Source organism: Plecotus auritus, assembly GCF_963455305.1.
Source record: "Plecotus auritus genome assembly, chromosome: 6".
NCBI classification, from domain to species: domain Eukaryota; kingdom Metazoa; phylum Chordata; class Mammalia; order Chiroptera; family Vespertilionidae; genus Plecotus; species Plecotus auritus.
In genome coordinates, this window is record NC_137773.1 from 159,228,158 (window position 1) to 159,471,950 (window position 243,793).

Consider the following 243,793-nt stretch of genomic DNA (forward strand, 5'->3'; position numbering starts at 1 on the left):
GACTAGGAATTGAACCATGACACCCTGGTTCATAGGTCAATGCTCAATCACTGAGCCACGCCAGCTGGGCATGCTCCAGAGTTTCCATAAAGACTGTGAGCAACAGGCTACGCTGAGGAACTGGGGGACGTGGACGCTCAGTGAAGGGGGCGAGGCAATGCCCTGTTCTGTGCGGTCGTCTCTGCCTCTGAGCCCTGCAGCCCCCTCTCCATCATGGCAGGTGCTAAGACCGCTCATCCCATTCGGTGAGCTGTCTGCTGTCTGCTACAAAGGCCCAGCTGAGCGTCTGCAGTTTAATCTGCTTCTGAAATCAGTGTTCCTTCCTTCTCAAGGAAGGCGTCAGTTTACAGAGTCTGAAGCCTTCTTTTCTAAGGGTTCCGGCTCTGGGTTCAACTCTAGACTTTCCTACTTACCCAGATGTGTCTTGGAAAAGGTATTTAATGCTTCTGTCAAATAAACATAGTAATAGAACCTAGCTTCTAGCATGGTTGTTTGAAGATTAAATGAGTTAATACTTGTACCGTTTAGAATAGGGCCTGTCACGTTGTATGAACTCCATAAATGTTGCAGGGCGGGGAGAGGTTGTGCAGTTTTTCTTGTAATTTTCGTTATCATTATTACATCCTGTCTTGTTTCATAGTTGTGATATCCTAGCTTTTCGCTCTGAAGACTTAGTTCATTTTTTTTTGTTTGTTTCTTCCTGCTTCCTGCCTATTCTGTTTCCTCTGAATTCCTTTTTTAGAGAATTGTTATTTATTGATTTGAGGGAAAGAGAGAGAGAGAGAGAGAGAGAGAGAGAGAGAGAGAGAGAGAGAGAGAGAGGAAGGGAGAGAGATTTGCTGTTCCACATATTTATGCATTCATTACTTGATTCTTGTATGTGCCCTGACCAGATTTCGAACCCGCAGCCATGTCATATCGATAGGACGATAAGCAACTGAGCTACCTGGCCAGGGCCTGTTTCTCTCTGTTTTGGTCTCTTTTTCACATTAGAGCTATCCTGGAGATCTGTATCTCTGTGTTCATATTGAAGAGTGGGACACCAGAGAGATGAGGGGAGTTTAGTGGCCAGCCTTCAAGGTGGCGCTAGTCATTCTCACCTCCTGGTATTTGACCTCCTGTGTGGTTCCCTCCTGCATTGTCAAGAGCAGCCCGTGTCACCAAAATAACATTGCAGAAATAATGGAGTGTGACCTCCTGGGCTGGATCACAAAAGACATTGCAGCTTCCACCTTGCTGTCTAGGACCACCTGCTCTGGGTGAAGCCAGCTGCCATGTTGTGAGGACACTCGAGCAGCCCTATGGACAAGTCCACGTGGTGAAGAGCTGAGGCCTCTTGCCAACAAGCACTACCGTGCTTGGTTGTGGGAGTGAGACATTTTGGAGGTGGATCCTCCAGCCTCAGTCCAGCCCACATCTTGACTGCAACCCTAAGCCAGAACCACCCAGCTAATCCATTCGGAAATGCTTGACCTATAAAAACTGTGAGGTAATAAATGTTTATTTTTGTTTTAGGTCACTATGTCACGAGTTAATTTGCAATGCAGCACTAGACTACTAATACAGGAAGGGTAGCTGGCTGGCAGGGCTGGAAGTAGAATCTGGATGTCTAACTACTCATCAATTGAACTTTCAGTCAATCCTGGGTTTAGCCCCATCCTATACCCCAATGTTTAGAGGTACTCGTTCCTCCAAATCCTGAGAGTTCTGACAAGCAAATATCACTGAATTTGTAGGAGTTAGGTTTCAATTTCTCTGTTCCGCGAAGTCAGTTATCATTTTTTTCCATCTGCTTTCACTTTTCCAGAGTTTTATTGACATTACTCATATGCTGCCAATGCCTCTCTTGTTTTCTTCATCTTTGTGGGTTTATATCATTGGTTTATATTACTGTTATTTAGCAGGATGTGAGGAGAGGGAAGAGTTAATGTGGGTGTGCTCAATCTGCCACATTTACTCAGAAGTCAGAGTGATCTTTGACCATTTGGGTGCTGGAGAAACCTCCCTGGGTGCTGGAGACCACAGGAATGGCCACTCCATTTTTAGAAGGTTGGTGGCCTGTGGGCAAACAGAGCTGAACAAGTGTTTGCAGGACCCGGCAGACCCCAGGAACCTCTGCAAGCCCTTGGTGCTGCGGTGCAGGTGGTGGCCGGGGGGTGGGGGGGGAGGGAGAGGAGGAGGAGTTCTATCCCAGCCTTTGAGGAGAAGCCATGTGCGAAGGCTGAAAGGAGAGGCCTGGGCAGATACTAAGATCAAAGACCATATAATCAGAAATGGATCGAACCTTGAAGTGTAGGAAGGACATGTGGAATGAGGATGTGCATGTGATAAAATTCAGATCAATTCCATCCCTAGGTTATCTATTGTTAGAGACAGACCCATGACTTCAAACAGCAACATTCTTTACTTCTACAAAAGATGAGGTAGAAGCCCTAGCTGGTTTGGCTCAGTAAATAGAACATTGGCCTGCAGTCTGAAGGGTCCTGGGTTCGATTCCAGTCAAGAGCACATGTCCAGGTTGCAGGCTTGATTCCCAGTAGGAGGTGTGCAAAAGGCAGCCAATCAATGATTCTTTGATGTTTCATTGATGTTTCTCTCTCTCTCTTCCTCTCTGAAATCAATATCAATGTATTTTTTTTAAAAAAAGACATGAGAAGGAAAAATCAACTATATATAAGATATTTTCAGAGTATGATGTTCAAAAGGAGTAATGAGAGGAAACATTCTTGCCTTGTTTCTGTTCTTAGCAGGAAAGTGTCTAGTTTCTCACCATTAAGTATGATGTTGGCTGTATGTTTTTTGTAGATATTCTTTATCAAGTTGAGGAAGTTTCCTCTATTCCTAGTTTGTGAGTTTTTATCATGAATGAGTACTGGATTGTATCAAATGCTTTTCTGCATCTATTTATATGATCATGGAGTTTTCTTCTTTAGCCTGTTGATATGAAAGATTATATTAATTGATTTTCTAGAGTTGAACCAGCCTTGCTGACCTGGGACAAATCCCATTTGGTCATGGTATGTCATTATTTGTATACATTGATGGATATTATTTGCTCTTATTTTTGTTGAGGATTTTTACATCTATGTTCATGAATGACAGTTAGTCTATAATTTTCTTATAATGTTTTTGTCTGTTTTTGGTTTTGTGGTAATAGTAGCCTTCTAGAATTAGTTTGGAAGTATTGGCTCTGCTTCTATCTTCTAGAAGAGACTGTAGAGAATTATAATTTCTTCTTTAAATATTTATTAGAATTCACCATGAACCCATCTGGGCCTGATGCTTTCTGTTTTGGGGAGTTATTAATTGTTGATTTAATTTCTTTAACAAATATAGGCCTGTTTAGATGGTCTATTTCTTCTTTTTTGAGTTTTGGTAGATTGTGTCTCTCAATGAATTTATCCATTTTATCTAAGTTATCAAATTTGTGGGCATAGAATTATTCAGACTATTCTTTGATTCTCCTTTTAATGTTCATCAGATCTGTAGGAATGTTCCCTCTTTCATTTCTGATATTAGTAATTTTTGTCCTCTCTCTTTTTTTCTCATTAGTCTGCCTAGAAGCTTATTGATTTAAATTATCTTTTCAAAGAACCAGCTTTTGGCTTCATTGATTTTCTTTATTGATTCCCTGTTTTTAAGTTAATTTATTTCTACTCTGATTTTTATTATTTCTTTTCCTTTGCTTACTTCTGATTTAATGTGTGGGGGTTTTTTCCAGTTTCCCAAGATGGAAGCTTAGATAATTGATTTTAGATCTTCCTTTTTTTCTAATATATGTATTCAATGCTATAGATTTTCCTCCAAGCACTGCTTTTGCTGGATCCCACAAATTTTGATCATTTAAATTTTCACTTTGATTTAGTTCAAAATGCTTTTAAAATTCTTCTCTATGTATTTTAGGATTTTCCAGCTATCTTTCTGTTATTGATTTCGAATTTAATTCTACTGTGGTCTGAAATCACATGTTGTATGATTTCCATGTTTTAAATTTGTGAAGGTGTGTTTTATAGCCCAGAGTGTGGTCTGTGTTGGTGAATGTTGCCTCTGAGCTTGAGAAGTATGTGCATCCTGCTGTTGTTGGATGAGTAATCTACACATGTCAATTATATGCAGTTAATTTATGGTACTATTGAGTTCAGATGTTTTGGATTTTTTCAAAGAGAATATATTCATACATTGCATGTATTATTTCTGTAAAATAACAATGTAACAAAACAAAAAAATGAATGAATTTTTTTAAAGCTATAATGGGCCAGGACAGAGGTGCTCCTGGGGGCAACCTTGCAGTCATCGCCAAGGGCTTATCCACTCACTCTGCCAGCCCTGCCAATCCAGATAAGGGCATGGCAGCCATGGCAACCCAAGGTCTTGGACCCACTGCACTGGACACAGTCAGTGGAGGGGAAGTACCAACGGATGGGCTGAGGCTTGAAAGAGGATGGTGTGTCTGTGAATCCTTCCCAAATGCGAGCACAAATTGCAGGTGATAGATGACTGAAATCCAGCCAAGCCTGTTTAACTATAATTATAATAAAAGGCATGAAGTTTATGTCCAGGCTCTAGGCATATTTATTGATTAAGCAACTGAAGTCTTACATCATATTTGCCTTGTGTTTTTAGCTGGGCACTAAGCATCCCAGCCCCCAGAACCAATGGGGAAAAAAAAGACATCACAGATGTAATTACATGTTCAGTCTTCCATGTCTCTGGGCCGTTTAACATGTTATGCCACTCCCTTCCTAACGGAGATTGACTATAAGGAATCTCAAATTCAAGAGAACACCATATCGACCAAAAAATGTCTAGTAAATGAATTTGGAGAGTAGAATGGAAATAACCTAATGTTGCTGCCAGTGATTCTACCCAGCATTCTGTCCAAACTTCCTTCCTTTGTCCCATTCTTTCTTTCTTTCTCTCTTTCTTTCTTTCATTAAAATATATTTTTATTGATTTCAGAGAAGGAGAGAGAGATAGAAACATCAATGATGAGATAATCACTGATCGGCTGCCTCCTGCAGGCCCACCTGGGGATCAAACCTGAAACCCAGGCATGTGCTCTAACCAGGAATCGAACTGTGACCTCCTGGCTCATAGGTTGATGCTCAACCACTGAGCCACACTGGCTGGACTTGTCCATTTTAATAACTCATTCTTCTAATAAAAGAAGTCCACTTGGAAGGAAGGGCTTAGTGACGTATTAAATTAGAGAGGAAGGTGCTGGAGAATTCTGTGGCACTATTTTCCAATTATTAATGTGTTCACCTGCTTTTATCAAGGTATTCAAAATTAGTTTCTGCCTATCAACCACAGAGAAACTTGATTTTATAAACTTGATTTCATAAATATAGCAAGTGTGGGAGGTTAATTTTAAACAAATAAGTGGGACAGAGGCAAGGGCATGGGCATATCTGTTTGCATACACCTCTAAAGAATCATAAGTTTCCATTGCCTTACTCAGAGGTGGTTAAAATGCAGTGAATTACACAGTATGTCTTGTTAATTAATTTTTTTAATTAGAATAATCTAGAATATCTAAAGCCTTTTTAGCCCAACATTAGACTAAGTCCATGAGAGAAAGTGTGAGTGATTTCATGTGTATGTCTATGTGTCTTTTTGGGAAATATGTTAGTTTACTATGGAGACAATGCTATCATCGGTAAGGACAAATTCAGTTTACATACTTATTTGTAATAAACTCATGGTTCGTGGAGAACAAAGAAAGTTTCATAAATCAGTCACTATGCTTGCTCACTGTGTTACATTACAAATGATGATATTTGGAGGAATGATGACTTTTATTGTAGTTGCCTGATACTTCTCCATGAATGAATTTTCCTAACCATTGGTCAGTCTTAGAAATTTCAACTTTATATTCAAAAGCAATTTTTTACTACTTCCATAAAATATTTGTTTTAAAGAGAACACTTATCTGGAGAAGACCCACTTTTTTTTTTAAGTTTGACATGAGAAACTGCAGTTGCTTTGTGAACCTGCATAGAAGGTGGAGAATTTACTTTCCCTTTGCACATGCTTTCCAAAGCCCATGGAAAATTCACTTGCATAACGTCTCCTTCCACCCAGCCATGTATTTATAGCCCTTCCAAACACATGTTTGCAGGGATCTGAAAAGTCACTCGTTAGCTTTTATGTCTCCTCTCACAACTGTGGCCAAATGCCTACATGTGGCTGCCAAAGGCCAGAGGATCACTTCAGACATCCCACAGCGCCCCTGCCTGTATCTAGATCCCAACTGTCTTTTCATCTTGGTGCCCTCATGCTTCTTTTGGGTGAAGCGTTGTTATTTCTGGTGGCTTCCTGTCAGTGCAGATATGCCTGAGAGGATGAAGAATCAGATTGCTGTTCCATCAGCTCGCTTTCCTCATTGACTTCCAGGATGAACAGCGCATACACTGCTTCCGGGGATAATCATTAGTGAAAGGAGTAAATTGTTAACTTTGGCTTATGTTATCAATGAGGATGAGATTGAGGTGCATGAAACAGAAACGTCAAAGATAAGAATGGCTCAAACATGATGGAAACCGATTTCTTTCTTCTGTAAAGGAAGTCCAGTGGCAGACATCCCAGGGGGTGGGCCCTAGACTCCACCTTAGTATATCCCTGGGGCCCCATCCTAGTGTAGGGCTTCTGTCTTCAGGTTGCCTCTTGCTCTGAGACAGGCTGCTGGGACTGCAAGCCAGAAGAGAAGTAAAGACCAAAGGAGGCTCCACCTTCTGAGTCCACTCCCTTCACACACACACACACACGCACACACACGCACACACGCACACACGCACGCACACCCTTCCTGGAAGTCCTGCAGAATTTATCTTATTGGCCAGAAGCAAGTCACATCTAGCAGCAAAGGAGGCTGGGAAATCATAGTTTTATTCTTGGTCACAATGTGTCCAGTTAATAATAGGGGCAAGTTCAGAGGGGTGAGGTGTTGGGAGGCTGGGTAAAAAAGGTGAAGAAGTACAAATTGGTAGTTACAGAATAGTCATCACAGGGATGTGAAGGACAGCATAGGGAATATAGTCAATAATACTGTAATAACTATGTATGGTGCCAGCTGGGTACTGAAAATAGCAGGGGGAACACATTGTAAAATGTATGATTGTCTAACCACTACGCTATACACCCAATACAAGATAATAATTGACATAATTGACAAATAAATACTGCGTATATTTGAATTGTACAACGTAAAAAAATATATGGAATGTAAACTGTAATTGAGAAAGAAAGTTAAAAAGTATTTTGTTCCCTGGGCATAGTAGGAATCATGAAGAGGTTAGGAGCCCTGTTTCCCTGTAAAGGTGGAGTCGGACTACATGATCCTCTGACAATTATTTGTATGTACATATGAGATATTGTCTAATTTGTACAGTGGGATAAAAATATATCATAAATCTACAAGTGAAGCCTATGGACTAACATGACTAATGTTTATTCAGGCTTGTTCAGTTTTCAAAAGATTAAAAAACAGGGGCAAGTAAAGAGGAAGTGAGGAGTAAGCAGAGAAGAAATATCGCAGGTGGCAACTAGCCATCTCTGCATTTGGCAAGCCGTGAAGGTCATGACTAGCCTGGGAACAATGTCTGGGCTGAAGTTGTTCTAGGCTCTCAAGAGATTACCTGCTTCATCTAGACTTCCCTGCTTTGTTTAGACTTTTCCTGGGTGGCGGACCATCCTCAGGGCTGGAGTAGCCTAGTCTTGGCAAGTGTATTTATTTGTCCAGAGGCCTCAGGCCTAAAATCAATACAAATGCACAAGGAATCACTGAGCATCTCTGTGTGGCCACCTCGATGCAGTCATAACCCAGGTGGCAGAAAGTCCTTCCCTGAGTGGCTTGTCACCTGGGAAGGCGGCTTAGAACAGTGCTTGTGAAACTGCTTTTCCCCCAATGCATAGCAGGCCAATATGTGCTCCTACCATGATGATTACAGCTGAACAACACCCAACCCACGCGAGCTCCTGCTCAAGGAGCCGAGTCCTCTCATCACACACTTGGCTGTCACAACAATGTCACCTTGCTAGGAAAGTGTTCCCCATCTTGTTCTCAGTTTCAGGGGTCGGGGGAGAGACCATCCTGCTAATACAGCCAAACCCAGGAAGACAAGCTCCTTAAATTTTTCTAATTTTTCACTTGTATTTCAAATGATGTTTGAAACTTGTGGGTATTAGATGGAGTGTGAAATAACTTGTTATGCAGATATGTTTTTATTATAACACTATCAGGTGGCAAAGATAATTGACTGAGAAGGCACCGGGCATCAATTAGAGATAAGAAACATATCACTATTTTACAACATTTGAACTGAGTTATAATTTACACTAGAGGCCCGGTGCACGATATTCGTGCACTGGAGGGGGGGGGGGCAGGTCTCTCAGCCCAGCCTGTGCCCTATTGCAGTCTGGGACCCCTTGGGGGATGTTCTGGGACCCCTTGGAGGATGTTCACTGATGGCAGGCAGACATCCCCCAAGGGGTCCTTAGTGCTGCAGTGGAGGCGAGAGCCTGGCTTCTGGCTGAGCGTGCTAACCACCAGGGGCAGCTCCTACATTGAGCATCTGCCCCCTGGTGGTCAGTGCGCATCACACAGTGACCTGTCGTTCTGCCGTTTGGTCGATTTGCATATTAACCTTTTATTATATAGGATATGCTAAAATGTACAGCCTTCAAATGTGTATTTTGGTGAGTTTTAACAAAGGTCTACAGTTGAGTAACTACCTCCTTCATCAAGACACAGAACACTCACTTCCCTCACCCCAAAAGGTTCTCCTGTGTCACTTTCCTGGCAATCCTGAGCCCTGTGTCCCTGCTCCAGAGGCAATCCCTGTTCCTGATTCGATAGCTCCGATTGTCTCTAGAACTTTTAGGGCTTTTCTAGAACCTCTAGAATCCACATAAGTAGAACCAGACAGTGCATACAAACTGTTTTGGTTCGGGTTGCTTTTGTTCAGTCTATTTCTGGAGAATCATCCCGGTTGTCCTATGAGTGGTTGATTCCTTTTGATTGCTGAATAAAATTCTATTGTATGAATCCACCCCAATTTATCAGTCCATTCATAGCAACTTCTATTTATTGAGCTGACTCACTCTTGCCAAACACTAGGCCACACATGCCCCAAACCATGTCTCATAACAACTAGAGGAGAGTACTGCTGGCCACTTGTGGGGGATTTTTATTTGTGATTCTGTCTTTTGCTGTCCAGCACCAGCCCTCCTCTTATTAGCACCTGTCTGTCATCCTTTGTGGTCTTGGTGGGAGGTGAGATGCGGGAAATCAGAGCCTCCTTCTTAATGAAACTGCAGCCAGTGGAGGAGGGGGCCTTGGTTTGGACCCAGCGATGGGAACTGCAACATGCGAAGGAGCTCCTTCCCCCTGTGTGGCTTCTGCTCGTGGCTCCAACCTGGTCTTCTGAGCATCCTAGCTTCCTACCCATTTCCCCCAATTGATGACACCTTGATTTTGGCCTTCAGGGCCCCTGGAACTAGGAGTCTAGATTTCTATGAAGCCATATTGTTTGTGGTCCAGGATTTTGTCAATTCCAGTCACTTCCCTTCTTGTTTAATTAGGAAGACTTGGTTTCTGTACTTGGGAACAAGGCCATTGCTGATACACTGAGCATTGTCCCCATTGTACAGATAAGGAAACCAAGGCCCAGGGTTGTGGTTCCCCTGGGGTCACACAGGCTACTATATGGCAGGATGAGGATCAGAACCCAGTCTCAAACCATGCAAAGAAGGAGGCAACTTAAACCCTGACCTTGGCCCTGTGACTTGGTCTCCGTCCTTGCCCCCAGGGGACAGCGTGGGCCTGCTGTCCGGAGAAGAAATGCACACAACCCTTCACAGCCCTCGGCTTCTCTCGACAGAGCCAGCCAGGCAGCCTGAAATTGCTCGAGCTCAAACCCCCGCCATCCCCAACCTGCTGAAATCCCGCATTTCAGCCACTCACTGAACCATTTCTCTCGCCTTCAGATCAGAAAGGAAAACCCACCCAGAACATGGTACAATCTTCCATGCCTTTCTGTGGCTTAGTTAAGCATTACTTTTAAACCCTTATTCTGATCTTTGTTTCATGTTTACAGAAGTGGATTCCTTTTATTCCTTTCCCCTGACAGGAATAATCCCTTTGGAATTTAAGCTTTTAAAGAGCAGCTCCTTGGGTCTTTGAAAGGCAGCCGTCCTCCTCCGCAGAGAGGAGGGGTCTGAGCTGCGTGGGGATGCACGCCTGGCTGGATGGTGAGCGAGCAAGTTCAGGCAGCTCCGGCTTTGGGCTCAGTTCTGGCCTCTCCCTCCCCCCAGCCTCCTCTCCCCTCCCCACACCCCACCCCCATGTTATACCAGTCAGCACCAAGCACAACCTTGAAAAAGAAGAGGGAGGGGCCAGGGAGGCTGTCAGCAGGAGAGACGGGGTGGGTGAAAGAAGACAGTATTGAAATGTCAGTCGCAGCCAGGGAGGGAGAGGATGACACCACAGCCAGCCCACCCTGGGGCAGGGCCTCGCATTTTCCGAGATTCTCTGGACATAGAAACAAGCAGACACCCTGGAGGAGGGGTACGGAGTGTGGTGGACACAGGGATTCACCCCTCAGATCCCTTGTAGTCACCCCGTTGCTCCAGGAGGACCTCAGCTGTCAGCCCCTCTAGAGATACTCTCAGCTGCAGAGTGGCCTCGCCCAGGGCGGTGCCCACACCCAGTGAGGGAGGGGGCGGGGGTATAAAGGCCTGCTGTACGGCTCTCCTGGGGCAGTGCTGAAAGGCTGCCGAGGGGCCGCACCCCAGGGCCACCTCTTGCTACCCTTTGCTCCTGCCATAGTTTTTAGTCCCAAGGATGCTCCTGGGTAAGCACTCTGCTGCAAAGCTTGGTCTCAGAGTCCATTTCCCAGGGATCCCAATCTCAGATCATTGACACAGAAGTTAGCACTCAAACACATAAAAACACAATGCACTATAGTTGTACTCACAGGATAATTATAAAGTAAACGTTTAAATGTTAATTCACTGCATTTGCATCACTGAATTCCTTCAACTCGCAGCTTTATATACATCATATGGAGAGAAAAAGTCCTATGACCCCAGCCGGTGTGGTTCAGTGGTTGAGTGTTGACTATGAGCCAGGAGGTCGCAGTTCCATTCCTGGTCAGGGCACATGTCCAGGTTGCGGGCTAGGCCCTCAGTAAGAGGTGTGCAGGAGGCAGCCGATCAATGATTCTCTCATTATTGATGCTTCTCTCTCTCCCTCTCTCCTTTCCTCTCGGAAGTCAATAAAAAAAATATGTTTTTTTAAAGTCCTATGGGGTAGTTACTATTACTATCCTATTTTACAGATGAGGCAACTGAAGATCAGAGAGGACAAATCATTTGCCCAAAGTGCCACATGTTACGGCCGAGCCAGGATCTGAACCAGGAGGCTGGTTCGAGTCTGTGCTCTCAGACACCACATTCAGCTTTCCCCCAGTGCTTCACACATGTCGGTAATATTTCTTCCTACAAGACTGGGGTGTGAGGTCAAGGACTGTGTTGGAGCCTCAAACACCATCAGGGACAGGAAGGTTAAAAAAAGAAGTGTAAACATATGAAAGGGAAGAATGGCATGAATATAGATGGTAAATCTCAAAGCAAAAAATGTTTAGGTTAAAAACATGACTGCCGTAGAAACGCAAAATGAGTGTATGCCAAACATTGGACTGATTGTACTCGTTTCCTGGGGCTACTATGAGAGACAACCATGAACCACATGGCTTACACCAATAGCAATTTAGTCTCACAGTTCAGGGGGCCAGAAGTCCCATATCAAGGCATCAGCAGGGCCACACGCCCTCCCAAGGCTCTGAGGGAGAATCCTCTTGCCTCTCAGCTTCTAGTGACTCAGCATCTTGTAGTCTCCTTGGCTTGTGGGCACATCTCTCTGCTCTGCCACATCTTCATGTCACCTCCTCCTCTGTGTCTTCCCCTCCCCACCATCTCCTATAAGAACACTCATCACTGGATTTTGTTTCCACGGACTAATCCAGGATGATCTCATCTCAAGATCCTTAATTTAATTACATCTGGAAAAATGCTTTTTCCCAATAAGGTGACATTCAGAGTTCCAAGGATTTGGACATGGCCTGTCTTTTGGGGAGCCACTGTTCAACACACTATACTCACTAATGGGGGATCCAACAAGATGGTAAAGCTAATTCAAAGGAAAACTGGAGAAACAGATTTATCTAGTCAGTCAGCAGAGGTAGGCTGAAACAACTGCTAAGTTAGAGACAAATGGAATGGTTAATGCCTCAGAGGGGAATAAAACTGTGGCCTTCACCCAGCGGTGTGGCTCAGTGGTTGAGCATCAACTTATGAACCAGGAGGTCACGGTTTGACTCCCAGTCAGGGCACATGCCCGGGTTGTGGGCTCCATCCCCAGTGTGGTGTGTGCAGGAGGCAGCCGATCAATGATTCTCTGTCATCATCGATGTTTCTATCTCTTTCTCCCTTACCCTTCTTCTCTGAAATCAATAAAAACATATATTTTTAAAAAACAAAAATACTGTGACCTTCGAGGTGATCTTTTCCTGAAGACAGAAAACTGTTTGGACAAAAATCTTTAAGTTAGCACATGACTTCATAGATTCTCTTTAGTCAATAGTAAATGGAAAATTAAACAAAACATGTCTCAGAGTAGTGCTCTCCAATAGAACCTCCTGCCATGATAGAGTATTCTATATCTGTGCTGTCCAATCCAGTAGCCGCTAGCCACCTGTGGCTAATGCGCTCCTAAAATCCAGCTACTGTGGCTGAGAAACTGAAAGTTTTCATTTTATTTAATTACTAGAGGTCCGGTACACAGATTCATGCACTGGTGGGGTCCCTCAGCCTGGCCTGTGCCAGGCCTGCAGGGATCGGGCTGAAACCAGCAGTCGTACATCCCTCAAGGGATGCAGTAGTAAGTGAAGCAGCAGGCATCCGGGGAGGAGCCCGAGCCCAGGCCAGGCACCACTCCGCTCCCACTCATTTCGGCCCCACTGCACCTACTGCTGCCACCGCCACTCGGTAGCCACCACCACTCGGTAACACTGCCGCGGAGGCGGGAAAGGCTCATACCACCACAGCTGCACTTGCCAGCCATGAGCCCAGCATCTGGTGCCCGTCAGTCAGCTGAGCGGCGCTCCCATTGTGGGAGCGCACTGACTACCAGGGGGCAGCTCCTGCATTGAGCGTCTGTCCCCTGGTGGTTAGTGCGCATCATAGCGACTGGTCGACCAGTCGTTCGGTGATTCAGTCATTCGATCGCTTAGGCTTTTATATATATAGACTACGGGCCTAGTGCACAAAATCAGGGCACTGGGGGGTTGTCCCTCAGCCCAGCCTGTGCCCTCTCACAATCCAGGACCCCTTGGGGGATGTTGGACTGCCAGTTTAGGCCCCCCAAGGGGTCCCAGATTGCAAGAAGGATGTAGCAGTGTGCCAAGAGGCAGGTGGCCAGGGAGGAGTCAAAACTGGGACCGGACGCCGCGTTGCTTGTGCTCACCCTGGCCTGGCCTGCTACACCTGCTGCTGCCACTCGGTAGTGCTGCCGCAGAGGCGGGAGAGGCTCCCGCTGGCACAGCTGCACTCGTCAGCCGTGAGCCTGGCTTCTGGCTGAGCAGTGCTCCCTCTGTGGGAGCACACTGACCACCAGGGGGCAGCTCCTGCATTGAGCGTCTGCTCCCTGGTGGTCAGTGCACATCATAATGACTGGTCGACCAGTTGTCCCGGTCGTTACATCGTAACAGTTGCTTAGGCTTTTATATATATAGATAATTAAAGTTTAAGTATAAAAAGCCACAGGTGTCTAGCGGCTACAGTATTGGCTTCCCCTAGAGCAGTGGTCGGCAAACCATGGCTCGCGAGCCACATGCGGCTCTTTGGCCCCTTGAGTGTGGCTCTTCCACAAAATACCACGTGCAGGCGCGCACGTACAGTGTGATTGAAACTTCGTGGCCCATGCACAGAAGTTGGTTTTCGGCCTGGGTGAGTCTATTTTGAAGAAGTGGTTCTAACGCCAAGCCACACTCAAGGGGCCAAAGAGCCGCATGTGGCTCGCAAGCCGCTGTTTGCCAACCACTGCCCTAGAGAATGAAATAATTCCCACAGGGCCTGATGGACAGTGTTCTAATGGGATTGAAAGAATATACTGTTGCCTTATTTCCAGATTTTCATAGTTTTTCTTAAGATGTTAACAGTGGACTTCAGAATGGGCTGTCTATAGGGATTGATGGGGACTACCCATTGTATGTCCACATCCCCAGAAAAGCACTTCTGTTTAGTTCCCATCAATCGTTGCCTTGTTGCCAGAGCTATTCATGTTTCCAGAGAAGCCAGGCATGTGGATTTTTATGCAAAATTGCTTAATATTTAGAGATTAGCCAATTGTTGATCTCTGCTGTGGGGGAAATTGACACTAATTATCCTCTCATAATCTGTTTATTTCTAGTTACTCTTATCAATATGCCACACCATCCAGCACTATGTCTAGCACATATTAGGAATCCCTCACCCCTGGTAGTGCGATTATTTTTAGTCTAATATTTTAAGGTACCTACTGTGTACTAGGGACTGGCTAGGAAGCAGGTCATTGTAAGGATGAAGAAGACACTGTCCTTACTCTCAGGATCCCCCAGCCTGACAGGGCCACAACACAAAGTGCTTTCTCAAGTTTGGTGATGGAGATGAGCACCACGTGCCCTGGGAGTCAGGGTGCCCTTGGCTCCAGCTGGACAGGTTGGAGAAGAGATGATAACTGAACCTTGAATAAGAGCTGGGCAGGTGAAGTGGAGTGGAAGGGGCATTTGGGGCAGAGGCACCAGCATGGTGCGAGGGGAGAGGATGTAGCTATGGGCACAGCAGGAGGTAGGAGGGAAAATTGGAGCAGTCAGCATCACTAGAGCTTAAAATCTGAGGCCAGAAGTGCCAGGAAGTGAAGGGAGAGAGGAAGCAAGGGTCAGGTCATTCAAGGTATTCTAGCCCATGATGGGAAGGGTGTCTTATCACTGCTTGATCAAGACAGTGGGATGAATGGGTGGATAAGACATTCATTCAACAAATAGTCTCCAATATTCGGCACTAAAGACACTGGCAATACAGGCAACTAAGGTTTACAATCTACTGGTAAACAAATTGTAAAAAAAAAAAAAAAAAAAAAAGTGAACAAATGCATAAATAAGACAAGATTCTAGATAGAATTCTTTAGCCTTGAAGAAGGGGAAACCAGAATGTGGGGGGAATGACTGGGAATTGAGCAGGGCATAATCAGGTAGCTGATCTGGGAAAGTGGGATTTGATCTGGGACCTGAATGTCAAGTAGCCAGTCATATGATGACCTACAACCAAGAGGACAGCATTCTAGGTTCTTAACTCTATGAATCATTTGGTAACATTTTTTATAGCCAGACTTTTTAAAAATCTACATATGGAGGAGAAACCAAGGTGGCGGCATAGGTGAACACCTAAACTGCTGCCTCGCACAACAATTTCAAAACTACAGCTAAAAGACAGAATGGACACCATCCAGAACCACAGGAAAGCTGGCTGAGTGGAAATTCTACAACCAGAAGGAAAGAGAGGGGCACACGGAGACTCAGAGGAGCTGCAAAAGGCTGAGGTACGGAAACACGCACGCGGAGAGGATGGGCAGCTGAGTGCCTGGCTAGCTTTCTCTAGCGGGAGAGAGACGGAAGCTCCCAATTGCACTGAACCCCAGTTCTGACTGCACTGAACCCTAGTTCTGGGCGAGACCCTGGGGTCCCAGACTCATACGGGGGGAGTCTGGACTGTCGGGAAAAGAGAGGAGTGCACAGAAACTCAGGGAGCCGCAAAAGGCAGAGGTCTGGAGGCACGCGTGCGAGTGTGCACAGAGAGAACTGACTGCTGAGTGTGCCACTGGCTTTCTCTAGCGGGAGGAAGAAGGAAGCTCCTGACTGCGCTGAACTCCAGTTCTGGATGAGTTTCTGGGAACCCAGACTCATTTGGGGAGAAACTGGACTGTCTGGCAGCACGCAAAACTCGAGGGTGGCTTTCTCTCAGAGGTGTTTGCCGTGATTACCGAGGGACACTGAGACCCAGGGGCCCATAGGGCAGGGCTGACAGGAAGCCAAGGCTGTCTGCTCAGTCCTGAGACTCCGCCCCATCCAAGCTGAGCACAGAGGCTTTTGCAATTTTGCAAGTCTTGTCTCATAAGGGTGTCTCCAGCACAGAAGTTCTCCCGGCGTAGACACAGCTGATCCTCAGCCAATTGGCCTGGAGGTCAATTCTTCCCAGTGATACCAACAACAATCAAGACTTAACTACAACAAGGCTGTACACACAGTCCACAAAGGGGTGCACCAAGTGTGTCCACCTCAGGTAACTGGGAGGCTGAGCCACTGGGCCATATAGGACACCTAGCACACAAAGCTACTCTACCAACTCAGGGAAGCAACGAAAATGCGGAGACAAAGAAACAGATCACAAACGGAAGAAATGGAGGAAAGCAAATGACTGGATATAGAGTTCAAAACCACGGTTATAAGGTTTTTCAAGAATTTCCTAGAAAAGGCCGATAAATTTAGTGAGACCCTCGAGGATATGAAAAAGAACCAACTAGAAATTAAACATTCACTGTAGGGAGTGGTTATAGGGTTAAGCCTCAGACTGACCTGCTGGCAAAGTCGCAAACAAGTCCCAGCTTGGAGGACACAGCCCTCTAAGCATAATTAAGCTTGATCTTGTGACTGCTCCCTAGATCTTTCCTGGGTAGCTAATGGGCTGTGGGAGGTGCAGCAAGTGCTGCCAAAACAAGTGAAACTTACAAGAACATTGTAAATTACCTTGTTTACCTCTGACTATAAAATAAACCATCAGCTTGCAGTCTGGATCTGTTCTGTGGCCTCAGCCAGGCACAGAAGATCCACCTAGACCAGCCGTGGGCAAACTACGGCCCGCAGGCCAGATCTGGCCCATTTGGCTGTTCTATCCGGCCCACGGAGCTGAAAGAGCGGAGGGTTCTCTTGCTCTCCCCTCCGCTCCTTTACTTTGAATTTATATTAGTTCACACAAACACTCCATCCATGCTTTTGTTCTGGCCCTCCAGTCCAGTTTAAGAACCCATTGTGGCCCTCGAGTCAAAAAGTTTGCCCACCCCTGACCTAGACCCAGCTTATTCTCTTTGTCTGTCTTTTCTTCATCCTTCACTGGCCCTCCCTCAGGCTCGCCGAACCCTTGGCTGTGCTGGCGCGGCACAATACACTGACTGAAATAAAAAATATTATACAGAGACCTAACAGCAGACTAGAGGAACACAAGAATCAAGTCAAAGATTTCAAATACAAAGAAGCAAAAAACACTCAACCGGAAAAACAAAAAGAAAAAAGAATCCAAAAATTTGACAATAGTGTAAGGAGCCTCTGGGACAACTTCAAGCATACCAACATCAGAATTATGGGGGTACCAGAAGAGAGAGAGCAAGATACTGAAAACCTATCTGAAGAAATAATGACTGAAAACTTCCCCGACTGGTGAAAGAAATAGACTTACAAGTCCAGGAAGTGCACAGAATCCCAAACAAAAGGAATCCAAAGAGGACCATACCAAGACACATCATAATTAAAATGCCAAGAGCAAAAGACAGAGAGAATATTAAAAGCAGCAAGAGAAAAACAGTTAATTACCTACAAGGGAGCACCCATACGATTGTCAGCTGATTTCTCAACAGAAATTATGCAAGCCAGACGGGAGTGGCAAGAAATATTTAAAGTGATGAATAGCAAGAACCTACAACCAAGATTACTCTACCCAGCAAAGCTATTATTCAGAATTGAAGGCCAGATAAAGAGCTTCACAGATTAAAAAAAAAGCTAAAGGAGTTCATCACGGCCAAACCAGTATTATATGAAATGCTGAAAGGTACTCTTTAAGAAGAGGAAGAAGAAGAAAAAGGTAAAGATAAAAATTATGAACAACAAATGCATATCTATCAACAAGTGAACCTAAAAATCAAGTGAATAAAAAAATCTGATGAACAGAATAAACTGGTTAATATAATAGAATCAGGGGCATAGAAAGGGAGTGGACTGACAATTCTCAGGGTAAAGGGATGTGGGGGGTGCGGGAAGAGACTGGACAAAGGTCATACACCTATGGATGAGGACAGTGGGGGGGAGGTAAGGGCAGAGGGTGGGGTGAGAACCGGGTGGAGCGGAGCTATGGAGAGAAAAAAGAGGAACAATTGTAATAATCTGAATAATAAAGATTTATTAAATTTTAAAAAAAAAAACAATTAAAAAAATCTACATATGGAAACAATTGAAGGGCATTTGAGAACAGAAGGGAGATAAATCACCTGTAATCTTACTACCTTAACATCAATTTTAATTTTAGTCACAGGGCATTCCCCTAGTCCAGACCCTCCAGCACGTGTATCTGATGTAATTGATCAATATCAACTGTAGCTTTAGTAGTCGCTCTTTTTACTTAACATGTATAAGCGCCTTTTGTAATAACCATATAATAACCATAGTCCTGACCATCATAATTTTCAATTTCTGCATTATTGCCCATCCAATATTTCACATTCTCCCTGTTACACATTTAGGTTGTTTTGTAAGTTTTCATGTTTATGAGCATAAACATTTTTACACATACATATTTTTCTTCTTCTTTTAGATAAAGTGTCCTAAAGCAGGATATTCCTGTGTCGAAGGGAATACATATGTTAGAGCTTTTGGTACAAGTTGCCAAATTGTTTTCCAAAGGAGTGAGAAAGGAGATAGTGGCAGGGAGTGTGTGCAAGTACGTGTGCCTGTGTATAAGAATATGAGCAGGCCACCCGGCCAGCGTGGCTCAGTGGTTGAGCGTGAACCTATGAACCGGGAGGTCACAGTTCAATTCCCGGTCAGGGCGCATGCCCGGGTAGCAAGCCATCCTTCCCTGTGAGCAGCTGTGAGTGGGGGTCTGCTTTGCCCTCTATTGTGTGCTCAGTGCCAGGCGCACAATAAGAGCTCCGCAGTGGAAGGAGTGACTGACTCCCACGCTCAGGTTTTGCAGCTCTAGATTTGCAGCTGAAGTGGTTGTTGTGCTCCAAAGGACAGAAAATTGCCTCATCAGGAATGAATGTTTTGTATTACTCTGCTTTGGTAGCTTTGGCTTTTGATTGGGGAAAAAAAAAAAAAACAAGAAACAAATGCTAAATAGATGTTTATGGAGCCCGGCCAGCATGGCTCAGTGGTTGAGTGTCGACTTATGAACCAGGAGGTCATGGTTCGATTCCTGGTCAGGGCACATGCCCGGGTTGCGGGCTCAATCCCCCGTAGGGGGCGTGCAGGAGGCAGCCGGTCAGTGATTCTCTCTCATCATTGATGTTTCTCTCTCTCCCTCTCCTTGGGAAAAAAAAATAATAAAAATAAATAAGTAAATAGATGTTTATGGAGATTGGACCAAGAAGGCAGGCTGAGCACTTTCAGCCTCCCCCTCCAAACCTCGAGAAACGACTGAAACGATCATATTAAATAAAATTTATTAAATCATCATGTTAAATGCAGTTTGTTAAGTCATCATGTTAAATGCAGTTAAATCATCATGTTAAATGCAATTTGTTTCACAAGCTGAGGAGTTCATTCTGTTGGTTCCAGGGATACAATTTTCATGAAATGCTTGCAACTAGCTGGTGATAGGGGAAATTGTACCTCTCTGCCGGTTGCTTGCTACTTTCAGCAAATCCAGGACTGGAAAAGCTGGATTGTGAATAAATTAATGCCTTATGTTACATATCCATTTATATGTGTATTTATACATCCCATTCAGGCCCTTCTCCACTCACTGGACCCAGGCTGTGATGGACAAATACAGGATTCATCAAGATCCCTGCAGGGCCTGGACTGAAAGACAAGCACAGTCTGGGTTCTTTTACTATTTTTCTACATTTTTATTTATTGATTTGAGAGAGAGAAGAGAGAGAGAGAGAGAGAGAGAGAGAGAGAGAGAGAGAGAGAGAGAGAGAGAGAGAGACATCGATTTGTTGTTCCACTTATGCATTCATTGGTTGCTTCTTGTATGTGCCCCAACCAGAAATCTAACCTGCAACCTTGGCTTATGGGGACGACACTCTAACCAACTGAGTTACCTGGCCCGGGGCCAGTCTGGGTTCTTATAAACAGCCTCTGAGACAAAGATTTGCGGGGAGCTGATTTATTAGAAAAAATTCCCAGGAAGGATGGGTAGGGAAGTGGGGAAGTGGGACCAGGAAGAGAGGAGACCACCAACCCAGGGTATGATAGCAAACAGGGGATCACTGTGGCTTAAATGTGGGGAGCTCTGGAGACAGTACAGGTCACACCTCAGAGGTGTCCCTATCAAGGGGTGAGGGACATGAAGGGCTTATATCCCCTGTACCCATCAGTACACAAACTGTCCCCAAGGACAGTAACTCAGCAACGCTTCTGTGTCTTCGTGTGCAAAGTGCAGTCCAGCAGGCTGGGGCCTGGCCTGCAGCAGAGACACAGACGCTGGCTGCTGGGAGCAAAAGCCTTGGAAGTGGTAAAGGGATTTGAGGGCTGGCGGATGGAGCTCTGCCAGCTCCTGCTTCAAGCTCACAGCAGTAATCACCATGAGAACAAACCCTGTGAAAGGAGACATCAACTTTAACATATGAAAGAACCAACATCTGAGAATGTGGATTTCATTGAAAAAGAGCCCTGACTGGTTTGGCTCAGTGGATAGAGCATTGGCCTGCAGACTCAAGGGTCCCAGGTTCGATTCCTGTCAAGGCATGTACCTTGGTTGTGGGCACATGCCCAGTAGGGAGTGTGCAGGAGGCAGCTAATCAATGTTTCTCTCTAATCAATGTTTCTAACTCTCTATCCCTTTCCCTTCCTTTCTGTAAAAAATCAATAAAATATATTTAAAAAAGAAAGAGAGAAGATGACTCTGGAGAAAGTTTAATCAGTCCCCTCCAGGACATAAAAGCAGGTATTTCATCTGCTGAATCAGACAGAGGTCTTGAAAATTGTTTTTGGTCACTGCCATTTTTTTTTTTATGAAGATGGATAACAGCAAAGTGGGAACAGCTGGGGAACAAACTCGTGAGCTGGAAGACCGAACTGAGGAAGTCCCTGAAAAAGAGAAAGTATGAAAGAAAAGTTAGGAACATGGAAAATAATGTCATAAGTTCCCACAGCCGCCTACTAACTAACATTTTCTGAATGAGTAGACAAAATGGATAAATGGGAGAAAAAATACTTTAAAAGATAGTAGAAGAAGAATTTCCAAAGTTAGTAAGTACAGGAGTCCTCAGAACAAAAGTGCCCCAAAAAGACTCAAGCAGGAGAAATGAAAAATGCTGCAGACATAGTGGTGACGTCATGGTGAGATTTTAGAATGCCCAGGACTAAAGGAAAGTCCTAAATCCTCCCAAGAGAAATGCAAATTATACACAGGAGGAAGGGGGCGTGTCACACTGACCTCATACTTTTCATCAGCAGTAGTTGATGGGAGAAGGGAGTGAAGCTAGATCTTTAACATTCTGATGGAAAAAGCTTGTGAACATACATTTGAGGTGAAAATAGTCACATGGGGAACCAATATAGACATTTCAGACAAGCAAGAACTCGGAAGAAAAAACTATTGGCAAACCCTGTTGGAAAGGATTACTAGAGAACACACTCTATGAAACAATAAAAACTGATTAGAGAAGAGCAGCAGCATAGAGAAGCAATAGGAAACTAAAGAGAAAATAAACTGGTAAAATGTTAAGAAAAACAAAGTAATAATCAGGATTCCCATTTATTAAGCAGTTAACTTGTGAAACAAATAGTAAGCTTGCTGAAGATCATCTTCAAAGAAAGTGTCAAACCAACGCACATTTCCAAATGGATGGCCTCTGTAACATCGTAATGAACTTCACTGGAAATGGGGCAATGCAGAGACAAGTCCCCCACGGTCATGACATGAGGACTTTGTTTCTATGGGGTCTGGTCTGTCAACTGGACCGGCAGTCTTTGTCCATGGAAGGGACATCCTGAAGAACACACTCCCACTGGTGTGTGCATTCTCTCTTCTCACACCACCGGTGCTCCAACTCTGTAAAACCGCGATTGACTGAGAATGGATTTGTCTAATTTGCCCTCTGGTCTTTCTCTTACAGCACAAATTATTCCACTGAAACCTGCCAAAAGCTTTCAAACCTTCAGCACTGACTGGGAAGTGAAATTGAATAACAAATGAGCTCAAGTCATGGGGGAAAGTCTTGTTTGAAAAGAGAGGCCCCAGCTGCATTTGAACCTTTTTTCTTTTTTTTTTTTTCTTTTTTTTTTTGGTGTTGTGGGTTTTTGTTTGTTTTGTTTTGTGTGGTTTTTTTTGTTTTGTGTGTTTTGTTTTGTTTTTTTGCTTCAGACCCCCTCCTTTATGACACCTCTTAGGACCTTTAAACGATTTGCTTTTCTGGGAATGATTCGATCCACTTGGAGTCAGCCGCCTCTTCCAGGGCAGGCAGCGGTGTGAGGGCGGCCGCCTTTGTTCCAGGAGCGTGTCCACTCATTAAGACAGCACGAGTTTGTTTCCATTTCGGGAGCTTCAGTGATATCCGTCTCTCCAGGGATTAGAGGTTGTTAATTACTTTCTGTGAAAGAGGGAGCCCGCAGTGGGACGGCTTGGCAGGTCCGCTAAAAATAGAGGCTATAGGTTATTTTTAAAAACCCTCATCCAGGGATCATGACTGTGAGTCACATTTATCTCTGGAGTGTGCCTGCTGAGGGAAAACCACACGGCTCTGTGGACTTTTCCAACCCTCCCTGAAGCACAGCCATCCCTGCAGAACAGTCACAGCTCCCCACCCAGGAGGGAATGGAGAAGGATCTGTGTACATGGAATTGTAAGACCCAATTTAGTTTACAATAGACATTCCGTATCCAAAGAATGTGCACTATTTTCTCAGCCATAGCTCTGAATATATATATTTCAGAAAGGAAGGGAGAGGGAGATAGAAACATTAATGATGAGAGAGAATCATTGATTCTTAAAGAGAATCATTGATCGGTTGCCGCCTGCACGCCCCACACTGGGGATTGAGCCTGCAACCCAGGCATATCCCCTGACCAGGAACCGAACTGTGACCTCCTGGTTCGTAGGTCGATGCTCAACCACTGAGCCAAGCTAGCTGGGCCTCTCAGTCATAGCTCTTAACTAATGTTTGCCATGCGGCCGTACGCTCTCCTTACTGTTAGCTTCATGGAGCTCCTTTCCCAGGAATGTTTGTAATCTGCTAACTACTCATGGAGAAGGAGGTCCTCGGCACGGGAGGTATCCGTCTTCTCCAGGACATCAGCATCACTTGCTTACAGAACATTAAAAAGAAATTTTGAGTGATAAATGCATGAATCTACAGCTACTTGTGATTAGGCTGTTCTGGCTAAAACAGAATACATTATCTGTAAGACATACTTCACACTCCCAAGGCACTTTAAAATAATGAAAACATATAAAATAATATCTAAGTAATTAAAGTAATGGCGAATAAAAACTCAGCTTTATACGGAATTGCCTATTGGAGTAATATATCTCTTTTTATAAGCCCTTGGTGATATTGCTATTAATTTTTAAGTAACAAAATATTGCTCTGGAACCAAAAATGGGGTATTTAACTAACACATACACTATTAATTGCTTTGCAAATGCAAAGTGCTCAATTCTAGTTTATGGAAATAATCCATGGAGTTACCTAATAAAATCCCTGCACAGTGCCTACTTCTGAGTCGCCTGGGCAGTGAGGAAACACCCCCTCCCTACTGAACCCATAACAATAGCCTCCTTAGACCCCCTGTCTCCTCTCTGAGCTGATTGGCCTGCGTCAGGAAGCCTGGTTTGTGCACGCTCTCTCACGCCCTCACACAGTCATTCTTTCCATTAGCCCAGCCCCTTCCCTGATGACTCAGGCACTATTTATTCCCCCCTTCCCTTTCAGCCCATGGGTTTTCTGAGCCACAAGTGGGACACTTCTTAAAACGATAGCACCCTCTTATAGACGATATTCTGTCCCCAGACCAGCCTGTTCTCCTGGCAGCCTCCTGCCGTCTTGATGTCTCTAGTCCCCTGGGTCCCAGGGTATTGGCCTCACGGGCCCAAGTGCTCTTTATTCACCAGCCAGACTGTGACTGACTCGGCACCTCCTGAGTTCCCCAGTCCCAGTGAACCCATTTCTCAGTGCCCCACTGTATACACCAAGGAGCAGGGGGGAAAGGGGGGACTGGGGTTTCGAGTCTCGGGTGCATAACTTCAGCAGGCACTCACTCCTGGAGTCAGGTAAGTGCAGGATCAGTGCCTCCTTAAATTGTGTGTCTAGTGCCTCACTCACCTGCCCTAGCCCTGATTCATTCACAATCCAGCTTTTCCAGTCCTGGATTCCCTGGAAACAGCAAGCAACAGGCAGGGAGGGGAACTGTGGTGGAAGAGTCCCTAAAAGTAGGCACAGGCCCCCTTTTCTTCAATTTCCCCATCCCACCAGCTATTTGCAAGTATTTCATGAAAAAAAATGTATCCCTTGGGCGGGTGGGAGTGGTTGGGGAGAGGTCAATGGGGAAAAAGGAGACATATGTAATACTTTAATCAATAAAGGATAAGTAAATAAATAAAAAAGAAAAGCTGTATCCCTGGCTTGTGAAACAAATGCTGCTTAACACAATGAACTGTGTCTTACCAGCTTTTCTATAAACTAGTTAGAGGGAAATTTTCTAACATTTTGAAGGATGTTGTTGTTCCTCTTAGTGAGTTTCAATGTATATTAATATATTAAAGGTTCTGAGAATCCTTATGGGGGGAGGGGGGGGAAGCCAGCCACCTGTTTAAATTTGTTTCAACCAGCCTTTGACCACAGAACTTTTGGTGTGTGTGGGGGGAGACACCTGTTAATGTCATGCAGAACAGGCGTTGGGAGGAACCTGGTTTGGGAAACCACGATGGAATAGACTGAGCTTTAGATTTAAGACGGGAGACATGGATTTGAAGCCTGGGCAGGGGTAACGGCCCCTGCACTCTAGTCACCCTGCCCCCAGATCTGTACATGGAGGGGTTTGGATCAGATGAAGACTAAGGGCCCTTCCAGCTATAGATACCAAAACCCTCTGGCTATCTCTTCCTTCCTGCACTGGTGACCTCCCTCCCTCCGTGGGTCCCAGGGGAAAGGAATCTTTATGTAAAAATGTGCCTGCCCCAAATTGGTACTCAGGGAGCAAACTTTTAAGTGGTATTTCAGGTGAATTCAGGGAGGCAGTCTCAAGTCAGGAAATTCGCTCTCCTTAACTATGTCAGAAACCCTCGTGGCTCAGTGGTTGAGCTATGACCTATGAACCAGGAGGTCACAGTTCGATTCCCCAGTTCAATCACCCGCCCACCCCGTCCCCCCACCCCCATTGCCCCGGTTGCAGGCTGCAGGCTCAATCCTGGGGGTGGGGGGGCCGAGTGCAGGAGGCAGCCAATCAATGATTCTCTCTCATCATTGATGTTTCTATCTCTCCCTTTCCCGTCCTCTCTGAAATCAATAAAAATATATTTTTTAAAATATGTCAGAAACCCAATAAGTAAAATCAAACATAACTAAGAAGTGTGACTCCTCAGCTGGCTCGGAGGCTGAGAACAAACCCTGTGCCAGGGAGACCGAACAGGGGTCCTCAAACTACGGCCTGCGGGCCACATGCGGCCCGCCGGGTGCCGCTGCCTGTCCTGCTTAGCAGCCGACTCGTCCCGGGCCCGCAGTGCGCATAGGAATTTGTTCATAGTTTTTTTTTTTAAACTATAGTCCGGCCCTCCAACGGTCTGAGGGACAGTGAACTGGCCCCCTGTTTAAAAAGTTTGAGGACCCCCAAGCATGTCAAACTCAAAGGCTAACACAGGCCAAATAAACGAGGCATGCGGCCCGCTGCAATTGTGGCTTCTTGCCCTAAACCGGCCAGAAGTGTGGCTAAGGCTCAGGTTTGACTCTGCGTCCGTGTAGCGACTTCAGGTCATTCCAGCTTTAAGACACCGTGGCTGTCAGCACTGACTGTCAGCCTAATTTTTATCCAAATATATCAATACTTTTAAGGCCAACATAAAAAGGCAAGTATTTGCTCCTTGCACCAAAGTAGCCAGCTTTTAAATAATAGACTTTTCCTGGATCACTAAGAACCACCCTTGATCATTTTTCTCTCACGTTTTGAGAGATCTATTCTAGTTTAAAAAAAAAAATAGTCATCCAAAATGCATATCACTTGGCTGTCTTCCCAGCCAAAAGCCAAGACACTTACGGGAGTTATATTTATTCCTTCCGTGTAAAAGTTTTTGTTTATTTTGTCTTGCTGTCATTTATGTTTGAGTCAATAGACAGAACTTCTGTGATGCTGTTTAACAAAACACCTAGTGAATACAAGCCCCGCAGCTGCTGCTGACAGTGGCTCCAGGAGATGGGACTTAAGCCCATGGAATTCACTCAGGGTTTTCAGTGGACAACTGTGGCACCTTACCCCGGGAGGGGGGACTCCCGTCCCAACTGAAATCCCCTATCCTCAGCGTAATAAACCTGTCACCACGGCCATAAAAAATTGGTAGGGGGCGCTTATTAAATGCAGGTCCACCGTGCTCCGTGGCCCCACCCCCACCACTGCCTGGTGGTGGTGCCCCAGGCTCGGGGCTCTGAGCACCTGCAGGCTCCATCCCCATCCCATCCCCCATCCGTACCTTTTATACCTTTCAACCTGTGCCTGGGAGAGGGCAGTGGGCCCTCCCGCTCCCCTTCCCTAGGCAGTGGGGTCAAGTTCTGAGCTCTTTGGAGTTCAGGGTTTCCTTTACAAGGAACCAGACCCTTGTAGAATTCTGGTTTATTCTGGAATCCACTCAGGATAGATACAGAGATAAGGACCCAGGTGCCCTGCCCTTGGAGAAAAGAGGAATCCACCAAATGAATGTCAGTTCTATCAGAAAGGGTTACTATTTCTGAGATAACAATCTTCCACCCACCCCACCCCAGTCCCTGCTTTTCTCCATCCCACCCCTCACCACTACGCCAGCCACCAGCTGCCAGCCCGTCAGCTCCCTGCCCCAGGGAAGGGATGGGCCTGGGCAGAGCTGACACAAAGGTGTAGGAGAGAATTGGTGTTTGAGGGAAGATCTCGAGAGAGGAGATCAGGAGAGAGTCTAGAAAGGGAAGCCATGTCCAGCCAGCGTGGCTCAATGGTTGAGTGTTGACCTATGAACTAAGAGGTCATGGTTCGATTCCCGATCAGGGCACAAGGCCAGTTGCAGCTGCATCCCCCACGGGGGTGTGCAGGAGGGAGCTGATCAATGATTCTCTCTCATCACTGATGTTTCTATCTCCCTCTCCCTTCCTCTCTGAAATCAATAAAAATATATTTTTTAAAAAGAAAAGAAAGAGGAGCCAGGCACCCTGCTTCCTAGCAGAATCCCAAGAACAGCAAAACCCGAAGAGGTTTGTAAACCCTGAGGACGGGGGTATCTGTGCCCTGCTTCCACCTGACACGCTCAAAGTTGGCCAGACCTCACAGAGGCCCTGGCTCTGGTGTGTCCAGGCTGAGCCATCTTCGTGTCTCTGAAATGTCCACCTCAAGCCCAGGCCCAGAGCCAGCAGCGCGAGGCCTCCACCCAGCACAGGGCCCAGGGGGGCCACGTGGAGTTCAGTGACCCGAGTCATGAGCCGGGACCCAAGAAACCCCTCCAGTGTCCTGACCATACCTGAGCTTCCCCTGGAAACTTGAATTAGATTGAGCTTCCACCACTCTAGGAAGGATCGGAGCTTAACATAGAAACGAGTGAGTTGTTTTCAAGAGTAATTTGTGTTTATTCTCTATCAGAGGGATGGGCTGATATTTCTGTCCACAACCCAGGCTGGAAATAGGGGGGATTGGCCCAGCCCTCACAGCAGCGCAGGTCCCACGGTCCAGAGTTCCCCTCCCGCCACCTCCTCCCCAATCTTCCCAAACTAGTGAAACCTTGGCCCTCTGAGAAGTTGATTGCTTCCTTCCCCAGAAGCCAGAAACCTACGTCTCAAGTGGTCAGTGTGAATCTAAACTGGGGCCTTAGGAGAAAGGCAGGGCGGTGTGATGCCAAGGACTGTTCCAAAGGCCACTGGTAACTGACCACAAGGAGGACCGGGAGGGGAGGACTGGTTTTCCCGAGCCTGGACCCAGCTGTTTGTATGTGAGTGTAACTGAAGGTAACGAGCGAAGGGGACACGTCTGCCTTTTTCCATTTACCCAGATTCCTGGGTTTCTTTTCCTTCAAGTTTTCTTTTTTTTTTTTTTTTTTTAATATACTTTATTAATTTTTTACAGAGAGCAATGGGGAGGAATAGAGAGTTAGAAACATCAATGAGAGAGAAACATCAATCAGCTGCCTCCTGCACACCTCCTACCGGGGATGTGCCCGAAATCAAGGTACATGCCCTTGACCGGAATCGAACCTGGGACCTTTCAGTCTGCAGGCCAACGCTCTATCCACTGAGCCAAACCGGCCAGGGCTCCTTCAAGTTTTCTGTGGCAACAGATTGAAGGTAAGCAGAAAGGTTTAATTTGTCCCGTCTATGAGCACATTGTCCCCCCACCACCGCCCTTACCTTACGAAGGTAGTAAAAATTATGCGCACATGCCCTAGCTGGTTTGGCTCAGTGGATAGAGCTTAGCCTGTGGACTGAAGGGTCCCAGGTTCAATTCTGGTCAGGGCACATGCCCAGGTTGCAGGCTCGCTCCCCAGTGTGGGGCGTGCAGGAGGCAGCCAATCGATGATTCTCTCTCATCACTGATGTTTCTATCTCTGTCTCCCTCTCCCTTCCTCTCTGAAATCAATAAAAATATATATTTTTTAAAAAGAACAAAGATTCTTAAAAAAAAAAAACACAAAACACAAGTATGCACACACACTTAAACCCTGACAAAATACCAGAGTTAAAAAGGCCAAGCTCACCTTTTTACAAACATGGGAAATTGGATCTCAGACTTCATAGTTTCACTGAACTCCAGGACAGGTGTCCCCCGCTCTTCTCAAGTTTGCGTTACCCCGGCTCTTTGACGAAAGCCTGCGTGAGTGCCTGTTTTCATAGCCCGAGAAATCTGAGGAGGAGTTCCGCTTTGATGGAAAAAGCTGAAAAGAAAACAGTGAGCAATTAGAGAGGCAGCAGTCTCCTAAGTGGGGAGAGTGGCTGCTCCAGGCTCCCCCCCCACCCCCCATCTTCCCCGCCCCGAACTACACTCAGCAGCTCGGCATCAGGCTGCCATGGCTTAGAACTGTGTCTGAGCATCTGTGCTCTAGCTCCACTCATCGTGTGATCCCCTCCCACGATGTATCCTAAGCTCTGGGAAAGGCCTAAGAGAGCTCACATGGGTGTGACGCTTAGTGTAACACTGGACGTAATTAAGCACGTTGGTATAATTTTGTGGGTTATTTTCTGGGTCCGTGAACACTCAAAAAAAAATGTTTTCATTCATTTAAAGGTAACTGCTTCTTTGCTTTGCACCATTGCAACTTACAAACGTTTCATAGGAACGCTCTGCTGTCACTTTGTGGGGGAAACTGTACTCCACCCATCTATGTTGGCGGACTGCTCTTTTCTTTGGAAAGAATGCTTTAAAAGGCAAAGGTCTTAAAGTCAGGGTTTTGCCTGGGTCCCTATCTGCGGTTGTAGAGTGCCTCACCTCCCGCCTCTGTCTGCGATGCGCACCAACTGTGAAAAGCCACGACCTAAAGAAAGATGGGGAACATTTGGGAGCTTTGGTGCAAACTCCCCAGGAATTGTCCAAGTAAGTGCCCGTCTCCTATGGTGGGAGTTGGTTGGAAGGTCCTAGCATCAGTCCTTGTTCTCTGTCATTGCCACTCCTGTGCCGCCTTCTCTTCTCTTAACCTGGCCCGCTTCTCCAGTCATTCAAAGCAGGAAAACTTCCTTCGGAAGATCCACCTAGCTCAGTGGTCAATCGGCAAACTGCGGCTCGCGAGCCACGGTGTGCCGCTCTGTTGACTAATGAGTTTGCCAACCACTGACCTAGCTCATCAAAACTCGTGTATGTGGAAACCTGAGAGCACCTAAATAACTGGTTCTAACTATCCGTTTAGCCTTGTCCCTCACTGAGAGATTCGAGAGCTGCTGAAACCCCAAAAGATAAATTCCTGAGTTGAGTCTCCCTTCCCAGGGCCTACCATCTGGTGAAGGTGCTAAGGAGCAGGGATGTGCCCATAGGAAGGAAGGAATCGGGGGACACAGGAGTGGAGCGTGAGTACCACGTGGGCCCGTGATTAAACCCTGGGCGACACCACGTTGTCTGGACTTTCAACCAAATCTGGTTTGGGTTTTACTTCTTCAGGTTTCATTAGTCACTACAAATGAAAACTAGTTAGGCTCTTCCAGGACATATCTTCCTCCCTCCCTCCCTCCCCCCCTCCCTCCCTCCCTCCCCCCTCCCTCCCTCCCTCCCCCCCTCCCTCCCTCCCTCCCCCCTCCCTCCCTTTTTCCCTTCCTCCCTCCCTCCCTTTTTCCCTTCCTCCCTCCCTCCCTTCCTTCCTCCCTCTCCAGGAGCATTATTAAGCATTTAGAGCAGGGGTGGGGAACCTTTTTTCTGCCAAGGGCCATTTGGATATTTATAACATCATTCACCAGCCATACAAAATTATCAACTTAACAATCAGCCTGCTGTATTTGGTCAAACATTTAGTTAACTCACCCCTAATGCCTTGGCAGGGCCAGACCAAATGATTTCCTGGGCCTTATAAGGCCTGAGGGCCGGACGTTCCCCACCCCTGATTTAGAGAGCGCCTGTCACACCATCAGTTTTGCACACCCTCAGCTTTACACTTCCAGGGACCCGAGAGCCAATGTGGAACTACCAATGTTTCCACCAAGTTGCCTCCAAGTAATGGGGCTCTGGGCTCCAGCTAAATTCCAGAAGGAGAAGGCAATTCAACGATGGCATCATTTGTCCCTGTTGGTAGCTATTATTAATATATCTTTTTAAACAACCACAGTGCCTATATTGTCTCCATCTGAAAGCTTGACTTTACCTCTTCCAATGTAGTCACGGAAGAAGGAGCAAAGTGGAACTTCCTTTTCAATAAGCTCAATGAGCAAGAGAGAGAACATGACATGCAGATTTCCCCCAGTGACAAAAGCTGAGTCAGTTAGAAAGGGCAGAACTATGCAATGCATATGATGTGCGAGGGATTTGGCATTTTCGTTCCAGAGTTAACACGTAGGGTAACGGGAGATTCTCTTTGCTGTAGAAAAACCCATAGCTTGCATTTCCACCCTATTTTGGTCTCTATTTTGATTTCCACCCTAGCATTTTATTATCAGCATTTGTAACTCTGAAAATATGATAGAGTGATTTTTATTTTTTACTGACATAGAATAAAAACATTGCTTCATCAGAGCATTGGAAAAGAAAAAATAATTCTGTCCAGTTTTATGATCTGACGTCGTATTAAAGTGATTGATTGGTACTCTGCATGTCTTTTTCTGGGCTTCTGGTAACCCTAGTAACATTTAAACCATCAACTATAAGACAATTGCCTTCTGAAAGAAAAGGAAAATGTGGGGGGTGTTTGCCTGCCTTCTTCAATTCAGTACCAAATAGCAGTATTTGAACTAGTTTCTGGGAAGTGCAACCCGACAAATTCAGGGCCAGCATGAGGCAGAACCAGCACATGTGTTCCTTCGTCTCTCACTTTCAGCTCGTTCCATTTGGTTCTCTCCTTTCCTCCCAGCCCTCGTTTATTATGAAGTACTAAACCTGAGAACTAAGGAAAGTGTTTGCAAGCTGGGTAAACATACGAAAGTCAGTTCAGGAAGAAAGGAAAGAGAAGAGAGGACACAAGGACATGGCACAGCAGAGCGGAAGAGGCTCAGTCTCGGCGTCCATGGTCCTGCCTGAGAGCCCAGCTCCGCCTGGCAGCAGCTGTGTGGTCCTGCCCCGGGTCCCTTCCTCTCTCTGAGTCCTAGTTTCTTTTCTTTTCTTTTTTTTTTTTTTTGTAAAAAATGGTTTATCAATTCCATTTTTGTATAAAATACATGGGAGAAAGCCAGCCAATCAACACACCACTGTTGCCACGAGAAAAGATACTTTTATCAAACTTCGTGTCTAAGAACGTACAAATGTTTCTCTTACCATGTCTACAGTAATTGTCTATGCTGTTCCATTTAACTTTTTAAAATTCCATATATCCCCAATATTTCTTCTGTCCTAGTTACAGTACAATGTCAGGGAGGAAGAGAGTTAAAACAGTTCTCTAAGCAGTTTTCTGCTGACCCTTCTTTCCAATCAGAGACTTATGGATGTGAGGGATCACCCCCCCACCCCCCCCACCCCCCCCCGCCAGCTATGGTGGCCTTGATGAGAGAGTCCAACTCTTCATCCCCACGGATCGCGAGCTGCAGGTGGCGGGGAGTGATGCGCTTCACTTTGAGGTCCTTGGAGGCGTTGCCCGCCAGCTCCAGCACCTCGGCAGTGAGGTACTCCAGGATTGCGGCCCTGTACACGGCCGCCGTGGCGCCGACCCTTCCGTGGCTTGTGGTGCGAGTCTTCAAATGTCTGTGGATGCGGCCCACGGGAAACTAGCCCAGCTCTCTGTGAGCGAGACACTGCCTTAGCCTTGGCCTTCCCACTGTCCTTACCAGCTTTGCCGCCGCCGTCGCCGCCGCTGGAGCCCGGACCTGAGTCCTAGTTTCTTCCAGTGAAAAATGGAATAGTAACATTTACCCCAGTGGGTCTGCTGGGAGAACTACATGAGACGATGTATCTAGAACACGGGGTTTGCCCAGCTGCTGTGGCTCAGTGGTTGAGCATTGACCCAGGAACCAAGAGGTCAAGGTTTGATCCCAGGAAGGGCACATGCCCAGTTGTGGGCTCAGTCCCCATTAGGGGGTGTGCAGGTGGCAGCCAATCAATGATTCCCTTTCATCATTAGGGGGTATGCAGGTGGCAGCCAATCTATGATGTTTCTCTCTCATCAATGTTTCTATCTCTCTATGCCTCTCTTTCTAAAAAACTCAATAAAAGCACATTTTAAAAATAAAAAACATGTAGTTAGTGCTCGGTCGATGGTTCTCCCTAATTAGCCCGTGTAAGTTAAGGTGTACGAACTTGGTAGATTGTCACTTTTCATGGGTATATTTTTGCTTTCAGGTTTTTATAAGACTTCTTGATGCATAAACTCAAAAGAGGAAGCCCTGGGGGATTTCCCACATTGTGGCCGATCAGTTGGGAAAGATTTGCTTAGGACATCAGGGCCTTCAGGGAGTTTTTCCAATTACACCACCAAGGTATTTTTTCTGGTATTTAAATAAGACCCACACTGTATCCAGGGCTATCTTTGTCACCAAAGAACTTCTGGCTTCTCTGTTTCTGTGGGTGATATCATTGTGCCATCATTAGGATAGGTGGTGGCCTGGGGCATGGCACTCAGAGAGACATCTGGGGCTGAGGTGACCTCTATGATGAAGGGCAGGCTCTTCTCCTAACCTCCTCCTAGGGCAGTGGTCGGCAAACGCGTTAGTCAACAGAGCCAAATATCAACAGTACAACAATTGAAGTTTCTTTTGAGAGCCAAAAACCGACCTCTGCGCATGGGCCACAAAGTTTCAATCGCACTGTACGTGCGCGCCCGCACGTGGTATTTTGTGGAAGAGCCGCACTCAAGGGGCCAAAGAGCTGCATGTGGCTCGCGAGCCGCAGTTTGCCAACCACTGTCCTAGGGTTCCAGGGTTATGAAACGTCCGTACACCTAGGACAGTGCCAGCTTACCCCTGCTGTCCCTGAGCAGTTATTCATCGCAGCTCCTCCCTGTTCATTCTCAAAATTATCCCAGTTTGGATGGTAAATTACATAGTTACCTTAATCAGAGTGAACTTTATGTGAGCAAGGACAGTAAGTCACAACAGGGGCATTGATGAAGGACCTCATTCATAGACTCTCAGGTGCTTAGATCATATCAGTGTTAAGATACACCGCCATGGCATGTACCACTAAGAAAGAATAAAGCCCACCATGTTCGTTTGCTAGGCCTGCCCTTGCAGGTATCTGCATTTCTAACCGGTAAAGGGTCAATCCGAATTATTAACTGGTATCCACCTTATAATGCGATTGAGCCGGTTAATAATTCGAATTTTGTAATCAAAGAAAACACGATAATTTCAAGAGAAACATCAAAAGTGCTTTATTCAAAGTAATGTCCATCGCTAGTTACACATTTCCCCATCTTTCAGGTAATTTGTGGATACCGTCCCAATAGAACTTTTCTTGTTTTGAGGCAAACCATTCAGAGACCCAATTTTCCACTTCTTCGTATGTTTTGAAATGCTGCTCAGAAAGTGCGTGTGCCATGGATCAGAACAAGTGGTAATCTGAAGGAGTAAGGTCTGGTGAATACAGCGGGTGGGTTAATACTTCCCAGGCAAGATCTTTTAACGTGTCTTTAACTGGTTTTGAAGTGTGTGATGGTACGTCATCATGAAGCAAAGTTACTTTGCTGTGTCTTCTGGCCCATTCTGCTGGTTTTACGATCAAAGCGTGGTTCAAATTGATTATTTGTTGTCAGTAGCGATCAGTATTAACGGTTCCACCTGGTTTTAGAAGCTCACACCTTCCTGATCCCACCAAACGCAGAGCATTGTCTTCTTTCCGAAGCAATTTGGCCTTGCAGTCGATGTTGATGGTTGACCTGGATCAACCCATGATTTTGTGTGTTTGGGATTCTCAAGGTAAATCCACTTTTCATCGCCAGTCACAATTCGATGCAAAAAAGACTTTCTTTTGTGCCGTTGAAGCAACATTTTACTGATGACTTTTTAGTTTTCTGTTTGTCTTTGGTTCAGTTGATGTGGCACCCATTTCCTTCCTTTAAAATCTTTCCCATTGCTTGTAAACAATTGGAAATTGTTTGCTTAGCAACGGTTAATCTTTCTGCAAGTGACGCGCATCTTCATCCAATAATGGTTGTAATTGTTGGTCTTCAAACTTTTTCAGTTGACCAGGATGTCCTTTGTCTTTCACATAGAAATCATCACTTTTAAAGCTTTTAAACCAGTGCTCACAAGTATCTTGAGATGGAGCATGTTCACCATAAGCTTCCCGAAGTATACGATAACTTTCAGCAGCACTTTTCTTCAAAATAAAGCAATGAATTCCCGCAAATGCTCTTTTTTTGGCACAAAATTTGACATTTTTAAGTGTAAAAATACCCATGATGTTAACACCTTCAGAAAATTAGACATATGAAGTTTTGAAGCTTGTTGTCAATATCAACAAAATAGTATACACATCAAATCGTATATACATCAACATATGTGTAACTCCATCTATTGAAAAAAATCCGCATTATTAACCGGTACACCTGGTAGATGGCTGTCTGCTCCCTGTGTCTTTTTTTTTTTTTTTAAATATATTTTATTGATTTTTTACAGAGAGGGATAGAGAGTTAGAAACATCGATGAGAGAGAAACATCGATCAGCTGCCTCCTGCACACCTCCCACTGGGGATGTGCCCGCAACCAAGGTACATGCCCTTGACCGGAATCGAACCCAGGACCCTTCAGTCCGCGCCGACGCTCTACCCACTGAGCCAAACCGGTTAGGGCATAGAGTTAGAAACATCAATGAGAGAGAAACATCGATCAGCTGCCTCCTGTATACTCCCTACTGGGTATGTGCCTGCAACCAAGGTACATGCCCTTGACTGGAATCGAACCTGGGACCCTTGAGTCCACAGGCTGACGCTCTAGCCACTGAGCCAAACAGGTTAGGGCCCCTGTGTCTTTATAAGCTCTTCCCTCCCTGTGTGTGTGTGTGTGTGTGTGTGTGTGTGTGTGTGTGTCCTAACCTCCTCTCCTTTTAAGGACACTAATCATATTGAATTAGGGCCCACCCTGAAGACCTCCTTTCATCGTATCACCTTTTCAAAGACTATATGTCCACATACAGACACGTTCTGAGGTCCTGGGTGTTAGGATTTCAACATTGTGGGAACATAACACCCACCATTTACACTCTGGTGCGCCATGAGTTGGTAGCTGTATCCTGATGTCAGAGAGATTACAATGTGAGCAACTGTATGGCTCAGAACTGCACAGCTCTAAAACACAGTCGGTGTGGAAGGGGGACAGCTAGTCGCATGCTCTGTGCTTGGGTGATGGTGAGCACAGAAATGTAGAAACCTCTTCATCTGGAACCGTCACATTCCCCCCTCCACCCTCCTGAGGGACCTGGGAGAGGAAGGGAGAGCAAAGCCGCCCAGATTGTGATCTTGATTGCTTCCCCTCCCTGGTGTCTCACTTCCTGCCAGTTCTTCTTTTGTAACAATGCCCATGACTGCCCCTTCCTCTCTCCCCACCTACACCCGCATCAGCCCTTAGCTCATACCTGGACGGTTTCCATGGCTCCTGAACCGGTCTTCCCACTTCCATCCCCTTCCTCTCCCTCCGCATCCACCCTGACTCAAGCCTTGGTCAGCAAGATGACTCTCCGAACTATAGCCTTGGTCACGCCACACCCCTTGTAGGAAGCCTTAGCCGGCCCTTCACTCCTAAAGAATGAAAAAGAGACGTGTCTCCACCTAACCCTGAGCCTCCACGCTCCGTCTGGCCCAGCCTCCCAGCCTGCTGCCTCCATGACCCTCCAGCCTGCCTTTCCACCTCGGGGTGTCTGTCTGCTCTGTGCCCCTAGACCGGCTGGCTCGTGCTCTGGGCCTGTTTGAATGCTACCATGTAATTATTGCACATCGTTATTTATGTCTGACTCTCCAACTAACAGCCATCCACATGATCGCGACTGTAACGCACTCTATTAACCACATTGGTGGAGAAAGGAGTTGTTTCTCCTTGGCTCCTCCAGAAAGAATGAAAAGTATTTCCCCCACTCCCTCCCGTCTCCCTGCCTGGGGAGAAGGTGGCCTTTGTGGCCTGGAAGTCTGACTTCCTTTCGCCCCAGAGAGAGTTAACAACCTTTCTGTGTGTTTTCTGTGGGGGGAAAGGGGAAGCCGCCTGGTGGGATGGCCGCCTCCCCCTTTGTTTTCTGACACACAGGCCACAATAACCTGGTGGCTCGGGATCCCTTTTATGGCCTGGAAGGATTTTATATGGATTTTAAATATGAGTTTCCATTTTTTAAATGAGGGAGATTTCCCATGGAAAATCTAAATCTCTGAGTTCTCTTGAAAAAACTCAACGATCTGCAGCGCCAGGCCCCTGTTTTCATGTGGCACCGATTGGCAGGATCCAAGTCTCGCTGGTCCCCTTTGGATGTGTCGAGCACTTTCCGGTTTACCACAGTGCCCACCACTCACCAAGGTCTCATACCACCTGCATCGCTCATTTATGCACCTGCCTGTTCTTGGAAGCACCTGAATCTTCAGCCCCTGCTTAGACCCACCAAAGCATTTGAGGGAAAGGAGATGGTGGCCATGAGCTTCAAGAGTGAAAGAGGGCCCTGGCCGAATTGTTCATTCTATAGAGCATCGTCCCGCTTTTACCAAGGTTGCAGGTTCAATGCCCGGTAAGGACACATACAAGGATCAACAAATGGATGCTTCTCTCTCTCTCTCTCTCTCTCTCTTTCTCCTTCCCTCTCTCTCCCTTTCTTACCCTTTCCTCTCTTTCTAAAATCAATTTTTAAATTTTATTTAAAAAAGAGTGAAAGAGCATCAGCACTCCAGTGGTCTTTAGAACCTGACGTGTTCTGCATACCTTCCTGGGGGAGCAGGGCCAGGGACAGAGGTGGCTGGGTGGAAGGATGCCCATGGGGACTGGGCTCTGTGTTTTCACCTTGAGAGGATCAGGGAACATCCCCATGGCTGAGTTGGGCCCAGAGAAACTTAAAGGAACCAAACAGGTGCCACACCTCCAATTTCCTGCCTGGCCTCCGCCCCACAGTTCTTGTACAACCTACGTGGGGTGGGTTGGAGGGCATTACACTGCATTGCAGCATCTCCAGGAGAAACCATTCATATCACAGTCTATGGTAACTCACCCTGCAGCTGTTCAGTGCACAACCATAGCACCATGTGTATGGTAGCTGGGGACAGTAAGGGAGAGAGAGAAAGAGAGAGAGAGAGAGAGAGAATGAGAGAGAGAGAGAGAGAAGCCTCTCAAATGGATTGACTTGGACTTCTCACCAACCTTGACAGTGGAGACCCAGAACTTCAGTTTAATTTTTTAAAAACAAATGTAATATATCTTATTCCCGAGTGTGGTTTAGTCATCGAATTCTGTTACAGAAAATAAGTAGTTCCCCAGAGCAGAGCGCGTGTCCAATCCTTCTGTATCCTCGCAGGCGTCCTCAAACTACGGCCCACGGGCCACATGCGGCCCGCCGAGGACATTTATCTAGCCCGCCGGGTGCCGCTGCCTGTCCTGCTTAGCAGCCGACTCGTCCCGGGCCCGCAGTGCGCATAGGAATTTGTTCATAGTTGTTTTTTTTAAACTATAGTCTGGCCCTCCAACGGTCTGAGGGACAGTGAACTGGCCCGCTGTTTAAAAAGTTTGAGGACCCCTGCTCCATAGTGTCCTGCAAAGTTAACACACAGGTCCCAGCACGCAATTTCTCTCCCCAGGAAGACTTAACCTTTTTCCTTTTCCTGGGTGATCAGTCCCAGGCAAAACTGGCGTATGCCCCTCAAACTCACTTGAGGCTAAAAGCCACTTTCACGTTTTGCAATGAAGAGTTTAATTAGCATATGAGTGTCTGCTTATGGTGACCAGTCGGTGTGTAATCTGCTCAGGAGGGAGTTCAAACCACTCTCTCTGCCATTGACACTCACTATTCACTGCCTTAAAATGTGAGTACCTTTGATTAGAAATTCCACTTCTAGAAATGTATCACAAGAAAATAATCAGGAAATGTCAGCCAAGACTTCTGAGTATAGATGTTTATTGTAATACTAGAGGCCTGGTGCACGGATTCGTGCACATGAAAAGGAAATTAATTAGAAGGTGGCCGGTGGGGCAGGACTGGGCCAGATGGGTTGGACACACCCTGGAGTCAACCTCCTGTGGTCCCTCCTCAGCCAGCCACACTGGGATGGCTCCGTGGCTCAAAGGGCATCTGTGGAGTGAGCGGGGTCCCTCAGGCAAGTGGGGTCCCTCAGCCTGGCCTGTGGGGATTGGGCCAAAACTGGCAGTCCGACATCCCCCAAGGGGTCCCGGGGTGCGAGAGGACACTCTGCAAAGTTGCTGCTGCTCAGCAGCTCCTGCATTGAGCATCTGCCCCCTGGTGGTCAGTGCACATCATAGCTACCGGTCAGACAGTCAAACAGTTGGACGGTTGCTTAGGCTTTTATATATATAGATATTGATTACAGCCACCATAGTAGGAAGCAACCTAAGTGTTACACCACTGGGGAGCGATAAAATGCATTCTGACACATTCGTATGATGCAGGACCACGCAGCCTTTGAAGAGAATGTGTGCAGGGTATTGAATAGAATCAGGAAATGGTTAACACATATGTGTAAGACATCTAATTACCTGTATGTGTGTTGTTAACATTTTTCAAAGGGTGTGACTATTGTTAAAAATATCCACTGTCTTCCCCAGTCCCTGACTGTGGGTTCAGCCATGAGGCTTTTTGTTGTGGTTTTGTTTGTTTTTTTAAATCACTGGGATATAAGAAGATGTGATGCTGGGGGAGGGTTGAAAAGCATTTGGTTGATTTGGCTTGATCTCTTGAGTCTTTGCCAGAGCCATGAGAACATACGTGGGCTAGCCCACTGGTCCTGGGATAGAGGACAGACATATGCAGCCAAACCAAACCACCCAGAGGAACACCATCTGGCTCCACCATCCCCCAGGGAACCCACAGGTCCATGAGAATAAAATACTGTAAGTCCACTGATGGGGGCTTGTCATGCAGCCCTTTTGTGGCAGTCATTGACTGACACAGGAAGCAGGTACACTCCACTTCCAGAAAGATCTTTTCTCCAATGATTGAGCATGCACAAACTGGTGCAATAGTCCTTTATTTTTTAAGTGCCCATTTGATCCATACTGAGTCCCTCCAGGTTCAGGGGAGGGGACATAAACTCCACTCCTTGATGAGAGGGATATCAAAGTTACATTACATGAACATGTAGGATGGAGGTATTTTATGGACTTCTTTGGAAAATATAATCTACCACATGAAATTCTCAGAACATTGCCTTATAAGCACTATATATGTGTTAGCTATTTTCTTTTCCCTTTTTAAAATAATTTTTATTTATTTCAGAGAGGAAGGGAGAGGGAGATACAAACATCAATGATGAGAATCACTGATCGGCTGCCTCCTGCATGCCCCCTACTGGGGATCGTGCCCTGACTGGGAATCAAACCATGACCTCCTGGTTCATAGGTCGACGCTCTACCACTGAACCACACTGGCCAGGCTGTATTAATTATTTTCATTCAAAAAGTATTTATTGAACACCTACTATGCACTAGTTACTGTGCTAGGACCTGGAGATAAGCAAGGAACATCACAGAAGCGGTCCGTCTGTACATGGGCTAACCAAAGAAAAACTACAGGCTAAACCCGTTATAAGAACCCCATAGTAACTGAGCAGGTGAGCGATGGGGCTGGAGATAATTTTCTAGTACGTAGGCCAGCCTCCGAGGACCAGAAAATAATTCTGACTCTAGAAGTATTTTTGCTGTGATTGTGCCTTGTGTGAGGGAGGCTTTCTTGGCAGCATCTCTGAGTGTAGAATGAGGAGGTCAGAGTTCTCAACAGGCTTAGAGTACAATCCATTTCCATTTCATTCAAATAGTTACTATAGCTTTAATGCAAAGCAGGTGCTGGGCTTGTTAAAAGGAACTAAAGGAACCTGGCTAAGCTTAGCAGTAGCTTGCCACTCAGAGTGGGATCCAAACTGCATCAGCCTCACCTGGGAGTTTTATAGACCTGCAGAATCTCAGGCCCCACCCCGGACCACTGAATCAGAAGCTGCATTTTTACTTTTAAAAATTTAATTGTGGTACAATTCACATATGAAATCTATCATCTTAGCCATTTTTTAAGAGTTACTACTAGTGATTTTGAGTACTTTTACATGGTTGTGCAACCATCACCACAGAACTCTTCATCTTACAAAACTGAAACTCTGTACCCACTAAACAATGACTCCCATCCCCTCTACACCCAGCCCCTGGCAACCAACATTCTATTTCTGTCTCTCTGGATTTGAATACCCTGGGCCCCTCTTATGAGCAGAAACATACATTTGTTTTTATGTGATGGGCTGATTTCACTAAGCACAATGTCCTCAGAATTCATCCATGTTGTAGCAGAATCTGCATTTTTAAAAAACATTTTTTTATTGATTTCAGAGAGGAAGGGAGAAGGAGAAGAGAGATAGAAACATCAATGATGAGAGAGAATCATTGATCAGCTGCCTCTTGAATGCTCCACATTGGGGACTGAGTCTGCAACCCTGGCATGTGCCCTGACCGGGAATCAAACCGTGATCTCCTGGTTCATAGGTCGACGTTCAACCACTGAGCCACGCCAGCTGGGCAGAATCTGCATTTTAACAAATCTTCAGGTCACGTGTTTGCACCTTTTAGTCTGAGAAGCACGGCTTCACTAGATTACTGGGAGCTGAGATGGGGGAGGGGGGACGTCCAAGAGGACAATCCTCGCAGGATGCAGGCTTTCCTCTCTCCTCCTACAACCCCTGCTTCGGGATCATCTCCTTGGCCATGCATGTGAGAGAAGTTTTGGATTCTTGACATCAAACACTTGGGCTCCAGTCCACCAACCAAGGAATGGCTGAACTGTACTGTGGGCATCAAAAGTTTCAGACCTGCCCTAGCTGGTTTGGCTCCATGGATAGAGCATCGTCCTGCAGACTGAATGGTCCCAGGTTTGATTCTGGTCAAGGACACATGCCCAGGTTGTGGACTAGATCTCCAGTAGGGGGTGTGCAATGATTCTCTGCCTTCCTCTCTGACATCAATAAAAATATATATATTTTTAAAAAAGAGTTGGAGGTTATGGCAAGGAAAGTGGTATTGCATTAAAAAAAAAAAAAAAAAGTTTCAGGCCTGCAGAAAATATGCTTGTGAAAGTCTAACTTATGAGAAAACCAAGATGGCGGCATAGGTAAACACCTGAACTTGCTGCCTCGCACAACAACTTCAAAACTACAACTAAAAGACAAAACAGACATCATCCAGAACCACAGGAAGGCTGGCTAAATGGAAATTCTACAACTAGAAGGGAAGAGAAAAGCTCAGAGACTCAGAGGAGCTGCGGAAGTAAAGTCCAGAGGTACGGAGGCGTGCGCACGGAGAGGGCTGGCAACTGAGTACGCGGCTGTCTTCTTCAATCAGGAGGAAGACAAAAGCTCCCAACTGCTCTGAACTCCAGTTCCAGGCAAGACTCTGGGGACCCAGACTCATATGGGGAGAAACTGGACTGTCTGGCAGCAGGCGGAACTCGAGGGCAGCTTTCTCTCAGAGGTGCTTGCAGCGATTACCAAGGAACACTGAGACCTGGGGGCCTCTTAGGGCAGGGCTGATGGGGAGCCATTGCTGTTTGCTCCGCCCTGAGACTCTGCCCCATGCAAGCTGTGCACAGAGGCTTTTGCATATAAGTGGCCTGGTCCTTTGAAATCTAAACTTACCTAACAAACTGCAGCTGAGTCGGTGAGACCCAGCACATCCGAAAGAAGGCCCAAGGCCCTGCACCAGCTTGCATTGCTTCACAGCTGGGCCTCATCTGGACACCTCCAAAACCCAAACAAAGAAAAGGAATCTGCAGATCTCTCCGTAGCTCCTGCTGGGTGACCTCAGGCAGAGGCTAAATTAGCACCTCCTTGGAGATCCAAGAGCCAGTGTACCCAGTGGTCAGAGTGGGACCATCCAGATTATAACTCCTCAGATCCATAAGGGACACACTCAGGGGGCAGACTCAGTGAGCACCAAAGCCCCACTGAAGCAAGTCTTGCCTCATAAGGGTGTCTCCAGCACAGAAGTTCCCCCAGCATACACACACCTGATCCTCACAGCCAATTGGCCTGGAGGTCAATTCCTCCCAGTGATACCAACAACAATCAAGGCTTAACTACAACAAGACTGTGCACACAGCCCACAAAGGGGTGCACCAAGAGTGTCCACCTCAGGTAACTGGGGAGGCTGAGCCACTGGGCCCTATAGGACACCTACCACACAAAGCCACTCTATCAACTCAGGGAAGCAGCCAAAATGCGGAGACAAAGAAACAGTCACAAATGAAAGAAATGGAGGAAAGCAAACTACTGGATATAGAGTTCAAAACCACGGTGACAAGGTTTTTCAAGAATTTTCTAGAAAAGGCCGATAAATTTAGTGAGACCCTCGAGGATATGAAAAAGGACCAACTAGAACTTAAGCATACACTGACTGAAATAAAAAATATTATACAGAGATCCAACTATAGACTAGAGGATCATAAGAATCAATTCAAAGATTTGAAATACAAAGAAGCAAAAAACACTCAACTGGAAAAGCAAAAAGAAAAAAGAATCCAAAAATATAAAGGTAGTGTAAGGAGCCTCTGGGACAACTTCAAGCGTATCAACATCAGAATTATGGGGGTGCCAAAAGAAGAGAGCAAGATTCTGAAAACCTATTTGAAGAAATAATGACCGAAAACTTCCCCCACCTGGTGAAAGAAATAGACTTACAAGTCCAGGATGCACAGAGAAACCCAAACAAAAGGAATCCAAAGAGAACCACACCAAGACACATCATAATTAAAATGCCAAGAGCAAAAGACAAAAAGAGAATATTAAAAGCAGCAAGAGGAAAACAGTTAGTTACCTACAAGGGAGCACCCATATGATTGTCAGCTGATTTCTCAACAGAAACTATGCAGGCCAGACGGGAGTGGCAAGAAATATTCAAAGTGATGAATAGCAAGAACCTACAACCAAGATTACTCTACCCGGCAAAGCTATCATTTAGAATTGAAGGTCAGATAAAGAGCTTCACAGATAAGAAAAAGCTAAAGGAGTTCATCACGGCCAAACCAGTATTATATGAAATGCTGAAAGGTATTCTTTAAGAAGAGAAAGAAGAAAAAAAAGGTAAAGATAAAAATTATGAACAACAAATACATATCTATCAACAAGTGAATCTAAAAATCAAGTGAATAAAAAACCTGATGAACAGAATAAACTGGTGAATATAATAGAATCAGGGTCATAGAAAGGGAGTGGACTGACAATTCTCGGGGGGGAAGGGGTGTGGGGGGTGCGGGAAGAGACTGGACAAAAATCGTACACCTATGGATGAGGACAGTGGGGTGGTGGTAAGGGCAGAGGGTGGGGTGGGAAACGGGTGGAGGGGAGCTATGGGGTGGGGGGGAAAGAGGAACAATTGTAATAATCTGAACAATAAAGATTTATTAGAAAAAAAAAGAAAGTCTAACTTATGTGTCACTCACTGAAATAGCAATGGCAATTTAAATGTCTGTGGATGGACCACACAAAGTTAGCAGCCCATTTAATGGTTCGCATTTATTTAATAATGCATACACTGTATAGTGCCAGCCATTATTCCAAGTAGTTATCAGACATTATCACCTTTAACTTTCATAACAATTCTAGGAATGGGAATTATTATTACCCCCATATCACAGATGGGGAAAGTGAGGCACAGACCAGTTAAGCAACTTTGACTGACAAATGGTGGAACTGGGATTTGAACCAGGAAGTGACACTCTCGGACCTGTAGGGCTACACTGGGCCTCCTCCTTGGTAATTGCTTGACCAAGTCTTCTGTCAAAACTGGGCACGAGGGAATTATGTAGATTGTGGGTATGTTGTGGTCTACTTTTAACTATAGGGGTTAGTTTATAAGAAAAAATAACAGCAGAAGCTAGACTGTCAGAAAGTAAGTAGGAAACCCGTGTAATCTGATGGATTTTTCTCAGTAGGACAGAAGAGAATTTGAGGTCCACATTCATGTTACTAAATCGTAGAAAGACTGGCTTCCCTCCTACCTCCCTAGCCACACTCTTCTTTGCCTCCTTCACAGGCTCCTTCTCCTCAACCTTTTTCAAAGCCTTCCCTCCCTGCCCCATGTTCTCCCTCACTAATCTCAGTTGTTCTCTTGGCTTCTAAGCAAATAACTCCCAAATCCATGCTGCTTGCTATGATCTTTCTTCCTGGTTCCATATTTCGTTTATTCCCAGTATCTCAGTGAAAATGTCACACCAAGATCTCAAATCCGCCTGGCCCATGTGGCTCAGTTGGCTGAGTATCCGCCAATGCCCACCCTACACACAGCTGACAGGCATCTTCCCAAAACACAGATCAGCGTGTTCCATCCCCTAGCACTGCTCTTACCTCCATCCCTGTGTCCTGGGTGAATTTGCCAGCTGCTCAGTGAAAATGACCTCCTTCCTTGCTCTTGTTCAAAAAGCAATCCCAAAGTGACAGAAAAGTTGCAAGTACAGTACAAACAGCATTTTTGTTCCTGGGCCACTTGAGAGTAAATGGCAGACCTGATGCCCTGAAAATTTTAGTATGCATTCCCCACCAACAAAGGGGACATCCTCCTAGTACACAGCACAACCCTTGTGGAAATTAACATTGATAAGTTGCCCCATTCAAGGTTTGCCAACTATCCCCATAACACCATTTTCGTAGCAAAAGGGTCCAGTCCAGAATCACATGTGCATCCGCTGTCATGTCTTTGTGGGCATCTTCAGTCTGGAGCAGCTCCTCATTCTTTCCTTGATTTTTATGTCCTTGACATTTTTGAAGATTACAGTCCCAACATGTACAGATGCCCCTTAATGTTGTTTTGGCCTGATGTTTCCTCACGATTAGATTTAGGCAGGAATAGTGCATCTTGGTTAGGAATATTGCAGAAGCGACACTGGATTCTTCTCGTTGCATCTAACTGTGTGGTACACGATTTCCATTTGCCCCAGTCCCGGCGATATTCACTTGGATCCCTTGAGTAGAGAGTGTCCACTAGGTTCCTCATCAACAGTGATTCTGTTCCCTTTCACAAGTAGTTTGTGGAAACCATTGAAACTACATACATATTTCAGTCCTCATCAGACTTTCAACTGAGTCATTTATTTATATCAGAATGGATTAATGCTTTCCTATTTTATTCAATGTGTTAAATAGAATCCGTTACTATCATATCTTGCCTTCTCTCCTGGTATGACATTGGCCTATATAAAGAGGATTTTAGCCACTTCTTGGCCACGGGGCCCTGTGTTTATCAAAACCATGTGCTTCATTCCTACTCAGAAGATGGTTGTTATCTGAGTTTTTGTTACCCAAGTGAATACAGTTATGACTTGCTTATGAAGCAAAAGTTGTCATAATGTGAAACTATGTGCTAATGGCCCATAACACAGGCCACACTCGCATAAAGTCTCTCCCTGCTTCACACTAGCAGCCATCTTCGCCCATTACAGGAACACTTTTGTGGTTTGTAGCAACATCCAAAATTACAATTCAAATTCAATGCAAATCGGGTCATAAGGTGAAATTGCAAATCTTGCAAAGTCACAGGGTTTCATGAAGTCCGTGAAAGTAATTTAGCAGGCCTGCTCGGAGCCTCGGTGAGGCCAGATAACAGCTCCCAAAGAGAAAACAGGAAGGGAGGAGAATGAGACGATGTGAATGATAAGGATTCTGAAAAGGCCTTAGAAAATCAGTAAGGCCATCACATAATTTTGTGGAATAAAAAATGACCCTCTTTATGAATGTGACATGAAAGTGAAAAATGAAGTAAGGAATAACATACAATTTTATCAGAAAAAAAAATTGATGTTTGTATTATTATTTATTTATTTATTTATTTATTTATTCAGAAGTAGCACATGGCTAAAACCACCATCTAAATTGTGGTAGGGGGTAACGTTGTTGTCATAATGTTGGCGTCTTTTTTCCAGATAAAATGCCAATCAAATCTTTTCTTCTCTAGTCACTGTAAAGCTGCAGTCCCTTCTGTAAGTGGGCTCCCTTTAAATAGCCTTGTCTGGCCCAATCAGTGTGGCTCAGTGGTTGAGCGATGACCTATGAACCAGGAGATCATGGTTTGTTTTCTGGTCAGGGCACATGCCCTGGTTGCCAGCTCGATCCCCAGTAGGGGACATGCAGGAGGCAGCCGATCAATGATTCTCTCTCATCATTGATGTTTCTATCTCTCTCTCCTTCTCCCTTCCTCTCTGAAATCAATAAAATATATTTTAAAAATAAATAAATAAATGGTCTTGTCTGGGCGCCAGTTATCTGTAGGTCATGATGCAACTCAGCAGGCAGCTCAAAGCTGCTGTGGCAGGAGCGAGCCTCTGTCCCCTCACATGCCCCTTGCACATGTCACCCTCTCCGAGTCCCAACATCTCCTCTTTCTTCCCCCCCACCCCGCCCGCCTCCATGTTTATTTTTTACTTTCTAATCTCACTTTCCTCATTTATCAAAAGAGGAAGAAAATACCCCAGCTCCACTGACATCACAAAGGGTGGTTCCTATAGTCAAATGAGTTCACAGCTAATAACAGTAGTCGCCACCATGTACTGAACCCTGCTCTATGTCTGGCCGTGTGCTGTAAGAGCTTAGCGTGGATTGTTGCAATGAACTCTCCCAAACTTGTAAAGGTAGAGCCATTATTTTCTTGCATTGTACAGATAAGCAAAATGAGGCTCCAGGAAGTTAAGTAAGTTACTCAAGTTTCCTCAGTCATTGCCAGAGTGAAAGATTTGAGGCCTAGTTGGTTTGGCTCAGTTGATAGAGTGTCATCCCATGGGCTGAAGGCTTGTAGGTTCTATTCCGGTCAAGGGCACATACCTCAGTTGCAGGCTCCATCCCCGGCCCCAGGGTACGTCCAGGAGGCAACCAATCCTGTGTCTCTCTCACATTGATGCTTCTCTCTCTCTCTCTGTCTCTCCTCCTTCCTTCCATTCTCTCTAAAAATCAATGGAAAAAAATATCCTTGGGTGAGGAGTGAAGATTGGAGTTCAGTAGTTCAAGCACTTAAACTGCTAGATCATCCTGTATAGAGAAGAGCTCTGAGAACTGAGAGATGCCCTATGATTATAGGCATCATCATTACATGTTTCCCCGTGTATGCGCTGAACTCCAGGAGCTGATGCAGGGGGACGGGAAACATTACTAGAACTCATTCCTTGTGTGTGTGACTGCTTGTTTGGACCCCAGGATACTTCACTACTGGCACCCAGTGGCACCCATAGGCATTGCCTAACCCCACTCAGACTAATGATCCTAATCTATAGGCCTTAGAAAACCCATTTGGCTGTGAGCAGTAAAACAGAAGCAGAACAACTCCCCCAAAGAACATTTCACTCAGCCCCCAAGCCCTCCCCCAGCAGCTCTGGCAAGAGCTCACCTCGGCCTCCGCTCCAGCTCTCCCAGGCCTGGATGGGTGGGACCAGGCACAAGGGCCTAAGAGGAAGTTTGGTTTCTGTTAGATAGCAGAGGAGTCAAGATGTGTGTGGCTCGGTGCTGGGCACTGGAATTTACTGTTGCAAAATGCAAGCAAGATTGTTAAATGCCCGCCTGTAAGATGAGTAAGAAGCCATCCACACTGTCACTCACACACACACACACACACACACACACACACACACACACACCCCATCTGGGGCTACCTGGGGCAGCAGGAAAAGTAGGGTTTCCGGTGCAGGGTCCCTTCCCCCCCTACAGATAGCCCTGTTCCATGGTACTCCCTCTGCTCCGGCTGTGAGTGTCTGACCCCATGGACAGGAGTCCCTCTGCTCTGCTTTGCATTTTCACTCCATGGGCACTGTGTTGGCCCCCAGCCCGCCTCTGCAGGAGCCCAGGTTGGTGAGTGGGCGCTAATTTGCCTAACAGACATGAAGTGGGGTTGTGTGTTACCAGTGCCGAGTAGGGGAGGGAAATTACCCTGGAGGTGTTGGATCTGACTAAGGCAGTAAAACCACTGGTTTCTCATAATCTCAGGAGAGCTGCAGGGCGGGGGGGGGGGGGGGGGGGGGAGGGGGGAGGGGAGAGGGCACGGGCAGAAAGAAGAATTGTATTTGTTGACACATGCAAAGACCCCCAAACCATTAGACTTCTCTTCCCAATCAGAACTTTTGGTTGGAGAGAAGGATACTTAAGAGGATCCTCTTGTCTTAGACATGAGGAAGTTGAGACCCAAAAAAGCATCAGGACTAGAGTGAGTATGCCCAGTGGTAAAGGACAGAGCTGGCAATCAAGCCAGGTCTGGACCTTCCACTCCAGCACTCCCTCCACAGGCTAACATCCCACACCCCAGCTTGAACAGACATTAAACTGTGAAATGGCTAATGCATATGCCCTTATGCAGAAACTGTAGCTTACGCATGTTAGACAGAAAAGTTGGGGCGAGGGATTTCTTTTAAGGTGGTTTGGGGGGCGGGGGGGTGTTGAGGGTATCTGCCAGCTTTGCCTGCCCATCAGGGCTACCACTTACAGTTGTTCAGGTTTCACACTGCACAAGAGGGGACAAGTGGGTTCATATCCAGCTTTAGCTTTGCTCACTCAACCATGTGTCCTGGGTGTGGGGCTGCTTCTGCCCAGAGGAAGGTGGGTGCCATCTACCTCCCCGCCAAATGGTGGGAGCACCAGGCTGTTTCCACCTGGAGGGGGTGCCTATGTCCAACTCACAAGGGTCCCATAGGAGCCAGCTATGGCATCCTGCATCCGTTCCCCCTTCTTCTGACACTGAAGCACAATTTTCTTTTGGTTCTCAATCCTATGGTTTCATGGAGCTGACCCCACTCCCATCTCCAGCAATGGACCAGTGACTCAAGCCTATAATCAGTGACTCAATGAACATTAACTCCAGTTATTGCTGGAACTATTGGTCCTGGGGCAACCTTTGCCCTGGAGTGGCTATTCTTGGGAGGAGAGGAAGAAAAAGAAGGAGGAGAAAAAGGAGGAGAAGGAGAAGCAGGAGAAGCAGGAGAAGGAGGAGGAGGAGGGGGAGGGGAAGAGGGGGGGAAGGAGAAGAGGAATGGGAAGGGAAGGGGGAGGGGAAGGGGAAGGGGAAGAAAAGAAGAAAAGAACCCAGCCGGTTTGGCTCAGTGGTTGAGTGTGGACCTATGAACCAGGAGGTCAGGGTTCGATTCCTGGTCAGGGCACATCCCCGGGTTGCGCGCTCTGTCCCCATTGTGGAGCGTGCAGGAGGCAACCAATCAATGATTCTCTCTCATCATTAATGTTTCTATCTCTCTCTTCCTCTCCTTTCCTCTCTGAAATCAATAGAAATATATTAAAAATAAAAAAGAAGGAGAAAAGAAGATGGCATTGTTGGACAACTTGGAATCAGTTGTGTCTAACCAGATTCCTCCCTTTAAATGAACCAGGTGTCTGAACCAAGTCTCTTCCTTGCTTAGGCTGAGTTGTGTTGAGTTCTGTCCCTTGCAACCTCAGGGGTCCTGACCACTGAAGTGAGAGAGTTCAAGTTTCACCTGCTATGAAAGCTCCTCTACCAGATTGCCGAGAGAGCTTTCCAAATCTGAACCAAGTCTAACCCATCCTCAACTCCCCCTCCCCCTTCCCCATGGCATGCTAGGAACCTTGGGGGGTGGCCTAGGAGCATACACCTGTGGTACCCACCTTCCTCTCTCTGTAAGCACTTATCCCTCGGGTCGCTAACAGTCCTGTCAAGCAAAGACCTGCATTTGAAATTCCATGTCAGCTCTCAGCAGAGCCGGGTAACCGATTGAGACAGCATGGAAAATATATGATCTGCATTATCATGACATGGGAAGCAGAGCTGTCTAATTGCTTTTGTCCACTGGTGTATAAAGATTGAGTCCAGATGTGTTTTTAAAACAAGGGAAAAGAAATTTTAAAAAGGCTTGTGTTGGACCTTGCTTTGAACAAAGCAGTCTGATTTCCTCTCTCTCTCTCCCTCTCCCTCTCTTCCTCTCCCCCGTCTCCCTCTCTTTCCCACCCTCCCTCCCTCCCTTCCCCTCTCCCTCTCTCAGGGGAGAACCATGTGAAAGTGTTTTAACTGCTTGTAAGTTTTCACAACCTTGTTGATTTAGCTTTTCACAGAAGATAAAATTGTGAAATTGGCCTTGAAAACTTTATTTTCGCTTTCCTCCATTCAAAGGGACAGTTGTGGAGCTAAAGCACGGGCTGCTGGTCGACCCTAGCTCCCGTCTCCCTGGCCAGCTGCCTCTCTGCAGAGAGTTGTGGGAGCAGTGAGTCCCTTGCAGGCTTGGGGAAGAAAAAGTCTTCCCATGGAAATCCACAGGACGGGATGAGATGATAATCATCTTTAAATAGAACCACCCAGGGCCCAGCTTCTGTGCTTCATTTTCCACAAGAGCCCCTAAATCCGATTCAACATTTTTTTTTTTTTACTGCTACCGTTATTTTTAGCGCACCCAGCCCACAGAGCTCAGCAGGCCTGAGGCCCTAAGGGCGTCCTGAACTGGAGGTGGAGTGCACAGCTCCTCAGGCAAAGGGGCACTTGAAGCTCGAAAAACAAAGCAAAACAAAACAAAAGGTGCAGCCCCCAACACTGTGCTGGGTTCGAGGCCAGGCTGCTTGGCCCCGATGCGTCTCTATGAGGCCAGGGCTGCCCACAGGAAATAGAATTCATTGAAAGATTACCTTGTTATTCTCAAAATTAATGTTTTTCCTGAAAATTCAGAGTGCATCTGGAGGATTGGAAAAAGAAGGGTGCAGGTAACCCTGCATCGGGGTGTGGAGCCACACCCGGAAAGTGGGAAGAAATGGAAGGCAAGCTCCTCCATCAAACCTCAAAGGGGCTCCTTCAGCCCCGGTTCCTGGGGGCCAGTGAAGCCCCTTTCTCATTTCCTGGGGCAGAGGAGGTTGCTAGTTAGCTCTCCCCGAATGCAGGAACCTCCTCCCCACCCCCTGCTCAGAAGCTGTGTAGGCTGTGGCCCGGCCGGTGTGGCTCAGTGGTTGAGTGTCCACCTATGAGCAGGAGGTCACGGTTTGATTCCCGGTCAGGGTGCATGCCAGGGTTGTGGGCTTGATCCCCAGTGTGGGCTATGCAGGAGGCAGCCAATCAATGATTCTCACTCATCATTGATATTTCTATCTCTTTCTCCCCCTCCCTTCCTCTCTGAAATCAAAAAAATATATATTTTAAAAAATAAGAGAAAGAACAAAAAATAACAAACCAACAAAATTAGAAGCATTTAAAAAAAATCTATGTAGATTGTGTAGTTGTATCTCCCAATAATTACAGAGATCTCATGGCTCCCGGGGTGGGGGGGTCCTTTCCACTCTCTAAGGAGCCCCCACAGTTAACCCCTGATTTGGGGGAGATAAATAACTTTAATTTCCCTTACCTATTTTTTAAAATATATTTTTATTGATTTTTAGAGAGATAGATAAAAAGCATCAATGAGAGAGAAACATCATTGATTGGCTGCCTCCTGCACACCCCCTACTGGGGATCAAGCCTGAAACCCAGGCATGTGCCCTGACCAGGAATCGAACCGGCGACCTATTAGTTCATGGGTCTGTGTTCAACCACTGAGCGACACTGGCCCGCATCCCTCACCTGTTTTGTAGGCAACAAGCCCTCAGAGGTAATACTAAAAGACAGAAAAGTGATGGCTGGAGTGGGCGACATTCCCCAGCACTTATTTCCACACCCATCTCTCCACCCGTAGGTATATTATGGCTTTAATTCCAACCTGAATTCCAGAGGGAGCGACTAATGTGTGGCGTTAGTGGGAACAGTCGTTACAGAGAAATTGCAGTGGAGAAAGCTGTGTCTCATTCTGGTGCTGTTCTTAGCAGCCAGGAGACCTCGGACCAGTCATTAGCTGCTATGAGCCTTAATCTCCTCCTCTATGGGCTGGGGCAGAGCTAAGGACTCCCTCGCAGCGTTATCACAAAGATTCATTGAGAAATGAACGTGGCACTCAACAAATGGATTTGATTAGATCAGTACCAACCAGAGCCTCCGTTATAGCATGACCCCAGGATTGATACTGCATGTCTCTGCAAAAGTGGGCCTGCCTGGTAAAAAGGAGTTTGGCACTTGGATAAATGGAGCACAGACAGTCTAAACGTCTATGTGGAACCCAGGATTCCAGCACATTTTCCTCCGAGGGCCTGTGCAAGAGATTGTCTGCTCAAATGCGCTCCTTCTGAGGGAGACTGTTGCCCCACTAGAAAGGCCTGAAGGAGCAGGCCTGGGGGACCGTGCACTGAATTGTGTGGCCTGAGCCCAAATCCCCTGCCACTTCCTCAAGACCCCAGGGGACTGGAGCCAGGACAGACACTTGACAGGATGGAGCTGTCCCCAGACTGGCCAGCGACCTTTCCATACTTGGGCATTTGAATTGGGAAACCTGGAAGGAGCTGAGCCATAGTGGAGGGGCCCAGAGCTGGGGCTCCTGATGTTGGGAGAAAGGGGAAGCCATGAGCAGAGAGGCCAGGGAAGACAGAGGAGCTGACTCATTCTCTAGTTCCATTTCTGTCTGCATGTCTCCTCACCACAAACCTCCTCGCTCCTGGGGCGAGAGAAGTGGGACGCACTCCATGCCTGGGGTAGTAGGCTGAATTGTAACTCCAAAGAACACATGTCCACATTTTTTTATTAGTGTTATTGATTTGAGAGAGAGAGAGAGAGCTAAACATCAGTTGGCTACCTCCTGTACACGCCCTGACCCGGATTGCATCTGGAATTGCACCCGAAACTGGGCACGTACCCTGACCGGGAATCAAACCCTCGACCTTTCAGCGCATGGCACCACGCTCCAACAAACTGAGCCACACTGGCTGGAACAAGGCATGTCCACGTCTTAACCCCTGGAACCTGTGAATGCAACCTTCCTTGGGGGAAGGTCTTTGCAGATGTTAAGGGTCTCAATTTGACATCATCTTGGATGATCTGGGTGAACCCTAAATCCAATGACAAAAGTCCTTATAAGAGACAGAAAAGAAGACATAGAGAAACACAGGGAAAAGGCATGTGAGTGTGGAGGCAGAGATTGGAATTATGCTGCTACAGACCAAGGAGTACCCGGAGCCATCAGAAGCCTGAAGAAGCCAGGGAGGATGCTCCCTGTGAACCTCTGGAGCAAGCATGTCAAACTCAAAGGCCAAATAAATGAGGCATGCGGCCTGCGGGCCACGAGTTTGACATGCTTGCAGTCTGGAGTTAAGTGCAGGCCTGCCAGCACTTTGAGTTTGGACTTCTGGCCCCTAAAACTACAAGAGAATGCATTTCTGTTGTTTTAAACCTCCAAGTTTGTGGCAATGTGTAGCAGAAGGCACAGGAAACTAATATGTCTTGCAAACCGGACATGGCGAAGTTACAGGCAACTTACTCTTGGCGGAATGATGCCTACTCTAAACTAGGTGGCACCCGCTGCAAGCTACCTCTCCTTCGTTTTCAGCCATAAATTGAGTTTCCTGCTGCAGCTCCCATAAAATAATAACAGAAATAGCTACCAGTCCTGGAGCGCATGTATTGTGCCAGGAAATTTAGGGTTTTATTCTCAAAGCTCAGAGTTTTTGCTTTAATGCACAGAAATTCCTTTCCTTTCATCCTGCCCGAATGGCATTCCCATTTTACAGCTAAGTAAGTTGAGGTTTAGAGAAGTGGGATAACCGGGGCTGGGAGCCAGCCCAAGCCCTCCAGCCCGGGAGAATGGGAACGTTCTCTGCTTCCACATCCCCAGTGGCAGAGGCAGGAGAGGAGGAAGGAGGTGGAAGGAAGCCAGAAGGAGAGGTCTCGCGGGCCGCTGCCACATCAGGTCAGGGATGCGTGACGGGTCCAGGCTGCGTGGCCTCACGGCAGCAGAGGGAACTTGTTCTGAACCCAGGTCCTGACACCACTCACTGGCTGAGGGACCCTCTCCCAGGAAAAGGGAATTGTAATGCTCCTCGTCTAGTATTGGGATTAAAGTAGAACATCCCGTTCAGCGTGGAGTTCAGCAAAGCTTAGTCTGAGATAGGCAAGAAACTAAGGCCCTGAGCCTGCTAATCCGCCCTGAAACCCCAGGCGTTTCAAAGGTCCTGGAGCTAAAGGTCACCGTCCTAAAAGGTGTTTACAATCTCTCTCTCCGCGAGGTCAATCTCCGCCTTTGTCTTTAAAACTGTGCATGTGAAGTATTGCTTACCAAACTCACCTGACCAGAAGACTCAAGGAACCTTGTTAAAAATTTACATTCCAGGGCCTCACCTTAGACTCACGGAGGGAGGGCACAGGCACCCGAATTCTTTAGTAGGCAGTCCCAGATGACTATTAAAATTAGAAAGGGTTAGAAATCTTAAACTGTAACGGTCATGCCAAATACCTAGGGATCTCGTTGAAATGCAGGTTCCGGTCCAGCCAGTTGGGTGAGCCTGAGCGCCTGCATTTTTCACAAGCTCCCAGGGCATCCCTGGGTGGCTTCTGGGAGCCACACTCTGGGCAGCAAGAGAAACTGGCAAGCATGATGTGAACGGAATTTAAAGGCCTTAGTTATAATCCTCAAGGTCTACCAGTGCTTTACAATATTAAAAGACTTTTCACATTCCTGTTCTTTTTTAAAAATATATTTTTATTGATTTTTTTTAGAAAAAGAGGAAGGGAGAGGGAGAGAGAAAGAAACACTGATGTGAGAGCAGAACATCCATCAGCCGCTTCCCTCATACCCCTTTCCCCCCCTCTTCCCCGGGATCGAGCCTGAAACCCAGGCAAGTACCCCGACCAGGAATTGAACCAACAGCCTTCGGTGCATGGGACTAGGCCCGACCAACTGAGCCACATCAACCAGGGCTCACCTTCATGTTCTTTAACCAGCAGAACAGTCCTATCAGGTGGACAGCATCCTCCTTGTACATACGTGGTCCCAGCAATACGGCAGTCAGGCTGGTCTCTGTGAGTGCCAGGGCAGTTTCCCACAGGAGCTCATTTATAAAAGGCACGTTCCTGGCACGTGCTCACTCATACAATTCAGTCAACAAAGAGATTGTGTAGCCCCAGAGCTGCTAAGGACACCCCTGGAGGAGAAAAGGAAGTCTGGCTGCACCACAGTTCTCTCCACCTGGCTGGGGTTTCTGGTCATGGAAGTGCTGGGGTAGCACTTTCACATTGTGTCATCCCTGGTAGAAATTTCCACCCCAGAATCTCCCCGTAAGCTGCGCCTGCCTGTCACTCTCGCCATCTCGATTCACAGGCTCGCTGCCCCGCGGAGGAGGCTGTCATCAGTTCCCCACTTTTGTGGACTTAGGTGTCCTTTCCCTTCTGCCTGGGTGCACACACTCATTTTTTTTTAAGCTTTTTACTTTGAAATAATTTCAAACTTTGAGAAGAGCTGTAATAATAGGAAAAATAGTAAAATGATGCAGCCCCTTTGAAAAACATTTTGGCAATTTCTTTAAAAGTTAAACCTAGCCCAGCCAGCATGGTTCAGTGATTGAGCATCGACCTATGAACCAGGAGATCAGGTTCGATTCCCCATCAGGACACGTGCCCCGGTTGCAGGCTTGGGCTTGATCCCCAGTGTGGGGTGTGCAGGAGGCAGCTGATCAATGATACGCTCTCATCATTGATGTTTCTATACCTCTCTCTCTCTCTCCCTTTCTGAAATCAATAATATATATATATATTAAAGGTAAACCTAGCAATGTCACTCCTGGGTACATACCCAAAAGAATTGAAAACACATATTTTGGAACACAACTCAAATACCCATCAATGAGTAAGTGGATAAACAAAATGTAGTATATACATACAATGCAATATTATTCAGCTGTAAGAAGAAATGAAGTCCTGATACATGCTACAATGCGGATGACCCTCAAAAACCAAGATGTTAAGTTTAAGAAGCCGGACATAAAAGGCCACATAGTATATGATTTCATTTACATGAAATATCCAGAATAGGTAAATCTGTAGGAAAATAAAGCAAGCTGTTGGTTGCCAGGGACCCGGGGGGGGGATGGGACTGGGAAGTGATTGCTTAGTGGGTATGAGGTTTTCTTTGGGGATGATGCGAATGTTTTGGAACTAGACAGAGGACGTGGATGCACAACATTGTGAAAGTGTTAAGTGCCACTAAATTGTACATTTTTAAGTGATTAATTTTGTTGTGTGAATCTCTTCTTAATTTTTAAAAGCTGCACTAAGACTTATAAGACTATACATATATATATATATATATATAGTCTGTATTCATTTTCTGAGCCATTTATGCCAACCATGTATCCCCTAAGAACAAATACATCTTACATAACTCCAGTATAATTATCAATCTCAGGAAATTTAATATTAATGCAATACTGTTATCTGAGCTGCAGTCCACATTCAAACTTTGCCATTTTCCCACTGATATCATTTACAGTGATTTTCCTCCCAATTCAGGATCCAGAATTATACAGTGCATTTAGTTGTCAAGTCTCTTTACTCTCCTATCATCTGGGACCGTCTCTCAGCCTTTAGAATTGTTTTCTCTGGCCCTAGCTGGTTTGGCTCAGTGGATAGAGCATCGGCCTGTGGACTGAAAGGTCCCGGGTTTGATTCGGGTCAAGGGCACATGCCCAGGTTGCAGGCGCGATCCCCAGTAGGGGTCATGCAGGAGGCAGCCAATCAATGATTCTCTCTCATTCTTGATGTTTCTAGCTCTCTCTCCCTTCCTTTTTGAAATCAACAAAAATATATAAAAGTAATAATAATAATAAAGTAAAATGGTTTGCCCTGACCAGTTTGGCTCAGTGGATAGAGCGTCGGCCTGCAGACTGAGGGGTCCCAGGTTCGATTCCAGTCAAGGGCATGTACCTTGGTTGCGGGCACATCCCCAGTGGGGGGTGTGCAGGAGGCAGCCGATCAATGTTTCTCTCATCAATGTTTCTAACTCTCTCCCCCTCTCCCTTCCTTTCTGTAAAAAAATCAATAAAATATATTTTTTTAAAAAAATAAATAAAAATAATAATGAAGTAAAATGGTTTTTCTTTTCTTCCTGGGCTTTCCTCACATTGCCATTTCAGAAGAGTCCAGGCCCCTTGTTTTGCGCACCGTCTCCCATTGTGGGTCTGTCTGACTCTGCCCTCATGACTCAATGCAGGTTGTGCCTCTTTGGCAGGAATATCCCAGGAGTGATCTGTCCTCGAGGCGTGGCATCCATGTGTCCCCTTATGATGATGTCCACTTTGGTCACTTGGTTCAGGCACCGTCTGCCGGGTTTCTCCTCTGTAATGCTACCGTTTTTCCCTTTGTATTTAATAATCGAGTATGGTGTTTTTAAGTTCTAACAAAACTAAGTCATAAAATTAGTTCTCAGCGCCACCTGCTATGTTTGTCACTCATTCAATCAATCTCTACTTAGTCCAGGGAGGATATTATATTCATAAAGTTTAAGATAGTCCCTGCCCTCCCAGAGCTCATTGCTTTGTTGGGCTGAGAGGTTCCAAAGTCCCCAGATTGGAGTACTGAGTCTGCCCAATATGTTAGCTACTTCTTTAGTCAATTTTGTAAGGAGAAGACAGCTGTCTGGGAATCATTTTGGCCATGAAACCCAAGCACTTGTTAAACTCTCTTGCAAACCATAGAATTAATGGGTCTGGAATATTCAGCTACATCAAGCAAAGAATCCTATCTAATAAAAGGGTAATATGCAAATTAACTATCACTCTGTCACAAAGGTGGCGGCACCCATAGCCACAAGGTGGCGGTGCCCAGTCCTCTCAGCCCCACCGGAGTCCCCCAGTCCCCGGGGGGAGTGGCCGCTGAGAGAGGGCAGTGTGAGCGGCCTGGCGGAATGCTTGCTTTGTCGCTGCAGCGACGAGGCAAGTGTTCCGGGCCCAGCCGTGGATGGGCCTCTGGCCAGGCCAGGGCACGGAAAGCTTCCTTTGTCATCCCGGCGATGAGGCAAGCGTTCCGCACCCAGCCATGGATGGACCTCTGGGCCACGAAGAGCCTCTGGGCAGCGGGCACAGAGTGGCCAGGCCCCGCAGAGAGCTACTGGTGCACGGTTTCGTGTGCAGGGTTACTAGTCTATAATAATAAAGGGATAATACATTGATTAGACCAGACGTCCTTCCAGATGAAGCTGGGGCCGGAGGGAAGCCCGGGTCCCAGGTGCCTGCTGGCAGCTGGAGTGAAGCCAGTCCAGGTTCCAGGTCCCTGTGGGCAGCTAGAGGGAAGCCAGCCCGGGTCCTGGGTTCCTGCCAGTGGCCGGAGGGAAGCATGGGTCCCCGGTGCCAGAGGGAAGCTGGTGCCGGCAGCCAGGGAAAGGAAGGCCTACTCTTGCACGAATTTTCATGCATCAGGCCTCTAGTTGAAATAATAATATACAGGCTAAGTAAGGCACAGATTTTTATTATAAAACCTATTTCAATACTTTGTGCTTTTAAAATAATAATTGCTTTTTCCTTGAGCTTAATATTTTTAATGGACTGGTTCTTTGAATTGTTGGAATAAAACTCAATTTAAGAGGAACTGAGAGAATAATGGCAGGTACCCAATCTGGAGACCTGCTTCAACTGCTTCCCTGTGACCGCAGAGTGCTGGTTCTGACTCAGTTTCCATGATGGGATTCATCTTTATTGCCCCCAACGTAACTTGTCAACAGGAGAGGGAAAGCATATACTGGCAAGAATCTATTTTTTGTGCAACTTCCAAGTATGCATCATTCTATGTCACTTGACTAATTTTGAGTGCTTAAAAATGACAAAAAATACAATGTAGAATTAAAGAACAGGTATTTGAAATGATAGTTCCCATTCTATTATTTGCTTGATTTGCATAATTTTAGATTGACTTTACTATTAAAATTACCGATTTCGCTGCAAAAAAAAAATTTTTTTTTCAACCTAACAGAATGCAGACTCCATTTCTAACAGTTTCACAGCCGCTTGGAACAAACGCACGGTCCAGCCATGTTTTCGGTGCCTTTCCCTAGAAAGGACTTGCATCGCAGCCACCATATTCCTGACAGAAACACAGGAGTGAGCAGCCCAAGAGCGATTGGTCAAGGGGTGTTTGAGGACATTGCTTGTTAAATTTTTTTTAAAATGCTTATTTGCTCTTAACCTGCCTTCTCTTAGGTCTGCTTACATTTCAAGATCTGTCAGCTGTAATGTAGTTTTAAAACAGCAGTTATTTTGTCCTTAAGTCATACATGCTCACCATAGAAAAGGCAGGTGCAGCACAGTAAAGACATCCAGAAATAATTATATGTACGTAACTGTATATATGAAATACTTAAGGTATTTTGTGTTCCTTTTCATACGGTAAAAATATATACATACATATATTTTTTTACATTTATCAACTGTCTGTGGGTTCAATCCCTGGTCGGGACACATACAAAAATCAACCAATGCATGCATAAATAAGTGGAACAATAAGTAGATATTTCTCTCTCTCTCTCTCTCTCTCTCTCTCTCTCTCTCTCTTCCTCTCTCTCTCTCTCTCAAATTAATAAATAATTTTTTTGCCCAGCCAGCATGGCTCAGTGGTTGAATGTCAACCTATGAACCAGAAGGTCAAGGTTCAATTCCCAGTCAGGGCATATGCTCAGGTTGCAGGCTCAATTCCCAGTAGAGGGCATGAAGAAGGCAGCTGATCAATGATTCTCTCTCATCATTGATGTTTCTATCTCTCTCTCCCTCTCCCTTCCTCTCTGAAATCAATAAAAACATATTAAATAAATAAATAAATTTGTTAAGTTAGTTAAAAAAAAAATTGTTACTATGTGTGGTGATGGATGTGAACTAAACTTACTGTGGTAATCATTTCACAATATATACATATATCAAATTGTTGTTGTAGTACACTACAACAATGTTATATGTCAATTATATCTCAATTAAAGAGAGAGAGAGAGAGAGAGAGAGAGAGAGAGAGAGAGAGAGCAGGAGCTCCCTTGCCCCTGCTGCTGTGTGAGGACACAGTGAGAAGACAGCCGACCCTGAGCCAGGAGCAGGCTCTCACCGGACACTGAGTCTACTGGCTACTTGGTGGTGGACTTCTCAGCCTCCAGAACTGTGAGAAAGAAGTGTCTGTTGTTTATGTCACCCAGCAAATGGTCCTGAGCTATAGCAGCCCAGCAGACTCTCACAGCTGGCCCATCTCCGCACCTCCCAGATGACTAACTCTCCTGATTCCTCCTCTGAGGGGAGGCTCCTGGGGGCCTCAGCTAAAAGAAAGGCCCAGCAACCTGCCAGACACTGTCCGGGGAATCAAGAACGGAGCCAAGATTGAAACAGAGCCCTAGCCAGTTTGGCTCAGCGGATAGAGCATCAGGTTGTGGACCTAAGGGTCCTGGGTTCGATTCCGGTCAAGGGCACGTGCCTGGGTTGCAGGCTTTTCTCGGGCCCGGGCCCTGTCGGGGCGTGTGCAGGAGGCAACCAATTGATGTGTTTCTCTCACATCAATGTTTCTCTCTGTCTTTCCCTCTCTCTTCCGTTCTCTCTCAAAATCTATGGAAAATATCCTCAGGTGAGGATTAAAAAAAAAAGATTGGAACAGAGCCAATTCTCATAATGTTTAAGACGCATTGCTTCCTCAACTAGGGGACCCTCTTGGGGGACCCTGAACTTTGGGCTAGCCAGGATCAGAGCTGGGGGGAACGAACTAGCTTCCTCAGATGCTGTTATAAAGGCCCCACAGCCCAGCCCACAAAACTCACCACCACCATCAAGGCCACCCCAACAAAGAAGACATTCCTCATCAGCCCCACGTCACACGCTTATCAGACCACACATTGTCCTTTTGTCTGTCCAGGAAAGCTGCCAGGATTGGCCTTTCTAACCTTGCTCCTCTGTACATAAGTGCCCAGAGTCGGGCAGACAGCAGGTGTGTGGTGACCTGAGGTTCATTCCTAGGCAGGGTGCCCGCTGCTGGGACAGGAGCAATGGCTGTCTTTGCCCCAGAGCAGAGTTCCTGCTGCCCTGGCCTGGCAGGAGCTGGGGCCTTGCCCTGCATGTGGCAGATGGGCAGAAAGGTCAGGCAGCCGGCCTGCCTGGCGCCCAGCCCCAGAGGACACACACATGTCTTTGTGGAGGATGCCAGGGCTGCCCCGGGCCACGGAGAGCCGTGTGATATCCTTTAGAAAGGGCGAGGGATCTTTCCTTTCAAAGGAAAGTCCATGTTTCAGAACCACCAGGGAGTAAGTCGCCAGACGACGTGAAAGCATGATCCTTCGTCCCTCTGAGGCTGAGTGTGAGGTGGCACATTTCCCAAGGAAAGCATGTGGCTCCTGTCCGCAAGGCAGGACTCGGTCCAGAAGAGTCCACTTTGTTCTCCTCGTGATGGGGAATCAGAAGCAGTGTCTTGAACATGTGACAGGAGGGACATCCTCTGTGATCACCTTCAAACGAATCTAATTCGGTAAGGCTCCACGAGGTAGGCATCCAGAGTTTTCTGCACATTGCTGACGGTGAGGAGACCCACAGTCTCTCTTCGACGTGGGCCGTTACCTGAAATCTGTTGTGAGCAGGAGGTAGCTTCCGCTACTTGCCACGGGGGCTCGCCTGGATTTGCAGGAAGGAGCCAGGTCTATGTGGGCAGCATGCCATCTGGGCAGTCTAAGGCAGCCGTGGGCAAACTACGGCCCACGGGCCGGATCCGGCCCGTTCGGCTGTTCTATCCGGCCCGTGGAGCCGAAAGAGCGGAGGGTTCTCTTGCTCTCCCCTCCGCTCCTTTACTTTGAATTTATATTAGTTCACACAAACACTCCATCCATGCTTTTGTTCCGGCCCTCTGGTCCAGTTTAAGAACCCATTGTGGCCCTCGAGTCAAAAAGTTTGCCCACCGCCGAAACCGGTTTGGCTCAATGGATAGAGCGTCGGCCTGCGGACTGAAGGGTCCCGGGTTCGATTCCGGTCAAGGGCATGTACCTTGGTTGCGGGCACATCCCCAGTAGGGGGTGTGCAGGAGGCAGCTGATCGATGTTTCTCTCTCATCGATGTTTCTAGCTCTCTATCCCTCTCCCTTCCTCTCTGTAAAAAATCAATAAAATATATTTAAAAAAAAAAAAAAAGTTTGCCCACCCCTGGTCTAAGGCCAACCCTCTTCAGGATAACCTTCTGCTGAAGGGTACCCAGGCCTTCCCCTTGGGAACAGGATAGCTCTCCTTTACCCTGTCCCCAGGGTTCAGCAACTAGACTCTTTCCTTTCTTCTATGGCTGCGTCTAGCACCGTCCTCTCCAGGGCTGGGCGTCCAGGGCTGTCTTCCCCGCTCCCCTTTCCCCGTTGCCCTTGGAGCATGCCTCACCGCATGCTCTTTTCATAGGGTGCTTTCACCACTCATTTCAGGGAGTCCAACTGGGAGAGAAAAAATATCAGCAAGGATAGGGAAAGAGTTTAAAAAAAAACCCATAAAATTGCAGAGCGGCTGTGGTGAGGATTAAATGAGGTCATATAGAAGAAGTATCTGACCCAAGAAATAAAAGAAATGGTAGGATTGCCAAGTCCTGACAGGGGACACGCCAAGCTGAGCTGTCTCAGTAATAATAATGACATCCTTTTCATGTTCACACAGGAAGGGTCTAACTAAGGGTCTAATTCATGGCTGTCCACAAGAAATGCAATGCAAACCACTGTGTAATAAAATTTCTAGCAGCCACATTAAAAAGTAAAAACAGCCCTAGCCGGTTTGGCTCAGTAGATAGAGCGTCAGCCTGCAGACTGAAGGGTCCCGGGTTTGATTCCAGTCAAGGGCACATGCCCAGGTTTTGGGCTTGATCCCCAGTGTGGGGCAGGCAGCAGGCAGCCATTCAATGATTCTCTCTTATCATTGATGTTTCCATCTCTCTCTTCCTCTCCCTTCCTCTCTGAAATCAATAAAAATATATTTTTAAATGCTATAAAAAAGTAAAAACAAACAGGGAAAACATTTTAATAGTGTTTTTTCTTTTTTAAAATAATATTTTTATTCATTTCAGAGAGGAAAGGATAGAGAGAAACATCAATGATGAGAAAGAATGATCAATTGGCCGCCTCCTAGACGCCCCCTACTGGGGATTGAGCCCACAACCCATGCATGTGCCCTGACCAGGAATTGAGCAGTGACCTCCTGATTCATAGGTCGATGCTCAACCACCGAGCCACACCAGCCGGGCAATCATGTGGTTTTTTTAACCAAATATTATCATCTAAACATCAAATCAATATCAAAAGTTGAGGAGATAGCCCTGCCTGGTATGGCTCAGTGGATAGAGTGTTGGCCTGAGGACTGAAGGGTCCTGGGTTCGATTCCAGTCAAGGGCACACGCCTAGGTTTCGGGCTCAATCCCAGTAGGGGAGGTGCAGGAGGCAGCCGATCAATGATTCTCTCTCATCATTGATATTTCTATCTCTCTCCCCCTCTCCCTTCCTCTCTGAAATCAATAAAAATAACTTTAAAAAAAAAAACTTGAGGAGACAGCTAACAATCTTTTTTTCACATGAAGCCTGCGGAACCTGGCATGCCTTTCACACAGAGCATGTCTCCGTTTGGACCAACCACCTTTCCAGTGGACATGCAGACCGTGGCTGTCACCGTGGACAGCACAGGTCTAACACATCTTTAGTTCATCCTCCCTGCAAGATGAGAATTATCACTATTCCTTTTTTATGAATGGGAAACTGAGGCTGAGCCGTTAGGTAACTTGTCAAAGTGAATAGCAATGAACGGTGGTTTTATTATGAAACAGTATCCTGTTTGAATCCTCATTTTGCCGCTTCTGACTTCCATGATTTCTGACTTCAAGTCTCCCAGCCTCAATGTCACCATCACTGGGTTAAAGGGATGAAATAATACCTCCTAGTAGCATGGTTGCAAGGTTTGGAGATCATGGAGGCGGAGGCCTGTCAAAGGGCTAGCATACTAAGACACATTGGCTGTTCTGATAGAAAGAACTGGGAAGGATGTCTCTGCTCGGGCTGAGTGAGGAGCTGCTTCCCAGGTCTGTGAGCCAAACTGAGTACCTCCTCCTCTTGGCCCTAATGGACGTTCTTAGGCGGGGGGGGGGGGGGGGGGGGGGCACGGGGGGAGGGTTTTCAGTCTCGATGTGACTTCTGTCAATCCTTGGTTATAAGACTTCTGTTCAGCTAGTCTTCAGTTGGTTATTCAGGTTGATTGTTCTATATTTTAGTTGTAATTCCAGTGTGGTCCCAGGAGGAGGTGAGTGTAACTTCCACCTACTCTGCTGCCATCTTGGATCCTGGCTTTTTTTTTTTTTTTTTTAATGCATAGAAAATGGTCTGGAATGATATATATACCAACCTGGAAAACCATAGCTGCTTTGGATGTGGGACTAGAATTGAGAAAAGATTGAAGAAGATTTTCTCCTTGACTGATATACTAGTACTTCTGTTTGGTCTGTTGTTTGTTTTAAACCGTGAGTATTGTTGATGTAAGAACATCCAAACCTGTAGAGAATTTTTATGAGAGTTTATTTGAGCCAAACTGATGACATGCCAGAAAGCAAGGTCTCAAATGCTCCTGAGAATGACAGTTCTGCAGTTTCTTTTCTACATTTGGAATTAAGGAAAGAATGTCAGGACGATTACAAGAAGGAGGGAGAAAGCAAGGCAGGGAAATCTCTGTGATTGGATTACAGGTTAGTTAACAAGGTCACGTGCTCCCTTGGGGGTGGTTATGCTTCCTAGGAATCTGAAAAAAATTACTCTGGCACAAGAACAAGAGACAGGGCCTGCTTAAGACAAAGAAAGATAAACCTTTTTACTAAAAAAGTTATAGGTCTGGGAATGACTACTCGTCCATGACCTGCCCAGTTAGGAATTTATGATCAGATTACCCTGTGAGGTTACTTTCAGTCACTTGTCAGAGTTGTTACAGAACCCCTTTTTCATTCACAGTGTATATCAGCCGTGGGCAAACTATGGTCCGCGGGCCGGATCCGGCCCGTTCGGCTGTTCTATCCAGCCCGCGGAGCCGAAAGAGCAGAGGGTTCTCTTGCTCTCCCCTCCGCTCCTTTACTTTGAATTTATATTCGTTCACACAAACACTCCATCCATGCTTTTGTTCTGGCCCTCCGGTCCAGTTTAAGAACCCATTGTGGCCCTCGAGTCAAAAAGTTTGCCCACCCCTGGTGTATATGGATGATTTATGGATTTTTGACAATGAAAATGGAGAATATGATGAATGGGGGGAAGGAGGCAACATAAACATGATACCACCCCATCACAACTATGAATAGATTTCTTTTCATAGGCAATAACAGGTCTTGGAATATATGAGTTAGTATTACGGGGTCCTCCTCTCCCCCCACCGCCCACCCCAATCTGGTAAAATTGGCCACTCATCTCCTCTGATGGAAGAGCTATGTTCATCTTCCCAGTGACTGTTCTAATACCAGAAATGAGCAGTATGAAACCACAAGGGGTCCAGAGGGGCCATTGTCATTGATTGGGTAGTCCCAGACAGTCTCAAACTTTAAAGGGAAGTGTCATTACTCATCTGTTATTCTACAACTTGTCTTGACAAGATTAAGAAGAATTATCTTTTGAAGCTGATCATCAAAAAAGGAGAACTTGTGAAATGCTCAGTGCTTTTGAGTCAGAGTGCAATATCATCGGGTGTCCGCTTCTGCTAATCTGTCCTCCTTTCTGGGGAGATCCCATAGTTAGTTCCCAGGCCAGCATTCCAGGGGAAAGAAGGAGCCATCTCCCTGAGCAGAGCTGCCCCCGGGCGTTGTTTGTGGTTCAGGGTGGGTGTGGCTCCTGAGCAGGCAGTGTTTCTCAGGTGGCTGGGTCACAGGCCCAGGGGACTGGCTTTCCAAGGCAGTTCTTGGAACCTCCCCAACTGTACTGAATCAGGATCCTTGTAGGTGGGACCACCAGTCTACACTTTTTTTTTTAATGTATTTTTATTGATTTCAGAGAGGAAGGGAGAGGGAGAGAGAGATAGAAACATCAATGATAAGAGAGAATCATTGATCGGCTGCCTCCTGCACACTCCCTACTGGGATTGAGCCCGAAACCTAGGCGTGTGCCCTTGACCGGAATCGAACCTGGGACCCTTCAGTTTGCAGGCCGATGCTCTAGCCACTGAGCCAAACCGGCTAACCAGTTTCCCCAGGTAATTCTTCTGACGGTCAAGTCTGAGAAATCCCGGGCTTGACTGAGATTGTGAAGGTCATGTCAGAGGTATAACCATCAGCATGTGTGCAGCTCATGAAATGCTCTCCTTCTTTCTTGGGCATGTAGCTTGACAGAGCCATTCATTAAGTGAAATTATATCATTACTAAGGGCATTGCTGCTTTGTTATTGAAATTGCACAGTTTTTTGTTTTGTTTTGTTTTTGGAAGTTACACAGTTTTTTTTTGGTTTTTTTAAGTAAGCTAAACTGAAAACTGTTAAGTCTTACATGAGATTACAGAGTTTCAAATATTTTTTAAAAGTCCTCTCTCAAGTCCCTGAATGTTGTAAACCCTGGTGTTTAACCTTCAGGTCCTTGTAACCTGTCCCAAAGTCCAGTGGCTAAACCTGAAAGAACAGTACCAAATGTTCTCTTACACACACACACTTATGATACTTGTCCCGCCTTCAAATAAAGCAGCAAACTCAGGGACATGAGGCAGAATCAGATCCCGGCTATTACATAGCCTTGTTTGTGGAGCAAATGAAAAACATCATTACATGTTTTATTGCATTTCAGAATCTATTTACAACTGCCTAGTCATTCCGAGTTTGGATTTTCCTTTGAAATGAAAGCCCTGTAAAAAAAATTAATAATAATAGAGAGGGATACTATATTGGAAGAATAGTAATAGAACTGTAAAAAAAAAAAATCAAAATAAATTATGCCATTGCTGTTCTTTATGATTCATTCAATATTCACTTTTTCAAAAATAAAGTAGAGACCAGCCGGAGTGGCTCAGTTGGTTGAGCATTGTCCTGTGTACCAAAAGGTCGCCGGTTCGATTCCTGTTCAGGGCCTGGGTGTGGGTTTGATCCCTGATTGGGACACATATGAAAAGGCAACCAAATGATGTTTCTCTCTCTCTCTCTCTCTCTCTCTCTCTCTCTCTCTCTCTCTCTCTCTCTCTCTCTCTCTCCAAGTATGTCCTCAGGTGAGGAGAAGGAAGGAAGGAAGGAAGGAAGGAAGGAAGGAAGGAAGGAAGGAAGGAAGGAAGGAAGAAAAGAAAGGGGAAAAGATCCAGTCAACATTTGAGGGACTTGACAATGAATGACCCTAAGCAAGCATTCTTATTCTCATGGAGCTGTTATTCTACTTGGGAAGGAAAGAAACAAATATATAGAATACCATGTGGTAAGAGATGCTGTGAAGAAAAATAGGCAGGGTTAGAAAGTAGAGTGGGGCAGGAGGGTTTTTTTGGAAAGTGGGGGATGGTGTTACTATTTTAGATGAGCCAGTCAGGGGAGGCCAAGGTGACATTTGAGCAGAAACCCCAAGGAAGTGAGTGAGGCAAGCAGCCACATTGGGGGCGGGGGCGGAGGGGGGGTGGGTAGCATGCATCTATTCTGGCAGAGGGATCAGCAGGGGCAAAGGCCCTGAGGCAGAAGTGTCCTTGGTGCATTTAAGAAACTGCTAGGACATCATTGTGGCTGGAGTGGAGTGAGCACAGGGATAAGTAACAGGAGATGAAATCAGCAAGGTGGCAGGGAATGCCAGTAGGACCTTACAGATCTGGATTTAGATTCTGCTCAGAGCTGGAAAGCCACTGGAGGGATCTGAGCGGAGAAGTGACCTGATACAGAACAGCAGGAGGCCCCAGGTGGAAGAAGGGAGACTACTTAGGAGGCCTTTGCAGGAATCCAGGTGAGAGGTAACGAGTTGGACTAAGGGGCAGCTGAAGGTCGTGAGGAATGTTGGACTCCTCTCTTCCTTCTTGGTTGTCAACTAAAAAGCTGAATAAGCCCTAGCCAGTTTGGCTCAGTGGATAGAGCGTTGGCTTGCGGACCAAAGGGTCCCGAGTTCAATTCAGGCCATGGGCACATATTTCCATTACAGGCTCCTCCCCAGCCCTGGTCAGGGCTCATGCAGGAGGCAACCAATCGATGTGTTTCTCTCAAATCAACGGAAAAATATCCTCAGGTGAGGAATAAAAAAAAAAAAAAAGAGCCCTGCCATCGTGGCTGAGTGATTGACCTATGAACCAGGAGGTCATGGTTCAATTCCTAGTCAGGGCACATGCCTGGGTTGTGGGTTCTATCCCCCATGGGGGGAGTGGAGGTGGCAGCCGATCAATGATTCTCTCTCATCCTTGATGTTTCTATCTCTCTCTCCCTCTCCCTTCCTCTCTGAAATTAAAAAACAAAAAAGAGCTGAGTAAGAAAAGATTTCTCTATAAAGACATGACCTGGAGCAAGCCCACATTGACTGAGCCACCTTTCTTTTCAGGGGTGCCCTCTGCCCTGCCTAATTCTGCTCTTCACTTGCCCTTCCAAGAGGAGTCCCCAAGTTGTGGGGAGTCACACTCTTTCTCATTCCCGATTATTCCAGCCTTGCCAGGTGAAACAATGTCACCCCCCGAAGACCTTCCATTGGGAAGATTCCATTGAACCTTCTGTCTAGTTCTTGAGCTTTTAAAGGCAATGTCTCCTTGCTCCTAGGTCGGAGACAACACCCTCAATGCAGACACAATTTGTAAACATTCAAAGGACAGAGAACTCAGCTCATGAAGCTGATTTCGCAGGCGTCCTCAAACTACGGCCCGCAGGCCACATGCAGCCCTCCGAGGACATTTATCCGGCCCGCTGGGTGCCGCTGCCTGTCCTGCTTAGCAGCCGACTCGTCCCGGGCCCGCAGTGCGCATAGGAATTTGTTCATAGTTTTTTTTTTAAACTACACTCCGGCCCTCCAACGGTCTGAGGGACAGTGAACTGGCCCTCTGTTTAAAAAGTTTGAGGACCCCTGACCTAGAGTATTATTGACTATGGCAAACTGGAGTAAAGCACTTTTCTAAAATCCCAGCCTTAGCCTATTTTCTTATTTAAATCTTTATTGTTGAAAGTATTACATATGTCCCCTTTTTCCCCATTGACTCCTTCTTGCCTGCCCCACGCGGCACCCTGCCCCAGCCAGCCTTAGCCTATTTGCAGAGGCTATTCAATGAAACAAGTAGACCTCTCAGGAAGGTTCATTCTTCAAAATCATTCTCTGAAGACTGCAGCACAGAAACCATCTCATGGTAGGATTTGAGCCACAGAGAGATGTTTGAGGCCTAGGTGGGAGTGGGGGAGATATCTAATATATATCACTAGCGGTGCACAAATTTGTGCACCAGTGGGGTCTCTCGGCCTGGCTAGCAATTGGGGCCTATCGGAGGCCCTCTCGCCCAGTCCTGATTGGGGCCAATGGGGGCCAGCTGGCCAGGGAGGGATTGCAGGAGGGCTCCAGGGCATGTCCGGCCCATCTCACCCAGTCCCAATAGGCTGGATCCCAGCAGCAAACTAACCTATCGGTCAGTTGGAGCGTCTACTCCCTGGTGGTCAGTGCATCATAGTGACTGGTCAAACAGTCGAACGAACTGTCGAATGAACGAACGGTCAGACACTTAGCATATTACGCTTTTATTATATAGGATTAGGCAGCTGCCCACCTTCTTCTCATTCATTCATTCATTCACTCATTTATTGATCCATTCATTCATCCATCAGATGCATTGGATACCGACTATGTGCCAGGCACAGTTCTGAGCGCAGGGGTACAGAGACTTAAAAACAAAGGCAAAAACAAAAACCAGACAAGTCCTACTTTGGAGAAGCTTGCACAGTTGGAATGCCACCTTTCATTCTCTGTCCCACAGGTGAAAGGGGCCGTGATGCCCAGAACAAACGTGGGCTTCTGCAGGGCCCTAACACCACGGAACCCGGAGGCTGTCCGGGGCCTGCCTTAGTCCCCCAGGATGCTCTCCCGCCAAACACAGTGGGTCCTCCCCTGAGATACTCAAGCGCAGGGCAGGTCCAATCTGAGTTCCTAAGTTGCAGTGGAAGTAATGAAAACTACATGAAAAGAACTTTCGGATCCCTGGGAGACAGCTTGTGTATTCACTGGTTTAAAGTGTTTAAAAAATGCTCATCATGTAAATGTGAAGAGAAAAAGAAAAAAAAATCCAGGATGCAAATGTGCATAAGACAGAATGATCCCTATCTGGTAAAAAATAATATATTTTTACACATGCACATATGTGTGGAGAAAATACTGGAAGGAAATGCAACTAAATGTTTCTGCTGTTATCTCAGGATAGTGGATTGATGGAAGGGTTTTCATGCTTTCTTTCGTTGTTGTTTTTTTTAATGTTTTTATTGATTTTAGAGAGAGAGGAATGGAGAGGGAGAGCTAGATAGAAACATTGGTGAGAGAGAACCATCCTTATTCGGCTGCCTCCTGCATGCTCCCTACTGAGGATTGAGCCCACAACCTGGACATGTGCCCTGACCAGGAATCAAACCAGTGATTTCCTTCTGCATGAATCGACGCTCAACCACTGAGCCACACCGGCGAGGCTTATCTTTTCTTCATTTCTTTCAAATTTCCTATGCTGACTGTGTATCATTACTTCTAATTGTCACTCAGTAGTAACTCTTTGAAAACCGATTTTTTTTTATCACTACCATTCATGCAGTAATTTCCATTGGATTCTTAGCGACAATCTTGCGCCATCCTCATTTTACAGATGAGCACTGGAGGTGCAGAAAGGTAAAAAACAGTGTCCCGTGAAGGTCAGAATTAGAACATGTGCTCTGAGCCGCAGTATCCTTAGAGATAAACAGCAGCGGTAAAATGTGTCCACCGGCTGCTGCCCGGGGGTCTTGTAAAATGCAGATTCTAAGCAGCAACCCCATGTGGCCAAGGCTGCTGGTCCACGGGTCACACAGGCGTAGCAGGGTCTGGCCCTAGCTGGTTTGGCTCAGTGAGGATAGAGCGTTGGCCCTCGGACTGAAGGGTCCCAGTTTGATTCCAGTCAAGGGCAAGTACCTTGGTTGCAGGCTCAGTCCTAGGCACAGATGAGGTCCAACCAATCGGTGTGTCTCTCTCACATCGATGTTTCTCTCTCTATGTCTCTCCCCCTCCCTTCCACTCTCTCTAAAAATCAATGGAAAAAATATCCTCGGGTGAGGATTAACAGGAAAAAAAAAAAAAAAAAGAGAGAGTAGCAGGGTCTGGAGTCAGGCTGGGACTTTAGATCCCCTGCTTGTCTGTGTCTCTGTAAGTCAGGAGCATTGATTTGTCCCTCGAGGGGTGGTCATGAGGCTAGAATGAGAAGGTATCCGTAGAGCATTCAGCACAGTGCCTGCCGCACAGGAGCGCTAGGTGACTGTTCGATGCTTTTCGCAAACCCAGCGTTCGCTCTCCGGGTTACACCATCCTTACTCTTCCATGTCGGCCAGCCTTACTGGAACCCATCAATGCCTCTCTTATTCCAGCTGCCCCGAGCACAGTCTCAGCTCACCCACACGTAGATGTAAATATTGTCTAAGGGGCCTCTGTGTGCAAGAAGGCCCAGGAAAATACTAGGTCTTTCTTTGCCGGAGAAACTTTACTTTGCACTTTTTAGAAAACGTAAGGGATCGTTGGGTGAAATGCTTGCCTGGGGGCTGAGAATGAAAACGTGAGTTCCCGAGCCCACCAAAACCATTTTCTGTGAAGATTTATTTCAGTTTGAAAAATGAGTGCACAGAACGTCGGTGGAAGGAAAGGAAGCAGTTTCTTGTTTGTTGCACAGACACTTCAAAGGGTTTCCTCTTACACAGAAGGCAGGAGAAGGCGGTGACTGGGAGCAAAGGGGAGGGGGAGGGAGAGTAAAGAAGACCCTGCAAGACCCCCCCTTTTACTGACAAACTTTCTCGATCACCGTGTCCATTCTTTAAGATCGGAACGCTGGAGCAGGCTTCCCGAGCAAATGGTTTCCCAAACCCAGGGAAATTCCCACAGGGAGGAGAAACAAGTTAGAATGCATCAAAGACAATGCACCTGAGTGTTCTTTTCCCCTTTTTTGCGCCAGTTGCGGGTGGTGGGGAAGGGAAGGTGGGTGCTGCCTCCCGGGGAGGACTGGGACATGTCCCCCTGGCAGGTGCTAGGGCTCAAGCCAGGCATTTGTCTCAGCGATGACTGTCTCCAGGGGGACTGCCTGGCTTCATTCTACAGTCTGGCTGTTGACCGTCAGTCTGGACAGCCTGTTGACAGAAGAGTGGTTATAAGTGAGACTGAGACAAGGAAGATCAAGAGTCCAAGGGTTTCTGGGGCCTTCAGGGGCCTTTTCTCGGCTTCCTTCCTTCTTTTTTCTTGTTTTATTTTTGTTTGTTTTTTTGTTATCCTCACCTGAGGATATTTTTTCCATTGCTTTTCAGAGAGAGTAGAAGGGAGGGAAGGAGAGAAAGAGAGAGAGAAACATCTATGTGAGAGAGACACATCAACAGGTTGCCTCCAGCATGCACACTGACCCAGGATAGGGAGCAAACCCGCAATCCAGGTATGTGCCCTTGACCAGGAATCGAACTCAAGACCCATCAGTGTATGGGCAACACTCTAACCACTGAGCAACACTGGCCAGGGCAACACCACCCTTCTTGAACAATGCACCTAGGTCCCCCCAATTAGATGCACAAAGGCTACAAATAGCAGGGGGCAATAAATGCATGGCGAGGACAGCATCCGAGGGCACTGCGGTTTAACCAGCACCACCGGGCATGACCTTATTTGATCCTTAGGACAACCTGGGAGGTATGACTGACTGGCATCATTTTGTAACTGTGGAAACAAGGATCGGAGATGAAGTGACTGGGCCCAGTCACACAGCAAGTGAGGTGTTGAATCCTAGTATGAAATGCGAAGTCAAAAACATGATATTCTAATACAGAAGAAATAAACGTTCCCCAACTTACCATGAAGTTTGATGACATTTATACACTGGTCAGGCCGAGGCTATTTTAGGCAAACTGCTTACTATTTATGCTCCTTTGTGTACTTTTCCATCTGTTGCTGGTTTGACAGCTGTTTGTTCATTCCAGCTTTCATTCATTTATTCATTCAACAACTATGTATTGATTGGCTGCTGGGTGAAACCCGAGAGGAGGGGAAAGAAGGCAGGGTGCCTGCCAGAGCTGTGAGGCGAAGGCGGGAGGGGAGGGACACCAGAGCAGCTGCAGCTACAGGGGCGGCTGGGAGAGTCCTCAGGAAGAACCCCACAGGCTGCCCCAGGTGGGGTGGGGGAGGCCCCCCCCCCCCCCGCCGCCTCCAAACCGTGCAGGAAATGGGAAAATGGGAGTCTGAGTCCCAGTTTCTAAAGCTGCATCTTGCAACTTGATTCCCTGCCTTGATTTGCTCTAGGTCAGTGGTCGGCAAACTGCGACTCGCGAGCCACAGCGAGCCGCAGTTTGCTGCTCTGTTGACTAATGAGTTTGCCGACCACTGGGATAGGGGCTTAATCACAAGGAACAACAACAGCCTGTAATTATTGGAATCGAGAGTCTAGGTCAGTGGTCATCAAACTCATTAGTCAACAGAGCGGCAAACCGCGGCTCACGAGCCGCAGTTTGCCGACCACTGCTGTAGGTGCACCACAAGGCATTGTACTAAATCATGAGTTTGCCTATTCTTGGGGATTGAAATTCAGTGGATGAAAGTCGTAATCATTGTTTATTGTCATCCATAGGCAGCTGGGAGGTTGGGCACCTCACAGCTGTGTGACTGACGTGACTTAACCTCTCTAGAGCTAAATCTTCTCATCTGTAAATTGGGGGCCACAAATGCAGCTTCCTGAAAGGGCTGTGGTAAAGATTATGTGAAATAAGACAGGTGAAGTGCTTGAACATAGAAAGTAACTAATACATTTCAGCTAGTAATAATTAATAAAACTGCACAACCCCTTCCCCCTCCCCGCCCCCATCATCTTTAGAAGCTTTAAAGAGGAAATAGGCTATGGAAATTTTTCAAGAAACCATTTTTTTAATAACCATCCAGTCGTGATAAAAGATAATTATAATTTTTCAATTTTGTGAATACCTTACATCCTGGGGAGATTTGGGTGCCCCCCCCCCCCGCTTCATGGGTTGATGTATATATTTTTAAATCTATTTCAAAGATCTTACTGGCTTTCATATGTTATAATAAATATTTCCAGGGTTAGGATTATTATAGTTAGCAAATTAAACATTTTGTATTTCGTGGTTTTTTTCGTAGTTGTTTTTTTTTTAAATTGATTTCAGAGAGGAAGGGAGAGGAAGAGAGAGATAGAAACATCAATGATGAGAGTCATTGATTGGCTGCCTCCTGCATGCCCCACACTGGGGATTGAGCCCACAACCCAGGCTTGTGCCCTGACTGGGAATCAAACCCTGACCTCCTGGTTCATAGGTCGACTCTCAACCACTGAGCCATGCCATCTGGGCAAACATTTACATTTCTGATACTTGAAGCAGAATGGGAAGATAGTGGGGCAAACCTCGTGACTCCAGTGGCAAAGATCTTGGTTGAATGCACGCAGCAGCCACAGCTATCTTGACTGTGTGTGGACATAATGTGCGATGGCCTGGCTGAGGATTCTGGGGGTTTAGATGCCAGACGCCAAGTATGATTTCACACCTTGGAGGGGGACAGATGCTCATCTGAAAGGTTTAACCCAGAGGACCCACTGACAATCTCACTTCTTTGCCTTAGCCATGACCTTTAAAAAGAAATCGCATGGTCATCATGTTTAGGGAGAATTAACTGACTTAATTCTCTTGATTCAGAAATCCAAGGGCAGAAAAAAACACACACATCCAAAACGTGTGTTTTTTTAATACAGAAACAGCAGAACAGATCCTTCCAGAAGCCACATGGTCTGTTCATATTGTTTTAGGACCAAGGGAAGCTATTTGGAAATCAATATTTAAACATTTTTATGAAGTGAGCCATATGTCAAATAAAAGAGGACAAAAGGAGTAGAAACGTGAAGAAGAAAATGCCAAATATCTGTTTATGGTGTCACTTCATATGTCTGTTTCCCTCTAGGCAAAGGTTTTTATTATTGTTGATGTGATTCCTTTTATTCTGTTGTCAGTACCGCTAGCACAGGTAAGTAATAAATGATTCTGATTGTTATTTTATATCCATATTGTATGTCTTCCCCTGTAAATGCCTATTCATTTCGTGGTTGTTAAAGTAATAGAATAACATCAGTCTGAAAACTAGAAAGGAAAAAAACAAACGCAGAAAAATCATCCTCTCAGTCCCCTAACGCAACAGCTGGTATTTCTGTGTCCACAGTTCACTTTTGCTCAGGACTCACCATGATTTCCTGCACGGCTCTGCCATCAGGCTGGTTGAGTTCATACGCTGCCTCTCCCTCTTACCAGCTGTTTGACCTTGGCCATGTTGCTTACACTCTGTCTCTCAGTTTCCTCATCTGTACATTGGAGTTGATAATACCAGTACCTGTCTCTCATGGTCAGTGTGAGGATTAACTGAAATAGTGAATGGAAAGCTCTTGCCTGGGGCTCCACCTGGTGATTGCCCAATCAATGGTAGTTATTGGTGGCGTTACTATTATTTCTCCTGTGGTCCTTACCACAACCCTGTAAGTGACAGAGGTTAGAATTGCTTTTGTCTCGCACGAGAAGACAGAGGATCAGAGAGGCTAAATGACATTCACAGTTCTGGCTTCAGGCCCAGTGGTGTTTTTAAGTCGAGTGAGAAATGGTACATGTTTCTGCTTCTCGAGAGAGGCCTTTTAAGGGACAAACCGTCTCTGCCTCTGATGTGATGCAATGGGAAGTTCAGAGTGTCACCTATGACTGACTGTCTTGCCAAAAATTTTTAAGTGGAATAAATCACACCTTTCTGTGAAACCTCAAACTTACAGGACATAAGAGAGATAGGAGGTCATGTGAAACGGTAGCAAGAGGAAAAACAACCAAGCAAATCCAGAATGTGGGTCATTCTGCCATACAAATTGGAGTGTCTTTTCAACAAGCCAGGGCATGATTGAAAAAAAAAAAAAAGTGGGCGAGGTGGGGTCGTTGGGGGCTGTTCTAGATTAAAAGAGGCCAAACAAACAAAAGCAATGTGCAGGGTCTTAACTAGAATACTGATCTGAACCTAAAAGAAAATTAGAGAATTGAATATGTACAGAACATTTAGACAATACTAGGGGACTATTGCTAGTTCTGCCGGGTGTGATAATGGTATGTGGTTGTTTTTTGAAAAAGCACGTTGAAGAATTGAGGGGTAAGTTGTCTCAATGTCTATAATTTGAAATGATTTAGTGAAAAAATTGTTGAAGCAAATAGGACAAATATCAATTCTTGAATGTCAGTGTTGGAGTGGGTATATGGGACTCCTTGTACTAGTCTTCCTACTTTTATGAGTTTGAAAATTTTCATAATAAAATATAAATAAACCAGCAAAAAGGGGTCTTTTTAGAAAGCAGAAGCTGTGCATTGAAGTTGATCCAGAGATAGCCCAGTGCCATGTCCAAATATCCACTCAATGATGGTGACACACAGCACAGCTTTGCCTTCCACATCTTCACAAGTGGGAGTTTCATGCATCTTTCATAAAAAGAGGACACAAAAATCCTGCACTAAAAACAAAACAAAACTACTCTGTACTATTAAGGAAAACCTCTCTAGCCATTCCTATAAAGGGCCACATTTATTTATTGATTGATTAATTGATTTCAGAGAGAAAGGGAGAGGGAGAGAGAGATAGAAACATCAATGATGAGAAAGAATCATTGATTGGCTGCCTCCTGCATACCCCCTACTGGGGATCCAGCCCACAACCCAGGCATGTGCCCAGAATCGAACCATGACCTCCTGGTTCATAGGTGGACGCTTAACCACTGAGCCACTCTGGGTGGGCAATAAAGGGCCACATTTAAACCATCTAGTTTGGGGACTGTATAGCATTTAGATGTGCAATAAATAAGTGATGGGATGGTATCAATAATAACATGTTTATAATGTAAACACATTAGAGCGCTAAGCAAGTTTTTTGTTTTTTTTTAAAGCAAGTTGGGGCTTTTTTGTCTTTTGGGTTTTGTTTTGCTCCTCAGTTGAGGATATTTTATATATATATATATATATTTTTTTTTTTTTTATTATTGATTTTTTACAGAGAGGAAGGGAGAAAGATAGAGAGTTAGAAACATTGATGAGAAAGAAACATCAATCAGCTGCCTCCTGCACACCTCCCACTGGGGATGTGCCCGCAACCAAGGTACATGCCCTTGACCGGAATCGAACCTGGGACCTTTCAGTCCGCAGGCCGACGCTCTATCCACTGAGCCAAACCGGTTTCAGCGAGGATATTTTTTTCATTGATTTTTAGAGAGAGTGGGAGGAAGGGGAGAGAGAAAAAAAAAAACATCAATGTGAGTGAGACACATCCATTGGTTGCCTCCTGCACGGCCCTAGGGCCAGGGATGGAACCTGCCACCCAGGTGCCTGCCCTTGGCCCTTAGGTTCGAAGACTGATGCTCTAACCATTGAGAAAAACACGTCAGGGTGGGTTTTTTGTTTTGTTCTGTTTTTTTTTAAAAGAATGATTGATAATTTTGGTAAAGATTTGTCCATAGTCCTAGCTGGTTTGGCTCAGTAGATAGAGCATCGGCCTGTGGACTGAAGGGTCCCGGGTTTGATTCTGGTCAAGGGCACATGCCTGGGTTGCGGGCTCGATCCCCAGTGGGAGGCAGGCAGGAGGCAGCCAATCAATGATTCTCTCTCATCGTTGATGTTTCTATCTCTTTCTCCCTCTTCCTTCCTCTCTGAAATCAATAAAAATATAAAAACAAACAAACAAAAGATAGGTCCATAGTCAGGGACAGAGCTAAGAAAAGTCTATAGAATTTGAATGCCCTATTCCAGGCTCTGTTCTAAACCACTCACTTCCAAGTGAGAAAGTTTGAGAAGAGCAAATATACTCACCTCCACGTTCATAAAAATCTTTATTTTACTTTCATGCCACGTTCAAGGAAAATAGCAAGTTTTCATTTCATTCTCTAGTAGTTTCCAAAAATAACATCTTAAATACATACCTCCTAGACCATCACCCCTCCCCCAACCCCGCCAAGATTTAAAGACACAACTGGAACTAAATAAACTCTAAATATTGGAATGTAAAACTCAGTGTTAGAAAGGATCCTTCTACTCTCTCTGCTTAAATCACTCAAGGACAGCAGTGCCAAGGAGTGACCCAGAGTTGTGGGTAAGTAGCTTTTTCACTATTTGAGCATTTCTGAATACAAATCTTTACTTTGTGTAATTATATGGAAAAACAAAACAAAACTGTTTTCAAAGAAAAGTTATGGCTCTCAACCCCTAAACCTAGCAAAAATGAAGAACTCTCAGAGGAGGACAAATATTGCCCCCAAATTACCAAGTTCTAAACCTCTCCCCTAGATTGTCATAAGAACCTGAGCAGATGTTGCAGAAAATGACTTTTTCAAACAGAAAGTGCCCGTTATAACAGGTTTATTGCTTCTGGGAATCCAAGGTGCAAATCATATAGGGGAAAGTAATCATGTTAAAGAACCTAAACATTGTCACCAACGTTTTCCACACTTGCCCATATTGTGATTGACAAATTTCCCAGAGAAGGTCCATATGTTTTCAATATCTCTGAAGATCCCCACTTGCGGTTTTGTTAAGGATCTCTTGATTGAACATTTTTAAGAGGCTGGACTAACTAATGTTCCATCTAGGGAGAAAGAATTGATTCCAGCCCTAACTGGTTTGGCTCAGTGGATAGAGCATCAGCCTGCAGACTGAAGGGTCCCAGGTTCGATTCCAGTCAAGGGCATGTACCTGGGTTGCGAGCACATCCCCAGTAGGGAGTGTGCAGGAGGCAGCTGATGGATGTCTCTCTCTCATCGATGTTTCTAACTCTCTGTCCCTCTCTCTTCCTCTCTGTAAAAAATCAATAAAATATTTAAAAAAAAAAAAAAGAATTGATTCCATGTAGGAGACACAAATCCTCTGAAACGATCTGTCACCTGACAGTTTTCCAAACAATTTAAGCGGAAGCATCACATACTTGGGTCCTTCTGACTCACTCATTGATAGAGGAACATTTCTGGGCAAAACCCACATGTCTTCTGACTTACCTGTTTGTTCACGCTCTCTCGGAGGCTCCTGCCACTGTAACAGCCAATCAGCAGGCGTTACTCAGTCCCGTGAGTTGGGCTTGGGCTGGAGCTGGAATAAGGCAGTGGTCCTCCTCCCATCTCTTTGCTTACAATTTCTCAACAGACAAGAAACAGTGCCAAGCGGCATCTAAGTGAGATTTGACTGCGTGTAGTCTTCTGATCTGTTAACTCTGGAACAGCCAAAGAAAGTTTGAGGTCACTGAATTAGGTCTTGAAAAATACATTAGGCCCAGATAACATGTTAGATTCAACTGAGGATAGCTACCGTTTATCAGGCACTTGGGCCATCCCAGGCACTGGACTAAGCATTTCTCACTTAACCTTCAAAAATCTCATAAAGTGAGTTTTATTATCCCAGTTTTGCATATGCAGCAACAAAAGCTCAGAGGCTGATGGATGCTGGAGAGGTGACTGATATGAGAGCAGTGTGGGTATAGACACCGCTCTGTTCAATCTCTAACTGCCCTGAACTCTGCTACCCTCTAAGGTGGAGGAGTGGCCGAAACCGGTTTGGCTCAGTGGATAGAGCGTCGGCCTGCGGACTGAAGGGTCCCAGGTTCGATTCCAGTCAAGGGCATGTACCTTGGTTGCGGGCACATCCCCAGTGGGAGGTGTGCAGGAGGCAGCTGATCGATGTTTCTCTCTCATCGATGTTTCTAGCTCTCTATCCCTCTCCCTTCCTCTCTGTAAAATATCAATAAAATATATTTAAAAAAAAAATAAGGTGGAGGAGTGGAGAAGAACGAGGCAGTGGGGCAAAGGGGCAAGGGCCTCCCCAGCTGTTAGCCTCCCACAGCCGCTGGAGGGCCCTGTGGTGATGTCTGATCTTAGCCACAAGCTAAAGTGGTGATGCCCCACCTGTTTTTTTACTTCATTTTTCTTCATTTTCTTTTTTTTTTATTTTGAGAGGACATTTATTAAAGCTGAGGACACTGAAACAAGGAAGGGCCTAGAATAGAAGCAGCTACAGGAGAGAGCCTCGGTGGGAATATGAGCCTAGGCTGGGTTGCTTTGGCTCACTGAGAAGTCAGATAAAAAGGGGCCTTGGGACCCTAGCTGGTTTGGCTCAGTGGATAGAGCATCAGCCTGTGGACTGAAGGGTCCCAGGTTCAATCCCGGTCAAGGGCACATGCTCGTGTTGCCGGCTCCATCCCCAGTAGGGGGCGTGCAGGAGGTAGCCAATCAATAATTCCCTCTCATCATTGATGTTTCTGCCTCTCTCTCCCTTCCTATCTGAAATCAATAAAAATATTTTTTTTAAAAAAAAAGGGGGGGTGGGGGCCCTAACCGGTTTGGCTCATGGATGGAGTGTCGGCCTGCGGACTGAAGGGTTCCGGTCAAGGGTATGTACCTTGGTTGCAGGCACATCCCCAGTAGGGGGTGTGCAGGAGGCAGCTGATCAATGTTTCTCATCCGTGTTTCTAACTCTCTATCCCTCTCCCTTCCTCTCTGTAAAAAAAAATCAATAAAATATATATATTTTTAAATTATTTTAAAAAGGGGGGGCCTTGGGGACAGGTTCAGGTGGTTAGCCCTGGAGGGGCTGCCACTGGCCATTGTTCTTCTGGTTGCAAGCCTCGTGGGGTCTCCCAGAGCTTAGGAGATGTGAACCTGTGGGGGAAGAAGAAGGGGAAAGGAAAGGCTCAGGCACGCTCCTGGGAGGAGAGCACGTAAGACTTCATTTTTCTACTTCACCAAGATCTAAAAAGACTTCTCGAGGTGACTAAAGTCAGGAATGAAACTGGGGAATATAGGAATCTTAGCATCTACCCTCATAGTTACATTGGGCAAGTATCTGTCCCCACCTCAATGTGAGATTTAGGGTTGCTTTCAAGTCAGTGAGTGTAACTCAGGAAACAGGGATAGAGGGAGAGAGGGAGGAAGGGAGGGAGGGAGAAAGGGAGGGAGGGAGGGAGGGGGAGAGAGAGAGAGAGGGAGAGAGAGAGAGAGAGAGAGAGAGAGAGAGAGAGAGAGAGAGAGAGACTGAGCAGGAATCTGTGCCCAGCCCAATGCCCCCTGCTGAGGTGCTAAAAGACCCTGACAGGGCCGAAACTGGTTTGGCTCAGTGGATAGAGCATCGGCCTGCGGACTGAAGGGTCCCGGGTTCGATTCCGGTTAAGGGCATGTACCTTGGTTGCGGGCACATCCCCAGTGGGAGGTGTGCAGGAGGCAGCTGATTGATGTTTCTAGCTCTTTATCCCTCTCCCTTCCTCTCTGTAAAAATATCAATAAAATATATTTTTAAAAAAATAAAATAAAAAATAAAAGACCCTGACAGGGCCCAGCTCCATGGAAGGCAGTGCTGGGTGGATAGAACAGAGCAGGTTTACCTCCACGGAGGTTGCCTGGCTTCCATAGTCCCTGGCTGCTGCTGCATGCTTGAGCTATAAAGACGTGGATTCCATCTTCAAATGAATTTTGCTTCTCCTTCTGTTTTTAAGGTGGAATCAACATAGATGGTGTTTTATTTTTGCTGTTTGGGTTATCAGCTCTTTGGGATTCTCAGAACTTACCTTCCCAGTTCAAACATTTCCATTAGAATGCAACCCCCCCCTCCCCCCTCCCCCCCCAAAAAAAGATGTGGATTCCACAAGTCCCCATCGTCTGCTTTGATTTCTCTTGGTTCTGCTGCAAACTAGGCCTACCCTCAGAAAACTCATCTCACTTCTCTGGACTTCAGCTTCCACGTCTGTCAATAGAACGGGGTACCTTGATGATCTCTAGAGCTCTTCTAATTGGGCATTCTGAACCTCTGAGGACGAGGCTGAATCCCCTTCCATGCTGGGGGTTGGGTGTCACTCCAGGCCTCATCCTGGGGACACTCATACGAGCCCACATGTCCCTTGTCAACTGCTTGATGATGGTGCACTCACACATGTGTGAATGCTGGGACACAGAGGAGGTGGGGACAGGAAGAAGGGACAAGTGCGGTTTTCATTCCCTACCTTCGTTAATTTTTAAAAAATATATAGTTATATTGATTTCAGAGAGAAAAGGAGAGGGAGAGAGGGGGGGGGGGAGAGAGAGAGAGAGAGAGAGAGAGAGAGAGAGAGAGAGAGAGAGAGAGAGAGAGAGAGAGAAAGGAACATCAATGATGAGAGAGAATCATTGATTGGCTGCCACCTACACCTGGGATAGGGATCAACCACTGAACCATGACAGCCAGGCTAATTTTATACTGTATACCTACTAAGTGCCAAGCACTGTTCTAGAATACTTCTAAGCAGGCGTGTATTCTGCCATCACGGGGCTTACATTCCCAGAGCTTCAACATTACACAGTGATTAATTAAATAAGCGCAGAGAATTAGGAATTAGGAGCTGCTTCCCTGAGCCTGCACTCCTCAATGGCTTCTTTGGAGTTTCCTGGACTTCTTTTGCTCCTTTCTGGCTTTTCTACCAAACTAATCTTTTAAAAATACCCCTTAGGCTCAAATGCCTCTGATGTCTCTCCCTTGTACCTTTTATCCTTTAATGAAATCCAGGCTTCTTAGCTCACCGGGGAGCCACCCTGTAAAGTCGAGGTACCTACTTTTCATCCTTCTCTCCACCCTTAATTTTCTGAGTCTTTCAATAAATTAATCTACCCACAGTCTCCCCAGTGACTTCCTGAGATTTTCTGCTTCCATATATATTTTGTTCTTTAAAGAGTTAGTGGTTAGATTTTTTAAATGTATTAATCTAGTGCACACTTATTTTAAGAAGTGAAACAATACAGAGACATGTAATGAGTTGGCAATCTCTTCTTGAGGTGACTACATTTACAGGAGAGTCACAAGAGTAATACAGAGGACATTGATGTACCCTTTCCCCAGATTTGCCAGTTTGTAACATTTCTCTCTCTCTCCTTTCTACACACACACACACACACACACACATTGTCAGTTATTTTCCCAAGCTATTTAAATCATTTTCAGACATCAAGGCTCTTTACCCTGAAATGTTTCAGTGTGTATTTCCCCAAAGCAAGAATATCCTCAGTATACTGTAGTTATCAACTTCAGGAAATTTAACATTGACTTAGAACGTCAATCTAATCTAACTTCCATACTCGATAATTTTTTTCAATTGACCTAATTATATTCTTTATAATATTTTTTTCCCATCCAGTAAAGGATCTGGTCCAAGATCTTTTTTTTTTTTTTATAATATATTTTTATTGATTTCAGGAAGGGAGAGGAAGAAAGAGATAGAAACATCATTGATGAGAGAGAATCATCCATCAGCCGCCTCCTGCACACCCCACACTGGGGATCCAGTCCACAATCCGGGCATGTGCTCCAACCACACCATGACCTCCTGGTTCATAGGTTGACGACACCCAACCGCTGAGCCACACAAGATGTTGATGTTTTTAAAAAAGTTTCACAATAGATAATTAAGAATGTGAAATAAAAGTAATTTTCCCTACTATTTTATTCCTCCAAATTTTAGTAACTAAAAAAGTGTTAAGTTTAAAAAGAAATGAGAAAAAAGAAAAGAAAAACAACACCCCTCCCCCCGAAATGTGTCAAATTCAAGAAAAGGTTTCAGAGATTAATGAACCAAATAGCTCAAACTGCAATCTAGTATATTCCAATATAGTCTGTCCTTATGTTATCAATATATAGGAGGTTGAAGAAGGAAGTTTGTTTAGAGAATAGGCCATACAGTTGAGATGCTAAATTATAAGTTGAAAAGAATGCTTTCATATTAAATGCTATCCATTTGTCGACATCAAACAAACCTTTTCGTCCACGCCTGAGAAAGCATTAGATTTTTATCAAGTCTTGGTAAATTTTGAAAATCACATGGTTGTTCAATGCCTCCGTGTGGCAGAAAAAATAATGTAGCTGCCCTAGCTTCCTGTGATAGCAACATTCAGGACCAATAAAGTCTGACAGTGCTTAGGGAAGGTTTTTTCAAAGGGACCAGTGTTTTTAAAGAAAGCCTATGGGAAAATGACCCGAATTGAAGATAAAAGCCCCAGATCTCATTAGGCTTCGTGGAATTGACCCTTCTTTGGGAACCTTCCTTATCTTTCTCTATAAGGAATGGATTTTTCGGGCAAACGAGCATCGTAAAATAAGACAAAGTGGACCAAACTCCGAAGTGAATCCATCTTTTCAGAAAGGCTTTATAAAAATTCTTTTAAAATTCCAAACATAAGATTTTTTTTCTTTTGACACAAAAGGAAATCCTTTCTGTTTAGCCATAAGGTAAGTCTAAAATCCATATTTAAAAATGTTAATTTGTTTAAAAAAGAGAGAGGAGAGAAAAAAGAAAGAAATGTTAATTTGTTTGACAATTTTTTTAAATCCTTGCCCAAGGATACATGTTTTTTTTTTGTTTTGTTTGTTTGTTTGTTTTTAATTGATTTTAGAGCGAGGAAGGGCGTGGGGGGGGGGGGGAGAGAGACAGAGAGAGACATCAGTTGCCTCCAATACTCACCCCAACCCGAGTATGTGCCCTGATCATGAATCAAACTCTCTGGCCACCTCTTCATGCACTGGAAGATGCTCCAACCAATTGAGCCACACCGGGCAGGGCTGCTTGACAATTTTTTGGGTGTGAAATTGGCCAGAGAGAATGGTGGCCTTTATGAAATATTGAAGTTCAGTGTAAGCAGCAAGACATAAATAGGAGTGCTCAAAAGTGAGACTGGGTCTCTTGCTTTTGAATCAACTGTATTATTTCACCTCCCAGGGATCAGGCAGCACCTTGACCTTCAAGTGCTTCTACTTAAAAGTGCTCGATACTCTAAAGATGGCTTGAAGAAGGGAGTTGGATCATTCTGAGAATCGGAAATAGGTGTTGGTAAAAACCGAAGCCACCTTCTCAAAGCCCATGGTTATCACAGCTTTGCACCACTTGGGCTTCTATGACTGGGTGCATCTTTTACGTGTAAATTCCTATCAAAGCATCAAATAAATGCACTTGCTCCCCCAGCATAGACTACTACAGAGTTGGGGGAGGGGCAGAGGGATAATTTTGTGGCATACCCTTTGCTTTCTTTTTTTTTTTTTTTTAATATATTTTATTGATTTTTTTACAGAGAGGAAGGGAGAGGGATAGAGAGTTAGAAACATCGATGAGAGAGAAACATCGATCAGCTGCCTCCTGCACACTCCCCACCAGGTATGTGCCCGCAACCAAGGTACATGCCCTTGACCGGAATCAAACCTGGGACCCTTGAGTCTGCAGGCCGACGCTCTATCCACTGAGCCAGACCGGTTAGGGCACCCTTTGCTTTCTTTAGGAGAATACAGCATGAGCATGTACTATGTATTAAAACTATATCCACAAATACGAAATAAATAATAAGGATCTTTTAAACTAAAATTGAGCCTTCTCCTCCCCGCTGCACCCATCTCCCAATATCGCCAGAACTGACAAAATTATTTGTGGGCCACAAGGGCGATAGCCCAAATTTGGTCATGGATTTACTGCATGACCTTGGACAAGACATACTGGCTTCTTTGCCTTAATTTCTTTATCTGTAACATGAGGACTTTGAACTCAGAGATATCTTAGGCACCTTCTAGTAAATAAAATCCTATGATTCCTTGACGCTGTCTTTCTCTTCCATTCTAGTTTCTCATCCATTCTAAGTCACCCTGTGTCTGAACAAAATTCCTAAGATGTAGGATCAGGGAGGGTTATTTACTTTGCATAACAATTCATAAACCACCTTCATTATAGATACACATTTGATCCTTTTAGCAACTCTGCCCAGGTATTTACAGATGAGGAAACTGAAGCTAAGACAGGTCAGTTTAGCTCCTTTGGCCTTGTAGTTAGTTAATAAGTAGAAAAGCTAGAAGGTGGTGAATGAGTTTTTATTTTTATTTTATGACTGAGACAGTGAGACAACTGTATATTTAAAATAATCTGACATAAAGATTAGTCTTTTGAGAGCAGTGGGTTCTTTTCTAAACATTTTGAGGTTTTTATTGCCCCTCAGTAGGTCATTCCCCAACCATAAAGAACTAACCAGGGTTAGGGATAAGAAAGGCCAGGACACACAAGAGGCTTGTGTCCTTCCAGACTGGTGGCTGGGAGCACTTCCCTATTGTGGAGGAGCCCTTGATTCCATGATTTATTTTCCCAGGGACCAGTCCAACCCCAAGCATCAACAATGCAACACAAAGTACCATATTCAGTTGTTTTACAAAAATATTATTGTGGTTAGTATCCAAGCATACAGTTTCTGTAAACCAACTGAAGAAAAAAATTCACCCACCATCCTCGTCACATCAGCAAATGGAACTTTTTTATTTTCTGTTTTCTGTCGGCTCTCATCTCTCTCTATATATATGAATTTTTTTTTCTTTTTACTGGTTGTAATCATGGTGGAGACTGGCATTTTAATGTATCAGAAATCCAAATTTTTGTAAGAAAGTCTCAATTTTAATAACTGTCTTTAGATTATTTTCTTCATCCCAACTGAGTTTATTTCATACTTACACTTGCTCATTGTTTTCTCTTGAACTTATATCTTTCTCATCAGAAGTACAAAACATCCACAATCTGGTTTTAAGGAGATTTTGTTTTGTTTTCAAATAGCGTACAGCAGGGAATGTCATTGTTTTTATATATTCTACCTGGTCTCCTGAAAGCAAACACTATGTCTGGGGATTTTTTCAAATTTCCTATGTATTTGAGTGACTGAGGGGTAGGTAGCTCTGTCTGCAGGCAGGAGGCTAGAGGCTAAAGTGATAATCAATAGATTTTTCCCAGCTACTGGACTTGATTCTGACAATTCCTAGTATACCGTTTCCTGGTAAGGATTGAGCAAGCAGCCTTCCCAATTACTTTATGAATCTTGATAACGTGGGAGTTTTCGTGTTGAGGTGGTAAGTATGCTTGTTTTCCTGGTTAGTGGGTATGCCATAGGTTTTATGTCGTGTGTTGTCCTGTGGGTAACTGAAGCCACTGTTGCCATGGAAAAGGATGGCCGCTTGAAGGAGATCATTTAGAGTGGCCCCTGGAAATGTGACTGGGCGGTCTCCTTAAGGTACAGACCTTGGATGTGTAGCATTGCACATGTCTCATCAGTTTCCTCCAACTGAAATAACAACATCGTAATTTGATGGCTTAATCTTCTTTTGATGCCTTCATCTTAAAAAAAATTAATCTTGGTAAAAACACTAAATTAGGAACAATTCAGAAGAATTACTGATTGTTTTTAAAATGATGATTTGAATAGCCTTTATATTGTAGCTGAAGAAGACACAGGAGTCACCAAAAGGCTTAAATCCAATTTCCAACCATCAAACTTTGTGTGTCAAGTCAACTGACACCAACAATTCTAAATTCAGTCCAATTCAGTAGTAAAAGGTTTATTCCCGGGGATTTCTCACATTTGTGAGCCTGTTACACGTTGTTTTTCGACCTGTCACGAAATCCTTCGTATCACTTCTACACAACACCACCACTCCCTAAATAAAGTGACGGGAAGAATCTAAAATTGTGAAATTGCACGTGCTTGAGCACAAGACCTGTTTGGGGTTTTCTCCCAGGCGTGCCCAAGCCCACCGACCGCCTCGCAGGTAAACTGCCAAAGGGAAAAGCTTAAAGCAAAGCCCGGCCCTGGGATTTCTTTTCCCCCCTTAACCCGATCACTTTTTAGGAGTTCCCGCTGCATTAGCTCAAGTCCTTGCCACTAGATTACCATCTTTTTTCGCCAATTTGCCACCACCCCCCCTTTCCAAAAGCCTTTATTGGAAAGAACTTCCTCTGGTGACCCCCGATTGCCTACAGTTCCAATCACTCCCACCGCCCCCCAACCCGCCCCTCGGAAGGGCTTCCCCTCTCCAGCCCGAGATCCAGGTCCCCAAACCACTTGAGAGAAAATTCACACCCTTCGCCCTCGTCCCAGGCGTCCCGAGGAGGCGTTGGGTGGGGGTGAGAGTGGGGAGGGGGCAGGGTTTCCTGGAGCCCCCGGGGTCCCTTCGCGCACCCCCCCTCCCCCCCGCCCGGAGATGTGCAGGGGCGGGGAGCGCGGGTGGGTGGGATCGGGCGGGTGGGGGAGGGGACGAGGGCGCGGAGCGGGAGGAGCGGGAGGAGGAGGAGGAGTGTGTGTGGAGCGTGTGTGGCTGGGGGAAGCCATTGCCTGTTTAATAGTTGCTGTTGCTGCACTTCCGCTTCTCTCCCAGCGAGAGAGACACGAGTGGCCAGGCCCAGCCGCAGCCGCAGCACAGCCGCCGCGGCGGCACGGAGCAGCCAGACACAAAGAGAGGTACGGGGATCCCCCCGATGCCCGCCGCCCCCCGGCCGCGGCGCGGGGCCTCGGGGACACCCCTCGCCACCTCCCCCGACCCGCGCCGCCCGGGCCGCCGGGCACGGGGCTGACGGGGGGGGGGAGGGGGGGCGGAGCGGGGCCGGGAAGCCCCAGGGGTCCGGGGCCAGCCCGCGGGGGATGGGCAGGGACCCCGGGCCGCGTGGGGTGCGGGGGCCGCCCGCGACGGGGGCGGGGGGGGGCATCGTGGCTGGAACTGTCAGCGCTGCCCCCGGAGCCCCCCACTGGCCGCCCAGGGGGCCGGGAACGGGGGAGGGGGAGTTGGGGGAGCCCCGTTCCCCCCCGGGGCGGGGGGCCACGGGAATGAACCCCTTTGGGGCGGACGGGCTCATTGTTATTCCTTCGCTGAGGAGGCTGATCCCCCACCCCCACCCCCACCCGGGGTGGCGACCGGGCGTGTGCTCGGAACCCCCGCCGCGGCCGCGCTGCCCGGGCGGGAGGCGAGGGCCAGGCCGGCGGGAGGGGCGTCGGGGCGCGGCCCGGGGACCTTGAGCCCGGTCGCCCCTGCCCCCCCGCCCCGCGGGCCTCTCCCTTCCCCCACGGGGCCCCGCTCCGCGCCTCCGTCCCCCTGTTTCGGCTTCCTCTCTTACTCCTCTCCGCCCCTCCTCTTCCCGACCTGGCCAAACTCTGCTCCCGGCCCCCCACCCCCCGCGACCCCCGGGAAGCCGCTCGAAGCCGGCGCCCGCCGGGACCTTCCCTCCGCGCCCCCCCTCCTCCCGGCACCCGCGCCCCCGCCCCGCTCCTCCGCCCGCTGGGCTGCTCCCCTCCCAGCCCCGAGGGGAGCCCAGCGAGGGGGTGGGTTGGGGACGAGGAGAGGCCGCACGCTTCGCTCGCGACCCTTTTCCTTCCGTGTCCCCCACTTGGGGCCCAAAATAAACAAACAAGGCGCGTGTAATCTGCAGAAGCCTTAATGGGCCCGAAGACTTCGAGAGGCGAGTGGAGGGCGGTGGGCGGCCGGGCGCACCCCTGGCCCAGCCCCCCGACGGCACCCGCGTCCGTGCTGACACTGGCTGCAGGGTGGTGTTTCTCTGTTTTGTCTCCCTCCCGCTGCAGGGGCTGTTTGCGGGGTGGGGTGGGGGGGGTTCGCTATGTCGGATGACGATTCGAGGGCCAGCACCAGCTCTTCCTCATCTTCGTCCTCCAACCAGCCAACCGAGAAAGAAACAAACACCCCCAAGAAGAAGGAGAGTAAAGTCAGCATGAGCAAAAACTCCAAACTCCTCTCCACCAGCGCCAAGAGGTACCGTACTTTTCACCCGCAGGCTTCCTATGTCCCGAACTGCCTCTCGCTGCGTTTATGTGGTCTCCCTCCCAAGGAGGGTAGACTTAAATGCTCCTCACGATTCATGTGTTCTTAAAAATGAAAAAAAAAGGGCCTTGTAAGCCCTCCCTATTTTTTCTCTATCGCTTCTTCTGTTTTTTTTTTTTTCTTCTTCTAATCATTGTCCACCTGCAGCTGTTGTGACTTGCCTCTCACATTTCTTCCTGAAGTTTGTAAGAATCCTCATTACTTCTACTACTGACCCTTCAACTTGATTTCAAATTACTTGTGCTATTAATCACTAATCTGTGACCTCTTTCCCTCCCCCAGGGCTGTCATCGCACTTAATTACTAATACCTGCCCAGACAACTCTATCAAAATGAATTCTAGTCCCATCTTACATCCTCCTCACCTGTTGCACATCAGATCTTTGTTGAATAGAGCTTTCTCCCAGAAATCGCATAAGGAATAAAGAACTCATGGTAGTGGGCTAAAAAAAAAAAATTTAATAGTTGGAGACACAAGTTTTCGTGTGGAATTTAAAGAGATTTTTCTGATTTGGAGAGTTGAGGCCACTGAATGAATCAATCGATACGTGATGTAAAATGGTAATTCTAGGTTATTTGAGGGAGTCTCTTCTGTTTAAGAGATTCAATTTACCAAATTTCGGGGAGACTTAAATTTTTCCATGCTCTTTTGTGCTATAAAACCTTGAGTTTGTGTGTGTTTTTTGAAGTTGAATTCAAGTGGTGGCTCTTTTTTCTTTATTCTTTTCCTCTTCTGTCTCTGGAAGACAGAAGCTACTTTTTTTTACATCCACCATCCTTCAGTAATATCCTCTGATCCCCGTGACCCTTAAAAGAATCTATAGCAGATTCCGGGGAACCCCCATACATTTCATAAATCCTTACTGCTCTCAGGTGGACAGTCATTAAACTTTAAAGGGGCAAACCAGGAAGATCGTAAAGAATCCAAAAGGTGGGTTAGATAGGGATATCTTTCTTGAGAGAATGTAAAATAAGATGGAACACGAGGCTTTAGATCTCTCCACTGAGGAGTGAACCTGGAACTTGAAAGTTTGTTCCGTCATCTTCCCTGACTTGAGATTTGAAATGTTGGTAAAGTGCTTTGGTAACCAAACCATGGGCAGATGAAGGCGTGACTTTAGCTCATGTTAAGTAGTGTGGACTGTAGAGGTCTAGAATTGAGTGGCACCATGCCTTGGCCAGAGTGTTTTCATTTTCAGGGGATTGGCTTGCTTGCATATCCACTTCCCAGGAGTCCTAACAGGCCCTCACTGATGAGCCCATATGCTGGTTCTCCCAGAACCTGGCACCTACCCTGCCCACTTTGGATGTGGCCTTCCTTAAACTGCCTCTCCTCCATCACCCTCCCAGGGTCTGGGCTCCTAGATCCACAGCTTTTGGCCTGACTTGACTAAGACAGGATATTTGCTTTCGGTCATTAGTGTTTTTATATTTTGCTAACTGTCCCTGCTGTACATTGTATATGTTTGGGGGCAAAGGAACAGGTTTCAGATATAAAACAGCCTGCTTTGTGTCAGCAAATTACAGATTGGTCACTAGACAATTTGTCTATTTATACTAAGGGAGTTAAAAACTTACTTGGAAATGCCTGAGAAAGATGGTAGGTGTAGAAAAAAGAAAGGCGGGAAGCTGCAGACAGTAATATTACCTATAAAGTTAATGTCGGTTTTAGCTCTGGATATCTTGCTGAAAGACTAGCTCATCGTGTTAAAGTAGAGCTAAGGTTAATAGTAAAGGTAAAAAATGGAGAGGGACAATGTGTCCAGGAAAGAATAAGGGAAATTGATCTTAGACCCTATAGAAGCGACTCTGTGAAATAGGTTGAATTGGAAGGAGCACATATACTAGGACAGTGGTCGGCAAACTCATTAGTCAACAGAGCCAAATGTCAACAGGACAACGATTGAAATTTCTTTTGAGAGCCAAATTTTTTAAACTTAAACTTCTTCTAACGCCACTTCTTCAAAATAGACTCGCCCAGGCCGTGGTATTTTGTGGAAGAGCCACACTCAAGGGGCCAAAGAGCCGCATGAGAGCCGCAGTTTGCCGACCACGGTAGAACCAGCACGGGGCTAATCAATGAATGGGCTGACAAAGGTTACTTACCTGCATTTTGGGAAGTGGTTTCTAGGCCACTGGGAAAGGAAAGCCCCCATTGAGAGTGGTCTGGACAAGAATTACTCTGTGGAACATGTGCAAGTGCTTGTTGTAGAGATGAAGTGGATAAAGCTGTCTGGTATGACACTTTTCAGGTATTAAGCAACTAGTTTTTCATGACTCTTTTGTACTAGAGGTTGGGTTGACAAGGAGAAATGAAGTCAGTATGTATTATTATAGCAGTTGTGCTAGGGGAGTGGATAGTTATTCCTATCTATGTAGGTCTTAATAGACAGTCATTCTAATATGCAGGCAGGTAAAGAATCGGGAAACCAGGATCCCAAACTTTTCGTCTAACATACAATAATGAGCCAAACAGCAGGGATCCAAATATCTCAACCAAAATGCTTATGGGAGGCAGTAGAATTTAGCAGGGCACAGATAAGAAGATTTCAGTAGAGATTGTAAGCAAACCCCTTTCCCAGGTTCACCAGATTTGTAGGGGGCAGGAAATGTTCTTCAACAGGAAGGTTTAAAGAACTTTCCCAATCACCACCTTTAAATTCTCTTCACTTACACCTGGGCAAAACAGTGCCTTCTAAAACCTGTTCCCCATCGCTTCCAGCCGGCCTGCCTTCCTGCCCTCAGAAAACCTTTGGGAAGAGAAAAGCGGCCATTATGATTCAGATTGCCTTTAGAGTGTGTATCTGTGTGTGTGTGTGTTAGGTTTTTTTGTGTATGTGTGTTTTTTTTTACGGTGTTGCCCTGTGAGATTTTTAAGTTAAACCATAGCCCTGTAGGGCTTTATATGAGAGGAGCAGGAAAAGTTATAAAAACAGAAGGCACCGTTTCGAAGGTGGAAGAGGCTTAGAGGCCTCAAACTTTGTCGTCCTAACTGATGCTCTAAGCGCCTAGGTGAGCAGAAGACAAAGGCCAGGGCTCCGGGTGAACGGCCCGGCGGCGTCGGCCTAGGAGTGGGGGATGGGCCTTTGTGAAGTCGTGGACGGGTGCCGAGATAGAAAAGGGGGAGTCCCGGGTGCTGCGTTCAGTGTGGGGCGGAGGAGGAAGGGGGGCAGACCCGAGGGAAGTTCGAGGATGTCCGGGAAGAAGGTCCGGAAAGGGGGGCCGAGCGGGCGAGCGTGCGGGCGGGCGGCCGGGCGGTGCACCTGTGCGGCCGCGGGTGCTCCGGGAGCCCGGCCTCCGTGCAGGGCCGGGCGGGGTTGCTCGCGGCGGGGTGCAGATTCCGGGGCGCAGCGGAGGCGAGCTGGGGAGTCACCGGCGTCCCGGCTGCTCTCCCCACCCCGGCCCGCAACTTCGCCCGCGCGGCCCCCGCCGTCGGGCGCGCGCGGGGTGGGGGCAGGGAACCCGGGCGGCTGGGGGCGGCCACCGAGGGGTCCCCCTAGAGGCCTGCGTCACCCAGGCACCCCAGATCCCTTAGGGCCTCGAGGGGCCTCGCGGGGAGCGGCCATGTTGGCTTCGTCACCGAGGACACAGGCCGGCCTGGAGGGGGGGTGCCAAGAGGACGTCCCAGGTGCCCGGGGTGACCCGGCGGGCCCCGAGGGGTGGGCGGGGGTGCGTCCTGCCCACCCAGGCGGTGGCTCCCCTTGCCGTCCAGGGACTGGAGGTGCCGGGGAAGGATGAGTGCGTCCTGACACTTTATCTGGCCCGGTTCAGAAAGCTGGTCCGCGGAGGAGCTGTTAGAGTGTTTCCTCAGTGGAGAACACAAGACCCAGGACGGCCCTGGCGTGCGAGGCAGGTTCGAACCCGGACATAGCAGATGATGAGAAGGGACTGGGCTGCCGACTCGCTGCCAGGGCAGAAGTGTTTTCCCCGAAACGAGGGCCCTGAAGCTTTCGGTGTGCGGTTTCCTCCTCCCTCGGCGCAGATCCGCTTATCCTGGCAGGAGTTGGGGTTACCGGCCGGACCCAGGCCTGCTGGTGGGAGGCTGCCCCCGCCTAAATGTGTCCCGTTTTCTCTCTCCCTGACCAGGATTCAGAAGGAACTGGCCGATATCACTTTAGACCCTCCACCTAACTGCAGGTGAGCTTGCTTTCAAATTTCTTTTAACTTGGGTTTTTTCCTTCCAACTTTTTCCTTGGGTTTTTATTATTTTTATAAACTTTTACTTTTATTCTTTGGTTAATGCTTGTTTCGTGCTAACAGCAAGTATCAGCTGAAATTTATTTACCTGAGTATAATGTGTTGATGAGCTTCTGACAGTCTCAGTGTTACGTTTAAGAGAAGTAATAGATTTATTTGAAGTGGACACTCTTACATACAACAAAACTGTAAAGTGAATATGAAGGTGTACGTACGTTTGTCTAATCCTGGGTCTTTCATATGTCATTAAGGGTGATGTTGGTTTAGAAAATTGCTTTGCTATCTTAATGTTATTTATGCTCTCTGCTACGAGAGCATAGAGTCAAATCAAACACTGGCTCCCTCAGACTATACACAGTATGTGTGTGTTCAGTTTCAAAACAGTTTGATACTAGTTTTCAAAGGGTTGTTGATCTCTATTCAGAAGACGCATTTTGTTATTTACTGTTGAGTCAAGGTGGAAAACTTGATGAATTCACTAAATCAGCAGAGAAGTGAGGAGACTTATAATAAGAGCCATTTATTTAAGGAAGCTTACTTGTTTGGTTCTGTAACTCCAGTTTTTTAAAATTAAGTATAACGTTTAACTTCATTCTCCGTTCTCATGATTGGCATTGGAATGGGATTTAAAGTTTTAGAAGTGTGCTAAACGTATAGGGTTAGAAGAAGTTACCGACGAAAAAATGCTGTGTCCTGGCCATACATAGAATTTGAATCAAGCATGTGGAAATAGGTTGAAAGCTAAATGAAATACTTTGCTTATTAACACTGAACTTTCTAAATGGAGTAAACGGAAACATCAATTGCCTTTTTGTTACGTATGCTGTTAATGTTGGTCAGGTGTGGGACGTCCTTTGGTAAAATTTTGTCCTGTTTTGTAAGGAAAATCATTTCGAATTTGAAATGCTCTTATAATATAGTTTGTAACTGAACCACGCAGTCATTCTTGAGGATTTCTTTCCTGGCTATTAAAGAGTCTTTTCAGGATGTTGAGAAAGTGGAGAAATGGGTAAAGCTTGGGGCTGTAATATCTCCCCTTTTTTGTTTTATTGGAGTCCTTCAGATGGAAGCCTGTAGCTTCCCTTGATTGGTTGTGTTGAATCCATGGGTATTCCCCATTCGAGGTCTGTGCTGTAGTTGTTTCTCCTGTTTGGTAGCGTGTTTTCCACGTGTCTCTGGTGAGTTCAGGCAGCTGTAGCTGATCAGATTATGAAGTTTTTGAAGCATGGTTTCAGAACTAACATTTATCAAAGTGTGTTATGGCTTTCTTGCAAGTAGGTGCAGTCAAATTTAAAAATTGTAAATAATTTAAAGGTTTTCATGGGATTGGTTACTCTTTAGAAATAGGATAAATACACTTTAATTTCACACCATTTTAACTGAGTTTACATGTGAGAGATTTGTGCTGCTGAACATGTAGAACTTTCCTTGGAAAGCTCCTAATTACCTTTTTCAAGGTGAAACCTTTAAACATTACCTGTGGTCAGGTGAGTCACCAAACTGGATGGTTGGTGGTGGGGAGACAAATTTTAACATATTTACACATTGAAAAAAATCTTCAATTTCAAAGAAAACATTAGGCATCTTTATTTTGCAAGAGAATGTGTATTATGTTGACTTTTAAAAATAAAGACTGCTGTATTTTCTGAAGACATTTTCCAGGAGGGCTGTTTAAGTAATATGAATCACAGTCTCTACTTTCAGTTGTTGTTTTTCTTTTTGTTTGTTTGTTTGTTTTTTTTACACAATCTCTACTTTTGGTTGCCTTAGTAATGTTTACTTAATGGTATCCAGTAGTGCCAATATTCAACATATTTAAATGAGTTTGGTTTTATGTTTTCTGTTGGCACGTTATGGGATTGAATTACTTAATATATTTTTTTTCTCTTTAAATATATTTTTATTTATTTCAGAGAGGAAGGGAGAGGGAGAGAAAGAGATAGAAATATCATTGATGAGAGAGAATCATTGATCGGCTGCCTCCTGTACGCCCCACACTAGGGATCAAGCCCAAAACCTGGGCGTGTGCCCTTGACTGGAATCTAACCTGGGACCTTTTAGTCCACAGGCAGGTGCTCTATCCACTTAGCCAGACCGGCTAGGGCTGAAATATTTAGTATTTTAATGTACATTATTGTTGGAGATGGAATGGATAATTTAGTGTGGGGATACTTTTTGATGTTAGCTTCCATTTAAAATGTATGAATTAAATGATACATTGAATGCATGCATGTTTATTTTTTTATAATTTTTAAAGTGTTACTCAGCATGAGAGCTTGGTTTGGATGAAATTGTAAATTCGTTAATTGTAAATTGTATTTTGAACTCGTTAAATAACTGGCTTTCAATGAATGTATTTTATGTATTAAACCTTTATAGAGCTGCCTTTTTTTCAATCAGTAATCAGTGTGCAGTTTTAAATTTAAACACATTTCTTTATTAAAATATTGTAGTTGCTACAAAGTAGCCTCAAACAGTTGAATCAGTGTGAGAAATGCTTCTCTTGAAAATGCACCGCTTGTGTTCACTAATTTTAGCACTTGGCAAAAATATGTGGCTTCGAATGTGCAAAATGCACTTGCTAAATATGTTATAATTTTGAGCACATAAAGTTAAATCTCAGTGTTGTATATCATGTTAAGTAGGTTTTAAGTGAATATTTTAAAATTGGTTTTTTATTGCCATATAAATCAAATTCTTTGGTATCTCTGAACTATTTGGTTACATGTGTGTATACAGCTAAGTCTCCCAATTCATGTACCCTGCATTTGGTTAGATTTTTCCTCCTGCATTCTGGCTCTGTTCCTTTAGGGAAAAAAAGTATTAACTACTGTAATGATTTCCTAAAGCGTGCCATATCTTGGATGGTAAAATTATGCCTTTTCGGTAGCTGGCGAACTCTGCCATTAGGGTCAGTTTTGCAGCTGTTATTTGTAGCTTAGGGCTCAAGCTTTGCTAAATTGACTAGTTATAGCTATCTCATCTGTAGACATAAATGTATGTAGACAGTATGTCTGCACATAATAAATGATGTATTTTACCCAGGTCGTTTAAACTTCAGATTTTACTTAAGTGGATGTCTTTTTATTATGAGTCAACTACTCATATAGTGACTTGAAACCTAAAAATTCAGATTTTAGGATAAAATGCCTTTCAGAAATCATGAACCATTTCAAGCATGGTAGAGAAGAATAAGTTTTTCTTATTATGACTTTTTTTTTTTTTTTTTTACTAACATTGCCTTTTGTTGCTTATATATATATTTTTTAATATTGATTTTTTTACAGAGAGGAAGGGAGAGGGATAGAGAGTTAGAAACATCGATGAGAGAGAAACATTAATCAGCTGCCTCCTGCACACCCCCTACTGGGGATGTACCCGCAACCAAGGTACATGCCCTTGACCGGAATCGAACCTGGGACCCTTCAGTCCGCAGACCGACGCTCTATCCATTGAGCCAAACCGGTCAGGGCTGTTGCTTATATTTTAAATAGAATTTTAAGCCATTGCACAATAATGTAAGAATGCACATTTTTAAAAAGTTGAAACAAATTGTGGAGTAAAAAGTGAAAGATTCCTTCATGACCTCATCTGTTCCTATCCCTTGCACAGAGATGCTCCTGGTTAGCAGTGGTGTGTATCTTTCTGGATAGTTTCTGTGCATTGACATTGTTGTACGATTCTGGTTTTGCAAATCCTCCTGGAATTAGTGGTAATAGTACAGGGTGGGGCAAATACAGGTTTACAGTTGTTTGTATGGAAAATAATACAGTAATAAATAAGTAATAATACAAGAATCAACTTTGTTTCCCTTACAACTGTAAACCTACGTTTGCTTCACTCTGTAAGTCCCAGGCTGCTCACCTTGGAATGAAAGGAGATTCCTTGCAGCAGTAAAGGCGTATGCCTCGTCCAAGTTTAGCATGTTTTAAGTGGTTGTTTACTGTAAAAAATGGGTTCTGCAGAAGTTACCCTTTACACATCCTAGGTCATTTCACTTGCTGAAAAATTGTCCTTTTATGTAACTTTAATTCATCTGATGCTACTAAATGCATTAAGGATATCGAGGTGACTTCATCGTCTGCATGCTTATTTTGTTCTAATTTTTATTTGGATAGCTACCACTGCTGTGTGATTGCCTTTATGTGCATAGAGACAGTGTTGAAAAATAGTGAGAACCAGGACACTAGAGTGTCAGCACAATCAAAATAGCACCCAAACTAGGGTCAAGTGGCTGGAAATTAGATCATTGCCTGGGGCCTGAGTGGGTAGGAAGGAAGGAAGGAAGGAAATCTATCCAGAAATGAATTGCTTACTAAATGAGTAGGCACTCTCGTGTTCACCAAATGACCATGTTTCTGAATTGTAAAGCTGTACTGCTCTTATTCCTCAAAAAGTTAAACTGAATTACCATATGACCCAGCAATTCTATTCTTAGGTGTATGCCCCAAAGAATTGAAAACAGGGACTCAAACAGATACTTGTCAGTGTTCATAGTGGCATTAGTCATAACAGCCCAAAAGAAGAAACAGCCCAAATATCTATCAACAGATGAGTGGAATGGATAAACAAAATGCAGAATATACATACAATGGAATATTCAGCCATATAAAGTAATGAAGTTCCTATACATGCTATAACATAGATGAACCTTGAAAATGTTCTACTAACTGAAATAAGCCAGACACAAAAGGACAAATATCGTATGATTCTATTTACATGAAATATCTAAAATAATCAAGATCCTAGAGACAGAAAGATTAGAGGTTTCCAGGAGCTGGGAAGGGGAGAATGAGGAGATATTTCTTAATAGGTACAGAGTTTCTGTTTGAAAATTTTGGAAACAAATGCTGGTGATGATTGCACAACGTTGTGAATGTAGTGAATGGCACTGAATTTTACACTTAAAAATGGTTAAAGTGGCAAACTATATGTTATATATTTTACCAGAATTTTTAAAAAGTTACAAAAAAAGATACTATTGTTAAAATGTCATCAGTATTTTGAGGGAAAATGCTTATGGCTTACGAGGCAACACTTCAGTTTTTAGGGGTTCTTATAAAGGATATTAATGTTAAACCATGAGTGCCTGTTCTACGTGAAAAATCACCCCCTTCAGGGAGTTCACAATCTAGTGAGGCGGGAAGAAATGCACTCACTGACTTTGAATAGTGTGTTAGAGTTGTCGATGGAAGGTTATTTGGAAAGTGCTGCACGTAACACGTTAAAGGTTCAGAGAAGTGTGAGATTGCTTTGACCTGGTGGGAATGGTCCTGGCTGAGCCCTTGGGGACCTGAGAAGCCTCATGGAGATGAGAAGTAGGTGGGGAAGACTGAGGGGCATCTGTAGTGGAGGGAAGTATAAGCGGAGATGAAGCAGAGGAAAGGCAGAGGGCACTCGTGGGCAGTAGTGAAGAAACCTGTGGCTGGGGAGCAAGGAAGAGTGGGAGGATAAGCAGTAAGAGACCAGACTTGTTCCTTGATGTCAGGCTGAGGCTTTGAGTGTCATTTTATAGACACTGGGGAATCACTAAGCGTAATGCAGTTAGAGCTGAATATCTGGCTCGAGACAAAGCAGGGGTTGAGTGCAGCTTGGTGGGAACCAGGAGACTTGGAGATTACCGCCATAGTCCAGTGGGAGGCCAAGAGGACCGTGGGGACAGGTGACGCCATCGGTGTGAAGAAGAGAGACACGAGGAGAGCAGTAGAATGTGGCCACTGATTTAGATATGGAGCACTTGGAAGGGGACAGAGGGTCTTTGGGTGTTGGGGAAGATGGATGGTATCATTAACCGAAGGAATAAGGTGGGAAGATGAACTGGCTTGAGGGAGGCAGGTAGGATCATCCTCCCCAGATTCAGTTATGTGCTTTGTTGAACATGTACAGGTATAGTGCTTAGCATATTGCTGCCACATATTTAAGTTTATTGGCAATCTGTCAGTGACCTCTCAGGCCTACTTTTAGATTTGATCAGACAAATTAAACTCCCCAAAAGGCACAGGGACCCTGCTTTCTGTCTTTGATTCTGATCCTACATGCCCCCTCCCCAACTTTTTCAGTTGGCAACATTCAAAGCTACAGAAGAGTTGAAAGATTAAAACAGGAAAACAGCCATCCTTCATCATCAGCTGTGAGAATTTCCTCATGTTGGCTTTTCTCTCCCATATTCCTGTATTTTGCAGAACCATTTGGAAGCGAGCTGCATCCTGATGCTTCCGTGTGTTAGGCTTACATGCATTGAGTCTGAGGGGAGCCGGCAGGGCGCTGAGGCTGCAGCTGGCTTTGGGCATCCACATTAGATTTGAAGGTTGGGGTGATAGTTGAACTTTCTGCTGGGGAAGAGGAGGATTGAGAACTGTGCTTGGAGGGGAGTCTACAAAGGAAGGATGGGAAAATAAAGAGGACTGGAGAAAAAGGGAGCAAAGTAAGGGAGAGCTACTAGGTTGCCTAAAAAATAATTCAAGAGGATTAAATGTCAAGTGAAGAGCATGCTTTGCAGGCTGAGAAGCAGCAGCAAGTAGAGGACAGGAGTGAAACGGGGAGATGTGATGTTTTAAAAACACAACTGTAGAGAAGCTGATAGAATGGAACTGAGGTCACACGAGTGGACTGTGTATTTAGGAAGGCTGGTAGCCTGAAGTTTACGATAGTGACGGTTTTCTAGAGGAAGCATTCTGGCCTGGGGAACGCTCCAACCACTTGTAAAGAACTGAAAGCTGCAGCGCCTGCCCCCAGTTGGATTCGGTTTGTTCTTTCTCAGTAGACTCTTAAGTTCCTTGAGAGCAAGGATTATGTCTTTGCATCCTTACAGTGTGTCCAAGAAAGAATAAACAATATATATTTGTTAAATTAAAACACGAACACAGGCACCTAATTCAAGTCTGATGGTTTAATGGAACATCTTCATTACCCTCTTCAGAAAATAATGGAAAGAGCCGGAGAAACTGCTGTCGCGTTTTACAGCTGTCCATCGCTGGCAGTCTTGCTAGGTTGGCACCCGGGCAGTTTGGACAATGTTCACCTTCCCGGAATCACAGAGCAGCTCTGGACTGCAGTGCGATCGCACTGCAGGCAAGATTGAGAAGATCCATAAAGAAAATATCAATACCTTTGATTCCCATGTTTTGACTTTATATAACATTACTGTTGGCCAACAAGCGAGTGTGGGTTTTGGGGCGCTGAGTAACTTGGCCTTCCTAGAGACGGTTCCTAAAATCCTAAAGCTCTTCCAGATAGTTGGTTACGTTAGAGATGCTGGCACCCGTTGGTTACGTTAGAGATGCTGGCACCCGCCTGAGACATCTCACACATTCCCCATCATCAGTGGAGTGAAACAGGTTTCATAATAAGCCCATTCTTATTCAGCCTCTCGGAGGCAGCCATGCTCTGAAGTGAAACAAAAGACCTAGTAACTGGTGTCAGAATATGCTTCTAATCCTCTGGGAAACCTGCTCTATAGGCAAAGCTCAAAGCTCTTGCTTGAGGACCGCAATCCAGGAACATACACGCGAGGGATTACGGATGGCTTTGTGGAGTCCATGCCACAGGACGTAGATGGGGAACCTGCAGTAGGCCGAGGTGATGTCTGTCAGGTCAGGAAAGTCCTGCAAAACCAATGTTTTCCTATGCAGCACATAATGGACATTGGGTTATGGAACCTGGGGCAGCATACAGTTCACGCATACTTTAATTAGCAGAGTAGTCACAACCTGAATTCTGTCTGCTCTTACAGGCCTGATGAGATAGAGTGCAGTGCCAGGACAAAATAAAGGGGCTGGTATGAGTATCATCCAGCTCTCACCTGGCCTCCAGCAGCGCATGTGCCACAGGTCACGTCTGACTTGTCTGTAGTGACTTGTGTTGGCACTAAATTTTGTTTTATTTTTTTAAAAGTTTGGCAGCTTGAACCTTTATTTTTAGTACTTTTTTAAAAAGTTTAAGTACAGAAATAATCTTAGCAAATAATTTATAAGTTTTGTCGTTGAAAAGATTTCACATCAGGTCCGCCAGGACATCATCGGTCCAGCCCTGTGAGCCCACCACATTCCCTGTTCACGTGTACTGACACTCAGCGGAGCGGGCACACTGTTGGCACCAAAATCACCCCACCACTGGGTCTGCACGTCCAGTTGCCAGAAGCTGTGATGGTTTCTAGCCTGGGCTGGACGGTTCAGAACCCCCTTCTCTATTGCTTGAATTAGTGAGCACTGCCACACGGGCGGCACCGTAATGCTCAGACGAGTGTGTGGCCCACCCCAGGAGCCCTGAGCTCTGTGCATCCACACAGGACCCTGGGCAGTCAGCGCAGTCTGAGGACAGAGACCACATTTTTGCTCATGGCCCCACATCCAGACCAGGCTGCCTGTCGGCTCTACAGCTCTGCCTTCCCAGGCCTCATCAAATAGTGATAATCAATGGAGAGATCCAGTGGGGTCTGCCAGCACTGAAATGATGACCATTATGTGGACTACCAGGACATTAGGTGTTTATATCCATTTAAATTGATAGATGGAAAATCGATGTGTGATGGATCCTATATGTTCAATAGAAAAAGATTTGAAGTACATTTTCTTTTTTTTCTTTTTTTAAATATATTTTATTGATATTTTACAGAGAGGAAGGGAGAGAGATAGAGAGCTAGAAACATCGATGAGAGAGAAACATCGATCAGCTGCCTCCTGCACACCCCCCACTGGGGATGTGCCCGCAACCACAGTACATGCCCTTGACCGGAATCGAACCTGGGACCCTTGAGTCCGCAGGCCGACGCTCTATCCACTGAGCCAAACCAGTTTCGGCTGAAGTACATTTTCAAATTGCAGAAGATAGAACTCAGCTTGGGATGTTCTTACTCGGAGAAAAGTTTTAGATAGGATACAGCTCAAAAAGTTAGAAAGCAGTGTTGTACATGAGTAAATCAGATCATATTTATTTAAAATATTGGAGTGCTGTGTGCTGCACATTGCTCCATGTGACTACAGCAGACCTGGCTCCTGGCTTGTGGAACTGGGATTTGGTAGGCAGTACAGACAGCAACCAAGTAAGCAGGATGAGTAACTACAAGTTGTGGTGGCCAATAGGAGCACAATTAGCATTGCAGTGATGGAGAATATTGGGGGGGGCGGGGGAGAGGAGTGCTACCTAGAGAAGGCTTAAAACATTCAGATCTGAAAGATGATGAGAAAAAAGGAGCTTTGTGAAGAGTAGGAAGAACATTCCCAACGGAGGGAAGCACAGACACAGGCCCCGAGGAGGGGAGAGCCACGTGATGAGGGCCATGTAAGCCATGGTAGCGTGTTTGGGTTGCATGCATCCCATTTCTTTCAGTGGGAAGCCATTCAAGGTTTTAAAGCAAGGAAGTGACATTATTTCAGTAATGATTTCAAAGGCTTTTCCCTCCTCCATCCTGTGTGGAAAATAGCTGGGAGGAAGGCAGAAGTAAAAGGAGAGAGACCAGGAAGGAGGGTATTTCTCTATTCCAAAAACCGGTGATGGTAGCTAGGATTAGGGTGGTGGCAGTGGAGATGAGGTTAGAACACCTGGACCTGTTAGGGATTGCATGTGGGAGATGAGAGAAAGACCCAGAATGGCTCTGAGTTTCCCTGGTTTTAGCAGTTAGGTAGATGATGGTGACATTTTGCTGATGGGAAGAAAATTGGAATACGGCCTCTTGTGTGTGTCTGTGTGTTGGGATGAGTCCTTTTTGGATATGTTAGATTTGAGACAGATGCTCTAATGAGGCATCTAAATGAAGGTGTCAAATAGAAATCAGAGATAGGTAGTTGGAGCTCGGAGGAATATTTTGAACTCGGGATAAATATGAGCTGGAGATGCACATACATTTGGGAGACATCAATTTATAGAGGCTTTTGAATGTCTGGGAATGCCTCTAGCTTACCTAGAGAGCAAACGTGTAGAGGGAAGAGGGCCCAGGATAGAGACCTGGATGTCTAGCATTTAGAGGTTGTGTAGTCTAAAGGAGACACCAGCAAAGGAGACAGAGAGAAGGAAAATCAGAGAGTTGGTGTAAGAAAACAGTGAGTGGAAAGTGTTTGGAGTTGAGGATCATGAACTCTGAAATAATGCAGTGAGCTGGAAAAAGATGAAGATGAGTGAGCAACCATTGGATTCTACACCTTCTAATTTGTTGACCATCACGAAACAGATCCATTGTAGAAAAGATAAAAGAGGGAGGATTTTCAAGAAAGAAAAGGTGTTTACCCTTCCCAATTAGAAGATTTCATTGTGTAGAAGATTTCATTGTGTTTATTCAAATAAGGGATTTAATGTCTGAATTTTACACTGTAGGACAATATTTCTTATAGGCCTGGTGCACAAAATTCATGCATGGGGGGGAGGGAAGGGGGTCCCCTCAGCCCAGCCTGCACCCTCTCCAATCCGGGACATCCCTCTTACAATCCAGGACTGCTAGCTCCTACCTGCTCACCTGCCTGGCTGCCTGATCGCCCCTAACTGCCCCCCTGCCAGCCTGATCACCCCTAACTGCCTCTGCCTGCCAGCCTGGTTGCCCTTAACTGTGCCCCCTGCCGGCCTGGTCGCCCCTTAGTGCCCCCTCTGCCGGCCTGGTCGCCCCTAACTGCCCCCCCCCACCAGCCTGGTCGCCCCCAACTGCCCCCCCTGCCGGCCTGGTTGCCCCTAACTGCCCCCCCAAGCCGGCCTGGTTGGCCTCAACTGCCCCCCCCCCACTGACCTGGTCACCCCAACTGCCCCCCCCTTTCTGCCGGCCTGGTTGCCCCCAACTGCTCCCCCCCCCGCCAGCCTTGTCACCCCCAACTGCTACCCCTGCCGGCCTGGTTGCCTCCAACTGCCACCCCTGCCGGCCTGGTTGCCTCCAACTACCCCCCCTACCGGCCTGGTCGCCACACGCAGCCTGCTCGTCAGTCGTTTGTTCGTCCCTTGCTAACCCCCCTGCCGGCCTTGTCGCCCCACACAGCCTGCTGTTTGGTTGTTACTGTGAGGGCGTCGTGACCAATTTGCATATTACACTTTTATTAGTATAGATATATATCTTGTGAGAGGCTCTATCATTTTCAGTGGATTCTCAATTTTTTAAATGGTTTCCTTTGTTTTCCTTCCACCAGAAAAAGTTAACTTCTGCTTTACTAGAAGTTGGTGATCTTATGGCTAACATTGTAGAGTGGGTACCCTAAATCAATGGTGCCAGGTTCATATATTACACCTTTTGCAGGGCTTAGTTTAAAAATACTAGAGTGTGGGTAAACTGAAAGATCCATAAATTGCTGGTGCCATCCTTAAAATTCATCACATGCTTTGATTTGGATTGACGTGTACTCTGGCAGTGGGTACATGTGTTTACTTTTAACACAGTTTAAGTTATTTATCATATTCAGTGTTTTTATCCTTTCAAGATTGGCAATTATGTTAATACTTCACATCAAATGTACCTGGAACTCCTAAAGCATTATACATATGAGCATATCTTTCCAATCTACCAATCATGTTTTATTAATTTGTTTCAGGTTATCCCAGGTACTCTTGGTCTTGCTAATTTGATAATTCAGCAGGTTGATCTTGTTAAGACACAAACTTGTAAATTATAGCAGTAAGTTGGGGATAATATGATACCTAGAATTATTATTGGATGTGGTTAACAGTTTCATATAAGAAAATGTCCTACATTGTAAATGTTTATTTTAGTACTTCCCATCAGAGCAGTATGTGTACACAGCAGCTTATGTATAAAAATTCAGACACCAGATTCCCATTCAAATTGGGGGTGTAGGGGACTTGGGGTGTAAGTGATGTGAGCTGGTATCTTTTTATTCACATCACAGAAGTTATCAGTCAAGGCACTACATTTTAGTCTCAAAAATGTATATTTTATTGACATTAACTTTCTTTGAAAGTAGGTTCTTTGGGTTATGATTGATATTTTTGACATTTTCAAACATCTCGAAGTTATCTTCTAGTATGCCTTTACAGTAAGTAAATATTTGGAGAAGAAATTATTTATGGCATCTCTTAGTCAAATAACTTTGACAGATTTCTAAATTAAAATGATGGCAAAAATAAGTCATTTTTGTATAACATGAAGTTTATTTATATAATGTATATATAATATATATATATATATATATATATATATATATATACACACACACACATATGTATATATATTTATTGATTTCAGAGAGGAAGAGAGAGAGAGAAACATCAATGATGACAGGGAATCATTGATTGGCTGCCTCCTGCACATCGGACCAAGCCCGCAACCCCAGGCATATGACCTTGACCAGAATCAAACCTGGGATCCTTCAGTCTGCAGGCCAATGCTCTATCCCAGTTTTCGGCAAACTGCAGCCCGCGAGCCACATGCGGCTCGCGAGCCGCGGTTTGCTGCTCTGTTGACTGAGTTTGCCGACCACTGGGATAGGGGCTTAATCACAAGGAACAACAACAGCCTGTAATTATTGGAATCGAGAGTCTAGGTCAGTGGTCAGCAAACTCATTAGTCAACAGAGCGGCAAACCACGGCTCATGAGCCGCATGTGGCTCGCGAGCCGCAGTTTGCCGACTACTGCTCTATCCACTGAGCCAAACCGGCTAGGGCTATAACATGAAGTTTCAAACTTGAATCCCGGTGCTGGAAGTCACTGGGGGAGAGAGAGGCAGCCAGTAGGTTGTGTCACTTGGGCAAGTAAGTGACTCAGTCTGGTAAAGGGACAGCAGAGTTCTGGAAGCATTGAGGTAGAATGAAGAACTTTTTAGGATTGGAGAGAGATTCTTCTCGTTTAGAGAGTATTAGTTGGAATCACAAAAGTGCCTCAGGGAATCGAATAATAACATGTGGAACCACAAGTGGTTTGTCTGCACAGGGACTTTGCTTCCCAAGTAACTTAAATGTCTCCTACCACCACTCATATACTCTTCCTCTGTGCCATGAGTCTATGGGAATACATCTCAGTTTTTAAAAGTAATTTATTGGAATTGGCTTTATAAAATGTTATTTCTTAGCAGACTTTGCTAGGACACATTTATCCTAAAGACAAAGAAATGGTTGAATTGGTGTAGATTCTAAAAGAAAACATTAGTTTTATAACAAGCACTCTGAGGGTTTTTTTATAAACATGATGGATAACTTTTCTCCAACTAAGTAAATATTTCAGAACAAATGTATGTTAGGTGATTGTAGTAATGTGGGAGCAGAGGCTGGTAGTAAGAGAGCAGTGTCATGTTACTTAATCCTATATAATAAAGAGGGGATATGCAAATTGACCATCACTCCATCACAAAGATGGCTGCACCCACAGCTGAAGCCAAGTTCCCTTAAGGAGCCTTAATGAGCAATCAGCAGGGACCTGAGGCTACACCGTCACCCACCCCTGTGGGGCTTGACAGGGGACCTCAGGTTGTGTCCCCGCCCTGGCATCAGGCTGGGGGACCTCAGGCTGCGCCTCCTGCCTTGGCACAAGGCCAGGGTACGCAAGGCCAGGGGACCTGGCAGGGCTTGATGGGGGACCTCAAGGTGCGCTTCCTGTCCTGGTGCTGGGCTAGGGGACCTCAGGCTGCTCCCCCTGCCCCAGTGCCAGGCCGGGGGACCTCAGGCCGCGCCCCCCACCAGGTGAGGCTTGATAGGAGACTTCAGGCTGCACCCCCTAACCCGGCACCAGGCCGGGGGACCTCAGGCCGCGCCCCCCTGCCTGGCAGGGCTTGACAGGGGACCTCAGGCTGTGCTCCCCACCCAGCAGGGCTTGACAGGGGACATCAAGGTGCACTCCCAGTGCTGGGTCAGGGGAACTCAGGCCATGCCCCTCGCCCAGCAGGGCTTGATGGGGGACCTGAGGTTGCGCCCCCTTGCCAGTGGGGCTTGACAGGGGACCTGAGGCTGCGCCCCCCACCCAGCAAGGCTTGACAGGGGATCTCAGGCCGTGTCCCCCACCTGGAGGGGCTTGACAGGGGACCTCAAGGCATGCCCCCCACCCCATCTGGGGGACCTCAGGCCACGCCCCCCATCCTGGCACCAGGCCAGGGGACCTGTGGCTATGCCCCCTGCCCAGTGGGGCTTGACAAGGGTGGGACTGGCTGGGTCTGGATCTAGCCCAATGGTTGGGGGGGTGGCCGGGTCTGGGTCTCACGCGATTTTGAGGCGCACATAGGTGAGCGGGGACTTGACTCTGTGTCCCCCCCCCCTTTTTTTAATATATTTTATTGGTTTCCCACAGAGAGGAGGGAAGAGGGACAGAGAGTCAGAAACATTGATGAGAGAGAAACATCTATCAGCTGCCTCCTGCACACTCCCTACTGGGGATGTGCCCGCAACCGAGGTACATGCCCTTGACCGGAATCGAACCTGGGACCCTTCAGTCTGCAGGCCGACGCTCCATCCACCAAGCCAAACCAGCTAGGGCTGGGTCCCCCTTTTAATGTGCACGAATTTCGTGCACCGGCCCACTAGTATAGTATATGGTACTGCTTTGGCCTTGGTCCTATTTTGAGTAACTCTATGCAAGTCCTCAGAAAGCATAGCTTCATTCTTCAGCTAGACTGGTAGCCTCCTTCCCCCCCCCCCCAAAAAAAAATATTTCTTCTTTGTAGCTTAGTATCCTGAGATGTTTTCACATCTGAAGTGTGCCTATTACATAGTAAACACATTGACAAAATAAATCCTATGGCGCTCATCTGTTTGACTCAGTGGATAAGAGTGTCGGCCCGCGGACTGAAGGGTCCCGGGTTCGATTCCAGTCGGGGGCATGTACCTTGGTTGCAGGCTCGATCCCCAGTGGGGGTTGTGCAGGAGACAGCTTATTGATGATTCTCTCTCATCAATGTTTCTGACTCTCTGTCCCTATCCCTTCCTCTCTATAAAAAAATCAATAAAATATATTTTAAAAAAATAATAACTATGTTGAGGACATAATTCTTATTAGAACCGAAATTTAAAATTGGTTTCCATTCTGTCTGGCCACACTACTGGATTCTATGTAGATGTAGAGATTTCTACTACATTTTACTGTAACTTTTGACAGTTATATATATTGGGAGGAATTTCTATATTGTAGTACCTGCAAGTTAAAATACGTGATTGAGAAAAAAAAGTAAAAAGCTATGAAGATCTTGGAGCCCAAATTAGTTTCTATAATGGGTACTTGTAGCTAGGGTGGACTGGATGCCCACTTCTCTGTCTCTGTGTCCTGTTTATTATGAAGTGTACTAGAGGCTCAATGCTTAAAATCCGTGCAAGAGGAGGCCTTCCTTCCCCTGGCTCCCAGGACCCGGGCTTCCCTCGGCCGCCGGGCTTCATCCGGAAGGTCATCCGGAAGGACGTTCAGTCTGATTAGCATATTACGCGTTTATTATTAGAGATAAGTGAATTTTTCTCAGTTGTCTCCATCTGTTGCCAGATGACTGGTGTTTTGCTTCTCTTCTTTTTCCACAGCCACCTTGAAACTTTTCTACATTTAGTCCACTTCTCATTTAAACTGATTTAAACTTCCCCACCTGGTAGTGAGCCAGAGCAGTCCTCTTCGGTTCTGAAGCTTCTCTGGTATCCGACAGGCCCCCAATGTAGTGCAAGGCTTGAGGAGGATAACACTCACTGATTGTCATTGGACCTGGAGGTGCATAAAAAGAAATGCTATCTTGTTGTTTGATGGGCTAATAAGTCAAATCTGCCCTAACTGGTTTGGCTCAGTGGATAGAGCGTCGGCTTGCAGACTGAAAGGTCCCGGGTTTGATTCCAGTCAAGGGCATGTACCTTGGTTGCGGGCACATTCCCTGTGGGAGGTGTGCAGGAGGCAGCTGATCGATGTTTCTAACTCTCTATCCCTCTCCCTTTCTCTCTGTAAAAAATCAATAAAATATATTAAAAAAAAATAAAAAAGTCAAATCTCAGGATACCTAATGACATTACTGTAGGCTTAATTTGCATTTTCCTTTCTGTTTGATTGCATTCCTGGCCTTCTCCCACCTTGGTGGCTCCCTTCCCTTCCTGTTTCTTCAGGGAAAAAATGATTAGCTGGGTGACATTTTGTCAGGAATTTCTTATGGACATGCTCACTAGAACCAGAAAGCAGTTTGTGACACTGGCATTTCTAGAAGAGATACAATTGCATGTACCTAGACCCTATATGTGAATTATTATGGGTTTAAACTTTGAAGGTATGATTCATTCCTCAACAGGTATTTAGCAAGCCCTGTAGATTAGTAATTATGTTCCTTGAATGGGTTTTTCAAATACATAGCATACTGAAGACACATTTGCATCATGACAACTGTCTGTATTAACAACAGATTTTTGTTCCAGTTAAATCTTATTACTAGTTTTACAAGTGCACCGAGGCCTGGCAGGGCTATCAGTGACGCAGCTGGGTGGGCGGGACAGTCTCCTACCTGCCCCACCTGTGTTTTCTGCCTGTTTCTCCATGACCAGGCTGAGCAATCCAAATCACTGACAACGCTGCCAGTACTTTGGTCTATGCCTGGCCTGGTTTATATCATTGTGTGGCCCTGACGCTTAAGGTTTAGCTATAAGCAGCTGTTCCTCACCATCCTATATAATAAAAGGCCAGCCACCATAAGTGGAACGACCAGAGACCAGAACCACCATAGCGCCTTGCCCGGCTGGCCCTGCCTCCAAGCAAGCAGTTAGGAGCGATCAGGCAGGCAGGCATAGTGGTTAGGGGTGATCAGGTAGGCAGGCCAGCAGTTAGGGGCGATCAGGTAGGCAGATGGCCCTCGCAGGGCTGGCCCCGCCCCCCAGCAAAGAAAGAGGGAGGCCCAGGCCACCAGCGGCAACTGTGGCAGGTGTGCGGCTGGCCAGCGATCGCCCTGCAGAGGTAGGCCCAGGCCTGCCAAGCGATCGCACCCCATGCCTGTTGTCTGCATAGGGAGGCCACCAGTGGCAGAGATGGGGGGTGGGCAGCACTGCACAGATGGCAAGCAGTGGCAGCAGCAGGGGTAGGGCCAGCTGCCTGCAGCCAGGGGAAGGAAAGCCCCGATAGGCCCTGATCTCAGGCCAGGCCTAGGGACCCTACCCAAGGGGTCCCGGATTGTGAGAGGGTGCATCGGGCCTCTAGTATTCTAATATTTATTGTGCATTTCCTATTGTGCCAGGTACTGAAAAAGACAATGATGACCCTGCTCTTGTAGAGCTCACATTCATTTGGAAGGAGGGACAATAAGAAAAGTGCAAAAGTAATTGCAGATAGCAATACAAAGAAATTAAAATGGGGAAATGGCAGAGCGAGCAAGTGACTTGGCAGGACGGGGCATTGGTAGGTGCTGTTCTGGGAGATGTCATGAATAATGACAAGGACCCTGCCATGAGAAGGGCATCTCAGGGGACTGGACATTGTGCGAGGGGATGAGGTAGGCAGAGGTAGCCAGAGGCTGTTTGTTAATTTCAGTAGACAGCCACTGGAGAGTTTTAAGCAGAAGAGTGATATACCAAACGGTTGGCCTATACTTGAAGTATATCTCCTATAAAATTTCCAGTTTATAGGCATAGAGGTTACAGAAATACTCTGTAAACATCTTTTTTTTTCTTTACATTCACTGACATTTCTTTATAGCATTTCTGTTATATATCTGGATAGCCTATCTAATAAAAGAGTAACATGCAAATGAACCACCACTCCACTACACCCACAAGCCACGCCCACTAACCACGCCCACTAGCCAATCAGTATGCAAATTAACCCCAACCAAGATGGCTGCAGCCGCAGAGAGAGCAGGAGAGAGGCTTGGGTTTCCCCCGCAATGGAGGAAGCCAAGCTTTCTGTGCACCCTGGCGGGCCCAGGCCTCCACTTAAGGTTACAAAGTTTCAATTATAGAAGTTAAATAAATTCCAACAGAAATGGCTGCTGCCAAGGAGGGAGCACAAGGCTTGGCTCCGTTCCAGACTACAAAGTTTCAATTGTAGAAGATAAATAAATTTCAGATACCAGGGCCTCTCCTTGGGTCGCCGGGGGGCATGGCCGGCCTGCAAACCACCACAGGCCCCTCACCCAGGCCACCCCATGCCCCAAGGGAACCCCCACCCCGATCCGGGACACCCTTCAGGGCAAACCAGCTGGCCCCCACCCGTGCACCAGGCCTCTATCCTATCTAATAAAAGAGTAATATGCAGATTGGTCATCACTCCAACACACAAGATGGCTGCCCCCATGTGGTCAAAGATCCTGCCCCCATGTGGACACAAGATGGCCACCACAAGATGGCTAGCATGGGAGGGTAGTTGGGAGGGACCAGGCCTGCAAGGGAGGGCAGTTGGGGGCGATCAAGCCTGCAGGGGAGGGCAGTTAGGGGTTACCAGGCCGGCAGAGGAGGGAAGTTGGGGACAAACAGGCTGGCAGTGGAGGGCAGTTAGGGGCAAACAGGCTGGCAGGGGAGTGGTTAGGGGGTGATCAGGCTGGCAGGCAGAAGTGGTTAGGGGCAATCAGGAAGGCAGGCAGGCGAGCAGTTGGGAGCCGGCAGTCGGACATCCCTTGAGGGGTCCCAGATTGGAGAGGGTGCAGGCTGGGCTGAGGGACCCGCCCCTCACCCCCCCCCCCCCCGTGCACGAATTTCGTGCACCAGGCCTCTAGTAATCTATATCTTCATACCTATTATGTCTAAACTAGAGGCCTGGTGCACGAATTTGTGCACCAGTGGGGTCCCTCTGCCTAGCCTGTGGGATTGGGCCGAAACTGGCTCTCTGACATCCCCAGAGGGGTCCCGGATTGCGAGAGGGTGCAGGCCAGGCTGAGGGACCCCACTGGTGCACGATCAGGGCCGGGGAGGGACACAGGAGGGCTCCAGGGCATGTCCGACCCGTCTCGCTCAGTTCTGGACCCCAGCAGCAAGCTAACCTACCAGTCAGAGCATCTGCCCCCTGGTGGTCAGTGCACATCATAGCAAGTGGTTGAGCGGCCTTAGCATATCATTAGCATGTTACGCTTTGATTGATTGAACAGATGACCGGACACATAGCATATTAGGCTTTTACTATATAGGACTAGTGGCCCGGTGCACAAAATTCAGGCACATTAAAGGGGAATTAATTAGAGGAAATATTTTAATATTGCTTTTTGCCCTTCCTCTATAATAGAAGTGTCAGAGATGAAAGAAAATTAGTAAAACGTATATGAAAATCTTCCTGTCAGAGTCTGGGGCGCGCCGTGGGACCCAGAGTCAAGTCCCCGCCCACCTGCATGCTCCTCGAAATCGTGCGAGACCCAGACCCAGCCGGCCCCACCCGCATTGGGGGAGATCCAGACCAGCCGGCCCCGTCAAGCCCTGCCAACCCCACCAGGCAGGGGTTGGGGGGGGTGTAGCCTCAGGTCCCCCAGTGCACGCTGGGTGGGGGGGGGGGTACATCCTCAGGTCCCCCGGCCCGGCACCAGGGATGGGGGCATGGACTAGATCCCCTGGCCTGGCGCCGAGGTGGGGGGTGTGGCCTGAGGTCCCCCCTCAAGCTCCGCCAGGCAGGGGGCACGGCCTGAGGTCCCCTGTCAAGCCCTGCCGGGCAGAGGGCACAGCCTGAGGTTCCCTGGCCTGGCGCTGGGGCGGGGGGGACACGGTCTGAGGTCCCCCGGCCTGGTGGGGGGGCATGGCCTGAGGTCCCCTGTCAAGCCCCACTGGGTGGTGGGCACAGCCTCAGGTCCCCTGCCCCGGCCAAGCACCACGCAGCCTCAGGTCCCTGCTGATTCCTCATTAAGGCTTGTTATGGGAACTCGGCCTCTGCTATGGATGTTACAGAAACCCCACCTCTGCTGTGGGCACAGCCATCTTGTGTTATGGAAACCCTGCCTCCGCTGTGGGCACCACCATCTTTGTGACGGCATTACAGTCAATTTGCATACTCCCTCTTCATTAGATAGGATGTCTATATCTGTTATATCTAGAAGTTTTGAAAAATTATAGACATGCTGCCCAGAATTTGTGTCTGAACCTGTGAAGGGAAGTGAATAGCCCTAGTTTGTCTAGACATGATGGGTGGGTTCAAGTATGAATGCTCTGTAATGCACATGGAGCGTTCAAAGTCCACAAAAACCCAACTTCTTAGTTGTCTTTGTAGTCGCTTCTTCTGGACTGTCCACCTGCAGTGAAGGTGGCCTGCATCTGCCAGGATGCTCTGCCTCTTCAGAGCAGGAGCAGCAAGTGAGAGCTCGGGGACAGTGAGGGACCCTCAGTTGTCTGGAGGCAGCTTCCCATTGGGGATTCCCATGATAGTTAAAAGATTGACCTATACAATGTAAAGGCCCAAGTCTGTGTGATACGAATGCCTAGAGATGGTGAATTCCAGTTTCTTTGATTTGGTGGGTGCTTTTGAGGAGTAATAATTTTGCCGTAATTCTTCATTTTGATAGCTGAAATGTTTGGACTAAAGGGGACATGTGGGCCATGGACAGGTGAAAAGGCTAATAAACACATTGGAGTAGTGATACTAATCATTCTTAGGTATGTGTTGGGAACTACAGTTACTAAAACTCTTTTGTTTCTTATGCTCTAGAAATGACATAAAATGAGATGCAGCATACCTTAAAGCAGTACATCAAGTTTGGGTTGCATTGATAAGAAATTACATTTCTTACAGAAGGGAAGTTTTTCTTATGAAGGGCCAGTTTGTCATGCTATTTTCCCCTTCAGAGCGGATAACAAACAGTTTAGAAAAGGACTCTATCCATTATAGAAAAATTACATGTTATTCAAATTTCTTGAGGGGAGAAAATTTCAGTGCAGACATAACATGGTGATTTGTTCAAAGGGAAACAATACCAATAATATAAAACAATCAAGTAATTTATATTTTACTTTGAAATGAATCTTAGTAATTATGGTAAAATCATATGTGTCCAATATTCTGTGTGTTCACTTTACTAAATAATGAAGCAACAAAGCCTGATTATTCTGGGCAACTCTAGTTTACCTTTTTTTAGACACTTGCCCGTGGTCTGGCTCTTAAATGGTGAAGCTGTCTCATGGCACTTAGTACACATCTCTTTACAACATTTATCACACTCAGTTATGGTGTTTGTCACTAACAGACTAAGTCCTTGAGACTCTGTTTTCATTTTATTCTTGTGCCGACAAGAATACATATACAGCCCTAGCCGGTTTGGCTCAGTGGATAGAGTGTCAGCCTGTGGACCAAAGGGTCCCGGATTCAATTCCGGTCAAGGGCACGTACCTCCACTGCAGGCTCCTCCCCAGCTCGGGCCCTGGTTGAGGCTCGTGCAGGAGGCAACCAATCAATGATGTCTCTAACATCGAATTTTCTCTGTCTTTCCATGTCTCTTTCACTCTCCCTAAAAATCAGAGGGAAAATATCCTCAGGTGAGAATGAACAAAAAAGAAAAAGAATACATGTACAAATCTTTAGGTTTAGAAAACCCACAGAACAGAAGGAAGAGCAGCGTGAATAAGTATGTGGTGGAGGCAGGTGGGGTTGTCTGGAGCTCCTCATGGGAGAGCAGTGATTACAGGAGCACCACTTTTCTCTTTCCCTTACCTCTTTCCTCTTCTCCATTCATGGAGATGCCTAAAAAGGTTGAATTATTACTGAATCAAGTTAGTGATTAATTAGAAGTATTTGTGTAGATTTTAATATAAATCACCGAGAAATTGTCAAGTTGAAGTGATTAAAACACAAATAAAGTCAGTTTTAATCTTTCATTGGTTAAAAAAAGGCAATTTGTTACTTTATGTAAATTTTTCTTAAAGTTTTCTTTTTTTTTTTAAATCCCCACCCAAGGATATGTTTTTATCGTTTTTTAGAGAGAGGAAGGGAAAGTGAGAGGAAAACGAAACAACATTGAGCCTGGCCTGTGTTGCTCAGTGGTTGAGCATTGACCTATGAACCAGGACATCACAGTTCGATTCTGGTCAGGGCATATGCCTAGGTTTCTGGCTTGATCCACAGTAGGGGGTGTGCAGGAGGAAGCTGATCAGTGATTCTCTGTCATCATTGATGTTTCTATTCTCTCTCCCTCCTCTCCCTTCCTTTCTGAAATCAATAAAAAATATATTAAAGAACAAACAAAGAAACCACATTGACCTGTTGCCTCCCATATACGTTCAAACCAGGGATTGAACCCCCACAACCTTTTGGTGTGTATTATGGGACAACGCTCCCACCGACTGAGCCACCTGGCCAGAACTAAGATTTTCAATATAGGCTTAATCTTAAGAAAATGTACAATATAACCCAGTCTAAAAATTTAGATCAGACCCACAATATGAGAAGGTGGGATCAGTATTTGGATGTTTGCAATACTAGTTGAAGCATTTGCTGGTAAAGGCTTAGAAGTTGCTGCATGATAGACAGATTAAGTTACTTTTGCAGTAAAATATTAGAGTATCAGCCACCATCAGAAAAAAAAGATTTATGTAACTGGGGGCTTACTTTCAGTGATGGGGTCAGGGGAAGGGAGATAAGCCAATTTGCTTGGGATGGGGATAAAAGCCCTCCAGCGATTGTGACTGGCTGTAAGTATATAGGGGTTGGTAGTAACCTGAGGAGCAGTCTCTCCCTCTTTTCTTGAGGTTAAATAAGGGAAAGAAGTGTTGAAATAGGAGTGTTTATATATTTAGGGAGTAGAAGGAAAAGGCAGAGAGGCCTTTGAAGGATCTGAATTGAGCTCATGAGACTAAAGGAAAAAACTGAGAAGGGAATGGAGTCTAGAAGAGATTATATATTTCTTTTTTTTTTTTTTAATTACATATTTCTTGAGGTTAGCAATGGAGTCTTGTTTTCCCCCACAGGTGTAATTTGCTACTTAGTACAAATAAGGAACATTTGAAAAAGAAGCAGAAAAAAGAAAAGGGGAAACCTCTTCTCCAGAGAGTTTGAGACCCATAGGAGCATAGATTGATTGGCTCTGCTGGGCTTAGGTTCCTAGGAAGAGGGCGCCCCCCCCCCCCCCCGAATTTGCTATTTTAGAATAGCTGTGGAGAAGCCCTGGCATTGTAAGAATACGGAAATACTTCGTACATGTTTCTCTTCCTCCTCCTCTCCAGCTAGCCATACACCTGGAATTTTGGCTCTAGAATAATTTAAAAGATCCTTGTCAAGAAAATATATATGGGAAGAAATCACTACTTCCTGGCCCTTTAGGACCCTTTACAGTCACACACTGCTGTAATGATGCTCTGGTCAACAATGGACCGCATATATATGGTAGTCCACAGGATTATAATGGAGCTGAAAAATTCCTATTGCCTAGTGACATTGGAGCCATCATGTCATATTGCGAAACATTGCTCACATGTTTGTGGTGATGCTGGTATAAACAAACCTATTGTACTGCCAGTCATATGAAAGTATAGCACATACACTTTTATACAGCTATATAGTGGATAATAAATATCTGCACTACTGGCTTATGTATTTACTATACCTTTTATTATTTTTGAATGTACTCCTTCTACTCATGAAAAAAGTTTGCTGTAAAACTGTGCTGTGCTCACCGTGTCTCTTGATCGATTGCATCATTTTCTCTTGTGCTTGACTTAATCTTGTGTTGCTTGTACAATAACATGCTGTACAGGCTTGTAGCCTAGGAGCAGTGGCTGTAGCATATCGCCCGTGTGCTTAACCCTCTGGGTTGTGTGAGTGCGGCCTGTGATGTTCGCACAATGCCAAAATCACGTAACGACACTTCTCAGAACTTACCCCTGGTTAAGGGGCACATGACTATTTCTTAAAAGCAGGTGCTTGGTCTCTGGGCCGTGCTTAGTTCAGTGAGCCTTTCAGGATGGTTTTCAAGTGTATCCTAGACCTTTCCAAGAAATCTTCTAGCATCCCTTTGACAGGACCATCAGTGGTATAGAGAGCCTCAATCATTACATATTAAGTGATTCCAGCTTCACAAATGTCAGTAGCCTCTTGTCCCGTCCCTTACACACAAAAATAAAAATCACCAATAATGATGAATTGTAAGGTTTATACCAGTCAGGAGTAGTTTTTTTTTTTGTTTGTTTTTTTTTTGTGTGTTGTTTTTTTTGGTAGGCGGAAATCATCTGTTGAATCTAAAAACGTACAAATTAAAAAATATATATATTTTTAGGGGGCGAGGGCAGGCTAGGAGGGGACAACAGGGTGGGGGGAAGGGGACATGTAATACTTTCAACAATAAAAAATTTAAAAACAAGCAAAAAATATTTTTTATTGATTTTGGAGAGGAAGGGAGAGAGAGAGAAATATCAGTGATGAGAGAGAATCAGATCGGCTGCCTCCTGCACACCGCCTCCTGGAAATTGAGCCCGCAACCCCGGCATGTGCCCTGACCGGGAATCAAACCGTGACCTCCTGGTTCAAATGTTGACACTCAACCACTAACCACACCGGCCGGGCATGTACAAGTCTTCAGGTTTAGAAAACCAACAGGACGGAAGGGAGAGCAGTGTGACTAAATACTGGAGTTGTCTGGAGCTCCTCGTGGGAGAGCAGTGGTTACGAGCACTGCTTTTCTCTTTCCTTTGCCTCACTCCTCTTCTCCATTCGCCTAGATGGAGAACCTGCCCCTGCCTGGGACTCCCTTGCTGGTCGCTCTCTCTCCCTGTGTCATGCAGTAGGGCATGTGTGGCACCGGTGACTGGCCACAGTTGGAGCATCAGCAGATCACAGCATTAGATCCCCCATGGAGGGGTTGGTGAATGGGACAAGGACAGCAGTCATAGCTAAGTCCTGTTAGGCATTTACTATGGGTCAGGCTTTGTTCTAAGGGCTTTAAGTGTAGAAACTCATTTAAAATGTAAACCATCACTATTGGTGGATCCGGTTGTCCTCATTTTACAGATGATGAAGTCAAGGCCTAGGTTACTGTAGTTAGTAAGTGGAGGAACCCAGGCTGTCTGGCTCCAGGGCCTGTGCTCTCTCAGCCCCTCACTGTGGAGTTCAGTCTGACATCACTTTTGTTACTAGTGAAGACTCTTCATGTTGCAGTTAACAAAATTCCAACTCACTGAAATGAAAACGATGAGATTGTTATAAGGATATGAGAGTACATGACTGATAACACAAGAACTGAAATGTTCTGGGTACCAGAAACAGAAGCCAGGGTTCCTTCATCTCTCTCTGCTCCTCTCTGCAAGTGTGCTGTGTTCCTCACGTCGCAGCGGACTTGCTGGCTCCCCACAGGCACCCAGAGAGAAACAGACCTTTCCCCCCAAACCTTGGGGTAAGGGGCCGGTTAGTGCAGCTTGATTGACCTCCATGCCAGCTAGTCTGACAGTTAAATAAAAGGCTCCAAGTGACTCTAATGGTGACAGTAATTTAACAAAATGGAAACTGGTTCCCAAAGGAAGAAACCTTATCATGATAGCTTTTGATGAACTGGCCACTTGAGTTTCTTCAGTCCTCTACGCTCCGTGAGAATAGGGGCCGTGTTAGTCACCTAGCACAGTGCTCGAAAAACGGGAACTGCTCAAATGTGTACTGGGGGAAGGAAGGAATGAAGAATAATTTTCCTGAGAGATAACACTTACAAAAATAAAATCCTGTTTTCTGAGCATTGTCCAGGCATAGATACAAATAGTGTGCTGGAGCTATAGGTTTTTAGCAAGGGAGAAGAAACTGGATTTTTCCTGGGGTATGGAGACCTATAAAGGCGAAAAACAAAATATTAAAGCTTATTTTAACTGTTGCACCACATGTCCATTTGTCTGTTTTTTACTGTTTCTTTTCTTTTTCTCCCCCTTTCCTCAATGTCTGTATGTCTCCCAGCACTTCCTCTTATTCTCTGTAACTCCTACCTCTCTCAGCAGAATATAAAATGGAGATACTTTTATTTTTTAAATACAATTTTTGTGCTGCTTTTTTTTAATCTAAAAAAATGAGTAGTGTGTGGTATGAAATATGCCTCCCTCCCTTGAAAGTGAAGTATTTGATAGTCATACATAAACAAGGTAAGAATTTAATAGACTATCCCACTGGGGAAGATTTGTTTCCTAGACTCCGTTGAAGCACCTACATTAATGAATTTAATTTGGTTTATTATTTTAGATAAATGGTTTCCCTGCATTTTTAGAATATTAACAGTGTTAGGTTGGAAGATACAAATAAGCAGTGATTCAGAAAGCCACATGAGGTCTGGAAAGCCAGTAGTTAAACAACATATTAAATCTAATGCCACAGAGAAGGATGTTGGGAAACAGTGGCAGTGTTAGCAAGGCTAGAGGGAGGGTGAACAACATTATAGGCACAACAGCGAAGGGGCTGATTTAAGATGCCAAAAGTTTTACATCAAAAAACTTGAACTTAAATTGTTTTACTTTCCCACTTGCTATCCTTCCTGTTGACTTCAGGCACCTCTGCAGCTTCACCCTGTAGCTTCTGTGCTAACCTCCTTCCTCTGAGTTACTGTTCCCTTTGAGGTTACACATGAATACTTTTTTTCATACAGTATTATTTTATAAATGCTTCATGGGTGGGGTCCGGCCTGCCTGCTGGTCAAACTCCTGGTTGAGGGGACAATTTGCATATTAGCCTTTTATTATATAGGATATACACTGAGTGGCCAGATTATTATGCGTTCAGAGATCATAATAATCTGGCCACTCAGTGTGTGTGTGTGTGTGTGTGTGTGTGTGTGTGTGTGTGTGTGTAGAATTTGCATCAGGGAAAATTTCTTTAAATCTGATGATACCTGGATGTTCACTAAATATAATGCCCATAGCTTTTTAGTTGCGCGCCAGTATGAATTTGCCTAATATGTGAGCAGAAAAGCAGGCCAGAGGCTGTAGCTGTTTCCTTTCTGACTTTGTAATGTATGGGGACAACATGTATACAAAACTCAGTTTGGGGGTGACTGTAGACAGGTGTACTTTAAAGTTGGCTCTGGGTTTTCTAAAGCCTTTGACTTCTGCCCAATCCTAGAAGCTTTAAAAAGGAGATGCACAACCCCCTTTCCCTTCAAGTTATGGAATTTCTTTTTCAAATTCAAGTGAATTTATGTTGAATTTTGCTTTAAGACTTGTATTTCCTACAATTCTCACAAATCAGTGTAAGCAGTCACTGCTCCAGTTGATATTATTTAAAATTTAGAAAAGATACTGGGCTAGTTACACAATGTTTTAACATTTTTAGGCTTTGCATATTGAGTTAATCACTTACTTGAAAGTGCTCACTTGAAGCAATCTGGCATTATGTGTTTTATGTTTAGTGCAGTAGTTCTCAACCCTGGTTGCTGACTCAGTTATTATAGGGAGTGTTTTAAAGAAATACAGACCCTAGGGCACCCCATTGACTCATCACCTCCAAGGGGAGGCTCGGGCACCTGCATTAAAATAGCGTCTAGAAGCCAGGGGTAAGAACCAACGAAGTCATGCATACTTTGCATATAGTATATCTCTGTTCTTGACTTATGACATAATCATAAATTATTAAACAAAACAAAAAGATAGTCATTCAATTTTAGAAACTTTATTTTTCAGACTTATAGAAGGAAAATAGGATAAAGATGAGTATAGCTTTATCAATTAATAAATTGTTTGAAGAACCCCGGTGAATTGAGACTGACTTTAATTTTAGTGTGTTCTGTGCATAATCTACAGAAATAATTCTCAAAATAAAACGTGCATTTCAGCATGTAGTAGCTTTATACTTCAATTCATTAGGAAAACAGGGGAAGGGTTCAGCGTCCATTTCCTTTGAGTTTTAAGCTATTTCTAATGACCTTTTCAGCTGCTGCTTTTATAATCTGGTTGTAGCACAGACAAGATATGTATTTCAGAAAAAGGTTTTGAGCTTTTACTACTGATGTTAAGATTACTTTTTATCTTATGTGGGCCTTTGGGAACATGGGCTGTTTAGGATATAGGTGAAATACACTGCAACAGCAAGAACTAAGCATTTTAAAGTCTTGTGTCTTTAAAGCACAGTTTTTGTAATTCACGTTAATAAGAGAATCTGGAATCCAGCTAGTAGAATTAGCCATCCATGCATGGGAGGTAAGAAACAACTGATTTAGAGTGCCACATAAAAAATGTTTTCTCGCCCTAGCCGGTTTGGCTCAGTGGATAGAGCGTTGGCCTGCAAACTGAAAGGTTCCAGGTTCGATTCCGGTCGGGGGCATGTACCTTGGTTGCGGGCACATCCCCAGTGGGAGGTGTGCAGGAGGCAGCTAATTGATGTTTCTCTCTCATCAATGTTTCTAACTCTCTATCCCTCTCCCTTCCTCTCTGTAAAAAATCAATATAATATACTTAAAATTTTTTTTTTCTCATTTCGCTTATTGGTCACGTCTTCACCTGTAATGCATTCACTCATTAAACATCAGGTATCTTCCACATGTCGGTGCTGTATTGGGGGTATATCCATGTAAACAAAGAAGATTAGGTCCGGGCCCTGTTGGCGCGCTCAGTCTGGGGAGGAAGAGATTTTAAACAAGAATAAAAAGGGCTCTAAATGTTACTCTGAAAATTGCAAGGTGCTTCGATTCTACTGGTCCGAAGAAACTTGTTTGTTCTTTCCCCCAAAGAGTGATATTGCCTTTTCTTGGAAATGTTAGAGCTGAAAGGGAACTTAAATCGAGTTCAGTTCCTCATTTTACAAATGACAGCACTCAGATCTAGCAAGGTGATGTGACTTTTCCTAAAATGGCTCAGCTGAGGATGTGCCATGAGGTATGGTTGGGGATGGGGCACCAGTCTTCTGATTCCTCCCCATGCACCAGTAAGTAACATATCACTAAGAGGAACATGCCCGGAATCTAGTCGGTCAGCACACTTTCATTGATCTGTTTTATGCTTTCGTACTGTGAGATACTGGGGTTACTCAAAATGAAGAAGATAAAGCTCATATTGTTAAGTAATTCAGTGTAGAGATGGACAATTTTTTAAAACCTTTGTTGTTGAAAGTATTACATATGTCCCCCATTGAGCTCTTCTAGCCCACCCCCACCCCAGGCCTTCACCACCCTATTGTCAATGACCATGGGTTATGCATATCTTTGGCTGATCTCTTCGCACTCCCCCCTCCCCCCACCTCCCCTGCTTTACCTCTGAGGTTCCACAGTCTGTTCATGCTTCTGTGTCTCTGGATTTATTTTGTTCATCAGTTTATTTTATTCATTAGATTTCACATATGAGTGAGATCATGTGACACTTCTCTTTCTCTGACTGGCTTACTTCACTTAGCATAATAACTCTCTTTATAAAGGAGTTACTTGGCCCTAGCCAGTTTGCTCAATGGATGGAGCGTCAGCCTGTGGACTGAAAGGTCCCAGGTTTGATTCTGGTCAAGGGCACATGCACGGGTTGTGGGCTTGATCCCCAGTAGGGGGTGTGCAGGAGGTAGCAAATCAATGATTCTCTCTCATCATTGATGTTTCTCTCTCTCTCTCTCTCTCCCTCTCCCTTCCTCACTAAAATCAATAAAAAATATTTTAAAATAAAGGAGTTGTTTAGCATATTGAAATCAGATTGAGTTAAAACCTAGCTTGCTACTTAATAGATATGTAAATTTGGGAGGAGCATAAATCACTGTGCCTCAGTTTCCTTATCAGTAAAATGGGGATAAGCGTGCTTATCTCATAGGTTTTTAGGATTTAAAAATATATTCTGTGTAAAGCACTTAGAACAGTGTCCAGCTTTTAATAAGCATTTAATACATATTAGCTATCCCAGTGGTCGGCAAACTCATTAGTCAACAGAGCCAAATATCAACAGTACAATGATTGAAATGTCTTTTGAGAGCCAAATTTTTTAAACTTAAACTTCTTCTAATGCCACTTCTTCAAAATAGATTCGCCCAGGCCGTGGTATTTTGTGGAAGAGCCACACTCAAGGGGCCAAAGAGCCGCATGTGGCTCGCGAGCCGCAGTTTGCCGACCGCGGAGCTATCCTAATATATAAAAAGCCAAAGGCCATCACGATTGAAACAACCGAATGGACGACTGAACAGCAGGCAGTGTGGGGTGACAAGGGGAGACTGCCAGGGGTCCTAGATTATGAGAGGAATCCTGGATTGGAGAGGGTGCAGGCTGGGCTGAGGGGATACCTCCCTTGTGCATGAATTTCGTGCACCGGGACTCTAGTTATTACTATAAAAAGAATTCTTTAAAAAGTTATACTACTTTCTTTTTATATCCTTTTTCCCTTCCATTTTTACAGATGAGGAAGTTGAAACATAAGATTAAGTTAAGCAACTTGCCCATGATCACACAGCTGGAAGGTTTGGGAGCCAGGACTTAAAAACAGGGAGTCTAACCAAGTGCTCTGTTTAGATTTAGGGAGCTTAGCCAAAGAGTGCCTTACCACCAAGACTAGAAAATCTCTCAAAATTCAAAGCATCCCACGTTATTAGTGATGTGTTAACTGTTAAGATATGTAGCGATACATTTGCTTTCTTCTGAAGAGCGAAGGGACTAAATTTTGGGAATTTATCCCACTTTATCCAAGTCCAACTTGCCATGTATTTTTATTTTTAGACATGGGCTGATCTGATCCCAACTTGAAATTCAAAGGATTTGTGATATGCTAAAAATCACAAGTGTCTTGTTTTTTATAAAGCATTGGACATAGTGTTTAGTTGATTGGTTTTGATTTTGCCTTTTGTTTTGCGTTTTAATTAAGGAAGTAGCCCGAACTGATTTGAGTAAGAATGGCTTGTTTGAAAAGTAGCATTTTTACCAACCTCAATCTTTTGAGGAACTTTTGACATACAGAGAATTAAATAATATATAGTATATGGTATATTACCAGACTCTGGTAATAAGAAGATTGAGAATTATAACTCTTTAGCACTCTTTTGAAAATTTGCCTTTCTACTTGTTCATTAATGTGTTGCTTTATACATCCAAGTTGGTAATTATACGTCTCTGCAGAAGAAGCTTTTAATATTGATTAGTAAGTGTCTAATAAGTTATAGTTGGTATGTGACTTTAAAGGCATACTTCTGAAATATTGCCGGTTCCACTCAAGACCACTGGGAATAATCTTTTTGCTGATGGGGGAAATCTTGCCTTCAGTTTGTAAAAAAATGCAACATCTGTGAAGTACAATATACTGAAGCCCAGTAAAATGAGGTATGTCTGTATTTAATAGGGTTTTTTTAAGGTAGCATATATTTGAGACCTTCTTTTTCAGTCTGACAATCTTTGCCTTTAAATTGGAACATTTAGACCATTTACATTTAATATTTTTGCTGATGAGACTAGCTTTAGCTCTCACTATTTGTGAGGTTTGTTCCCTGTTTCCTTTTTTCAAGCTTTCTTTTTTTTTTTTTTTAATGATCATACATGCTTTATTGGATTACTAGCTATAATTTTTTGTTTTAAGTGGTTGCTAATTTAGAGTTTATAAAATACATCTTTAGCATATCACAGTCTACCTTCAAGTGATATTATGCCCTTCTTTATGGTATAGGATACTTCAGCATTTCTTCCTGTAGCTGATGTGCTGTTGTTACCATAAATTTTATTCCTACATGTTAGAATCCCCACAATACTTCCTTACTATTTTGGCTGTAAACACTTAATATCTTTTTTAAATTTATTGATTTCAGAGAAAGAGTGAGAGAGAAACATCAATGATGAGAATCATTGATTGGATGCCTCATGCATGCCCCCCTACTGGTGATCAAGCCCACAATCTGGGCATGTGCCCTGGCTGGGAACCTGTGACCTCCTGGTTCATGGGTCGATGCTCAACCACTGAGCCACACCAGCCGTCAACACTTAATATCTTAAAGACATTTAAGAAATAAAATTTATATTGTCTGTAATTTTATTACTATTTTGGTGTTACTTCTTTGTGTAGTTCCAGATACAGGCCTGTGATCAATTCCTTCCACCTGAGAGACTGCCTTTAACATTTCTTACTATCAGGTCTGCTGGTGATGAATCTTTCAATTTTTGTATGTCTGAAAAAAATCTTTTATTTTGCCTTTGTTTTTGAAACACTTTTGTTGAGTATTGAGTTCTCGGGTGGCAGTTTTTCTCTTTCAGTACTTAAGGATGTTGCTCAACTGTGTTCTGGTTTGCAGTTTATGGGATGTCTTTGTTCTGTATGTCATTTTTCCTTTTAGTTGCCTTTAAGATTTAATCTATCATTGGGTTTTGAAGTTTGATTATGATCTGCCTTAGTGTAGTTTTCTTCATGTTTCTTATGCTTGGGGATTATTGAGTTTTTTGGATCTATGAGTTTATAGTTTTCATCAGATTTGGAAAAATTTTGGCCATTAATTTTTTTTCAAGTTTTTTTTTTTCTGTTTCCCTTGTATATTAAGCTGTTTGACATACACCTATTCTCTGTTCAAAGTTTTGTTTGTATGTTTCATTTTGAATAATTTCTATTGATGTGTTTTTAAGTTTATCCATACTTTCTTTGCAACGTCTGACATGCTATTAATTTCACCTAGTGTATTTTTTAAAAATCTCAGATGTTTCCCCAACAAGTTTGACTCAGTGGATAGAGCGTTGGCCTGCAGACTGAAGGGTCCTGTGTTTGATTTTCGGTCAAGGGCACATGACCAGGTTGTAGGCTCATTCCCCAGAAGGGGGCATGCAGGAGGCAGCCGATCGATGATTCTCTCTCATCATTGATGTTTCTATCTCTCACTCCCTCTCCTTTCTCTGAAATCAATAAAAACATTTTTTTTAAAAAGAGAGAAAAAAGACAAAGCCCAGATGTTGTATTTTTTTTTATTAAGGTATTATATGTGTACATATCTTACCATTGCCCCCCCCCCACCCCACTCCCATACATGCCCTCACCCCCCAATGTTTTGCATCCGTTGGTTACTCTTATATGCATGCATATAAGTCCTTCAGTTGATCTCTTATTTCCCCCACCTCTCCCTAACCTTACCGCTGTTGTATTTTTTTAATATCTAGAGATTTGATTTGGGTCTTTTTATAATTTCCATCACTCCATCTAGCATACTCAGGCATTTGTCTTATCATTTTGAATTTATAGAATAGTTATAACAATAGTTTACTGTCTTTGTCCACTAATTTTATTATCTCTGTCACATCTGAATCTTTTTCTCTTAAGTTGATTTTCTCCTCACACTTTCAGACTTTTCCCATATCTGGTGATTTTTAAATGAATACTAAACATTGTGAATTTTACTTCTTTGGGTGCTGGATATTTTTGTATTCTTAAATACTCTTGAATTTGATCAAACATGCAACCCAGGTATCGAACCTACAACCCTTTGATGATCAGAACAGTGTTCTAAGCACTGAGCACACTGGCCAGAGCTAGACTTGATTAAGTTTATTTTTATTGCAGTAGCATTGGTTTGTAACATACACGTTTCAGGCGTGCAGTATTATAAATTGACTTCTGCATGTACTACACCATGTTCACCACCAAAAGTTTCGTTGCCATCAAAACCATACAGTTGAGCCCCTTGATCTGCTTCACCCTCCCTACAGGGGATCAAGCCCACAACCCGGGCATGTGCTCTGACCAGGAATCTAACTGTGACCTCCTGGCTCATGGGTTGATGTTTAACACTCTGAGAGCCACACAGATGATATGCCCCAAAATAGTCTCCAAATGTCAAGATAAATTTTAAATAAAGTCTCTTACTCATTTATATCAGATAAAATGTGTGCATACATATTAATTCTAATATGATTACAGGTCAAGCCACATCAGAAGAATATATTACGTGGTGGTTGTAGTAGGACTTAATGGCTACATTGTTACAGATATGCATTTCTACTTTCCACACATTTCTGTTGGATTTGCAAATGAAATATTTTGACTCTAATAGGGAGAAAATGTAAATGTCATATATTCATCCCTCACACTTTTTCTCATTTTAAAACGTGCCTTTTCTAAACCAATGCCATTCAGTCCTGGGCTTCTGGAGCCACATTTGTAGTTACCATTAACCAAAAAAACCACATGACTACCTTTGAACACAGTATTGTACTGTACTATTCTGACACAAATTTGAAATGCTATGGGTTGGTGAGTGAAAGAGCCACATGCAGCTGAGAGTCCCAGTTTTATATCATTGTCCTAGATCTTTTTGTTTTGTGCAAGTGTGTTTGGGTGGTTGTGGTTTGGAGTTCCTGTAGGAGAGGAGTGAAGGCATTCTGGGTGGGTGGTGAGGGGTAACTACTGTTGGAGGACAGAAAATAAAGTCTCTTTCTAAAGACTTTATGCACACGACTTAGTACTTTGATTATTCTAGTGATTGTTACACTGGATCAAAAAATTCATTTACCTAAAACATTTATTGTAACTAGATAAGAGTAAATATGGTATAGCTTTTAGTTTGACTACAGTGGGTGGTAAATCTCAGATTTAATAAGCTTTATGTTAGAGTCAGGCAAAAAGGTACCAGATTCTGACTTTGCCTTCTTCGACTTCCATTAATACCCATTCAGGCCACCCTGGACCTCACATATATCCAAACCCTTCCCTGGGGAGCTCCTATTGGCTTTGTTCCTGTGCCTTGACAGATTAGCAGGGAAAGGGCTTTATAGAGGAGAGGGGAGTTCAGAGGTGAGAGAAGAATCAGAAAACGAATGCCATGATTGGCAAGAAGGCAAGGCTGATGAAAGTGGGAAATGCCCTTTCATGTTGAGACTGGGAGGTCGTTGGTAACCTTTAAGAGAATAGTTTCCTGCAGAATATTGAGGTAAAGCAGATTGAATCTCGGGAGGGCGTGTGTGTAGGTAGAAGCAGAAAGCTGGCACTGAAGGGGCAGGAGAAAGCTGGACTAGTAGCTTGGAGAGTGATGTTTAGGAGTATTTCAGGGTTTGTTTTGTTGTGTTTCCCTTTTTTGCATGGTGAAGTCTGAACTTTTGTAACCAAGTGTTAGATTCACTGATAAAGGAAAAAGGAGCAATTTGATCAAGACCACATGTTTGTCTTGGAAAGAAGCACAAATACTTCTGAAAAGAAAGGGGGAAAGAGGAGTGAAGATTTTGAGGGACCAAGATACCAAGATAAGGAAGAAGCCCTATAAATAACACATTCAGTACTTCAAGATGTTCTTGCCAAAACCTGTACCTTTCGGTTGCCTTTCAGACTAGAGCTATGTGCCAGCCAAGGCAAAATTACCCTGAATTTATTGAGGAAGTGGTTTGGCACACGGCTTCACTCCACCTGCCAGTGTGGTGGTGGTCTGGTGAGAGAGGCGTGACTTGCTTGTGGTTTGGTCGCTCTTTGTGGACCTACCATATCCATCCATGGAAACTGCTCCCCGTCTGTGTTCCTCTCAGGAATGAGTCGGAGGGATGGAGGTGCCAGTGGCTGTAAGGGGGGCAATGGCCTTACCTAGGCTCTCTGGAGAGGCTGGGAGCCTGGGGACAGTTGAGAGGTGCTGGGCCAGCCGAGTGCCAGGTTCGAGACCAGCCCTTTCCTTTATGGAAACTGCTATGGCTACAGAAGCTGTCACTAGTAAATTTGGAATTTCTTCAAATGAGGGCTCATACAAGGCTGTTAATTTTTTGTCTCACAAGGACACTGAAAACAAAATCGCCATCTATTATCACCAGCATTTCACAAAAGGGAGGATATTAAACTTTATGAAAAACAAATACTTTATCCTTTTCCCCTTATTTTTACCATTTGGTGAAACTTTGTCTTGGACTTGTATGAACCACTGACTTGCATCACTGACTTGGCTGTTCATTTTGGGGAACTTGTTCTAAATACGTGTGCTCCTTTTCACACTTCACCTCACAGGCAAAAGCGAGGGAGCTCTTCTTGTGGCTGGAAACTGGTGTGAGCTCGTGCGTGAACGGGAGAGAGGGTTACTACCCACATGAGATTTTTATATTGGGCCCATTTCTGAGCTACCCTCACTTGGGCTCACATCCATTCCTCTCCTTTTACCCATCTTCTAACAATTTACCATGCGTTTTAGTCATTCCTTGTTGGCCCTCTTCTTAGCTGGGAGTTTTATGAGAGTTAGGCCCTAGCCTCTACCATTTCTGTGACTCTTGCACCCAATACAACATTGAACACATATTAAGGTCTAAACAGGTATTTTTCATTGGTTTATTGTACTAACCCAATCAGGATTTATTTTCTACTCTCACTGTTCCTTGCTTAGTAGCCCCAGCTGCCAGAGCCACCGGAATTTCCCTTTGCTTCCTGTTGAGGCTCTTCTCCAGAACCCTGTCCTGTGTTCAGGCTTTGCACAGAGCAAATGTGTCAAAGTCTCTTAAAGCGAAGGATGGCTCTAAACTGTTTGTTACTGCGGAAGGAGAAAGGCATTTTGCTGGGAGACCGACACTCAGTGCCCGCAGCTGTCCGCTCCTGGCTGCTGGGTGCTGTCGCCTTGGCTGGGGCAGATGAACACCGTGTCCCTGCTCAGGTTTCAGTGGGGGCGGGAGGAGGCTGCAGCCGCTCCTCCAGAGCTGGTGGCTGCACCTCACGCACTCTTTTACTAAACAAATCTTGACTGCTCTGCTTTTGTCTTTTTTAGCAAAGTCTTACTTGGTATGCCTTCTCATGGCTTCGTGCGGGATTCATTGTTAATAATGTGAAATGTTTATTAACCAAGTGCTAAAATGGCTAAATATTGTGACAATGCCTTTGGCTAACAGAATTCTAGAGCTATAATTAGCGGTCAGAAATGCACTGGATTTTAGTGGCTATCCCAAGACTTACGTTGGCACTCATTTTATTCATGCTTATGTGGTTGGTGTTGAATGTTGGTGTTGAATGTGCCTGTTTGAGAGTCTTTGAACTTGTGAGCCCTGGTTCTTAAAAGAAGTACCACACACCAAGCAGCCAGATAAACTGATTAAAAGTATTCATTTATTTGCTGTAAGGCATGAGTCCAGTTAGTGTTTTTAGAAGACTATTAAGCCTGGTATTTTTAAACTTCTTAAAATAAACGTAGACATTACCTAATTACCATGTACACTGTATTTTTAAACTATATGCATATAACAACAAACATTAAGTACGCTTACTAATGATCAGTATCTTCCGAACTAAAATCAGGGTAGTATATGGTTTGACAGTTTTCTGAAATATTAATAAACATACAAGATTGTATACATAAATTCACGTTTTGTTTATTTAGCAAGTAATGGCTTAACCAAGCACTACAGGCAAGTGTCTGGAAAGGGGCTTGCGATGTCTGGTTAGCAGAACCACGGGAGTCTGGGCAGGCCAGGGAGAGGCCCTTGGCTCTCCTTCTGCTCAGTGAGGATGGGATGTAGATGTCGTAGTTGTGTGTGTGTTGATGTATTCAGAGGCTCTCTGGTTTACTGATAACACTTTAGGGTTGTTGGCATGAAGTATGTATGATTTCCCAGAGACAGTTTGTTCTCATTATCGTCACTGCTGATCCAGGTTGATAGGTCTCCATAGCCTCTTAATTAGGCTGCTTTATCCATTGAGGGTTGACTGTGTAGCTTCCTATTTCTGAATAGCTTGATGTTTTCAGTGTTCGGGTTTTTCCACGTTTTAAAACAGTGCTTTTTTCACTTCACTCCTGTAGGCAGTGCAGTTAAAATCTAAATGGCCTGGTAGGCACTTACGGTCCTCTATGATCTGTTCCCATTCGTCTTTCCAGTTCTGTTTCAGCTACATTCACATCTCTGTACCGAAAGCTCTCCACTTGGGCCCCGGTCCCCTGGAAAATGGCCTGTTTGGCTAAGCATCACTTAGGTATTATTACACTCTGAAACCTTCCCTGTTCCCTTAGAATAAATTTCATGCCACCTCTGTTCCTGGTTTGCATTATACTATATGTAGTACAGTGGGCATTAAACTCTATGTAGCAAACCCATAATATTAGGCCACTATTTTATGCTTGATTTCTGTGAACCAAGTGGATGATCATTTGAAAAAATAGCTCACACACATAACAGGGTACTTGGAGGAAGTCGAATTGGCAAAAAAAGGTGTATCTCCTGGTCTTAAAATGTTGGCTTTGTTTTTCCTTTCCATCTTCTCTCTCTTTAGTTTTTTGGTTTTATTAAAACTATACACCAACATAGTTTAAAGAATCTAAGATTTGTTACAAAGAAACAACTGTTCCCAGCAGCCTTCCTGGATCTTGCTCTCTGGAGGAAACTACTTGCATCTCTTTGGCTGGATTGTTTCACTATTTACCTCCCTGTTTTTAGGCAGGTATAGCCACACTAGGGCCCCTAGTGCATGAATTTGTGCATGGGTGGGGTCTGGCCGGCCCACCCCCTGATGGGGGCTCATGTGGGTGGGGGGGGAGGGGCCACAGGAGGGCTCCAAGGTGTGTCTGGCCCGTCTCGCTCAGTCCCGGTCTACCGGGGGATGTCCGACTGCCTGTTTAGGCCGGATCCCACAGGGATGGGGCCTATACAGGCAGTTGGACATCCCTCTCGCAATCCGGGACCACTGGCTCCTAACTGCTCGCCTGCCTGCCTGATCGCCCCTACCTTGCCCCTCTGCCAGCCTGATCAACCCTAACTTGCTCCCCTGCTGGCCTGATTGCCCCTAACTGCCTCTGTGGGAGGCGACCTGGTGGATCAGGGGAAGGCACCACCCCCATTACTCTGCTGCTGCTGCCACTGCTGGCCTGAGCCCTTCACAGCCACGCCGCCTCGGCCCCCACAGCCGCTGCGGCTTTGTCCGGAAGGTTGTCCGGAAGATGTCCGCCCTAATTAGCATATTACCCTTTTATTAGTATAGATTACTTGCTGTTTCCATTTTTGGCAACAACTCTGGATTCACAACAATGAATGGTGAAGGTTTAGTTATTCTTCTGCCACCCCCCTTCCCAAGTACCTTCCCCCATACTATTTATGATACTGTTACATCATTGTTCACATTATGTGAACATTATTCACAGCTGTACACAGTACCACGGTAGCCAACTGTGATCACTTCCTGCATAACTTTTTTTTCTCCTGAAGTATTTTTTTCTCTCCTTTCTCCCTGCTGTCCATCTCCCTCCCCACCCCATAGTTTTTCATACTTATCACTAATTCAACTTCAGATGCTTTCACAGTTGTCTAAACCTCCTCAAAAGACATCCAAATGCACTGGGCATTGTATATGAATTTCATATTTTTTTAAGAAATCTCTCCTGGAGCCTGACCTGCTGCAATGTGGACAGGCTCTCTCTACATGGTCTTTTGGAGATTTTCTATAATCTTCTCTAGAGACCTCAGATGTCTGAAAAGATCTCTGTTCTCCCCTCGTACTTGATTTTGTTTGTGTGGGTATGGAATTTGTGTCGAACATTATTTTGAAGACATTGCTCCGGTGCCAGCTCACTCCCAGTGTTGTTGAAATCCAAAGCCAAGCTCGTTGATTCCTTGTACATTATCTTTAAAATCCATGTTCGGGGAAGTTTTCTGAAATTACTTTTTGACCTCCTCTCTATTTACCCCTTCTGGATTATTGTTACTGTTCAAATCTTGGACCTTCTTATGGCCCTTTGATTTTTGTGTATTTTTCTCTCCTGCTTTTTACCTGTCTTTTTCTACTTGGATAGATTTCAATTTTTACCCTTCATTGAATTCTGGAAAAAGATTTATGTTTGCTTTCATTTTTAATTTCCAAAAGCTCCTTCCCCCATTTTATTGAGATACAATTGACATACAACATTCTGTTCGTTTAAGGTGTACAACATAATGACCACAATAAGTGTAGTTTACATTCATCACTTCGCATAGTTACAATTTTTTCCCTGTGATAAGAACTTTTAAGATCTACTAGCTTAGCACGGTCACATATACAATACAGTATTAACTGTAGTCAACATGCTATACATCACATTCCCAAAACTTACTTATAACTGGAAGTTTGTGCCTTTTTGAATGTTTTTAGTCATATTCTTGTTTCATCGATGCAATATATTGTCTCTGTGGGTATAAGTTTATTTTGAAATGTTCTTCAATGTTTGTTTTCTCTAACTGGCCATCTTCTAGTTTGTTTTGATCGTTGTTTGCCATTTTAGAGAGGAACCATGTTCCTGGTTATCTGTTACTTAGTTAGGGAGCCTTCAATGTCTTTCCTCTGGGCTGTTCATATTCCCCAAAGGAAACTGTGTGGAGGGTGAAGGCCAGGCTGTGCTCTGGGAGCTGAGGGAGAAAACGGGGTCTGATTGCCTGGCATGCATACGCTCATTTTTCAGTCAGCACCTCTGCCCTCATCCATATTAATGTCCCCTGGTTCAGAGACCCTCAGCTTTAACCTTTCCAGAATATAAACCTCCATCTGGCAGGGTTTCTATTGCTTTGTAACAAATTACCACAACTTGAGCAGCTCAAAAACAATACACATATTTAGTACCTACAGGAGTCAGGGCATAGCGTAGCTGGGTGCTCCGCTCAGGGTCTCTCGAGGCTGTGGGCAAGGAATCAGCTGGCCTGTGTGCTCATCTGTCACTCAGGGTTCTCGTCCAAGCTCACATAGTTGTGAGTTCAGTTCCCTGAAGCTGTAGGACTGGAGCCAGCAGCTCCTGGAGGCCACCTGCAGTTTACGTCATAGCAGATTACATCATAGAGGCTTGCTCCTTCCAGGCCAGCAGAGCAGTCTTTCTCTCCAGACAGCTAAGACTCATATGACATAACCTTTTGTAGAAACCATCGAGTGAGTGGTAGCCCATCAATGTTGTCTTAGTCTGTTGGTAAGAAGCAATTTACAGCTTCTGCCCACACTCATGTTGAGATGAGACAGAGTGTGAAGAGGAAGAGATCGTGCTGCTCATGTTAAAATTCTGCCTATCACAGGGGGTCTGACTGCTGCTGATATACCTTAACCAGTCCTTAGAACCTTTCCCTGCCTCCCTCTCAACTTCCCCACGTGCCACACATTCCAGAGTTGTCTAGATCAGTGGTCGGCAAACCCATTAGTCAACAGAGCCAAATATCAACGGTACAACGATTGAAGTTTCTTTTGAGAGCTGAAAACCAACTTCTGCGCATGGGCCACGAAGTTTCAATCACACTGTATGTGCGCGCCCACACGTGGTATTTTGTGGAAGAGCCACACTCAAGGGGCCAAAGAGCCGCATGTGGCTCGCGAGCCGCCGTTTGCCAACCACTGGTCTAGAGGGTTATGTAGTATACCTGGGATTGATGTTGGCTTTCCTCACAGCCAGTTTAGGATTCAGCTTCCTTGGTCATGTCAAGTCCTTTACCACTTGTCCATTTGCCTTCTAGCTTCCAAACTTCTGTTGATGCTGTCCCCATCCTTTTGTGTTTATGCCTTTCTAAAAAAATCCCTTTACTGTCATGTTTAGTGGTGGGAGAAAAAGAAAAGTTGGTACATTTATTCAACCTACTATCTTTATGCACATGTTCTGAGATTGCCCCCACACACCAGTCCAACACTTAAGTTATGGGAGTTTTTTGTTTGTCTTCTAAGAAAGAAAAAAATAAGAACTTAAAATTTCCCCACTTATTTTTATATCCTTGTATGCTTTATTCTTATTTTCCAGGCATGTGTGTGGGCTCTTAGCCACCTTTTGTACCTCTAAACCAGACTCCTCAATTTAAGCTTGGAGCGACTGCCTCCTCCTCTCTTAATCAGAACTTTTCCTTTTAAAAAAATTTATTTATTGTGTAAAGTATTACATATGTCTCCTTTTTTTCCCATTGACTTCTCCGGCCACTCCCACCGCCCAGCACATGCCCCCCCCCCCCCCCTACTGTCTGTGTCCATGGGTTATGCTTATATGCCTGCACACAAGTCCTTTGGTTGATCTCTTACTCCCCCCCTCCCCCAGAACTTTTCTTATCTCTTGGCCCTTTCTATAGAACCTATACTGAACTGGCATCACCTTAGCAGTTTTCTGAGAAGTATGTTTCATAGGGAATTGGAAATACTAGCTGACATATTTGTTATACAGGACCCTTTTCTGTTTGGGGAATGATGGTTTGTACTCCCTTTAGTATTTAATATTAAATGACATTTAGAGTCATTTTAGGAAGCAAATGATACTAACTTGAGGTAGCTTATGCACTGCATGTGTTAATTTGCAAGCTGGTGAAAGTCCTGTGTACCTGCTTACTGCTGTTGCCTGCTGCTCAGCTAGACAGCAGGACTGAGATTTACCGATGAGATTTAGCAGTGGGAAGGAAGGCAGAAGCTACCCTCCAAGCCCAGCCCTGTGTTTGCCATACCAGCCATAGCCTCACTGATTCAGTCTCTCTCGGCCCTTTGCAAACATAAACAGCCTTCCCTTTTCCCTCCTGGCCAGCTGGGGCCAAGCAAGAAGCCAGTGACTCTCTCCCAAGTGCAGTAAATAGCTCTCCTCACCTCCTGACCCTGTGATTTCCTGGTGGTTCTAAGTTGTAGATCCCAATGGAGAGGGAGGGAACAAAGAGATTGTAGAGGCCTGGGCTTTACAGAGCATTGAGCAGTGGATGATTGTATCCTCAGGCAGGGGTTGACCTCCATTTCAGCACAGGTCATTCCAGTGATTGCTGGACCTCCCAGTGCCACTGTGAACTAGAATGGAGTGGAGTGGATCTGAATTCCTGGCCTATGTCTGGGACCAAACTAATTTCTGAGCTGGGGAAGTAGGTGTCATCTTTTATACCTGCTTTTTTTGAGCTTTTCCCCTCTCAACAAAAGAACTGTTTATTTTTTGTTCTTTTTTGCAATTTAGGGGCATAATATTTGGATTATTATTCAATCAAACTGACGCTTGTTTCCACAAACCATCTTTGGTTTTCATTAAGCAGGGGGTTCTCATCATTTTGGTAGTTGTCACATTATTATTGAAATCCCCTCTGAGTACTCTGTGTGGTATGTTTTGTTTTCAGCTAGTGCATTTCTACAATTAAAGTGAATCAATTTTTGTTTTAGAAATTTTGATACCTATTAGCAGATCACAAGATTTTATTTTCCTGTTTAATTCCAGCTTCCATCCAAATGTGAAAGAGAAATGAAACAATAAGGAAAGGCATACTAGTTAATGTGATTAAACAAAATGGGTGTGAGTCCAGAGGCAGAGAATTTTATTGGCAGCTCCATGGATGTGGTGGAAAGAACAGCACTGTAGGAAAGCCTGATTGCATTGGCCAGAACTGTGTGACTTCCGAGCTTCGGCACTTTGTGCAAACACATCACTTAACCTGCTGCATCTGTTTCTCCATCTTTACAATGGGGATAATGCTATCTTTCCTGATATACAAAGGATTTGAGTAAACATTTTTTTAAGTCAAAGTTTATGAAAGAACTTTGGAAATTATGTTTCTCATGCTTAGCTCAGCTTATTAGATGTTCATCCTCAGCCAACCCTAGTTGAGAGTAAGGCCCCCTTATGTTCGTGGTTTTTTAGGTCTTCCTTTACCATCCCTAGTCTTTTTCAGATTATCTTGAAAATAGTTTTCTTTTTAAAACCGTGTCCTTGCTCTATATATGGGTCTCATTTTTTTTTTCAATATTAGTATGTAAATTTCCAGTAGTGGTAAATTATTGCTTTATTTTCTAAAACAGCAGCACCTGAGGTAAAACTGCAGTTGAATGGCTATCTGGTAAGAGAGCTTTTTGTGGCGTTTTGTTATTACCGAATTTGAAAACATTGTCATGTGATGCTGAACAGTAAGTGGTACATATTTTGTTTGAACAGCTCATAAAAATATTGTTAATTGCTGTTATGTGGGAAATTCCCGGTGTCTAGAAACTTAAAACCTGATGTCAGAGAGATTGTGTGTCCACATGGCTATAGCATTCTTTGTAAACATCTACAGATAGATACATTCTTTCTGGTTTGGAACAAATTCCACAAAAGCTCTACAGCTCCCATAGGCCTCCAATCAGATTCCTTTGAAGGTGTATCAACTTTCTGCTGGAGAAAGACACCATTTCCTCCTTGTTAGGAAAACAGGATTTTGGATGGGCTTTGTGGGAAGGCCATTCTTGGTGGGCGTGATCATGTTGTTTTAGACCTTAAGTTTCTGAGTTAGTTTCCCTCTCTTTGGGCCCATCCTGTTCCGGAATAGCTGCTTAGATACACTGGCTACTACTGATGGGGAATTCATAGTGGGCACCAGCTTCTCCGGGAGTCCTTTAGGTTGGCCCTTGTCTAAAAGGTCTTTCCAGGGGACAGTAGCGTGACTGGTACATCCCTAGAAGTACCACCTTGTATGAGGAGGCACTCTAACTTAGTTATTGGGACCATGGCAGTGATTGCTCCACTTTTTTTTTTTTTTAAATATATTTTATTGATTTTTTACAGAGAGGAAGGGAGAAGGATAGAGAGTTAGAAACATCGATGAGAGAGAAACATCCATCAGCTGCCTCCTGCACATCCCCTACTGGGGACGTGCCCGCAACCAAAGTACATGCCCTTGACCGGAATCGAACCTGGGACCTTTCAGTCCACAGGCTGACGCTCTATTCCACTGAGCCAAACCGGTTTTGGCAAGATTGCTCCACTTTTTAATAGCACTCTCCATGTCACTAGCCTGATTAGTCATCTTAGTGAAGTTTTCTGATTTTTCACATTCAGAAATTTCCTCCTGCCACTCACTTCTAGGTTACTAATGGCTACCGTCTTATGAAGGGATGCGGAGGACAAGAAATTTTTTGTTTTCTTTTTCATAAAATCCCTCTGGGTGTGCTAAGAAGACCTCATGGAGAAGGCAGCTTGCATTCCCTAGAGAGTATGTCTGTTGGGAGACCCTGTGAGCGATGGGGATTCCCTTTGGTAGACTGCTACATTCCTATTCTTTTATCATTCTCTCGGAATTTCTTAGCAAAAGTAGAGTAAATTAAGAATGGATTTTGAGTAGTATGTTTATTATAGGGAATATAGATCTGATTGTGGCTCTCCTCCTACAGCATTACCAGGATTGATACTTTTCTTACTGCAAAGAATTATAAACAGTGGAGAGAACTAGGTAATACAAATGGTCATTTAAATCTAGAAGATTAGGAAAAGTTAGTAGTTATTGTCACTTAATGTCATCTACAGCTGACTTCTCAAACTTCAATGTGCATAGGAATCATTTGGGGACCTTGCACATTCTGATGCATAAGTCTGGGGTGGAGCCTGAGAGTCTGCATTTCTAACAAACTCCCAGAGGATGCTGATGTGGCTTTGTCCAGGGAGTGCAGCAGTTTGAGGAGCAGTGGTCTGTAGGAGTTTAGAGTATATGCAAGTCTACCTTTTAATAATAACTCTACATATTGAATTTTTTTCTGGGCCAGGAACAGAGCAGTAAAACAAAGATAAGAGGATAGCACTAAATCTGACAACAGGAATTCAAAACTAAGCTTTCCCCTGTACTACTTACCCTTGAGCAAATCTCCTTTTGGGCCAAGAAAATTCTTACGCAGAGGGGGGACGGAACGGGGCGGGGAGGGCTGTCCAGTGCGTTGTAGGATGTTAAGCAGCATCCCTGGCCTCTCCCACTAGGTGCCAGTAGCGCCCTCCTCCCTAGTTGTGACATTTTGAATGTCTCCAGACATTGCCAAGTGTCTCCAGGTAGGTGGAGGGGTGGCGGCAAAATCATCCCCAATTTCAAACCACTGCTCTATAGGGCCACTGTTGAAATGTGGGAGTTTGGGTGTTTTTGTGATGTGAGAAAAGCATTTTATATGAGCAACTAGTTTTCTCATGAAGCCTTATGCAAAGATTCTAAATACAAGTTTCAAACATCTTCAAACACAGATATGTGTTTTTTTGTTCCTATCTTTCCTTAAACCTTAATTTCAATCTCCCAATTTAGAACTTTCCACACTTGCTAATCCCTTAGAATAAGAATTGAACTAAATACGTCATTCTAAAGTATACTTGGACCAGCTTTTGAAATTGAAGTCACACTTCTTATTGTGGAACCAAAAGTATCTTCTGTTATAGGAAGGGGACAGAAGGCTGGTAAACCAAACACACGCCAACCTGAGGGAACCTGGTTAGTCATTTTATAAGAAATGGGTGGGGTGCTTGATAGTGGCCTTCTGGGATTTGTAAACTTTTGCCATCCTCCCCCGTCACAAGGGGCTGTGGATCCTAACATTTCCAGTGAGAACTTGAAAGAAACAAAAAGTAAAAGTTTTGCAGGCCAGTATATCGTAATAATTTTTACTTCGTTCTCTGGTTAAGAAGATGCATATGATAAAAAGCTGCATGAATTCATCTCCTAACAACATTGGAGTCTCAGGTGTTTATAGGCCACAGTGGTGTTTCCCGTGGGTTCTCAGACCCTTCGCAGTAATCCCCCAGCCCCCTGGTTAAACCCACACATTACAGACCCACACCCTGACTCTTCTCCAGGACTTCTATTTCATGTGCTGTGACTTCAAATGCAGTTGATATTATTTCACTTAGTATTATTTTTCTTATAACCCACCCTTCTTCTCCATTTTTTACTTTAACCAGAAGTGTAGCACATTTTTTTTTGTTATTACATAGCTATGTTCATGTTGTGTTTTTGATTCCTTAACTCCCTTCCACCATACTTTTTTCTGAACTTTCAGAAAAGTTTACACCCGAAGTAAAAGCTAATTACAAACAAGTGGCAATCTTGATTTGGATTTCTAGTGATGGGTGACGAGCTGTACAGTGTTAAAGTTCATATTCTAAACTGGTTGTCCTACATCCTGTAACCTGTGCCAGTGGTTCCCTGTGCAAACCACCTGCTTAAAGATCACCGGGAGAGCTTTTTAAATATATGGATTCTTGTGTCCCCTCTGGATATTCTAAACTTAAAGTTCCATAGATAATTTTTTAAAATATTTTTTATTGATTTCAGAGAGGAAGGGAGAGGGAGAGATAGAAACATCAGTGATGAGAGAGAATCATTGATTGGTTGCCTCCTGCATGCTCCCTACTACGGATCGAGCCTGCATCCGAGGAACATGCCCTGGACCGGAATCAAACCCAGAACCCTTCAGTCCGTAGGCCGATGCTGTATCCACTGAGCCAAATCAGCTAGGGTGCTCCATAGATTATGCTGATGAACAGTGAAGTTTGGAAACCACCAATTTTCTGTACAATCCATAAAACCTGCTTATAGTGGCATACTGTTCAACCACCTTCGTTTTATCTTTTTTTTCTACACTAAAGGGCCAGCAAAATTGGACCAAGTCTAGGGTTAGACTGACTTGAGTTTTTTCTGGGTCTCTTAGTATCACCAAGCTGACTGAAGAAAAGTGGATGATTTTGATCACAAGGGTTTTAGGTAGCAGCTTGGAATGTTACCTACCGGTACTGGGTTTTAGATGGCATTGGTTCCTCAAAAAAAGGGGAGGGAGGCTTAGAGTAGCTTTTTACCTTTATGTCTTAGATCAGTGGTTCTCAACCTTTCTAATGCCACGACCCTTTAATACAGTTCCTCATGTTGTGGTGACCCCCAACCATAAAATTATTTTTGTTGCTACTTCATAACTGTAATTTTGCTACTGTTAATGAATCACAATGTAAATATCTGTGTTTTCCGATGGTCTTAGGCGACCCTGCTAGCGGTTCTCAACCTGTGGATTCATTGCTACTGTTATGAATTGTAATGTAAATATCTGTGTTTTCCGATGGTCTTAGGCGACCCTGCTAGCGGTTCTCAACCTGTGGGTCGCGGCGACAGGTTGAGAACCGCTGCTGTAGAGCCTAAGACCATCGGAAAACACAGATATTTACATTACGATTAACAGTAGCAAAATTACAGTTATGAAGTAGCAACGAAAATAATTTTACGGTTGGGGGTCACCACAACATGAGGAACTGTATTAAAGGGTCGTGGCATTAGAAAGGTTGAGACTGCCGAAACCGGTTTGGCTCAGTGGATAGAGCGTCGGCCTGCGGACTGAAGGGTCCCGGGTTCGATTCTGGTCAAGGGCATGTACCTTGGTTGCGGGCACATCCCCAGTGGGAGGTGTGCAGGAGGCAGCTGATCGATGTTTCTCTCTCATCGATGTTTCTAGCTCTCTATCCCTCTCCCTTCCTCTCTGTAAAATATCAATAAAATATATTTTTTTAAAAAAAGAAAGGTTGAGAACCACTGTCTTAGATAATCATGAACTAGACCCAAGAGGACAGTTCATCTTTATATCTGCAAAATCTGTGTTAGTCTTGTCTTCATCTACTTAGTTCACTTTTCAGTGAAAAAAATCAGTGATGGTTTGAGGAAAGTACAGTATAGGGCCACAGGTAGACAGGTGTTTTTTGTCTTTTATTTCTCTCCCTTCCCTCTTCATCTCATCTCTCTTCTAAATGAAGGAATTGGACCTTATATCTAACCACTTAGATATAAGGGGCATCTTGAAGACAAGGCATTTTTGTCTTGTTCATTATTGAAACCCCTAACAGTTAACACTCTGCCTAATACATGGTCATTCAATAAGTGTTTGAGTGAATGAATCCAATTAATACTAGACATTTATTTAAAACAGCATGTTTGCCTGCTTTTTTTGAAATTATTCTAAGTATTGACTGGTACATAAGTCTCTCCAAGTAAAGACCGTTTAGTTTGGCTGATATAGATCCTTATCTTTAAAGCACCTGTTACTAGTTAGGGTTATTAATGTACTTCTGAATACAGAGCACTTGGACCCAACACAGTGCCTTGGAAGGGTAGTATGGCCCAATTATGGTGTAACTAAGTATAAATAACACTGATTTAACAGGGAAGGGGTAGATTAACGTCCCAACTACAATATTTAGAGAACCTGGTTATGGAATTTATTGTATGTTGAAATGAAAATTGAGTAACTTGTAATTAGATACTTGTCATCGTTTTCCTTCTCCCTCCCAACGTGGTTCACAATGTGAAAAGTACTGCAAACTGTTGTACTCCTCCTAGGGTGAGATTATGGAGATGCCAGAGCAAGGAAGAACCCCCGTCAGTGGGTCGGAAATGATGTGCTGTGAGCAATAAACAGCCTGCTGTGCTTTGTCACTAATTTATTGTAACTGTGTGCTGAGGGGTGTTTTTGGAGTATTGTTTACATTTTCGTGTGTTGAGAGGTTTTGACAATTGAGGGGTTTCTTGCTTATTCACAGATAAGTAGGCTAAGAATGGACTTAACATTAGTTTATTACTCACCTTACTTGGTCTAAGGCTGGTGGGTTTGGTGCAGTCCTGCATCAGATAGTATCTGAAAGATACGTCTGTTTTGTGGAGAGAATCCACACGTTAAACAAAAAGGGAGAGGAGAGGGGATCTTTTTCCTTTCTTAATACACTGCAGAAATTGGGAGGTGCCTCCATCTACTTATCTTTTGATATATTCTTTTCAGTGCTGGTCCCAAAGGCGATAACATCTATGAATGGAGATCAACCATCCTAGGGCCTCCTGGATCTGTGTATGAGGGTGGTGTATTCTTCCTTGATATCACTTTTACACCAGAATACCCCTTCAAGCCTCCGAAGGTAAGCGATTCCTCTGATTTATACTAAAATTTACATATTCCCGTGAGAGGTTATTGAAGCTTTTAAAATTGTTTTTAATCACACAAAAACAGATTTGTGTATTACACCTTAATGCAACAATTTTCAACCCTTTTCATCTTATGGCACACAACTAATTATTAAAATCCTGCTGCACACCAAAAATTATGTATTTTTGCCTAAATAGACATGATTTTGATTCATTCACACCAGATGGCTTATTGTGTTGGCTGTTGTCATTTTTCAGTTTAAGGAAAAGGAGTTTAGTTCCCCTAATATCAATAGGCATTGCATGTTTTAAAAATTCCTGTGGCACACCAGTTGAAAATTGCTGTCTTAATGAATCTCTAAGTACATTGGAATGCAAACAAAATACTCCTCTGGGTTGACTTTGCCTCATTTGGCAGAGACCATTTCTAGGAATAAGGGCTTTGTTTGGTCCTGCTACAGTTGTCTCCCCCTCCCCCCTGAGCAACGCGGAGGTAACCACGGATAGTGCCAATACTAAGTCTACATGTACAGTTGACTCTAGAGCAACGAGGAGGTTGTTCTGATCCCCTATGCAGCTGAAAATTCACGTGTTACTTTTGACTCTCCCAGAACTTAACTACTAATAGCATATTGCTGACTGAAACCTTTATCGATCAAGTCAATTAACACATTTTATATGTTATATATATTACATAATGTATTCTTACAATAAACTAAAAAGAAAATGTTAAGAAAATCATAAGGAAAATGTATTTATAGTATTTATGGGGGAAAAAATCCACATATAAGTGGACCCACACAGTTCAAACCTATAGTCAAGGGTCAACTGTACTGTTTTTTTCCTAAACATATATATCTATGACAAATTTATAAATTAGACATAGTAAGAGATAAAGAACTACTACTAATAAAAGAACACTATAGCCCTAGCCAGTTTGGCTCAGTGGATAGAGCATCCTGGGTTTGATTCCGGCCAAGAGCACATACCTGGATTGCAGGCTCGATCCTATCTCCTCTCCCTCCTCTCTGAAATCAATACAAATATTTTTTTAAAAAGTACAATATAACACACTGTAATAAAAGTCAGGTGAATATAGCAGTAAGTGAAAAAGGGTTACCTGAACAAGCACTACAGTACCTGATAGCTGATCTGAAAAACCCACCAGATGGCTATGGGCGGGTGACGTGTACACCGAGGATATGCTAGACAAAGGGATGCTTCACATCCCAAGCGGGACGGTGTGAGATTTCATCACGCTACTAAGAATGGAGCATAGTTTAAAACATGAATTGTTTATTTCAGAATTCTCCCTTTAATATTTTTGGACTGCCGTTGGCCGTAGGTAACTGTACTCATGGAAAGCAAAACCGCTGATAAGGGGGACTACTGTATTTATAGTGACATAGCAATTAATCCCCTATTTTCTGCTCAAAAAGTTTCTGAACAGTTAAAAATCATGTCAAGATGTCTGTGCACTGAGTACGAATCAGAATATCGTACCAAAGCCTCGGATTCTGTTCCTTGTCATCTTTTGGTGATGCTAAAATCCGTACCCTCGGCTTTAGATTTCTCATCCAGGACAGGTGGACTGCCCAAATCATCTACCTCCTGTGACAGTCAACAATCTGCGATTCTCATTCAGACTGCCAGAAGGAAAACCTATTTTGGGGGATGGGGTAGACTCTTAGCAAGAAGTGATTGAATGTCTGTCAATAAAAATAAGTAGTCAGGTTATAGGTTATTTCTACTTTGGAATGATTCCAAGGTATTACACAAACAAAAATTAGACCAACCAAAAGAACCCAAGATCATGTGGCTTATGTCTGTCTCCTCACCTGTGGAGACACCATTATAGTGAATTCTGTACAGGATATCTACAGAATCTGATGTGAAGGTCAGAAAAGGCAAAAGCAAATATGTCCTAATTTTATTTCAGCTTTTTGGATATGTGATCATTGTTTAATTGCCTTTATGATTCTAAAGCTTACATTGAGGCCTTGTAGTACTACCAGCTAACACAAGAGGTCAGCAGGCAATTAGCTATTCAAAGTTGGAAATGTTATGAATTATTTAAAACATTACAACTGCTGAAGATGAATTCAAGAAATGTTTAAATGACCTTGCTTTTTGTTGATGAATATTTTTAAATGAAATTGACAGTCCCTGAGATTGTACAATGAATACTGTTTAATCTCAGATAGTCTCTTAACCTATCTCTTACCAGCTGTAGTTAGTGTTATTCACCTTTTTGAAAACTGTTTTTTACAAGTTTTTAATTAGGGCCACTCAATTGAAAAGGTAATTTAGTAAAAAGCTTCATTGTTTGATGCTTTCTGTTTAATGCTATCTTTTTTTTTTTTTTTTTTAGGTTACATTTCGGACAAGAATCTATCACTGTAATATTAACAGTCAAGGGGTTATCTGCTTGGACATATTGAAAGATAATTGGAGTCCAGCACTAACCATTTCTAAAGTCCTCCTTTCTATCTGCTCACTTCTTACAGACTGTAATCCTGGTAAGGTTAATAATTCTTTACCTTGTTGTATTCTTCCTTGTCTGAAAAACACTTGTTTTTCACATAAACCAAAATTTTATTTTTCTAACACCTTTCGAAGGACAAAAATAGATTTTTTAAAGAAATCTTGAATCGAGAGAAATTCACTCTAGTAGTTGAATCAATCTGATTGAAAAATGCAGCAACTTCACCATTAATTGATATGTGTTCTAGGAACAAGGTGTTTTAAACTAAAGACATCATTCTCCTTCGTACAGGGTGGGACAAAAGTAGGTTTACAGTTGTGGGATTATTTATTCTACAATACAATAATTAATAAAGAATAAATTGTTTTGTGTAGTCACAATTATGGATCTACTTTTGCCCCACCCTGTATATTTCTCTTAAAAAAAAAAAAAAATCAGAGTTCTAAGTGTTGAGCCGTCTGCAGGTTTACTGAGTACTTACCCTGTACCTGGTTACTGAGGTGGTGTTCATTTTTGAAAGTGATATTTCTTTGCTAAACATTTATTGACTACCAGACTGTGATGTTAGGGGTGGGGAAGCAAATATACAATTAATTATTAAAGATTCTAGTTAGGATTCAGAGAAACACTATACTTAAAGTCCAGGTTCTTTCTGGGTAACAGTGTAGAGTTAAATAGTGTTACATTGCAACAGCCATGAGGACTACACAGTATTCAGTGTCATCATTGCTGCCACTGAGTGAGTGAGAGGTCATGTGAACACAGCTGGGTGTTCATTGTAGTCTGGAGCCTTGAACATTCCAGTTTCTATTGAATTTACCCTAACACATGACGGCAAAAATCCCTCTGTTTGGGACATGATTGTTGGGAGAGGAATGGAATGAACGAAGGAGATAAAGCATTCTATTTTGATAACAATTTTTTGCCATATTCTGAGTAGTTTTTTAAACTAAAAATATGATAGAGTGGCATTTCAAAGATGGATTTGATCACATGTACTTGGTACATTTCTTCTGAAGCTGCCAGTAATTTAATTGCTAAGACTTGAAATATTCTTTTCCTTTCTCCAAAGTAATCTACATTCTTTTCTTCCAGCCGACCCCTTGGTGGGAAGTATTGCCACTCAGTATATGACCAACAGAGCAGAACATGACAGAATGGCCAGACAGTGGACCAAGAGATACGCTACATAAATTGGGTTTTCACAATTCTTACATTATTTGTCTGTCACAGAGAGCTGCTTATGATTTTGAAGGGGTGGGGGAGGGTGGGAGTTGGTAAAGAGTAGGGTATTTCTATAACAGATATTATTCAGTCTTATTTCCTAAGATTTTGTTGTAACTTAAGGTATCTTGCTACAGTAGACAGAATTGGTAATAGCAACATTTAAATTGTCATTAGTTCTGCAATATAAGCTAAAATGTAGTACAGAGAAGAATAGACTTTGGATTCGGTTGCTTGTAGTCTGTAAATTTAAGCCAGCTTAATTTTGTGCAGGTTACACACATGGCCATTTCTGTGAAAGTCCTTCCAGACTGCATACTTTTTTGTTTAGAAAAATTGAAACTTGTTTTCCCTTCTTGGGAGGGAATATTGATATTTAACAGTTTTTAGAGATTGTCATCTCATAAGTTAAATGGACATGTGGCTTTAAGACACTTTAGGAAATGAGTAGTTATGTATTTTATTTTATATGCCAATCTACTTTATTGTGAAAAGATTAGAGGTTTGAATCAGGACTTGTGAAAACCTGTAGTAAAATACCTTAAGCTGTTAACTGTAAGGTGTGGAATAGGAGTTGCTCAGTGGATTGGTTATATGTTGCAGACTACTTAAGTCTGCATTTGTTACTGTGCTAATAAACAATATTAAAACCACCACCTAATATCCCTGTATTCATTTTCTTGTCAACTAGATCTTTGCTATAAAGCATCCTAGACGTAACTGCAAACTGAATGGATTGGTATGTAACTCTAATTTATACAGCAGCCTTACAGGGTAGATTTTGAGGTGTCTTAGAAGAGGTTAGATAATTGAACCTGTCACCTTTCAGAAATAGACTCAAAGATGCATCTTTTAAAAAGCATTTCCAAGTTGCAGATGCTGTGGTAGCAAGTACATGAGAAATGGGTTCTCTCATGGATAGATTAGTGCAGCCACATTAAAGGGCAATCTGACAGCACCTAAGTGTTCATATCTATAGGATGCGGCAATTCTATTTGTATCTACTCCAGAGAAACTCACCCAGGTGCATGGGGTGAAGGCACGTACACATTCATTAAGCGTTTAAAAGGAATATGGTAACATTCCAGCATAGATCTAAGTTCATTAGAAAAAAGCAAAGCTGCAAGATGATCTAGTATATTATCTAAAAATAATTGTAAAAGTATTTATCGTCCTATGTAAAATACACAGGGAAAAAAGCTGTAAGTGGGAGAGCAGATAGGGAATGACTTAACCTTATCTGAGCAATAATTTTAGACCAAAAAATGTACTTGTGATGAGAAATTTTAAAGAATTATGCAGTGGTAGCACTAGCCTAACCTTAAAAGCATTCCATTGAAGATGTTAAAACTTGTTATTTTCACATTTCTTTGCTGAACAGCTTATTTCATATTTAAATCAAATAGTTAACTGCTTTCACATTAAAACCACTAAGTAGCTTGTTTCCTACCTTTAAAATTAGTTATAAAATTGAAATTTGCTAAATACAGTGAGCTCTGTTGCTCAGAGCTTGCCAAAAATCTTGAGAGAACCTTAGCACAAACTCAGATATCCAACTTGAAGACTATTTGTACTCCAGTATTTTTATGATACATTTTATCCACAGGACTACATGTCCAGAAAACTATTCCAGGAGGTATAGTATTCCTTGTGGAAAACAAAAGATTTACTGTCCTTATGTGCCTAGCAGTTTTCTAAAGAAACAGTTTGAATATATTTATACCACCCACTACCTCAAGTCATGCTAAATGTGTAATTTGAACAAAGCTAAACCACAGGGTTTGTTCTATTTAGCAAGATCTCCTCTAGATAAAATTCAGCTTAGCACTCAAATAGTTTACTGTTTGATCCAATTTGGACACACAAAAAATGCCATTTTATAATCCTAGGCATTAAATGACTTGTGAATTTTTTGGAAACAAAGTTATGTTTGAGCTAAGAATGCATAAAGTTATACAGAATGATAGCTTTTGAAACATTAAAGGGGGGACACTACTTATAGGTGTGTATATATAAATAACAAAGGTGCTAATATCAGGGACAAGTTTCAAGCAACCAGAATGCAAATATTTTATGTCAGGCAATAATAATAAGCTTAGCCCACATAATTTAATCATAGCCTTACATGCATTAAATTGCTTCCTTAGGGATTTCTACCAGACCAAAGTAGCTACAAATGGCCTATTTTAAATATGTTCACAGATACATAAGGGCAATTGCTATTCAACAAATAACTGTGGAACTGATTTTTAGTTCTCAGAACTAGAATTCCCTTTGTTTTTCCTCCCAGGCAAAGGAAAGCTGGATTTGCTCTGGGGCTGGGAAAGTTTGCTGGCTAAGAGAGTGAACGGTTCAATCAGAGTTTTCCGATCTGTAACTGTTACCTCCCACAGTCGCACCTTCTCGCTTTTTGCCCATTGCTGTGCCACTTCAGCATCCACTTGTCTCTGCTCAGAAAGGTCGAGTTTGTTTCCTAATACAACAATTGCTACCTGAAAAGAAAAAGGGATAAAAAGATCACACTCTGCCAACATCATCAGTTCCTAGGCAAAATGGAGAAATAAAGAAAATTGTCCCATTTAACCATTTGCTACAACAAAACTGATTCTCAGAGGTAACCTGAATGACAAAATAGCAGGACACAAACCTGACTCCCTCCATAATGTATTTCTGTTAAAAACCCAGAGGTTCATAGCTAAGATTTGGAAACAGCCCATGTGCCCATCAGCAGATGAGTGGATAAAAAAGTTGTGGTATATTTACACAATGGATTACTATGCAGCAGTTAAAAAGAAGGCTCTTTTACCCTTTAAGACAGCATGGAGGGACTTGGAGAGTATTATGCTGAGTGAAATAAGCCAATCAGAGAGAAAAAAGTATCACATGATCTCACTCCTGTGGAATAAAACAGAAGACTAGATCCAGAGACACAGAACCAGGAACAGACGAATTTCAGAGGGAAGTGGGGGAAGAAGGGTAGGAGGGGGGTGATTAACCGGGGAACAGTGGTGAATGCCTGGGAGGGGTGGGTATGAAATGGAGGGGGTCAATGGGAAAAAACAAAGGGGACATCTTTAATACTTTCAACAACAAAGATAAATATTAAAGATGCAGATGTTCTACAGGCTGTTATGAAACATTTTAAATTAGCAACAGGTGAAGTAACTCAGAATGGAAGCTAGACTTGGAGAAATTAATATCTAGGATACAAACAAAGGTGTACTGAAATATGCCTCCATTTCAGTTTCTCTAGTGTGTGCTGTTTCCCTATACCTACTTCAAAATACACCAGAGGACTCCCAGAGCTGTGAGTTCTACCCCCCTAGAAACTAAGTTCTATGAGAACAGGAATTTTTGTTCTGTTCACGCTATTCCTAATCATAGAAAGTTACCCGATGCAAGCACTACTTATTTGTTGAACATATGGGCCAATAGGAACATTTTACAATAAATGCAAGGCAATCATTCACAAATGCTTTCTACACACCAGGCACCTGTTTCAGGTGATTGAAAACCTGCAGTCACAAGCCCCCGGGGAGGGAACAGGAAAAAGGACAACCAACCAGGTTTCCAGACACTGACTGTAAAGCCAAACCATCATGTGCAAGTGGAGGAAGTGCACCAAGAGCCGGCAGAGACTGCTCCTCCGGGGACAGCTCTGAATGCGGGCCTTTGAGCCACTGCTGTGCTCCTGCCTCTGAGGCCATGCCTCCCTGGAAGGATGAGGAGCACGCACACCCTGGAGCTCTGGGTTTCCCCAAGTCTCCCATTTCTCAGCAGGAACTGTCTCTTTAAGCCCTTCTATCATCCTTCATCACCTAGATTTTCATCTTCACATACATCCCCTAGTCTGACCTCCATCTCTCCTTCCTCCCCAATTGTACAGACTGTTCCACTTTGCCCCAGACTTCTGCCTCCAACAGTGTCCCTCCCTAAAAACCCTAAATCTGCGGAGGCTAGTGCTGCTATTCCCTGCCACTACCTGCTTCCCACCCCCATTTTGTTGCTGTTCATTACAGACCTGGCTTGTGGTCACCCCACACTACTTTTGTCATAATTCCTAGTGATTTCACTAGCCATGTGGGTGACCTGTCCAGTAACCTTGTCTCTAAAGATCTTAATCATTCTAATCTCAGCCATTCACAACCATGAACACATCCTAACTCTGACCATTATAACTGCTCCCCTCTATGAACTCAATTCCGGGAATCCCACTCTGACCTCTCTTCCTAACACCCGACCACAGTTCTAAACACCACAAGGACCTACCATCCACTGGTTCTCCTACCTTAATCACTGTCCTTCAACCCCTCTCATCTCAGTTTCTCACCCAGTTTCGGTTATTTTAATTTACTCCATTGCTGTCATTATCCTATTGTGTTCACCTGGTAACCCCCCCTACTGTGGTTACATTTAACTCTTAACTGGACTCTGCCTACATCACTTACTGAACATGTATAGAAAAACAAATTCATGACCACTGACCTCAGGTGAGGTGGTGGTTTCCAGCAAATATATTACATTTACTCTGGAGCTAAGACAACATCTACCTTGCCCTTTTCCCCAACCTCCAACATCTCTTCCGTCACCCACCTTACTCAGAGCAAATGTCCATACTATTTCAGTAAGAAAACACAAGCACTGAGAAGAGAACTTTCACATGCTTCCACCACACAGGTCTTCTAAGCCCATGCATGCACCCATCCTCCTTAACCTGGACAAGGATGTCACTCCTGTATCATCCTCTCTTCTGTATCCATTTTCTTTCTATTGAATCATTTCCATTAGCACACATTATGTCTCATCTAAATAACAAGCCTCTTTACAGATCCTTCTCCAGCTCCTCTCTGTTCCCTTTATAAGACAATATGTTTACCCTTTGATGCAAAACTGGCAAAGAGCTGTTTGTTGTGTTCAATTCTCTCTTACATCCAGTCCAATCAGACTTTATCTCACTGTTTTATTACAACAGTTAAGACATCCAAGTTACTGAAGGCTGGCCATTTCTTCATCCTTTTTTTTTTTTTTAAACCTATCTGCAGCATTTGACAGAGTGTGATTACTCCTTACTTTTTAAAGCGCCCTGTGTCTTCCTTGCCTTCTGGGACACCCTTATCTCTTGGATTTCCTCCGACCTCACTGGCCACTTAGATTCCTTTGCTGGTTTCTCTTCAGTTCTCCAATGGGGTCAATGTTTAAGTGCTCCAGGGCTGCAGCATTTTAGCTAAGCTCCTTACTACTCACCTTGTCCCTGTCTGTTGACAGCAGCCAAAGTGATCATTTTAAAATAACCCCAAAGATGCTCAACCTCAATCATATTAAGGGAAATGAAACTACTAAATTACCATTTTCACCCAGAAGATTCACAAAACCCCAACAGTTTAATCACACATTGTTGTCAAGGATGGAGAAACAGGTTTTTTCATAGCATTCCTATGGAAGGCATTATATTTACTCTTTGACTCAAGAACCCCTGCTGCTTGATCTTACAATTATACGCTAAAATGTACAAAATAGTAAATGCAAATGATTATTCATTGTAGGAAGTACTAGCCAGAGCAATTAGGCAAGAAAAATAAATAAAAGGCATCCAAATTGGGGGGATAAAGTAAAACTCACTGCCCTGGCCAGTTTGGCTCAGTGATTAGAGTGTTGGCCCATGGACTGAAGGGTTGTGGGTTCGATTCCCTGGTCAAGGACATGTACCTCAGTTGCTGGTTCGATCCCTGACCCCAGTTGGAGTCAGTGGGGAAGGCAACCAGTTGATGTGTCTCTCACATCAAAGTTTCTTTCCCTCTCTCTAAAAATCAATGGGGAAAAGAAAAGGTAAAACTCACTATTTGTGGATGACATTACTTTATATATAGAAAACTCTAAAGACCACCACCAACTATTAGAAATAATAAAGTTGCAGGATAAAAATCAATCAATATACAAAAATCTGTTGTGTCTATACATTAACAACAAACTTTTTTAAAAATATATTTTTACTAATTTCAGAGAGGAAGGTAAAGAGAGAGAGAAACATCAATGATGAGAGAGAATCATTGATCGGGTGCCTCCTGCATGCTACCCCCTCCCCCGCACTGGGGATCGAGCCCGAAACCTGGGCATATATATGCCCTTGACCAGAATCACCTGGGACTCTAAGTCCACAGGCCTGCGCTTTATCCACTGAGCCAAACTGGCTAGGGCAACAACTAACTATTTAAAAGAGAAATGAAGAAAATTCCATTTACAATTACAACAAAAAGAATAACATACCTAGGTATAAATTTCACAAAGGAGGTGAAAAGACCTTGCACTGAAAATGAAGGGGACCAAAAGTTTTGCCTTTGGAAATAGTGATTTTAAACCCAATTCTTCTGAAACAAGACTCAGAAAGAACTTCTCTCTCCTGTCTAAGAGATTCAGATGGCAAAGCCTGCCTCCGGAAGGGGACCTCAGCAAACCACCACAGACAGGAAGACTCCAAGCAGGAGCCTGTTAGCTAGATACCCCGGGTCCCATCGTTTCTGAGTTGCCTAGCAAGGTTTTGCCTGCCATGTGTTACACTCTTCCACAACTACCTGTAAACCACCATTCTCACTCTTCAAATCTAAGATCCTGTTTCCTCCTCCTTTGTCCAAAATGTAGTATGTACCCAATGCTGCCTCACTGTCTTTGGAATTTTCAAGCATATGTGAATTCCCTGGGTTCATGTATTAAAAATTGGATTTTCTCCTGTTAATCTGTCTCTGCTAATTTGATTGTTAGCCCAGCTAGAAGAATTTAGGAGGTGGAGGTGGGAGGAAAAGTTGTTTTAGACACCCCTGCCCCACCCCCCACCCCCACCCCCTGCCCAGTTTTGGAGAGCCAGCCAGGAGAATTCACTGGCTGGAATACTGCTTATTCCCTAGACTGCTGCAACTAAGAGATAATGAACATCTGACCACAGCTGGCTGAAGATGGTAAGCATTTTACCCTGTCAGCCTCTGATCTCGTGTTTGTGGGCTTCGATGAAAGTTAGAAGCAGTAAGAGTCCTTTTTCTCTCTTCTACATTTGGATTGGCAAGAGAAAATATTTGTGAAATGAATTTCCTGGGCAAATGTGACTCTGGTAAAACTTGGTTTGAGTACTATTGTTTTCTATGAATCCTGTTCCTTCCAGAGATGTGCTATTATCTTCACCAGCTGAATGATGCTTACGCATCTGGTGAGCAGCCGAATGGGCTATGGACCCATGCTTAGGGAACCTTAAAACTTATTTTGTTCAAAAGGGGGAAGCTTGTGATTTCCTGTGGTTTAGAACAGCTGGTGAAAGACAGGGCTTCCCTTCTTTCTTAGGCTAACTCTGCGAATGAACTGTTGGATCAGTGAGGGCTGTTTCTTTTGTGTTCTTTATGGAAGCCTTTTGCTGCCTTGGTTTTGCCATAAAAGGCTTAGTGTTTGAGTCGCTATTAAAATCCTACTGTCAATGGCCAGACGATGAATACCTTAAACTGGAAAAACTTCTAAATTGAAAAATGTTTAGAGAACTCTCATCCTATATAACAAAAGGCTAATATGCAAATAGACTGAATGGCAGAACGACCGATCGCTTTGATGCGCACTGACCACCAGGGGGCAGACACTCAATGCAGGAGCTGCCCTCTGGTGGTCAGTGCGCTCCCACCGGGGGAGCGCCACTCAGCCAGAAGCCAGGCTCATGGCTGGCGAGCGCAGCAGCAGTGGCGGGAGCCTCTCCCACCTCCACCACAGCACTAAGGATGTCCGACTGCGAGGGCTCCCAGATTGTGAGAGGGCGCAGGCTGGGCTCAGGGACCCGCTCCTGAGTGCACAAATTTCGTGCACCGGGCCTCTAGTATTCATATAATTAGCCATTAGGACTCCCTTAACAGGATGGAAGAACAGAAATTAGAACAAAAATCAAAATCTACTTAGACCTCTTCCTATTTACCTTTAGATATTTGCCGATATTGTAATAAAAAAAATAAAAATAGCCCTAGCCGGTTTGGCTCAGTGGATAGAGCGTCGGCCTGCGGACTCAAGGGTCCCAGGTTCAATTCCAGTCAGGGGCATGTACCTTGGTTGCAGGCGCATCCCCAGTGGGGGTGTGCAGGAGGCAGCTGATTTATGTTTCTCTCTCATCAAGGTTTCTAACTCTCCCTCTCCCTTCCTCTCTGTAAAAAATCAATAAAATATATTTTTAAAAAATAATAAAAATAAAACATAAATCAGGATGCCCGGCTGGTGTGGCTCAGTGGTTGAGCATCGACTCATGCATCAAAAAGTTGCTGGTTCAATTCCCAGTAGGGGGCATGCAGGAGGCAGCCTATCAATCGTTCTCTCTCATCAATGTTTCTATTTCTCCCTCTCTCCCTTCCTCTCTCTCTAAACATAAAGTCTGGTAAGAATTTAAAAAATAGAAGTCCTGGCTCTCTCCTACTGGTAAATCAGAAATACAAACAGCCTATAACTACCTAAGGCCGAGGAAAGCAAAGGGGAAAAAACTGGAAAAGGGGCACGTTTAAAAACACAAGTAGCTAAAGCTTTCCATGCCTGACCACACCCCCACCCCATCATCCTTAAAAGTTGGCAAGAGCCAGCCCTGGCTGCTGTGGCTCAGTTGATTGGGCGTAGTCCACGCATCAGAAGGTTGCTGGTCGATTCTTGGTCAGAGCACATGCCCAGGTTGCGGGCAGGAGGTAACCTATCAAGGATTCTCTCATCATTGATGTTATCTATTCACAAAGTAAGTATTCAAAATAATAAAAATAAATATCAATCCCGATGTCCTTCAGCAGGTCAATGGTTAAACTGTGGTACATACATACCATGGAATACCACTCAGCAATAAAAAGGAATGAACTACTGATATGTGTAGTAACTGGGTAAGTGTCCAGAGAATTATCCTGAGTGAAAAAAGCCAAGAGTTTACATACTGTATGATTCCATTTATGTTACACTCTTGAAATGACAAGGTTAGAGAAATTGAGAACAGATTAGTGTTTGTCAGGGACAAAGGGGGTGTGGTGATAGGAGAGAAGTGGTGGTGGCTATAAAAGGGTAAAATGAGGAATCCTTTTGGTGATGGAAATGTTCTGTATCTTGACTACATAAATGTCATTATCTTGGTTGTGAAATTGTACTACAGTTTTGCATGTTGTTGATATTGGGGGGACTCCAGCTAAAGATCTCTATTATTTCTTAAAACTGCATGTGAATCTACAGTTATCTCAAAATAAAAAGTTTAACATAAAAGTGAAATGTAAAAATCTAGGTTAAGATCATCTAGCCAGCGCTGTGAACCAGTACATCACAGGAGGTACTCCTAAGTGGTGAGGAGTCAGCCATGTGAAGTTCTGGAAAGAGATCTGCGATAGGAGAGTTCCAGGGATGGGAACCAGAAACTGAGAAGGATTTAATAGGGGAACAAAATGATCATGTTGGAAAAACAGAAAGTGGACCAGTGTCAGTGGAGTACAGTGACAGAGGAACAGAATGATGAAGATAAGATAAAAGGATAGGCCTGGGCCAAGTCATACAAGACTTTATGGACCATGGTAAGGATCTTATTTTTAAGTGTCAAAAAATTATTTTGCAAGGCTAAAGACAAGAATCCTATTTAGCCTAGGAGACAATAAAGAGCCCTAGGGAACAGTGATGCCACACAATATGAAGTGAACTACCTCTATAGAACTTGAGATACGGAGTCACTAAAATTCAGCTTTTACATGAAAACAAGCAGAGGCACAAAGTCAAATGCTGGGCCCGACTGAACTCAGTCAGTCCTGTATTTCCTGGGCTAAGGAGGGAAAAAAAAAAAAGATTATAGATACTGTGAATACAATGTGATGCTTTAAAAATATTTTAACTGCCCCAAATTCCATGCTGCAATTTAAATAGTATTATGATTCATAGGTGGCATTTTTCACATATCCATTTACCTCTTTTTTGTCTTTGAATTTATCAATTTCTTTCTTCAGAAGCTCCACTCTTTGAAAGGATTCAAGATTATTCACGCTGTACACTAGAACAAAGCCATCAGCAAATGAGAAATAGTGCTTCGGTAGGTCCACGCCCTCCTGCAGGCCTCTGGTGTCATAAAGATGTAACTGTTCCTTTACTCCCCGATCTGTTTCCACTGAAGCCATGTACACATCTTCCATTGTTTCACAATCTTCCATTCCTGGGATGAAAAATGAATTACTCTCATGGGTACAAATGTCGAATCATTGTACCCAACTGTTGAGTATTTTCTTGTCCTTTAGAAGTTGTTGGCTTTCTAGGTTCCCTATTTTCTACATGTAAGAATCATATTTCCATTACTAACTTCTTTAAAATGAAAGGTAGTTGTTATAGTATGACCAACATGCTTTTTAAAAACATGTCTTCGGTATAGAAATAAAATGTTAGCAATGATTTAATATTACATATTTTTTAAAAGTTACTGTAATAAGAGTCAAAGAACTGAATACCTAAATTGGAAGATAAAGGCTGGTTTTAAAAGTAGCTTCATTAACTAAGTGGTCCCATGTTCATCTCCATCAGAGCCAAGGACAGAATCTGAGGTAAATATGCTGGTTTGTTGTTTTTTTTCTCTTTACAACTTCCTCTATTTCCAAGGTCTGTTTATGGGACTCAAAAATTTATAACCTGGCCAGTGTAGCTCAGTGGTTGAGCATCGACCTATGAACCAGGTGGTCACAGGTTCAATTGCCGATCGGGGCATATGCCTGGGTTGTGGGCTTAATCCCCAGTAAGGAGGGTGGGGGGTGCAGGAGACAGCCAATCAATGGTTCTCATCATTGATGTTTCTCTCTCTTCCTCTCCCTTCCTTTCTGAAATCAATAAAAATATATTTTTTAAAATGTTATATGTCCAGTCTGGGCCTGAGCACCAGGCTTTCATTCCCAAGCACCTATGGGCACTTTTATGTGAATGTCCTGCAAGTACTCCCAACTAACAAAACTTATCTTTTCTCCCCATACCTGTTTCTCCATCTAGCTTTCTCCCCTGGATCACCATCTACCTGGGCAGTCTTTAGAGTTCTCTTTACACAAGGAAAGTGTGGGTGAAAGTTATCATACATTAGGCACTCTACTGCTGAAACACCTGCTCAATACATTGCTGCCTTCCATGCCCACTGGTGTGTTAGCACCTGAACAGCTGCAACAGTTCAATAAACACCTTGTATCCTTTCTAGACTGCTCAAATGTCAACTCCATGGATCCTCTCCCGATTATCCCCTTACCTCCTTTCTTCTCCTACTGTACCTTTTACAAGTAACACCATTTAATACTTCAATCTCTCATATCGGTCCCCTCCAAGGCTGGAGTATAAGCTCCTTGGGAGCCAGGACTGTAGCTAATCTATCTTGATAGCTCTGAGGACTAACAAATTGACTTACAGACATAGGAAGTCTTTAGTAAATGTTTGCTGAATGAATGAATTCATCATTGATGTCCCAATTTCAGTCCCTTTCTTGCCTGGTGATCCTTGTAAAATGCATTCCTACTTTGCTTCATTTGTGCAGGTTTGTCTCTTCAACTAGTCTATAACTCCCTTTAGGCTGAGGAATTAGGAGAATCTGGCCAGTGAAAAAGATAAAATACTAAATATGGTAATATCTAGGGTTCCCCACAAAATGCCTCACCCAGCTCACCTTTTTTTTTTTTTTTAATATATATTTTATTGATATTTTACAGAGAGGAAGGGAGAGGGATACAGAGCCAGAAACATCGATGAGAGAGAAACATCGATCAGCCGCCTCCTGCACACCTCCCACTGGGGACGTGCCCGCAACCAAGGTACATGCCCTTGACCGGAATCGAACCCGGGACCCTTCAGTCCGCAGGCCGACGCTCTATCCACTGAGCCAAACCGGTTTCGGCCCAGCTCACCTTATGAAGCTCAAAGTCATAAATCCTATCCACATGCTTACAGTTTTCTTTTTTTTTTTTTTTTAAATATATTTTATTGATATTTCACAGAGAGGAAGGGATAGGGATAGAGAGCTAGAAACATCGATGAGAGAGAAACACCGATCAGCTGCCTCCTGCACACCTCCCACTGAGGATGTGCCCGCAACCAAGGTACATGCCCTTGACCGGAATCGAACCCGGGACCTTTCAGTCCGCAGGCCGACGCTCTATCCACTGAGCCAAACCGGTTTTGGCTACAGTTTTCAATTAACGTTTTAATCCTCTATTCTTATTTACCATACTAGAGGCCCGGTGCACGAAATTCGTGCACGGGGAAGGGGGGTGTCCCTCAGCCCAGCCTGCACCCTCTCCAATCTGGGACCCCTCGAGGGATGTCCGACTGCCCGTTTAGGCCTGATCCAGGATCGGGCCTAAACGGGCAGTCGGACATCCCTCTCACAATCCAGGACTGCTGGCTCCCAACTGCTTGCCTGCCTGCCTTCCTGATTGCCCCTAACCACTTCTGCCTGCCAGCCTGATCACCCCCTAACCACTCCCCTGCCAGCCTGATTGATGCCTAACTGCTTCTCTGCCACCTAACTACCCTCCCCTGCAGGCCTGGTCACCCCTAACTGCCCTCCCCTGCAGACCTGGTCACCCCCAACTGCTCTCCCCTGCAGGCCTGGGTCCCCCCCAACTGCCCTTCCCTGCAGGCCCAGTCACCCCCAACTTCCCTCCTCTGCCGGCCTGGTCACCCCTAACTGCCCTCCCCTGCAGGCTTGATCGCCCCCAACTGCCATCCCTCGCAGGCCTGGTCCCTCCCAACTGCCCTGCCCTGCTGGCCTGATCGCCCACAACTGCCCTCCCTTGCAGACCTGGTCCCTCCCAACTGCTCTCTCCTGCTGGCCATCTTGTGGTGGCCATCTTGTGTCCACATGGGGGCAGTCATCTTTGACCACGTGGGAACAGCCACCTTGTGTGTTGGAGTGACAGTCAATTTGCATATTATCCTTTTATTAGACAGGATTAGATAGGATAGAGGCCTGGTGCACGGGTGGGGGCTGGATGGTTTGCCATGAAGGGTGTCCCGGATCAGGGTGGGGGTTCCCTTGGGGTGTGGGGTGGCCTCGGCGAGGGGCCTATGGTGGTTTGCAGGCTGGCTGCGCCACCCAGTGACCCAAGCGGAGGTCCTGGTATCTGGGGTTTATTTATCTTCTATAATTGAAACTTTGTAACCTTCAGTGGAGCCAAGCCTCCTGCTTGCTCCCTGGCCTCAGCCATTTTTGTTGGGATTTATTTATCTTCTATAATTGAAACTTTGTAGCCTTAAGCGGAGGCCAAGGCAGGACAGGGCAGGTGGAAAGCTTGCCTTCCTCCATTGCCGGGGAAACCCAAGCCTCCTGCTTGCTGCAGCTCTGTGGCTGCAGCCATCTTGGTTGGGTTAATTTGCATACTCACTCCTGAATGGCTGGTGGGTGTGGAGGAGGTACGGTCAATTTGCATATTACTCTTTTATTAGATAGGATGAGCAGACAACCTAGGATTACCAGATGTTTGAGTAAAAGGGAGACCAAAAACCAGAAAAGAACGCCTTACAGAAAAAAGAATGCAGGAAAAAGGAAACTTACCCCCCCAAAAATTATCCAATATTATACTCAAAGAAATATGATAGTACATCCATAAAATAAGAACGGGATACAAAGAAGTGAAAACTCAACACAGGGGCTGGAAAATAAAGATAAGGAAAACTCTCAAAAAGTAGAACAAAATATTGAAAGAAAACAGGAAAGAAATTAAAAAATTAGATCACTAGTCTAGAAGATCCAGCACAGAGAAGGGGAAAACCATCAACAAAATAATTCACAAATGAAGAACACACATTTCCATACTGAAAGGGCCAGATTTTCTTCATATATTTAAACTAAAGCAACATATCACAACGGACTGAATACAGAAGGAAGTAGATATGATAACCCGCTGGACATTAGATTTTCAAAAACGTAAATCAGTGCTCTTCTCACTAAATTATTTTGAAGACATAATTTTTCATAAAAAATGTGTTATCTTGGTATGTGATGTTTATTGTTATTATTTTAAGAAATAAGTACTTTTTAAATTTCTGTTTTAATTTCTAATACAGTAAAAATATAGCCTATATAAACAAAAACTGTTTGGAGTTTTAGGAGGGTAAAGGGGTTCTTTTGTTTCCCTCTGGGCATAATTTGTTTTTTGCACAGCCGTAAATTAGAATCTGGAAGTGAAAAATTAAGAAGAGTGCAGCATTTGTGGCAGGAGGGATTCAGAAACCAAAAAATTTGAGAACCGCTAGCACAGGCACCATAATAGAAACCAAATATGGATTTAACCAAAATTGCTAAATATTTTGGGATGGTGGAAGAGAAGCAGAGCTCATCAAAATAGTTATTAAAAGTAAGATAGAGTTTGGGAAACCAAGATGGCGGCATAGGTAAACACCTAAACTGCTGCCTTGCACAACAATTTCAAAATTACAACTAAAAGACAAATCCGACATCATCCAGAACAACAGGAAGGCTGGCTGAGTGGAAATTCTACAACTAGAAGGAAAGAGAAAAGCACACTGAGACTCAGAGGAGCTGCAAGAGGCAGAGTTACTGAGACGCATATGCAAATTGACTGTCACTCCAACACACACAAGGTGGCTGTTCCCACAACTGATTGCGCGGCTGGCTTTCTCAAGCGGGAGACAAAAGCTCCCGACTGCGCTGAACTCCAGTTCCCAGCGAGACTCTGGGGACCCAGACACATACGGGGTGAAACTGGACTGTCAGGAAAGAGAAAAGCACACTGAGACTCAGAGGAACTGTGGAAGGCAGAGGTACCTAGGCGCACGCGCGGAGAGGGCGGGCAGCTGAGTACGCGCAACTGGCTTTCTCAAGCGGGAGGGAGTCAAAAGCTCCCGACTGCACTGAACTCCAGTTCTGGGTGAGACTCTGGGGACCCAGACTCATTCGGGGAGAAAGTGGTCTGGCGGCGGGCGGAACTCGAGGGTGGCTTTCTCTCAGAGGTGCTTGCAGCAATTACCATGGGACACTGAGACACAGGGGCCTATTAGGGCAGGGCTGACAGGAAACCAGTGCTGTCTGCTCCACCCTGAGACTCTGCCCTATCCAAGCTGAGCACAGAGGCTTTTGCAAATCTTGTCTCATAAGGGTGTCTCCAGCACAGAAGTTCTCCCAGCATAGACACAGCTGATCCTCACAGCCAGTTGGCCTGGAAGTCAATTCCTCCCAGTGATACCAACAACAATCAAGGCTTAACTACAACAAGACTGTGCACACAGCCCACAAAGGGGTGCACCAAGAGTGTCCACCTCAGGTAACTGGGGAGGCTGAGCCACTGGGCCCTATAGGACACCTAGCACACAAAGCCACTCTATCAACTCAGGGAAGCAGCCAAAATGCGGAGACAAAGAAACAGGTCACAAATGAAAGAAATGGAGGAAAGCAAACGACTGGATATAGAGTTCAAAACCACGGTTATAAGGTTTTTCAAGAATTTCCTAGAAAAGGCTGATAAATTTAGCGAGACCCTCGAGGATATGAAAAAGGACCAACTAGAAATTAAACATACACTAACTGAAATAGAAAATATTATACAGAGATCTAACAGCAGACTAGAGGATCGCAAGAATCAAGTCAAAGATTTGAAATACAAGGAAGCAAAAAACACTCAACCAGAAAAGCAAAAAGAAAAAAGAATCCAAAAATATGGAGATAGTGTAAGGAGCCTCTGGGACAACTTCAAGCGTACCAACATCAGAATTATGGAGGTGCCAGAAGAGAGAGAGCAAGATACTGAAAACCTATTTGAAGAAATAATGACAGAAAACTTCTCCCACCTGGTGAAAGAAATAGACTTACAAGTCCAAGAAGCGCACAGAACCCCAAAAAAAAGGAATCCAAAGAGGACCACACCAAGACACATCATAATTAAAATGCCAAGAGCAAAAGACAAAGAGAGAATATTAAAAGCAGCAGTTAGTTACCTACAAGGGAGCACCCATATGACTGTCAGCTGATTTCTCAACAGAAACTATGCAGGCCAGAAGGGAATGGCAAGAAATATTCAAAGTGATGAATAGCAAGAACCTACAACCAAGATTACTCTACCCAGCAAAGCTATCATTCAGAATTGAAGGTCAAATAAAGAGCTTCACAGATAAGAAAAAGCTAAAGAGTTCATCACCGCCACACCAGTATTATATGAAATGCTGAAAGGTATTCTTTAAGAAGAGAAAGAAGAAGAAAAAGGTAGAGATAAAAATTATGAACAAATACATATCTATCAACAAGTGAATCTAAAAATCAAGTGAATAAAAAACCTGATGAACAGAATAAACTGGTGAATATAATAGAATCAGGGTCATAGAAAGGGAGTGGACTGACAATTCTCTGGGGGGAAGGGGTGTGGGGGGTGCGGAAAGAGACTGGACAAAAATCGTACACCTATATGTAATACCTTAATCAATAAAGAAAAAAAAAATATCATACACCTATGGATGAGGACAGTGGGGGGTGGGTAAGGGCAGAGGATGGGGTGGGAACTGGGTGGAGGGGAGCTATGGGGGAAAAAAGAGGAACAACTGTAATAATCTGAACAATAAAGATTTATTAAATTTAATAAAATAAATTAAATAATTTTTTTAAAAATTAATTAATTAATTTTAAAAAGTAAGATAGAAATGTGCTCTAAGCCAGCGGTTGGCAACCGGTGTCTGTGGACCACTAGTGATCCACGAGGTCTGAAAGGTTGGTGACCGCTACTTGCCAGAGATAAATACTTCAAAGACCTATGATTCTTCTTATCTCTCCAACACAAACCTCATTTAATTCTAATTTGCAATGTTTGACCTCCTTAAAGCCAAAGATGCTGTCTTCTTCACCTCTGTATTCTCACAAGCCTGTTCCATATAGCAAGTATTTAATAATGACTCAGCTCCGTGAATGAATAAATGAATGAGATAATCCAATTCACAAAAGTAAGTCATACTGCAGCAAACAGCTATTTCTTCCATTTTGAAAACCTATACAGCTGTATTGGAAAGTCATGTTTGACATAGAATAAGATCATTCAGTGTATTCTTAAGTCAGTGCTTCTATGACTCCGTGATCACAGGGAACTACATATACATAAAAGGTATAACTTACAGCAAGCACTCCTCAATTTCACTATCATAAAAGATGGGTTTTTTTTCTCTCCCCTATTATTTCCTCCCTTAACCTCAATTGACTTCTATGATCCTTTTGGTCCCTCTGGATTTCACTTTTGTGTACTGTCCCCCATCTTTAGGTTAGTATGACCAACAAAAGACCCCTGGCAGTTCCCAGAACCTAATTAATTAACTAATTAATTAAAAGCTAAAGGAGTTCATCACCACCAAACCAGTATTATATGAAATGCTGAAAGGGATTCTTTAAGAAGAGGAAGAAGAAGAAAAAGGTAAACATAAAAATTATGAACAACAAATACATACCTACAGAGAAACTAAGAAAAATACTCTTACCAATAGTATGATTCCCATAAAGGAGCTGCTCCAAAATTGCTGTTTTCCCCACAGAGAGCAAGCCACAAACCACGACTTTGCAGCCCTTCCCCATCTTGTCTCAGGATAGCACTGCAAAGAGAACAGAATACCCTTAAAATGGTATGCACTGAAATCAACCTTTCCTTTTTCTATGTTTAAATTTAATAAGTAATACATACACGGGGAATTTCAAATAAAAAAAAAGTTATATGGAATAAGGTATACTCTTCCAAACCCTATTCCTAGTCTCCCACTTGCTCCCTTGGTGCAGTCAGTGTTACCAGTTTCTTACCTATTTTTGCAAGGGTAATCTAGATAAATGTAAGAATAGATGTCTCAAATACAGATATAAATACACATTTGTAAGTTTTCAAAAATAATAAACACCTTTTATACGGAGACTATTTCAATACTAATTAACTCTATAGAAATCTGAGTCAAATCCTAGATGAAACCAATCCTTGAAAGAGACTGCCTGCTCATCAATATTTACCTGGAAAAATAAAAATTTAAGTAAAAATTTAAGAAAACATTAAGATAAAAATTTGGATAGAGAATGGACACAATTTTTAAGAAGCCTTAATGCTATTCATGCTATTGTCAGTCTTGGGAGAGTGAGAAATTGGATTTTAATAGCCATGTGGGATCTCTTAGTCATACTTTTTGTCATACTTCGTAATTCTAGAAAAATTGCTCAAACTCTTTAAACTAGAAAGAAAAACTCTTCTCTCCTGGCTTCCTACCATATCCAAGGAAGAGCAAGATCAGGTAACATTTTAAACTAGAAAGAAAAACTCTTCTCTCCTGGCTTTCTACCATATCCAAGGAAGAGCAAGATCAGGTAACATTTTCTTCAATTTTCCTCAAAGCTTTTACTTTCCAGAAGGCAAGGTACCAGAAGCCAAGGCAGAAAGGAAAAAAGGCTCATTAGATACAACAGAATATATTCATAAGAGAATTCGAAGTCCATATTGCCTTTTGCTATTTTCCACCACCTTCTATGCCCCCCAATTCTCTTCTTACCTAGAAGTGTAGAACATGCAATAACTCACTAAAAGGGATACCAGAACTACTCAAAGTCAAAAAACAACTACAATAAGAAAGTTTAAATAAGCACTCAGATAAAAAGGATGCTGGTTATCTGTGTATGCATGTGCATTATACATCAATACACTGAAAATATTAATAAATGACTTTTCCTACTTTATTTTCTCAAAGTCTGTAATTTTTATGACCCAAATCAGCACTAATCAGCTGACAGGAAAAATAATTCTTTTTCCAGGAAAAAAAATATTTTTTTAAATATATTTTATTGATTTTTTACAGAGAGGAAGAGAGAGGGATAGAAAGCTAGAAACATCGTTGAGAGAGAGACATCGATCAGCTGCCTCCTGCACACCCCCACTGGGGATGTGCCCGCAACCCAGGTACATGCCCTTGACCGGAATCGAACCCGGGACCCCTCAGTCCGCAGGCCGACGCTCCATCCACTGAGCCAAACCAGTCAGGGCGGAAAAAAATATTTTAATCCTCACTCGAGGATATACTGATTTTTCTTTATTTTTTAAATATATTTTTATTGATTTCAGAGGAAAGGAGAGGGACAGAGAGATAGAAACATCAATGATGAGAGAGAATCATTGCCTGGCTGCCTCCTGCATTCTCTCCCACCCCCCACCCCCGACCCCGGGGCATGCACCCTGATGGGGAATCGAACCGTGACCTCCTGGTTCATAGGTTGACCCTCACTGAGCCACATGGGCAGGGCAATGCTTACTGATTTTAGAGAGAGAGGAAGGCAGGGAGGGAAAGAGAGAGAGTAAGAGCAACATCAATGTGAGAGAAGCATAGACCGGTTGCCTCCTGTACGTGCCCCGACTGGGAATCAAACCACAACCTTTTGGTGTATAGGACGAGGCTCCAATCCATTGAGCCACACCAGCCAGGGCAGGAAAATTTGTAATGCTACCATTATTGTAGCACAGTAGTAACAGAGCATTCAATTCCAGAGTAGTACACTACATTTTATCAGTAGAGAAATAATAATCAATTTATTTTCTTTATATTTTCAGCGTAACTGCAATACAAAAATTGTCAGGGCAGAGCTCTGTGTAACACTGATCATATATGGTATGCTATTTCCTATGTCAGCAACTATGGCCTGATTTAAAAGGTTTTCTGCACATACCTCTGAATTTATGATTATTTTAATATCATCTCATCATATATAATAAAAGGCTAATATGCAAATTGACTGAACGGCGGAATGACCAGTCACTATGACACACACTGACCACCAGGGGGGCAGATGCTTAATGCAGAACTGTCCTCTGGTGGTCAGTGTGCTCCCACAGGGGGAGCGCCACTCAGCCAGAAGCCAGGCTCCCCCCCACCCCACCCCCGCCTTGCCAGCCCACCCCGCCCCCCCGCTGCCACTGTCAGTCACCTCTCTCTGCAGGGTGATGCAGGGTGATGGAGGGGACCCCCGCTGCACCCACCTTGGCTGGCCTAAAGCCTGCGGGCTGGGGGCAGCTGCTGCATTGAGCGTCTGCCCCCTGGTGGTCAGTGCACATCATAGCAACCGGTTGTTTCACCAGTCGTTCTGCCGTTTGGTCGATTTGCATATTAGGCTTTTATTATATAGGATTTTGTGTATATATGTAAATAAATAAATGGGGGGAGGGAGTTGTTTCAGTATACCACAGAAATCTCCATCAAGGACAATCATTAAAAGTAACTGAATAGAGATAATTCAAACACTGGCTAAGGATTTTAAGGTTTTTTTAGAAAAGAGAAGGAAAGAGATAAGACAGAATAGACCATGTTAAATACTTTACATCATTAAAAAGAAAAAGATGAAATGGTGTGTGATTGACCAAAGCACAGCTGAAACATACTAGATACCTAATTGTTTTCAAGTGGGAAACAATAATACTACATAAAGCTGAAGATCAGTGGCCTGCTACCATCTATTGAAAAGTATGAATTCTTTTTAAGATGAATATCTACTGTAAGATTTTGAATGAATATCATTAAATGCACATTCAAAAATAGTTTATTTTTGATATATGGTAACGATGACAAGGACTCACAGTGCAAATAAGGAAGTAGTTATGCTTATATATACTCAGATTTACAAACAAAAACTACTAAAAGCTTAGTTCTATAAACATTATAATGTTTAATAATTCCCCAATACAATATGTGCCATTTCCTTCCAAATACAAAAAAGAAGTCATGTGCAGTCCCCTGCATAGACACTGAATCACACGAGTAGATCCTGCGTGTGGCCAAGTCTCCTGTAAATTTAGGTTTCGAGAGCTGGAAAGGCTTCAGAGTAAATGGAATATGACCTTTAAGGTTCCTCTGACACTGTAATGCTATGGATGGAAAATGCTTACCCAAAAACTACATCAACACTGAAGTTAATACAAAAAGCAGCAGTTAGAGCTATTGGTTACAGTAACTACTTTAAGAAACTTAAAAAAAAAAAAAAAAGGAACTGCTGGACAATACATTCAATCTGTGACCTACTGTGTTTCCCCGAAAATAAAACATCCTCTGAAAATAAGACCTACTTACAGGTTTCCTTTTGAAATATAAGGCATCCCCCTGAAAATAAGGCCCCCAGACTCTGTCTCAGAATGAAAATTAATTTACCATAAACTGGTCGCTAGGGCCGCCCCAACTGGCGTCTAGCAACCAGTGACGTTATGCGGAGTCCTGATGTCACTGCTGTGTGGAGGCGGAGCGGAGGTCGGAGTGAGCGGTGAGCGCGGGGCGGGAGAGAGGAGGAGACTTTCGCAGATGCGTGTAGAAGAACAGGAGGATTAGAGCAGACGGGACGCGGCGAAGGTGGTGAGTGCTGGTCTGTCTCTGGTGACACTACCTGATGCTCCTGGCCGCCTTCATGATGACTGAAGGTTCTCAGTCAGTGGCAGACCCTGCTCCAGTCCAGATCCAGGCCCCAGCAAGCCCAGTGACAGTCCCCAGGCAGGCCCCAGGGGGTAAGTGTCTGATAAAGGGGTAGGGGGGATGTCTGGTGAAGGTGTTCAGTGGCACAGGGGTGGGGGGAGGGGGATCACTTAAAATGACACAGGAGGATCAGAGGGGGCAATCAAAATGACACAGGAGGATCAGAGGGGACAATCAAAATGACACAGGAGGATCAAAAGGGGTTACTAAAATGGTAATACCCCCCTCTGATTCTCCTGTGCCATTTTGATTCCCCCCTCTGATCCCCCGTGTCATTTTGAGTGATCCCACTCCCCCCACCTTGATACCCCAATTCCTTTTTTTTTTACCCCTAGAAATGAGCGCAAAAAGAAAAAGCTACTCCGTGGAGTACAAGAAAGGAATCGTGGAAAACTCTTGGGGCCAAAATCTTACTGCTTTCTGCAAAGAGAAGATGTTGAGTATCCGATTGGTCCGAAAATGGCGAGCAGAGTGGTAACCTCATTGAACAAGTGGATAAGGGAAATGCTAAAAAGCGCAAGTGTGGATCAGGTCGGCAACCATTATTTTCCGAGCTGGAAGACCTGATCTGTGAATGGGTTGTTGACAGGAGAGCAAAGGCTTTGGTTGTGAATAGGGCTCAGATTCAAGAATTTGCCCTTGCAATGGCACCACAGTTTGACATAGCCCCCGAAGACTTCAAAGCATCACAACACTGGCTGGATAATTTCCTTCAGCGAAGTGAACTGTCTTTAAGAAGATCTACAACATTGTTTAGGTTGGAAGATACTCAAGTTATTAAGCGAGCACTTGCATTCAAGTCCTTTATTGATGATGCTGACTTCTCTAAATACAATCTTTCCAACATGATTGCTATGGATGAAACTGCAGTGTTTATGGGCCAATCATCTCAAACAACAATTGAACAGCGGGGTGCCTCCTTGGCGTACATTCCCTCCACTGCTTACGAAAGTGCACGTGTTTCCTGTATTTTGGCAATTCGTCTGGATGGCACTAAAATCCCACCTTTAATCATTTCTAAGGGCAAGAAGGAAAAGATTGAACATGTTTTGGGCGTTTTTATTCTTGAAACTGAAAAAGCCTGGGCCACACAAGCAGTTATAAGGAAGTGGGTCAATTTAATGCTGCCGCTTGTTATGCGAGGGAGCCAAAGAGGTCTGCTAGTCTGGGATGCAGCCAGCACTCACCGCGCTAAAGACATGAAGACATTTCTTCACGAAAGAAAAATAGATCAGATAATAATTCCCGCAGGAATGACGGCCTATCTCCAGACTCTTGATATTGCAATAAACAAGCCATTCAAAGACAATTTGCGCATGGAAATTAATGACTACATTGAAAATAGAATGGAGAGAAATCAGCGTGGAAACTTTGTGAAACCTAAACTGCAAGAAGTTGCCGAAACCGGTTTGGCTCAGTGGATAGAGCGTCGGCTTGCGGACTGAAGGGTCCCGGGTTCGATTCCGGTCAGGGGCATGTGCCTTGGTTGCGGGCACATCCCCATTGGGAGGTGTGCAGGAGGCAGCTGATAGGTGTTTCTCTCTCATCCATGTTTCTAGCTCTCTATCCCTCTCCCTTCCTCTCTGTGAAAAATCAATAAAATATATTTAAAAAAAAAAAAAAAAAAAAAAAAAAGAAGTTGTGACTTGGGTGAAGAATTCATGGGAGAAAATCACTGACAGTTGCATTGCAAATGCACTGCGAGCAGGCTACCTTGACAAGAAGTACTCATTTAAAGACAGTGCTATTGCTAAACATGAGAGATTTGGTCCACTGATTCTGAAAGAAATGGAGTCACAAGAAATTCACCAGGAAATTCAGGAATTGGATTGTTATGATGATGTTCCAGAAGATGATGACATGATTGTCATTGAATAAATGAGTAAATTCTTTTTTTATATATATATTTTATTGATTTTTTTTTTACAGAGAGGGAGAGGGACAGAGAGTCAGAAACATCGATGAGAGAGAAACATCAATCAGCTGCCTCCTGCACACCTCCCACTGGGATGTGCCCGCAACCAAGGTACGTGCCCTTGACCAGAATTGAACCTGGGACCCTTCAGTCCGCAGGCCAACGCTCTATCCACTGAGCCAAACTGGTCAGGGCAAAATGAGTAAATTCTTGATACTGTAGGATTCACAGTTTGTCTGGTTTGTGTTGACAACTACTGTACTACCGTACCGTATACAGGTAATAAATTTCCTTTATTTTCATTTAACAATAAATGTGTACTGTATTCTTCTTCATGGAAAAATAAGACATCCCCTGAAAATAAGACCTAGCATGTCTTTGGGGGCAAAAATTAATATAAGACACTGTCTTATTTTCGGGGAAACAGGGTATTAAAATTCATCTGCTGTAAATGACTAAGAGAACATGCTTAATAGACAGAATCCTGTGCAGTCGTAAATATATACTGCTTTGTTTCCCAGGCTAATCAGTAATGTTGCTAGAGAATGAAAACATGACCTGGTGGCACCCATTCCTGGGGAAAACAGAGCTTGGACCATATTCTCCTTGAAGAGCCATCAGAAACAGCCCCCCCCCCAAACTGAGAGTACTTCTTTTCCTTAGATAAGGAAATCATTCTACTTTTATAAGTAAAACACAACCTTTTTATGTAATCAGAAAAAATTTTAATACTGGAACACTAACATCATAGAAAGACGTTACAGATCTTATGACATAAACATCACATGTGGAAACTACACTGCGTATTTTTTTATGGAAACGTCATGTACTGTGTGCAATACTTTTACTATCCATACATGAACACATTTACATACATTAAAAGGGTTTTGCAAACAGTACTGCACATAATATCATAAGCAGATTCCAGCTTACCATTCTTTCATTCATTGAATAAATATTTACTGAGGGCTTACCATATTTCCAGGCATTAGGAACAAACAAAACCAGAAATGATCCCTACCCTCGGGACTCTGGAAATCAATTGGAAATACCAATCCAAATTTTGCAAAACTAACAGAGAAACTACAAATTAAAAACTGCAAAATCTAATTAAGAAATTAGCAGTGGTTATTCACATCGCCAGACTCTCCTTTCCAAATGATTCATCCAACTCTGTCTGCAGTCATCAACCTTGACTCATTTTCTCACACCCCACTTCTGATCCATCAGTAAATCCTCTACGAGATTGAAATATCCAGGCTGAACCATTTACCACTTCCCATCACTAACGAAGGGGTCTGAGGGACCACCTTCCCTCACCTGGTCTTAAAGACATTCATGTCATAAACCCCCAAACCTGGGAGTATTTTACTTGATAAAAGAAAAAGGTATTTTGCAGCTCTGATTAAACTAAGACCCCCTGCGGTGGGGAGATCATCCTGGATTATCTGGGTGGACCCAATGTAAGCACAACTGTCTTTATAAAGGAGGGAGCCAAGAGTGTCAGAAAGGGAGACACGGTGATTTGAAGATACCATACTGCTAATCTCTGAAAATGAAGAAAGGGGTCAGGAACCCAGAAATACCAGTGGCCTCTAGAAGCTGGAAAAGGCAAGGAAATGGATTTTCCCCTCATGCCTCTAAGAGGAACACAGCCCTGTTAACAACTTGATTTTAGCGTAATGAGATTTCTGACCTACAGAACAATACAATAAATTTGTGTTGTTTCAAGCCAGTAAGTTTGCTGTAATTTATTACAGCAGCAACAGGAAACTAACACAACCTCCTCACTAGTCTGCTCCCACTTTCCCCTTTCCCTTTAGCCTCAAAACTGCAATCCAAATGATCCTTTAAAAATGTGTAAGCTACCCCCCATTTGACGAGAAAGAAAAACCAATTAAAGCCAAACAAGCTTATATATATATATATATATATATATATATATATATATATATAAAATTGATTTCAGAGAGGGGGAGAGAGGGAGAAACATCAATGATGAGAGAGGATCATTCATCAGCTGCCTCCTGCACACCCCACACTGGAGATGGAGTCCACAACCCAGGCATGTGCCCAGACTGGAATTGAGCGGTGACCTCCTGGTTCATAGGTCGATGCTCAACCACTGAGCCACACGGGCTGGGCCCAAATAAGCTTTTGATTTTCATATCGCTTGCATCTTGTGGCCCTCAATAAATAAATTTATTTTTTGGTTGCTAAAAAAAATATGGAAGCCACATAAAGTTATCCTTCTGCTCAACCTCTTCCAGGGGTTGCCAATCTTACGCTGGTTGGAAACCCAATGTCCTCATAACCTTCACCTGTCCCTCATCTTCTAGTTTCCTGTGTGGCTGCTTGCAGCCACACTGCCTCCTTGCTGCTCCTGTGTTAATCCAGGCACACCCCAGCCCTGGCGCTTGTCCCTCTGACGGAAAGCGGTCCCCACATCTCCACTCTCAAATCTTTCAGGTCTTCTCTCCAACCTTACTCCTCAAACACTCACCGGGAACATTCCACCCAAAATTGCCACCGCAGCACTCCCCATCTCTGACATCCCTCACCGTTTGTCTTGAGCACGTACCATCCAATATTACATCTGAACTATGTTCAGGGCCCGTTTCCAAGAAAGCTAGTCCTGCTGCCCTGACCACGGCTGCGTCCCCAGCAAGTGGGACCCTGCCTGGCACATGTCAGGCACTTCATAAATACCTGTTAATCGAATCAATGAACCATGTGAGGGCTCTTACAATGAATGGTAAACCTGACTTAAAAAAAAAAAAAAAGTAAAGTAAAATAGGAAATAGGGGCGAAATAACCAAAATCTTTAATGATTTAGAAGATAAATATGATTCTCTTAAATGTTGGCCACATTTAAACTTAGAACTTGTAGAATTAAACCACACCATTGTATTAAAAGTGAAAATACTCTGGAGACGCTAAAAAAGCTAGTAAACCATTTTTTTTAAAAAAAATAAAGAACGCAACACAAAAAGCCAGCATTTTCTCAGCATTTCTTCCCTAAACACGCGCACCTGCCAACCAGGTCTTGGCAAATAAATACTGCGTTTTTCTAAAAAATTGTGGTTCTGACGTAGCAATACTGGAACCAAATCCTCACGCAGGAAAGACACGGGGATGGAAAAGCACTCTCCCTCCCCCGGACCCATTTCGGGGCAAAACCCCTCGTAACTGGCCCTGCGGGGGCTAAAGCCGAATTGGCCCGCGGGCCCCCACCCGCGAAGCCCCTGGACCGGGAGCGACAATTGGCGGCTGGGGCAGCGTCGCAGGGGTCAATCTGAGCACCTCGGGGCCCCAGACCTCTGCGCCCGTCCTGGTGTAGAAAGGTGACAGCGTTGCCCGCAGCGACACCTCAAGCGAGGAGCCTGCGGTGCGTGAAGCGACGTACCGGTACATCAAAATGACACAGACCTGTACCCTCCGCAGACCCCGAGGACAGCGGTGCTTTCGCAGCCCTGCTCCCAGGCAAGTTTCAGCTACTGGAGCCCCGCCCCCAACTCGCCTCCTCCCCCAGACAGCGGGTCTGGAACGCCCGCCGCTGCCTCCGCAAGGTCTGTCGCCTAGAGGAGCAGGGGCGGGACAATGGGGAAGGCTGCGCCCAATCCCGGCGGAACTCCGCCCACCAGGCGCTCTGCCGGAACTACATGTCCCATGAGGCTCTGGGAGGCCTCAGCTTTCTACCGGAAAGAGTTTCGCTGAAGTGGGGGAGGAGCCCAAAGAGGATTGTGGGAGAGAGGCTCTTCCTTTCCGTCTGGCCGCAGCCATCAGGTAAGCCGTGTTGGAGATATACGCTAATTCATCCGCTGCTCATCTCCCTCTGCCCGGGCCATCCAGGCTCGGGGACCCTGCGTCCTCAGAGCTCCTCCCGCCTCCTGTGCGGCGTGAGTTTGATTAGGATGCGGGGCAACGGGGTTATGGAGAGGCGGCCGCCGGGGCGAGCTGGGGGATGGTATGATGGCGGCGCGAATTCGAGCTGGGCCTAGAGCGTGAAGGAAAGGGAGGCGTGGGGCAGAGGAATAGGAAGCAGGGCCAGGGCTTCCTGAAGCGAGTCGGTCGGTTGGGTAGGGTAAATGCTTTTTCCTAGGGAGTTAACCTTCTGGCGGCGGCAACATTCCCCTGTATTGTCGGCGAAGTCTCTTTGCAGACGGGGCCGGGCTCTTGGGGATGCCGCCTGCCGCAGTGATCCGCCCTTTCAGGGCCTAAGTCTTGCGCCATTCTTTCGTGCAGGAAAAAAAAAATGCGCCGAGGGTCTTCCTGCGTTGCCCTCTCTGGGGTCGCAGAGGTGACTGAGCGCTGCTTTTCATGAACGCAGAGGTGGGGGTTAGGCTAGCTTTGCACTGCAGTTGGTGCAGAGCCATTTTCATCCTCAGTGGTTGCCTTGTGGCTGGTGGGGAACTAAGATGGACGTACGCAGTCCTTAATACCCGGTGTTCTCTCAAAGGTAAACCAAGATGGGCGCTTACAAGTACATCCAGGAGCTATGGAGGAAGAAGCAGTCCGATGTAATGCGCTTCCTTCTCAGGGTGCGCTGCTGGCAGTACCGCCAGCTCTCTGCGCTCCACAGGGCCCCCCGCCCCACCCGGCCCGACAAAGCGCGCAGGCTGGGCTACAAGGCCAAGCAAGGTGAGTGGTCTCGGCCTGGATGCTTGGATAAAATTGTATTCCCCGGGAAAAGCTAGAGACTGGTGAGTAGGAAGAGCAGCTATTGCCCCGATGTCTTCCTTCACGTAGTTCTTTGGCAGCGACTGTCTTCAGCTATCAACACATTGAAGTTGTTGACCAGTAAATAGTTGTCTAGCTCCTCTAGCAAGTGTGTTGCAGATTACAAATTTGCACGAGTCTGGACTAAAGGAAAATAACAGTGTAGAGTGAGAATGAGAAGTTTCTCTCTGTGTGGTTAACAAAGGATTTGAAAAATAACTTCTTCGTGTTTTTTAAAAGTGGATCTCAAACTGGTGTTTTACCATCACTAGGTCTGTAGTATTTGATTTATGGACTGAATATATTTGACGTAGGAGCAAAAGTGACATGTCATTGAGTCTTGCACTCTATGATTTTTATAAAATTACCGTAATTTTTGTTTATAGGTTATGTCATATATCGGATTCGCGTGCGCCGTGGTGGCCGCAAGCGCCCTGTTCCTAAGGGTGCGACCTACGGCAAGCCTGTCCATCACGGCGTTAACCAGCTAAAGTTTGCTCGAAGTCTTCAGTCTGTTGCCGAAGTAAGTGGTTTTTTGAGAAGCAGTTGTATTAGTTACCTCTCGGAGGTGACATACATAGATTTTTGCAACTTTTCTGATAGCTAACTTATGCCCTGGTGAGCCCTTTGTGTTAAGATGGGGTTTGTGAGTTTTACTATTAACATTGGTCGAGTTTCTGTCAAAGACTTTGTAAGTCTGTTACTAACTTCTCTTTGCTCATATATGTCAGAAAGTGTTTTATGATTAGTGTGAACCTTGGAACCTAAGCTTTTGAAGGACAGTAAAAAGGCAAAGCTATGCAAAAGAGACCATTGTGGCCTGTAGTGCCTAAATTATGCTAAACGTTAAGGTTTTTGTAAGAAGTTTGCTGATCCCCCTCCTCTATTGTATTAGAAAAAAGGTAAGTTCCAGAATCCTAAATTTTGTTAGCTAGATATTCTTAGTCATTCCTTAAAGGCATTCACTAACCCCATTTATTAGATAGGGGCTAATAGTAGGGAATAGTAAGTTTACCTTTTCATACTTAGTGGTTGTGTACCATAGTCTGTCTAGTGGCGAACTAAAGAGAATTATTTGTTCCGAATTTGCTACTATGGGAAATGTGGGAGGCTGACCTTTTTTCCTCTTCTAGGAGCGAGCTGGACGCCACTGTGGGGCTCTGAGAGTCCTGAATTCTTACTGGGTTGGTGAAGATTCCACGTACAAATTCTTTGAGGTTATCCTCATTGATCCATTCCATAAAGCTATCAGAAGAAATCCTGACACCCAATGGATCACCAAACCAGTCCACAAGCACAGGGAGATGCGAGGGCTGACATCTGCGGGCCGCAAGAGCCGTGGCCTTGGGAAGGGCCACAAGTTCCACCACACTATTGGTGGTTCTCGCCGTGCAGCTTGGAGAAGGCGCAATACTCTGCAGCTCCACCGTTACCGCTAATATAAGTAATGTTTGTAAAATTCTTACCTAATAAACAATTTAGGACAGTCACGTCTGCTTAAAAGTGTTCTTTAATTTGTTAAAACTAGTCTGCAGGTTGTCTTATGAATGCATTGTCACATTATAAAAGTTAAAGTGCAATAATGTTTGAAGACTATAAGTGATGGTGTGTCTCGTTACTCATAAGATAGACGCTTTTGTCTTGGCTTTATGTCAGCGATTTTCAACCTTTTTCATCTCATGGCACACATAAACTAATTACTAAAATTCTGCAGCACACCAAAAAGTATTGTTTTGCCAATCTGACCAAAAATAGGTATTTTGACCCATTCTTTTTTAACTTGACAATCGAAGGGGGCTAGAGGTTAAGTGCCCCTGACTAGTCAGGTACTGCATGTTTTAAAAATAGTGTCCCGCCAGTGTGCCACAGTATACTGATTGAAAATCGCTGCTTTATCTTACTAGGGAGTTTCCTATGTCAGTGTTTGGTATAGGTGTAAAATTCTGTGAAAGAGTGCAAAACTAGCCAGTAGATTTGTTGGTGCATGTGATGAAACCTACAGCTTTATTAGGGTAATGGCAATGCTCTCTGCTTGTTTACTCTCAAGGGGCTGTTTTTTGGAGTTTGCATTTTGCTTGGAAATGTGAAAGATAACCTAATCCATTCTCATGGTCTGTGCAGAAAAATGAAAGTTAAGTAGGGGGTTCACATTTTTTAGATTAACCCAATAAACCGCTGCTTCTGAAAGAAGAAAAGTTAAAAAGAATGCCACCATTTTTTAGGAGAATTGAATGATCCTGTTGAAAGAGGGTTCTCTTAAACATCCTAGTTTACCTAAACAAAACTGGCTTGGTCTCCATAGTACCACTCACTTTCACATCAAAAGCTAGAAGCCCTGTCTGAATCCCATGACTGAATTTCATGCAAAGTAGTAATAGTAATTACGTTGGTGTGTATTGAAACTGATGGAAATTGAACAAATGAGAAGGGAATTAACTTTTAAGGTATGTTGTGTTATAACTATTATGAATCCGTTAGCCACCTTAAGGGAGGAAATACAGTTGACTTTATTTAAGGGTATTTGGCTTAGTCCATTTAGTCTTATAAGTCATCTTGGGCCAACCCACTACATCCATTATTCCTATAATGTTACTGAGAATAGTCATGTATTGGTGTCAATACAAGTTTAAGGTTTCCAGTCTAACCTTGGGCATTGTCTACAATTATTTTTCTCATCCTTGGGCAAACTACCTTCAAAATCCTTACCATTCCACAAACTTTCCAGGCCTTCAATTGTGCCCATCTTAATGTTAAATCATACCACCACGTTATGTTTGCCTCTTGTTTTACAATAAACCAGGCTTCTGTTTCCCAGGGTGAATCTGAGCGTGCAGGAAATATAGAAGAGGAATTGGCTCCAATTTCCAATTCTGGGTTTGCTGACTTAAAGGTAGTTTGGTTCTAAAATCCTAATTGCTGGTTTCCTTTTTTAACCAATTTTTCTTATTTTCTTCATGGGTCTTAGAAGGCTTGGTTAAATGATTTCCAGAAAACATGTAGCAAACTCATAAAACCTCTTAAGACCTAAATTACTTTCCACTCAGATCTCAAACCATCTATTTTGTATGTAGAGGTTGTTCAACTAAAGGAATAAATGTCTGTTAAACTAAAACAAATGGACCTTCTGTTATCTTTTGTCATCTAAATATCAATGTGCTTTAGAGCAAACGAAATATCCCAACCTGCAAAAAGGTATCAAAACATGATAGCAGGAAGTCGGCAATATGTAGGAAAATGAAGTGTGTAGTACTTAGAGTTTTTCTCTCGGTTCTTTGGTCCTTGCATGAATTAGAAAAATATCATTTCAGTCTTTTTCTAACTGTAGGATACTAATTAGGGAAGCGGAGGGGATATCTCAAAGAATGGCTTGCTTCTGTCCTTGTGACCCTAAAGTTTTGTCTCCATACAACAAGCACCTAATGCCTTTATGATGGGGAGAACACAAGTATTAAATGTCACCCTAGGCAGCCGTGGGCAAACTACGGCCCGCGGGCCAAATCAGGCCCGTTCTGCTGTTCTATCTGGCCCGCGGAGCCGAAAGACCGGAGGGTTCTCTTGCTCTCCCCTCCACTCCTTTACTTTGAATTTATATTAGTTCACACAAACACTCCATCCATGCTTTTGTTCCGGCCCTCCGGTCCAGTTTAAGAACCCATTGTGGCCCTCGAGTCAAAAAGTTTGCTCACCCCTGCCCTAGAGGCTTTTTCTGACTGCCCCACAAGCTGTTCTGTTTTCATATTTCTAGATCACGTGATTGAAACAACCAAACCAATTATCATAATTTTCTTTAGAAATAGAGCAACTGGTTTCCAACAAGATGTAGGTAATTTAAACCCCTTTTGCCAATGAGCAAACAAAGATGAAGCAACTTGCTCAGGTCACGCAGTGGCATTCTGGATTCATATCCTCTCTATAAACAGTTTAAATTTTGGTTAGGTAATACATGGACATGGCTAAAAATTCAAAATTTACAATAGATTCTACAGTGAAAGTCTCCCTGTCTCCAAGTTCCCCTTCTGAAGGCAATGTTACCAATTTTTTTTAAGTATTTTTTTATTTTTTACCCAAATTGGGTATCTCACACATTGTTGATTTCTTGCACATAGTTATATATCTCCAATCTTATTTTATATTCATAAAGAGCTTTCTCATGACTAAGGTATTCCAAGAATATGGATGTACCATAATTTGTTGAAAGTGGCCCCTGCTGATGAATGTGTAAGATTTTATTTTTCAGGCCCTCGCTGGATAACTCAGTTGGTTAGAGTGTTATCCTGATATACCATGGCTGCAGGTTCGATCTCCATTCAAACTAATTACCTAGTTTTATTTTTGCACTTTTGAATGTGGCAGAGGCAAGGCCATGTGTACACCATAGCTTTCCTTTTTCCTGGACATACAACTAAACAATGTTTTCCTGGTACCTTAAATACAGTTAGGTAGGGATCTTAATGATTTATTCTTGCCTATAGAATGGGAGCAGAAGTGACATATTACTTCCCTCCAAGACAGTCAAGAGTTGGTATGGCAATGGGAGCCAGTGCTTCAAATAGTGTAACTACAAGATGGAAGAAAGCTGCTCAAGCCCTATCAGGTTGCACAAGTCAGAAATAGACTTTATTGTGTTAAGATACTGTATTAGCTGTGTTCATTCTTGTTACAGCACTAGAGGCCCGGTTCATGCAATTCGTGCACTTGGGGGAGGGAGTCTCTCAGCCCAGCCTGTGCCCTCCTGCAGTCCAGGAGCCCTCAAGGGATGTCCAACTGCCGGCTTAGGCCTGCTCCCCGCCACGGCCACTGCACTCGCCAGCCGTGAGCCCGGCTTCTGGCTGAGCAGCACTCGCCCTGTGGGAGTTCCTATGTTGAACGTGTGCCCCCTGGTGGTCAGTGCGCATCATAGTGACTAGTCATTCTGCTGTTCGGTCGATTTGCATATTAGCCTTTTATTATATAGGACTAGAGGCCTGGTGCACGAAATTCGTGCATGGCGGGGGGTTCCTCAGCCCAGCCTGCACCCTCTCCAATCCAGGACCCCCTCGGGGGATGGCTGACAGCCTGTTTAGTTGGCCATCCCTCTCGCAATCTGGGACTGCTGGCTCCTAACCACTCGCCTGCCTGCCTGCCTGATAACCCCTAACCGCCTCTGCCTGCCAGCCTGATCGTCCCCTAACTGCCCCTCCCCTGGTGGCCTGACAGCCCCCTAACTGCCCTCCCCTACCGGCCTGATGCCCTAACTGCTCCCCTGCCAGCCTGATTGCCCCTAACCGCCTCTGCCTGCTGACCTGATCACCCCCTAACCTCCTCTGCCTGCCAGCTTGATCGCCCCCTAACTGCCCTCCCCTTGTGGCCTGACAGCCCCCTAACTGCCCTCCCCTGCCAGCCTGATGCCCCTAACTGCTCCCCCCTGCTGGCCTGATCGCCCCTAACCACCTCTGCCTCAGCCCCTGCTACTGTGGCTTTGGAAGGATGTCCAGAAGATGTCCGGTCTAATTAGCATATTACTCTTTTATTAGTATAGATAGCTTAGTTTGACCCTGTCTAATTCAATAAGTGAAGTTGAGCATCAGTTATATATTTAAGTGTCTTATGTTTGCTTTACAGTGACCTTCCATTATATTCCTTTGTCCATTTTTTTATCAGAATCCATATACTCTTAATACCATGCTATATTAAATGAATTGGAGTGTGGCTACTAGATGATTGCTGCTATGCTTCATCATTTCTCTGCTCTCAAGGTTCTTAAAGGTGAATTCATATAGATTAAGTTCTTGAAATTTCAACTGTTCATTATATACTTTCAATTCTAAGCTCTGATTCCATTTCTAAGTTCTTAAATTCCTAAGGAAAATTAGAAGATATATTGTATGTCAGGCAAACTAGATCAAGCATGTCAAACTCGCGGCCCGCGGGCTGCATGCCTCATTTATTTGGCCCGTGTTAGCCTTTGAATTTGACAAGCTTGGACTAGATCCTACAATAACAACCCTCAAATCTCATAGAATAATAAAGGTTTGTTTCTTGCACATACCACATGTTCATTTGAGTTGGTCATGGTTGTCACTCCAGAAACCATGCTACAGGAATAACCTCTATAGAGTATGGCAAAGGGCAAAAAGCATGGTACAGCATGTCAGGCCTTTTATAGCTTATGCTTAGAAGATTGTCTGAAGCAAGTCCCATGGCTATACTTGAGTTCAAAGGGTAGGGAAGTGAAATTTTACCATGTGCCTGGAAAGAGGGAGAACCAAATATTTGTAAAAAGCTCTAATGGCTACCACACATACTAATCCATTAGATTTTCTTTTGTCCTTGTACACATTTGAGGAATTGTAGAGAATAGCTGCTATACTAAGGGGAGAGCAGGAACCAGTACAGCCCACACTGGCGAAGAGGAAAAGTTTATTACTGAACATTGCTTAGCATTATTAGCATACTAGAGGCCCGATGCACGAAGATTCATGCAAGAATGGGTCTTCCTTCCCCTGGCTGCCAGCACGCCTTTGCTCCGGCCCAGAGCTGCCTTTCCGCCTTCCCACTCTGCCCAGAGGCCTGGAGCGGCTGGGGCAGTGTGGAACGCCTGCGCCGTTGCCGCTTGGCACCTGCATTTGCAAATTAACCTGCCATCTTTGTTGGTTAATTTGCATACTCATTCCTGATTGGCTGGTGGGCGTCACAAAGGTATGTTCAATTTGCATCTGACTCTTTTATTAGTGTAGATTATGATAATAAAAAGAAACTTTCAGTCAGCTTTTATTTTCAAACTAGAGGCCTGGTGCACAAATTCGTGCACAGGTGGGGTCCCTTGGGGTGGCCTGCGGAGATCGGGCCTCAGCTTGCACCTGAGCCTTGCAGCCCCAGCTCGCACCCCCAGCCTCACAACCCCGCAGCCTCACCTGGCACCCCACCTTGGCCTGGTACCACCCCTCATCTGCTCCACCATCCCACCTGCAAGGTGATCAGTTGGGCCTGGCTCCCTCAGCGCCCGGGAGCTGGGTGGTGGCCCTGCCCCTGCACTGACACCGCTGGTCGCCATCTGCGGGGCAATCGGCGGGGCAATCGGGCCCCCGCTCGCACCCACCTTGGCCTGGCGCAGCCCACTCATCTGCTCCATTATCCCGCCATGGTCCTGCTCTCGTCAGGGCTCTTCAGGGCCAATAGCGCCTCCACTGCCACCTGCCGCCAGCGCCACATCGCTGATGCCCGTCATGTTCCGTGCTGCCTCCTGGTGGTCAGCGCATGTCATAGGGAGCAGTCGAACTCCCGGTCTCCCGGTAGAATGACCGCCCGAGGGGACAATTTGCATATTAGGCTTTTATTATATAGGATACTATAAAAAACAATGCAGCCCTCCTACTGAGTTGATTAATTAATTCACAACTCTACAGCCAATTTTCCCATCACTTCATTATGTGACATGGCTTCTTTCCTGTAAACCACATAATTTTTACTGAAAAATACTTTAGAATTGCACTACCCAATATGGTCATCACTAGTCACCTGTGACTAAATTTAAATTAAATATAATTAAAAAGTCAGTTCTTCAGTCACACTAGCCACATTTCAAGTGCTAAATGGCCACCTTGGCTACCATATTGGACAGCCCAGAAAATATTTCGACCATTACAGAAGTACAATGCAGCTTCAGACCTCTGACATTCTTTTCTCCTATTTTTGTGATATTTCCCAGTAGATAGTCATCTGAAGTCTGTTTTTTTTCCACACAGGGTGTGTTTGATGTGTAGCTTTCATAACAGAATAGTATTTGTTGCTACAGATTTTTAAGGTGTATAATTACTAGTTCCTTTGTCAGGTTGATACTAGGTTTTTAGAAGTTTTTGACAAAAGTTCTATCCCAATATTACTAACTATAAAAGAAACACTACAACATCTTTTCTAAGAATAAAGGTTTTGGTTTTAAAAGACCTTTAGTTTGCCACTGGATTCTGTTTGGCCTGCATCTTTTGCCAAAGTGTTAGATACTTAAAGTCAGTTTTATAAATATTCATCATTTGGAGAGAAAAAAACCCACAATTTTTTGGATTTGTCCTGAAAGGACTGAGCTGGCCTGACATACCAATAGTGAGGTGACATGCAGCCGCAAGCTACATTTTGACAGTTTTTACCCAGTAACCCTCTCCCTACAGCTCCTTCATCACCCCCCAGTTCAGCCTTTGGAATGTTGGCTGGACATTTAGCTTGTTCATAGATTTTAGCTATTGTTACTAATACTGCAGTGAACATCATCACTATGTGTATAGTTTCGAACTTATTTTTATACTAGTGACCCGGTGCACGAAATTCGTGCACATTGAAAGGGGATTAATTAGAGGAAATAATTTAATGTTGCTATTTGCCCTTTCTCTATAATAGAAGTGTCAGAGATGAAAGAAAATTAGTAAAATGTATATGAAAACCTTCCTCCTGTCAGAGTCTGGGGCACACCATGGGACCCAGAGTCAAGTCCCCACCCACCCACATGCACCTCAAAATCGTGTGAGAACCAGACCTGGCCAGCCCCCCCACCCCCATTGGGCTAGATCCAGACCCAGCCAGTCCCACCCTTGTCAAGCCCTGCTGGGCAGGGGGCGTAACCTCAGGTCCCCTGGCCTGGCGCCAGGATGGGGAGCGTGGCCTGAGGTCCCCCAGCCCAGACCCAGGGGGGGGGGGTGTGCCTTGAGGTCCTCCATCAAGCCCCGCCAGGTGGGGGACACAGCCTGAGATCCCCTGTCAAGCCCCGCCACGCGGAGGGGCGCAGCCTCAGGTCCCCCGTCAAGCCCCACTGGGCAGGGGTGCGGCCTGAGTTCCTCCGACCCAGCACTGGGGGTGCACCTTGAGGTCCTCTGTCAAGCCCCGCTGGGTGTGGGGCACGGCCTGAGGTCCCCTGTCAAGCCCAGCCAGGCAGGGGGGTGCAGCCTCAGGTCCCCTGGCCTGGTGCTGGGGTGGGGGGCACGGCCTGAAGTCCCCTGTCAAGCCCCACCTGGTGGGGGGCCCGGCCTGAGGTCCCCTAGCCCAGCACCAGAATGGGAAGAGCACCTTGAGATCCCCCGTCAAGCCCTGCCGGGCAGGGGCATGGCCTCAGGTCCCCTGGCCTGGCACTGGGGCGGGGGGGTGTGGCCTGAGGTCCCCCAGCCTGACGCCAGGGCAGGGGGCGAAGCCTGAGGTACCCTGTCAAGCCCTGTGGGGGCGGGGGAAGGCATAGCCTCAGGTCCCTGCTGATTGCTCATTAAGGCTCCTTATGGGAACTTGGCCTCAGCTGTGGGTGCAGCCATCTTTGTGATGGTGTGATGGTCAATTAGCATATCCCCTCTTTATTAGATAGGATAGGAAAAAAAAACAAAATAGAGACTTTTAATAGGAAACACTGATCAAGTTTCCTTTTAAAAATCTGCTACAAAGGTGGCAGTTAGCCTGTACCTTTAAAACTCATAATCAGAGCATTCAAGTTTAATAAAGCAGCTGGAACACACACTTTGCAACTCACTCTCAAATCCTGATAAAGGGCATCACCTCTCCCCCTCCCAAATTAGATTAAGTCATCTAATTTAATTGGTATGCTATGAAAATCTGAACTGGTTTGCTTGCAATTTTCATTGTCATTTAAAAAGAGGTTCATTATTTGGCAGTCCTAATTAGTTTAGAAACAGTACTTAGTGGGTAATGTAATTATCAGTCATTTAATCACTAAACTGCTTTCTATGAAACTGTAAACATACTATCCAGGTTCCAGGGGTTGGAACTAAGCTAGGAAGTTGCACTTATCAGAAAGGAAAATTCAAGAGTGATCATGCACATTAAAGAATTCTGTTTATTGGCCCCCAGTTAGATTCCATGGATAAGGGTCTGATAGAATCCACTGTTGGAAAAAAAAAAAAAGAATCTATTGCTGTTGACAACATCCAGCATTAGTATTTTGATTAGAATGAAACTATTTTAAATGTTCCACCCCTCCCTCCCTCCCAATTTAGAAGTCCCTAATTTGTTCATTCTTTTTTAGTTTTTGTATGACATATGTTAGTATAATAACAGCTCATAGATTTTCTCCTCTATATCCTCACTCTACTCTTGTTCTTTGCTCCTCTTGTAGTCAGTCAGTGAGAATTCAGACCCCCAAAGTAAGGTCATTAACAGAACCTAGGGATGTGACCAGGAAGTGCCAACCCCAAAGATAAAGCCATCCACTGGAGAGGCTACCTGTCAACTGTAAAGTTTTCCTAAGGTAACCCATCCTACAATGTAATGGTAGGAATTAATGTCTCAGTCAGGCCACATAACTGTTTTTATGTGATCTGTAAAAAATTTCTGAAGTTCTAATATATTAAAAAAAAAAAAAAAATCAAAAAGCCGAAACCGGTTTGGCTCAGTGGATAGAGCGTCGGCCTGCGGACTCAAGGGTCCCGGGTTCGATTCCGGTCAAGGGCATGTACCTTAGTTGCGGGCACATCCCCAGTGGGGGGTGTGCAGGAGGCAGCTGATCGATGTTTCTCTCTCATCGATGTTTCTAGCTCTCTATCCCTCTCCCTTCCCCTCTGTAAAATATCAATAAAATATATTTAAAAAAAAAATCAAAATTTCTGAAGTTCTGAAATGCTTTGAACAACAGCATTACCATTGTTTCAAAATGGTGCTCTTTCTCTCATTACTCTTCATGAATGTCACCAACTGTTAGAAAAGCCACTGCCTTTTGCAATAAAATAAAACTTTCATCTCGAGGTCTTGTAAATTTGGAACAGGCTCCAAGTGAGGTTGGGCAACTGGACTACTCAAGACTCCCTTCATCTAGTAGGGCTCTTAATAGTCACCACTGCTACCACTGTGACACCCCCTTAATACTCTGTAGTGGAGCTGAGTCTAGGAGAAATTATTTAGTAGAATCAAAAGGTAACGGGAAGGAAAGAACTAGGCATGTATCCAACTAGATCATCTAGTTTTACAAGATAAGCAATACTCTCTGGGACTCACTTTGATGCCTCAGGCAAGCTTCTGACTCTCTCTCTAGTGCCTGTATCTTCCATTAAAAACATGAGAGAGCCCTGACCGGTTTGGCTCAGTGGATAGAGCGTTGGCCTGTGGACTCAAGGGTCCCGGGTTCGATTCCAGTCAAGGGCATGTACCTTGGTTGCAGGCACCTACCCAGTAGGGAGTGTGCAGGAGGCAGCTGATGGATATTTCTCTCTCATCGATGTTTCTAACTCTCTATCCCTCTCCCTTCCTCTCTGTAAAAAATCAATAAAACGTATTAAAAAAAACCATGAGAGATAGTACCATGCATTAGCAGGGGAGTGGTTAAAGGCAAGGAGACTAGCTAGAGTCACATTGCTTAAGTTCAAACTCCTACACTCCCATTTCCTGGTAGGAATCATGCTGGGCAAGTGGCTTCAAGTCTTTAAGTCTAAAATCTCTCATTTGTAAAATAGGTAAAACAATACACCTAAGAGCTTGTCAGTATTTTTCCAGTCCTATCTGGAGAAAAAGGAGTACTCCGAGAGCCTGGATGTCTAGGTCAGATTTCTTAAAGAGAAATATCGCTACAGTGGAACAAAAGGATATATTAGCGGTCATGAGGCTTGAATGAAATTTCTTGTAAGAACAGATTTCCTTTCCTCTAATTCTGCACTTCCCTAAGCAACCATTTAATCAATAATTTGGTCTTTCAATTGGACCATGAGTAGCTCTTTTTCTAGAGACCATAGGTCTGGATTGTCTATTTATATATCACCAATATAAAAGTCTAATGAATACTATTAGTGCTCATTAACCCTTCAGTCCCTTGTATTCCTTAGTGAATTGATAACATTAAGTTTCTAATGATGTTAAGTGTATTTAATTCAGATGTATGTCATCTTTGACTCACTACATAAAAATAAATTCTGTTACATCTTAATCTAGAAAAAAATTTTGGGCTAATATTTTCCACTAGAGAAGTGGTAATTTGAGATAATGCCATACATAATTCCAAATCAGGGATTCCTGTACTAGTGGTTTATCACAAAAGTGCTCTCACAAGAAATGACAAGGGAAGAGAAGATAAATAGAAGTGTGATTTCAGGCTTATAGGGTTTTTTTTTTTTTGTTTTGTTTTGTTTTTCTGATCCCACAGGGGAACTCAGGAGTGTAAATTATGCCTTTGTCCCAACTCATGCAAGGAAACTGGGCTTGCAGCAGTGAGCCACAGGGTCAGAGCCACCCTAGGAGAATGTAAACTCCCAGGCACTGGAATGTAAGCTAGCATGCTAAGTGGCACCTGTAGGTCAAGGGCAGGTCACAGGTACAGAAACTAAAACCCACAGAAGCTGAGGTGGGCCATATAAAAGAAGTAAAGGATCCGAAGGAATTTGACTTGAGCACTGACATCCTCTGTCTCACAAAATCACAGCAATTTCATTATCTTCTCTCAAGTTGAGGTTTTATAAAGAAACATTTTCATAATCAGTCATTTTTTTGGCCAACATTTCAAGTACAATAAAATTAGCGAACAAGTTTGCATGAATTACCTAGCCGTGTATGTTTTGGAATTGTTCTTAAAACTGAACCAGTTTTTAGGTAAATATGTAAATGGGGTGTTTCAAAATATGTTTGTGCCTATAGTGGGGGCATAATTATTTAATTACATGTCTCCCTTATATACATTGATTTTCTAAGAGTCATCTAAATATTGTAATTTCTAGATCAAGAATGTTCCAAAAAATCTTACATATCTTAAAATAAGAGCGTTCTTAACAAGCCTACCCTAATTCACTTTTAATTTTTAATAAGTAGTAAACATATATTTGACCTACTGGCTTATGAAGTGTAGAGAATAATAGTAAATTGCTTTAAATTTTTAATTTTAAAAAATTGATTTTAGAGAGAGAGGGGAAGGGAAAGAGAGAGAGAAACATCTATTTGCCGCCCCATTCATCCATGCATTCATTGGTTGCTTCTTGTATGTGCCCCAACTTGGAGACTGAATATTCAACCCTGGCGCATCGGGATGATGCTCCAGTTACCTGAGCCACCCAACCAGGGCCTAAATGTTTCACATTTTTTTATTTATTTAAAAATATTTTTATTGATTTCAGAGAGGAAGGGAGAGGGAGAGATAAAAACATCAATGATGAGAGAGAATCATTAATTGGCTGCTTCTTGCATGCTCCACACTGGGGACTGAGCCCACAACCAGGGTATATGCCCTAACCAGGAATCAAAGCATGACCTCCTGGTTCATAGGTCAACACTCAACCAGAGCCACACTGCCTGGGCAATTTTCACATTTTAAGGGAATATTTAAAATAAAAATTAGCCCGGCTAATGTGGCTCCGAGGTTGAGCATTGACCTATGAAACAGGAGGTTACAGTTGGATTCCTGGTCAGGGCACATACCCAGATTGCAGGCTTAATCTCCAGTGTGGGGCATGCAGGAGGCCAATTGATGATTCTCTCTCATAATTGATGTTTCTCTCTCTCTCTCCCTTTCTCTCTCTGAAGTCAATATATTTAAAAATATATTTAAAAATAAAGTAAAAGTTAACTCTAAAAACCATGTCTTAGATTATGTATAACACTAATGGCCCGTTGCACAAAATTCGTGCCCAACCTGAACCCTCTCCAATCCAGGACATCCCTCTCGCAATCTGGGACCGCTGGCTCCTAACCACTCACCTGCCTGCCTGACTGATTGCCCCTAACCACTCACCTGCCTGCCTGCCTGATTGTCCCTAACTGCCTCTGCCTGCCTGCCTGATCGCCCCTAACTGCCTCTGCCTGCCTGATCACCCCTAACTGCCCTCCCCTGCCTGCCTGATCTCGTCCCAAACTGCCCTCCCCTGCAGGCCTGATCACCCCTGCCTCTGCCTGCCTGATGGCCCCAACTGCCCTCCCCTGCTGGCCTGATTGCCCCTACCCCCCTGCCGGCCTGATCTTGCCCCCAACTGCCCTCCCCTGCCAGCCTGATCGCACCTAACTGCCTCTCCCTTGGCCCCCACCACCATGGCTTTGTCCGGAAGGAAGTCGGACATCCAGAAGATGGCTGGTTGACCCAGTCTAATTAGCATATTACCCTTTTATTAGTGTAGATAGATTATATAGGATAGGATTGCTTAAATGGGGGGGAAGCCTTTTTCAGCAGGAGGAGATGCTCTTGGCAGACAAAAATACATAATCCCTATATCTGGACTGATAGCCAGCCGTATGCACTATACTGCCAAACCGGTCATTAAAAAATTGAACTGCTTTCTTACACCTTACACCAAAGAGCTGTTGCCCTTAAAACCCCTCCTCAGCCCCCACCTTAGGTTCTGCCTTCGCAGTTCACCCAGATTAGGTTCTGATTGGTCAGTTTCTATGCCAGTCAGCATCAAAAGCTCTGCCTCCAAGGCAGCCATTGGCTCCTCACAGTTCACTAAGATTTGGTTCTGATTGGTTGGTTTCTATGCCAGTCAGCATCTCCAGGCCTATATTTGGGCCTGATCAGAGAGGCGGGGCTGATCAGCAGCCCCCGTGGCTGCTGGTGAGGCCCAGAGAGAAAGAGAGGCAAGGGCTGATCAACAGCTGCCACAGAGGCTGTGGATCAGACTCTGCTTCTCTCTCCGGGCCTCTCTTTGGGCCTGATACTCAGCCCCCTTGGCAGTCAGTGCCGGGTCACAGTGGCGCCCGCAGTGCAGCAGTCAGTGCTGGGTCACCATGGCAACCCAGCACTGACTACAGAACTGACTTCTGGTGTTCAGTTGTCCATTTGGTCATTTTGGATGTTACGGACCCTGGCGCGCTCTCTCTCTCTCTCTCTCTCTCTCTCTCTCTCTCTCTCTCTCCATATATATATATATATATATATTATTTCTTGCTTACAATTCATGGGACTCTTTAAACATTATGCTAACCCATATGAACTTTTTTTCATTGTAGGAAATTTGGAAAATATAGAACACGAAAAATTACCTGAATTCCAACACTCAAAGAGAACCATGTTATCATTTTGGTTTCTTTTATTCCAATTTTTTTAAACTAAAAATTACAGAATTTCCACTTTTTACAAATGGTTTAATCGGTAATTGGTAGAATAGCTAATCTGGGCAAGCTCTCCCTCCAAGTACCACTGGAAAGGCAAAATAAATTATATCTATATTACAAAAACCCAGTGGCCCTAATGCCATAATGACCAAAGACCAGTGTGGGTGGACGGGGCTGTGAGAATGGCGAGGTTGCACAGGTGGGCAGGGCTTCTAGTATATAATATAAAACTTTATATCTATCATCTATATATTACAAGGAAAGCAATGAAGAATTATAGAATCCAAGTCCAGGAGAACATGGGGATTCCAGAGAGGGTGTAGCATTCAGGACCTCTTAACCTGTGGGGTGTTTGCTGATTTTGGAAGAGGTAACTGAGACTCAGAGGCTGAGCAGCACTTGGCCAGCCTGATGGGCTAAAGGAATCCAGGTCCATCTGATAAACTTTCTACTCTTTGGATTGGGATTACCCAAAATCTATTCTCCACAAAGCAGAAAGATTAAAAACAGGACAAAAGGCTTACAAGACTCCTACACTAGCACTTTCAACCCTATTTTGGGGTTGAAAGGACCCAACACCCTCTTTTTATAATAGGAATTTATAAGTGCTCTTTTAACTATCATAATATGGAATTTATAGATAACAAATCTACAAATATAATTTCAGATAAATCAATATAATGTTCAAACTGTATAAATGGAAAAAATAAAAGTAATCCTACATAATAAAAGGCTAATATGCAAATCGATCTAACACGACCGGTCCCTATGACACACACTGACCACCGGGGGCAGACGCTCAATGCAGGCTCATGGCTGGCGAGTGCAGCGGTGGTGGCGGGAACCTCTGCGGCAGCGCTAAGGATGGAAGTGGGCCTAAGCCGTCAGTCGAACATCCCCTGAGGGCTCCTGGACTGTGAGAGGGCATAGGCTGGGCTGAGGGACCCCCCCTCCAGTGCACGAATTTCATGCACTGGGCCTCTAGTCTATAATAAAACAATATGCATTCCAATATGTAAATTTCTGGGCACAACTATATCAGAAGATGTAATGAAGTCTTAAGATGACATTTTTACCTGCACACAGAATTACTGTGAATATAGCCTGATACTACAGGTGTGTACATCTAAGTATACATACATATCATGAACAGTGTTGCCACCAGTGATCTGATTTCTCAATTGTTTAAAAACTCTTGGTAAAGTTACAACAAAACAACAACCTTCTCTTCATTCACAAGGTAATTACACTCCTAGAAAAAAGTTTTTATTAGAACTGTGCAAAAAAGTAGCTTTGTTTATATGTGAAGTTAAGTTGTAGCTCATGTAGTAAATTGGATTTTCCACTGTCCTCTGTAAATGTGGCAAGACATTGGCAAGTTGGGTTCAACACAGGATAATTCCGCATTGAATGGGATTGTCCCATACACTTGCAGGATTTCTGGCATCCCTGGCCCCCACCCATGAAATGCCAGTAGCATCATCATGACAAAACCACCACACCAATGATCACAACATCCCTGAGATGGAGGAACTACTGCCTTTGAGAATCATTCTTATAGTAACCTGGGGCCTTTTTCCCACTGTGATCTGACCTCATATCCTACTATATTTTTCCTTGCTCATGTTCCTGAAGCCTCCTTGCTGTCCCTCAAGTTTGATTATGCGTTCTCCAGCTTTAGGCACTTTGCAGTGGCTGTTCTCTCTACCTGGAATGCTCTTCCCCCAACTACAGACCTGGCTCACTCCCTCAACCTCCTTCAGGTCTTTGCTCAAATATCACCTCCTCAGTGACACCTTCCTGGACCCTTTATTTATTTATTTATTATTTATTTAATTTTTAAAAAGTTTTCATTGATTTTTATAGAGAGAGGAAGGGAGAGGGATTGAGAGATAGAAACATTAATCGGCTGCCTCCTGTGTGCCCTCTACTGGAGATCGAGCCCACAACTGAGGCACGTGCCCTGACCAGGAATTGAACCACTGACCTCTTGGTTCCTGGGTTGATGCTCAACCACCGAACCACAGGCATGGACCCTTTATTTAAAATTACAATTTCCTTGTCCTCATCCTTGTCATTCTCTCTTCTCCCTTCCTCAGTTAATTATCACCCATAGCCTCACCATCTGATACTCTCTATATTTTACTTATTTGGCCACCTTCCACCGCTATAGGTTTTAAGCCTCATGCAATCAGATTCCTTGTCTTTTTTGACACTGCAATGCTCAATCAATATTAGTGGAAGGAAGGGATGGGCAAGGGAAAATGAAAGCAAGGAGGAAAGAGGGAAGAAGGCAGAGAGGGAAAAAGAATGTGTTTCAGGAAGTAGCAAAGGGTCATGAGACCCAGATTCATCTTCTCACCTCAACCAGCCAGTGAGTTCTGAAATCCACTGGCTTGCCTCAGAAACGGTCCCATTTTTCCTTCTTTTGGAAATTGGGCAGAGACAGGGTATTCTATCATGACTTTCCTGGTGCTGTGATGTTTATTATTAATCAGTGGGAACTGATGTTTTTGTGACTGGAGAGGTTAATTTTGAGGGGCAAGATAGGTAAGAACCTCTATAAGTTAGTCATATTACCCCAAAGACAACTAACTATAGATGGTTAGAAAGGAGCATGGCTTAGATTCCGTAGTTCTCTTTATAATATGATGCACTTATGGACCCAAAAACTCACAACTAAATGAAAGCATCCGAAGTGATTACAGATATAGAAAAGTTTTCAAGGGATGTTTTGAATTAGTCACAGGAGGCAACCTTTAAATAATAGGGCTCAAAAAAGTGTATTCAATAAACAAAGAAATTACACAAGGAAATTCCAGTCATTTGGATAAACTGCTATGCTAAATGATATATGGAGGTTCCTGTCTTAAGCTTCGATTTCATATTCTATTTATTTATTTATTTATTTATTTATTTATTTATTTATTTATTTAGAATATATTTTTATTGATTCCAGAAAGGAAGGGAAAGGGAGAGAGAGATGGAAACATCAATGATGAGAGAATCATTGATCGGCTGCCTCCTGCACGCCCCCCACTGGGGATTGAGCCTGCAACCCAGGCATGTGCCCTTGACCGGAATCGAACCAGGGACCCTTCAGTCCATAGGCTGACACTCTATCCACTGAGCCAAACCAGCCAGGGCTCATATTCGATTTAAAAACAATCCCACATGACGACTATATTTATCATCTGCCATTGAATAACTTCTATTGTTTTAGAAAGAAATGAGCAGAGAAGATTGCAGGTGCTTGGAAACAGCAGGAACTAGAAGTGTGTTCTACTTTCATTTCTTCTTCCAAATGCGATGTCTTCTCTATACTGGGAGCCAGTAACATCAACATGTCAATGTTAGTGGGATCATTCTATGCTTATCTGTGATAGGAGCAATAATGCCCCCCCCCCCTATGTTCATGTCCTAATACCTGAAACCTGTGAATATGTTAAGTTTACAAAGTAAAGGAGAATTAAGGCTGCAGATGGAGTTAAGATTGCTTGCTAACCAGTTGACCTTGAGATGGGGGGATTATCTGGTTGGGCCCAATGTAATTACAAAGGTCTTTTAAATACAAGAGGGAGGCCGAAGAGCATGAGTATCAGAGAGCCAGCAATGCAGACTCTGTCTGACATTGGTGGCTTTGAAGGTGGAAGCAGGGGACAGTCAAGGAATGTGAGCAGTCTCTAGAAGCTGGAAAAGGCAAGAAAACGTTCTCCCCTAGAACCTCCAGAAAGGAACACAGCTCTGCTGACAGCTTGATTTTAGTCCAGTGAGTCTCATGTTGAACTTCTGACCTATAGAACTGAAAGATAATACATTTGTATTGTGTAAGCCATTAAGTTTTGGGGAATTTGTTAGAGCAGCAATAGGAAATGAATCCAGTATTGTTATGCTAACTGCATTCATCATTCAATCTCACACAGAAACTATTATCTCTCCCACCACACACCTCTAGAACTCTAGCTCTTCTCCCTGTCCGCAGTTTCTTATGAATCACTCCATGCCAGGGCTCATATTCGATTTAAAATTGTTCCTCAATGGGAACAATTTTGCCCCCGCAGGGGACATTTGGCAATGAGTGGAGACATTTCTGGTTGTCACAACTGGGAACTGCAGGGTTTGGTACTGGCATCAGAGGGTGGAAGCCAGGAATGCTGATAAACATCCTATAATGCACAGGACAGCCGCACCCAAAAAAAGCATTATCCAGCCCCAAAACGTCAATAGCATCACTCTTGGGAAAATCCTACTCTACACATATATCAGCTTGTCTAATGTATAAGATTGGGGGAAAAGTGCCTATAGTTAAATAATTCCTCTATCTTACCTCCTCCTACTCCATTCTCTCTGCCTTTTTGGGGGTCTTGCTTTATTTATACCATGCATTCTCAAAAGGGTAGGTAATACTGCCCCCAAGGGCTTGACAAATGATTCTTGAGGAACAAGGAACAACCCCCCGCTATTACAATAGTTTGTGGCCTTCTAACACTCAACCCCACCAGACAAAATCAGCATTCCTTAGTATAAGCATACTTTGGAGATATTGTGGAGATATGACCCAAAAAAAGTGAGTCATAATCTTTTGCTGGTAATCCGTTCCACCTGGTGCCTTCAGTTTGTAAAAAATGCAGAATTGTGAAACTCAATAAAGCGAAGCACAATAAAAGGAGGTATGCCTGTACTTCATTTCCCCCATTAGAGAGAACATAAAAGATATTTAATTTTTTCCCTAGGTGGAGGAAAATGAAAAAAAAGTTGAGAAACACTGCTTTACACTAAAGTATGTCATTAATGCCTTCCAAAGATGGTCTTTTCTTCTGACCTTATTAGGTTTAAGGGAACTTACCCATAAGCTGGTAGAGAGTTGTATTGTTTAGCAAAGAACATTAATGAAAAATGTTTTTGCAAGCTAGAAAATTCATTTTAAAATTTGTATACTTATCAATTTTAAAAATGTACATAAAGATGATGTACAAAATTACTGTTCAGCTGCTAACACCTAGTTCAAGATGTTTTGCCCTGTTTTTCCTTCTTCATTTTTCCTAGGAGAAGCCCTTAATGTGAAAAAGGGCTACCAGTTGTATGCCAAAGTTATGAATATATAACCACAGATACTAGAACTTCTAAAGTAGAGTATTTTTAATTTTATGCCACAAAATTTTGTTTTCTGCTAAGCAATACTTCAAAAACAAGTTAATATTGTGTAATATTAGCAGCCTAATATTTCTATGAGAACACAATTTTTGGCTTTTAAAAATTTACATGTTTTTATTATAAATATTAACAATGCTTGAGAGAGGTTTCTAAATTTAGCTCAAAGAATGACAAAGTCTTTGTGTGTTTGCTATTTGCTCCTTTCTTCCTTCCATTTCTGTGCAGAAACATTTTTTCCATAAAGAAAAACTAAATGTCTTCTCACCTTTCCTCACCCCCAAACAAACTACTCCTATAAACCAAAACCAAACACCAAAAGTAATTGTATCCTTATGTTTTGTCATGGGTGTAAAGAAGTGGCATGCATCTTGGGCAGCTGTAGGCCATGCTGTCATAATGACATGTCTCTTGTGATATTGGTTCTTTGAATGATTAAATGGTAATTCAGATATTTGAATGACGTCATTCCATTGCACTTCCTCTGCCTATTTTGCTTTCATACAGCAAATGTGTTAAAAATTTAAGTCCCAGGGAGAGGGAATAATGGCGGCGGAATAGACAGACGTGTTCCGAGCCTTGTCCCGGAGCAGAAAGAAAGAACAGCTGAGGGACGCACAAGGAGTGTTTGTTGGCTGGTTGGGAGACAGCTGAATTCCAGAAGGAGGTGGGGGACTGCTGAACGGGGTTCCCCTGACCTGGCAGCACCAACTGCGGCTGGGTCCCCTCCCGGAGCTGCGGGCTTGGACGCGGAGTCTGCGCCATCTTGATCCGGAAAGTGGAGCTTATCTGAAGCCTGAGAATCCACAACTGCGGCACCCCAGGAACAGCTGCGAGCCCCAGAACAACGCTCCCCAACTGGCGCAAGCACACGGGTTCAGAGGAGCTCTACACTCCACCACGGAAAGGTCAGATTTCGCCTGGGATAAGGTGAGGTCTCTGGTCCCGGCGGGAGAGAGGAACGCGCGTTTTGCGGGAGCTGGAGGACCAGGGAAGTCTGTGCCTAGAAAAATCCGTGGCTGTAGGGGCTGGCGTGATCTGTGATTGTGGAAAGGGGTCCTCAGAGCTGCTAAGAGAAGGGCACTCTAAAAAGCAACCCATTTTGATCTGAAGTGCAGGGACACCCTAAGAATTTCAGGCTGTCCAGACTTACATGCAGCCCGTGCGCTCCCTTTGTGCCTGGGTTTACTCGCAGTCCCGGAATTCGCACACTTGGGCTTTTTCCTCTTCAAATCCTTGCTTCTGATTACTAAGCCCAATACATAGGATCACCCAGTTGGGGACACCCTGGGAGACTGCAGGGGAAAGTTGTTTTTCTGGAACCTGGGGATTGGAGCGGGGAGTGACCATCAGAGAGTCAGCTCTGAGGCAGACCACGCCCACAGGCCGGTGGCAGTGCCACAGGGAAAGAAGGCTCTAACACTGCCTAGAGAGGCCATAGATAGACCCGGAAGTCAATCCAGAAACACTGCCACCCAGGGGCTGAATCACAAATTGACTCTTGTGTAATCAAAAATAAAGGAATACGAGAAATTAAGACACACCGCCTGCTTAAAATCAGGACTGGCTTACAACACCGAAGAGCAGTGGATCGCAGGGAACTGCAATACTGTCTGGACTGAGAAACAGGCGTGCCAAACAGAAAAACAGAGGAAGTGAATGACCTTCACTACTTCACATTTTATTTTTACCTTTTATTTTTTTATTTTTTTTTATTTTCATTTTATGCATCCTTTAATCAAGAAACTTTTTTTTCTTTTTTCATCACTTGATTTTACCTTTTTAATGATTACATTTTTATTTTCAATCCGTATTATTACTACTGCTATTTTATCTTTTTTTTTTTTTTTTTAAAGTGTCATTTTATTTTCTCTTCATTTTATTTTGGGATTAGGGTTCTACATTCTATTTTTTATCTTTCCTTTAGCATCGTTTTACTCTATCTCAACTCTACCTTTAGGCCATCACTCTCTTCCTAACCTCCCCCTTTTCAGTGTCCTGTTTGTCTTACCCTTTTACTGCTTTAGATTTTCCCTATTCTTTCTGTTTACCCCTTGTTAAAATTTCACCCTACTTACATATCTAATCTCTAATCCCCTGCTCCAAGTCCACATACACCTCTCCCTTCGCTGTCTGAGCTATCCATAAACTTGTCCTTCTCTCTGTCCTTTTGTTGTTGTTTGCTTGAATGTAGATTATATCCAATTTTTATGCTGTTTTTGTGAGATTGTTTTGCTTATTCTTCTTTTGTTTATTTTTTTGTTTGTTTTGTGCTTCAGCTTTCCCTTGCCTCAATCCATATTAGTTGGTGTTGTAGTTTGTATTAATCCCCAGGCACTTGTTGCTGGCATCTGCTGGGATTAGTGATTGTTCTATTGGAGTTTTATCCCCAATATATATAGTCTGTTCCCCTTTCTCTCTTAGTCACTTTCTTGTCTCTCTAACTTTTTTTTTCTCTTTACTTTCCCTTTTCCCAATTTCATTTTCACACTCCTTTTTTCTTTTTTTCTTTCTTTCTTTCTTTCTTTTTTCCTCTTCTTCTTTCTCTCCTATCACCTAATTTGCCTTTCTCTGGTGGTCACTTTTATTGGAGGTTATTAATATCGTGAATACATTTCTGTTCAGTGCCTTGTGAGTTGTACCTGGTAGTGCTGTATTTTGTGCCTTTAAATCAACCCAGGAGAGAGAGAACTACATAACCAGACACCCAGAGAAGAGAGACCATGGGGAGACAAAGAAGTAGCCCGCATATGAAAGAAAAGCAGGCATCACCAGAAAAGGAAGTAAACGAAATGGAGGCAAGCAACCTTCCAGAAAAAGAATTCAGAGAAATGGTCATAAGGTGGCTGAAAAGAATGGAAGACAAATTCGACAATATGAGCAAGAACCAAGAGGAAATGAAGAAGAACCAAGAAGAAATGAAAAATGACATCGCTGCTGTAAAGAACTCAATAGAAAGCATCAAGAGTAGACTAGAAGAAGCAGAGGACCGCATCAGTGAGCTAGAAGACAAGATGGAAAAAAATACCCAAGAAAAGCAACTTCTAGAAAAAAAAATTAAAAGGCAGGAGGAGAGTCTAAGGGAACTTTGGGACAACACGAAACAAAACAACATCCGCATAATAGGGGTTCCAGAAGGAAAGGAAGCTGAGCAAGGAATAGAAAACCTCTTTGAAGAAATAATGACAGAAAATTTCCCAGATATAGGGAAGAAAAAACCCACACAAATCCAAGAAGCTCACAGAGTCCCAAGCAAAATGAACCCCAAAAGACCGACGCCAAGGCACATTATAATTAAATTGGCAAACACCAACGACAAAGTAAGAATCTTAAAAGCAGCAAGAGAGAGACAGAAAGTTACATACAAAGGAACCCCCATCAGACTAGCAACTGATTTCTCAACAGAAACTCATCAGGCCAGAAGGGAATGGAATGAAATATACAAAGTCATGCAAAGGAAGGGGCTGAATCCAAGAATACTGTACCCAGCAAGGCTGTCAATCAAAATTGAAGGTGAAATCAGGAGCTTCACAGACAAAAAAGGACTAAGGGAATTTATTACCACCAAACCAGCAATGCAAGAAATGCTAAAGGGTCTACTGTAAAAAAAAAAAAAAGAAAGAAAGAAACAGGAAGCGAAGAAGTAACACAGGGGTAAAGAATAGGAATGGCGACAAATAAGTACCTATCAATAATAACTTTAAATGTAAATGGATTAAATGCCCCAATCAAAAGACATAGGGTAACAGATTGGATAAGAAAACACGACCCATATATCTGCTGTCTACAAGAAACCCACCTCAGAAAAAAAGACGCACACAGACTGAGGGTGAAGGGATGGAAAAAGGTTTTCCAGGCAAATGGAACTGAAAAAAAAGCTGGGGTAGCAATACTTATTTCTGACAAATTAGATCTCAAACTGAAGGACATAACAAGAGATAAGGAAGGCCATTTCATAATACTAAAGGGAGCAATCCAACAAGAAGAAATAACTCTGGTAAACATATATGCACCCAATACAGGAGCACCCAAATACATAAAAAAACTCCTGGAGGATATTAAGGGAGACATTGACAGCAATACAATCATAGTAGGAGACTTTAATACCCCACTATCACCATTGGACAAATCCTCTAAACAAAACATCAGCAAAGAAACATCAATCCTAAATGACTCACTAGACCAGATGGAATTAATTGACATCTTCAGAACATTTCACCCCAAAGCCACAGAATATACATTCTTCTCAAGCGCACATGGGTCATTTTCAAAGATAGACCATATGTTGGGACATAGGCAAAGTCTCTTCAAATTCAAGAAGATAGAAATCATATCAAGCATCTTCTCAGACCACAGTGGCATAAAACTGGAAATCAACTACAATAAAAACAACCCAAAGAAATCAAACACATGGAGACTAAACAACATGCTATTAAACCATGACTGGGTTACCAGAGAGATCAAAGAAGAAATAAAAAACATCATGACAACAAATGACAATGAAAACACTACAATCCAAAATCTATGGGACACAGCGAAAGCAGTCTTGAGAGGGAAGTTCATAGCTCTACAAGCCTACTGCAAAAAACAAGAAACAGGGGTAATAAATTACCTAACCCAACAACTCAAAGAGTTAGAAAAAGAGCAACAAGAAAAGCCCAGTGTAAGCAGAAGGAAGGAAATAATAAAGATCAGAGCACAGATAAACGACATAGAGACCAAAGAAACAATACAAAAGATCAACAAAACCAAGAGCTGGTTCTTTGAAAGGATAAACAAGATTGATGAACCTCTAGCCAGGCTCACCAAGAAGCAAAGGGAGAGGACCCAAATAAACAAGATCAGAAATGAAAGAGGTGAAATAACAACAGATCCCGCCGAAATACAAAGGATTGTTAAAAAATACTACGAACAACTCTATTCCAACAAACTGGACAACCTGGAGGAAATGGACATATTCCTAGAAAAATATAACCTTCCAAAACTCAATCAGGAAGAATCTAAACAGCTCAACATGCCAGTAACTATGGAAGAAATTGAAGCAGTCATCAAAGAGCTTCCGGCAAACAAAAGCCCGGGGCCAGACGGCTTCACAGGAGAGTTCTACCAAACATTCAAGGAAGAACTAAAACCTATCCTCCTCAGACTATTCCAAAAAATTCAAGAGGAAGGAACACTTCCCAGCTCCTTCTATGAAGCCAGCATCACCCTAATACAAAAACCAGATAAAGACAACACAATGAAGGAGAATTACAGGCCAATATCCCTCATGAATGTAGATGCCAAAATCCTCAATAAAATTCTAGCAAATAGGATCCAGCAGTACATCAGAAAGATCATACACCATGACCAAGTAGGATTTATCCCAGGAATGCAAGGATGGTTCAATATCCGCAAATCAATAAATGTGATACATCACATAAACAAATTGAGAGATAAAAATCACATAGTCATATCAATTGATGCAGAAAAAGCATTTGACAAAATCCAACACCCTTTCTTGATAAAAACTCTCAACAAGGTGGGAATAGAAGGATCATACCTCAACATCATAAAAGCTATATATGATAAACCCACAGCTAACATCATACTCAATGGGCAAAAACTAAAACCATTTCCCCTAAGAACAGGAACAAGACAGGGATGCCCACTCTCACCACTCCTGTTTGACATAGTACTGGAAGTATTAGCCACTGCAATTAGACAAGAAGAAGAAATAAAAGGCATCCAAATTGGAAAAGAAGAAGTAAAGCTGTCCTTATTTGCAGATGACATGATATTGTACATAAAAAACCCGAAAGACTCCATCAAAAAACTAACAGACTTAATAAATGAATTCGGCAATGTAGCAGGATACAAAATTAACACCAAGAAATCTATGGCATTTCTATACACCAACAATGAACTTACAGAAAGAGAGACTAAAAAAGCAATCCCATTTTCCATCGCACCAAAAAAATTAAGATACTTAGGAATAAACCTAACCAAGGAGGTAAAAGACCTATATGCGGAAAACTACAGGACACTGAAAAAAGAGATAGAGGAAGATGTAAACAGATGGAAGAACATACCATGTTCATGGATTGGTAGAATCAACATCATTAAAATGTCCATACTACCCAAAGCAATCTATAGATTCAATGCACTCCCCATTAAAATACCAACGGCGTATTTCACAGACCTAGAAAGAACTCTCCAAAAATTCATCTGGAATAAAAAAAGACCCCGAATAGCCACAGCAATCCTGAGAAAGAAGAATAAAGTAGGAGGGATCTCAATACCAGATTTCAAGCTGTATTACAAAGCCACTGTCCTCAAAACAGCCTGGTACTGGCACAAGAACAGACATATAGATCAATGGAACAGAATAGAGAATCCAGATATCGACCCAAACCAATATGCGCATTTAATATTTGACAAAGGAGGCATGAGCATACAATGGAGTCAAGACAGTCTCTTTAATAAATGGTGTTGGGAAAATTGGACAGATACATGCAAAAAAATGAAACTAGATCACCAACTTACACCATACACAAAAATAAACTCAAAATGGGTACAGGACTTAAATATAAGACGGGAAACCATAAAAATACTAGAGGAATCCACAGGCAGCAAAATCTCAGACATATGCCAAAAGAACTTTTTCAGTGATACTGCCCCTAGGGTAATGGAAGCCAAACAGAAAATAAACAAATGGGACTACATCAAAATAAAAAGCTTTTGCACAGCAAAAGAAACCATCAACAAAACAACAAGAAACCCCACTGTATGGGAGAACATATTTGCAAATGGTATCACTGATAAAGGTTTAATTTCCAACATCTACAGGCAGCTTATACAACTTAATAAAAGGAAGATAAATGATCCAATAAAAAAATGGGCAACGGACCTAAATAGAAGCTTTTCGAAAGAAGACAGAAGGAAGGCCAAGAGACACATGAAAACATGCTCAAAGTCACTAATTATCCGAGAGATGCAAATCAAAACAACAATGCGATACCATCTCACACCTGTCAGAATGGCTATCATCAACAAATCAACAAACGACAAGTGTTGGCGAGGATGCGGAGAAAAAGGAACCCTCGTGCACTGCTGGTGGGAATGCAGACTGGTGCAGCCACTGTGGAGAACAGTATGGAGTTTCCTCAAAAAACTGAAAATGGAACTCCCATTTGACCCAGTAATCCCACTCCTAGGAATATATCCTAAGAAACTAGAAACACCAATCAGAAAGGATATATGCACCCCTATGTTCATAGCAGCACAATTTACAATAGCTAAGATTTGGAAACAGCCTAAATGCCCATCAGCAGATGACTGGATCAGAAAACTATGGTACATCTACACAATGGAATACTATGCTGCCGTAAAAAAGAAGGAATTACTACCATTTGTAGGCACTTGGATGGAATTAGAGAACATTATGCTAAGTGAAATAAGCCAGTCAATGAAAGAAAAATACCACATGATCCCACTCATTTGGGGATAATGAAAAACATTATAAACTGATGAACAAAAAGATAGTTACAGAGGCAGTAAAGCATCAAACAGACTGTCAAATTACAGTGGTAAGGTTAGGGAGAGGTGGGGGAAATAAGAGATCAACTGAAGGACTTATATGCATGTATATAAGAGTAACCAACGGATGCAAAACATTGGGGGGTGAGGGCATATATGGGAGTGGGGTGGGGGTCGGGGGCAATGATAAGATATGTACACATATAATACCTTAATAAAAATTTGAAAAAAAAAAAAAAAAAAAAAATAAATTAATTTTCATTCTGAAAAAAAAAAAAAAAAAAAAAAAAAAAAAAAAATTTAAGTCCCAGCTTGAACTTTTCTTTATGCTGAGATCAGCCCTGTGGATTGCTTCATTATACAGTGCCTGCAGGGGTGGCACTTCCGGGCAGGCGGCCAGCACTCTCGGGTCAGCAGGAACTATTTTAGTTCAATTTATAAAGCAAAAGAAAGGGATTCGGTTGACTGGTAAGGACCAACTCTGCAAGAATTAATGCTAACCACAATGGTGATTATTCACAGCTTGCCCATCTTCCTGAGAAAATAAAACATTCCCCAGAGATTATTTCTCTCTCCTTTAAATGAAAGCATCCAGACTGACACATGTCAGAGGGAAGTGGGTATAGATGTACTAGAGGCCTGGTGCACGAAATTTGTGCGGGGGAGGGGGGAGGTGTGTGTGTCCCTCAGCCCAGCCTGCACCCTCTCCAATCTGGGACCCCTTGAGGGATGTCCGACTGCCCGTTTAGGCCCGATCCCAGTGGGATCGGGCCTAAACGGGCAGTCGGACATCCCTCTCAAAATCCAGGACTGCTGGCTCCCAACCGCTCGCCTGTCTGCCTGCCTGATTGCCCCTACCTGCCAGCCAGCCTAATCACCCCCTAACCACTCCCCTGCCAGCCTGATCAATGCCTAACTGCTCCCCTGCAGGGCTGGTCGCCCCGAACTGCCCTCCCCTGCTGGCCCGGTAACCCCTAACTGCCCTCCCTTGCCAGCCTGGTCGCCCCCAACTGCCCTCCCCTGCAGGCCTGGTCCCCCCCAACTGTCCTCCTCTGCAGCCTTGGTCACCCCCAACTGCCCTCCTCTGCCGGCCCGGTTACCCCCAACTGCCCTCCCTTGCAGGCCTGGTTGCCCCCAACTGACCTCCCTTGCAGGCCTGGGTCCCCCCTAACTGCCCTCCCCTACTGGCCTGATCGCCCACAACTGCCCTTCCCTGCAGGCCATCTTGTGGTGGCCATCTTTGACCACATGGGGGCGGCCATCTTGTGTTGGACAGTCAATTTGCATGTTACTCTTTTATTAGACAGGATAACCCAATGACACAGACAATAGTGTGGTGAAGGCCTGGGTGGGGGATGTGGAATGGAGGGGGTCAATGGGGAAAAATGGGGGGACATTTGTAATGCTTTTAACAATAAATTAAAAAAAAATAAATGAAAACATCCTTTCTTCTCTCTTATGGAAAAAAAAAAATCCAGAGAATATCATTAGACTTATCTAATAGAGTTTTCAGAAATCTAAAAAATCCCTTTGGTTTAAGGGATTCATGTAATAAATGATCTTTTAATCTTGAAAGAATAACAAGGTGAAGAGTGGTGATTGTAGGCCTACTACAACTTAATTCACCCACTCTTTCCCTTAATACCCTGAAGATGATCTTAAAGATATCTCAGTTCTTCAAGTTCTCACATGTTATGCAAACAGAGGTGAACTGTGTGAAGTCAGCACTCTAAGACTAAAACCAGCCTCTCTACTGCTTACCAAACCTTTTCCATCCACCAGCCCGTAAACTCAAACTAGTCATGAGCTTTGTCTTTTCTTTCCTCATTTTACTTGAGTGATTTTTTTTTTAGTGTCTTTATTTGTTTCTGTAACAAGTTACCACAAATTTAGTGTCACAACATAAAACAAATTTATTATGTTTCAGTTCTGGAAGTCAGAAGTCCAAAATGGGTCTCAAGGGGCTAAACTCTAGGTATCAGAGGGACTGCATCGCTTTCTGGAGTATCTAAGGGAAAATCCATTTCTTGTCTTTTCCAGTTTCTAGAGATTGCCCATTCTCCTTGTCTTGTGACCCTGTTCCATCTTCTAAGCCAGTAATGACTGGCGTAGTCTTTCCCAGCCTGCATCATGCTGACACTGACTTTCTGACCCCCTCTTTCACATTTAAAGGACCCTTGTGATTACAATGGGTCAACCTGAATAATACAAGATAATCTATTTTAAGGTCAGGTGATTAACCACCTTGATTCTTTCTGCAACCTTAATTCTCCCTCCTCATGTAACCTAAGGTTATTACAGGTTCTGTGAATCAAGTCACAGAGTGTGGACATTTTGAGGGTATTATTCTGATTACCACAGTGTCTATGACTGTCAGGTAGTAATGAAACAACTCAGATTTCAACGATGTTGATCTCCTCCTTGTTCAGTAAACCTGTTCCTTCTTTCTCATTTTTTTATTATTATTTTTTAATTTAATGAATCTTTATTGTTCAGATTATTACAATTGTTTCTCCTTTTTCCCCCCATAACTCCCCTCCACCCGGTTCCCACCCCACCTTCTGCCCTTACCTCCCCCGCACTGTCCTCATCCATAGGTGTACGATTTTTGTCCAGTCTCTTCCTGCACCCCCCATACCCCTTTCCCCCTGAGAATTATCAGTCCACTCCTTTTCTATGCCCCTGATTCTATTATATTCACCAGTTTATTCTGTTCCTCATATTTTTAATTCACTTGATTTTTAGGTTCACTTGTTGATAGATATGTATTTGTTGTTCATAATTTTTATCTTTACTTTTTTCTTCTTCCTCTTCTTTAAGAATACCTTTCAGCATTTCATATAATACTGGTTTGGTGGTGATGAACTCCTTTAGCTTTTTCTTATCTGTGAAGCTCTTTATCTGCCCTTCAATTCTGAATGATAGCTTTGCTGGGTAGAGTAATCTTTGTTGTAGGTTCTTGCTATTCATCACTTTGAATATTTCTTGCCACTCCCATCTGGCCTGCATAGTTTCTGTTGAGAAATCAGCTGACAATCGTATGGGTACTCCCTTGTAGGTAATTAACTGTTTTTCTCTTGCTGCTTTTAATATTCTCTCTTTGTCTTTTGCTCTTGGCATTTTAATTATGATGTGTCTTGGTGTGGTCCTCTTTGGATTCCTTTTGTTTGGGGTTCTCTGTGCTTCCTGGACTTGTAAGTCTGTTTCTTTCACCAGGTGGGGGAAGTTTTCAGTCATTATTTCTTCCAATAGGTTTTCAGTATCTTGCTCTCTCTCTTCTTCTGGCACCCCCATAATTCTGATGTTGGTATGCTTGAAGTTGTCCCAGAGGCTTCTTACACTATCTTCAACTTTTGGATTCTTTTTCCTTTTCCAGTTGAGTGTTTTTTGCTTCTTTGTATTTCAAATCTTTGACTTGATTCTTGTGATCCTCTAGTCTGCTGTTGGGTCTCTGTATATTATTTTTTATTTCAGTCAGTGTATGTTTAATTCCTAGTTGGTCCTTTTTCATATCTTTGAGGGTCTCGCTAAATTTATCGGCCTTTTCTAGGATATTCTTGAAAAGCCTTATAACCGTGGTTTTGAATCCTATATCCAGTCGTTTGTTTTCCTCCATTTCTTTCATTTGTGATGTTTCTTTGTCTCCGCTTTTTCGCTGCTTCCCTGAGTTGGTAGGGTAGCTGTGCTAGGTTTCCTATAGGGCCCAGTGGCTCAGCCTCCCCAGTTACCTGAGGTGGACACTCTTGGTGCACCCGTTTGTGGTCTGTGTGTACAGCCTTATTGTAGTTAAGCCTTGATTGTTGTTGGTATCACTGGGAGGAATTGACTTCCAGGCCAATTGGCTGTGAGTATCAGCTGTGTCTACACCGCTGGGAGACCTTTTGTGCTGGAGACAGCCTTATAGGACCAGACTTGCAAAATTGCAAAAGCCTCTGTGTTCAGCTTGGATGGGGCGGAGTCTCAGGGTTGAGCAGAGAGCCTTGGCTTCCCGTCAGCCCTGCCCTTGCACGCGCACCTCCAGACCTCTGTCTTCCACAGCTCCCCTGAGTTTCTGCCTGACAGTCCAGATTCCCTCCGTAAGAGCGTGGGTCACCAGGGGCTCGCCCGGAACTGGGGTTCAGTGCAGTCGGAACTGGGGTTCAGTGCAGTTAGGAGCTTCTGACTCCCTTCCGCTAGGGAAAGCCTGCAGCAACCTCCACAGTCAGTCTTCTCTGCGCGCACTTGAGCCTCAGACCCCTGCCTGCCGCGGCTCCCCCGAGTCTCCGAGTCTCCCTGTGCCTTTCTCTCTACCTGACAGTCTAGACTCCCCCTCTATGAGCCTGGGTCCACGGGGTTTCGCCCGGAACTGGGGTTCAGTGCAGTCGGGGGCTTCCTTCCCCCTCCCACTAGAGAAAGCCAGCCAGGCACTCAGCTGCCCTTCCTCTCTGCACGCGTGTCTCCGTACCTCAGCCCTTTGCAGCTCCTCTGATTCTCTGTGAGCTTTCCTCTTTCCTTCTACTTGTAGAATTTCCACTCAGCCAGCTTTCCTGTGGTTCTGGATGATGTCCATTCTGTCTTTTAGTTGTAGTTTTGAAATTGTTGTGCGAGGCAGCAGTTTAGGTGCTTACCTATGCCACCATCTTGGTTTCTCCACCCTTTCTTTTTCATTTAGACCCCTTTGCACAGACTCTATTTTCCAGGATCTCTTCCACCTTCTTTTCATCTCCATTCTCCTATTTGGCCTCCTTCTCAACTGCCTGCCCCCCACAATCTGAATTTCTAGTCATTATTCAATCAAAAGTCACCTCTTTACTGATGACATTTGTTACATTCCTCTATTACAACTCTTTCCACACATCATTCATTTATTTATTCATCCTTCCCACAAATATTTATTGAGGAATAAACATATGTCAGATGAATGGAATACACTAGATGGATAGGGCGGCCCCTGTTTCCATGTTTCCCAAGTTTTAGTAGAAGAGACAATAAACAAGTAAATGAATAAAATAATTTCAGATAATGATAAGGATTGTGGAGCAAGCGTGGAGCAACATTAATAGGGATCAGGGAAGTCTCCAGAAAGAAACAGAGATTAAATATGGAGGCTGAGGAGACTCCATGTGATGATCTGAGGGAAAAGCATGCCAGACAGAAGGAACAGCAAATGCAAAGGCCCTTTGCTGGGAATGAACAGGGGAGCTGGAGGAAAGGAAAGGAGGCCAGTGAAGCTGAGCAGAAGTACAATCAGGGAGTGGGGATAGAGACAGGAGCCAGACCATGTGGGACCCTCTAAGCCATGGGAAAAATCTTGGATTTTATTTTATGTGAAATGAAGAGCTATTGGGGTGTTTTAAGCAGAGAGGTTAACATAATTTCATTTGGATTAAAAAAAATGATTTTTAGCCCTAGCTGTGGACTGAAGGGTCTCAGGTTCGACTCTGGTCAAGGGCACATGCCCAGGTTGCGGGCTTGATCCCTGGTGGGGAGGATGCAGAAGGCAGCCGATCAATGATTCTCTCTCATCATTCATGTTTCTATCTCTCTCTCCCTCTCCTTTCCTCCCTGAAATCAATAAAAATATATTTAAAAATTATTATTTTTATTTTAAAAAGTATATTTTTCATTGTTGATTTGGATTTTTAAAAGATCACTCAGAATGGATGGTTGGGGGTCATGACTGGAGGCAGAGAGACCAATTAGGAGGCTAGATGTCAGGATGGAGAAAATCACTATATGATCAGGGAAGTGGTTAGAGATGATGGGGAATTATAATTACCTGCTTATTGGCAAAGTCTTAAATACCTACTGTAGCAAAAGATGAAATATATCCAATTTAGTCATTAACAAACATATTAAGACTATATAATGGTCCTCTCTCATTAGAGCCCTGGAGTTCCTTGAAGGTAAAGACTGGCATATTTTCATTCCCAGGGTTTACTAGAGTGCCTGGTACATAGTATGTGTCTAAAAATGCTGAGTGAGGTATAGCATTTGTCATCTCTAGTTATTTGACTTTTATGAAGTTAGGGCTGTTAGACCTGACCTTCACCTGTTTACTTTATCAGCAGCTTGGTACTTGGTACAAAGTGGGGGGAAAAACGTGGAGTAGCCCAACCATAAACTTGTTCCAATTCTGAAATATCAGAGAAATTTACCACATTTTTTTCATGAATTAAATAAAAACAAAGCAGAAACCAACAGGCTTAAAAAATCAAATGTATAATGATGTTACAGTAAAAATAAAACTTAGAATGGCTAAAACTAAATATAAGACTTGTTGCTGATTCAAAAATAATAGAACTAAATTCTCAGCAAACTGAAAATCTGCAAAAATTGATAAGGCCGATAGACTTGAAAACGTAAGTTCTTAAAAGAAAGTGTAGTTGTTGAAGATCTGATTGGCCAAAAAAATTTTTTTAATTAAATTGTTCAATGATTCAATTATTTTTTAAATAAGAGTTTGAGGGAGAAGTTTAATTTTATAAGAATTCTAGGAACCAAAATGAAATGAGAACTACTTGAAATAGTTTAACTTCAGCATATAAAATATTGATCATTTATTAATTTGTTCAGCAATTATTCAAGTCAAATTGGCCTAATGGATTTCTCTAGTTAATACCATTTTTGCTGAAAATTTATCAGTGTTGGCATAATTATGATTAAAATGTTTGCCTTTATAAACTTGTCAAAGAGTCAACTATATATGGGTTTGAAATGACTACCATTAAACAATCCACTGTGAAAACATTAAGATCAGAAGGGTAAAATCAAAATGGTAACCCCCCTAAGTTTTTAACATAAAAATGAATTTTAATTCATATTTTAAGAATTTTAACTATACTAGTAATATAAAAAAATTTAAGTATCTCTAAAAATTCACAAAGTAAAAAAAAAATATCCATAATATCACCATTGAAACAAGACCATTGTAAACAGTTTAGTGTAATCTTCCAATCATTTTTTAATATAATTAAAAAAATAGTTATAATAATACTTTATTTGCAAATTTTCATACTGATTTTTTCACTTAACATTAGATTATGGACATTTTTACATGATTACCTCATCTTCATCAATTTTCTTTTTAAAGGCTGAGGGGAATTTACTCATGTTTGCTTTTGGTTGGCAGTGAAGGAGATGCCAATTTTGTAATAATATATAAACAGCACTACATATCATTTTGCATAAAATTTTTTACATATTTATGCTTATTTTGTTAAGATAAATTCCCAGAAGTGTGATTATAAGGCCAAGGGATTCATTTTTTTAACTTAGAAGAGAGAGATAGACTGATTTTCATCAGCAATCTTGACCAGAAATGAGACCAGTGAAAAAGCTACTCAAATACCTACTATCAGCTGTGATTCAGCTGTACATATTCTCTACTTATTCTCTAGAAAAATTGTGGTGTTTAAGGGCAGTTGGACAGTTTTTATCTTCAAAGTAATTTTTAATTTTCAACAAACTAATAAGTTCACATAGTTTAAGAAATCAAATAGTACTACAAGGCTTATGATGAGTAACAATGGTAACCTTCCCTATCCTTCCCCATCCTTCAGTCCCCAGTTTTAACGCTTAAAATATTTCCTTCTTATTTCTAAATGATATCCTTAAAATGCTGTTTCTTTTATTCATAAATGTTAGGCATTGTCTATTGGCTTTCTTATACGCGTGTGCATGCGTGTACACACACACACACACACACACACACACACACACACACACACAATTCTCTTCCCTCTAGCCTCCTATGTTATATCACCTTAGTAAATTTCTAAGAAAAGGTGTACACAAGGGGAATTTTTTGAAAATGTACCTATCTGAAAATATCTTTATTCTATCCTTGTACTTTACTGATGGTTTGGCTGAGTTTTGAGAGGGTAAAGTATTTTTAGCTGAGAATTTTGAAGGCATTCCTCAGGTATTCAGTGCTGGTTCAAAAGGCCTTTACCACATGAGTCTCCACATAGAACAGCTCACCACATTGCAGCTTGCAGGTGAGCAGGTGAGAAGAACCAGAAAGAGAGAGTGTGAGATACGTCTCAGTCTTTTAGACCATAACTAGAGGCCCAGTGCATGGATTCATGCACCGGTGGGGTCCCTCGGACTGGCCTGTGCCCTTTCGCAATCTGGGACCCCTCGGGGGATGTTGGAGGCCTAGTGTATAGATTCGGCCCAATCCCTTGCAGGCCAGGCCAAGGAGCCCCATTGGTGCACGAATCCATGAACTGGGCCTCTAGTATGCATATAAGATCTTTGGTTAATCTCTTCCCACCCTCCCTCTTCCTCCCTTCCCTCTGAGATTCATCAGTCTGTTCCGTGTTTCCATGCCTGTGCACTGAGCGTCTGCTCCCTGGTGGTCAGTACACATAGCTACTGGTTGAACGGTTGCTTAGGCTTTTATATATATAGATATTGGAAGTGACATCCCATCACTTTTGCCACATTCTACTTTTAGAAGCAGTTCATAGGTTCAGTTTACACCTTATGAAAGGATTACACAAGGGAGTGATTACTGGGAGGCAGGGGTCATTGGGAGACTTTCAGAAGGTAGCCAACCACATACCTCCAGAGACAATCCTGCTGCAAAGCCTCCGTCCCCTTGGTACAGTGGAGCTGGTCTTCTCAAACTTCGGTGTGCACACTAATCACCTGGAGCCCTGGTGAGCATGCACATTCTGATTCAGTAAGTGCAGGGTGGGGCTTGAGGTCCGGCAGTTCTTACTGGTGCCTAGTTGATGCCAATGCTGCTGGTCCAGGGCCACACTTTGAACAGCGAGGTAGCAGAGGTAGTAAAAGACCAATGTGCCTCTTGGCTTGATCTGAAGAAATTCTAAAACCAAGAAAAGACCCATACAAAAAAGATTTACTAGCCCCAAAGCCTAATATGTTAGTTACAAAGTGTAAAGTATTTTGATCTCCCAAAGCATTATTTTAAAACAATGGAATGCAGACATATGAAAAATAAGTATGCAGTCTGATGTTTCCAATATAAGTGGTAAGAAATTTCTCCCCCAACTTTCTTTTATAGGACTGCATCATGAGGAGGATGAGTAAGTTTTTATATGAATTTAGAAGCTACGAGATGGCCCAGGATTTTGACTGAGATTTAAGTGACCATCCTGTTGTTACCACCACTAGAACATTTTGTTTTTCCTCCACATAGAAAGAAGGATCTAACAAAAAAATAAATTCATTTTCTAAAATTTTGATAAATAAATCTATAGATAGATAATTAGTAAAGATTTATTCGTGATAAGCATAACCAATTAATGAGAATAGCAGGTTTCTCCTAGAGTCTATGAGCAGAAATGCATCCAGGTTGGAGAAAGAACTGAAGTTAGGCCAGGCAATGTGAGCTTTGCGTTAATGCAAAGAATTCTTGCATGAATTTATGCATGCATTTTTTTGTATTTAGAATAATACCCTGCCACATTACATCCTGTCATATTACATACATATTGCAGGGCACAAATCTTGCTCACTTGGAGGCATGGTGCAGAAAATCTGGGAAGCAGCAGCCACTAGCCTTATACACTTATTCACATGGGCCTATAACCCTGGAATATAACCTCATATAGACGTTGAAGATGTCGCTCCACTGGCTTCCCTCATTTATCAATACCAACACCTTAATTTATCACACTGACTCAGTGTATTCTTGTGTTTTAAACATTTCTCTAATAGGTATCGGTAAATATCAATACCTAAATCCCACAAAAAAGCACTGTGTGATCTTCAATTATTTTAAGAGTATAAAGGTGTTCTGAGATCGAAACGTTTGAGAAATGCTGATCTAGAGCATAGGAAAGGTAAGATTTAAGTGGAATGTTACTGTGGTATCAGGAACTAAAATATTCATTAGAACATTTTAAAATGAGGAATCACCTTAAATATTTTTAATTGACCTTAACTTTAAGGAAACCCATCTTTTTATTCCTCCTCCTACCCCAATACCTTTCCTTCATCCAGGTCCTCATACAGCAGTACCTCACTTGGCTTATTTTGCTTGATCTTGGGATGAGAGGACTCTAATATTTATGTTCTTTCCTCCTTTATCCACAACTAGATTGACCAGTCCTGTGTTCAGTTTCCCAGGGCCCTGGTGTTAGTGGAATATAAAGGTTAGTGAGGTAGCTCTCCCAGGAAATAAATCTGCATTTTTTAACAGATGACTTTTGAAGACACAGTCACTTCACTCAACAGAGTTATTATTTTGGTCAGAGGAATGAGGAAGGTGTAGGAAGCAGAAATCCACCATGAGTCATCTGAGAATTGTTACAGACTGGGCCATAGACTCCATGGGGTTAATAAATGAGGCTCCTTGGAATGACAGCAGCAAAAGGCAATCCCACTGCAGCTACGGCAAGCAGGCTCTGTCCAACCCGGAGGCCACTCAGCATCCTCCTGTGGCACTGAGGAGCCCAACAGGTTCCCAGGGGCCAGTGGTGTGGCTGGGGACTGACCTGGCTTATAGCTTTATAGCTTCTGATAATTACCCACAAAGCCTCACAGGAAGGAGGTGGCCTTTAAAAAAACCACGAGGCTCATAGGCACAGATTTTATTTCATACGCATTATCATGGAAGACAGGGTCTTATTTTCTTTGCAATGGCTTATTTCCACTTCCATACGCTTCTCCTTTTCAAATTTAAAAGGTAGTATCCTCTATCTTTTTAAAAATACTTTTTTTAAGGAGCAGTTTTAGGTTCACAACAAAATCGAATGGAAAGTACAGAGTTCCCATATTCCTTTGGTCTCTATAAACACATACACAACTTCCTGCACTATCAACATCCATACCACAGTGTTATGTTTAATTACCACCAATGAACCTATAGTGACACACCATAATCATCCAAAGTCCATAGTTTCTATGAGGGTTCAGTCCTGGTGCTGTACCTTTGACATGGGTCCACCTTTGTCGTATGTAGGTTTCACTGTCCTAAAAATATCTGTGCTCTGCCTCTTCATCCCTCCCCCCTAACCCCTGGAAACCAATGATATTTTTATCATCTCCACTTTTTGCTTTGTCCAGAATGTCATATAGTTAGACTTGTACAGTATGCAGCCTTTTCAGAGTGGTATCCTTTTATGATTTATTTTCTGCCTTCTAGTCTGTTCATACTGGCCTCATTTTACTCGTGCAGAAGCAGATGGTGGTTGATACATAAAATGAAAAAGCAAGCAACAAAGTGTAGCCTGGGGAATTCTTGCATCAGCATCTCATAGGGTGATAAAGCTCTGAGGTAGGGAAGAAAAGAGGACCACTGTAGTTAGAGAACTGTGTTTATAAGGTGACACGAGAGCCGTGTAAAGAGAAGGGGCCATGGTTTGGTAGGGCTTCGCAGGTCAAGGTAAGGCACTGGGTTTTTTTCAAAGTGCTATAGGAAGCTATTGGAGGGTTTAAGCATTGAAAAAAAATAACACCCAGGTGTGGCTCAATTGGTTGGACATCATCCCTGTGTAGCCAAAGGTTGCTGGTTTGATTCCTAGTCAGGGCACACGCCCGGGTTGTGGGCTCGGTCCTCGGTGAGGGGCCTGCAGGACACGACCAGTCCATGTTCCTCGCTCATATGGATGTTTCTCTCTCCCCCTTCCTCTCTCTCTAAAAATAAATCAATAAAAAATCTTTAAAAATTCTTAGGGCACACCAGTTGAAAATCTTTGTTCTAGAGCAGGGGTCCTCAAACTACGGCCCGCCGAGGACATTTATCCAGCCCGCCGGGTGCCGCTGCCTGTCCTGCTTAGCAGCCGACTCGTCCCGGGCCCGCAGTGTGCATAGGAATTTGTTCATATATATATTTTTTAAACTATAGTCCGGCCCTCCAACGGTCTGAGGGACAGTGAACTGGCCCCCTGTTTAAAAAGTTTGAGGACCGCCAAAACTGGTTTGGCTCAGTGGATAGAGTGTCGGCCTGTGGACTGAAAGGTCCCGGGTTCGATTCCGGTCAGGGGCATGTAACTTGGTTGCGGGCACATCCCCAGTGGGGGGTGTGCAGGAGGCAGCTGATCGATGTTTCTCTCTCATCGATGTTTCTGACCATCTATCCTTCTTCCTTCCTCTCTGTAAAAAATCAATAAAATATATTTAAAAAAATTAAAAATAAAAATAAAAATAAAAAGTTTGAGGACCCCTGTCTAGAGTAATAGCAACGCAGAAGAAAGAAGCACAGAGGTTAAAGACATACTATGAAGATAGACTAGCTCAGATTTGTTAATGGATTGAACAGGGTATAAAAGTGGGGGGTGGGTGGGTGGGAGGGAGGGGAGAGGAGTGTTGCATATGTGAAAATACCTTACATATTACATTTCCCTCAACATGTTATGCTGAACATTTAAAAAATATTTTTATTGATTTCAGAGAGGAAGGGAGAGAGAGAGAAACATCAATGATGACAGAGAATCACTGATTGGCTGCTTCCTGCATGCCCCCCACTGGAGACTGCAACCCTGGCATGTGCCCTTGACCAGAATAGAACCCAGGACCCTTTGGTCCGCAGGCCAACACTTTATCCACTGTTGAGCCAAACCGGCTAGGGCTATGCTGAACATTTTGAAAGAGCAATTTGGAAAGAATTTACACCATTTACAACTAAGAACTTAGTATACTCCTATCCATTTACCCACCCCTCCATCCATCAGTTCATTTTCCGTTTGTAGTGCATTTACATTGCCTACAATGCCATCAGAGCCCTTCTCTCTGCCTGCCTCAGCACACGTCAATTGGTTCGTTTTTTCTTTTCATGTAAAATCTACATTCAAGGCGAAATGCACAGATCTTAGGTATGCATTCACTGAGTTTCGATATACGCACCCATCTGTCTACATCTTAAATTTGAGATGCCTAAGGGACATCAACAGGGCATAACCAAACGGGTTGCTGGGTGTAGAAATCTGGAGCTCAGAGGAGACATTTGGCAACCTTCAGCATATATGTCTATTTAAGCTCCGGGTTGGATGAAAACACCCAGGGCGTGCAGAGGGAAGAGAAGTGGGCTGTGTCCTCAAGGGGTCCAGGGTTTAGAGGTCTGCCGGTGGGAGAAGGGGACCTGCGGGGAGGTCAGAGGTTGGGCTAGCCCGAGCCAAGTTGGCACAACCCGGGCTCCTGAAAAGCCAGTCTGCTTGGCGCCACGGGGCGGTTCTTGGTCACCATCCGAGGTGACTTGAGGTGTCGCTAAGTGCGGAGGAACGGGCCTGGGAGGGGGGAGGGGGGAGCGGACCGGGTTCCCGGCCCGAGGCGGGAAGGTCCGCCGGATAGAGGGTAAAGAAGGGATGTGGAGGCGGGGGGGAGGGTAATGGAGAAGAGAAGGGGAAAGGGATGAAGGAAAGGAGGGAGAAGCGGAGGCAAGGAAGGGGAGCCGGGGAGGCGAGGAAGCAAGGAGGCGGGAGGGGGCGGAGTTGCCGCAGCGGCCAGCGAGGGGCGGGCGGAGCGAGGGGGTGTGTGCGCGGGTCACATGGTCGCGGCTGCCCTCCCCGTCAGCCGCCCTCGCCGCCGCGGTGCGCTGGCTGCAGGAAGCCTCCGCGCCGCGCTTTTGTTGTCAGGGACCCCGCGAGGAGCGCCGCTCGCCGGCTGCCGCAGCCGCCGACTCTCTCTGCAGCCCGCTCTCCGGCCGCCAGTCCCGGCGCCCCGCCCATGAGGGGGCCCCGCGACCACTGCCGCCTCCAGCTCGGGGCGGCGCGGCGCTGAGCAGGAGGCGGAGCTGCCCACTCTGCGGGAAGCGGGTGGCCTCAGCCCCCTCCCCGAGGGCACCATGGAGGTGAATGCGGGTAAGAGCCGGACTGCGGCGGGTCGGGGGCCGGCGGAGGGGTCGCTCGCAGCCCACTTGGGGCACTTACGAGGGCTGCGGCCAGGGATGTCCCCAGGGCGGCGGGGTGGGCTGCTGCGCGATGCGTATCCGCCTCGGACTCCGTTCCCGCCGCCCCGCGGGCCGCCCCACGGTGGCCCTCACGGTTCCCTGCATCGCCGCAGCGCGGCCCAGTGGCGCCGGCCGGGCCCCCCCCTCACATGGCCGGGCCGCGCGAGCCACGTGCGCGCTGTGTTTACGTTCAGCAGCGCGCGGGCGCCGGTTGGCTGGGAAGGCGCGTGACGCGGCATTACATAATGGGCGCTGAGGCGGCGGCGGCGGGCGGGGACACGTGAGGCCGCTCGGCTCCGTGACCCACATTCCCCGAGGCCGCAGGGACACGTGGGGGTGGGGGCGCGCGCGCGCGCCGGCGGGGAGCACGGCAGCCTCCCGGGAGGCCCCGCCCTTTGGAACCCTCCGAGCTGTGACGTGGCCGCGATTCCCTCCTCCCCCGCGGGGTTGCACGGCGCGGAGGAGGCCGCGCGTGCGCGTGCGCGGGCGGTGATTTCCACCCCGCCCCCCCATCCCAACTCCGTCCGCGGTCGCGCGGCTCTAGGGCGGGCGCAGATGCCGCAGTGCTTCGACCGCTGCCCGCGCGGCGGGGAGGTGACCCCGATGCGGGAGCCGGCGCCTGGCAGACGGACGGGCCGCAGACCTTGCGGATACGGAAGAAGTGCGGGGCGAGGGCGCGCTGCGGCACAAAGGAGATGCCCGGGACTAGCGTGGGGCTTCCAAGACGCGAGACCCTCCAAGGAGTCTTAGGTGCTAAGATGCCGAGCAACGCCTGGCAGATGGGACAACACCCGCCCTTGTTAAGGCTGCTTCACTGTTTCAAAAAAAAAAAAAGTGTTTTCCTCTAGGACGCGACCTGTCTTTTATATCTGAAGTCCTAAAAACCGGCTTGAAAATCTCCTTGGGCTGGGAGCCTTACTGTAAACGGGTCACACCCATAACTAATCATTCAGCCCAGCGTATGGTCAGGGTGACTCAGGTGGTCCTAAGTGACTCTGAGACCTTCTGTAAGACTGGTCATTGTTCATTTCAGTTTCTTTCAAACTCATAGGTTGCTGACCTTGCCTGAACCTGATCAACAGAATTTGGCTTTATACATCTTTTTTTGTTACATTTCCTGTTACAATGCTATTGGACAACATTTTACTTCTCCCCTTTTGTCTGCCCATAAATGATGGCCTTTATACAGACGCCAGTGAGGTTACAGAAGAAGCCAATTTTTATTTTTTAAGTTAAATACTGTAAAAAGAATGCCTTGATAACAAATGTGTTGTAAATTTTCCTCCAACAGTAAAAGTCATTTTCTAACGTTTAACCTATGGGTCTACTTAGCCTTTGAGGATATTTTAAAAAATTGGGTAACTTTATCATGGAATTAAACTCTTACTTGATAGGATTTGGCGGTGATCACTTTCAGTCTCTTCTAATGCAGCCTTTTAGCATGAATAAATTCTTCCAGTTTTGCAACCTCATATAGGGGTAGGCTCAGGTGATTAGAAACATTTTCTCTGGTTTGAACCTTTCTGGAACAATATCACATACCTTAATCTTGCCTTTGGAGATACCATTAGGAAACTTCCTTTGGAGGAGTGTCCCCCTTCTACCCCTCCACCCCCTTCCATTTATAGTTCTTAGCTCTTGGTTTTTGCAAAGATTTTTTTTTTTTAAAATCATCATCCTTGTTGCCCTTGGGGCTGTAGCACCTATAACTGAACAGGCTCCTGCGGAAATCGTTGGACAGTTACCAAGTTCCAAGTTTGGGAATTCTGCTGCAAATGAATTCTCTGGCAAGCTTAGCTTTTGTAGCATATTGCTTTGCTGACTCAACAGTAACCTTGCAATCAGTTAGGACCTTTTCATGTGAACTTTTGAAGCTAGGTTTTATCCATTGTGCGGGTAATTGTTTGACTTTTAAGTGTGGGAATTGTCTTTCTTAAATTTTCTCTTGTTCTTTTGGCTCCCAAGTTCAAGCTGTCATAAGCTGTTAGTATATTAACAATTTCTGCTGTCAGAGAGAGTTTTGATAAGCATTCCCTTTAATTTTCTTCAAATTATAAATGTTGACTAGGGTGGAACCAAATTCATTGCTCACTGGCACACCTCTGACCCTTCCCTTTGGGTTGATATTATATTAGTCAATACACAATTCAACCAGTGACCATTTCATTTGTCTTATAATTCATGACATATTGTGTCTCTACCCTTTCCGTGACTGTTACAAATGTGATATAGAAGTGGTAGAAATTGACTCATACATTTTTGTCACAGATAGGTTTTGATTGTGTATACTAGGTTCTTTAAATAACTCATTGCATAAACTTACTAACCTTGACTGTAATTAATATTTTAAAAGTTAGGAAAATGTTTCCACATAGTTCATTCATATCTTCACAAATCTGTATTCTGCGTTTCTCCAAACTTGGAAAGGACATCAGAGGGAGATAAGGGTAAAGAAATCTTCACTTGGAGAGAGAGAAAGCACAATGATGGGAAGAATCAGATGTGAAGTAGGAAGCTGCTTGACTAGTCAATGGAGTTAAGACATTCAGAAGGTAATGTGGAAATAAGAACGTACAGAGGAACCACTGGGTCATATGACACCTTCAGAATTGAAGGAACCAAGAAAGGATAGGGAGAGTTAGTTTTGTTTGAACTATTCTCATTGAGCTCCTGTATAATGATGGTAAAATCATAATCACCAGTATCTGTTGAGCATTTACTGTGTGCGAGGCCCTTTACATGTGCTACTACTTTGATACTTCATGTTAATTCTGTCGTTGAAAGTACTGCCAGTTGAAGATGAGGTGCTAATTGAAGTTAAGTAACAGGCAGGCAGTGGGAGAGCCAGATTTTGAATCCACAGAGTCCACTTGGGGAGCATAAGCTAGCTGCTATGGATTCACTTGGTTTGCAGTGGTGTAGGGTCATAGGTGGAAAAGGGCAGGTGTCAGCAGAGCCTCCCAATTTCATCATTCCACTTTTTGAATCTTGTTGCTAGTCAATCTGTTTTTATTTCCAGACACTAGATTACACTTGCCCTCCCATTCCAGCAATTTACATGGAGACAGAAACCACTATTTTACAAAATAGGACCTATTCTCTTCTTTTTCACCCGCATTATTTATTTATCATCTTAAGTAATCTCTTACTTGGTACATCCTCCAATAATTTACATATTCTTTAAGTCCCCACTTAGTGTTACCTTGACTGTTAGCCTCTTTTGACTGTGCCCTCTATAGCACTCTCGTGTGATCCTCAGCAGTTCACAGTGATGTGTATGCAAAGTGCTCAACCACATTGCACTGGAATGGATGGTTAACATAGCTGTTTTCCCCAGTTGGCTTCTAAGGCTTTTTAAGGCTGTTTTCTAGAGCCCTGATACTCAGGACACAGTTGGAAGTTTAGTGTTTCAATTAGATCTTCTCTACCATCCTGTGATTAGAAATTACTAATAACCTTTTTTTAAAAAAATATTTTTATTGATTTCCAGGAGGAAGGGAGAGGGATAGAGAAATAGAAACATCAATGATGAGAATCATTGATCACCTGCCTCCTGCATGCCCCCTACTGGGGATGGAGCCCACAACCCCGGGCATGTACCCTGACCTGGAATTGAACTGTGACCACCTGGTTCATAGGTCGATGCTCAACCACTGAACCACGCCAGCCGGGCGATTAATAACCTTTTAAAATGAGAAAACTAAAGCTTCTGGATGGTACAAATGTTTTAATCTAAATTACAAGGCAAAAAAGTACAGTTGTGACTTGAACTCAAGCATGCATTCCAGGATGGGTGGCAGTGGCAGTGGGAGGGTTTTGATGATGGGCAAGCTTAGAATTGGGGCAAGAAAATCCCAATATATGCAGGGACAGTGAGTGCTTCCCAGGAGGACAGAATTGGATATTGACTTCTGGCTTGTCTGAAGTTGACCACTGGGTAAGCCCTAGCCTGGGAACCTGGCCCAGCTCCACCATCCTTTTCAACTAAAAATAGAGAAGACTGTGCCTCAGCTAATTTTAGCTTGAGGCATCTAAGAAGTATATTCTGCCTGTTTCTGGAGGTATTAGGACATGCTGGTTCGGGGATTTTGCCTTTCTTGCTTTATCACCAAAAACTGTGTGTGTAGAGAGCACGTTACTAATCCTTGTTTATGAACACCATTTCATTTCAATCTTATAAATAACTGGCAGTTATTCCCATTTCTAGAAGATGACTTCAATTTAGAGAGATTGAAAGAGACTTGCTTGCCCAAGTCTTAGTAAGAGATAATAGTCTGTCCTCTGGATTAGGCAGCCCTAACTTTCAACCCTGGCCCTGCCATTTAGTAGCTGTATTACTTAACCTCTCTGAGCTCTGAGTTTCTCATCGGTAAAATGGGATACTGGAAATTAATTCACAGGGTTCCTGTGAGGATGAAATGTGACATGAAATTGTGTCCTTTTATTCTTGACATTGATTAGGTAGTTGGTGACTTATAGTTTCCACTTTCCTTTCTTCATTGGGTTGAGGAACTAGTAGATGTACCCTGTACCTTCTAGGAAATTAAAACTTAATCCATTTGGGTTGCTAATCATCATGTTGGAATTGGTGTCTGGTAGCAAGAGTAGATGCTGTAAGACAAGTGAATCAGTGTAGAAGGTCTTGCTAGGAGAATGTAGCTGCTTCTAGATAGATCATTTTTATTCCATGGTGCCTGGCACAGATTTTTGTTGTAATTGATTGTTGAACTCCTAAAGATAGGAATAGGTTCTTAACTGGACTGATAATAACTCAGTGATTTTTCTTAGGTTTAATTTTGGAGCTTTCGCAAAGGAAGGTGTGTTTGGGGTTGTAACAATACCTTCCATTGCCCACTCTGCTTTAAATTAGTTCTTAAGCCATTTTAAGAGCTCAGAGTTCAAAAAGTTTTTTTGTGTTTTTTTTTTTAAGCTGAGGTAGTCTGAAGGAGGTACCTCGTGAGTATAAATGGCTGACTCAGATGCTGGCCCTAGGAAAGTCTTCTAAGGAAAACGATCACTTTCTCATCTTTTATCCTCTTGAGATCTTCTGGAATTGAATTTTACTACTTAAGGTAGTAGCTTAGAAAGACAAATAGCGATGAGATCTTCCTTTGGGAGTTTATTCAGGACCAAGGATAATATTTTTCTTTATATCCTGAGTGGAGACACGTGAAAAAAGCACCGGGTCCTCTGGCCAGCATGTGTCTGCGTTTGCACAGGCATAATCTTCAAGACCTCATCCTTGAGGGATGCCCCCAAGAAAAAGTCAGTGATCTCAAATTCCTTGATGGGCAAGGACAGTGGTCGGCAAACTGCGGCTCGCGAGCCACATGCGGCTCTTTGGCCCCTTGAGTGTGGCTCTTCCACAAAATCATAGCCTGGGCGAGTCTATTTTGAAGAAGGGGCGTTAGAAGAAGTTTAAATTTAAAAAATTTGGCTCTCAAAAGAAATTTCAATCGTTGTACTATAGATATTTAGCTCTGTTGACTAATGAGTTTGCCGACCCCTGGGGCAAGGAGAATAGATAGATTTCCTCTAGGGATTTGATCTTCATGCCCTTGACCTGGCGGCCCAGCTTGGTGACAGGGATCCACTCCTTGTCCTCGACCTTGCCTCCACGAGCTCCGCGGCTTCAGCCCCTGCCCAGACCCCGGCCCAGATGCCGCTGCCAACTCCTCCACTGAGGCCGCCACAACCTCCTGTTCCGGGCCCGGGGCCTAAGGGCCCTCCCGCAGCACCGGCCTCATCCTCCATTTGGTCTTTCCTCGGAAAAGATAGATGTGTTTGTGTTTCAAATGACTTAACTGGTATAAAGTGTGTCTTTTACCTAAAAAAAAAAAGACTCGGGAGTCATTTCTGTTTAGCAGAGAAAGTTTTATTTCAGAGTGAATGCTTAATTTGCAGTGATTACTTTGGGAATGTGCAAAATTCTCCAGTTACTACTCACTATAGTCCTGTAGATGTCAGAAATGGCCTGTTTTACTGGCAACTTCCTAGGAATGTTTTGTACTGTTTGGGCATCTGTCCATGTTATTAGACATGGAGTTCATAGAGGCTGAGAAGTAGGTCTTAAAAATATTTATGGTAGGCTCATTACCTAAAGCATGTGCAGAGAATTAAGAGACACTCTCTGCACAGTTAGGTGCTTATGGTCTAGTTGAGAAATAGATGGAAACATGTAAACAGTAGGTTTAAGTAAGAGCTCAGGACAGATGGGAGAGAGATAACTTTGCATCTGATGCACATTAAAAAGCCAATAAATGTTCATTAATCATGGAGGGAAGAGGAAAATAAACCACAATAGACCTTGGCAGAGAAGATGAGAATGACTTGTTTGGCCTGGGATTTGGAAAAATATTATATTTGGCTATGAGGTTATTACTCTTGCAACATTTTATCTCTTTGAGTGAAGAAGCTTGTAATTATACCCTAAGAATAACTTTAAGTGTTATTTCTTAATCTGGGAGGTTTATGGTCTCTAAGACGTCAAGGCCAGTTTTCAGAGGGATTGTGGAAGTTACATTGATGAAGTTGAGAAGAGTGTTTCGCGAGTAGTTCCGTGAAGAGGGCATTAACTTTAGCCTTAATGTTAAATTCCCTGATAGTCTGCATTCTTCCTTCTAGCTTCTTTAATATTTACTGTAGGCAGAAGAATAAGTAGTGAGTCTAGATTCCTTAAGAGCTCCTTAGAGATGTGTGTCTGCAAGTCAGAAGTAGGTGGAGAAAGGAGAGTGGAACTGGGGTTTAGTGATAGTCAAAGAAGTCTTCCGGGAGCATCAAAACAGAGATTCTGAGAGGTTCTCCGTTTTGAGATAAGTTACCTTATCTAGAATCCCAGATGTTAGTACAACTGTTCTTCATTAACCTGTGTTTTAGCCAAGTGATGGGGGAGGCAAATGATGACTCTGTTTCTAGAATTGTGTCATATCAAGGTGTAATGATGGGAGACAGAGGACCAGAACCAGATTTCCTCATGGCCAAAACAATTCATTTGTTTTGGAGTCACTCAGGAAGTTTTTCATTCATTTTAGGGAAAGTTGGAAAATGGAAAATCTGGATCTGCATGTGCTCAGAATAAGCCCTTGTGAGAGCCTTCTCACTTTTTAAGTCAAAGGGAATTATATGGGCTTTGAACTTTGTGAAAGCAGGAATTATAGTAGGAAATAAGGAAGCCGGTTATTTTTCCTTTTGGGATAAGCTGATATTTAATTAGTAACCAATTTCTAAAGTTAGTGATTTTACTGTTCAGATTTATAAAAATAGAAAATACATATCATGTATCTAATTATCTGATTTCTCTTTTTTTCTAGGAGGTGTGATTGCCTACATCAGTTCTTCCAGCTCAGCCTCTAGCCCTGCCTCTTGTCACAGTGAGGGATCTGATAACAGTTTCCAGTCCTCCTTCTCTTCTGTTCCATCTTCTCCAAATAGTTCTAATTCTGATAACAATGGTAATCCCAAAAGTGGTGATCTCTCCAGTATTGAAGGCATTCTGAAAAATGATCGAATAGATTGTTCTATGAAAACAAGCAAGTCAGGTGCACCTGGCATGACAAAGAGTCATAGTGGAGTGACAAGTAAGTTTCTTTAGTTTTCTAAAGGTTGGTGCTATTAATTGCAGGTCGGGCTTACTTTATCAACTCTTCATTTGGGGGACCATTATATCTGGGAATATGATTTTTACTCCTTTCTGAGTAATAGCAGTCCAGTAGTTCGGTAAGAAATCAGTGATGGTTTTTAAAGTTACAGCCTCAAGGAGTTGTCATAACTGATCCTTGCCTCAGAGTGAGAGATGGGGTTATGTACTGTGCCTGACCACATATCCTCTACAGTTAGTTTCCCCTTGTGCCACATTTTCACAGTTACCTTTCTTCTGGGTACTGAATCTGGTGTCTAGAACAGAGTACTTACTCAGTATGGGAAGGGGTTTCCTTTAATGAAGTTGGAGCTAGGAACATTGGGATTTGGAAATAAAGCAGGATTTGGGATAACCGAATGAGTAGTGGAATTTGGACCCCTGAGTGAGTGTGGAGGTAAGATGGGCTGGTATAAGAGAAGATTAGGAAGGAATAGGATCTATCTGGTGCGTGGACAGAAGCCTGTGAAGACATCGTTTGCGTTTTTTATTGATTGATTTCTCCATTCTTATCCCGGAGAACGGTTTTCTTAGTTCTGGTTGCATATCTGGTGTAAAGTAACTTTAGATTTACAAAATTTCAGAGTATGTTTAAAATCATCAGGAAAGGGCAAAACCAGCTTTCTGAAATATTTTTGGTCCCATAAACTGAGTTTCAAAGAAAACCAGGATGTCTTTTGATTTGTTAATTTGGTGTAAGGAATTTTCTTTTACATGATAATGGTATATTTGTATCTATTTAAAACACAAGTTGAACAAAATAAAATATTCAGTTGGAAAGAAAACAAACAGTTAAAAATCTTCTCCTGTCTTTATTGTTTCTGTTTGTGCCTTAGAATTTAGTGGCATGGTTCTCCTGTGCAAAGTTTGTGGTGACGTGGCGTCGGGATTCCACTATGGAGTTCATGCTTGTGAAGGCTGCAAGGTAAAAGCATGCTTTGGTCTCTTTAAGCTACTGATTCTGGAATTAAACAAGTTGGAGTTTGGTTTGCCAGTTTTCACAGTTGATAATCTGGGAGGAGGAGAGAACTCAGTTGCTTCTCTTTACCTCTTAAGCGTTTTATGTAGTTACAAACATAACTTGTTTTGAGAAATGTGTTTTCAATTCAATAAAAGTACTTTTTAAAAAAGATTTTTATCAAAATAAATTTGCTGTCTTCCTCAAATTTAAATATAGTATGAAACTATGTGCACAAATGCTTATTCATTAATGCGCCAAGTTCTGTTCTAGGTGATGGGTAAACAGCAGGGAGCGAAACAGACTTGACCTATTGGAACTTGGTTTAAACTAAACTTTGAATAGGTCTTATCAGATACATTATCATTCTGACATGTCAGGTACTAGGAGTTGGGAATAATCCCTAGATACTTATAGAAGTGTGATGTCTTTGGAAGTAATGCCAAGTGAGTAAAAGAAACTTGGATATAAATTGAGTTCTTGGGGAAAATTCATTATATTTGTAAGTTTAGTTGAATATTTCTTGGAGTGTCCAACAGATAACTCCAAGGGAGATAGTCCGTACCACCAACTTACATCCAGGGAATCTCTCTTTGTCTTTTTAAATCTGACACAATCCTTTCTCCTGAGTGTCAGAATTAACTTGGCCAAGGCAGGTGCGCCTGCTCGTCTCTGACTGAAGGCCAGAAGCAGGAATCCAGTTTGGCAGGATACATTGGTTGAGCAAGATAATGAATATACATGATGAAAGAAGAAATATTTTCTAGGGTGGCTCTTAATGAATTGTGGTTTTGCTAATTCTTAATGGTCAGGTCACTTAACAAGCTGGTATTTTATATAGATGCAGCAATTTTCCACTGTTTTAAAAATTATTTAAACACTGTTTTTTTTCCCCCTCGAAAATGTGAGGTAATTATGGGTGTAGAGAAACAAAAGCACAAGCCAATAAGTCTTTGTGTATTCTTGATACTTACACATAACTGCTCCATACTCTCTTAGAGGTGTGTCTAGCTCAGATAATGTAGTGTCCCAAGTATAGTACCACAGTAATAAAGTCTAAAAATGATGTCTCCCACAAGTACTAACAAGATTCATGAAATGTGTGGTTAGTTATGATATTCAAGGAAACTGCAGTTCAAGTTACTTTCAGTAATTTGTTCTTGACTTTTCTGTTCTCCTTGGAACTATTAAGCTGGGGATCTTCGAATACCTGTCACAGCACATGCACTTAGATTATTTGTTTAGTGAAGGCAGTAATCTGTAGCCATCTAGCTGGGAACTGTCTTTTCCTGGATCATTAGTTGGTCTCTGGTGTGGCACTTACCTGTTGCTGGCAAGCAGCCAAGAACATTGGGCACATATAAGTAGGCCTTGCTGGTGTCAGCAGGTTATGATCTGGGGAAGACCAAGCTTTACTAACATAATCCTTCGTTCCAGTGAGGGGATTACTAGAGCTGTGGAACATATTTTTCTGTTAACTCTTTGAAAATAAGTCCTATTTCTAGAGTTTTGGAATTTGTATGTGATTAAAGTATGAGCTGGGAAATGTGGCTGCAGGCAGGGCTAGTAACAGGGGAAAGTGTAGTACAAGGGGTGCTTAGAAAGCAACAAGATTCTGCAAAAAGGAAGAAAGGGAAGAGGGTTTTGTTTAGCTTATTGATGCTGGTAAGAATGCAGGCAAATCCCAGGTGTCGAGATTATATTTCCCTTGAGTCTAAGCCAAAATTATTTCTCAGGTGTAGCTAGTAATAGATAGTTAGGGGTTGGGGGTGGCTACTTATAAGGAGTTCATCTGGGTGTTTTTAAATGAATGGGTACATCTTCCTTTGTTCTTAGGGTTTCTTTCGGAGAAGCATTCAGCAAAACATCCAGTACAAGAAGTGCCTGAAGAATGAAAACTGTTCTATAATGAGAATGAATAGGAACAGATGTCAGCAGTGTCGCTTTAAAAAGTGTCTGTCTGTTGGAATGTCGAGAGATGGTATGTTCCTGGTTTAAAGAGCATTCTTTCTTAGAGCATATGGGCTGGCTTTTATTCCTCAGAATAAACCAGAGCTATAAACCAGTTACCAGTGGCCCTCTCGTGCTTAGGGGTGAAGCAGATTTTAGAAAACACATTTTAATGCCTTGTAGGATGCCAAATTCATTAAAGTCAAATTTAACAGCTTTGGCTCACTTCTTTTTTTTAATATATTTTTTTTATTGATTGCAGAGAGGGAGGGAGAGAGAGAAACATGAATGATGAGAATCATTGATAAGCTGCCTCCTGCTCGCCCCCTACTGGGGATCGAGCCCGCAACCCAGGCATGTGCCCTTGACCAGAATAGAACCTGGGACGCTTCAGTCTGCAGGCCGATGCTCTACCCACTGAGCCAAGCCGGCTAGGGCTCACTTCTTTATTATTTTTGTTGGTTCTTGTAAGAAGATCCACCCCCCCCATACAATTTCAATACTTCTCCCCCCCCCAAAAGATTTAGTTTTTCTTTTTTTAAACATTTTTATTGATTGCAGAGAGGAAGGGAGAGGGGGAGAGAGAGAGAGAGAGAAACATCAATAATGAGAGAGAATTGTTGATTGGCTGCCTCCTGCATGCCCCCTATTTGGGGAACGAGCCCGTAACCCAGGCATGTGCACTTGACTGGAATCGAACCCAGGACCTTTTTAGTCCACAGGCCGACACTATCCACTGAGCCAAATTGGAATTCTTGATATAGGAATCCATGGCTCTTTCTCCATAATATCAGCATTGCTGATGAACCCATTTCTCGTTATGCACATTATCTCTATCACTTTCTCAGCCCTGAGATGATGATGTGTATTTAGGGTACAGATTCTGAATACATTGAAAGGAGATGCAAAATTGAAAGAAATATTAGGGATTAGTTTAGTAGGGTTAATTAAGAATTGCTAAAATGAACCTCATTTATCTAGGGGAGGGTCATTTAAACAGTCCCTTAGGTTACTCTTACTGACACAGAAGTACAGTATTGCAATAAGGAGCTTCTTGAATAACAGATTTCCAGCAATTTGATGTTTGGGGTTTTTAATTGCCTGAAAATTTTTTATAGCACTAGAAATAGTAATCCAAAGTTGATAGATACTGTGATTGCCCCAAAAGAATAAAAATGCCTATCATTTGTGAAGGGGAGAGGGAGTAGAGGTGTAGAATGTGAAGCACCATGAAATTGTTTGTTTGATAATGTCAGAGATACATTTAGATTAGTAAGGCTTTCTTGCTGGTTTTTATTATCTTTGTATAAAAGACTAGACAGAAGCTTTTTTTTCCTTTCCCTCTAGGATAGGAATGTTGGAGATAGGCACATTCTAAGACTAGTCTCAAATAATGGAGGATGAATGATTTCATTTTTATTTGTTTCATTGATTTTAACCAAAATCCAGCAAGTTGATTTTTCAATAACTGCATTTCTATTGACCGTGTGTTTTTTGTTGTTTATTTTTTTTAGATTTTCTTTTTAAAGAAGCCAGTAAAGGAAAGAATGGGTCACTTAACATTGTGTCTTGCTGGATCTTGAGAATAAGATTACGAAAATGACTTGAGAAAAGTCAGATTTCAGGGAGTGATTGTGCCTACTAGGTTCCTTTAGTGTTAATGGATGTAGGTAGGGAATCCCATGTGCCTTTTTAGGAACAGAGCCTTATTAATAAGGTGCTGTGTAGTTGTGCTAGTCTGCTTCAGGCTCTGATTTTCATTAGTTAATTTAAAGTTTCGTTTTTAGATTGTGCTTATAAATTACCCAAGAGATAGATCTTCTCCTTAGTTTTGTTTTGGGAGAACAATGGGAAATTCTCTCTCTCCCTCCCACTTCCTGTGGTACAGCCAGTAAGTTTAGAATAATTTGTGTTGGAGACATGTAGATACTCTTTTCTTGTATGGCTAGAGGTCATAGCTAACAAAGATAATTTTGTGTTATTTTTCTTTATAAACAGGTCTTATTTAGAATATAGATGTTAAATATCTTTTTCTTCAATAGCTGTTCGGTTTGGTCGTATTCCTAAGCGTGAAAAACAGAGGATGCTAATTGAAATGCAGAGTGCGATGAAGACCATGATGAACAGCCAGTTCAGTGGTCATTTGCAAAATGACACATTAGTAGACCATGAACAGACAGCCTTACCAGCCCAGGAACAGCTGCGACCCAAGCCCCAGCTGGAGCAAGAAAGCATCAAAAGCTCTTCTCCTCCCTCTTCTGATTTTGCAAAGGAAGAAGTGATTGGCATGGTGACCAGGGCCCACAAGGATACCTTTTTGTATAATCAGGAGCAGCGAGAAAACTCAGCAGAGACCATGCAGCCCCAGAGAGAACGGATTCCCAAGAACTTGGAGCAGTATAATTTAAATCATGACCATTGTGGCAATGGGCTTAGCAGCCATTTTCCTTGTATTGAGAGCCAGCAGAATCTCAATGTACAGTATAAGGGGAGGAACATAATGCACTACCCAAATGGGCATGCCATTTGTATTGCAAATGGACATTGTATGAACTTCTCCAATACTTATACTCAAAGAGTATGTGATAGAGTTTCGATAGATGGATTTTCTCAGAATGAGAACAAGAATAGTTACCTGTGCAACAATGGAGGGAGAATGCATCTGGTATAGTGAAATCAATTTTTTTTTTTGCTCACCTCGTATTTAGGAAAGCTTTGAAGGTTTTCTTCTATGTGGGGGATATACCAACTTCAAGGGTGGGAGAGGGTTGTCAAAAAACCTAAGAGATTTACAGAATCAATTTTGGGCCCTATTTTAGGTCAGATGCTTTTAATAGACATTTGTTGAATGACCTAATTTTACACACAGGTACAAGCATGTGATTTGATTGATACTATGATTGGGATTAGGATTTTATGTAAAACATGGATCATGTAGAATTGGTCCTTTAATTCATAGAAATCCCTTTCAAAATTTAAGTATTCTGATTAATCACTACCATACTAGCTTTGGGATTTTCTCTTTAAGGGCAGTAATTTCTTGATTTCTATAGAAAGAGTTTTCTTTAACCATTATAATGCAAATAGGTCTTTGGATATAGAACATGGAAGTTTTATTGTGTGAGAATTTAGGAATATTTTAATTTAATAGGCAGCTTCTCAGGATTTTCTTAGACTTCATCCTATGAGATGAGTTAATGTTATTCATATCATTCAAGTTTTTTTCATCAAATACAACAGTCTACATGAAAGTACAGTGTTTATACTCAGCCAAAATCTCATCAAAAGCATCAGTACCGCACCATTTCCAGTTTAAATCACGAGGTCCTTTGATAGTGCTTGGTATTTCCCACAGCCAGGTAATTAAAGCCTTCACTTTATATTTTCAAAATAGTTGACTTACCTCAATCCTTACGTTAGAATTTGTGGTCATTTGTAAGTATTTGATCCCATTGATCTGAAATGTGACCTTATATTTTATTAGAATTAGTGGCTGCCTTATGGAGGGAAAAAATCATGGTTACAGAATCATTTCATTCCTGGATCTCATGGATTTAGTGAAAATTTAAAGGATGATTTTACTAACAGAGATTACAGCACATGCTTCCTAATCTTTTTAGTGTTTTTATGCCTTTAGCTTCCTATTTTTTCCTCCCCAATCCTCATTTAGAAGTTGCACCTTGTATCTCCAGTCATTGTTTCCCATTGACTAAGTGGAGGTCAGTGCTTACATCATTGTTTATAAAACAGATGATTAGTGATCTTTTTATTTTTATTTTTTTTGATTAGTGATCTTCTTAAAAAAGTGAGGCATCTCACTATATTTTCCTCTTTGAAATTACAACATTGTAATTGTGACCATTTAGAAAAAAGGGAGTTTTGAAATAATTAACTGTGGGCTTGGGTTCTAGGCCTGTGACTTCTAGCTTCATTTGGTAAGTCACTAAACATCTTAGGGTTTCATTTTTTCATCTAAGAAATTGTTATATCTGCCATAACTGATAGGATTGAGAATCAAGTAAATATGTGTGATTATTTTTAAACCATAAAGCCAGCATAAGGTGGCAGCAGTGCTACAAAAACCCTTCAACCTGTGCAATTTTTTTTTTAATAAATATATTTTACTGATTTTTTTACAGAGAGGAAGGGAGAGGGATAGAGAGTTAGAAACATTGATGAGAGAGAAACATCAATCAACTGCCTCCTGCACACCCCCCACTGGGGATGTGCTCACAACCAAGGTACATGCCCTTGACCGGAATCGAACCTGGGACCCTTGAGTCTGCAGGCCGACACTCTATCCACTGACCCAAACTGGTTAGGGCTGTGCAAGGGGTTTTTGAAACAGCTTGTTACAGAGCTCATTTTTTGCTTAGGCTTCCTCTTGCATTGTAACAAGTTAATTGCTATTTAAATTAGGGTGCTGTGAGGCCTTTTGTCAAAAGGTAGAGTATCCAAAAGAGAAAGTGTTGTTATCAGTAGCACCTGAGGGTTATTTTCATGTTGGTGTTTCCAATGATTGAGATGCTACTTCTGAAATTTCTTTACCACCTCTCACAATTAAAGAGTTTTTCTGTTTTGTGCATATTAGGTTTGTCCAATGAGTAAATCTCCATATGTGGATCCTCATAAATCAGGGCATGAAATCTGGGAAGAATTTTCAATGAGCTTCACCCCGGCAGTGAAAGAAGTGGTGGAATTTGCAAAGCGTATTCCTGGATTCAGAGATCTCTCTCAGCATGACCAAGTCAACCTTTTAAAGGCTGGGACTTTTGAGGTAGATTTTGTTCATCTTGAGTATGGGTCCAGGGCATGCATTTTACTTCTTTTCTAAATAAGTATTTATAGTCCAGAGGCTGAAACTACCAACAAAAGATTGACCATCTCAGGATCTTGGGAGAGAAGCTAGCTAGGTAAATGCAGTTACTTAGGACTTAAAATATGAATGATCTGTATTCCCAGCATACAAACTCCATGTTCTAGTATTGCTTTTAGACGTGGACTTGGTGGGTTTTGCAGAGTGATGGACACCTACTGAAAGCCTAGCCTGGTGTCGACTATGTACAGAATATGCAGAGTGTGGTCTTTGTCTTTTAGGAGATTGTAGAATACAGGGTGGGGCAACAGTGTAGGTTTACAGTGTGAGTATGCAAAATACAAGAATTTATTCTTGTATTATTTATTATTGCATTTTCCATACAAACAACCGTAAAGCTACTTTTACCCCACCCTGTATTTGGTGGATGTATCGACATCTCTCCGTGCCAGCTCAGATTTTCTTGGCCTCTCACTACAGAATCCATGGCTACTTTTTCTGTTCCAGCTTCTCTTGTGTGATGCCTTCTGCCTGGGCTTGAGGCAGCCACGGTTGGCAAGTTTAGTAGGACACAGACAGTGCCTCTTGTGCTTAGGTGCCTCGGTGACTCTCACCGGTCTGCTCCATGGCTTCTCTATTGCTGCTGAGGTATGAGAAGTCTCAGGTCTTGATCGGAGCTCACTTACGCATTATTCTAAAATGCAGGGTGGGAGGTGGGAGGTGGGAAGTTGATGTCTGGTGGGTGAAATCTTTGATTCGTGGGAGTAGGCAGCCATCTCTCCATAAAAGTCCCACATGATTGAGCTCTTAGTTTTTCTTAATAAGTAGTGGCTGGCTCAATAAATATTGCTAATATTTGCTCTCTCTGCTTCCCTATTCCATTTTCTGTTTCCTTACTCTTGTTTTCACATGTGCCAGTGCACACCCCACATAAACTTTTACCTTAGGCTCTATTTTCTGGGGCACCTGGACTAGAACAGAGAAGAAGCCATGTTCATGAATGAAGTATCTATGGTGTAATTAAAAAATAACACCTACAGGTTAGGATTTTAAGTTTAAAGGAAAACATTACACTTAAGATTTAAAGCCACAAGGTATGTCGGTGATCAATTCACCCCCCCTTTTTTTTTATTGATTAAAGTATTACATATCAACTCACCCATTTTTGAGGTTAAGTAACTACAGCCCAGAGAGACGAAGAGACTTTTGTTGGACTACCAGTAAATTTGTAACACAGTCAGGGCTGGAACACAAACCCCTAATTCCATGTCTTGGGTTCTTTCCGCTGTATGATTTGTCTGGGGATTGCTGTGTTTTAGGTAGCCCCATCTTCATCGAAGGCTCGCCCTCTTTTGGATTGTCTTGGCTAAAACAAGTCTTTGCTTGGGAGCATTGCAAATAGAAGGTGGTCAGTGTTCCGCTGATGATGAGGGGAGAATAGGTGACAGATGTCACCATTTAGTATAGTGGAGGGAGTGCTGTGGGTAAGCAATTGTTGACTGGTTTGGTTCGGGTTTTGATTCTAACTTGTTGTGTAGACCACTTTTACTGTAATAGTTGTCTTTGTGGATTGTCTCTTTGGGCTATGATTTCTTTTTTTTTTTTTTTTTTTTTTTTTTTTAAATATATTTTATTGATTTTCTACAGAGAGGAAGGAAGAGGGATAGAGAGTTAGAAACATCGATGAGAGAGAAACATCGATCAGCTGCCTCTTGCACACCTCCTACTGGGGATGTGCCCGCAACCAAGTTACGTGCCCTTGACCGGAATCGAACCTGGGACCTTTCAGTCCGCAGGCTGACGCTCTATCCACTGAGCCAAACCGGTCTTGGCTGGGCTATGATTTCTTGAAGTGGTCTAATTAGAGTTCATCTGTTGCATATGCCTTGGCTGCATTTGATGTTTTGATATTTCCAAGTGTTACTGTATTGAAATGTTGCTTTTTTATTTAGGGCTTAGAGACTGTGAGATATACTTGATAGCTTTTAAAGAGTTTCTTTAATGCCTTTGGCCAAGGCCAAGTTTCAAATTTCTTGGCATTATTGCTTGCTTTAATTTTGTATTTGCATTTCAGAATCTTTCTTGATAGAGTATAACAGGACTTAAGTATTTTGCTACTGGTTGCTAGAAATAAAAAAAAATCTTGGAATATATACTGCTTTGGTAGAGAATTTGCCTTAAGGAAATGATTCTGGGTAAAATAAGCTCAGTTTTTCCTTTACAGCTTTCTTTTATATGTAGAATGTTTTTAACTGACTTGAATACTGAGGTATTTCTCAGCACTGGGATTGAACTTCTTCAAATACACCTTTTTCTTTTTCTTTTTCCAGGTTTTAATGGTACGGTTTGCGTCATTATTTGATGCAAAGGAGCGTACTGTCACCTTTTTAAGTGGAAAGAAGTATAGCGTGGATGACTTGCACTCAATGGGAGCCGGGGATCTGCTGAATTCCATGTTTGAGTTTAGTGAGAAGCTGAACGCCCTCCAGCTTAGCGATGAAGAGATGAGTTTGTTTACAGCAGTTGTCCTGGTATCTGCAGGTAAGCAAGCTGGTTCAAAACTGCCACACCTAGACTGTAATGACCAACTGGGGAGAAGGTAGCAGTTAACAAGGTTATGGAATAACAGCTGTGAGAACTAAGTAGAGAAGTTGTAACTGACTGGGACAGCAGAAAGTCAGTGTAACTTCTTAGGTAGAGGAACGATCACGCACGAACAAAGTGATGCTTTAACATTACTTCTGCATTGTTACCTGGGTGTGTTAGGCGAGGATTTAGAGCTGGAGAGTCAGGTGGAGAGCCTGTTGAAATAACGTTAGGTCTGAGGCAGTGGAATGAGCACTTCTGAAACAGGTTGTGGCGGAGGCAGTGGAGGAGGAGGACTATATCCAGAGAAACTTGAGGAAGAAATGAAGGCAGGGGGTGAGGCAGAGCTCTATGCTAGGAACGCTGCTACTACCGTCACCTGTGTTTTCCCCCAGGACCATGGTTTTTATTTTGTTTTAATCTCCTTTTGAAAAAGCCTTGTTCTGTTTCTTGACCATAGGAATAATGTGAATTTTTTGAAAAATTGAAAATAGTAAGATGAAATAGGGGTGATAATATCACTACCAAAAAAATAACATTAGGAGTCTCTCACTATCCATTCTGCTATCTATCCATTTATACATTTGCCTGCTTATTGATATATGTTATGTAAAAAAACATTGGACCTACTAAGTGGAAAACTTTAGAAAAGAATATATGCATTCTTATTTTTGTTATGTTCATATGTGAAGATATACAAGGAATATATATATATATATATATATATGCACAAGTCTGTGCATTTTAAAATAATATGTTTTCACTTAAATGTATGATAGTATTCATGTCAAATTTAAATCTTTACCACTTACAAAGGACTGATTTATTGTTAAAACATTATCTAGACAGGAAAATAAAATTCAGGAACTACAGAAGAGTATTAAATGAAAATTCTTCCTTTTGCAACTCCGAGCCTATTCTTCAGAGAACTGTATTTCTAACCATCTTTTATTTTGATTGTTCTGATGGTTGCCCACCCAACTCTAAATACTATGCTTATACCTCTTTTTATTTACTAGCTATAACTGATAAGTAAAAGTATCCTTTCACTTTTTACAAATTTTATTTTTTCAGTTACTGTATTGTTTTTTTTAATATTTTTATTAATTTCAGAGAGGAAAAGGGAGGGAGATAGAGATAGAAACATCAATGATGATAGATAATCATTGACTGTCTGCCTCCTGCACACCCCGCACTGGGGATCGAGCCCACAGCCCAGGCATGTGCCCTTGACCAGAATCAAACCTGGGACCCTTCAGTCCGCAGGACAACGCTTTATCCACTGAGCCAAACCAGCCAGGGCTACTGTATTGGTTTTATTTATAATTTCAACATGCTCACATTTTTTAAAAAAATTCTCACCCGAGGATATTTTTCCATTAATTTTTTTTTTTTTAGACGAGTGGAACCGAGGAAAGGAGAGGGGAGGGAGGAGAAAGAGATAGAGACAGAGATAAAGAGAGAGAGAGAGAGAAAGAGAGAGAGAAATATCGATTGAGAGAGACACATAGACCAGTTGCCTTCCACACGCTCCCTGACGGGGCTGGGGCTCAGTGAAATGGCACCATTCGCTTTCAATTGAAGATTAGGAACTGGCACGTAGGTATGAGACCAAGGCTTATATAGATTTTAGTTGTCCTTATAGAGGTTTTTGTTGAAGGAATTTAACTTCCATCCTGTAGGAAGAGAATGTGCATAAAGAGGAGATTTGGTGAGGCTTGGGAGAGGGAAGCAGCAGCAGCGAAGGAGTAGACATTGGATGTGTCAGAGTTAAACTGCATAGTGTAGAATTTAGTGCATCATTTAGAAGATGAATTTCCACTTCAGGCTGTGTATTCTGTTATAGTTTCTAGAGGGTTATTGTTTTATGATCTAGCTAGATTTGTAGTTAGGTTCTTGGGCCTTGAAGTCATGAAACCATGGTTTTAGAGATTGAGGTTTTAGAAAAATGTTACATGATTTACATCATTAGGTGTAGGCGTCCATTTCCGTGAAGTTCTGAGTTGTATAGAGAAGCGTAGGTGATCCAAACACAAAATACTCACCTGAAGACAACCACTACCTATACTCAAATATCCTTCCCCACTTACTGTTTGTTTCTTTCTTTGCCCATCAAGATTATTTTGCTTGTGGGGATCACTGTCGTTCTCTTCCAGTTGTTGGTATTGTAAGTTACTGATGATATAATGCAAACCAGTTACTTTCTTCTGCCAAAATATGAGCTCTGTAAAGGAAGGAATTTTGGATTGTTACATTCACTGCTAATTCTTTAGCACCTATCACAGTAACCATCTACATTCAATATGTGTTTGGTGAATGAATTAATAAATTGCAAGGATGTCACCCTAGCCGGTTTGGCTCAGTGGATAGAGCGTCGGCCTGGGGACTCAAGGGTCCCAGGTTCGATTCTGGTCAAGGGCATGTACCTTGGTTGCAGGCACATACCCAGTGGGGGGTATACAGGAGGGAGCTGATCGATGTTTCTAACTCTCTATCCCTCTCCCTTCCTCTTTGTAAAAAATCAATAAAATATATTAAAAAAAATTGCAATGATATTAAAGAAAAGTTACTTGGATATTAAAGGCAGGGTTGACTTGTAGAAGCATTGTTAAAAACTTTAATTTTGCAAAGATGACCCTTATGGATTGTATGGCCAAAGTCAAATGTCAAGAGAAAAGAGGTCTTTTATTCATTGAATAATTTTGTCTGAAAAATTATGACACCCCCCAAACCAATAATCAAAGTTCATTTGTGTGTTTTTTAAGGATTACCGTATAGTTCAAATCAGTAGTCACCAATTTGTTTCTTTTTCTATAAGAATCAGTGCATAGTATTGATAATAATCTAAGTTTATTAAATAAGATAAGCCTATTTTCATTATTTTTTCTGCATTTAGAGTTAAACTTTTTTCCTTTACTATTAAATTTTAGTCCTTGTTCTAAGTATTTGTATTGCAAGTGGCTTTTTAAGCTATCAGTTACAATGGAAGATTTCCTTAATCTCCTTGTATAAAAAATGAAAAAGGTTATAAATGGCCAGAGAATATTGTTTCCTTGGATAAGTGTTTTTCTTATTAATTACAACTCCCTATACTGGGAGTCATTGACTATTTCTTGCATACTACTGCCTCCTATTGTAAAGGGAAGAAATAGCCCTCGATGATGAAAAAAGTCAGTGGGCAAACAACATAGGTTTGCTAATTTTAAGATACTTTTTTTTTTTTTTTTAAAGATACTTCCTTTTATTGCTAGTTTATTAAACCACTTACTTAATATTGGTATGATGAGCTTAATAAACACAGTATGCTTAATGAAAGTGCATGCAGGTTAATATAGACATTAAAGTTGCGTAGTATATTAGCTATCTATTACGTTATAACAAGTTACTCTAAAACGTAGTGGCTTAAAAATGTGTACATTTATTTCCCACAGTTTCTGAGGGTTAGTGGTATGGGTGTGGCTTAGATGTGTGCCTCTGGCTCCAGGTTTCTTAGGAGGTTGTAGCCAGCTCTCGGCAGGGCTGTGGTCTCACATGAAGGCTCTACAAGGAAGGGTCTGCTTCCAGGCTCATTCACATGGTTGGTGGCAGGATTCAGTTCCCTGCATGGTGTTGGACTGAGTGCCTCTGTTCCTTGCTGGCTGTTGGCTGGAGACCACCCTCTGTTCCTTCGCACTGGGCCACTCCGTAGGGCAGCTCACAGTGTGGCATCTGGCTTTGTGAGTGCCTAAGATAGAAACTATATATTTTTAAAATTTTAAAATTTTATTTATTTTTATTATTTTTTTACAGAGAGAAGAAGGGAGAGGGATAGAGAGATAGAAACATCGATGAGAGAGAAACATAATCAATCGGTTGCCTCCTGCATGCACCCCTACTGGGGATCGAGCCGTAACTCAGGGATGTCCCCTGACCAGGAATTGAACTGGTGACCTTTTGGTTCCTGGGTCAATGCTCAACCACTGAGCCATACCAGCCGGGCAAGGAAGCTACAGTTTTTTTGGTAATCTAATATTTTGTTCATTAGTGGTGAGCCAGGAAGTTTAGCCCACTCAAGGGACGAGGGATAGATACACAAGAACAAGGATACCAGGATGAGGAGGTCACTGAGGCTCTTATAGAGGCAGCCTGCCACACGTGGTAGCATATAAATGCGGGTATATTCCATGTGAGGTACAATTATATTTCTGAACTACACTATTCATTTTGTTTTGCCAATTAGGAGCAGTTGAAATGAGCAGGTGGCATCTCATTTTTTAAAAATCAGAACCTCTTAAGTATTTTGTGAATACAAATACTTAAGCACAAAAGAATTTTGATTTAGCAAGTGTACCAGGTAATACATATCTTTATAATATAATAAATAGATATAAAAATTTGCCACTGGGATTGAAAAGACTTTGTCATTTATCTTTTGCCTGTGTTCCAATGTATAAAATCTTGTTTTGAATTCATTAATGCGATCGATGAACAGGAATTATATGTATATTGAATGTCAGTAATACATCCTCTCCTTCAATTTCTCTATTCCTTACCCTGCATTAGATCGATCTGGAATAGAAAACGTCAACTCTGTGGAGGCTTTGCAGGAAACTCTCATCCGTGCACTAAGGACCTTAATAACGAAAAACCACCCAAACGAGGCCTCTATTTTTACAAAACTTCTTCTAAAGTTGCCAGATCTTCGATCTTTAAACAACATGCACTCTGAGGAGCTCTTGGCCTTTAAAGTTCACCCCTAAGGCCTTTGTTTATTTAACATGAACTGAGTCATACTAACTGTACATTTGTGCTAAAATGCTTATTTATATGTGTATACTGTGTACCATATGTGGAATAGAAAGGCCTTTAAGAAACACAAGATTGTAGGCCATCTCTTTGTCATGCAGTAGCTGTTTGGATTGAGATTTTTTCAGCCATGATTAGACATTGACCGCATTTCCCTGATAGACCAATCAGCTGTGTCGCACTTAACTGGAGAAGTTACACTGAATTATAGTTACACTGAATGTTAGACTTTTTCATCTGCCAAAACCAAAAACCATTTTGATCTCCCTGTGGTATAAATATAACGCACAGTCCCAAGTATATGAGGACTTAAAAATTAATCCTTTGTGGTGGAAGTTCTATTGTATGATGGAAACTTGATTTTACCATAAGACTATTGGATCTGGTGATTGGAGACGTTGTAGGTGAGGAGATTTCCCTGTCTGTTTTACTCTGCCACTGTTAGAGTAAAAGTGTACGATCCTGGGCAGGTTAGTTGGTTGTGGAAAATGAGAATTGACAGTGTTTCCAATGCCCCACCTCACAGAAATACTAAAAAAAAAGTCTATAAAGCATATTTACCTCTTGGGAGATAGGCACTATGTAAATAAGGTAAATTTTTTGTTAGTATAATTATTCATTATAATATTCTTTTCTGATTTGTAAGCATTTCTTAGAAATGATTTCATAGTCCACACCAATCTATTCAGGGTTCCTGCATATGTGTGGGGTATCATCCTGGCACACACATATTCAAAGTTTATGGGTACATCAAATACATAGTATGTGTACATAATCTGTATGTGAATGTAGTTACACATATATTTCTTCACAATATTTTAAACTGTGAAGAACTTTATCATACAATAAACTTAAGAGGTGTCAAGACCCAAATTAGGTGCATTTTACCTATTGATGACATAACCATTGCTTTAAATGTATAGACAGTAGAATATTGAATTTATGCTCTATTTTTGTTTAAGCAGCACTTAATGTAAAAATGCAACAGGCAGTCGAGTCCAAATTTCAGAAAATATGTACTTTAGAGTTCACCTTTGGTAAAAGTTTTGGTTCAAGAGAATAGTTGTTTAAAAGTTTATTCAGATTCTTACCTTGAGCTAAAAAAGGTAACATTGCTGCCCCTTATACACATGCTGCAGCTTGATGATAAATAATATTTTGATTCATTCTGAAGAACCAGTCAATGTTTAAGGAAGTTGTTTAATATGTTGGGGTGTGTGTGTGTGCGTGCACGCAGGTGCGCGCAAGTGTGTTCTGAGTCTACCCTCCCCCCAAAAAAGATAACACTACAGGGATTTTATCAAATTAGATTTAATCTATAATTAGGGAAATCATTTAGTGTGTGACTTACAGGTTTAGAAGTGACATAGTCAAAACATTTCATTCACTTTTATTGGGCTTTATTAAATAGGTAAGATCAACCTCTTTATGGAAGTAGGAGAAATAGCCAAAGTTGAGGATTTTATGTATTTTTTTCTGTTTCCCTAGAAAATAGCAATTAATTGTTTTTTTTGGGGGGAGGGGAATAAAGATTGCCTTCTATATAATTTTTGGATTATATAAACTTGCAAAAATGAAAAGAGCCCACTTTACTATACTCAGCCTGTTACTTTAATGACGTGAGCAGAATGCCTTATTTTGTAATCTTGTTTAACTTGTTGCTGTGGGTACTTGAATTCCTGTGGCACTAGTTAAGTAAGTTAAAAATAAAGTTAAACCCTCTCATTATTAAAGAGGAAAGGTGATGGTGATGTCTATAATACAATATAAACCATAATTGTGATTTACCTTAAATAGGTATGACTCTTATGGGATATACAGTATAGTTTTGTGAATTCTTTACATGATAGCATTATCTTTTTATAATTTTTTTTCCCTGAGATAAATGCATAGTTTTATTCTATGGGGAATAGAAACAGCTTTTTGAAATAATACTGAAACCTCAAAGATCATCTTGATTCTTAATTTTTGCCTTTTGCATAAGCGTCTTTATAACATGTATCTTTAAAATAATTACTAAGTCTTTAGGAATGTGTAACCAGAACTATGTTAGTATTGCTTATAAAACCTTAGTTAGGTTCAATATATACATGTATATGTCGATGTATAGGTATGTAGATTTGCATTTTGTCTTGTAAAATTTTATTTGAATGAATTCTTCCTGTAGGTAATGGGAAACAAAATTAATAATTCACGTGCCACTCATAGCATTTCTATATTTGAAAATAGTCCAACATTGAAACTTCTAATTCTAAAATTAAACCAGCAGCCTATTACAAGCACATTCTTTGATTGGGTCATTGGTTATAAACTTATTAAATGCAGAGAAGACAAACCAGTCTTAGGAAACTTCTGAGTCGGTGGGACACTGTTGATTAATTAATATTGTACTGTATGAATTAAGTGATGCTTTAACTCGTGATTTTTACATTTTAAAGTTAAAATATGGGCATTATGTCAGCACACTTAAGGGCATTATGTCAGCAAGCTAAAACTCCCCCCCCCCCCCCCCCCCGCTTTTAATGTGTCTCTTTACATGATCTGAGAAGAGGATTCAAGCTTTTAGAGAGAAATAGCTGAGGGAAATGGGTAACATTTTCTTGGAATGCAGCTTTTTCTTATGGCAATGGTTTAATTGCAGATTAAAAAATTAGAAGGATTAAGTGTATAGTTTTCATATCGACATTTCAAGAAATTACCATTGTAGCTTGGTAAGATATGAGTTATTTTATGTAAACATCATTGCAAGGCAAGCTGTAGAAGCTCAGCTAGATTTATTACTGTGCACGAGAGTAAGTACCTATCTCAACTATTCTTTTTCCTTTCCAATATAAAGTTTGCTGAATGTACAAGAAGAGTTTATCACTTAGGATATAGAATTTTTTTTTAGGGGTTGGGGGGAGGAGTTCTGTAAAGAAATGACCTATAAGCAAAGATTATCTTGATTTGATCTGAAACAAAACTTGAAGCTATTCTTGGACTAACATGGAAAAATAAAATGGCTATTGTTTTAAAAAATGGTAGAAATACATTGTTGACAAGATATGAATTAAGTTTATTTTCTACAAACTGTTACTGATGAGGACATGAGTAATACCTTCCATGTTTCTGAAAAGGAATCTGTACATGGGGGGGAGGGGATAATAAATATTATTTCTAACCTAATTTGGTTTTGGTACCTTTCTATCACGACGTTTTTGTAAGACCATTTATAATTTATCTTACACCTTTCCTTGAACGTGGCAGGGTCTCTTATGTAAATCTTTAATTTAGCACAGGGGAATGTCTGTGCAGAACTTTTTTTAAAAATAGTTTAAAAAATATATATTTTTTTATTGATTTCAGAGAGGGAGAGGGGGAGAGAGATTGAAACATCAGTGATGAGAGAGAATCATTGACGGGCTGCCTCCTGCAGACCCTGTACTGAGAATTGAGCCCACAACCCGGGTATGTGTGCCCTTGACCAGAATCGAACCTGGGACCCTTCAGTCTGCAAGCCAATGCTCTATCCATTGAGCCAAACTGGCTAGGGTGCTCTTTTTTAGAAGAAGGTTTTAGAGTTTGTTTAGAGATTCCAGCAAGGATTGTTTTCTACAGTGCCAGCTGGTAGTGGTTCACTGTATCTGATAAGGTAGTCTTTCTGGGAAGGAGTTGGTGAGAGGTGGGGGGGGGACTTGATCTAGTCAAGAATCATTCTTGGCCATGAATGGGATAAAGTGCCTCAGCACCCGCCTCCACTCCCGACTCCCTTTCCTTTCCTAGCGGCTGTGGCCATGCTGGGGAAGTAA

At 43.7% G+C, this 243,793-nt stretch overlaps 4 protein-coding genes and 1 pseudogene across 10 annotated transcripts; 3 read left to right on the forward strand and 2 right to left on the reverse strand.

Moving 5' to 3' along the window:
• Positions 1-32,259: 32,259 nt before the first annotated feature.
• LOC308251872 (histone H2A.V-like) lies at positions 32,260-36,401 on the reverse strand (annotated as a pseudogene). The gene is made up of 2 exons: positions 36,387-36,401; positions 32,260-32,690 (listed from the first exon to the last, which is right to left on the reverse strand). The product of its transcript is annotated as a histone H2A.V-like (transcript).
• A 52,641-nt stretch (positions 36,402-89,042) lies between these two features.
• LOC308252075 (ubiquitin-conjugating enzyme E2 E1) lies at positions 89,043-147,710 on the forward strand. Its single transcript, XM_080676059.1, has 6 exons — positions 89,043-89,221; positions 90,335-90,521; positions 94,677-94,727; positions 143,851-143,983; positions 146,362-146,509; positions 147,571-147,710. The coding sequence occupies exons 2-6, from the start codon at positions 90,370-90,372 to the stop codon at positions 147,666-147,668; spliced, it is 582 nt and encodes a 193-aa protein (XP_080532185.1). The 5' UTR covers positions 89,043-89,221; positions 90,335-90,369; the 3' UTR covers positions 147,669-147,710.
• NKIRAS1 (NFKB inhibitor interacting Ras like 1) lies at positions 110,320-217,395 on the reverse strand. 4 transcript variants are annotated; one of them, XM_080676065.1, is made up of 5 exons: positions 174,491-174,631; positions 165,151-165,261; positions 157,629-157,870; positions 150,099-150,191; positions 110,320-110,380 (listed from the first exon to the last, which is right to left on the reverse strand). In XM_080676065.1, the coding sequence occupies exons 2-5, from the start codon at positions 165,242-165,244 to the stop codon at positions 110,372-110,374; spliced, it is 438 nt and encodes a 145-aa protein (XP_080532191.1). In that variant the 5' UTR covers positions 165,245-165,261; positions 174,491-174,631; the 3' UTR covers positions 110,320-110,371. The 4 variants fall into 4 exon arrangements, with proteins under 4 accessions (XP_080532191.1, XP_080532189.1, XP_080532188.1 ...); XM_080676063.1 differs by lacking the exons at positions 110,320-110,380; positions 174,491-174,631 and adding exons at positions 211,983-212,249; positions 217,255-217,395 and having other exon boundaries at positions 147,723-150,191; XM_080676062.1 differs by lacking the exon at positions 110,320-110,380 and having other exon boundaries at positions 147,723-150,191; positions 174,491-174,660.
• RPL15 (ribosomal protein L15) lies at positions 174,769-177,270 on the forward strand. 2 transcript variants are annotated; one of them, XM_080674747.1, is made up of 4 exons: positions 174,769-174,847; positions 175,521-175,702; positions 176,167-176,303; positions 176,914-177,270. In XM_080674747.1, exons 2-4 carry the CDS (start codon positions 175,531-175,533, stop codon positions 177,217-177,219), a joined length of 615 nt encoding a protein of 204 aa, XP_080530873.1. In that variant the 5' UTR covers positions 174,769-174,847; positions 175,521-175,530; the 3' UTR covers positions 177,220-177,270. The 2 variants fall into 2 exon arrangements, with proteins under 2 accessions (XP_080530873.1, XP_080530874.1); XM_080674748.1 differs by having other exon boundaries at positions 174,807-174,960.
• On the forward strand, positions 216,871-243,170 carry NR1D2 (nuclear receptor subfamily 1 group D member 2). Of its 2 annotated transcripts, XM_080676055.1 has the most exons (8): positions 216,871-217,185; positions 224,585-224,851; positions 225,747-225,835; positions 227,705-227,849; positions 229,861-230,483; positions 232,410-232,595; positions 234,965-235,175; positions 239,763-243,170. In XM_080676055.1, the coding sequence occupies exons 1-8, from the start codon at positions 217,170-217,172 to the stop codon at positions 239,957-239,959; spliced, it is 1,734 nt and encodes a 577-aa protein (XP_080532181.1). In that variant the 5' UTR covers positions 216,871-217,169; the 3' UTR covers positions 239,960-243,170. The 2 variants fall into 2 exon arrangements, with proteins under 2 accessions (XP_080532181.1, XP_080532182.1); XM_080676056.1 differs by lacking the exons at positions 216,871-217,185; positions 224,585-224,851; positions 225,747-225,835 and having other exon boundaries at positions 227,737-227,849; positions 229,817-230,483.
• Positions 243,171-243,793: the final 623 nt, after the last annotated feature.

Coding starts and splice junctions, on each gene's coding strand:
- LOC308252075 (XM_080676059.1), top strand. CDS start 90,370: ATGTCGGATGACGATTCGAGGGCCAGCACCAGCTCTTCCTCATCTTCG. Junction 94,728..143,850: donor GACCCTCCACCTAACTGCAG/GTGAGCTTGCTT, acceptor TATTCTTTTCAG/TGCTGGTCCCAAAGGCGATA. Junction 143,984..146,361: donor ACCCCTTCAAGCCTCCGAAG/GTAAGCGATTCC, acceptor TTTTTTTTTTAG/GTTACATTTCGGACAAGAAT.
- RPL15 (XM_080674747.1), top strand. CDS start 175,531: ATGGGCGCTTACAAGTACATCCAGGAGCTATGGAGGAAGAAGCAGTCC. Junction 175,703..176,166: donor GGGCTACAAGGCCAAGCAAG/GTGAGTGGTCTC, acceptor TTTTGTTTATAG/GTTATGTCATATATCGGATT. Junction 176,304..176,913: donor GTCTTCAGTCTGTTGCCGAA/GTAAGTGGTTTT, acceptor TTCCTCTTCTAG/GAGCGAGCTGGACGCCACTG.
- NR1D2 (XM_080676055.1), top strand. Junction 230,484..232,409: donor ATGGAGGGAGAATGCATCTG/GTATAGTGAAAT, acceptor TGTGCATATTAG/GTTTGTCCAATGAGTAAATC. Junction 232,596..234,964: donor TAAAGGCTGGGACTTTTGAG/GTAGATTTTGTT, acceptor TTCTTTTTCCAG/GTTTTAATGGTACGGTTTGC.
- NKIRAS1 (XM_080676063.1), bottom strand. CDS start 165,244: ATGGGGAAGGGCTGCAAAGTCGTGGTTTGTGGCTTGCTCTCTGTGGGG. Junction 157,871..165,150: donor TTATGGGAATCATACTATTG/GTAAGAGTATTT, acceptor TTTTCATCCCAG/GAATGGAAGATTGTGAAACA. Junction 150,192..157,628: donor AATTCAAAGACAAAAAAGAG/GTAAATGGATAT, acceptor TTTTCTTTTCAG/GTAGCAATTGTTGTATTAGG.